A 288,358-nucleotide genomic window follows, 5' to 3' on the forward strand; every position below is an offset into this window, starting at 1 on the left:
CCCACCTGTCAAATGCTGCCAATAATAGTTCCCATCTCTGTTGGAGATTAAATGAAATGTAGTAAAGCACTTGGCATACTGTCTAGAACGTGGTAAGTGCTTTAGAAATAGCAGTAGTTTCAGTAGTTTTCTAAAAAATTGTTTTTGTTTTAGAGATGGGGTCTTGCTATGTTGCCCAGGCTGGACTCAAACTCTTGAGCTCAAGTGATCCTCCTGCCTCAGTCTTTTGAGTAATTGGGACTAGCGGTGGGTAATAAATAGTAGTTTTAATATTATGATTATCATAGGCCCTCAGGAAACATTTGTTAAAAGGAAGTAAAAAGAATAAATTAGGTCCCAACATTAGCCTTGCCACAGCTTGGGGTCACAAATCTGAACATGATAGGGTGTTGCTGGGCTGGGCAGGAAGCAGTTGGTGTTCCCCAGCCCTCCTGGGTAGGCTCTGGCTGAGGGCAGCAGGATGACTTCACAGGCAGATGTTCCCTGTATCCTCTTTCGGATGAATGATGGCAGCATTTGCCACCATAACATGCTTCTGGAGGAGCTGCTGGACTGCCCCACATGGCACAGGCCAAGAAAAGAGCCTCTTGACAGCTCTACTCCAGTATCTAAAATGCACCAAACAGCCTTCCAGAAAGGCCTCCTCACATTCTCTGAGCAAAAGGCACCACTGCTCAATCAGAAACATGGACTCTGTCCCCGATGCCTCCTCTTTCCTCACTCCACTTCCAATCTATCCCAAGTCCCACGACTTTACCCCAAAGAGCTCTCTAGTCTGCACCCCTGTCTCTGATTCATCACCCAACATCCATCAGGTTGGCAGCTGTAACAAACAGTCCCAGGTCTCAGGGCTCAACACAAGGAAGGTTTGTCCTTTTCAGCACAGTCCAGTGCAGTGAATGGTGAGTCTCTGCTCCATACAGTCATTCAGCAACCCAGGCTCCTTCCAGCCAGTGGCTTTGCCACCCCCCAGGCCTTGGAGTTCTGAAGCGGACCCTGTGCAGGAGGCGAGAGGGAAAGAGAAACAGCCCAGAGGATTGTATGGGAGGGTTTCCTTGGCCAGGCCAGGAAGTTCCTTACATCACTTCTGCCCACATTCTATTGGCCGGAACTAAATCACATGGGCCTACCTCACTGCAGAGGAGCCTGGGAAATGTAGTCCAGCTGAGGGCCCAGGAGAAAAAGGAAGCAAGGCAAACACACAGCATTGTCTCTCCAGAAACATGCTTGTCCACATCCCCTTCATCTCTTGCCTGGTCTCCTTGAATTTATTTCGGCTCCCTCCCGACTCTTCTCCAAAGAGCAGCCAGAAGGATGTTTTCCAAGACCAGAATCTGATCACAGCCTTTGTCTGCTTCGAACCCTCCCCTGATTTCCCACTGCTAATAGGATACAGGCCAGCTTCCTTCCCAGCTAAGTTATGTGTGAACTGGCCACTGGTGACCCCTCCACACCCAGTTTTTCCCAGTTAAAAATCTCCCCGTTTTTCAGCTTGAGAATGTTGGTGATTTTCTTATTCAAGGTTTGCTCATTCAATAGAAATAAATATTTAAAAAAAAAATTAAGCTGGTCTAGGAGATCTTTTTAAGAGTTATGTAAATATAATATGAGAATGTATTTGGGATTTTTTTTTTTTTTTTTAGAAACTCAAGCCTTCTGAGTTTAGAAACTCAGGCCTTCTTTATTTCTAAAAGAAAAAAAAAAAATTTTTTTCCCCCTCAGACTAGGTAGGGTCAAATTGTGTCTCTGAAGTTCCATAGCAAACATTTGAACAATATATCTCCAGGCCTTGCTGTTCAAAGCCCCTTGCCATCAAATCTAATCTTAACCCAGCTTCCCAGCTGCAGGTGGTGATGTGTTGGTGAACTGGCTCTCTGGAGGCGGAAAAAATGTTCTGACTTGTAGAGTTTGCCAATTTCCATGGTGCAAATACTTCCACAGTGGCAGACTTCAAGCTACCAGGGTGACATTGTCAAATGCAGAGTTGGAAGAGAGATGCACAGTTGGCTCTCATCAGCCAGTAGGACCAGCCCAGAGACTCTGACACTGAGATAACCTGGAAATTCCCATTATGCTGATGAGCTAATTGAGGCTTGATGAGGTGATGTAATTTGCCCCAGATCACAGAGCTGCAGAGTGGCTAAGCCAGGATTCAAACCCTGCCTGTATGGATCCAGCCTTTGTATTTAAGCACCTTAGTTTCCTGCTCTTTCCTTCTTTCTCTTCCTAACAAACTCCTGTTCATTCCTCAAAGCCCTGCTCAAGAGCCCTACTCACCTCTCTGAAGCCCTCCCTGACTTCTGGAAGACTTATTATGCCAAATAATGTTTAGATATGATATGATATGATAGAGAAAGAAGTTGGAATGGAAAGGAGATTTTCTGGGGAGCTGAGGAGAGAGAAGTTGGGGGAAAAGAGTGGGAGATGATGGAACAGAAAGCAGAAAACAGGAAAAAAAGAAAAGCAGCAAAGGAGATGTAACATGGCCACTGCAGATGTGTTAAATATAACAGAAACTAAATAGCATGTCCTCATAAGGCTTCTGAAACATGCTGCCCAGGAATTGCAAACTCCAGTGGCTTCAAGGGACTTGCAGAGGATGCAAATCAGTGAAAACAGACCAGGTTTACAAGACAGCAAGGGGTAGCAGAGAGGGCACCCTGTCTAACAGGGACAGCCCCTGCTCAAGTCCAGGCGACTGTGGCCGGAAGACCCCAATCTCATGCTCCCTACACCCCAGCTCACTGGTCCTGGTCAGTCTGTGTACTTATTTATTTTCTGAATTGGGAATCACAGTTAGCAGCCTGATAGGGCTAGGGGTAAGACAAGAGAGGCACAAAATTTAAAGAGGCATCCAACAATCATTTCCAGATTCTGGGGGGAATCTCAGACAACTGGAAGGCAATGCCTCCCAACCTCCACACAAACACACACACTTAACAGGTGAGGAAACTGAGGCTCAGAGAAAGAAGTGCATTTGCTACTCCCTCTGCCTGGAGTGTTCTTCCCCCACTCATCGCCTAGCTGGTGCTTCTTCATCACTCTGCGCTGCCCACACTGGTACTCAGGGCATGGCCCCAGTCCCGGGCAGCAGAGAGTGCACAGGGTTGGGGTTTGCACTGACTCTTTGCTCCCCAGCTGTGTGGCATTAGGCAAGCTACTTTAGCACCTTGGTGACTCCGTTTCCTCATCAACATGATACTATGAGGTCTTCTTCTAGAATGCTCATCAAGATGAACCCGGAAGATGCCTGCAGAGCACTTAACACAGTACCTGTCCCAGAGTGGATGCTAGATACATGCTGGGCAAGATAAAGTAATGAGAAGTTGCAGGCATTAAGGATAGCCAGGTAATTAGGCCAGACTGCGGCCAGCTTGGAACACCACAGTGCTTTAGTGGGCACTGGGGAGTCATTGAAGGTACTTGAGCAGGGTAGTGACTGGCCGAAGGGGAGTGTCCTGGGACTTATTCTGGCACCGACTGTGTTGTTTATCAGTGGCTGGGTGAAGACCTTAGCTCCAGCTGAGACATGAAGGAATTGCCAAGAAAAGCGCCCCGGGAAGCCCTGGAACAATGGCTCCTCAGTGGCTTTTGTGGAGCCAGATTCCTGCTGTCCAAACCACCCCACTTCCTGCTCCGAACCTGCTGGGAGCTGCGGGAGGTGCCTTTATCCCCTGGTCATGAGCCAGGGGGGGAAATATGAATTCATCCCTGGGCCATTACCAAGCCCCATATCCAACCTGAAACCTCTGCCAAAGGTGCCTGCACAGGCTAAGGAGATTGGCAATCCCAGCCTCTGGAGCTTACTTAGGCAAACAGCGGCCCTAAAGGGTCTTTCATATTCCATGTAGATGGCTACAACCGACATTAGCGCTTTGTTTGCACTTCAAGTTCAAAGAAAGTTTAGCGTGTTAAGTCTGAGATTAAACTATCTGTGGTTAAGCTTCCGTATTAAAATAAAGGCCTCCCTGTCCACCAGTGGGCAGGTAAAGGCTATGAAAGTATATAGATTAGCTTGGTTTAGAAGCTTAAGATCATAGAGTCTTAGTCTTATCTCACCCCTCTGTTTGTTGTTAGCAAACTGTCACCTGGTTAAGGTAAAAAACATTCTTCTCAAGAGCACCCAGCTAACTCAGTGTCAGGGTGGGATAGAGTTTGCCTCACTGGATTCTCAGTTTTGAAGGCACACCACACGATAAAATCGATTTGTCAAAAAATCTTCGTTGAGTGGGTGCAAATTCAATGTGGTTTGTTTTCAAAGCCTGTGCTTAACTTAGCAAGATGAAAAAGAAAGAAGACTGTCTAAAACATGATACCTGGTTCATAATTCTGAAAGATTTTTTTAAAAATCTGGCTGGTTTTAAAGTTGTAGGTTTCCAACTTCTTAAAAGTTATTATTTTTTAAAAGGATAATTTATTTTGGTTCTTAACTTCAATGGAAACTGGTTGGCAAAGGGTCTCCATGATGACCACATGGGGTCATCTACTGGTTGGTGAATTGGCAGTGATAGTCAAACCTCTCAGGTCTAAGGGAGGAAATAGGTTGAGGGCAAGCATCCCCATCCCCCCTACATCTATGCTGTGCATGGGCTTTGGAGGAGCCCAGCAGTGACTACGACTCAGTCTCAACATCGGGAAACTCAGGGCCATCTTTTTCCAACCAAAAAAGTTCACTTCTATGTACCAAAGTCCATCTGTGGCACTTAAACTCCCAGAAATCTTTGTATGAGCACACAACCATATTTAGGGTGCCATATTTGCAGTGATGCAAGATTTGAAGCAGCCTAAATGGCCTTTAGATAGGTCAGTAAAAATGGGCACATTCAACCTGTGGCCCAGCACTTTGGGAGGCTGAGGTAGCAGGATCTCTTGAGTCCAGGAGTTCGAGACCAACCAGGGCAACATAGGGAGATCCCACCTCTTAAAAAAAAATAGCCAGGGGTGGTGGTGCGTGCCTGTGGTCCTAGCTACTCAAGAGGTTGAGGTGAGAGGATCACTTCAGCCCAGGAGGTCGATGCTGCAGTGAGCTGTGATCGCGCCACTGTACTCTCTGGGTGACAGTGAGACCTTGTCTCAAAAAATAATAATAATAATATGGGGAGCAGGGGCACATTCAAACAATTTATTGAGACCATCACTGAAAGATAAAAAAAGTGCAGCTCTATACACCAATACTGAGAGATCCAGAAGCATCGATCTGGGAAAAGGATGAGGGACAGAGCAGTTGCGGGCTGGTATTCTCCCTGGCGAGCAGGAGTGTGCACTCACCTTGTGCCTACGTGCCTACGTGCAGAAAACATTTCTGAGAGGACACAAAAGAAACGAATAGCTGGTCTGTGGGAGGGAGGCTCTGCCAGGGGAGGGAAAGGGGCTGACTTTTGGTTGGCACTAGTAGCTTTGTTTACCATGCACAGGCATTATTTTTCAATGAAAAAGAGTTCCTTATCCAAGAGGATTAAAAGCGCACACCCACACAAAAACTCCTACATGACTGTTCAAAGCAGCACTATTCATAATAGCCAAAAACTGAAAAAAACTCAAATGTTCATTAACTGATGAATGGACACATAAAACATGGTGTGTCCACACAATGGAGTATTATCCAGCCACAAAAGGGAATGAAGTACTGGTACATGCTACGACACGGATGAACCTTGAAAACATCATGCTAGGTGAAAGAAGCCAGTCACAAAAGACCACATGGTATATAATTCCATTTGTATGAAATATCCAGAATAGGCAAACCCACAGAGACAGTGTAGGGGTGAAGGAAAAACTTTCCATTCACTCTCAGAATGTTTGCTGAAAAATATCCTGCTTTAGACCAGTGATTCCATAGTCACCCACAGTCATTCCATAGTCTACAAATGATAGATTAAGAGGAGAAATGGAATACACATTATTAGCATGCACTGGGGAAATATTACAGAGTGACTATCCAATATCCCAATGAGGTATGGATGCTTTTCTACCCTACTTCTTAGGGGAAAGGGAGATGGGGAAGTGTGGATGATGTTAGGATAGCGAATGACTTTTAGGGGAATTCACTGGGCTTGAAGAACATATAATGGCCTGGGACAAAGTCTGTTGGGCCCGCAGAGCAGACAATGGTTTGTGACAAAAGTCTGTCCAGGTGTGTTGACAGACTTCAGTCTTCCTGCAATATGAATTCAGTTAAAGAAAAATCAGGGAAGGGACAAATGGTAATTGTTTTCTTCTTTGGTGAGTCCAGACTTTACGCAGATAAGGGAACGTGAAAGGCAAGCGCAGAGTTGGGGGAAGTCAGAGAGACCTTGAGGCTTCTTCAGTTCTTTGTGTCACAGTGCCATATTTTGGGGTATCTGTTTCTGAGTCCCCAAAACAGAAAACAGATTTGTGGTTGTCTGGAGGTGAGGAGGCTGGGGAGTGACTGCTAATGGATATTGGATTTCTTTAGAGGGTGGTGAAAATGTTCTAAAATTAGTGATGCATGAATATACTAAATATAGTAAATACCATTGTGAATATACTAAAAGCCATTGAACTGTACGCTTTAAAGGGGAAAATTTTGTGGTGTATGAATTGTATCCAAATAAAGTAGTCATTTAAAAAAGTAGTTACTATATGTACTAGTTTCCTAGAGCTGCTGTAAAAATGCACCAAAAATGGGCGCCCTCAACAGAAAGGCATTGTCTCACAGTTCTGGGTGCTGGAAGTCCCCTACCAAGGTGTGGGCAGGGCCCTGCTCCCTCTGCCTGCTTCAAGGGGGGCTCCTTCCTTGCCTCTTCCAGGCCTGGTGGTTGCTGGCAGTCCTGAGTGTCCCTTGGTTTGTAGACCCATCATCCCGGCCACGTAGCCATCTTCTCCCTGTGTGTGTCAGTGTCTGTTCCAAATTCCCCCATTTTATAAGGACACCCGTCATACTGGAGTGGAGCCCACCTTAATGAGCTCATCTTAAACTTGTTAAATCTGCAAAGACCTTATTTCCAAATAAGGGCATATTCCCAGAAACCTGGAGGTAAGACTTCAATGTATCTTCAATGCAAATGTATATCAGTGTAAATGTTTTTCATAAAGGGACTGTATCTGCCCAGCAGGGGAGAGAGGCCACATTCAGAGAAGGCTAGCATGATACACTTGGAAGACGGGCTGGGGCTATGTACGTTCAGCATAAAGGAGATCTTTCCTTGGGAATCAGGGATGGCTTCCTAGAGGAGACATTTGAGCTGGACTTCTTGTTGGGTAACTCTGGAATCAATTGTCTACAACAGGCTATTTTTGAAAGTGAAACGGTGCACTGCTAATCATCACAGTAGGACACCACATATAAACCAATGCCAGGTAAACCAGACTCTATGGTCATCCTGGTCTTAAGAGACAGTGAGAATTTGAATATGCAGAGATTGAGGAGGAGAGGAAGGAAGGGCATATCTGATGGAGGGAACAGCAGCTGCAAAGGTTCAGAGGCGGAAAAAATAAACAGCACCAGACGCATGCTGGGAAGATCTCAGAGTATTGGGAGGCTAGGAAGAGCCTTGAATGCTACCCTCAAGAGTTAGTAGTCCTCAGCCAAACTCCGAGACTAGTCCCTTGTGGTCAAACCAGGGGTCTCCTGGAGGAGGGGGCTTCCTGCTTCACTTTGAAGCCCTAAGACCATTGTGCCAAGGAGCTGCTGTGGAAGAAGGCACAGACACTATAAACCCAAACCAGAATCCCGACTACCACAGAGCCACTTTGCCCAGCAGCTCAGAAGCATGAAGCCAACTTAGAAGGCCTGGACAAGACCAGACACCCATGGATTAATCTGTGGACACGGGCCAGCAACCTGTGGAAAACACACCTTTCTTTGCTTCATGTCTCAGCTTTGATTAGAGTCTAGAAGCCAAGGGAGTGTCCGTTTAGTTGTTAAAATCTTCAACAAACTCTTTTTATCTTTCTGGAAACTTTCCTACCATGATGTTTAATAGCCCACGCCTGTGGTGTGTGTGTGTGTCTGTGTGTATGTGTGTGTCTTTTTTTCTTTTCTTTGTTATTTTTGGAAAGGGATGCGTTGAAGATATCAATTTCTGGATCAAGTGAAAGCTGGTTTTTAGTCACTTAATCCCTTGGAAAGCTATCAATCATCACGTTTATCTTGTAAAAAAAAAATTTTTTAAAGGGAAGTTTACATTTGGATGGGGTGGGATGCGGTGGTGGAAAAAGCATTTTACAGCAAAATGCTGAGGTCTGTGTGCCAAAAGGAGGACTCTGACCTTTCAGCCCACGCAGTGCACAAGGGCTGCGTGCTCTTCCCCAGGTGCATGGCTGCCTGCGAAGGGACCCACCTCCTTTGCCCCTTGCCTCCCCACCTGTGCCCTACACCACCAGGAGCAGCTCAGCCCTAACTGAGCCTTCCCTGATGCTCCACCTAGCGCCGTGACCACTCCAAGCTGGCTTCATTGTCCACTCTGCTCCCCAACTGATGAATGTTGGGTACCCGGAACTCAATCTGTTGCCCTTCTGTCTTCTCTGTCCATGCATGCCCCTTGGTGGTTTCCTCGCTCCACATGCTGATGACGCCAAACGTGCATCTCCTTGCAGATCCCACCCCAGGCTCCAGACCTGTGTGTGCAGCTGCCTCCTGGATGCCCCTCGGTTGTCTAACGGACATCTCAAACCTCACATGTCTCCACTTGAAAAGGATGAGTTTCATGGAACCTGAGCATGCCCATATGCCCCTACTCCCCTGTGAGCCCCCGCACCATGCCTGCTCTTCCTTCAGTTGATCAGGTGAAAACCTCAGAGTCACTTTTAACACCTCCATTTCTCTCGTGTGCCAACAACGAAATCATATCCAAAATCTGACCACTTCTCACCACTTCCACATGGACTGCTGTGTTCAAGCCACCATCGTCTCTTGCCTGCATTAGTCCAGCAGTCTCCTAGCTGACAATGGACTGAGATTCAGAATATTTGGGATCGAGTTCTATCCCTGAATACACATAGAATGCTGTTGACTTCATGATGCCTCCACTTCCTTATTGATAAAATGGGAGAGACATATATTCTGGACAACCTCTATCCAAATGAACTTTGCAGACCATGAAACATTATATAAATCAAACCCATATCCAAAAGAGACAGTGGGGGTAGGAAGGGAGGAAAGAATGAAGGAAGGGAGGGAAGGTGGGAGGGAGGAAGGGAGGAAAAAAATAAAGAGTAGAAGGAAGAAAGGGAGAGGGGAAAGAGGGAGGGATGGAAGAAGGAAGGAATGAAGAGAGGGGAGTAGGAAGAAAGGAAGGGAGGAAGGAGGGAAGACAGAAAGGAAGGAAAATGAAAGTCATTTTTTGGAACACTTGATCCCACAGGTCAATTGCATTTCTGTCACCATCTGTAGCATTGGGGTATAACCAAGAGTTTCTTTAATTTGCAGATGTGCCTGGGGGGACTGTGGGAAATGTGCGATTGTGCAAACCTAAAGCTGTCTGAAGAAAGCTCACCTCCTGTCCCCTGATCTGCAGGTCTCCCCATAGACAACTTCCCAGGTTGAGAGGATGCCTTGTTCCCTGTGGCCACAGACTCCATTCAGTAGGAAGAGGAGGGATCAAATTCAGCCACGGGACTCCAGGGAAGTCCACCCATGGCCCTGCCATGTAAGAAGGTGACCCCAGGACACAGTCTAAAAACTGCACCATGATGGACCATGTCATATCCTTGCCAGTATTTTCCATTCCTTTGGGTAGATACGAAGGAGTGTGATTGCTGGATCATATGGTGAGAATGTGTTTAGTTTTGTAATAAACTGCCAGACTGTCTTCCAAAGTGGCTGTGCCATTTTGCATTCCTATCTTGCTTACAACTCTCCCATGGCTCCCTAGTGCCCTCATGAGAAAGCCCAAATCCCCCAGCCTGGCTCATGAGAACCCTCAGAACCTGACCCTGGCCTTCCTCTGTGGCCTCACCAGGCCAAATTCAGAGTTCTCCAGAATTTGAAGGAAGTGATTACTCCTGGGAAGACATAGAGTGAGGCCAGGCCATGTGGTGACATGGGGTCACATGGATCTCGTGGCCTGACTCTGACTGCCAGACAGCACCAGCACAAGTGTCCATTTGCTGCTGGTGTGTCTTTCACACCTCTCAGGTAATTGATAGACTTTTAAAATATAGGATTTATTTTTTAGAGCAGTTTTAAGTTCATGGCAAAATTGAGTGGGAAATACAGAGATTTCCCATACACCCTCTAATATGGCTTGGATCTGTGTCCCCACCCAAATTTCATATTGAAATGTAGCCTCCAATGTTGGAGGTGGGGACTGGTGGGAGGTGATTGGATCACGGGGACAGTTTTCTCATGAATGGTTTAGCATCATCCCTCTTGGTGCTGTCCTCACGATCGTGAATAAGTTCTTGTTAGATCTGGTAGTTTAAAAGCGTGTAGCACCACCCCCCTCTTGCTCCTGCTTTCACCATGTGATATGCCTGCTCCTCCTTTACCTTCCACCGTGATTCTAAGTTTCGTGAGGCCTCCACAGAAGCTGAACAGATGCCAGCACCATGCTTACTATAGAGCCTACAGAACTGTGAGCCAATTACATCTCTTTTCTTTATTAATTACTCAATCTCAGGTATTTATTTATTATAATGCAGGAATAGCCTAACATCCCCACCAGAATGGGACGTTTGTTATAATCGATGAACCTATGTGGGCACATCAGTATCACCCAAGGTCCGTGGTTTAGATTAGTGTTCACTCTTGGTGCTGTGCATTCTGTGGGTTTGGACAAATGCATAATGTCACTTATCCAACATTATAGCATCACACAGAGTAGTTTCACTGCCCTAAAAACCCTCTGTGCTCAGCCTATTCATCCCTTCCTCTCCCCAACCCCTAGCAACTACTAATCCTTTTCCTGTCTCCATAGTTTTGCCTTTTCCAGAATGCCATACAGTTGGAATCATATAGTATGCAGCCTTTTCAGAGCAGCTTCTTTCCCTTAGTAATATGCATTTACATTTTCCATGTCTTTTCATGGCTGGATAGCTCATTTTTTTAGCACTGATTAATATTCCATTGTCTGGATATGCCACAGTTTATTTATCCATTCACCTGCTGAAGGACATCTTGGTTGCTTCCAAGTTTTGGCAATTATGGAAAAAGCTACTGTAGACATCCACATGCACTTTTTGTGTAGGCATAAGTTTTCCATTCCTTTGGGCAGATATCAAGGAATGTGATTGCCGGGTCATATGGTGAGAGTATGTTTAGTTTTGCAATAAACTGCCAAACTGTCTTCCAAGGTGGCTGTGCCATTTTGCATTCCTACCAGCAATGAATCAAAGTTCCTGTTGCTCCATATCCTTGCCAGTATTTGGTGATGTCAGTGCTCTGGATTTTGGACATTCTAATTGGTGTGTGTAGCTGAACTCTTTTTCATGGAAGAGTGGACTCAGGCTTGGAGTCCAGGCGGGCAATAGCTTCCAGCTAGAGCTGAATGGCTTTGCTTCTTTTCTTTTTTTTTTTTTTTTTTTTTTTGAGACGGAGTCTCGCTCTGTCACCCAGGCTGGAGTGCAGTGGCGCGATCTTGGCTCACGGCAAGCTCCGCCTCCTGGGTTCATGCCATTCTCCTGCCTCAGCCTCTCCGAGTAGCTGGGACTACAGGCGCCAGCCACCATGCCCGGCTAATTTTTTTTGTATTTTTAGTAGAGACGGGGTTTTACCGTGGTCTCGATCTCCTGACCTCGTGATCCGCCCGCCTCGGCCTCCCAAAGTGCTGGGATTACAAGCGTGAGCCACCGCCCCCGGCCTTTGCTTCGTTTCACCATCTTGACTTCTAGTTACCTTTCTTTATAGCACGTAGTGTTTACTTTCTAGATAAATAATAATATGAAGTTTCCTTCTGAAACAAATTTATTTAAGTTAAAAAATGGTATTTAGAGAAAACCATTAGGTCAAAAATAGTCTAGGTGGCACGTGGATAAAGTTTGGGGAATTCTCAATGAAACCATAGTGTTTGCTGTTCTCTGTACCCCCGGGCTGTTTCAGACCTCCCTGTCTTTGCTCTTGCTGTTCCTCCCACCTGGATCACCTTTCCATCTCTTTACTTGATCAATCTTCCTCATTCTGTGAGCGTCTTTCTCAGCCCCACCATCCTGCCACAATCCTAAGCTGACTGTCTTCTGTGATGCTCCCCAGCCCCTGAGCTGCTCTTCCTGGGGTGGAAGGGTGGTGGCAGCTCTTCTCCTCTGTCATTTATTGGTCTCATGGACTCCTAATGATCTCTTTGGAAGGGTGCCTTTCTTGCTAGACCAGGAGTTCCTTGAGGGCAGGGCATAGCTGGGACTTCTCTGTGCCATTTCCCTACCTCCAAGATGTTTGAATTAAAGAGAACTGGGCTGAAGGGTGATTCCAACTCACTGGCTGGTTCCCAGAGGTGGCAAACCCCAGAGGGGAAGTAACCCTAGGGAGATGGGGAATGTGGCCTTGGATGTTGTCTCCTCTGATCCCTTTGTCCTCCCCACCCCCTGCTTAGATGTGTCCTTCAGCTGCTCCGGGGGCTCCTGGGCAGGCTGCCTTCCAGATGCTGCTGGGCCCCCAACCACAGCCTGGAGCAAAAATGTGAAAGCACAGCTCACTTGCCTGCCATCTGGAAGGCTTGCTGTAGGATGTAATTCCTGTTGCAGAGCTCCCGGGGTCAGGTGGGCTGCCACCTGCAGCCCTGCTTAGCTTCCTCCCCTCCATGACCCTGCTTCTCTGACATCTTTGCCTCTTCCATCCCTTGCACATGAAGATGTGACGCAGCGAACCCAAGTTGGGATAGGTGTTTGGAGTTCTGGGGGCCCAAGCGGAAACATCTGGCAGGTGGCAGGATGCACAGGTCTGGAAATTGGGAGAGAGGGCGAGACCACAGATGAAGAGATCTGGGGGTCAATGAGGTGGTAGAAATCAGCTGAGGGGATGAGATCACCCAAGGAGAACCTGAGGACTGAGAAGAGGCTGAGAAATACCTCAAGCCCTGGCACTCAAGGCTTACCAGCCGGAGGAGGAGGAGCCAGCCAAGGGGCTTGAGGAGGAGCCAGCCAAGGGGCTTGAGGAGGAGCCCTGAGATGTCCAGGAGGAACTGGCCAGGGTGGCCGCAGGCCAAGGGAGGAGCACGCTTCTGAGCATCGGGAGTCAGATGGGACCTAGAGAGGGCCCTGGACTGGCCAGGCCTTAGACAGGAGAGGTCCCAAGGAGGGATGGAGACCAGGCCAGCACAGGGAAGAGGGAAGAGCCGGGATGGGCGACTCCTTCGAAAGAGGTGACAGAAAAACAGAGGCAGAGGCCAGAAGGGCCAAAAGTCCAGGGCGGCTTTTGTTGTTTGTTATTGGGATGGGTGCACATGGGACATGTTTAAATTCTGGTGGGAAGCCAGTAAGTGCTGGAGGAGGAGGAGCTGGAGTAGATGCTGGAAAAGGAGGAGAGAGGGGCCAGAGGCCGAGAAGCCCCAAGGAGCTAAGACACTGGCCTCGAGGAGGCCCACAGCCACATTCCCAGTGGCAAACAAGCAGAAAAGAGAAATGACGTCCCAGTGGGAGAGGCACGGTGGGGCTGGCGACTGGGGAGAGAGAGTGAGAGCACCCCTGCCTGTGGATCCCATGCCCCGTTTCCTGCTGCAGGTGGGAGGCCTAGGTGCCAGGCTGGAAGTGGTCACTGCCACGTGAGGGAGACAGAGCTGCCCTATGGACGGGGCTGGTGACAGCCCTGCCAATGCTGACCCTGACCAGAAGCCAGGGTGGCCACCAGCAGCTCAGGGCCGGATCTTGAATTAGAGACAGTTACAGAAGCTCTGCTGTGGCCCCTCCCCAGGACCAGGGAGAGAGGGAAGAAAGGAGGCACCACTGAAGGAAGCACTCAGTAGTTTCGGTCCGGCCTCACTGATTTCACCCTGGCCCTGCCCTGCTCCCACTGAGGTCTCAGAGCTGTGGTTTGGCATTCGAGGTCATGCCACTCTGGCTCCAACCCACCTCCCCTGCATCCCCCACCCCAGCCCTGCACAGAGGCAGCACGTTCTTCCCTCTTCCGTCAGCACCACCTGCCCTCAGTGTCTGCTTTTGCTCAGAGCATCCTTCCCTCCGAATTTGAGGACGGCAGCCTCATAGATACAGATTCAAGTGGCCCTGAATGTATGTTCCGAGTAGCAGCAGTTGCTCATGGATTTTAGAGGAAAAAAGAAGGTACAGTTTCTAAGTTGAACATAGGCAATTGATTGACTACTGTTCTTGTATCACCAGTTCCAGGAACATGAAGATAATAGGTGAGGGTTGCACTGTGCAACTTGTGATGGCATTTTAGGTAACTTAATCAGCTAGTCTTGAAATTACGAGGAAAGAAAGGACAAAAACGCCTCCATGGGCCTGATATATTTTGCAGGCGTCACATTCTTCAGACTGCTCTGAGGGACTTTTCGTTTTCATCTGATCATCCTGCAAGATTTCAGGGCCCTCCAGCCAGAGAGGGAGAATGCACCCCCATGGGGAAGGGTGGGTGTCTCAGTAGGAGGGCGTTAGAAAGAACCAATTATAGGATTGGGGCTTTGGGTGGGTGATTTGGGGAGAATCTGAGGAAGTGAGTGTTCATTAGATTGGCTGCTGTCAGAAAGTAGGGGCAGTCCTATGATTGTGGATCTCAATAACGCTGACCTGCAGGGAGGGAGACTAGAAGGAGGATGAGCTAGAATTGGTGGAGGCCTAGCAGTCACCCATTTAAGCCAAGGGAAGGAGTCGAGAGGGGGTGTTTCGTGTTCCATGGGTGATACAGGGACCGTGCTTCTGTCCAGTGACCTCACTCTGTCTCCCTTTATCTTGGTCTCAGAGTGCCCTTGGCAGAGGTTGGTTTCGTTAGATTGTTTATGTCCCACAGAAGGATGGCACGGCCCAGCTGTGAGCACTGAGCCAGCTTCCAGATGGCAGGAGCTGCCCCTTTTTTTCTCTCTCAGGCCTCACCTTTCAGAAGCCTCTTCAAAGCTTCTACAGCAAACACCTCTGTTTGAGAGTTTCATCTTTTCCTCCTCTGCACTTTAGAAACATTCTTTTAAATTTGTGTACAGCATACAGACCCTTCAGCGTGCTCATCTTAACAGCACAGCTCCTCCATGTTTTTTTTCATCTGCACGCACCCGTGGAGCCACCACCCGGATCAAGATCAAGAATATTTCCACACCCAAGAAGGTAAGCCACACCCACCCAAGGTGACCAACCCTGGCCTGTGTCAGTGTGGCCTCCCTGGAATGTCACATAAATGGCATCCCTGGGCGCATGCTCCTTCTGTTTACCATCTCGTTGGCCGGCTTTACCCATGCTGTTGCACAAGGCAGTGACTTCTCATTTTTATGGCTGTGTGGTACGCCATACCCAAAGGCCACCGCTGCAGTTCACTGGGAGCAGAAACGGTTTTCAATGCATCGTGCCAGGACTACAGGACGGCTGCATGGAGAGCCGCGAACCTCGGCCCTCAATTCGTCTGTATGTAAAAATGACTCGAGGTGGATGCCAGGCTTGGGCATGGAGCATGGAGACAGTCTGCATGGCCTTGTGACACAAGCGTTTCTTCAACAGGACACAAGGATCGCTAACTGGGAAAGAAGAAATTGATATGTTGGACTTCATTAAAATTAACAACTTCTCTCCATCAAAAGATGCCCTTCAGAAAGTGAAAGGGCAAGCCTCAGGCTGGGAGGAAATACTTGCAAAAGATTTCCCCCGTGCCTCCCATCTTGGCTTATCTCTCTCGGATGATTTACTAAGTACTTCAGCATGCACTCTTTTCCCTCTTCTTTTTCTCCTGAGATTCGGAAGACTCAAATGATTTAACTATAGGGTCTCAGGCTGGGCACGGTGGCTCACACCTGTAATCCCAAGCACTTTGGAAGGCCGAGGCGGGAGGATTGCTTGAGTCCAGGAGTTCAAGACCAGCCTGGGCAACATGGCAAAACTCTGTCTCTACCAAAAAATGACACAAAAATTAGCCTGATGTGGTGGCGCACCTGTAATCCCAGCTATTCCAGAGGCTGAGCTGGAAGGATCACCTGAGACCAAGAGGTTGAGGCTGCAGCAAGTTGTTATTGCACTACTGCATCCAGCCTGGGCAACGGAGTGAGACCTTGTTTCAAACAAAACAAAACAAAACAAAACAAAAAACCCTGTAGGGTCTTAGTTGCTGACCAGGGCTTTTGCAATTGTAATGGTCCCACTTGAGACTCCCACAGTCATGTTAATTCTGCCGGTAGGATTGCGAGGCAGGTGAGATCATTATTTCCACCTTCCAGCTAAGGCAGCTGAGACTAGAGGTGAAGGCACTTGCCAAGCTCACACAGCAACATCCCCAGCTGATGTTTTGGCTGGGCATGCCTGGTACAGAGTAGGTGCTGAATATGTGCTTGGAAGTGGATTTCTCAGCCCCAGGGCTCCCCAGGCCTGTGCATGTGTGTTGCAGGCAGGGAGACTAAGTATCCAGGAGTGTTCCTAGCAGACGACAATTTCCTCACTGGTTGTGAGTGCCAGACAAACACTGCAGGACACCCATAGGCTCCCTCCTAGTGCCAAGAAGCAACCAAGCCCCAAGACCACATCTCTGCCCTCAGCCTTAACCTTCTGTCATGGCCCAGGGACACCAAAGAGGGATGGCAGGACACCAACACAGTGCTTATTTTCTCTCCTGGGACTCTGGCCACTTTCCATCTGTAAGCAGTGCCCAGAGCCACATCCAGCTCCAAGGTGAACACATGGCCACTGCAGAGGGGAGCTGGCTCCTGCCTTGCCAGGTCTCTAAGCAACTCCACCCTTCAGGGGTGCATTGTGGCACAGAGGTGCCAACTGCTCCTCAGCCCCCACCTTCCATTCAGTGCCTGGCATTTCCTGCTGGGCACCGTGTGTCCTGTTCTTCCCATCATGGCTGCTGTTCCAGAATCCGCAGCCCTAAGAAATAACAAAAGGTCAAAGGAGAGAGCGAGAGGGCCCACCTTGCAGAGTCACAGGGAGGACGGAGGTGATGCGCACAGGGCCTGGTTTCTGCAGCGCGCAGGGTCCAGGGCTGGCTCTGTGATTTGTTTACTGTGTGGCCTTGGGTGGGTTTCACAACCTCCCTGAATGTCTGGTAGGGCTCTTTCTGAAGCTCATGACCAATCCCCTGCCCACTCAGTCCAGCAGCCTGGGCTTGCAGGCCTGTAATGGAGGGATGCCGGTAAGGGCAGAGCACAATAACATGTGTGCCAATGTAAACCATAAAGTATGGTGTCTTCATACATTTCATAAACATTTGCTGAGAAGCTTCTAAGTTCTGGGCACTGGGAGGGATCTAGGATGACTACAGCACCTCAGGGAGCCCAAAGCCAAGGGGAGGAGCCAGGACAGGGCCTTGCCATCTGCGCTCGCCCCCACCCTGTGCTCTGAGGACTGCTGCACCCTCAGGCTGTGGACGAGGAAGCTGAGGGTCACCCAGACAAGAGGAGGTGCTGGAGGTCACACAATGAATATGCCTCGCTGGCCTTCCCGTCTGGCATGTCTTCCTCTGCCCCCATCCAGGCAGGCTGGAGTTGGGTTTTGATGGAGGAGATTTTGGTTAGGAAGATGGGAGTGGTGGTGGCAGTCCGGGGCCAGTGGGAGGGACAGGAAGCACCAGATCAGTTTTGTGGGCAGCAAGTAGGTCAATGTGGTTAAGACCCAATTGTCCCTGGGGTAGCAGGACAAGCAAGGGGATGAGCAGGGAGACAGGGTGCCAAAAGGCTCTGGGGAGCCTGAGGCCTCAGCCTGAAGCCACAGGAGTGTCGCCTGCACATCTGGCCAAACCCTAAGCTCCCAGCTGGGGACACAGAGGAATTGAACACTTCTCTGACCCCAGGAGCTCATTGCCTTGTCAAACAGTCAGAGGTGAAAAAGGGAAAGTGCAGGTGGTTGAGGAGCCAGGGAGCCGCTGGCCCAGCCTGGGCAGCAAGGAGGGCTTTTGTGGGGATGCAGGTCCTAGCCTGCATCTGAAAAGCTGAACAGGAGCCAGGTAGGTGGAAAGGGGTGTGGAGGACCCAGAAGGAGCTGTGACAGCAGAGGCCAAGGCTCTGCAGCTGGAGCCAGCGCCTGCAGGAAAGGTGAGAAGGGACTCAGCCCAGAGGAGAGAGGGAACCCGCCCTGAGCAAGAGGAAAGATGCCTTTTCCTCAGGGCGGGAGTTGGGGGTGGGCAGAAGGAAGGAGAAGGCAGAGGGTGGTTTTGTGGATGCTGGGAGTGGGGTGCTGAGGACTGGATAGGGGACTGGGGTGACAGGAAGTACCTCTGTTCTCATTCCCACCATTCCTGCCACCCCCCTACCCCACTGCTCCAGCCATGTGGGTCCCCTGGCTGCCCCTCCAGCACAGCTGCCCTCTCCTGTCTCCAGGCCTTTGCGTGTGGGGTTCCCCTGGCCTAGAAAGCCTTCTCCCATTGTCTGCAGGGCTCACTCCTAGTCATCACTCACCTGTGCTCGTGTCTCCTCCTCTTGTGGGTCTTCCTTGGCCACCCCCTTCTCCATGACCTCCTGTTTATTCTGCTTTGCTTTTTTCCTGAGAACATACTACTTCCTGACATAGCATATATTCACGGTCTTATTTGCTTATTTTCTGTCTCATCCAATGAACATGTAACTCTCAGGGAATTTGTTGGTTTTGCCCTGGTTGTATGCCTGGCACTTAGTACCAGGCATGCAGTTGGTGCTCAATAAAAGGGTGTTGGGTAAAGAAGTGACCCAATGAAGCAGGTGAGAGGTGGTGAGATAGAGTCACTGGCAACTATCTTTTCTCCCTAAGACACAGTTGGGAATTATTTACCCTCTGGACACCGACGGGGCAGGCGGGCAGCCTTCCCCTGTGCCTTGAGCTCCTAGCTCTGTCTGCTCACCTCTGTGGAGATCCTAGGTTCCCACCCTTGGCCCCTGGTGTTGGCAGAAGGGGTCAGCTGGGAGGGACAAAGGGACTGTAGTTTTGCAGGAATGGGCATGGTGAGAGGGCTGGAGTTGAGAGGTTCAGTCCAGATTTCAGGAAGCTTCCACATGCTTGATCCCACCACTATTCCCAGTGCAGGGAACTCCTGGAGTGCCATCTCCACCAAGCTGGCCCTGGGAAAGGCCTACGGCCATTTTTGCAAATCAAGCACATATCTGAAGCCCCGTAAGCAACTGTGAAATAATATGAGGTGAAACAGTGGCCACTCTCAGGGAGTAGAATCAATAGGGGTGGGGGCAACTCAGACCTTCTTTTTTACTTCGTCATATGTCCTTTTATGCCATTTCAGTTTGTTTCAAAAATGAAAAATTTAGGTTTAAAAGAAATGAAGACTTTATCTTTCAGGTGATTTTTCCAACATGTGAAACAACACACAGGCAAGGGAGTCCACCCAGCATCGTTTGCTCCAGCAAGAGATCAGAGCGCCCTAGCTGAACGCCAGTGGGTGTTGCGAAATAGCCAGCAGGGCCTCCATGTAAGGGAATCCTGTTGACAGTAAAACAGAGTCAGGCGGCTGCAAGGTTCCGGCATGGTGCAGGGCACACAAAGCCCTCGCTGGGGTGCGGGTAGCATCACACGCTCCCATTTGTGTAAACGATGTTTAGAGTGTCTCTGGACCAGACACACGACAACCAGCAGCAGCGGCTGCCTCTGGGCAAAGGAACTGTTGTCCCGGGCTACAGGTGGGAGGGGAATGACTTTCTTTTTATGCTCTTTGGTACCCTTAAGATTTTGTATGGAACCTCCTCAAAAATAACTAGATAGAAGTTTAACAACAATTTGTTTTTAAAACATATCAAAGTTTTAGAAAGAATTCTTTTTGAAAGGCATGGGGGAAGGGAGATAAAAGATGACAGATTTTTTTTTCCAAGCACTGACGCACTCTTTGCCCAGTGGGTAAGTCACTGGCTGTCTCTGAGCATCAGTTTCTGCCAAGTGTAAAATAAGCCAAGTCTCCCTGCTCAACGTGAGCAGTGTCACACAACTCCAGGGGGTGCCATTCACATTGCAGTCCATGTGACTGATCCCCTTGCAATTGTGCAGTGCGCAATGTAGGCAACTGGAGGAGGTGGCCCAGATATGAGGCGGAAATGGGAGAGTGGACAGGAGAGAGCTTGGATGTCATGAGGGGTAGGGTGTGCACATGTGAGTGTGTGGAATGTGGCAGTGCGTTCCTCTGAGTGGGTGTGTACTTTCTGCTGATGTGAGTCCTACAGACACAGGCTAAGGAAGAGAGATCACCTCCTCTGTCCCAGGCTCAGGCTCCTGAGTCTGAAGAGCCAGGATTGAGAAGAGCGCCCACAGGGTGCTGAGGTTTCCCACTCCATCTTCCAAGGGCCCGCCACCCAGCAAGCTGTTTCTTCAGCCCTTCCCATGTTGGCTCAGAACCTCCATCCCCACGGGTGTGGTAGGAGAGAATTCCTCTCATCAAGATGCTTTCTGCTTTTCCAAGTGCAGAGTCAGAGCTAACTTGACTCAAATTCCAGCCCTGACTCTGTCTTTGTCACTTGATTAGAAACAGCTCTGACACTTTCTATTCCTGGGACCCTGGGCAAGGACCTTCAACTCTCCGAGCCTTAGTTTTCTCATCTATGAAACGGAGGCAGAGATCACGGCCACCGCACAGTGTTGCTGTGAGTGTTAAATGTCCAGTGAGGTTTGACAGGTGGAGTGACTCATGCCTGTCATCCCAGCGCCTTGGGCAGCCAAGGTGGAAGGATCGCTTGAGGCCAGGAGATCGAGCGTGGGTAACACAGAGAGACCGTGTCCCTACCAGGGCACGGTGGTGTGCACCTGTGGTCCCAGCTACTGAGAAGGCTGAGGTGGGAGGATCGCTTCACCTCAGGAGTTCAAGGCTGCAGTGAGCTATGATCGTGCCACACAGCATTGCAGCCTGGTTGACAGAGTGAGATCTTGTCTCAGAAAAAAAAAAAAAAAAAATTAATGTCCAGTGAGCTCAAGCACATAGTAGGCACTCAGTCAATGCCAATTCCCAATATTAGCTCCTATGGACTCTTGGGTACTCCTTATATACTCTGGGTGGGCTATGTTGATACAGACATAAAACACCTGGAAGGAAACATACCCCACACTCTCAGCAGTTGTTGTCTGGGGAATAGGAGGTGCTATTAAGCGCATGCATGATTTTTAAATCAGTAAAGGTGTTTTCATTCTGCAAAAGAAGAAATAAAGTGAAAAAGGAGAATAGGTGAAGCCCAGAGGAATTTTAGGGTAGTGAAACTACCTAGTATGATCTAGTCATGGCAGACACATGTCATGATACATTTGCTCAAACCTGCAGAATGTGCAACACCGAGAGTGAGCCTCACGTAGACTACGGAGTCGGAGTGATGATGATAGGTCAAGGTAGTTCACTGATTAACAAGTGCACCTGCTGGTGCCCCGTGTTGGTGGTGAGGACACTGTGTGTGGGGTGGGGGTGGGTGTTGGTGATGGGGACACTGTGAGTGGGGCCTTCTACCCTGGCCAGCTGGGTCCCTGACACAAGGCCAGTGCTCATAAACATTTGGGGCCTTTCTTACCTGGCCTGGGCTCTCTCATGAACCACAATGCCTCTTCCACAGTCAGGGGATCTGGGTACTGCCCTCTTGTGTAGGAAGAAGATGCCACCCCCTTACACCTTCAGCAGGGAGAGGCGTCTCTCAGGTTAAGACCTTGGGTAGAGGAGGGGGACATCTGTGTGCGAGGACCCCAGCTAGCCAGCCAGCCTGGGGCCAGTTCCTGGGGGCCCCAACTGATCCCCAGGATGATCTTCAATTATGTGCCAGCAGGCTGGGTCAGAGAGAGCCACACAGCCCCTACTGGGCACACAGATGGACACCTCTCCAAGGCCTCACAGTTAACCTCAGGATAGGGGTGCAGGGGCCCAATTCCCATCATCCTTCTCAGGTGGCAGTGAGTGGCCTCTGCCTCCTGATTGTTGTGTGACCTTGCGTGGCTGGCATCCTCTCTGGCCCATCAGGTTCTGTTGATCCGGGTTCCTGACAAGCCCCAGGGGCTTTCTGGGCTGGGCCAGGGGTCTGCATGGCAGGGAGGTGAAGCAAAGGTCTCCAGAGTGGGCTGGGGCCAAGCCTGGGAGACTTCCAGACAAGCGCCAAGGTGCCGACCCCTCAGACACGCTCCAGGCCTCCCTGGCAGCCTCTCGGTCGGTCCAGGCCTCTGGGGCTCACGAATGGCGGGGCCAGCAGATCTACAGGGGAGATGGCAAGACCACCAGGACTTGGCAGAAAACAAGCACAGGTGTCTTCTGCCAGGCTGCCCAGCCTGAAATCTACAAGAGGAGGAACATTTACAGGAAGTGGCTCTTCTGGGCTCCTTCACCTGAACCCTGAGACAGGAAGCAGGCTCTGGCCAGGGTGGTGTGATAGGTGGGTGGGGACCTGAGCCCCACTTTTAATCCAGCTCCTCTTCTACCCTGCTGAGTGCCTTCCGGTGCAGCACTTCCCTGGTGGAGCCTGGAAGCCCGAATCATCACTCTGTGGTCACAGACAGTAAGCGCCCTGTCCATCTTAGACTGAGAAGTCCACCCTGGAGTGACAGATGCCTTCAGGAATGGCTGGTAGTGACCATGGCTAAGAGTCTGTTCAGACAGGCATGGGCTGGAGTCCTGGCTTGCCCACTGGAGCAAGTGACCCTCCCTCCTGGAGACTCAGTCTTCATCTGTAAAATGGGGATGATACAAGTGCCCCTGCTGGAAAGATGTAAGGAGCTAATGTGAGCCTAGGTGTCAGTTGCTTGAACATTTAAGCCCTCAGTAAGCCATGGCCCTGTTACTATCCTTCCTATTCACAACAGCCATTGTGTTATGATTTTTAGTAGTAATAATCATCCTATTATCGCCCTGCCTTCATTTCCTCACCCCTAAAATGGGTACAATAAGCGGGCTGACATCATGGTGTTGCTAGGAAGGTTAAGTGCTTAGGGCAGGGTCTGGCACAGCATGAGCCCTCCGTAAATGACCGTCATTCTTATGATTACTATCATTGTTATAGTCTTCTAAGCGCTGGAAACGCTCAACAAGCCAGCACAGTCTCTCCAGGAAGCCGGCATTCCTACGCCTAAACTGGGAAAGGGAGGTTCAGGGCAGCGAAGCCACGTGCCGATCACACAGCGGGATGCGCTCCACGGCCTCCACGCCAAGGGCAGCCCCTACCCGCATCCCCTGCCCATCTGTGGGCGTCAGTGCCTCCAGGAGCTGGCAGCGGCCCAGGCAGCTGGCCGGGGAGGGAGCAGGCGGAGAGCGCACGCGGGGCTGCACGTGCGGCGCGCGCCAGGAGGGCCTGCGCGTGTCCGCCCACGCAGGGCCAGGAGGGTCGGGGCAGGCTGCGGCGGGGACTGGGTGCCCAGAACCTGCGCGCTTCCTGGGCGTTCTCACGGCTCTGCGTGGGCGGCGGCCCGAGCGCTGGCTTTGGGGGCATGGAGGTGCTGCGGTTGCCAGGTGAGAGGCATTGCTGTCGACTACCCAAGCCAACCTTCCCAAAATCCATACTCCCTGAGTCAGAGCGCCCAGGGAAAAACCAGAGTGGCAGACACGAGCTGTGAAGTCATCCTTTCTTTCTTCCACCCCCACCCTCACTTTCATCCTCAGCAACCCCTGTTGACCGTCTTTAAAACTGATTGCAAAGCCAGCCACCTCTTCACGGCCCGGCAGTCCCCAGGTATCCCTCCAGCCACCACCCTCTCCCGGGACTACACAGTGGCCTCCTCACTCCGCCAGTTGTCCTGCTGCAGCAGGCAGTGAGGCTGCTGTGAGCCACCTTGACTGTAAAGAGGGTAGAAAAAATAAGAAGAGGGATTGTTTGTGCTCATATTTGCGTAAGGAAGCTATAATACCTTATCCTGGTAGTTAGGTGAGCCCAGTCTGGGGCCCACTTAAGAAAAATAATGGAAAATTAGGTACCAAGATGAAAAAAGGAATCATAGGAAATTAGAAATTTTAGAAAGCTTACAAATGTCACGAACATCACAAAATCCAGAAAAATAACATTTTTATGAGTTGTCTGACATACTTTTATCCTTTTTTCCCCAACATGTCATTGATCACCTTTATATGATGACAATTTTGTCATATTCACAGAAAATTAAAAGATAATGCCGTCTTTCCTCTAATGTGGCCTATTGAATAAAGCTTAGGAAAGTTTCTTTCAGTTTCACAACTTGTACTTGGAAATGTTTTCTATAAACCCAGACACACACACACACACACACACGCAAGCACATTTTAGCACCATTGTCAAATTTGGAAAAACCTCCATGAAGTTTTTTCATATTTTGATTGGTTAGAGATATCCTCACTGCCTTTAGTAACACTATAAATCTGTGCCCTACAAACAGAAATTCTGATGAATTGCATTTGGTATAATCCTCCCCAAAAAGAAAAAAAAGTATTGTGTATTTATTATACACCCTGCATTACTGAGTACATTCCTGACAAGAAAGGGCTTTGTTTGGAAGTAGGCATGTGGACAATACACAGAGAAGCCAATCCTCCATTTACAGTCTTACGTAGTTAATGGTTGAAGAAATTTTCTATAGAGTAGCTTTTCCTTCCCTTTCTGCACACTTTCGGTGCTGGGGGTGCAGAGAATAAATTCATATCATGATGGGAACTCTGAGTCACTGTCTTTGAATCAAGATCCAGGTTAGTTGGCAAACTGAGCAGTAGGATGGTCCTAGAAACCATCTCCAACACCTGGTGGCTAGTGGTAACCTAACTATGCATGGAAGGACTTTGAACTGCATAAATTTAGCTCAGTAAACCCAAACTCAGTGTATTTTCAACTCTACTAACCCTAAGCTGGGTCCGTAAAATGCCCACAGCCACTCCAGTGCTAATCAGGATGAGAGAAAGAGCCAGAGATGAGATTCATAGTAGAAAATGACAGTGATTTTAGCTGTTCGCAGGTAAACTATATTACTTTTGCTAATTTTACACGTGACACAGTGGGGGACCGTATCTGGGGATGAGCCCGTGTGCAAAACTCTGAAGCTGAAGTTTTTGAACTTTATCATAAATCCAGTCCTGTGCCACACATTCCTCATCTGTAAAAGAAGGATAATTATAATACCACTACCTGCTTCGTAAGTGAGTTATTATATGCAAAGCACTCAGAGCCATGACTAGCAAATACAGGCATAGCTCAGAGGGACTGAAGGTTCTGTTCCTGCAATAAAGCCACCAATAAAGCTAGCATAACAATAAAGTGACTCACACAAGTCTTTTGGTGTTCCAGTACATAGAAAAGTTAATGTTTACATTATACTGTAATCAGTAGAGTGCAATAGCATTACGCTCTACAAGTGTGAAATAGGATTATGCCTAAAATAGTAGTACCCTATTGTGTGCAATAGTATTATGTCTAACAAACATACAGACCTTAATTTAAAAATACTGTATTGCCAAGAAATGCTAAGTATCATCTGAACCTTCAGCAAGTCCTAATCTTTTTGCTGGTGGAAGGTCTCTTGCCTCAACGTTAATGGCTGCTGACTTATCAAAGTGGTGGTTGCTGAAGGTTGGGGTGACTGTGGCAATTTCTTAAAAAAGACAACAATGCGCCGGGCATGGTGGCTCACGCCTGTAATCCCAGCACTTTGGGAGGCCAAGGCAGGTGGATCATGAGGTCAGGAGATGGAGATCGACCTGGCCAACATGGTGAAATCTCATCTCTATTAAAAATACAAAATTAGCCAGGTGTGGTGGTACGCGCCTGTAGTCCCAGCTACTTGGGAGGCTGAGGCGGGAGAATTGCTTGAACTTGGGAGGCAGAGGTTGCAGTGATCCAAGATCACTCCAGCCTGGTGACAGAGACAGACTCCGCCTCAAAAACAAAACAAAAGACAACAGTGAAGTTTGTGCAATCAATTGACTCTTCCTTTCATGAAAGATTTCTCTGTAGCCTGCGATGCTGTTTGGTAGTATTTCACCCATAGTAGAACTTCTTTCAAAATTGTAGTAAATCCTCACAAACTCTGTTGCTACCTTATCAACTAAGTTTATGTAATATTCTGAATTCTTTGTTGTCTTTCAAACAATGTTCACAGCCTTGTCACCAGGAGTAGATTCCATCTTAAGAAACCACCTTCTTTGCTCATCCCTAAGAAGCAACTCATCATCCACTTGACTTTTATCATGAGATTGCAGCAATTCAGTCCCATCTTCAAGCTCTACCTCTAATTCTAGTTCTCTTGCTTTTTCTACCACATCTACAGTTACTTCCTCCACTGGAGTCTTGAACCCTTCAAAGTCATCCACAAGGGTTGAAATCCACTTCTTACAAACTCCTGCTAATGTTGATATTTTGACCTGTTGCCATAAATCATGCATGTTCATAAGGCATCTAGAAGGGTAACTCCTTTCCAGAAGGTTTTCAGTGTACCTTGCCCAGATCCATCGGAGTACACACTATCTATGGGAGCTATAGCCTTATCGTGTCCGGAATTGGTGGGTTCTTGGTCTCACTGACTTCAAGAATGAAGCCACGGACCCTCGCGGTGAGTGTTACAGTTCTTAAAGGTGGCGTGTCCGGAGTTTGTTCCTTCTGATGTTCGGATGTGTTCGGAGTTTCTTCCTTCTGGTGGGGTTCGTGGTCTCGCTGGCTCAGGAGTGAAGCTGTGGACCTTCGCGGTGAGTGTTACAGCTCTTAAGGCGGCACATCTGGAGTTGTTCATTCCTCCTGGTGGGTTCGTGGTCTTGCTGGCTTCAGGAGTGAAGCTGCAGACCTTCGTGGTGAGTGTTACAGCTCATAAAGGCAGTGTGGACCCAAAGAGTGAGCAGCAGCAAGATTTATTGCAAAGAGTGAAAGAACAACGCTTCCACAGTGTGGAAGGGGACCCGAGTGGGTTGCCACTGCTGGCTCCAGCAGCGTGCTTTTATTCTCTTATCTGGCCCCTCCCACATCCTGCTGATTGGTCCATTTTACAGAGAGCCAAGTGGTCCGTTTTGACAGGGTGCTGATTGGTGCGTTTACAATCTCTGAGCTAGACACAAAGGTTCTCCACGTCCCCACTAGATTAGCTGGATACAGAGTGTGGACACAAAGGTTCTCCAAGTCCCCACCAGAGTAGCTAGATACAGAGTGTCGATTGGTGCCTTCACAAACCCTGAGCTAGACACAGGGTGCTGATTGGTGTGTTTACAAACCCTGAGCTAGATACAGAGTGCCGATTGGTATATTTACAATCCCTTAGCTAGACATAAAGGTTCTCCAATCCAAGTCCCCACCAGAGTAGCTGGATACAGAGTGTCGATTGGTGCATTCACAAACCCTGAGCTAGACACAGGATGCTGATTGGTGTATTTACAATCCCTTAGCTAGACATAAAGGTTCTCCAAGTCCCCCCCAGAGTCAGGAGCCCAGTTGGCTTCACCCAGTGGATCCCCCACTGGGGCTGCAGGTGGAGCTGCCTGCCAGTCCTGCAATGTGCGCCCACACTCCTCAGCCCTCCTCAGCCCTCCTCAGCCCTTGGGGGGTCGATGGGACTGGGCGCGGTGGAGCAGGGCACGGTGCTAGTAGGGGAGGCTTGGGCCTCGCAGGAGCCCACGGCAGGGAGGGGAGGCTTAAGCATGGCGAGCTGCAGGTCCCGAGCCCTGCCCCGCGGGGAGGCAGCTAAGGCCCGGCAAGAAATTGAGCACAGCAGCTGCTGGCCCAGGTGCTAAGCCCCTCACTGCCCGGGGCTGGTGGGGCCGGCTGGCCGCTTGGAGTGCCGTGCCTGCCAAGCCCACGCCCACCCGGAACTCGCACTGGCCCACAAGCACCGCGGGCAGCCCCGGTTCCCGCTGCGCCTCTCCCTCCACACCCCCCCACCCCCGCAAGCTGAGGGAGTCGGCTCCAGAAAGGGGCTCCCACAGTGCAGCGGCGGGCTGAAGGGCTCCTCAAGTGCCGCCAAAGTGGGAGCCCAGGCAGAGGAGGCACCGAGAGCAAGCGAGGGCTGTGAGGACTGCAAGCGTGCTGTCACCTCTCATTATGAAATGTGTTTCTTCAATCATAAGAAAGTCAAAATTACTCCTTGATCCATGGGCTGCAGAATGGATGTTGTGTTAGCAGGCATGAAAACAGCATTCATGTCCTTGCACATCTGCGTCAGAGCTCTCAGGTGACCAGGTCTATTGTTAATGGGCAGTCACATTTGAAAGGAATATTTTTTTCCTGAGCAGTAGGTCAACAATGGGCTTAAAGTATTCAATAAGCCATGCTGTAAACAGATGTGCTGTCATCCAGGCTCTGTTGTTCCATTTCTAGAGCACAGGCAGAGTAGATTTGGCATCATTCTTCAGGGCCCTACTGTTTTGGAAATGGCCAATGAGCATTGGCTTCAACTTAAAGTCATCAGCTGCACTAGCCCCTATACAAGAGAGTCAGCCTGTCCTTTGAAACTTTGTAGCCAGGCGTTAACTTCTCCTCTCCAGCTATGTAAGTCCTAGATGGCATCTTCTTCCAGTGAAGGCTGTTTCATCTACATTGAAAACCTGTTGTTAGTGTTGCCACCTTCATCAATGATCTTAGCTAGTAGATTTGGACAACTCAATGCAGTTTCTACATCAGCACTTGCTGCTTTTCCTTGCACTTTTATGTTACAGAAATGGCTTCTTTCCTTAAATCTCTAAATCAACCTCTGTTAGCTTCCAACTTTTGTTTTGCAGCTTTCTCACCTCTCTGAGCCTTCACAGAATTGATGAGTAAGGGCCGGGTGCGGTGGCTCACACCTGTAATCCCAGTACTTTGGGAGGCTGAGGCAGGTGAATCACTTCAAGTCAGGAGTTTAAGACCAGCCTGGCCAACATAGTGAAATCCCATCTCTAATAAAAATACAAAAATCAGCCGGGCGTGGTGGCATATGCCTGTAGTCCCAGCTACTTGGGGGGCTGAGGCAGGAGAATCACTTGAACCGGGAGATGGAGGTTGAGGTGAGCTGAGATTGTGTCACTGCGCTGCAGCCTAGGCAACAGAGCAAGACTCTGTCTCAAACAAACAAACAAACAAACAGACAAAAAAGAATGGATGAGTTACGGTCTTGCTCTGGATTAGGCTTTGGCTTAAGGGAATGCTGCGGCTGGTTTGATCTTCTGTCCAGACCACTCAAACTTACTCTGTATCAGCAACAAGGCTGCTTTACTGTCTTATTGTTTGTGAATTCACTAGAATAACACTTTTAATTTCTTTCAAAGACTTTTCCTTTGCATTCACAATTGGCTATTTGGCACAAAAGCCTTTGCTTTTAGTCAGTCTTGGCTTTCGAGGTGTCTCCCTCACTAAGCTTAATCATTTCTAGCGTTTGGTTTAAAATGAAAGATGTATGGCTCCTTCTTTCACTTGAACACTTAGAGGCCGTCACTGGCCTAACTTCAATACTGTTGTGTTTCAGGAAATAGGGAGGCCTGGGGTGAGGGAGAGAGATGGAGGAACTGCCGGTGGGTGGAGCAGGCAGAACACACACATTGATAGATTAAGTTCATGTCTTACATGGGCACAGTTCATGGTGCCCCCAAACGATTGCAATAGTAACATCAAAGATCACTGATCATAGATCACCATAACAGATATAATAATACTGATAAAAGTTCGAAATATTGTGAGAATTACCAAGACGTGGCACAGAGACACAAAGTGTGCACACGCTGTTGGAAACAATGGCGCCAAGAGACTTGCTCAACGCAGGATTGCCAGAAACCTTCAATTTGTAAAAAACACAACGTCTGTGAAATGCCATAAAGTGAAGCCCAATAAAACAATAAAGGCATGCCTGTCATGCAGATGCTAGGTAAACATTTGCCAAATTAATGAATGATGAAAGAGCCTTGTGAACTGTAAAGTGCTATTCAAATTCCTTAGTACAGCTAACAGCCGGCAGAAGCCAAACCAATTCATTGGGGTGCTCATATAGCAGATTTTTAAAAAGCGTGGCTTGAAGAAGGGAAGTAAAAGCTTGTCTGCAGCAGTGGCAGAATCTGCAGGCCTCCCTGGAGGATGGGGTGGAATGTGAGAAGGCCGTGGTCATTCAGCCTCCACTCACAGCCTCAGGAATGAGGACTCCCTGCCTCTGGAGGCAGTGGCTCCTTGGTCATCTAAACTCTCTCCCACCCCTGACTCCCATGCTGGCTTCATGTTTTTCTCCCAAGGTCAAAGAGAAGAGGATCCAAGCCAACAGACGGACATTCAGAAAGATGAGACGGGGGGAAGGTTAAAAGTCATCCCAGCCTTGAGAACAGAAAGAACAAGATGTTCAAAGTTCTCTGCAGAGCAAGCAAGGGGATAAGGAAAAGAGTGGGAAGTCATCGAGTGGAATATGAGAGAAATGTGGACAAAAGGAGAGGCAATCCGTGGAGAGAAAAAGCGGGGGAGTGGGGAAGGATGAAGCTGAGAGAGGCTCCTAAGCGTGGAAGGTGCTGACCTCTCCATTCTCTCAAAGCGCGGTCATTCATCAACATCCTCTGTCAGACACCTGCCGCTTGGACTACAGTAGAGAGCAAGACAGACAAAAATCTCTGCCCTTGTGGAGCTTAAATTTTGGTGGTGGAGACAGAAAATAAGCAGAGTATGAAAGTGTATGAAAGCAGTAAGGACAACGCAGAAAGTTGAAGTAGAGTGAGGTGGTTGGAAGCATCAGGGGCTATTTTCCATCTAGGAGGCGACATTCATGCTGAGACCTGAATGAGGATAAACAGCCAGTCAAGGAAAGATGAGGGAAGAGTGTTCCAGGAAGAGGAGTGGTGAGTGCAAAGGCCCTGGGGTCGGAATGGGCTTGGTGCGTTCAAGGGGAGGAGTAGAGTGAGCCCAGAGAGTGTGGCAGGGCATGAGTGGGACTGGGGGACAGGGCATCAGACACAGGATTTTTAGTCAGGGCAAGGAATTGGAATTTTGTTGTAAGTACATAGGGTTTCAAAGAAAATATCACATTCCGGTGTCCACACTGCTGGGGTGCTTTAGAGGTAGTGTTGAGAGAGAAATCAGTCATTCATAGAGGGTTCGTTATGAGCCAGGCTCTGGAGCAGGGTCTCTCGCAGCCTTTTTTCCATGTGATTCTTACTGGTAACAGAACTAGAAAGCCGCTGAATTCAAGTCTGGCATGTGTTCTACTATAACACAACTTCACAGCCTTTCCTAAAATGAATGTGGATTCCTTACAGTTAATAAAGTGCTTTTATTTGCACCTTACCTCATGCACTCTTATAGAGTGCTGTCACCTCTTTGCAATGGCCTTTGCAATGTTTCTGAGACCTTGAATGACAAGTCACAGCTCTGCAGCTGTTCTTTATCCTCAGCTTTCAGCAGCTTCTCTCTAAACAGGATCACTATTGATGTGAACTCGGAGTTGGATACAGTCAGCTTCCGTGGAAGTTAGAGGCAGGTCGCCGTGAGCCCATGTGGTGTCTTTGCGCAAATCAGAAAACGACTCCCTTTGCTCAAGATACTTCTAGCTTCCAAAAATGTTTTAATAATTATTTTGTTAGAATGTCCTTTGCAGCCATCTGCAAATAAATTACCTCTTTATGTATGGGAACCTACACTATTTTTGATATGAAAGAGGCCCACTTAAATGCAGTGACCTTGTGGAAGGCAGAACCTGAATGACTTTCACGATTTTCCACACCCCTGCACAAAATGTTTAGAACAGCAAAGCTATGAGTCCACGCAGAAAGGAAATCCATCTGGAAATGGCCACACTAGGACATATGCATGAACACATGCCATACCCTGGGGGTGACCACGACTGTCCAGGTTTTCCTAGAGCTGCTCCCCTTCACAGGACATTCAGTTCTGGTTCCCTCTCCCACATCGGCATGCTGTCCACCCCTCTGTAACACTGCCCTTCTCCTAGTCACATTATGCACCTGCTCCAGGGTGTGAAATGTGTTGAGCAATACTGGGTCCTTTTACAAGTTCTCCTGGGATTGTGAGATGAAGTCCCGGAACCGTGCCCTGGGAAAAAGCCCCCACTGTGACCCTGGGTGGTACTGGTCTCCAACACTCACCACATCCATGTTCCCCTGTGTGGCCAGCACCACTTCTAAGAACAAGGGCGCACCTTTGAATTCTTCCAGCTCCTAAATTTAGAAACATGGATTAAATCTAAATAAGTGGATAGTTATGTAACTTCTTGTCCTTTTTCACTACCCCCTCCCCTTGGAATAATCAGCCTTAATCAGCTAATGATGGGGCCCTGAATACAACCCCAATCCCCTGGGAAGCTATTGGGCTTACATAAGGAGTGACATTGGCTGGTGTGCTTTAAAATACATTCTCTCATTCTGTCTCCTCTCTCTTCTTTCTCTTTCTCAATCTCTCCTACTCACCCATACATTCTGACACAGACACACACACACACACGCATACACACACTCTCACTCCCCCAAACATGTCCATCAAATGCTGAAGCTGCTTAGCTAGTCTGGGATCAACTATATGCAAGCTGAGGGAAAGGGTTTACTCCTCAGGAGGTTCAAACTTACCACCTAAAAATAAATCACCTAAATCTGTAAATGACAGCTCATGCAGGAAGGAAGGGGGCTCTTTGCCATAGAATTATAGACTGTTTGAGGAAAAAGGGAGGGTCATTTGAGAACTTCCTAATCATCAGAACTGTCCAGCAATGGAATGGCTACTCTGAGGAAACAGTGAGCTTCCCGTCACTGGAGGTGAGTAAGCAGAAGTTGGGGATAATGGATAAGGATTCCTGCAATGAGCAGAGGCTAAATGGTAACTTTTGTGCAGGATCTGCTATGTGCCAGAAATTGTGCTCTACAGGTATTGTAATCAGATGACAAAAAAGATTCATCTCACATGCCAAATCCTACCTATTGGGAGTGGCTGCCTGGAGCTCTGGACATACAGAAAGATTCTGAGGCTCAGTGAGAAAGAATTTCTTGATTGATTAGCAGTGTCTGTCATGGCTGCAGGATAAGCGAACAGAAGGTATCGATATGCTATTTGCCAATGATTTATTTTATCATTTATTAATCCCTTTGTTGACGAGGAAACCAAGAATCGGAGGTCTGCGGTTGGTAAGCGGCAGAGCCAAGATTTGGACCCAGTCCAGCCAAGACCAGTCTGGCTTCAAACTCTATGCTCGTGGTCCCTATACTATTCTTCCCCTCAGTGATGTGAGGAATGGTGCTGGGGCTGAGTATACACCAGCCAGCTGTGTCCCTCATTTGCAAATGCTGTTGGCATTTGAGTTTTAGCCTCCGAGCTGTGGGTTCCAGAAGGTCATCTACTGGATCTGAAGGCTGCCCCAAGGAGAAGACACATGGGCCACTCTCTGACCCAGGACAGACTCACTCCGTTCATCACCCAGCTCTGACTCCCAGCAACACTGGGAAGTGGGCCTGCCATGGATGATCATCCTCACAGCACAGATGAGGAAACCAGGGCAACCAAGTATGGGCCATCTCTCCTCCTTGGATCCTGTGCTTGGTAGCACATGAAAGCCCAGCGTTCCTGGCCAGAGAGCACATTCTACAGCAAATACAGTGCAGAGGGACCCAGCAGGCACCTTGAGCCACAGCAGCCGCTTCTCAGCCCAGCTGCTTCCTGCCAGCTCCCTGAGGCCATTAGCACCATGCCATGAGTCTTCTGATTGGGTTTCAGGCAGCCCCTAGTTGCAGGTGGAAATTGCCCCTCTCCAACCACTTGATACCCCACATAGACACCTGTCCCTCCAGGTCTCAAATTGCTGGTGCCACAGCCAGATAACATCAGTACCTCTCTCCTCTCCTGCTGGCCTCTTTCCAACAATTTCTTACTTCCCTCTCATCAGTCTCCCATCCTTCCTGTGCCAGAGCCCTCTCACCCCTATTGTTCAGCTTCTGTCCTTACCACTTCCTATGGGGGAGATCTTTTACCCTAATCCTTGCTAAGAAACAAAGCAATCAGGAGAACAGAGAAGATTTCAAATGCCGAGAACTTAAGCATGCAAAGTCCTAGAACAAGAAGGGGAACATAACATGGGGCTGGTCCCTGTCCCAACCTTCCACTCTCTCCTTTGGTTCAAACTTCCACTCTCTCCTTTGGTTAGGATGGGGACATTGGCCGGGCACTGTGGCTTATGCCTATAATCCCAACACTTTGGGAGGCCAAGGCAGGTGGATCACCTGTGGCCAGGAGTTTGGACCACTCTGGCCAACATGGAGAAACCCCGTTTCTACTAAAAATACAAAAATTAGCCTGGCGTGGTGGTGGATGCCTGTAATCCCAGCTACTGGGGAGGCTGAGGCAGGAGAATTGCTTGAACCCAGGAGGCGGAGGTTGCAGTGAGCCGAGATCGCATTACTGCACTCCAGCCTGGGTGACTGAGCGAGACAATGTCTCAAAAAACAAAAAAAGATGGGGGACATTGAGATGACAAAGACAAGGCATACACATTAAGGCCACTCAGGACCATGGCTGGGACCTCAGAGTTAAATAATCCACAGGGCATGGCTGCTTTGGTATTCTGTCAGAAGGTGTCTGAATTGTGCAAGGCAGAGGGTAGGAGCCATGGCCGTGGAGGCGAGGAAGAGAGACGAGGTGTCTCCTCCCTGCTGAAATTTAACCTTGGTTCCTCTTCAAAGTGTCAAAGACTTTTACTGATGCTGCAGGAGTGCCTCCACATTTAAGATAAACCCCAAGGTTCACCCTTCCAAAGAGATAAGTCGAGGGTTGGAAGAGGTTTCTGGTTGCAACAGAGGTACCCTGAACTGCTGCTTCTGGAGTGGATTTGAGCATTTTTTCACAGCTTATTAACTGGAAGCTGCCTGAAAAATCAATGAGACCAGTCATTTCCAAATTCTTGGAATCAGATCACTTTTTGCAAACAAAATCTTTCTGGAAACCTCCGTTCATTTAGACAGAAAAAAACCCCACAAGATGTTGAGGTGGGATGGGTCCCATGACCCCTCCAAAATTACATGCAAAATTATGCATATGCATGAGTTTTCCCTGGCTGGGGTCCCTAGTTATCATGTGTCTCCAAGGGCTACCTGTCCCAGGAAGGGCTAAGGGGGTCTGGAAGTCCTGCGGACAGTCTAGGATACCAGTGATTGTCATGTCTATTTGTGTTGCCTGCTTGTTTTGCTGAGCTCTGTTGCTCCAGCTGACGTTTAAATGAGTTTGCATTCGCAGAGCCCACACCAACTGGTGCTGTGGGTGCACTGGGGGTGGGGGATTGAGGAGAGCCCAAACTCAACAGATGGAAGGGGCGTGGCTGCGGAGATTAATGTGGTCCTAGATCACCAGGAGTTGCCTGGGAGCATCTGAAATGCTTTAAAGAGACAAAGCAAGGTGCTGCTGTTAGACCTGGCATGTGGGCAGGACAGCCTAGTTCCAGGCTCTCTTCTTTCGATGTGCTATGTGGCTGGGAAAAGACTCGTTTCCTCTCTGTTTTCACTTGCGCCATGAGGACCAGTGTTTCCCAAAATGTGACGTTCATGGCACACGCCATGGCCTTAAATAACATCCACTTACTAATGGAGAAACTGCGTCTCTCCTGCTTCCTTTTTTTTTTAAATGACACAGCCTCAGGAGGTCCTGATGACATGCGCCCCTCCTGGTTCCTTTTGAACCTTTGATTCTGACCGCATCCAGGGTGGAGGCTCAGGGCGGTGCCTGTATCTGGGATACCCCTCTAACCCCTGTCAACCCACCTGGCAAAGCCCGGGCCACTGGCGAGCGCTGGGCAGGCCATGGTGCCGAGCTGGACAGTAACACATGTTGTTTTCTGTGCATGGCTGCATTCTAATTATGAACGGCGACACTAGTGCCCTTTCCAGCAGTGAAGTGAATGAAGTCTTCTAGATTTTTAAGTGATTTCAGTAAAGAATGTGTGTCAGCTTAACACACAATAGTAAGAAAATGTTAGTACAGGAGGGATGTGGCTATGACACAAATGTGGAGGTGGAAAAAGCCCGACTGGCTGACCTGCAGGGTTCTAAGAGGCACTGCCATGTTGGATCCCATCCACCTGGACCCCCGGAGAGGGTCCCAGGGGGCCAAGCCCTCCCAGTGCCTCCGGAGCAACAGGGGAATGTGGTGAGGTGGGTAAGGGAGATGCTTCTCAGGGTGCCAGGGGAGCTGTTCTGTGGGATCTGTGGAGCCAGGAAGATTGAGGACAATGAAAATCACTTCTGAATAGCTTAGGACATTGCTCTTTCATGAAAACAGTGTGGCTTTATTGTGAGAATGAAGGCAAATTCACAGCTAGCTACTGTGGGCAATATCCCTGGGCCCCAGGCAATGTTCGTTCCCACTTTGACCTGGGAGATCCTACCCCAGGCAGCAGCCTAGACTCCGGATTCTGGCATCAGACCTCCTGGGTGTGACTCCTGTGTTACCTGCATGAACCTGGGGTGCTCCTTCAAATTTGGATAGGGCCCTGGCTTGCAAGCAAGCGACAGAAAACAGGCTCAGCTAACTTCAGCTAGAGATATGGGGCCTTATAGGAAGTATGAAATACAATTCTTGGAGTCAACATCTCAAAATCTATGGGATTCAGATGAATGGGCCTGGGTAGCAAGGACCAGGAGACAGTCTTCAATGTGAAGCAGCCTCGGATGTGGCCTGTTTATGTCATATGATTTGAGTGGGACCAGCCCAGGAAAGTGTCTGATTGGCCATGCCCTGGTCATGTGCCTACCCCTTGGTCAGAGGAGGATAGGGCACCTTGACTGACAGTCTTGACCTGACTGCAGCAATGAGGGTGGGAGGTTTCCCAATGGGAAACTGGGGTGCCCCTCCTAGAAAAAGGGGTGAAGAATGCTAGGCAGGCAAGGAACACAAAAATGCACCACGCCCCTTGCCTCGAGTTCCTTGGTTTCCCCTTTATAAACAAGACTGAGTGTGGCTCAGCCCTTAAGGGCAGCTGAGGGATTCAATGATATCACACACGTAAGGGTCTGGCTCTCTGGAACTGACACTCCATAAATGTCAGAGATTGGTTTTTAAAATAGTTTTTAAAATTAAAAACAGTGCACAAAACAGCCACTGTCAGCCAGATGTGAGCCTAACAGATGCCACATGCTCCTTTTGGCTACACCACAGGGGCCTTCGGGCTGCAGATGTGGGTTCAAATCCGGACTCCACCAATGAGTAGCCATGAGGTGCCAGGCAAGTAACCTCAGCCCTCTTGGACCCAGTGGTCACATCTGACTGCCTGCTCTGCCTGGGCACCAAGCCCAAAGTCCAGATGTCAGCTGTCAGCACAGCCAGGCTGGGGGCTGAGGAGCCAGTGGGCGCCTCCCATGGTTCCATGGCTGTCATTTCTGAACATCAGTCTATCTGGAGAGGATGTACCAATCAGCCATACCACAAAATTGCGAAGTAACACACCACCCCAAAACTCAGAGGCTGGTGGTGGGAAGGCTGTATTCCTGCCCCTAGAGTGAGGTGGGGCCAAGGAGGGGAGGCCTGCCACTCCTGCACCATCGCCAGGGTGCAGAGGTGGTCCTGACCAGAACCACACATCCACACCAAGGACCAAGGTCCCAAATGCCCCAGATTCCTGAAGCTGGTGACTCAGCCAGGGCTCCTAAGCTTGCTGTTTCTGGTGGACACGGGGGCAGACCAGTCCAAGGAACTGGGTGAGTGAGGGATCTTGCACAAGAGAACCCACTAGTGAGCACCTGCTGTGCTCTCCACAGCTTCATCCTGCTGCCATTGACTCTGGAGCCAGAGCACTGAGATCAAACCCCAGTGCCACTGCCCACAACTCATATGACCTTGGGCAAACCAGTTCCTCTCTCTGTGTCTCGGTGTTCTTATCTGTAAAATGAGTTCCAATGCAGTTCTAGTGTCCAAGGGTGTGAGAAGGGTATCCCAGCTCCAGAAAAGACAGGAAATTTGCCCACCTTTCCTCTGCCTTCTTGTTCTATCTAGGTCCTCAGCTGATTGGATGGTGCCTGTTCACATTAGGTGAGGGCAATCTTCTTGAACTTTCTTGAGATGCAGAATTGACTTCAAGTGGCTCCTCTGAACTTCTCATGATGTGAAGTAACACTTCCTCATGGTATGCTTATGTGGGTTTAAATGAGATAAAATTTGTGGAGTACTTAGAACAGTTCCTGGCAGTAAAACCAAAGAAAAGAAAAGAAAAGAAAAAGCACTATGCAAGCGTTGGAAGTGTTTGCTATCTTCATCATCATCATTCTCGTCATCATCATCATCATTGCCGTCACTCTCATTACCCCTTTACCAGCGGTGGCAACCCTTTGGGTTTCTGGGATGACTTTAAAGGAGAGAAAGACATATCTGGCTTCAAGAATCTTAGTTTTGTATTTCCCTTGACCTCCCTGGAAGCCGAAGGATGTGTAGTGCTGACAGCTAACATTTATTGAGTGCTTGCTGTGTGCCAGACCCTGTGCTATGCTTGCTGCATGGATGACCTCACTTCAGTCCTACAAAGTAAGTGCTATTATTATCCCTGTCTCCCTTGAGGACCTGAGGCAGAGAAAGGTTAGGTCACTTGCTCCCTGCTTGTGCCAGTCAGGGCTCGTGTCTGCAGGCATTAAAGCAGAGCTTGGCCTTCTTAAGACGTAAAGGAATTTACTGGAGGGATATCAGGTAGCTTACGGAATCTTCAGGAAGTCTGGAGAACCAGACTCAGAAAAACAGGTAGGAGCCAGGATGGGGGAGGCTGAGGGGGCACTGCCAAGGGGCCACTCCCATGAGCTGGGAGCACCGACAAGAACAGGGTCTTTGCCATTGCTGGGCCGCCTTGGCTGCCACCATCTCTGTGCATAACTGCTCCTCCACCCCTGCATCTTTGCATCTGTCACAGCATATTTAGTTTCTGGGTCGGGGCCCATGATTTGGACATTAGGAAGGAGAGAGAGGGAGGATCTTGCCCTTTTGGATTTTGTAGTGGGAGGTGGGCCCTGCCTTCCCCAAAACTCCACCAGCAAGGGGACAGATTCACAATAGGAAGGGGGATGTATTACGCTGTTCTTGCATTAGTATAAAGAAATACCTGAGGCTGGCTGATTTATAAAAGAAAAGAGGCTTAATTAGCTTATGGTTCTGTAGGCTGTACAGGAAGCACAGCTCCAGCATCAGCTTCTGGGGAGGCCTCAGGAAGCTAACAATTATGGCGGAAGGTGAAGTGGGAGCAGGCATGTCACATGGTGAAAGCAGGAGCAAATTGGAGAGGGCGGTGCCACACACTTTAAAATGGCCAGATCTCGTGCGAACTCAAAGTGAGAGCTCACTTATCACCAAGGGGATGGTCCAAGCCACTCATGAGGGATTCACCCCCATGATTTAAGCACCTCCCACTGGGCCCCACCTCCAGCACTGGGGATTACATCTCAACATGAGATTTGGAGGCGACATCCAAGCTATATCAGGGGTCCGAGTAAAGAGGAGCCAGACAGGTGGCTAATGGGATGGCAGTCATCTCTGAACATCTGTCTCTCTGGGGAGGATGTACCAGTCAGCTATGCTATAAGAACACAAAGTAACACACCACCCCAAAACTCAGTGGCTGGAAACAAGAACCATTTATTGCCAAGAATCTGCAAGTGGACAGGTTAGGGGAATTTGCTCATGCAATTATGGAAGCTGAGAAGTCCCATGATAGGCTGTCTGCAAGCTGGAGAAACAGGGAAGCCAGTAGCGTGGCTCCATTCAAGGCCAAAGGCCTGAGAACAAAGGGAGCTGATGGTGCAACTCTTAGTCGGAGGCTGAAGGACTGAGAACCTGTAGTTCTAATGTCCAAGGGTGTGAGAAGGGTATCCCGGCTCCAGAAGATACAGGAAATTTGCCCACCTTTCCTCTGCCTTCTTGTTCTATCTAAGTCCTCAGCTGATTGGATGGTGCCCATTCACATTGGGTGAGGGCAATCTTCTTGACTCAGCTGCTGATTCAAATGCCAGTCTCTTCCTGAAACAAACTCACAGGCATACCCAGAAACAATGCTTTATCAGCTATCTACTTGTCCCTTAATCCAGTCAGGTTGACACCTAAGATGAACCATCACAACTGCTCTTGACACCTCTACCTACTAGCCGGGGCACCAAGGAATCCTTGGCTTGGATCACCTGGCTGTGGGGGTGTCTGTTGGTCCACCCAATATGTCTGTCAGCTGGCTAAGGAGACAGCAGAGCAGAAAGATAAAAACTGAGTCCTTGAGAACTTTCTTGAGATGCAAAATTAACTCTGAGTGGTTTCTCTGAACTGCTCATGATGTGAAATGGCAAACCTCTTTGCTGTTTAAACTACTTGTAGATGCTCCGTTTCTTGCAGCCAAAAACATCCTCTCTGACACAGTAGTTCTTGGATTGGGCTATTTCAAAGGAATGAGATGATAAGTAGAGCCAACACTTCTGGAGGGTTTTCAGGTGATGTCACTTGTCCCAGGTCAAACACGTAACAACACATTGCTGAGTCAGGATTTGAACCCAGCAGGCTGGCACCAGAGAAGCGCTCTAACCCGTAGCACCAGGCACAGTACAGGAAAATGCTTGACTCGTGGCACATACTATGAAGCAAATCAGTGACTCTGTTCCTTTTGAAGGCACAGACTTTGAAAATCTGATTTTAAAACTGTAAACCTTAGAGTCCTTCTACCCCCACCCCAATGCACAACCCCACCCAAGTTTGCAACCAGTTCCAAGGGGTTGGGGAGGACATACGTTTCTCTGCCAAAGATGCAGAAGCCTTTGGCACCAGGCCACAGGTGTGGGGTCAGGGAGGAGTCAAGGTTGCAGTGATAGTGGGCAGGGAAGGACCCTTTAAAATCCAGAATTTTAGCAGGTGCTGCCACTGAGAACACATTTGGGAGAGCCCTTTTGAATGTTGAGCAGGGATGGCACATAGTTTTTCTCTCTGGAGCCAGCCTTGAATGCCTGGTGGAAGCTGCCTGGACGCGTGCTATAAAGGAGCTGAGGCTGGGTGCGAGGTGGTGGTGGGGAGTGTGGGATCTCTGTGGGGTTAGGAAGTCCTGCCAACACTATGCACTTGCCATCCATTGGAAAGTGCTGGTTCAGAATCGGAGACCTAGGTTCCAACTCAGAGTTTGTCAGCTGTGGCTGTGTGGCCTCAGATGGTCTCCTGCCCTCTCTGGGCCCTGGCTCCTCTGTTAAATGAGGGGCAGCATCAGATGATTTCTAAACTGCTCTGTTGGCAAGGCCCCTCTAGACTGCCGCTCTCTAAATAAAACCTTCTCTCCTGCGTGGCCAGCCTGTGATACCGCGCCTCAGTCCACATGAATAGCTGAGCTGGGCATATTCAACTCTCCTCAGCTTTCTCTGCAGACCTCTTCAAGCACATGTCTGGGCCTTTTCCTCCTGGGTCCAAGAGTAGATGGTCTGAGTTCCCCACGGACAGCTCACAGGCTCCCCCACGGGATTCAGGAGTGGTCGGAAAGACAGGAATCAGCTCCACCCCTGACACCTCCCCCCCCACTGCTGCTGGGATGCCCCTCCACACCTCCACCCATCCATGCAGTGCAGGACCTGGGGCACCTTCCACCTCCCCACTACTTACTTTTGAGAGTTCCCTCCCCATCTTGCACCTGTAGCTCTGTCTGCATTGCTCAGTTTAAAAACCAATAACATTTGATTGCTTTACTCCAAGTCACAGGAGGGCAGGACTGCATCTAATTATCGGTGTAGCTGGCACACGCCACCATCCCCAACCCCTTCCCAGCTGCTAGTGCTGGGTTATGGGAACCCAGCTGTGTGCCCTTGGGCGAGTCACTGAGGGTCTCAGAGAGAAGGAGTGTGTGGCTGCCCCCATCAACTGCTCCACCCCCAGGCTCCTCTTTTGCATTCCCACACCTTGCCCCTCAGAGTCCTCCCCAGGCTCCAAAGGCCTGCTTCCTGCAGTGCAACACTGGGCATCTGCTCCCGGGAACCCAGCCCAGCTGCAGGGGGCTGGCGGAGCAGGTCTTGGGCAACTTTGCCTGCTGCAGGCTTCTGGGCATAGACAACTTTTCCCAGAGCCTCAGAGCTAGGAAAAACTCCCAGTTCCTCCTCGGTGGTTCCCATGGGAATGCCCTGAGGTGCTGTTAAAATACAGATTTGCAGATCTCCCCACCCCACCAGACCTAATGAGTCAGCATTTCTGGGACAGGGCCCAAGAATCTGTATTTTAACATGTGTCCCAGGTGATACAGGAGACTGATCCAGCTCACATTTCTGCTCCAAAATTCCTTTTGCAGCACCCAACCCCACTTAAACTTCTGGCGTGGGGGATGGAGGCGAGGAGGCTTACTCCCTCCCACTCAGTGAGCCCACTCTGGGCAGCCTTGGCCGGGAAAGGCCCTCCTTCCTGGGGCTGCCCTCTCCCACCCCTGGGGGGCCTACTCGGGGTGTCCCTGCCCCTGCACAGCTCTCAGGGCCTAGGCCTCCCGCCACCCCACCACTGCCGCATCTGATTTTCTCTGGCTCAGCCACCTAGACGTTGAGGCTGGTGCAGGAGGGAGGGCTGCCTGCAGCTTATGGTGAAATGAGGGATGGTGGGAGCTGGGAAAGGGGACCCGGGGCCAGGCCTAGAGAGACAAAAACAGTTATATAGAAAACCAGGGTCAGAAATGGGAAGAGAGGCCAGGCACAGTGGCTCATGCCTGTAATCGCAGCATTTTGGGAGCCCGAGGCAGGCGGATCGCTTGAGCCCAGGAGTTTGAGACTAGCCTGAACAACATAGTGAGGCCCCATCTCTACAAAACAGGACATTTTTAATGAAAGGTGCTCAAGGTATCTCTGGGGGACAGTGGCAGTGGGCACACTTGGTTTAAAGCTTGCTCAGGGATGATGGGCAGCTCAGAGGTGAAAGAGATGAAGGGTCCTAGGTTCCAGTCCCACTCTGTCCTTTCCTGACTCTGTGGCCTGGGGCCAGTCACTTTCTGTCTCTGAGCCTCAACTTCCCCTCTAAACAATGCAGATACTCCTCTCCCATACCCATGGGTCTCTACGGAGTATTTAGAGTGCCATGAGGGTGAGGACACCAGGCACAGTGTGGCCACTCACTTGGTGACTGTGGCCTTCTCTGGAAATCCTGCACATGTGAGCTCCTGAGTCCTGGGCCTCTCTGTCCCTCAGCTTTCCTGTCCTGGCAACGAGCTCAGAGTCACTGCTTCTGCCACCAGCCCCCACTGGCCAGCTGTGATGCTGTTGCTGGCCACTCTGGCAGGGGCCCAAGGTCTCTCCCTTACCCTCAGCATCCACTTCCCCTCCGCTGTCCACGCCATGCCTCAGAAATATCCAATGGCTCCTGGCTCCCCAAAGGCCAACTGTGCCTTCTGCTCAGCGCACGCTCTCACCATCATTTTCTCATGGAAATTCCTCCAGATTGCACTGGAACATTGCTCCTTCTCGAAAATTTCACCTTTTCCCCTCTCCTCGCCCCAGCTTGACCAGCCATAGCCCTTCGTCTGCAAAACCTCTCTACATGTCAACCACTTCAGTTCTGTTCCTGGCACATACACTGTTACAATATATCTGCTGTATGTCTGGCTGTGTGCCCTCACTACTGTAGCTACACTTTGAACAGACCAGCTCTACGAACCTCAACTTCCCCACCTGGCAAGTGGGCCACACACCCACTCCCTCTCAAAGCTGTTGTGAAGATTTCAAATAATGCATGTCTGGCGTGGGGCAAGGTGCCCAGCACATGGTAGGTATCTAATAAATGGTGGTTAAAATGCTCACTCTGTTATCCTAAGTGAAGTCACTTAGGAAAAGAAAACCAAATACCGCATGTCTTCACCTATAAGTGGGAGCTAAGCTATGGGTCACAAAGGCAGACAGAGTGGTATAATGGACTCTCAGAAGTGGGGAGGGTGGGGGGAGGGGTAAGGGATTAAAAAGTCACCTATTGGGTACAATGTGCACTATTTGGGTGATGGGTATATGAAAAGCCCAGACTTCACCATACAATTTATCCATGTAACCAAACACTGTTTGTACCCCTAAAGCTATTGAAATAACAATAAATAAAAGTCTTTAAAATGTATGCTCTGTGCTGGAGGCTGTACCCCTAATGGTCAATGTGGTTGTGTTTGCTTGTGTGACAGGACACAGTGTTGATGTGCCCCTGGGAAAGTGGGCAGACCCCTCGCACCCACCTGCTCTCCCCAGCCCAGGAGAAGCAGGCTCCATCCCTCCTCCAGCTCCCAGTGGGTGGGGTTCACTCCCTCAGGTCAGCTGCCTGCTGGGGCCTCCCAGGAAGAGCTGTGAGCCCCAGCCCCCTTCCCAGCCATCGGGCCGGCTGCGCCCTCCTTTCTCTTCCCTCACCTCCGGGCCTCTATGGTCCAGCACAGTCTGCCCAGCTGCAGGACTCCAGCTGCAGGGACACCCCCGCTCTGACCTCTGAAGCTGATCCTCCTGTGTCTGGACTCCACTGAAGCTCTCTGTGTGGCTCGAGCTCTCAGCCTCCACCATCCCAGCTGGGATCTCCAAGCCCATTGTCCAGGGATTGCCAGGTGTCCCAAGCCTGGCCAGGGCCAGCCCTGAATGGGACTTCTGCTGAGACGCTGGGGGAACTAAACCTTCAATCTGCTCAAGAACTGCCTGGAGCTGCTGGCAGCCACCTTCCCATTGAGGAGGGTGAGTTCTCCTGAGAATGAAGCCAGTGCAGATGAAGCGGAGTCAAGAGAAAGGACATCTGTACTGTGTGCTCTCCAGTAAGTCACAGATTTCCATTTGTTCATCTGTCAATTGGAGACATAATTTGAGCATGTGGTTCCAGCCATGCCTGAAACCCCAGGGCTTGCCGGTTATAGGCAACAGTATGTCTCACCACCCTCTGAGCCAGGTCTTCTGTCAGAGGCAACGAACTGCAAGAGATTCCACTCATGCAACAGAGAAGGTGAGACACAAACCCAAACCTGCCTAGCAGAAAACAGCCCCCAAGATAGGGCATCCCAGACAGTTGAGTCCTTCCCACAACTCCTGGGAACCAAGGCTCACCCCGACAAAGACGTGGCCACCATGATAAAACTGAGGCCTGGGGGAAGCCACTTGCCTGAGGCGCTTGGGCAGTTGGTGGCCCATGTGGAATGAGAACCCAGGTCTTCTGACTCTAGCCCAGGCTGGCCCCACTCAGCTGCAAGGAGCTGCTTGAGAAGGTGCTCCCAAGGGGTGGGGGTGACCTGCTCCCCTCATGTTCCCAAGGCCTGGTACATGGTGGGTGCTTGCATGAGCTAAGACCTGGAGAATGAGTGGGATTAGACAAGTGGAGGGAGTGAGGAAGATGCTCCAGGTAGAGGGCATGGTAGGAGCAATGGCCTGAGATCCTTCTGTTCAACAACAACTACTACTACCTTGGCTATCCCCAGTGAGCGATCACCATATGCCAAGTGCCAGGCCAAGCATTTCACAAGCATTGCCACATTTAACTCTCACAACCACTCTAAGGAGCAGACACTGTTATCTGCCTTATTTTACAGATAGAGAAACTGGGGCTCAGAGAGGTTAAGTGACTCTCCCAAGGTCACACAGCCAATAGTCCGGGTTCAAATAAAGATGCTCAAGTCCATGCTCTTGGTAGCAACACAGACCTGCTTTCTCAGTGGGTCCTCTCCAGTGCTCCATTCCCTCACCTCAGGAGAGTAAGGGGTCCAAAAGGCCCTGGGGAAAAGAGACCAGGGGCAGGAGGGAAGCCCCCAACCCTCCTGCTGAGATGTCACCCAGGCCAACACCTTCCACACCAGGGGACTTCCCAGGGGCCTGAGCTGCCCATTCAAGCAGCCTCTCTTTGTGGTTTTGACTGTACAACGTCAAATGTCCCTGTCTCCAACCTGTCCTTGGTCAACCTTTAGACAGGCCCAGTCCCTGACACAGAACTGGGCACGCGGGTAGGGGATGGCTAGAGGTGAGTTAGGAGGCGGGGTTGACTCCGGAGGCCGGGACTTGAACTCCAGACCAGACTGAAGCAGGGAAGAGGTGAAAGCACCTCTCCATAAGACATGCCCACCAGTGCCATGTCAGTTCACCATTGCCATGGCAACACCCAGAAGTTACCACCCCTTTCCATGGCAACAACCCAATGACCTGGAAGTTATCACTCTTTTTCTAGAAATGTCTGCATAATCTGCTCCTTAATTTGCATATAATCAAAAGTGACTGCAGAACTGCCTCTGAGCTGCCACTCTGGGCACACTACCTATGGGGTAGCCCTGCCCCACAGGGAGCAGTACCTCTGCCACTGCTGCACACTGCCACTTCAGTAAAAGTTGCTAACACCACTGGCTCATCCTTGAATTATTTCCTGGGTGAAGCCAAGATCCGTCCCCGGCTGAGCTCCAATTTTGGGGCTTGCCTGTTCTGCATCACTGGGGCCTCCCTCGGGGATGGAGCAAATGGAAGGCAATAGCTTGCAGCTAGCAGGAGGAAGCCATGCCCACAGGGCAGTATGCAGCTGTCTGGTGGCTGCCTGCAGACCTCTGGGTTGCAATACACCTGCCTCAGAGGCAGGCCCCCCAGCCAGTGGGAGCGTGCAGTGGGGGCTGGACGACCACTTTGTGGGAAGACTGCTCCTTAGAGCCACAGTATTTGCAGATGATGACCACAATGGAAGGGCTGAGGCTTGCATGGCACTCACTGTGTGCCAGAAACGGTTCTAAGTGCTATCATGCACGTTTACTCAAGCATCCTCTTGACTGGGCGGGGTGGCTCACGCCTGTAGTCATCCCAACCCTCTGGGAGGCCAAGGCAGGAGGATCACTTGAGGCCAGGAGTTTGAGACCAGCTTGTGCAACACAGTGAGACGCCATTTCTACAAAAAATTTAAAAAGTTAGCCAGGCATGGTGACATGCGCCTTTTGTCCCAGCTACTCAGGAGGCTAAAGTGAGAGTGAAGGGGTGACCTGCCCCTCCACACCTGTGGGCATTTCTCGTTGGGTGGGATGAGAGACTGAGAAAAGAAAGAGACACAGAGACAAAGTATAGAGAAAGAAAAGTGGGCCCAGGGGACCTGCGCTCAGCATATGGAGGACCCGCGCCAGCCCGGTCTCTGAGTTCCCTCAGTATTTATTGATCATTATCTCTGTCATCTCAGAGAGGGGGATGTGGCAGGACAATAGGGTAATAGTGGGGAGAGGGTCAGCAGGAAAACATGTGAACAAATGTCTCTGTGTCATAAACAAGGTTAGAAAATGTGCTGTGCTTTGATGTGCACATACATCAACATCTCAGTGCATTAAAGAGCAGTATTTCCTCCAGCATGTCTCACCTCCAGCCTTAAGGCAGTTTTCTCCTATCTCAGTAGATGGAACATACAATCGGGTTTTACACCGAGACATTCCATGGTCCAGGGACGAGCAGGAGACACATGCCTTCCTCTTATCACAACTGCAAAGAGGCCTTCCTCTTTTACTAATTCTCCTCAGCACAGACCCTTTACGGGTGTGGGGCTGGGGGACGGTCAGGTCTTTCCCTTCCCACGAGGCCATGTTTCAGGCTATCACATGGGGAGAAACCTTGGACAATACCTGGCTTTCCTAGGCAGAGGTCCCTGCGGCCTTCCGTAGTGTTTTATGTCCCTGGGTACTTGAGATTAGGGAGTGGTGATGACTTTTAACAAGCATACTGCCTTCAAGCATTTGTTTAACAAAGCACATCTTGCATAGCCCTAAATCCATTAAACCTTGAGTTGACACAACACATATTTTTGGGAGCACAGGGTTGGGGGTAGGGTTACAGATTAACAGCATCTCAAGGCAGAAGAATTTTTCTTAGTACAGAACAAAATGGAGTCTCTTATGTCTACTTCTTTCTATACAGACACAGTAACAGTCTGATCCTTTTCTTTTCCCCACAGGGAGGATCACCTGAGCCCAGGAGTTCAAGGCTTCGGTGAGCTGCTATCTCACTGTCAGGCCTTTGAGCCCAAGCTAAGCCATCGCATCCCCGGTGACTTGCACATGTACGCCCAGATGGCCTGAAGTAACTGAAGAATCACAAAAGAAGTGAAAATGCCCTGCCCTGCCTTAACTGATGACATTCCACCACAAAAGAAGTGAAAATGGCCAGGTCCTTGCCTTAACTGATGACATTGTCTTGTGAAATTCCTTCTCCTGGCTCATCCTGGCTCAAAAAGCTCCCCCACTGAGCAGCTTGTGACCCCACTCCTGCCCGCCAGAGAACAATCCCTTTTTGACTGTAATTTTCCTTTACCTACCCAAATCCTATAAAACAGCCCCACCCCTATCTCCCTTCGCTGACTCTCTTTTCGGACTCAGCCCGCCTGCACCCAGGTGATTAAAAGCTTTATTGCTCACACAAAGCCTGTTTGGTGTCTCTTGTGAGCTGCAGTCTCACCACTGCACCCCAGCCTGGGCTGCAGAGCAAGACCCTGTCTCTAATACATAAATAAACATCCTCTCAGCAGTCCTGTGAGTGGGTGCTATTTTTATCCCCACTTCACAGATGGAGACACTGAGCTCGCGCAGGAGAGACTCCTGGCAGCAAGTTAGGGGCAAGGCATAAACCAAGATCTCAGCCCCATCAGCGGGTAAGGACTGGCGCAGGAGGCAGTCCTGGCATTCTCACGGCCCACTCCCTTCAGGAGGTCAAGTGTGGGCTCCTACCAATTGACAATGCCAGGGCCTAGTAGGAAAGAACACATGGGCCAGGAACTAACGTTGCGAGGAAGAAAACACAGAAGGTGCTGGGCGTGGTGGCTCACACCTGTAATACCAAGAGTTTGGGAGGCCAAGGCGGGTGGATCACCTGAGGTCAGGAGTTTGAAACCAGCCTGGCCAACATGACGAAACTCTATCCACTAGAAATACAAAAATTAGGCCAGGCGCGGCCATGGCTCACGCCTGTCATCCCAGCACTTTGGGAGGCTGAGGCGGGCAGATCACCAGGTCAAGAGATCGAGACCATTCTGGCCAACATGGTGAAACCCCGTCTCTACTAAAAATACAAAAATTAGCTGGGCATAGTGGCGCATGCCTGTAATCTCAGCTACTTGGGAGGCTGAGGCAGGAGAATCCCTTAAACACGGGAGGTAGAGGTTGCATGAGCCGAGATCGTGCCATTGTACTCCGGCCTGGCAACCGAGCAAGACTCTGTCTCAAAAAAAAAAAAAAAAAAATAGCCTAGTATGGTGGCGGGTGCCTGTAATCCCAGCATCCCAGCTACTCGGGAGGCTGAGGAAGGAGAATCACTTGAACCCGGGAGGCAGAGGTTGTAGTGAGCCGAGATCACGCCACTGCACTCCAGCCTGGGGGTCAGAGTGAGACTCTGTCTTAAAAAAAAAAAAAAAAAAAAAGGAAAAGAAAAAGAAAACACAGAAAGCTCTTCAAGACTGCCAAACTAAAATCACACAGAGAAACCGTTCTTCACTTTTTAAATTGGCAAAGACCAAAACAATCTGATAACATCTTGTGCTGGTAAAAGGTAAAGGGAACAGTGTCACCCAGACATTAGTGGGAGAGCAAGGGAAGGACACCATTAATCTGTCAAATGCTTGAACCCTTTGACTAGCATGTGGGCATGTGGAGCCCACAGTGTGAGAAAGAATGTCTGCTTAAAGTTATTCATCGCAGTGGTGTTTAGGGTAGCATAAGTTTGGACAGTAACAGGGAACTGGTTAAATAAATTATGCTTTATTTGTACAATGGAAATAAAGGAGTTCTTTACATGATGATAGGGAACTATCTATCTATAAGCTATATTAAAGTAAAAGGCAAGGTGTCTAGACCTTAAAGAACAAATTGATAAATTGGACTTCATCAAAATTAAAAATGTTCACTCAGCCAGGCACAGTGTTCATGCCTGCAGTCCTGGCACTTTGGGAGGCGGAGGCAAGAGGATCCCTTGAGGCCAGGAGTTTGAGACCAGCCTGGCCAACACAGGAAGACCCTGTCTCTGCAAAAAAATTTTTAAAAATTAGCCAGGAGTGACGGCATGCCCCTGTAGTCTCAGCTACTTGGGAGGCTGAGGCAGGAGGATCACTTGAGCCCAGGAGGTCTAGGCTGCAGTGAGCTGTGGTCGTACCAAGGCACTCCAGCGTGGTGACAGAGCAAGATCCTGTCTCAAGAAAATAAAAATGTTCACTATGTAAAAATCTCTGGATGGAAAGACAAGCCCCAGACTGGGAGGAAGTAGTTGCAGATCTGCAAATAATCCGATCTCTGATGAAGGACTTGTATCTAGAATGCGTAAGAACACTCTAAACTCAATAGTAAGAAAACAAACACTTCAATTAGAAAACCGGCAAGAAAGACATACAGATACTTCACCAAAGAGGATATGGGGATGGCAAATCCATAAGTACAAGAAAAGAAGTTCAGCATCATGGGCATCAGGGAGACGCAAATTAAAGCTACGGTGAGATATCACGACCACCTATCAAAATGGCTAATATAAAAACAGGAACAATGACGAATGCTAGCAGGGACACAGGGCAGCTGGACTCCTCATACTTGCTTCTGGGTATGGCTTCTCTGGAAAGTTTGTTATCAGGTTAAACACTCACTTACCATATAACCTGGCAATTATTCCTTCTGGGTATTTATCCCTGAAAAATGAAGACAGGTTTATGCAAAAACTTGTATATGAACATTTATCACAGCTTTATTTATAACGGCCAAAAGTTGGACACAGCCCAAATGTCTTTCAGCAGATGAGTGAATAAACAAACTGTGGGACACCCATGAAATGGAAGACTGCACAATAATAAAAAGGAATGGACTATTGACAAGCACAGCAACTTGAGTTGATCTTCAGGGCACTATGCTGAGCAAAACATGCCAATCTCAAAAGGTTATATACTATCTAATTCCATTTATGTAACATTGTCACAGTGACATAATTACAGTAATGGGGAACAGATCAGTGGTTGCTAGGGATAGGGTTGGGGGAAGGTGCGATTCTGCAGTGTTAACATGAGGGCATTTCTTTGTGGTGATTGGAATAGTTCTATAGCCTGATGGCTACAAAATCTATCTACATGGGAAAGTTTCAGAGAATTATGCACCAGAAAACAAAAACAAACAAAACAATTATTACATGTAAAAACTGGCAACATCCAAATAAGGTCTGACTTAGTAATACTGTACCCATGTCAATTTCCCGGTTTGACAATGTAGCATGATTATGTAAGATGTTAGCACTAGGGGAGCTGGGAGAAGCTGGGTGAAAGGTGCATGGGAACTCTGTACTATTTTTGCAACTTCATGTAGGTCTTAAACTATTGCAAACTAAAAAATTTTAAAGTAGGAATGGTTTGGGACTGTTTTGCTCAATTTGTTTTTTTTTCTTGCTGTAAAAAATAACAGCAAGGTGAAGAAGGTATGTAGAGAATACCATTTGTGTGAAAGATAAATTCAGGAGTCACCCTGTGTATGATAGAATATCTCTGGAAAGACACAGAAGGAACTGGGAATACTGGAGCCACATGAGGGGCAACCGAAAATGCACAAGGATGAGAAAAAGCCTGATTTTCCAGTTTTCCTCTGAGACTTCTGACTTTTTTACTGCAGGTGTCTACCACTGTCTTAGTTTGTTCTTGCTGCTATAACAAAATGCCATAGATTGGGTGGTTTTATAAACAAAGAAATTTATTTCTCACAGTTCTGGGGCTGGAAAGTTCAAGGCCAAGGTGCCAGCAGACTTGGTGCCTAGGGAGAGCCTGCTGTCTGACTCATAGATGGTACCTTCTCGCGGTGTCCTCACATGGTGGGAAGGGCAAGGGAGCTCTCTGGGGCCTCTTGTATAAGGGCACTAATCCCATTCATGAAGGTCCCACCTCATGACCTCCTCACCTCCCAAAGTTTCCACCTCCCAACACCATCACCTTGGGGGTGAGGGTTGCAACACATGGATTTGGCATTCAGACCATAACAATCACCATTTAAATTTTTAAATTTAATTGTCTTAAAAACTAAGAGTAGGACCCGAGGCAGTGGGGGAACTGTGGAGCCGTTAGTTTGGCTCTGAGATCCTCAAAGGGTCAGCCCAGTAAGGAGAGGAACAGTAGCCTGAGGACAAGGATTTTATCAGGAAGTCAATATTTTGTTAAGCTCAAGGGAGGCTGTACACACACACACACACACACACACACACACACACACACACAATTAATGGGGCAGGGAGGGCACTGGGCTGAGGTTGGCCAGACCTGGGAATTGACGCCTTCTTCACCTGTGTTATAACAACAGCAACAAGGGGTAGGCATCACAGCCTCCACAACGGTGGACACTCACCGCAGGCCAGGCACTCAGCTAAGCACCTCTCAGGGATTAACTCACGTTATCCTCTCAACAACATCACTGTACAGAGGAGGAAGCTGAGGCACAGAGAGGCAAAGAGACTTCCCCAAGGCCCTACCTGACTTTGTAGCCCTCTAACACCTCAGGCCTCCTGACCAGCCCAAGGCCCTGGGCGCTGAGGTGACAGGACACTGGGGTGGAGCAGCAGGATGGGCGGATGACAAAAGTCTTGAGCACTTGTTTGGCCCCAGGCACGGACTCACTCATGGAGCCTGCTGGGGAAGGGCAGGCAGACAGCACACAGGTCCCTGCGACGGCAAAGACGACTGTCAAAGAGGCAGATGTGAGCAGCCCTGGGCTGGGGCAGGGGAGGCGGGGGTGATCTAGTGAGCTGGGAAAGGCTGGGGCTTAGAGGCAGGTATTCCCCGGTAGACCCCAGCTCCAGCCTTGGCAGATGGCTCCTGTCTCTACTTGCCTTCTGATTCCTTCTTCAAAATGAGGAGCATTGCAACACCTGCTCCTGACCCAGGCTGCTGCCAGGCTCCAGGGCTCAGGCAGGGGACAGCAGGAGCTGCAGAAAGCCAGCTGGCTTCTAAACCTGAGAACAGCCCAGACCCCTATAAGCAGGTGTCAGGGAAACTTGTGACACACCCATGCATGGAATATCATTTAGCCAGGAACAAGAGCAATTACAGTCACACGCAGCACAGGATCTCCAAGAGTGATGAGCAAAAGAAACCAGGGAAGGAAAAGTACAGACTGGACCACCTCATTTACATGGAGTTTAAACTAGGCAAAACTCACCTATGGTGTTAAAAGTCAGGATCACAGGGACCTCTGGGGAAGAGGCAGAGAAGCTTTGGGGGATGGTGGGCACAGATGTGCTCACTTTTGACAACTCTTCAAGGGGCTGGGAAGTGGTGACCAAGACGGGTCCTCGCTGACCCCCAGTTTCCTCCTCTGGGAAGAGGATTTCACAAGTGGCCCTGCCTATTGAGGGTGTCGTGAGGGTCAGATGATGGCAGGTGACTTGTGGGTGTGGAGATGCCCCATGAGAGACCACCATGGAAATGGTGGGTCACAAATTTTTGAAGCAGAGGCCTCTGGCGGGAAAAGCTCCCAAGAGAGAGCCCCGTGTCCTCTTCTATCCACTGCCCCTGCCTCCAAGGCTGGAGGCCCTGGGCAGCCCTGGTGTGCGTGGGACCTAGGGGCCTCTGCCAGCTGCCCCAGCTTCCCTGGGCCTGGCTCCCAGAACTCTCACCCAGCAAAGCCCATCCAGCCTGAGCTAGGGAAGGATTCAGGGTGGAAATCCAGAGCCGGGGGCTGAGAGGGAGGCATCTCAGGCAGGGTGGCCGAAGGCTGGGGTGGGCAGAGGCCAGTGCGATGGTAGCCCTCCTCCCTCCACTCCTCAAAGCCCCAGCAACACTGCATCTCCACTGTGTTTCCTGGGACAAGCCACAGGGCCTCGCTGATCCTCAGCCTCCTCATCCATCAGGGGTCCGTTGTGGGGGTTAAATGAGATAATCAACTATTGGTGCTCAGTAAACAGCAGCCGCAATTGTTATTTTTACTGCTATCTCATTGTGGGGAAGACTGTCTAAGGCATAGAGATGGAGAGGCTGTGAGGGTCCAGAAGAAAGCTTAGATTCATACACTACCCTTGTATACACTTTGCAAGTGAGGAATACAAAACCCAAGGTCACAGGCAATTAGGCCAGGGATCCAGGGGGGCCCCCCAGGGCCCAGCCTCCTCCGTCCCTGCACTGGACATTCTCACGTGGGCAGCTTCCCACATGGCCACTCTGGAAGATGTACAGAAGGCAGAGAGGCTGCGGGCCAGCCTGGAGGCGGGTGGGAGATTCCCTGGGAGAGTGCACGCGCACACACACATGCACACACACTCGCCACGGTGGGAATCCCACGTTAGTTATTCTGTTTTAGGACTGGGAGCATAATACGGAGCTGGCTTGCGCTGGAAGAGTGGGAGACACAGATGCACCCTCTAGAACTGCCAGAGGCTTCTGCATGACTCAGAAAACTGGAAGAGGCCCCACTCACCATTGACTTCAACTCTTCATTTGGAAAATCTGTTCTTTTTACTTATGAAATATTTCAGACATATAGAAAAGTACAGAAAGTAATGTAACAAACACCTGTGGATTTCTCACTTGGCTCCAGTTCTTTATTTTAATTAATTCATTTTATTATTTTTTTTAGAGACAGGGTCTCGCTCTGTTGCCCAGGATGGAGTGCAGTGGTGTGATTACAATTTGCTCCAGGTTCAAGCTCCTGGGCTCAAGCAATCCTTCTGCCTCAGTCCCTCAAGTAGCTGGGATGTCAAGTACATGCCATCATGCCTGGCTAATTTATTTTTAATTTTTAGACACAGGGTCTCACTATGTTGCCCAGGCTAGTCTCCAACTGGCCTCAAGCAATCCTTCTGCCTCAGCCTCCTGAGTCCCTGGGATTACAGATGTCTGCCACCACAACTAGCTCCAGCTCCAGTTCTAACAGGTTGCTGGTCCTGCTCCTCCTCCTTCACTGATCATTTTCAGGATATAGTCAGAGCCCTCAGGCAGCCCTCTCTGATTGCATTCCTGTCTTTGTCTCCCTCCCCAGGGAATTAACTCCTTGAATCTGGAGTTTACCTTCCCATATTTGTTTTCACACATACATCTGTATCCATAAACATTGGTTTTGTTTGCTCTCAAACTTAATGGGACTACGCTGGATGAGTCACCCTTCAGCTTATCTTTTTGACTCAACATCACGTTATGGAGGCTCCTGCACACGGCTGCACAGAGCGTGAATCCATTCATCTGCAGTCTGTACATAAGCCACGATGCATGAAGCCCTTCTCCCGAGGATGGACTCCTAGGCCGTCTCCAGTTGTTTGCCCTCACAAGTCAGCTGAACTTGTCTTCCAGAGCACATGTGCAGAGTTGACCTCAGAGTGCAATGGCTGGGTCACAGGGTTAGGGCGTCTTGTGCTTCCCTTGATGATGCCCAACTGTTTCCAAGGTGGGGATGCCACTTCACACCCCCGCAGCTGCATAGACATCCCAGCATTCCACACTGTGAGCAGGCCAAACCCTCCCTTCTTAAATGAGTAGGCTGAGATTGTGGGGAGGCAAAGGGTCCAAGATACCGAAGTCAGGGGCAAAAGGAGCTAGTACTGGAGCCCAGGTCTATGTATGTTGCAGTTATCTATTGCTGTGTGACAAAAAACCCCCATGCTTAGTAGTTTGATTTTGCTCATGAATCCACAGTTCAGGCAGGGCTTATAGAGGACGGCTCATCTCTGCTCTGTGTGGTGTCAGCTGGGACAAGTTGGCGGCGGGGCGGGGGGGGGTCCATTTCCAAGATGGTGCACTCATGGCAAGTTGGGGCTGGCTGTGAGGGGGAGCTCAGTGGAGGATAAGGGTGGGATGAGGGTGGGATGAGAGTCTTGGTTTCATTCCACTCAGCCTCCTTACGGGCTGCTTGGGCTTCCTCAGGGCCCGTCTGGGTTCCGAGAACCAGTGTCCAGAAGCTGTCATGGTGGCTCTTCTGCCGTACTCCATTGGTCAAGCAACCACAGGCTGCAGATTCCAGGGGAAGGAGGGGCTAGGTTGCATCCTGCCTCTTGATGGAAGGGGCATCAAAGAATTTGGGGGTCATGTTTGAAAACTGACGCACCTGACTTCTACAACATGCCTTCAATAATGTAAGGTTCCAGATGCTCCGACAGGCAGAAGGTGAATGAGTAGCAGGGGCCGCTAAGGACTACCCTTGTAATGCGTGACTCCAGGTACCCAGAAGCACGCAGACCAACAGGGACCTGAAGCAGAGCCTCCCAGAGTCCTTGCTCCAGTGACAAATCTGTTGATGTGCTTTATTTGCCTGAAAGGAGAGGTTTTTATGTAAAAATAACTATCAGCTGTATCAGTCCGTTCTTCCATTGCGATAAAGAAATACCTGAGACTGGGTAATTTATGAAGAAAATAGGTTTAATATTGGCTCATGGTTCCACAGGCTGTACAGGAAGCACAGCAGCACCTGCTTCTTGGGGGGCCTCAGGAAGCTTCCAATCATGGCAGAAGGCGAAGGGGGAACAAGGTACTTCACATGGCCAGAGCGCGAGGAAGAGAGAGGGGAGGTGCCACACACTTTTAAACAATCAGATCTTGTGAGAACTCTATCACAAAAACAGCACCAAATGGGGAAGTCCGCCCCATGATCCAATCACCTCCCTCCAGGCATCACCTCCAACATTGGGGATCATAATTCAACATGAGATTTGGGTGGGGACACAGAGCCAAACCATATCGTCAGTGTTTCAAAACTGGTAGAAGATTTGGCAACAGTGAACTGTCATTTCCAGACGGCCTTGCTGGCCAAAATGAGGAGCGACCACTGGATAAATCCTCTGGTTTACTGCAGTCCCCCACATCCTGAACTGGCCGCTATGGGCCCTCAGGTTGGCAAACCCTAGTTCACGAAGTCTAAGACATTAGAAAGGCATTGGGGAATAATCGTTCCCCAGTGGTTATTACTGAACACAGTTCAGAGAGTACAGTTGGCAGACAAATGCATGGTGCTGATACGAAGCCCTCAGAAGATGTTCAGCTCTATAGGAAGAACAATCCCAGAAGGCTTTCCAGAGGAGGTGACATTTCAGTAGTCTTGAAAGATGAGAAGGATTTGGGAGGCCAAGGCAGGAGGATCACTTGAGCCTAGGAGTTTGAGACCAGCCTGGGCAACACTAAGACAGCATCTATACAAAATAATTCAAAAATTGGCTGGATGTGGTGGTGTGTGCCTATAGTCTCAGCTCTCGGGGGAGGGGACTGAGGTAGTGTTACAGTAGGTAGCTAGTCAGACATGAGCAGGGCAGGAGAGGGCCCTGCCTCCCGATCAGGAATGTGAAGTGATCATCAGGTGATGGTCAGGCGGTTGTTAACTGTCCCTCTAAAATAATGATAATTGGTTGCAGCCAGTGCAGGGAAAGCCAGTCTCCCAATAGATAGAAACACCTGAAGCTGGTGATCAGCCACTTCCTGATAAGATCTCAGGAGTTGGGTGAGTGGGCTCAAGCATGTGCATTAAGAGGCAGAATGGTGGGGTTTAATTGGTATATGACCTTCCTCTGGGAATGCTAGACTGATAAGGGAAGAATACCTCCAGTGAGCATGTGCACAACTCCAGTAAACACACTGTGTGGGTGGGCCACTGCGCATGTGGACAGCCACCCAAAGGGAAGAATCAGGGGAGAAGGGACACAACCCCCCAGAAGCACTCCAATGTATAAAACCCCAAGTCAAAGGTCAAACCACACACTTGCACCTCTCAAGTCGCCTGCCTGGCCCTCTTTTGAGTGTACTTTACTTCCTTTTGTTCCTGCTCTAAAACTTTCTAATAAACTTTCACTCCTGCTCTAAAACTTTCCTCAGTCTCTCACTCTGCCTTATGCACTTTGGTCAGACTCTTTCTTCTGAGGAGGCAAGAACTGAGGTTGCTGCAGACCCGTGTGGATTCACCACCACTAACTGTGGGAGGATCACCTGAGCCCAGGAGGGCAAGGCTGCAGTGAGCCATGATTGCAGCACTGCACTCCAGCCTGGGTGACAGTGTGATCCTGTCTCAAAAGAAAAGAAAGAAAGATGGGAAGGAGTTGTAAATATTCAGGCCTCCAGAAGCTAACGAGTTTGGTCTCTAGTTGGACATCTGAAATTTGAGATCAGAAAAGAAGCAGAAGCAAGTTTCCTCTGGATATCTCTCTCTGCAATCCCAAATCCAATCTCTGCAATCCCTGGTGGAAATAAAAAGCAAAAATGGAGGCACTAGTAGGTGATGATTTGAAAAACACCCAAAGATGCCATGATATTGTCCTCATTGCTGGCCATCCTGCCTCAAATGTCACCATCAGCACCATGGTGTAGATTGCAACATTCCGTAGAAAGCACTTATTACTTGAGGGGGAGGTCATTTCTTCACATAAATCACTCATTTGCCCATCAGTCTGAGGCAGTGTGGATTCATTAAGCCACCAGATTAGCTAGCATAGAGAAGGAGTGCCAGGAAGGAAACGGGGGAGTGAGTGTTGCTAAAGAGAAGAGAGCTGTCCTGGGTGGTGCTCTCTGCTGGGAGCAGAGCCCAGAGTGGGAGCCCTGAGCACACGGGGGTGGAGGGTCAGACAGGAGGCAGGAGGAAGAAGGTGAGAGCCTCAGGGGCCACCATTCTGCAGGACCTCAATCTCTCTTTTCCAACTGTAATTTCCTCTTCCACCAACCTTAGTGTGGACCTCTTCACACTAAAGTTCTGAAAGTCTAGGATTCCATAAATCTAATCTTCCAAAATACCATGATCCCAAGCTCTTATGGATTCTCAGAGTTGCAAGATCATTTCCTTAAGTATGGAGATAAAGATGATAAAGTATTGATTAAGATGGCATTATCTTTGAAAATGCCATCAAAGATACTGTAGTTCTAAGGTTCTGCTTCTAGGTGTGATGTTCTCCAGGGTCTAAGTTTTAAAATTCAGTCCTTCTAAGATTTTATGAAGCCATCAACATTTCCCATTTAGACTGAGCTGGAAGCCAGCAATCTGCAGTGAATCCAGTGATTTCTCTATGTGCTATCCGTACTGCTATTTTTCTTTACATTTAACGTTTAAATTTAATTTAAAGTTTTTCTTTGGACTTAATCTCATTCTAAATAATAATAGTACATGAAACTGTGAGTTTGAAGGACAAATTCTATTTTTCTAAAAACCGACCAAATAAGCTCTGGTAACGTAGCTCCTGGCACCTCGAACCATCTCAGGCACCGCAGGCAGTTGGGATACCACATTTCAGAAGCCATTGCCAAAAACGCCAGTCCCTCAACTCCCAACCTATTTCTGCAGGGGAGAGCAAAGCCATCCGTTTACAAATGGGCCGCAGGTCACACCTAGGGCAGGAATTCTTTGAGCACTGAGAATGTGAGGTCCACCCATGGGTCTCCAGGGAAGGTCATGCCCTGCTGGGTGGAGGTCGGAGTCTGGAGGTCGGGCGTCCTGCGAAGTGGAGTCTCTTGTGGACTGGAGCCAGCGGGGACCCTATGCAACACCGCCATCTAGTGGCCAGAGTGCAAGGCACCGAGGGCAGGAACATGGAGACAAGTTTGCAGGTCCTGAAACTGGGAAAGCTGGAGAAAAGATAAAGAGACTAATGATTGAGAAACAAATAATTCGATAAAAATAAAATAAATTGTAATATGGAATCTAATCAAGTCCTAAATGGGCAATACAGAAACAACTTATGTGTCCACCATGGGGGCTTGGTTAAATAAATTATGGGATATAATCTTAGGGAATAGTGTGCAGGCATTGTCATGAGTGCCATGAACGCCATGCTGACATGGAAAGATGCTCAGTTGAGTGGGAAAAAGAGCAGGAATCAGAGTGTCACCATGCAACTTATGCAAAATGTAAGTATAGATCAATTTCGGGCACACATCTAGAGAGAATGTCCCCAACTCACCATCTTTCCCAGGGCAGTAAGTGCACCCCATTTACATGGCTGCTCAAGCCAGAAACCTAGAAATCACTCAACCTCATGTCCCCCACTCTGACTGTTACACCAGTGGATCGCCAAGTCAGTTCTGTCTCTGAAGCCCACCCGCTTGTAGTCCTCTCCACGACCACCACCTCCAGCCGAACCAGCATCATGTCTGGCCTGGATGACTGCAGGGGCCTCCAACCTTGCCCTTCTGCATTTTTCAGCACACAGCCCAGAGAACAGCCCCAGCGCCAGCTGGATCATGTTGCTTCCCTGCTTAAACTCCTCCTGTGGTTTCCTGCCTCACTAGAATAAAAGCCCCCTCAAGCCAACCTTGTTCCATGCCGTTGACCCCTTCTCTCTCTGCTCCTGCTCACTAGGGTCCTTCAGGTCCTCAAATCTTTTGAGTTCTTTCCCATCCTGGTCTTTCCACCCCCTGCTGGTTCCCGGCCCTGAGACACTCCTGGCCCTGCCCCACCCCTGCCAATTTCTACTCAAACCTGGGCACCATGTCCCCTCCTCAGAGTGGGCTCTGTGAGTGATAAGGGATTTCATCTTTGTATCTTCTGATTTGTTTGGGGAGCAAGTATTATTTTGCTATGATCGAAACAATCAGATAATGTTCATTTTAAAATAAAATCAAATGTCTAGACCATTGGCACATGGTGAGTTCAGAGCAGGGGGAGGCTCAAAGGCCAGGGAAGGCTTCCTAAGGGAGGTGGAGCTTGAAGAAAAGGAAGCATTGAGCCCAGGAAGGCAAACAGAATTCCAGAAAGGGAAACGAACAAAGCCATTGAGGTGGCAGGGCAGCTAGAAGAGGGGGCACCTGCTGATTTTGCTTGTTTAACACCCTTAATTCTGGTTGTAACGCCCATTTTTTTTCCTCTGAGGATGCACATTTCCCACATCCTCAGATCATGTGTTTCCAGTGAGGCTGATTCTCATTATGGGTGTGTGAATTCAGCTGGGCCAATGAGAGCCTTTCCTGAGATTGTTGCTTCACCTATTGAAAAAAGTGTTGTCTTTCCAACAGAGTTGTCAAGCTGGAAGGATGCAAGCCCAATCTTTGCCACCACAAAGGAAGATAATAAATCCCATACAGGAGAAAACAGAGCCACAGATGGAGACAGTCACATTCCTGGTGACAGTGTTTGAGCACCTGGATCCAGCCCAACCTGAGGCCATTTTCTCCTAGGATTTTTAGATCTGTGAACCAATAAATCCCTGCTTTAGGGGTTGGGCTAGTTTATCGTGAGTGTCTATCATTTATAACCCCAAAATTCCTAAGTTCCACACTAAGCTGGCTGGAACAGAGGCTTGCTGTGGAAGACAGTGAGGAAGGCTGAGCAGACATGGCAGAAACAACAAATGTCATGGCCATTCTTTGGAGGTAAGGCCTTTATCCCAGTGGACTGAGGCATCTAGTGTGGGAATTGGAGACTCTGAATCCCTGAGCCAAGCCAGAAATCTGAAACAACGACAGGCCCTCTCTCTTGACTGCCCACAAGCCACATTCTGTCTTCATTGACCCAGAAATCCTTTGAAAGGAGACCCAGGGACAGAAATGGCCTGGAGCAGCTCCTGTTCTTGGCTTCTTGGGGCTTTGGAAGGAAACCATTTAAGTCTTCCCAGACCGCACTGGGAAGGCCAAGAATCCACAAGACAACTGACCAGGAGGAGAGATGGGTGAGGGTGGGGACCACTTGGGGCATTTTCCACTGCTCTTGCCCTGTTTGTTCGTGGTCGGTCTGACTGCTCCCGAGGGCCCTGGTCTCTGGCGGGGGCAGGGAGGGGGTGCTGCGGGGCTGGTGGAGGAAAGGGACACAGGCCTGTAGCTCTAGCCCAGAGTTGGGGCCCTCCTAGGAACTGCAGGATGGTGTGATACATGGAGACACCCCCAGGGCCCTGGAGGGGAAGTACCTATGTCCTGTGCCCTCCCATCATGCCTAGCACAGTGCCTGCCACAGGATTATATGCATGGCACTAGCTACCATTCAGAAAACAAATCCCAAGTGCCTGCTGGGAGTGAGTAGAAGAGGAGTTCACGAGGACCGAGGTGCGTGATCACGTCAGTGTCACTGACTTGTGCCTTTGGGGCTATCTCCCACTCCGGCCCTCCTGTAACCGTCACATCCGGTCTCCACAGGGGCAGGACTCCCTCTGAAACCTCTGGCCTGACACCAGCCACATACCACTTCCCAGCTTTTGAGAGTTGCAGCTGAAGATGTGAGCGAAAATCAATACATATGGGCAAAGATTCATTAAAATTCAATACTTATTCATTTTTTTTTTTTAACTCTCAGCAAAAGAGGCACAGAGGAGAACTTTCTTAATCTGATAAAGAGTTTCCATCAAAGACGTGTGTATGTGCACACACACACACACACACAGCTAACATCATCATTAATGGTAAAATACTGAATGCTTTCTCCTAAGGATAGGAACAAGAAATGGATGTCTGCCACTATCATTTCTATTCAGCATTATACAGTAGAGCCCAGTTGTTTCAATGAGGCAGAAATAAAAACAAAAATAAAAATAATAAACTTTGAAATGAAACATACAAACTCAGTATTTAAGATGATAATATTTTATATGGAAAAAATCCAAAATCCAATAATAACCTATTAGTATTAATTAGTAAGTTTAGCAAGATTGCTGGATATAACCAACATACAAAAATTAGTTTAGTTTGTATGTGCTAGCAACAATTACCAAATGAAAATTTTGATGTGCCATTTTCAATAATACCAAAATAATCATCAAATACTTATGAGTAAGTCTAATGAAAGAAGCACAAGACCTCTATGACAACACAAAACATTGTAGAGAAATTAAAGAAGACCCAAATAGAGGAGTGTAGACTGCTTGTTGTTTGACCAGCTTAATTTATTACAATATTAAGTTGCCAAATTGATCTGTATGTTTAATACAAACCCATTCCAGCAGGTATTTACAAGAAAGTTGGCATGCTGCTTTCAAAATTTATAGGAAATTCCAAGGACCTAGAATAGGTAAAGCAATCTCACAAGAGTACGAAGCTGGATGACTTACTGTACTGGATGTCAAGGGTTTTTTCTAAATCCAGGGTAAGAAGGCAGTGTGGCATGCGGTGATCCTAGTCAAGTGGACAGATACAACACAGTAGGGAGCCCAGAAACAAACCCACACGTGTTCAATCCCTGGATTCGCAAGAAAGATGCACAATTCAGTGAGGAAAGGTGATATTTAATAAATGGTATTAGTTCAATTGGATAGTCATATGGGGGAAAAATGGGCCTACCTCCTATCATACCCCAAAATTAATTTGAGATCCATCACAGACCTAAAGTAAAACAAAAAATCTTCTAGAAAACAAAATACAAGAATATCTTCATGACCCTGGGGTAGACAAAAATTTCTTAACCAAACAGGTTGAGAGACGTTTGAAATACATCTATGAAAAAAAAATACCAATATCCAGAACATACAAAGAACTTTTATAAATTAATAAGAAAAAGACAGGCTAGGCACAGTGGCTCATATCTGTAATCGCAGCACTTTGGGAAGCTGAGGCAGGAGGATCACTTGAGCTCAGGAGCTCGAGGCCAACCTGGGCAACACAGCGAGACCATGTCTCTACTAAAATTAAAAAAAAAAATAGCTTGGTGTGGTAGTGGCACCTGTGCTCCCAGCTACTTGTGAGGGTGAGGTGGGAGGATCGCTTGAGCCCTGGAGATCCAGACTGCAGTGAGCCGTGATCATGCGACTGCACTTCAGCCTGGGTGACAGAGCAAGACCCTGTCTCAAAAAGAAAAAGAGAAAGAAAAAGACAGACATCCCAGTTTTTAAAGTGGGCAAAAAGCTGTGAACAGAGACTGCACCAAAGAGCACATCTAAATAGCCAATTTTCATATAAGCATTATTAACATCTTGGAAGCGCAGATTAAAGTCACAGGAAGATGCCATCACACTCCTCACTAAAATGGCTAGCAGGTGTGGTACACTGGCAGATATACTGCTGTCAGCAGGTGTCCTGCAGCTGTCGGCTCCTCCAAGGTCTGCCTCTGCTAGGAGATCCACCCCGCCCTAGGTCATGGCCCTCCTGGGGCAGCCCAGATCAGGCGGCTGAGTGCAGCAGGGCTTAGAGGTCAGCCTTTTGTTTCCACTGGATGTGGGTCACGCTGCTGGGCAGTACTCACGCCAGCCAGCATCCTGCTGGGTTAACTGGGGCTTTGTCTAGCCTGTGTCACAGCTCAGCTCCTCTCTCTGCCCCATCTTGTTCCTTCCTTTTCTCTTCACAGGTGTGGATCCCCAATAACTATCTCCAGATCCAAACTCCATAGCCGCATCTGCTCCAGGAGAAACCAACCTGCACAGTGAGGATGTGGGTATGGAGCGACTGGAACTCTCAACTATTGCTGTTTGGATCATCAGTTAACACCACTTCAGAAAACTTTTGGCAGCATTATATTATATATTAGTATTCTAATGCTAAACTGAATCTACATAGACCCTAAGACCCAGCACATTCTCTTCTAGGTAGATGCCCAACTGAAATCAGTGCTTATGTCCTCAGAAGCCCTGTTCACAGAAGCTTGATGCGTAACAGCCACAACTGGCAACAGACCAAATGTCCATCACCGGGAGAATGGATAGACACGTGGGGGGCAGTTCAATGCAATGCTAACAGCACATCAAAAGGAAAAAGGCTGCTGCTACACACAACGTGGATTCAACACACAGGCTTTGTGTTGAACAGAGGAAACCAGGCACAGAAGAATGCACATATCCTGTGTGTATATACACAGTACACACAACTTGTGTGGCTACATTTACTTGGTGACCAAAACTAGGCACAACTAATCTGTAATGATAGAAGTCTGGAGAATGGAGAAATTGAGGCTGGAGGGAGCTTGCTGGGGAGCTGCAAGTGTCCAATATACTGATTGATCCTGGGGGTGGTTGTGTGCATATATACACAGGCAAAAGTTAAACTCTACTGTTAAGATGCGCGCACTTTGCTGAATGTTACACCTTGATAAAAAAAAAAAAGTTAAGAAATAGAAGAAGTTCCAAGCCTTCACAATGACCCACATTTATTGAGAACTTACTGTGTTTCAGGGCCAGTCATTTCATGCAGCAGATCGCTCCATGCACACACACGCACACACACACCAACAAATACATCCTCAACACACACACACCCCAACACATACATACTCCAATACATACACACCCTAATACACACACCCCAACACACATATATGCCCTCAACACACACCCCAACACACATACCCTCAAAACACATACACTCCTGAACACACACATACTCCAACACACACACACACCCCAATACATACACACCCCAACACACACACTCTAATACACACACCCCAATACACGTATACCCCAACACACACCCCAATGGACACTCCAACACACATCCCAACACACACATTCCAACACACACCCCAATACACACACACCCAACACACACACCCTAACACATACTCCAACACATATACGCCCCAATACATACACACCCCAACACACACACACAGCAACACATGCATACTCCAACACACACATACTCCAACACACACACCCCAATACACACACCAATATACACATACTCCAACACACACATACTCCAACACACACACCCCAATACACACATACTCCAACACTCACATACTCCAACACACATACCTCAGTACACATATGCCCCAACACACACACCCCAACACACACATCCCAAAACACACATTCTGACACACACATACTCCAACATACACACCCCAACACACACACAATCCCTCCACGGACACCAACACACATATACTCCAACACACATACTTCAACACACATACCCCAACACACGCCTTAAAACACATACCTCCAACATACACACAACCTAACACACACAGCTCAATACACACACAGCCCAATGCACTGAATACACAGACACACACACACACACACTCTCACGCACCCCCAGCTTCAAGGCACAGCTAAAAGCTGAGCCTGGGGAGAAATAAGAACCGTAGGTGCAGTTACATGGTCTAAACTCTGGGATCCAGTCGTCTTGTCCTCAAAGTGGAAGTGATACTGGTCCTCACCTCCCAGAGATATTAGGGACACAAGATATTAGGCACATTCCAACACACACCCCAATACACACACACCCAACATACACATACCCAACACACACACACCCCAACAAACACATACTCCAACACATATACGCCGAATACATACACACCCCAACACCCACACACACAAGATATAGGGACACAAGACATTAGGCACAGGGCCAGGTGCACCCAAGGCTCTCAGAATGTAAGGACTGGCCATTGCAGGCCCTGCTGAGGGAGGGCAGGCCCGAGGAACACAGGGTGTTGTGGGGAACACAGGCAAGGAAGTTACACACGTGGGACCTGGGAGGGTTGGGGCAGATATTGGTATAAATCTTTGCATCACTTATTTCGGTTTGCAAATCCCATAAGTGCTGGTTCCTTCTGCAGCGTGGGAGGGCTGATTACACTAACTCCACCTACAGAGAAACCAAGGCTTACATTGTTGGGGGCCGGGGGAGAGATGAACGATTGCGTATCAGAGGACTGGCAGGTTTGGAGCTCACAGAAGCCATGGATCACCACGTGGGAAGAGGTACAGCCAGGTGAGGAACCTGAGGTACAGAGATGGCAAGTGGGTGGCCCCAGGTCACACAGCAACTTAGTGGTGGGGCCAGAATCTGCTCAAAAATAAGATTTTAATTCTACACCGAAGATCGGCTGTTGATGCAACATGGAATGAAGGTGAGGTGGGAGAAGTGAAAAGTATCTCTGCTTTCTCCCCAGTTCCTCAAAGACCAGTCTCCCTGTTGACTAAAACACCCATGCAGCTCCCATGAGAACAGAGACCCAGTCAGGTTCCTGTCTTGCTGGAAGGCTGTTGAAGATGCAGACGGGAACCACATGCAAGACATCCTCCAGCCACACTCACAGCATTCCAGCCAGAGGGACTAGAAGAGAACTCAGACCTCCTTAGTGTCACCCTTGAGACACAGGCAAAGACATTCCCAAAGATCTAAGGCCTCAGACCAGGCCATCTGGGAACAAAAAGATGGAAAGTCCCAGATCTCAGGGCTGGGCTGTCAGGTAGACAGCAGCCCGCAGTAGGTAAGCACGCTGTAGACTCCAGAAAGCCCAGCCATCCCACACACGAAACTGAGGCATGGCCAGCATGAGCTTAGGGCTGCCTTCAGATGAAACTCTCTTGGCAGTGGATGAGAGAAGTCCTAGCAGAAGCTGGACCTCGTGCCATCCCTCAAATTTCAAACTGGGCTGCTTATGTGGTGACTGGTAGTTAATCCACTCAGCTGGGACCCTGGGCCTTCTGGCTGTCTGGAAGGCAGGCAGAGGAGGATTTGGGTTCTGGCTACTCAGCCAAAGTCCAGTGACCACTGGAAAACTGTGCAACAGACATACCACGCCTGGCCAGGTCTTTCCAACATATCAGCCCCAAGGCCTTCCCACAGCCTTGCTTGACTCACCCTGCGCCTCTTGGCTGAGTGAGCCCCGCCTTCTAATGCCTCCAGTTCTACTGTGCGACCAATCTTCCTATCTAGGGCCCACCCTACTTCACCCAGCACAGAAGATGCCTCTACTGTTTTCCAACCTGGACATCTTGCTCCCACCCCACCCCCTCTGTTGCCCCCACCAGTTTCTCCTCAACCCCACAACAAGGACCTAGCAAAGAGGCCTAGGGGCTGGGGCCATTGTCCCAAGCACATCTGAAGGGTGTGAGCACCTTGTAACGCCCTTGAATGCTTCCTGGTAGGGACGATGAAGTAACTGCTCAACTCAGCTATCTGACCTTCCCCCACTGGGGTCAGCTGTGGAAGATTAGAGGATGCAAGTGGGTGGCAGCGTCTTCCTACACTCCAGACACTCCTAGTTCTTGAGGTGAGGCTGATACACAAGAAAGGAATGACCACCCAGCACTGGGGACACATTTCAGGCTGCACGAGAAAGATGGCCTCCCTCAAGTCCGCACAAGGTAATCAGGTCTTCATTGGAAGCAAGTACAGCTCGGGATCATGGAGATTCAGGGACAGGCTTGGAACTCAGGTGGCCTTACAGGATATGGAAGTCAGGGCTGAAAACAAACTGAGTAAAACGCAAAACAGCTGCCTCGCTGGGGCCACGCATGGCAATCTGCCTCTCTGTGTCTCTTTCCCTAGCTCTCTCTGTGTCTACCTCTCTCAGTCTCTTCCTTCATCTGTCACTCTTGGGCTCTCTGCCCTCCTCTTCGTCTCTCTCTTAGCCTTCCTTTGTCTTTCTCTTTCCCCTTTTCCTCCTCTCTTCTTTCTTCTCTCTTTCTGCTTCACCTTCTTGCCACCGACTGGCTTCCTCTGCTTTCATTCTGCTTCTGCTCCCCATGACTCTGCATGGCCAGTGTCCAGTGCCCAGGTCTGTGAATTCCTTTCCTGGCCCTTCTGGCCACAGCACACTGTCCCCAAAGGAGCCCAGAGAAGTGAGGCTGCAGAGTAGCTGCACTCTACCCCAGAACCCTAAAGACAAGAGAATTGAAGAAGCTCAGAGAGGATCTAGTCCACTAAAAAGCAATTAAGATATAATTTAGATACAGTAAACTGCACACATCTGAAATGTACAGGTTGATGGCTTCTACACGTCTACATGCACATAATGCCACCCACATCAAGACATGCCACATCTCCAGCTCCTCTGAAAGTTCTTCTCCCTATCCAGTCAATTCCTACCTTCCCAGAGGCAGCCACTGGTCTGAATCTTTTCACCATGTTTTTTTTTGTTTGTTTTTTGTTTTTGTTTTTGAGACGGAGTCTCACTCTGTTGCCCAGGCTGGAGTGGAGTGGCCTGATCATGGCTCATTGCAAGCTCCGCCTCCCGGGTTCACGCCATTCTCCTGCCTCAGCTGCCCAAGTAGTTGAGACTACAGGCACCAGCTACCATGCCCAGCTAATTTTTTGTATTGTTAGTAGAGACGGGGTTTCACCATGTTAGCCAGGATGGTCTCGATCTCCTGACCTTGTGATCCACCCACCTCGGCCTCCCAAAGTGCTGGGATTACAGGCATGAGCCACTGCACCCGGCCTCTTTTCACCATGTTTTAAAACTCCTTTTGCAAAATTCCGACAGTAAGAGAAATCTGACATAATTGACTCCATCTTGCTTCTAACCTTCAAGCTGTCCTTGGTCAATCATGGTGTGGACCAAGCTAACCTTGGGAGGAATTTATAGTTTAACCTATAGCAAGGATGATGATAACCTATCCCAAAATTAAATTGCCTTTATAAAACTAATGAAAGACCACAAGGCTAGGGCTATGAGGGAAATTCTGCTAAGATGTACGTGTAGTTAAATGTAACCAGCCATTGTCCCAGAGGTCACAAGATTCGGAACGTCCCCTATTACTCCTGTAGATAACATCACTATTGCAGAGCCTGAGATTGACCTTTTGGGATGTCTTTTCAGACTCTTACATTTCTCATGACTGGCTGACTCCACCCAGACCTGTGGTTCATCCAGTTCTGTGGCCCCCACCCAGAGGCAGACTCAGCACCTGAAGACCGTCTTCCATACTCTTATGATTTCGTCCCCAACCAATCAACATTCCCCATTCCCTAGACCCCTGCACACCAAACTATCCTTGAAAAACCCTAACCTCTGAGCCTTTGGGGAGACTGATTTGAGTAATAACTGTCTCCCGCATGACCGATCTCCTGTCAATGAAATGTCTTTACTGTAATACCATTATCTCAGTAAATGGATTTCGTTTGTGCAGTGGGCAAGAAGAACCTGTTGGGTGATTACAGATTTGTCCAGCACTGTCCAAGGGAGAGAATATGGTCATGGGTTCTTAGTTTCTCTTTCTGGTTGGGCCAGTAAAGCCGCTTCCTCATCCCTCTTTTCCGCTTATCACTAGAGACAGAGATGAAAAACCATGGCTTCAGACTGCTAAAAGCCTAAAACAAAACAAAACAGAGAAACAACAGCAACAACAACAACAAAATAAGGTGGACTGGACAAGCTTAAGCTCATAGACCTTACTGAAGTGGACTCACGCTGGATGCAGACCTCTGACTCAGATGCATTATGCTCAGCATAGTGTATTGTTGTATGTATCTGCAGTGTCTTAGTCTGCTTGGGCTGTCATAACAAACACCACTGGCTGGGGGGCTTAGATGACAGAAATTCATTTTCTCACAGCTCCAGAGGCTGAAGTCCATGATCAAGGTGCCAGCCAATTTGGTTTGATGAGGGCTCTTTTCTTGACTTGCAGACAGCCACCTTTCTCACTATGTCTTCATGCGGCCTCTCCTCAGTGTGTACATGGAGTGAGGCAGAGGGGGTGAGGAGAGGGAGGGGGAGGAAAGGGGAGGAGGAGGGTGCTTTCTGGTGTTTCCTCTATAAGGACACCAATCCTACTGAATTAAAGCTTCACTTAACTTTAATTATGACCTCAGTTAACCTTAATTATTTCCTTAGAGGCCTCATCTCCAAATATAGACATACTGGGGTTAGGGCTTCACCATACACATTCTGGAGGGTCAGAAACATTCTGTCCATAACAAGCAGTTTGTTCCCTTTATGGTTGAGTTGCAGAGTAGTATTCCATCACATGGATTTGTTGTATGAATATATCTCAACTGGTTTGTTCATCACCTGTTGAAGGACATGTAGGTTGTTTCCAGTTTGGGGCTATGTATTATGAATGAGGAGAACATTTGTATAACAGTCTTTGTGTGGACCTGGATTAACCAACAAAGGGAATGCCCTGGAGCACACAAATGAAAACTCCACTGGTGGTGAAGTCTTCAGGAATGGCTCCATCCAGAGGCTCCAGACTGCACTCCATTTCTCTACTATGCTTTCAGCTATATCTTTGTGTATGCATGAGGCTGACCTTTCCATCCCTTCTTACAGCTCCGTCTTTCTCCTTTGCTTATTCAATCAGCAAAGATTTATGGAGCCAGCTCCATGCAAGCACTGCGCTATGAGTGGGAAACAATGGGTGAGTAAACTCTGTCCTTGCCCTCTTGGAGCATATGGTCTAGTGAGAGACACGGACAGATAGACACATAAGCCCACAAGTGCTATATACAAGCCCACAGCTCCAAGTGAGAAGAAGGATTCTGTAAGATGAAAGTCCCAGCTACTTGGGAGGCTGAGGCAGGAGAATGGTGTGAACCCGGGAGGGGGAGCTTGCAGTGAGCCGAGAATGCGCCACTGCCCTCCAGCCTGGGTGACAGAGTAAGACTCCGTCTCAAAAAAAAAAAAAAAAAAAGATGAAAGGGAGAGATGTCAGTGACTCTCCTATCTCGGGACACTGGGGTCAGGCCACAGAGTCTTTTGTTGCTTTCAGCTCTGTGTTTTTCTCTGTTGCGTCTGTCTTCCCGTTGCTGCCCCAATGAAGTCTCCTAGATGTCAGATGTCCACACACAGCCTATTTGTTTGCTTTTGATCACAGACTTGTTTGCAAAGCAAGGCTTGTGAAAGCATTCGTAGTCCAACTAGATGATTAAAACCCTGCAGGAGAATTTCATGTCCTTGGGGCTGGGGAACTCAATGTTCCACATTGGTGTTTCTCTCTCCTTAAGGACCTTCCATGTAGCTGCTGGGGCTGGTGGGATGGATTATTTATTGGCCTGATTAAATGTGTCCTTAAGCTATAAAACTGGTGCCAGGGTCTTGGGTCACACTTACAGCATGAGACTGATTTGTCTCCTGAGGGAAGAGCTCTAAGAATTGTGGCCTGTCTCTCCTCCCACATGATTTCAGGACTGGGAGATTCTGGGTAAGCACGAGTGTTCTGCCCCAAAGGGTTTTTACTCAAGGGAGTCTTCATTTTACAACTATTCCATTTATGCCTGATGCACACCAGGCATTGGGCCAGACTCTGGGCATAGCAACAAGCAGGACAGACTCGGCCTCTCCCCAGAGGAGCTCAGAGCCTGGCGGGGGCAGATACCCATGAAACCATCACTCATGTGTTACATAGGTAAGTATAAACCACGGTGACTGCCACAAAAGAGGGACACAGGGTTTTTAAGTGACCATATCGGGGGACTTGACTTAGATAAAATGTCTAGTGACATCTCAGCTATGGAGACCTGAAGGATGAGCACAGGAAGGGAGGGGAGGCAATGGAACAGCACATGGAAAGGCACCAAGGGAAGAGGAATCAGGGCACAGTGAGGAGGTAAGAGTAACAGCACGGACTGAGCAGAATGAGAACAGGGAAGAGTGGTTCAAAAGTGTAGAGGGAGGCCGGGCGCGGTGGCTCACGCTTGTAATCCCAGCACTTTGGGAGGCCGAGGCGGGCGGATCACGAGGTCAGGAGATCGAGACCACGGTGAAACCCCGTCTCTACTAAAAATACAAAAAATTAGCCGGGCGTGGTGGCGGGCGCCTGTAGTCCCAGCTACTCGGAGAGGCTGAGGCAGGAGAATGGCGTGAACCCGGGAAGCGGAGCTTGCAGTGAGCCGAGATTGCGCCACTGCACTCCAGCCTGGGTGACAGAGCAAGACTCCGTCTCAAAAAAAAAAAAAAAAAAAAAAAAAAAGTGTAGAGGGCCAGTCACACCAGGCCCTGTGGAGTCTAGAGTTTATTCTTAGAGCCCTGGGGAGCCATGCAAGTGTGAGCAGAAGGCTGGTGTCACTCCTCTCCTTGACTACCACACGAGACCTCCCACAGGCAGGCTCTTCCTCTGACCCTTCCTGCTGCAGGGTCTTTCTAAAGCATCTCTTATCCCACCATTCCCAGCCTTAGAACCTGCCAATAACTCTTCACTATGGATGCAACGTCAAATCTCCTTAGCGAGGGCTTGAGGTCAGAATAGTTGGTCAAGACTTTGAAGAACAAGCAAGTGACTGGGAGTTTGTTGGAAGTCATTGTTTGCTGTCTTTCTTTTCCTTTGAATAATGTAGTGCTATGAGCTCCTTTTGGGCAGAAGTCATGATACAACCTTTTCTTATATTCCCAACAGAGGCCAAAGCATGGGCAATATTGTCATCCTCATCATCATTATCATCATCATCATGGGCTCCATTAATTAGGCCAAGGATTTTATATGCTGTATTGGTTAGCTGTTGCTGTGGAACTTAACAGCCCAAAATAGTGATTTGTAATCACAACCATTTATTTTGGTCACAATTCTGTGGGTTGACAATACAAGTTGGGTTTGGTGGGGCAGTTCTTCTGGTGTTGACTGGCCTCTCTAACATGTCTGTGGTTAACTGTGGGCCAGCGGGCTGCCTCTGCTTCTGGGGATTGATTGACTGTTGGCTGGGTCAGTGGGGATGACTGATTAATATGTCTTCATCCTTCAGGTGAGATTGGGCCTCTTCATATGGTAGTGGCGAGGTCTCAGCATAAGAAGAGATACCTACTCAAAGTGAGAAGGGATAGTCAGTTGGCCACATCGAGTTACAAGGCCATCCATATTGAAGAAAGTGAAGAAAGAGACTCTGCTGCTCGACAGGAAGCATGGCAAAAGGGCATGGATATGGCAGGGTGTGAAAAATTGGGTCACTTTTTAAAACAATCCATTTCACAGGTATTATCTCATTTCCTCAGAAAGATAAAGTCGAAGCTCAGTTTTACAGGTAAAGCAGCTGAGGCACAGAGAAGAAACGGAGTTTGCTCAAGGAGCTGCTAATAGAGTTGAGATTCAAATCCCGGTGTTCATGACTCTACAGACAACACGTTCTTAATCCCTGTGAGTTACTGCCCACTCCACTCACAGACAAAGACCTAAGGAGGTCAGCATCCCAGGAGGCCATTGTCTTTGTCATCATTGCCATCATCATCACCATCATCACATTTATTGAATAGCTGTGATGTGCAGATGCTATCAGTGCTTTACATGGATTAATTCATTTATTATAATTCACCCAATGTCCCTATAAGATGTACATTAACGATTTTCCCATGTAACGTGGGTCAGGATTAGAAATTTCATGACCATTTCACTCATTTTGATATTCTCTCTATAGCACAATGTCTGGCACGTAGGTCATACCCTCTTACCAAATGTTTGCTGAATGAATGTGGGCAGAAGTAGGGGAGTGAACAAGGCCCAAGGCAAACAATCATTAGCCCAAAGTCACACAAAGCAGGACTAGACCTCAAGATCCCCCATCTCCTTGCCATGTGGCCCCTGGGCAGCCTTGTTACCTGGATCTGCTGCTGCTCCACTCCCCCAAGGTGGCTGAAAATAGAAAACAAGGTTTGGGATGTGCTGTTCGGTCTTCCAACAGGTGCCCCCAAACCAAACATAGTCCCAGAAATGTAAATCCGAGAATGTTTTGAAACTACCTAGCACAGTGGAGACAGCACTGGGCTCAGAGTCTGAAGACCCATGTGTGCCACCCTTGGTTGATGTGTGATCCTGGATGGGTCACTTGGAGAAGACCAGACTTTCCTCACCAGAAATCCAGGGCTTCAGATTTTACATCTTGTTTACATCCCAGGACCGTGTTGGAGAAGAGAGGAGCTCACAGATGCAAACTCTCCATGAAGCTTGTACTTGACTCAACTCATGGACCACTCCGGGTTCACTCAGCTCCACTGGTTGCACCCCCACCAATACCCCCAGCTCACTTGCTCAGGGGAGCCCAGGCCCCATGCCAGCTCATCTCCTAATTGCCACGGGCTCCACCTCCCACAGGGCGACATCTGCACCTAGGCCTGGCCTCTTACCCTCCGTGGAACCACAGCAACTCTGGTGCCCTGGTCCAACCTGACTGGTCACGCAGAGCCTCTGGCTCATCTCACTGTTTCTAGACCCAGATGAAGCACTCTGCCCTGGGATGTAGCATTTGGCTTCCCCAGCAGATGTCTGAAGGGGCCACAACACTTTCAGGGGAGTTAAGGCCCGTAGGGTCAATTTGGACCAGTGAAAGGCAGATGATGGAAAATCACCAGGAGATGCTTTTTTCTTCCTCTGCTAGTCTTGGCTCTCTGGAGATGTTGCATGGCTGAGTGACCTGGTGTGTTTCACTCTGAAGCTGTGACATGCTCAATCATGCACCACCCTGTGTTGTTTTCTTTCTCTCCTTCCCTGCTTCACTTCCTGTCTTCCCTCAGTCTTCCCCCAGCTCACACCCTGGAATGACACATAGGTACCTGAGCTTCACTGGAGGCTGTGTGGGCTAGGCAACCTAGTCTAAGATAAAGAGAAGAATTTGAGAAAGTTGTCAATTTGCAACCACTCAAAAAATCAGAAGAAGACTGTATTTACTGCTGGCAAGGATATGGAGCAACCGGAATGCCCTTGTACGCTGCTGGTGAGAATGTAAAGTGGAACAGCCACTTTGGAAAATGGGCAGTTTCTTAAAACATTAAACATAAACCTACCATATGGCCCAATCTTTCCACTTCTAGGTATTTATCCAAGAGAGAAAAAAATACATATGTCTACACAAAGACTTGTATGAGAATGTTTATAGCAGCTTTATTTATAATAGCCTCAAGCTGGAAACAACTCAAATGTCCCCCAACTGGTGAATATATAGACAAATGGTGGTATATTCATACAATGGAATTTTACTCAGCAATAAAAATGAATAAACTCTGGATACATAAAAGTGTGAATCTCTAAATAATTACGCTGAGTGAAAAAAGCCAAAGAAAGTACTGTTTGATTTCATTTACATAAAATTCTAGAAGATGCAAACAAATCTATAAAAACAGAAAGTAGGCCAAGGATTGCCTGGGGACGGAGTGGAGGAGGGGCGGGTTATACACAGGAGGGCACGAGGGGACTTTGGGGGCAATGGAAATGCTTGCCATCTTGATTATGGTGATGATCTCAAGGGACCACCTTCATAAAGATGTGAAAAGGGGGGAAAATCACCAGGCCTATAAGTGAACCCAACCAAATCTTTAGGGGAACCATCACTCCAATGCTATTTAAAGCATTTCAGTGCACAGAGAAAGAAGGAAAGCTTCCAAATTCCTTTTGTGAAACTAGCATAATTCTGATACAGAAAACCTGGCAAAAAGGGCCCATTAATGAGGAGTGTGCCGCTCTGCGCACACCTGTGGAGTTATTATTGACTCTGTAAATCAGCTACACTGCAGCTGACCCAGTTTCACAATTTTTTTCTGTCTTTAGTTTCCAGAAATTTAATTGCATTGTGTATTCCTGTGGATCTCTTTGGGGGCATTCTGTTTGAGGAAAGCAGCAAGCAGGTTTACTAGATTGGATCAAGAGGGAAGAGGAAGGAGGCCAGCCTCAGAGGCTGATCCCAGTGAGAGGGCTTCTCCTAGAGGGGAGCTGGGGCCAGGAGCCTCCAAGACCTGAGCGTGGGCTCACTGATGTCCCTCTCACCTCTCTCTGCTTGTCCCTCCCACCCTGACCCACCTGCTGCTCTCCATGCCCATGGCTCCCACCTCTGTTTGTATCTCCACTGTCTCTTGCCTTTTCTTTAAAAATCTGACAGTCTCTGAGCCCCCTCTCCCTGCAATCCATCCTCCATGATGCCAGAAATCCAATTATGTAACAGAGCTAGGATCCAGCCATTCCTCTGCTCGCTTCCTGTTAGGGGCTGAGCTGCATCCCCTTTTCCACCCCAGAAATTTTTATGTTGAAATCCTAACCCCCAGTATATCAGAGCATGCCCATATCTGGAGACAGGACCTCTAAAGAGATAGTCAAGTTAAAATGAGGCTGTTAAGGTGGACCCTCATCCAATCTGACTGGAGGTCTTATAAAAAGAGGAGATTGGACACACAGAGACCCCAGGGCTTTGCATATACAGAGGAGAGACTGTGAAGACACAGTGAGAAGGTGACCACCTGCAAGCCATGGAGAGAGGCCCTGGGAGAACCCAAACTTGTCAACACCTTGATCTTAGACTTCCGACCTCCTGAATTGTTAGAAAATAAATGTCTGTTGCTTAACCCCCTAGTCTGTGTATTTTGTCATGGAAGCTCTAGCAAACTAATACTGTCCTCATCTCAGACTCTGCTTTCCTGTGGCCCACAGAACAGGTGCAAACTTAGGACTGCACAGCCCAGCACCGCAGCCTCCTTCCCTGCAATGCCTAGCAACACTGAAAATACTGCACCAAGTTGTTCTTGTCTCTGCCTCTTTGCAATGCCACTCCCTCTGCCTGGGGCGGCCTCCCCTCCTTCTTGTCAACAGGCAGTGGCTCTGTTCTGCAGGTCTGACTTGTACATCCACTACCTGCACTCAGCATAGGACCTGGCACTGGGCAGATGCCCCTGAAGGCTTAGAGGGAGGAAACAGAAATGTCAGAGGGGCTGCACTGGTGGACACAGGCAGGCCTGCTTTGTGGGCGTACCACCTGAGACTTACACAGCTTCCACGTATCTCTCATTTAGGTCAATGTTTTCTTCTTCTTCTTTTCTTTTTTTTCTTGATGCCCAGTAAAGTTCAACTTTATTGTAAATTTTTTGTTTTTTGAGTCAGGGTCTCGCTCTGCTGCCCAGGCTGGAGTGCAGTGATGTAATCATAGCTCACTGCAGCCTGAACTCCTGGGCTCAAGCGATCCTCCTGCCTAAAGTTTTCTTCTTACTTAACCTTGGTTTCTCATTTTTCTACAATGACCATGAACTTTTCATCATAATAACAAAAAGAAAAAAAGGAGTAATAAAGATAGTACATATGATGAAAAAAAATCACTTTTCAAACACCCAACACATACTCAAAGTACAAATGACATGGTTTTCTTCTATTTTTCATATTATGCTCCTGTCTGCAATCCATAATCATCTCTCTCCAAGTTCAGGAGATCCTCTGAGGCAGGTTCGGTGCTACTGCGACTCCCCTGAGTAATATGAGCACAGACTTCCCAAGCTCAGATAGGAATCAAATTGTCTTGGGAAGAGACTTGGAGCGGAAGAAGCTAGTGACCTGGAAACACAAAGAAAAACCTCGACAAAAGCCTACTCTCTCACCAAATGGCCAGGAAAAGGCAGCTTAGCAAGAGAGAAAACTTTTAGGCAACCTGTTCTACTCCAGCTAAACACCACACAAATCACACAAAGCAAATGGTGTTTGGGAGCCTAGACGCCCCCACTTGTGAGGCTGTAACAAGGATCCCAGTAGCCCGGCTGGAGCGGTATCCAAGAAGGCCAAGTAGAGAGCCGAAGCCCTCACCCTCGCTGGCTGGCAATCAGCTCATCCTTCCCCACCCTCATGGAGGCCACTCACATGGAGACTCTGGATTTTCACTCCCACCAGCAATAATGTGGCGTCTCTCCCTCTCTTCACTCTCCAGTGTGTCCAAGGAAGTCTTGGGAGGGTCAGGACTTTCAGCAGCACCCAGCAGCGACGAGGCCACCTCCATCGAACTGTCAGTGAGACTGTTGGAGAGAAGGAACTGTTACCCCCAACTTGGCAGTAATGAGAACCCCCACACGTTGGTGTCAGCGGAGGCTGAGTGGGAAACCTGGACTTCTACTTTCACATGTCAGCCGTGAGGAGTGCCACACACGTGCCCCTGTGGGAACAGTTCAGAGAAAGCTAGCTGCAGAGAAGGCTTCCGTAAGGCCCGAGTCTCATCGAAATATAAAAATTTCCAGGTTTTAATAAAAATTCACTTGACATATCAAGAATCAGGAAGATCTCAAATGGAATGAATAAAAGACAACTAATCGATGCCCATACGAAAGTGATGGAGATATTAGAATTATCTGAAAAGGATCTCAAAACAGCCATAATAAAAAGAACAGAAAGAAAGCTATAGAAAGAGGAACTTTGGAACATCAGGAAAAAAGAAAGAATATAACAAAAAAAAGGGGTAAACCAAACAGACTTTCCCTTTCCCCCAGATAAGCTTCCCTAAATCATGTTTGATGGATGGAGCAAATATTACAACACTGACTGCTGTGGTTCCACATGTATGTAGAAGAAAAATTTAAGACAGCTATTAACAGGTGCAGGTAAAGGGACAGAAAGGGAGCTAAGGTTTCTATACTTCACTTAAATTGGTAAAATAATGACATCAGTAGGCTGATAAGTTATGTATACACAATCTAGTACTTAGAGAAACCACCAAAAGTCTATATGAAAAGATATACCCAAATACACTATTGATAAATCAAAACAAAATTACTTTTATTTTTAGAGATAGGGCCTTACTCTGCCACCCAGTCTGGAGTGCAGTGGTGTAATCATGGTTCACTGCATCCTTGATATCCTAGGCTCAAGTGATCCTCCCACCTCAGCCTCCTGAGTAGTTGGGAATACAGGTACATACCATGGAACCTGGCTATTTTTTTTACAAAGTTTTATGTAGAGCCCAAGTCTTGCTATGTTGCCCAGGCAGGTCTCTAATTCCTGGGCTCAAGGGATTCTCCTGCCTTGGCCTCCCAAAGTGCTGGGATTACAGGCATGAGCCACCATGTCTGTTCTAAAATAGAATTTTAAAAATGCTAGTGTAACACACAGGAAGGCAGAAGAAAGTAAACAAAGAAATTTAAAACAGAATCTGGGTGCTTATAGTCCTAGCTACTCAGGAGGCTGAGGTGGGAGGATCACTTGAGCCCAGGAGCTCAATGCCGCAGTGAGCTATGATTGCACCGTGCTCCAGCCTGGGTGACAGAGTAAAACCCCATCTCATTAACATAATAATTAAAAAAGAATTAAAAAGAAATTAAAAACAGAATAAACAGACCATTTAAAAATGACAGACCTAGCTTTATAATATCAATATTTATATTAAATATAAATGGGCCAGCTACACCAATTAACAGACAGAGATTGGCACAGTGGATTAAAAAACATGACCAACTTGGCTGGGCGCAGTGGGTCACACCTGTAATCCCAGCACTTTGGGAGGCCGAGGCGGGCGGATCATGATGTCAGGAGATCGAGACCACTGTGAAACCCTGTCTCTACTAAAAATACAAAAAATTAGCCAGGTGTGGTGGCAGGTACCTGTAGTCCCAGCTACTCGGGAGGCTGAGGCAGGAGAATGGCGTGAACCAGGGATGTGGAGCTTGCAGTGAGCCGAGATTGCACCACTGCACTCCAGCCTGGGCGACAGAGGGAGACTCCGTCTCAAAAACAACAACAACAACAACAACTACAACAACAACAACAACTACAACAACAACAACAACTACAACAAAACATGACCAGCTCTATGATGTCTACAAGAAACTCACTTCAAATATGATGATATAGACAGGTTGAAAGTAAAAGGATGGAAAAAGATACATCATACAAACATTACTTAAATGAAAGGAGGAGTGTCCATATTAATAAATGGTAAGGTAGACTTCAGAGTAGAGGAACTCAGAGATGAGAGGGACATTATATAATAAAAGAAAAGATAATCCATCAAGAAGTCATAGCAATCCTAAATGTGTGTACACCAAACAAGGGTTGCAAAATATGTAAAGCAAAAACTGATAGAACTGAAAGGAGAAATAGACAAATCCACAATTATAGTTGAAGACTTTGCACTGCTCTTTCAACAACTGATAGACCAACTGTATGGAAAATCATCAAGGATATAGAAAACTCAACAACACAACCAACTGACAGGATCTAATTGGCATTTATAGACCACTGCACCGCCAACAGCTGAGTACGTATTATTTTTAAGTGCCCACAAGACACATATCAAGATATACCATATCTTAGGCCATGAAAAATGTCACCGAGTTTAAAAGAATTGAAATCAGACACAGTATTTTTTGAATACAATAGAATCAAACTAGAAATCAATAACAGAAAAATAATATGAAAATTTCCAAACTTGTGGAAAACAAAAAGACATACTTCGAAATAATCAAAGACAAAGTCTTCAAGGAAATAAAAAATCCATTGAATTGAATGAAAATATACAACATACCAAAATTTATGGGAAACAGCTAACACAGTGCTGAGAAGGGAATTTACAGCACTAAGTGCAAATGTCAGAAAAGAGGAAAAGTCTCAAATCAATCATCTAAGCTCTCATATCAAGAACCTAAAAAAGAAAAGCAAGACAAATCCAAAGCAAACAGAAGAAAGGAAACTATAAAGAGCAGAAATTGATGAAACTAGAAACAGAGGAAATCAATGAAACAAAAATCTAATTCTTCATACAAAATTAATGAAATTTCTAACCCTCTAGAAAGGCTGATAGAGAAAAAAAGAAAAGCCACAAATTACCAACATCTGGAAGGAAACAGGATATTACTACAGACCCTACCCACATCAAAACAATAATAAGGGAATAATATGAACAACTCTATACACATAAATTAGACAACTTAGATGAAATGAAACAACTTCTCCAAATACAAAAACTACCACAACTCACCCAATATGAAATAGATCACTTCAATAGTGCTCCAATATTAAGGAAGTTAAATTTGTAATTTGAAAAAACTGTCAAAAAAGAAATCTCCAAATATTCAAAGAAGAATTAACATCAATTCTATACAATCTCTTCTAGAAAATAGGAGTGTATTGGCCAGGGTGCAACCACTGAAACAGAACCAGTAAGAGATACATACTAAAGGATTTATTGCAAGGAATGGGCCTACACTACTGTGGAGTCTGGCTGGGCACTCTGAAACTGGGCTGTCAGTACAGGCAGTCTGAACCTCTTGGGCACAACATGAAGCTGCAGTCCACAGGCAAAATTTCATGGAAATTTCACAGGAATTCAGGGAAACTGCAGTTCTGCTTGTAAGATCTTCCAATTGAATTATGCCCGCCCAGATAACCAAAAATAATCTATGTTAAGACAACTGATTATGAGTGTTAATCACATCTACAAAATACCATCACAGCTACACCTAGATTAGTGTTTAAATGAATAGTGGGGGATGAAAGCCCAGCCAAGCTGTCAGATAAAACTGACCATCACAGTCCACCCCTTGTCAAGTTGGCACCCAGATCATCTCCCTAAACCATACATAATTATCCAAATAAACAAGATAGCCAAGTCACACTTCCATCTAACATGATACAAACACCCTGAGTACAACTGAAAACACATTAACCCTTTTCCCAGAGCAGTGTGCAAAGTCCTTGGGTGATGTTCACCCTTCCGTTTGGTAAACTGTAAATACTGTGATGTAAAGTTAACTATTATTCATACACCTTATGTCATATGATAAGGGCATAAGGAAGGTAAGAAAACAAACATATTTGCTTAACAGATGTATACCAACATGTTCATAGCAAAATAAGGAAGAAACATTTATAGCTATTACAGTCCTCATTTCTGCAACTGCACATGGTCGTAGCTGGCATTTATAACCACCTTCTTCCACTAACCATTCCATAGTCCCTCTGCCTTCAGCAAGCACCTCAGCTGGTCATGCTTTTTTACCTAGTAGAGTGACCCAAACTTTCATTTTTGAAGGGTGTAGGCCATTAATAGCTCTGCCTGAATTGGGTTGACAGGACATGGTAGTACTAAGAGAAGCCCTAATAGAGCTCTTGTATTTCAGGTATGCTCTTCCTTTCCTTACCAATGGCAATATTTGGCATATCTCTATTGCCATGGCATGCCATGTACTACCAGTGTCCTCTTTGCCAGGGGTCCCCAACCCCTGGGCTGTGGACTGGTACTGGTCCATGGCCTCTTAGGAACCGGGCCATACAGCAGGAGATGAGGGGCGGGTGCGTGAGCATTACCACCTGAGCTCCACCTCCTGTCAAATCAGCAGCAGCATTAGATTCTCATAGGAGTGTGAACCTTATTGTGAACTGCACATGCAAGGGATCTAGGTCGCGTGTTCCTTATGAGAATCTAATGCCTGATTATCTGAGGTGGAACAGTTTTATCCCTAAACCATCCCCCAACCCAACCATTTGTGGAAAAATCGTCTTCCATGAGATGGGTCCATGATGTCCAAAATGTTGGAGATGGCTGTTCTTTGCCACTGAAAACAGAGTCATTAGTGTTTTAAAATCTAATCAGAGAACCAATTCCAGAAGACCTTGAACCGATTTGGAAAACTCTTCCTTAAGATCGTGATCCTCTAGAGTGACTTCTAGTACCAAAGTCTGTATCAGCCAGGGTTTGAACAAAAAGAGCCAGTAGGAGATACATATTAAGGGATTTATTGCAAAGTATTGGCCTACATGATTGTGGAGACTGGAGGGCTGTCAGGAAGGGGAGGCTGGACTTGGGCATGAACTGAAGCTGCTGTCCACAGGCAGAAGTTCTTCTTCAGAGAAGCCTCAGTTCTGTTCTTAAGGACTTTCAACTGATCAAAGCAGGCCCACACTGATTATCTAGGGTAACCTCCTTTACTTGAAGTCAACTGTTCACCTTTGTCCTAATGATGCCATGAAGAAGACCCAGAATGTACATTTTCTACCACTCAGCTGTGTCTAACACAGCTAAAAAGTGTAGGACCTGATCCTGAATTGCCTTTTCTGGAAGCATTTCTGCAAGGATTTGAGCCAATTCATTCTGGGAACGTCGTTCTGAGGAGCCGGCTGGAGCTAGAGACGCTGGAGAGGGAAACTGGCTTGGCCAGCCCTTTACAAACAGCCCTTGTCCAAGTGGTCCCTATCCCAGGAGCTCGATATTGAGACTCGGCATCCACTGTGCAGCCAGTGCCTGTTTAATCATTCCTGCAGCCAGCAGGGAAGGTGCTATGATACCCAGTTTATAGATGAGTCTCAGAGAAGGGTATTTATTCAAGGTCACACATTAAGTGACTAACCAAGCTGTTGAACTCCAAATCCACCCTCCTTCCATTATACTGGAACCCATGACCTCCGATCCAAAGACCTCAAAGAGCCCAGTACCTTTATACCATTGGGAAGAGTGGTATTAGGGGACCCCAGAAGATAGGGGGTGAGGACTGCTCTCAGTCCATGTGTGTTGGTGAGTTTATTCAATGAGAGTCCCACATTCATGTGGCTGCAGAAATTGGCTCAGACACAGGCATGTGACTCAAACTAGGCCAATCAGAGTTAGTCCTGGGACTTTTGCTGAAACCATTTAGAAAAGATGCCCTCTTTCTGTTGAGACTCTGTGGAGTGGATAGAATGTTAGCTTGAAGCTCCTGATGGCATCCTGCCATTCCATAGGGAAAAATCTACTTGCTACTGCAGTCAAGCCAGGGAAAAGCAGAGCCAAGACATGGAGAGAGATTAATTTCTGAGAGTCTCTTTGGAGGGTCTGGATTCAGCCATGCCTCTGTAGGCCTTGATTTACACAACACCCTTGACACACAGCTCATCACCTTTTTAGTTGCTCTTCTGTTCTTGGGCTGAAACCTACCTCCCTAGAACTTACACTGACTAGTTCTAGCTCTACTAATCCAAGGGGCAGCAGAAGGCTCTGAAGGCAAATAAATTGGTTTCAAATCCCAACTCTGGCATTTCCTCTTCAAATGTCAATTTAAAATTGGAAGGAGAATACCTACATTAGAGGGATGTTGTGGGGATGAAGGACTATCACAAGTGCTTTGTTTTGGTTATCTTGTCATATTGCCACTCTTATAGTCATTGTTATCTGATTGTGAGTGCCCAGACAGCAGGGACCTTGTTTTATTCCACTCAGCCTCCCCAGTACCTAACAATACTTGGCACAGAGTAGGTGCTCAATAAATGCTGGTTGAAATAATCTCCACCAGAGAGAGCTACTTGGGAACAGCTGTGATATCATTCCAAATCTTCTGTTCTTGTCCCTGCTCTCATCCTCACCATGTCTTTACATAACGCGGATGGTTTTCCTTCTTTAAAAAAATTGTACCAACTCAATTATTTTGTGAATATTTATCAGATAGAAACAAAAGAATGAAAATAAGCTACCACAGTACCAAAAACCCAGACGTTTGGGGTTAGTTTTCTAACACAATACTCAACTATTTTACTTATTTCATGTTTTTCTTAAGAAACAAAACAAAAGCAATCTGCCCTGCAATTTGGACACTAGATCCTTTTTCTCACAGCGCCTCTTGCCGTTTGCTGGGAGTGGTGTGGGCATGCTTGGCAATCATGAGCAGCTGCTGACATGGGACAAGTGGGGAATGGGAAGCAGCTGCTTGGCCCACGCTGTCTCCTAAGCCCTAAATTGGTGACGAGGTGTCGCAGACAAAAGACAGGCAGTTATGGTTTGGGCGGAGGCTCCACAAGCAGCAGTGAACTCCTCTTGCCAAGTTCACCCAGCAAAGCAGAGTCCGCCTGGCTGGCCACAGTGTGCTGGGCAGCCACTGTCCTTAGAAGCAGTATGCACCCAGAAAGATAAGCCCACCAGGCCGAGCCACCATCTCCCTCTGTCTGATGGAGGGACAGAGGGAGGAGGAAACATCAGCTGAAAGGCACTGATGCAAACGAGAGACCTCATCTTCATCTCTTGTCTCACAGTGGCCGAGTAGCTCCATGTCATGATGCCACTCCACACAGCAGCCAGAGTCAGTCACCTTCTGAAAATACAAACTAAATCAGGCATCAGCAAACTTTCCTGCAAAAGGTCAGAAAGAGAGAAAGTATTTTAGGCTTTGTGGGCCAGCTGGTTTCTGTTACAACTACTCAGCTCTGCCTTGTAGTGTGAAAGCAGCCATAGACAACATGTAAATGAATGGGTGAGGCTGTGTTCCAGTAAAACTTTATTTACACAAACAGGAGGTGGGCCGACGTGACCTGTGGGCTATAGTTTGCCAGCCCCTGGATTCTATCATTGGACCCTCTGTTATGGCTCCTCATCCTCTCAGAGTAAAACCCAGCTACTAACTGGGGGCTTCAAGGAGTTGCTGAGCTTGGCCCCTGCTGACTTCTCTTCCTAGACGCCGCTCCCTGGTCACAAGCCAAGCTCATTCCTGCCTCAAGGCCTTTGCACTCATGGTTTCCTCTACCTGTAACACTCCCCTACCCCCACTCCACACTTTCATATGACTCACACAGTCCCAGTATTAGGTCTCAACACAAATGCCATTTCCTCAGAAAGGCTGTCTGTCCCCTCAGCCTTCTGAAGTGACTGTCACCTCCCTTCCAGTCCCTTTTATCACAGCACACTGTTTCATGTTCTACATAGCACTCATCACACTTTGTAATGATCTCTTCTGTTTAGTTGTTTACTTTTTTATTGTTGTTCTCACCCCTAAGCTCTGGCAGGGTAGGGAGCCTCATCCCCAGTGCCTGCTGCCCATACAGTTGGAGTACAGGAAATATTTGGAGAATGAATGAATATGCGAATGGATGGAGACCTCAGTAACCTCCTAACTGGTCTCCCTCATCCCCTCCCTCCCTCGGTTTCATCACCCACTCTGCGGACAGAGATATCTTCTAAAAATGGTTATCACATCACGGCCTGTCTGCATTAAACTCTCTAATAACTCTCTAATAACTTCCCATTGCTCTTAGAATAAAACTTAAACTTTGCACCATCGCCCCAGGGACTCTGCAAAGAGGGCCTCCTGGCTGCTTCTCCCAGCCCATCTCTCCCATTCTGAAGAGGATGCTGCCTGTAGGGTCCATCGATGTGACCCCAAAGGGCGCCACTTGGCACTAAAGGTGTTTTTGCACTGATATCAGAAAATAGGTTATGTTCCAGGAATCCTCTCTGAATAAAAGAATGAGGCTATGAACACCTGACTCATGAGAGGCTGGGAAGTCATCCAGTTTCCTCATCTCACCCCACCCAGGTCAGGCTCTCTCCTGTGACATGCTTGGGTAGAAAGAGAGAACGTGCACGATCTTTCAGACTGACGCCAAAGCCCAACAGGGCTCACGCCTTTGGGAAGGTGGGGGTCATGGAATGGAGAGCTTCAAGTGCTTTTTCTGGCCTGACTGAAAACTACTTGCAAATCAAAGTGAAAAAGAGAGGGGTGGGGCTGCTAACAGAATAAGTATTCAGACTTGTGGACTCCTTACGCAACCATGTAGTTTATATTGCTTTCTCCAAAGTTGAAATTCCACTTGACGAAATTCTAAGCAGAGATGAGATCATGTGGACAGCCCACAAGGGTCTATATAGCTCATTGCTTGGGCTATACTAAGGTGAAAGATTAGAAAGTTGCCACCTCATGTCATCTTCTCAAATAGGCCTGGAGAGTAACATCAAAGTGGCCAAAAGCAGTACCAATTTTCTAAGTGACATTGCACAAAGTATGTAATCCAAGTTACAAGAATATCTGTATTTTTTTTTCATGAGAGTTAACAAAAGTATTTTAGGTGGTGGTAAACATGGCCCATGAGTCTTTCTGTTTTTTCTGAATTGGCCTTCCTGAAAAGATGATCACTAGTGTTCTGCAGTGCAGTGTCATCAGCAAGACACAATGTACACCCCACTTCTGGTCATTTTTAAATCTAGGCCAATGCACCTGGCATCATACCTTTTCCAACTTATAAGTGACCACTTGGACCCACTGTCCTCTCTGATCCTAGTTGATCTTGACTTGTTTTCACTTTATCTCATTTCCCCTATTGTGAATATTTGCTTCCCACCCTGAATTCCTTGCTCTTTCTGACTATCTCTGGATTTTGCCCTTTCCTGACACCTGGATCCTGGCTCTCCTTCTAGGAGTTTAGCCCAACTTGCTTATACCACCTTCCCTTCATTCCACCATTTCCTGGGGCCCCAACTAATGCCCAGACAGATACACCTTGGCCCTCAGCCCCTGAGTACAGAAGAGGAGATCATGTTAGGTTATAATGACATTGTGAAGAACATGACAGACATGGTCTGCCCATCACTGCTCTTTCTTTCTTTCTCTTTCTTTCTTTCTTTCTTTCTTTCTTTCTTTCTTTCTTTCTTTCTTTCTTTCCTTTCTTCTTTCTTTCTCTCTTTTATGAGACAGAGTCTCATCTGTCACTAAGGCAGGAGCGCAGTGGCACGATCTCAGCTCACTACAACTTTTGCCTCCTGGGTTCAAGACATTCTTGTGCCTCAGCCTCCCATGTACCTGGGATTACAGGCACGCACCACCACACCCAGCTAATTTTTTGTATTTTTAGTAGTAATGGGGGTTTTGCCATGTTGCCCAGGCTGGTCTCGAACTACTGAGCTCAGGCAATCCGCCCGCCTCGGCTTCTCAAAGTGCTAGGATTGAAGGCATGAGCCATCGCACCCAGCCCATCAGTGCACTTTCAACCTTGTCTACAACATCCCATCCACCACTTCTCCTCCTCTACCACAACACCTCCAAGGACAGGAAACTTACAACTTCCTGGGACTGTCCTTTTCACTTTCTGACAACTTTATCAGAAAGCTCCAGCTGTCAACGAGCTCTCAAGTCCTGAAGTAATCTGTTTCCTGCAGAGTGCTGATGGTGTGGTGTGAACTCCAAGGCAGCTGTCAACATACACTCATTCCCCTATCGCTGGCTGAGACTCCTGCTGGAGCATGCGACATAAGTTAATCACTTCCACTTCTCACCAGCGCGGCTCCTTGTCCTTTTTCTGCCTCTGGCCATTCATGCTCAGCAGACAACTGATAGCCACAGTACTGACTGGAACATGGGCAGGATTCCGGGCCGGCCAGATATAGCCCATTATCGCTGCAGCTACAATGTGCAAGCTCATTGAGAAGTCAGGGAACACTTTATCAATGAGGAGGCCGTCCCAGAAGCTCTGGTGTTGGGTTTCACGTGAAGGGATGAAGGTGAAGAGAAAGGCTCCAGAGATAGCAGGGCCTGCTTATCTGAAATGTTTCCCCCAGTGAGGTCAAAGTGCCACAGCCATCTCAGGTGGAAATGAACCATAGAACATCAGAGCTGGAAGATCTCGGAGGCTTTACAGAAGGAGAAAATGAAGCCCAACAAGAGTACCTGGATTGACCAAGGTCATATAGGGAAACCATCTAAGAGACTCAGGTCTCCTACAAGAAAAGGAACGGCTCTTTTGCCCTTTGCAAGCTGAATCAGAGTTTGAGAGGGAAGAGAAGGGTTTTTGAAGGTCTTCATGCTTTGCATGTTTGCTTTGAAAACATACAAGAGGGTCAGTAAGGAGTCAGGAATGAGCTGTTTCCTCAGAATCCCAGTTCACAACTCTCATTACTAGATGACGTCTTGAACATATCCCTGAGATCCACGTGGAAGTAAATATAAATCCACTTACTTGTTGGTTTAATCTATAAATATTTATTGAGCAGAGTCTCATTCATTCCTTTAGCAGGGCCTGTTCCCAGCTGCAGAGGTGAGCTGGGCATACAGTTCTCACTTTCATGGAACTCAGGTTCTAGCCAGGGAGATGGGCAATAAAAAACAAATAAGTGAATATAGAAAATGAGATGGGGATACGTGCTGTGAAATTTTAAAATGCAGATTAAGGGCATAGGAAGCTCTGGGGACATGGGGTTGCCATTGATAATAGGGCAGTCAAGGAAGGTATTATGGAGATGCTGATATTTGAGCAGAACTCTGAAAAAATGAGGAAGCAAGTCTTAGGGCCATCTGCAAAAGGTACTGCTGGCAGAAAAACCAATGGAGCAAAGACCCTGGGGCAGGAGTGAGCTTGTCACATTTAAGGAACATCAGGGAAACCAGGGAAGCTAGAGCCAAGGGTGCGAGAAGGAAAGGGGTCAGAGATGAGGAGGGAGGGTGGAGAGTTGGTTGGGGGGCAGATCATGTAGGGCCTTGTGCACTGCTGTTGGGACTTTGGATTTGTCCTGAGTAGATGCAAGTCACTGAAATCTTTTTAGCCAAGAAGTGACATGACCTGACTCTCCTTTCCAAAGGTTGCTGAGGCTGCAGGGTTGAGAAAGAGCGGCAAGAAGGCAAGGGCAGACACAGGAGGACCACTTCTGACAATGGTGATGAATTGGACATGGGGAGGAGTCAAGGGAACACAGAGGTTTTGGCCTGAGCTCATGGACAGACAGAGTTGTCATTTACTGGGATGGGGAAAAAAGCAGGAGGATCAGGGTGGGGTGAGAAGAGAGCCAGGAGCTTGCTTTGGGTCATGTGTAGTTTGACATATCTACAATCTCTAAGGGGAGGTTGCAGGCAGGCAGCTGAATATAGAGTCAGGCGTCCAAGAAGGAGGTTAAACTAGTAATACTGATTTGGAAGTTGTTGACTTACAGGAGGCATTTAAAACCTGTGTGTGTCAGAATGAACATCACCAAGGGAGTGATTATGGTCAGAGAAGCAGAGACCCAGGCCTGAACCTGGGAGCCTCCAGCATTCAGAAGTCGAGGCAGTCAGGAGACACCAGCAAAGGAGACTGGGAAGGAGTGGCTGGCGAGGGAGGAGAAGCAGAGGAGCGGTCTGCAAGGGGAAGAGAGGGCTTCAGGAAGGTAGGGCCCACAGCCATGTCTACTGCTGCTGATGGGCCAAGAGAGAATGAGGAGTGACCATGGTCCCTGGGATTTAGCCACTTGGAGGCGCATAGCTGGCCTTGACAAAATATTTTGGTGGTGTAATGGGTACAAAAGCCTGTTTTTGTGACTGGGATGAGAGCAATAGGAGAAAAGGGGCATGAATGATTCTTTTGAAAACTTTTATTATCAAGAGGAGCAAGGAAATGAGGAGCTAGGTGGAGGGGGTTGTGGAGTCAAGAGGGAAAACAGCACTCTAAGTTTCTGAAAATGCTGGCCCTCTTCACACCTCAAGTTTCCATCAGCCATGGACCTGTGGGCTTCTGGCCACATCCTCTCTTGCCCTCCCTCCTTCTTATCACAACTTCACTGCCGCCATCTATCTGCCTTGGAGAACTTCAGGGTCCATCTCAACATTTCTGTGCAGTTTGGTTGGGAGAAAGATATTAATCAGATAAATACACCAGTAAATATATGAAGGCGACTTACTATAAGCATCAAATGGAAAAGCAGAGTGTCCTTTGAAGGAGAATCATAGAGGGAAATGGTCAATATGAGGGGGCTTGGGGAAGGTCTCTCCAAGGAAATGGCTTGAAAGCTAAAATCTGAAGGATGAGTAATAATTCACCAAATGAGAAATGATGGGAAGGGTGTTCATAAAATGTGGAACACCTGATTCTGTCACTGTTCGGGGTGCCACTATGTAACCCATATGGACGTAGAGGGACTGAACAAAGGGAGCGAATGCAGGAATAAAAGACGAGACAAAAGAGTATATTTGGAAGAAGGGGTCAGGGAGCACTTTGCCTCTAGTAGACAAGGGCCCTGAGCTTTACACAGCCCTCCATATTTATTAGGCAAAAGAGATAGTGAGAAGGGGGGTGGAAGAAGGGGTCAGCTGCTCAGTACAGAGTAGGCTTGCAAGACTGCATTCCTTGAACAACAGGCTCTAGATGTCACAGTAGATAATCTCAGTGCCAGGGAGTGATTGCCTCCAGCAAACCTTCTGTCGGCAGGAGCAGTCGTGAGTTTGCTCACATCCTGCATTCATGATAAACAGTTTGCTGTTTGATCATATAGCCTCCAGTGGAATGCCAAATCCCACGGGCCTTCAGCTCCCTGCATATCCCCCTTTCTGTTTATGAATTAATTGAAAGAACGTAAGGCCAGGCTGGGCAGCTCTTATTCTCCGATTGGCAGTCCATCTGATTTTACAGACTATAAACAGAAGACAGAGACAAAACAACATTATTCCAAGAACCACATAAAAGATGTAACTGTGGTGCCTTAGATAGTTCCAAGGGTTGAGACTCTCCAGGCCTTGCTGGAATCCAGTCCAGTCTTCTAAAGAAGGCTCAAATTCTTGAGTTTGCCTATTTAAATCAAGAATTTTTTTTGTAATTCACCAATATCAAGGGTGATGTTGGATGTGACAGCTCCCTGAAGATGGGCTTCCACAAGGTCCCACGGATACTCACTTTGGTTATATTCTAAGTTGGTTACACAAATATGAGTGTGAGTAAAATGAAAACACAATTGCTGCTGCAATTGCAAGCTTTGTACTTGTTCCCCTAACCATAGAACCATGGATTTCAACATTGCCACTTCAGTTTGTAACTCAGTGTTAATTTTATTCTGAAGTAGCCACGCTTGGCTGGCTGTGGGTGTCCAGTTCTCCATGTACTGAGCTGTTTGAATAGAACTATGCAATCTACAGAAGATATCACAACAGAAGTTATTAGTGTGATCAAGGAAACAATAGCAAAAATTATCATGCCTAAGGCTCTATGGACACAATGAGTTAGCTGAGTTAGAAGAAGTTTTACAAAATGCAAAGCAGATGTGGCAGCCCAAGTCTCAGAAAGATTAACAGGAATCCATAGCCCAGGGATGAGACCGAAAATCATTAAGGTGGAGATATTACATGTTTGCAATGTGCTATGATTAATGCAGTGATATAACTGGCAAGATTTACAGGTCAATTGGGTATTATTTACCTAGAGCTGGTCCTTCTTAGCTGCCAAAAAGACATAAGGATTAAAAACACAAACTGTAAATTGAGTGGTGATACTCTTTACAAATGTAACATTAGAACTGTATCGTGACTCCGGTTGGCCTTCTCTCCATCTTTGCACTCAGGCTTGGCTGATTCATGGATCGTATCAGAGGGACTGGGCCCATGGTTGGCCACCCTGGATTCCTCCAGTCTCCCATTCCATGGTCGCACGCACCTTGAGGGCACCCACACGGTTTGTCCATCTCCTGTAAAAACACAAGCATACCTTCTTCCCCTCGTCAGTAAATCCACTGGACCTTTCCATCGTCCTTTTTCCGGGGACTTCCATAACACTTTTGGATAAACTTTCCTCTTTTCCTCTAACACTTGCCAATGTCTTTCTGCTGGAGTCTTACCATCCATACTAGGAGTCAAAAAATTTAAAGTAAATAAGGCTAAATATAGTTTTGATTAAGGTGGTAGTTGGCCTCCTATATCCCCTTTTTGTTTTTTCAGCATGCGTTGTAATATTTGATGTGCCTGTTCTATAATGCCTTGTCCTCTAGGATTATAAGGAATTCCCGTTTTATAGGTTATAGCCCAAAGCTGTAAGAAATTTTGAAAAGCATGACTAGATTAAGTGGGTCCCTTGTCAGTTTTTAATTGTTTAGGTAGCCCCATATGAGCAAATGATGACAGTGTAGCTGTACATGAACAGCTGTCTCACCTGTTTGGCATGTAGCATGCAGCATGTGAGAATAAGTGAAACAAATTAAGCAGTTCTGGGTCTAGTGTACTTTTAACTGTAGCAGCTTCTATGCAATGGGCTACATTTACAACATAAGCTGAATCACAGACAATGTTGATAGGATCTGAAGCTGTAAGCTGTAAAACCTGAATGACTAAAATTAGCTCTGAGCATTGAGCTAAAGCACCAGAGGTCATTATTGTTAGAGTGTGTTTAGGTCCATAGATAGCGGCATGACCTTTGGGAGAGCCATCAGTAAAATAAGTCTGTCCACCTGGAATAGGCATGTGATGAGTAATCACAAGAAGAATGAAAGAATGGATTTTATAAAATTGTAAAATGTTGTCTAAGGGGTAGTGGTTATCTATAGCACCCACGAAATCTGCAAAAGAGTTTGCCAGGCAGTCACCATTTCCCAAGCTGCGGCTTGTTGCTGGGAGTCTAGAGGAACAATAATTTTGTCAGGATCATATCCTGTAAGCATTTTTGACCTATGCCTGCTCATAGTCACAATTTGTGTAATTAAAGAAGGAGAAACTTGCAAGGTTTTGACTGTTTGATTAGGTAGAAAGAGCCATTCTAATGGTAAGGCAGTGGGCAGAGGAGAAATATCAATGACCCCTGTCAGAAATCCTGACGTCCTAGCCCTTTTCTATCTGTTTTTCCAGTTACTGATATCGGGTTAGGATTTCACTGTAGAAACCTCCTCAAACCTTTTCCACTCTGATATCCCATGTTCTTCTACATTTTAAATCCTGAGTTATCAAAGTTTTCATTTGTAAGTCTCCTATCCCATGCTGTAAGTAAGTCTCAATCCCATAAATTGATGGCTATACTTGCAACATAAAGCTGAAGAGTACATGACTGTCCATCTGGACTGAGACGAGGTAAAATCTCAGCACTCTGTTGAACACGTTGAGCTGTTCCTACTCCCACTAAGGATGTAGAAGTTAATTGCAAGGGCCAGGATGGGGGTAATTGTCTTTAGATATTACTGACACATCAGCTTCCGTATCCATAAGCCCATAAAATTTATTTCCTTTAATTCGTACTACACAGGTGGGTCTATTAGAGGCTATGGGTTGGGATGGATAGATTTCCCATTTGTTGTGCTCCCAAACCCTTTATTTCCTCATTTCTCCTTTCATGGAGAGGGGTGTAATTTGCAGGGAATAAGCAAAAATTGAGCAATATATTCTCCAGGTTCAAAAACCCAAAGATCTTGTGACATTAAAACTACTTGAATTTCTCCTTCATAATCAGAGTCAACAACTCCTGGGACTACAGTAATGCCTTGCAAGTTAAGGCGGCTTTTGCCTAAAATTAGTCCTGTGTATCCTGTTGGTAAAGGTCCCCAAATACCAGTGGAACTTTGATAGGTTTGTCTCCACCAACTAACGATACCTCTTCTCTGACTGGGAGATCTAATCCTGCACTTCCTGGTGTTCCTGGGGGAAGGGAATCAATGTACCTCTGGGAACCCATCCTTGAAACAGGGTTGAGGTTTGGACTGGGAATGCCCTCATTGTTTGTGGGGCTCGAGTCCAGACCCCCGTCTCATTTCCCAACAGGGGTGTGCCAATCTGATGAAATTTTGAGCAGCACTGATTAGCCCAGTGATTTCCTTTGTCACAGCGAGGACAAAGTCCTGGCATTTTTTCCGCTGTGGGGCAGGGTGGGGGGAACTGCATTGTAAGATCCTTTCTGTCCTGAGATCTGCTGGCATTCCTTTTTTAAATGTCCAGTCTTTCCACAATTATTTTCCCATTTTAGGGCTTGACCCTTGGCTCCTTTTAGATCTGTCAACTACTAAATTAGCCATCGCTTCAGCTAACAGTGAAGAGCAATGAAGCTCAGTTCCTACATCTTGACGAGTTCTGAGAAAATTTCCCATGTTTTTTGTACATCTCACAGGTGCCAGTGCACATTTACAATCTGCATTTGCATTATGCATAGCACCAAATACAGATTCTAGCAATCCTAAGGTGAACGGGCTCTGTACGCCATTATTTACCACACTTGCTTTTAATTCCTTCAACAAATTATCAGGCCTTATGGAAATCGGAAAAGCGCAAGGTCCTAAGGGCTCTCCAGATATGGCAGCAGAGCATAAAATTCTTTGTATGGGGGTTTCTATTTCTGCTACCAAAGGAGGCGGTACAGATGTTTCTGCAATTGGAGGAGGGAGTATAGGTCAATTTTTATCCTCCCTCTCCTGTTTTTTATTTTCAATTGGAGCTGTGGGTGGGACAACATATTCTTTCAGATTTTTAGGTTCAGTCTGCTGTCCTGAAGAATAATAAGGAGAGAATGTCAGAAGTACAGTATGAACTAAAGTCCAGGTGAAGAAAACAGAAGAATCAACTTTAAGACCTTTTTGATGAGCCCATTTTAATCCCTCTCCTGCTCTGTCCCAATTTTCCACATCAAGAGTGCCTGCCTGTGGAAACCATGGGTTATGCATAGTAACATTTTGTGGCTTCTGCAGGAGGTTAGTTAGTGCCTGCAAATTAACCTGAGCTCCAGACTGTCTCAACAGAACTTTAAGCAACTGCACATAGTGTTTTTCTTCAACAGACAAATTCTTCCCCTTGTTACCTCGGTTCAGAAAACTTCCCGTTCCCAGCACTTCTTTAAAGCACTACTCCCAGTACCTCCTTAGGGCACTGACCTAAGTGATATACGCTGCTGGCAGACTCGTCCCGGGGTCCCCGTTCACATTTCAATTTCAGTTCCTCTGCTCCAGCAGACCTTCTTCTTTCATGTCCTTGTAGTCCCTGTGTTCGGACTGTCGCCTGTTCAAGTGCCACTCGTAGCCGGCATGGACCTAGGGGGACTGAACCAAGGGGGCGAACCTGGGAATAAAAGACAAGAGACAAAAGAGTATATTGAGAAGAAGGGGTCAGGGGGCACCTTGCCTCTAGTGGACAAGGGCCCTGAGCTTTACATAGCCCTCCATATTTATTAGGCAAAAGAGATAGTGAGAAGGGGTGTGGAAGAAGGGGTCAGCTGCTCAGTCCAGAGTAGGCTTGCAAGACTGCATTCCTCAAACAAGAGGCTCTAGATGTCGCCGTAGATAACCTCAGTGCCAGGGAGTGATTGCCTCCAGCAAACCTTGTGTTGGCAGGAGCAGTCGTGAGTTTGCTCACATCCTGCATTCACGATAAACAGTTTGCTGTTTGATCATATAGCCTCCAGTGGAATGCCGAGTTGGTCGTGTCCCACGGGCCTTCGGCTCCCTGCAATAAAACTAGGAGCAGTGATTGAGGACAGGACTGGAGGCAGGCTAGGCCCAGATACTGCAGGGTCTGGTAGACTGTGTTAGGGAGGCTTTTGTTGTTACCATTCATTCCAAGTACAATGGGCAGCAATTCAGTGAGCAAATTGTTATGTCTGCCGAAATGGCCCATTTTTCTGTGCTTGAAAAGGAAGGAAAACGTCAGAAGCAAGACACTAGGCTTCCTTGAGGGAAGGAGGAGAGACGTGGGGCATCTTATTCTGGGCTCCCCAAGAAGCAGACCTTCAGTCATGGATTTGAGTGCAAGTAGTTTACTTCATGCCAATCAGTAGTGTAGGGGAGTGTGAACCGAGACAGAATGCAAGGAGGCAATAAAGGAATTGTTAACATACAAGCTACCCCCATGAGTACGTGGAGCCAGTGGAGGACACAATGATATCCTGACGTCCTCCATGACATCTTATCTGAGGTTGGGCTGGTTGAGGGCTGCATTTGGGGATGTGGCATTAGTACTCTGGCACTTCTAGGCTGCCATGCCTGTGGTTACAGCAGGCTCCAGCAGCCAGAGGAAGCCCTTGGCAAAGAGATGCATGTGTTGGCATGTAGAAGTCAGGCCAGCTTGCATGGGAATGCTGAGACCTAGGGGATACTGCTTTCCCATATTAAGTCCACTCCCTCCTGATACTGCTTCTTTTAGGATGTTGCCTGTCACAGTTTCTACAAAGAAGTTAAGAAAGAGGGTTTGTGAAACAAGCTACAGACCCCATCATTACCATGAATTCTATGGTCATCATTGGTGTTCATTGTCCCTGTGTGTCACTACTCATTCTGCATAACCCTCATACTTGACCACCACTCCTGCATATTGAGCTTGCTGGTCTGCTGAGGTAACTGGGTCATCATCCCTAGAGGTTTGAAGCCCTGGTCACTGTGCACTGGGCAGACTACCATTGCTGCAATTGCCCATAAGTGTTGTCATTGGGCTGTGAAACAGCAAAATGAGCCCCACTGAATCCCCTGAGCTTTGGGGCATCCTCTTCTATGACCCCATTATCTAGCAGTAGTGCTATTTCCTCATGATAGGCAGAACCTGATATTCCTACAAGCGTAAGAACTCCTTTCTTTGCCTACTGCTCTGTTGGCATGAGAAACCTAAAATGACAAGGAGCAGCTACAGCTTTAGGCATCCCTGGGATAAGTATCTTCTCCCCATCAACCCCAGACATGCTGAGGGACCAGCATTACCGGTCCAGTGGAGCCTAAAGTTAAAGGCATTCTTGAGACGAGTCATTGTGTACAATGGTGATGGGGCCACTTCTATTTCCACTGCTTGTTTCCCATGTAGTCTATCTGATGGGGCCCCAGCTCCATATAATGCCTGCTGTTTTGAAGTATACATTGCTTCTCAAAAGTCAGCACCCTAAAAGTGAAAATGGCAGAATAGGGAACTACAAAAGCCCATCCCTCCATAAAAGGAGAAAATAAACTGGCAAAAGCAATCAGAATCAACTTTATTGGAAATTGGGAAACTAACTAAAAGTTTACAGCAACCAGGACAATATTTAATCAAGAAAAAAAGAAAAAACAAAAAACCACCAGAATCTTGATAATAGAGCTTCATGGTATTTAAATTACCCTGGCTCAGCAGTGGCCTTGAAGATAACAACCAACAACCCATATTCCTTGTATAGGCTCCTAGTACATAAGGGACAGAATCGACCTAATTTCCAAATAACTGTGGTTGTTTGTTTTGACCTGCCTTGTGGCTCCCTGAAGAATTGACTCATTGCTGAGATCTCCAAGGGCTAAGGCAGCTACTCAAGGGGAATTTGCTGAAAATTTTAAAAGGCAAATGTAACAGCTGCTGCCACTTGGGGCAATAGATAACAGTTGGGACAAACTAAAGACAAACCAAAAGAGGGCCAGGCACGGTGGCTCACGCTTGTAATCCCAGCACTTTGGGAGGCCAAGGCGGGCAGATCATGAGGTCAGGAGATCGAGACCATCCTGGCTAACACGGTGAAACCCTGTCTCTACTAAAAATACAAAAAATTAGCCGGGCGTGGTGGCGGGGGCCTGTAGTCCCAGCTCCTCGGGAGGCTGAGGCAGGAGAATGGCGTGAACCCGGGAGGCGGAGCTTGCAGTGAGCCGAGATCGCGCCACTGCACTCCAGCCTATGTGACAGAGCGAGACTCCGCCTCAAAAAAAAAAAAAAAAAAAAAAAGACAAACCAAAAGATTGGGAAAAAGGAATGGGGATTAAAACACATTGGGAAATAAAGGCTTTGAAAAGCTCTCACATATTTGTGGGAATCTAGAAGCCTGCTTGCATGCCCAGAACTGGGTGCATGCTCAGGAAAGACCTGAGAAGTTTTCACTTCTGGCTGACTTCAAGGCTCTCCACAAGGAGGAAGTAAAGACTAAGGCAGAGTGGTAAAGTGCTTCTCCAAGTGCTGAAGGTGTACTCCAGCATGCACATAGAGTCCATTTGCTGACACCAAGAGATTTTATTTTCTTTTTTTGTTCCAGGCAAAGAATACACGTCTATATTTAAATCACCAGCTGACCACTAGAGTAACAAAACAAAGACTTCAGTGGCTATATACAACAACAAATAAAGTCTTTACAAAATTAATTAAAGAAAGAGAACTAAGCAATCAAACAACAACAATCAAAAAAGCAGCTGCAATAAACCCTGGTGGGAGGAAGATGATTTCCAGATGTGCCATATCATAATATTCAAAATGTTCAGCTTTCAACAAAAAATTATGAGTCATGCAATGAAACAAGAAAGTGTGGCCCATACACAGGAAATAAAGAAATAATAGAAACAGTTATTGAGGAAGACAAGACATTGAACTTACTAAACAGAATATAAACCAACTATTTAAAATATACCCAAAGAGCTAAAGGAAACTATGTACAAAAAACTAAAGGAAATAATGAGAATTATATTTCAAAAAATAGAGATTACCAGTGATATGATAGAAATTGTAAGGGGAACCAAGGAGAAAATCTAAAGTTGAAAACTACAATAATTAAAATAATTTTTTTCAGAGAGATTCAACAGCATATTTGAACAAGTAGAAGAAAGAATCAGCAATCTTGAAGAAAGATCAATTGAGATTACTCAGTATGAGGAGCAGAAAGGAAAAAAATAAAGAAAAATGAATAAAGCCTAAGAGACCTGAGGTACACTTTCAAGAGTACCTAGGAGTTTCAGAAGGAGAGGAGAGGAGAGGAGAGAGAGAGAGAGAAATAATAGTTGAAGTAATAATGGCCAAAATTTGCCAAATTTGATCAAAGACATGAATCTACACATCCAAGGACCTCAAGTCTCACTGAAACACTTCATAATCAAACTGTTGAAAACCAAAGACAGAATCCTGAAAGCAGCAGAAGAGAGGTGATTCATCACATACAAGGCATCCTTAATAAGAAATACAGCTGGTTTTTTATCAGAAACCGAGGAGGCCAGAAGACAGTGGGATGACTTACTCAAAATATTGAAAGAATAAAATGGTTAACCAATACTTTTATATCCAGGAAAAATATTCTTCAAAAATGAAAGAGAAATGAAGACATTTCCAGATAAAGAAAAACTGAGAGAGTTCATTGCTAGTAGACCTGCCCTGCAAGAAGTGTAAAGGAGGTCGTTGAGATTGAAATGAAAGGACACTAAAAAGTAACTTGAATCTACATGGAGCAATGAAGAAAACCAGTATAAGTAATCATGTAAATAAATAGAAGAGTCAGTATAAAGGCATTTGTGGTTTGTAACTCCTCTTTTTTTCTATATGATTTCAAAAATAACTACATAAACAAATAATAATAAATATACATTGATGGGCACATGATGCATAAAGATGATGACAATAACAACATAAACAGACGGGAGAACAGAATACAGAAGTAATGTTTATTATACTATTGAAATTAGTTGGTACTAATTTGAACTTATCTAATTGTTATAAATTAATTGTAATCCTCAGGCAACCACTAAGAAAATAACTAAAAAGTATATAGTAAAATAAACGAGAAGGAAATCAAAATGGTATATGGAAAATATTTATCTAACATAAAAGAAGGCAGCAATGAAATGAAATTGAGGGACAAAAAATATGAGATATAGAAAAAATAGCAAAATGGCAGGAGTATGGCCTTCTCCATCAGCAATTACATTAAATGTAAATGGTTTAAACTCTACAATTAAATGACAGATTTTTCAGAATGGGTTAAACAAACAAACCATGATCAAACTCTATACTGTCTACAAGAGACCCACTTTAGATCCAAGGACATGAATTGAATGAAAGCGAGAGAACAGAAAAAGGCAACACATGCAAATAGTAACCAAAAGAGAGTTGAAATGGCTATACTGATATCACACAAAATATACTTTAAGGTATAAATTGTCACAAGAGACAAAGAAGAACACTGTATAATGATAAAAGGGTCAATCCATCAAGAATATATACGAATTACAAACATATATGCACCCCAAAAAAGAGACCCAAAATATATGAAGCAAAAACTGACAGAATTGAAGGAAGAAATAGACAGCTCTACATATTCTAGATATTTCAACACCTCACTTTCAATAATGGATAGAAAAACTAGATGAAAGATAAACAAAGAAATAGGAGACTTGAACAAGTTTATAGTGTTATAACTATAACTATAGTTATAGTTATAAACCAACAAGACCTACCACATATACAAAACACCCAAGGAACAACAAAACACATATTCTTCTCAAGTGCACATGAAACATTCTCCAGGTAGAACATATGTTAGGTCACAAAACAAGCTGTAATAAATCTTAAGATTGAAATCATAAAATGTATATTCTCCAATCTCAGTGGGATGAAATTAGAAATGAATAACAGAATAAAAACTGGAAATTTCACAAGTATGTGGAAATTTAAAAACACACTCTTAAATGACCAATGGCTCAATAAAAAATCACAAGGGAAATTAAAAAATACTCTGAGATAAATGAAAATAAAAACACAATAAAAAATTATGGGATGCAGTGAGAGCAGTGTGCAGAGGGATATATATATATAGCTGTAAATGCCTACATTAAAGAAGAAAGGTCTCAAATAACCTAACTTTATGCCTTAAGGAAGCAGAAAAAGAAGAGCAAACTAAATCAAAGCAAGCAGAAGAAGGGAAATAATGAAGATAAGAGCAGAGATACATGAAATGGAGTAGAAAAACAATAAAGAGAATCAATGAAATTAAAAGTTGGTTCCTTGAAAAGGTTTTTTAAAATTGACAAACCTTTAGCTAGATTGCCTAAGCAAAAACAGAGAAGACTCACATTACTCAAAAAGTAGAAATAAAAGTGGAGACATTACTAATGACCTAACAGAAATAAAAGAGTATAAGCAAATAATACGAATAATTGTACACCAACAAATTAGAAAACCCAGATAAAATGGACAAATTCCTAGAAACATACAGACTACCAAAACTAACTCAAGAAGAAATAGAAATGCTGAATAGACCTATAACAAGTAAAGATATGAAATCAGTAATCAAAGAACTTTTAACAAAGAAAATCTCAGGACCAAATAGCTTCATTGGTGAATTCTACCAAATGTTTAAAGAAGAATTAAAATGAATGTTTCTCAACTCTTTCAAAAAATAGAAGAGGCAGAAATACTATTTAACTCATTTTATGAGGCCAAAATTACTCTGATACCAAAGTCACACACAGATATAACAAGAAAAAAAACGAGAGGCTCATATTCCTATGAATATAGATGTAAAAATCTTCAACAGAATACTAGCAAACTGATTCTAGCAGCATGTTAAAAAATTACACCCCGGCCAGGCACAGTGGCTCATGCCTGTAATCCCAGCACTTTGGGAGGCCAAGGCAGGTGGATCACGAGGTCAGGAGATCGAGACCATCCTGGCTAGCAAGGTGAAACCCCGTCTCTACCAAAAATACAAAAAATTAGGCAGGCATGGTGGTGGGCACCTGTAGTCCCAGCTACTCGGGAGGCTGAGGCAGAAGAATGGCGTGAACCTGGGAGGTGGAGCTTGCAGTGAGCCAAGATTGCCCCACTGTACTCCAGCCTGGGTGACAGACAGAGACTCCGTCTCAAAAAAAAAAAAAGTATGTATATATACCCCATACCAAGCAGAATTTATCCCAGAAATGCAAGGGTGGTTCAACATACAAAAATCAGTCAACACAGTACACCATATTAATAGATGAAGTAAAAAAAAAAAAAAAAGCCAGTGATAATTGATGCAGAAAAGGATTTGACAAAACCCAACACTCTCTTATGTTAAAACAAACAAACAAAAAACACTCAGCAATCTGGGAATAGAAAAGAAGTTCTTCAACATGATTAAGGGCACCTATGAAAAATCCAGAGTTAACATTAGACTTAATGGGAAACCTACAGAATGGGAAAAAATATCTTCAGACCACTTACCTAATAAGAGATTAATATCTAGGATACATAAGGAACTAAAACTCAATAATGACAAAACAACTCAAAAAATGAGCTAAGGGCTGGTTGCTGTGGCTCACGCCTGTAATCCCAGCACTTTGGGAGGCCAAGGTGGGTGGATCACGAGGTCAGCAGTTAGAGACCAGCCTGGTCAATATAGTGAAACCCTGCCTCTACTAAAAATACAAAAAATTAGCCGGGTGTGGTGGCATGTGCCTGTAATCCCAGCTACTTGGGAGGCTGAGGCAGGAGAATCACTTGAACCTGGGAAGTGGAGATTGCAGTGAGCTGAGATAACGCCATTGCACTCCAATCCGGGCGACAGTGTGAGATTCCATCTCAAAAGAAAAAAAAAAAGAGCTAAGTACTCAAATAGACATTTCAGGAAGATATAGAAATGGCCTATAAGCACACAAAAGATGCTTATCTTTATTAATCATTGGAGAAACGCCAATCAAAACTACCACGAGGCTGGGCGTGATGGCTCATGCCTGTAATCCCAACACTTTGGGAGGCCGAGGTGGGCCAACTGCTTAAGCCCAAGGCTCAAGATCAGCCTGGGCAACATGGCAAAATCCTGTCTCTACAAAAAAAATGCAAAAATTAGCTGTGCATGGTGATGTGTACCTATAGTTCCAGCTATAGGTGCCAGGGCAGGAGGACCACTTGAGCCCAGGAGTTTGAGGCTGCGGTGAGCTGTGATTGTGCCACTGCTCTCCAGTCTGGGTGACAGAGTGAGACATTGTCAAAAAAAAAAGGAAAGAAAGAGAGGGAGAGAGGAAGGAAGGGAGGGAGGGAGGGAGGGAGGGAGGAAGGAAAGGAAGGAAGGAAGGAAGGAAGGAAGGAAGGAAGGAAGGAAGGAAGGAAGGAAAAGGAAGGAAGGAAGAAAGGAAGGAAGGAGGGAGGGAGGGGAAGGGAGAGAGGGAGGGAAGAAGGAAAGAAGCAAGGAAGAAAGGAAGGAAGGAAGACGAAGGAAGGAAAGAAGGAAGAAAGAAAGAGGGAAAGAGAGAGAAAGAAAGAAGAAAGAAAGAAAGAAGAAAGAAAGAAAGAAAGAAAGAAAGAAAGAAAGAAAGAAAGAAAGAAAGAAAACCACTGTGAGATATCACTGCCCAGCCCCTAGAATGGCTATGATTTAAAAAACAAAAAATAACAAATGTTAGCAAAGATGTTGAGAAACTGGAGGGAGGAATGTAAAATGGTGCTGCTGCTGGGAAAAAGAGTTTGGCTATTCTTCAAAAAGCTAAACAGAATTACTATATGAGCCAGCCATTCTGCTCCTAAGTACATACCCCAGATAACTGAAGACAGGTGTTCAAAGAAAAAGTTCTACAGGAATTTCATAGCAGCACTATTCACAACAGCCAAATGAATAAACGTAATATTGTATATCCACACAATAGGACATTATTCAGACATAAGAAGGAATGAAGTACTGATTCATACTTCAACTTGGATAAAGACATTTTGCTAAGGAAAGAAGACAGACACAAAAGGCCATGACTTGCATGATCCCATTTATATGAAGTGTCCAGAACAGGTGAATCTATACAGACAGAAAGCAAATTAGCTGTTTTCAGGGGCTGAGGAGAGGGGAAAATGGGAATGACTGCTGGATGAGTCTAAGGTTTCTTTTGAATGAATGAAAATGTTCTGGAATTAGATAGTGGTGATGGTTGCACTATCCTGTGAATGCACTAAAAGCCACTGAATTGTATATTTTAAAATGGCTAAAATGGTGAATTTTATGTTATATGAATTTTACCTCAATAAAAAACAGTATAGCATGCCAACCTTGCCAGGTCTCTCCCCTAGGCAGGCTCATTAGCTGTGCTTCTAGCAAAGAGCCAGCAGGCAGCTTCTGCTGATGCCTTCCTTGGAAAAACCTGTCTGTTCTGTGGCCATGTGCCCATTTTCATACAGCTTTTGCCATGCGCTGGGTCCCTTGGTGTAAGAAGAGGTGATACGGAATCCTAGGAAGGTAAATCAGATCCTTTGTGAGTTCTCAGACGGTGGTGCTGGTCAATGCACTGTTGGCGGGAAAGGCAACGAGAAGGAGAAGTGGGGCCAAATGGCCTGAACTGTGAAGGCCTGAAGGGATAAGGTCAGGTGTCAACAGCGCATATTTCAAAAAAGGAAGTTCAAACTCAAGAAAATTTTCCTGGCCGCACACGGTGGCTCACACTTGTAATCCCAGCACTATGGGAGGCCGAGGCGGGCAGATCACGAGGTCAGGAGATCGAGACTCATCCCGGCTAACACGGCGAAACCCCGTCTCTACTAAAAAAAATTCAAAAAATTAGCCGGGGGTGGTGGCAGGCCCCTGTAGTCCCAGCTACTCGCGGGAGAATGGTGTGAACCCGGGAGGCAGAGCTTGCAGTGAGCCGAGATCGAGCCACTGCACTCCAGCCTGGGCAACAGAGCAAGAGTCCATCTCAAAAAAAAAAAAAAAAAAAAAGAAAAGAAAGAAAGTGAAACAAAAGAGAAAAAAGAAAAATTTCCTGAGATGTCCTAGGCCATACAAGCACTTTTGGGATGGGGCCCCTAGAAAAACAACATGACTTTCCACCTCTGTTAAAAGCCAAAGCCTCTGTTTTTGGTGCAGGATGGTGATCAGTTTACATACACTGTCTCTATTGATTCTTTCAGCAACTCTTTGGGATACATGTCCTCACTGTGCAAATGGGAGAACTGTTTCCTGTAAAGCTAAGTAACTAGGGTGTGATCGCAGGGCTGAGAGGTGGAGGTGTCTGTGAACAGGGCCGCTGCTTTCCGTGATCCATGCTCTTTCTGCAATGAAGTTTGGCCGATACACGGCAAATTGGCCACCACTGACTGCTCCAGGGCTCCTGGCAGACATTATTAATCAATCACAGCTTCTTTTCCCTCCGAGTGTGGACTTAGCTTTACCATCCTCCGCAAAACAGCCCTCGGGCAGCCACTATTAACCATAACTGGCACATCAGATGAAAAATCCTCTGCCATCTCAGCATCACACACGAGTTTGTCTCCCTCTATCTGAACTGGCATGTCCTGAATCTACCTTTAAGCCAACAGAAGAGTCCAAGTCAATGCAAAATACCGCTGTAGAGGATGTAGCCATTTCTTGCCAGAGGCCTAAATGAGGTGTAGTTTTGAGAGCCCGGGGAACAGTGGGCCAGTTGAAGACGAACGGACAAGTCAGGAAACTGAAAGAAGGCAGGGGACCAGGGGACCAGGGGACCAGGGTCCCAGCCCCCTGTCTGCTTCATCACCAGAACCGGCCAATCAGTGCCAGTAATTGGAAGGGGCACATGACCTGGGCTGGGCCAACCATAATGAATCCTGGGGCTTTGGTTGGCATTTCGGGAATGAGATGGGTGACTGAGCTGCAGAATGTCCACTAGGGGCTGCTGCGCCATCCTGTCACCACGAGGGGAACGAGGGGAGCATCTGACTGAGAATGGAGTCAATAGCAGAGTGAGCAGAGCCAAGGGACGGAGCAAGACCGATTCTTGGTGGCATTGCCTGCGCTCCTGAATGCAGCCATGTCTACGGTCAGCTCCTGCTGCTCTTTTTTTTTTTCTTAAGCCAGTTTGAGGTTTTATTTTGTTGTCGTTAATTGCTAATGAAAAAGTCCTTGATACTGTCATCTATTTGTCTCCCATAACTGTTCTCTGCCTCAATTTTCATTAAAAATTATGCCCTTGGCCCAGTGCAGTGGCTCACACCTGTAATCCCAGCACTTTGGGATGCTGAGGAGGGAGGATTGTTTTTGAGGCCAGGGGTTTGAGACCAGCTTGGGCAACATAGTGAGGCCCGTCTCTACAAAAAGTACACACACACACACACACACACAATTAGCCAGGTGTGGTGGCACACATCTGTAGGCCCAGCTGCTTGGGATGCTGAAACTGGAGGATTGCTCAAGCTCAGGAGGTCAAGGTTGCAGTGAGCCGTCATTACGTTGTTGCATTCCAGCCTCGGTGACAGAGCGAGACCCTGTCTCAAGAAAATAAAAAAATGCCCTTCATCATTGTGGACTGAGCATCTCTCCCCTATCTTTACCCAAATTATTACCCCCTTCTCTGCTCTTCCTGCTGTATGCCGGCCTAAAGGACCTCCTGGGTTACCTGCTCCAACCACCCCCACCGCCACTTCAGGTTTATGACAGGAAGCCACCAGGTGAGCCTCTGAGTGTCTTTTAGAAAACCTCCTTCTATGTCAGGAACTTTGTATTTATCACCCCATGTTCCCTATGAAGAAATCATGGCATAAACTCTTCAGAGAGCAGTGCCAGGAAAACGTAGGTGCCACTGTTATCCCATTTTCACAGTGGGAAGCTGGGGCGCTGAGAGATTAAGTTTCTTGTCTAAGGTCATGCAGTTGTTCTGTGGGGCCAGGATTTAAACCCAGAGTTTCATCATTGCGGTATCCTGTCCCATTCAGTGAGGGGCCACCATCACTGTAGTCAAGCAGCCACTCCAGCGGGCTGATGTGTGATGGCCTTCTTGTCCCTGACCACCCGCCCTTCCAGCCTTCCCATCTACCAGCTACCCCAAATCTTCTTTATAAGGAGTCATCTACAACTGGAGAAGAGGGAGGGTGGCCATGTTCAGCCCCTCTGCTCTCAAATGCAGGCGTGAAAACCGTCACCTGGGATGACTCGAAGTGAACTTGCTCCACAGTTATCTTTTTCAGCACACTCGGCTTCAGAATCAGCAAAACCTGATGCGATAAAACCTGGGTCAATCTGCACTTTACTATCCTGCTATCTCTGTTAACAACCGTTTGACAGTCCTACCTAGGAGGTGTGGCTGAGAGGAATCATGAACCCGGAGTTAAGACATACATCCCAGGCCTGGCCTATGGACAACTTCAGGTCACTTTCTTCTCTTTCCTCCGCTGATCATCACTTTGTACATCTGTAAAACTGGGAAGTGGAGAGGTGGGGTCTGATAAGAGTTTTATTTCCCAAAGAATTTTCAATAAATTGAAAAAGAAAGAAAACATAGAAGGCTTCCCCCTCCTGGGCCAGTAATTTTGGGAATACGGTGTAGAACAAAGTTAAACAAAACTATATTTCCTACAGGACTTCTTGGAAACCTCAGTCTGCTCTTACGAATTGTGGGTCCTAACAGGGAGGTAGACCACGTAGCACTTCCCACACTTCCGCAACAAAGGAAACCTTCCTGGGTACAGTATCCTGGGGCTGTGTGGTGTGAAACAGACTTTGGGAAAAGTTAGATGTGGTCATCTGCAGGATCCCTTTCAGCTCTGAGAAGTTAAAACTCAAAGTGCATTATTTTGACTTAGGGCTCTGTGAGATGCTGAACTATATGTCCTGAGTGATGAACAACCACAAAAATCATGGTCAGTAAAGTTAGATGAAGTTCACTCGTAATTATAGAATTGTAGTTGCTGTGTGTCATGGATGGTAATGGCCCAACAAACAGAACTTTCGATGGCCTTGGGTCTTGCTGGGCAACAGGGAGCTATGCAGTAAGCCAGCCTCGCAATTCCTTTTTTGGAAATCTGAGGATATATAGATGACCCTTTCCACACCCCCAAAGCCTAGGTTGAATATAAAGTCAGAAGCTCATGGCTTAAGGAAGGTGCCTTAGAGACTCTGTGTTGCAAAATCAAAAAGGCTTTGAACTTTAGGAGAAGGACCAGACACAGAAAAACAAAGGTCTGTTGCTGTCCGTGTTGTCTGGAGGAAAGCCAAAAGGCAAAATGAGCTAACAAGCGTCTCTGTGAATCCTCCTGAGGAAGAAATCAATTCCACAGCAGCCCTGATTACTAATTATAAAAATGTGCATAATGTCATTGACACTCTATTTGGGGAGTTTTCTTTATTGTTTTATTTTGGTGAGTACAGAAAGTACCCATAGAGGAGAAATTAATGGATTCACTCTTGATTGAAGTCCTCCAAGTCAATTTTCACTCAAAATTGAATTTTCCCACCATGAGAGTTCCCAGGAAGCAGAGGGGTATAGGGCAAAGAGTGTGGCTTTGGAGTCAGACGTTTATTCAACAAATGTGTATTCCAGTGGCCACTATGTGCCAACCACTGAGAATACAGCAGCAAACGAGAGTCAGAAATCCCAGCTGGGTGCAGTGGCTCACGCCTGTAATCCCAGCACTTTGGGAGGCTGAGGTGGGAGGATCACTTGAGTCCAGGAGTTCAAGACCAGCCTGGGCAACATAGTGAGCTCCCATCTCTACAAAAAATTTTAAAAATTAGCCAGGCGTGTTGGTTCATACCTGTAGTCCTAGCTACTCGGGAGGTTGAGGCTGAGGTGTGAAGCTTGCTTAAGCCCAGGAGTTTGAGGCTACAGTGAGCTGTGGTGGTGCCACTGCACTTTAGCCTGGGCCACAGAGCTACACCTTGTCTAGAATTAAAAAAAAAAAGTCTCTATCCTAATAGAGCTGCCACCCTGGCTCTGTTGCTCATCAGCTGTGTGAGCTTAGACAAGTCACTTGATCTCTCTGAGCCTTAGCTCGTTACAGCATGGTCACAGGATTGTTGGGAAAGCTAAATGTCAGATCTTATTTGTAGTGTGTCTGGCCCATGGCCTGACACATAACCAGCCTTCCAGTAATGGTAGTCAGAATTCTGACTCTTGCAGCCAGAGGAGGAAAAGGGAGTTTCGATGGTTTCAGGGGGTTTCTCTCCAAAGGCTAAGCCTTTAAGGGAGGTATAGGATGAGCAGGGGCATCTGAGAACAACAGTATACCTCCATGAATAAAGCCCTGCTTTTGCTCTCTGCACCTCACCTAACCCCCCACTCTCTCCCAGGTTCACCAGCATAGACAGGTGCTGGGCTGCTGAGCCCTAGGCCCCAGGCCCCTATCCAGTTGGCTGTGTTTTCACACAGAGCCAGCTTCCCAGTCACAAGGTCAACCCCACCTGCCCTGGCCTCCTGGGTCCCCTCCAAGGTTGTAGACATGCCTCCATCCCAGCCTGGAGCAGGCATCCCTGTCAGGCACTCAGAGGCCATCAGGAGGCAGGTGAGACAGATCTATTCCCACTATACCCAAGAGCAGCTCAGTCACACCCCTGGGAGGCTGAAGACAGGGGCTCTGTGCTTGGCCTGCCACTCTCTTGCCTCCTGCCATGAGCTGCTTACCTCTGCCCTCTGAGTCCAGTTCTTCCTCTGTAGACAAAAGGGGTTTGATCAGACCACCCTATGGTCAGACCCCCGGCTTCATCATTCTGCAAGGTCCAACTGCTCCTCACACAAAACACCTGGCAGAAATTTGGAACCAGTCAAACCTCAGTTTGCTCAGTGTTATCTCCACTGTATGAGCTCAGTTTTTCTGTCTGCAAAAAAGTGGGGTTTATAATCCCCACTTTTAAATCAAGACTATTGACACACTGGAAGGAATGTGGGTCTTGAGTCGGATAGGCTTGAGTGCGAATACTGGTTTTGCCATTTGCAAGGCCACTCACTTTCTCTCTCTAGTGAAACTGAAGCCTCAGTTTCTTCATCTGCAAAAGAGGCCTGTCGTATCTCCCTTGAAGAACTGTTGAGGTAAATGAAGCAAGCCATGCATCACACCTGCACATAGCAGAGGATTAAGGCTGGGGAGCTCTTATTATTGTGGTTGTAAGTTACTCTAAAATGAGGGCCTGGCTAAGCTGATACCATCCCCAATTTCGACCACTGTGCTCACCCTCTCTGGGTTTTGGTGCTGGGGTTTCTCCAGTCTCTCCTCAGTAACAGAGCTTCCTGTGGCTGAAAGCTACATCCAGAGGGATTCCAGGGGCTCCCAGGATTTCTTTCAGGCTACAGAGTCCATCATGGTCCATGCAACCCTTCCTGTTGAAAGTTATATTCTCAAATACATATGAGGTGTCCTCAAACATATAATAGCCTCCCTCCCTGTCCTCCTGGCTCGTGTGCTGTAGCAGACATAAATCCCTTCTGTGTGTCATTCCAATCTCACATTTTCTCACCCCACAGAGCCCTTTGTCCCTGCGCACTACTGCACAGCTTGGATTGTCTATTCAGAAGAGGATGTGGCGCCAAAAGGGACTAGAATCTCTGAATCTTAGGGTTGGAGGAAAATGAGTGGTACTTAGTTGAACCCCTCTTCTGATTGAACTTTCTCTACCCCACCTTTTGACGAGGGTTTATTCAGTCTATTCTTACTTCCAAGGAAGGGAAACTCACTAAAGAGAAAGGTGGGGCATGTCATCACCCACATAGTTGCCAGTTAGCTGACTGGTTCTCTTGGAAAAATGACATTCAACAGCGACAGAAAAGCTTCTATCATGGGCAAGCCATCTGGGAATAATAGCTCCAGAGAAGAATACTGTTTTCTTGTCCACCCCCTCCTCAACTCTGCACTTTGTGGTCACAAAAAAATGAAGATATGACATTTTTTTCTCTAGAATAACACAACTTTGTTAATGTGTCTCTTTCATTCACCCACCCACTAAACATTCCCGTAAGGAATCTACTTCAGATGCCCACAGAGAATGCATTTCAATTCCCAACATAATGAGCCAGCTTCCAGAAGGAGGAGGAGAACCATTTAGAGGCACAGAAAAATCATACCCTCCGCCAAATACCCTTTTCCACCTTCCAACGGGGAGCTCAGAGCCATCCTAGGACGTGACTCAGTGGGGAGCATTGTTTTCATTGTGCAGCTTCAGAAACTGAGGCACAGAGAAGTGAAGGTCACCCAAAAAATGTGAGGCGTGAGCAGCACTAAATCCCAGGAATCTAAGACCTCCCAGCATAGTAATTCAGCCCCTAGGATAAATGTTTGTCTTGCTAGCCAGGGAAATTTACTGTGGCCTTTACAGAAGGCTTCTTCAGGCTCAAGATTATAAACAGGGCAATAGGACCTGGCAATTAGTTGAGTGATTCACTGGCAGAGAAAGCTTTCAAGTAGGGAAAGGATCAATGAGGTGAAAAAAAAAGAAAAAAGAAACATCTTTTAAGAAGTTGTCACCCCGCACCCCCACTGCCTTACATTGTTTTAATTCTTCATGCTCAGTGTCTTCATTAAACATTTTTGAAGTGGGTTTTTATTTTGTTACCTTGTTTTGCTTTTTCTGTCAAGGTTATTTGATCTCATCTCCAACTTAGATTACTTCTCAGGTTGAACTGAACACAATCCTTGCCCAGTGAAACAGACAGCCTTCTTGCTTATGGGAAGTATAAGCTTATGGTCCATGCAACCCTTCTCGTTGAAAGTTGTATTCTCAAATACATATGATGTGTCCTCAAACATATAATACCCTCCTTCCCTCTTCTCCAGGCTCATGTGTTGTAGCAGACATAAATCCTTCCTGTGCATCATTCTAATCTCACATTTTCTCACCCCACAGAGCCCTTTGTCCCCTCCAAGAGGCCATGAATTAATAAAAAACAGATAAATGAAATAAATAGTAAATGATTAAAAAAAGATAAATAATTTAAAAAAGAGATAAATAATAAATGACTGAGAGGCCATGGAATAATAAAAAAACACAACTGGAAATGGCTGAGATACAGCGTGTTCTGTTTTGCTGCCATGCTGAGGCCATGGACACAGGTTGGCGTGACAGCTCCGAGGGAGCCACCTGAGGAGTGGCCAACTCAGCAGCTTCTCTCCTTTATGCCCCTTGTTACCAGCAGTGGAGACAGCATGGGCTTTCCAGCTCTGCCATGTCCTTGCTGCATAACTTCAGCAAGTTGGGCAAGCTTTCTCAGTCAGTCCTGCTCACCGGCAGGCTCCGTGGGGGTGGGGCTGTGCCTGTGGTGCTCAGCACTGTCTTCTTAAGCGCCTAGCAGATAACAGGCATTCAGCACATTTCTGCTACGTGAAGGAACGGAATAAGAATATTCTTACCGCTGTTGGTGGATCATGGTGAGGATTAAATGAGAAATTGTAAATAAAAGCCTAGAGTGTTTTAGATGTGCATGACACAGTAGCTCTTCCACTGCCAGACGCCTTCCTTCAGTGTCAGCATGGGGAAAGAATCCAGATGTTGCACTGAAGAGCCCCTTGTTCTGCAGATGAGCAAACGGAGCCTCAGATCTGTAGATCTGTTCATTTGTGCATTCATTCATTTCACGTAGAGGGGACTATCAAGACAGAAAGAGTCTGCATGCTTATGAAGCTTACATTCTAGTGGGAGGAGACAGTAAATGAGTAGACAAATATATAAACAAGAATAGTGTCACATACTAACAAAGTGCTATGGCGAGCAAGAACACAGGGGAGTGTAATGGAGGGGGGTTGGGAATGGAGGGGTCCACTGCATGGGGACTAGGTGTGGCCTCCCTGTAGAGGAGGCATAGGATATAAAAGTGGACCTGAATGACCAGATGGAGAGAGTCATACCAAACTCAGGGGCAAGAGTGTTCTAGAACACTGCCTTTTGGGTGTTTGCTCTCACTGGTCTTTTTTGTAGGAAGCGGGGACATGACTTTTATCTTGACATAATTTCAGACGTACAGAAAAATTCCAAGCATAGTACAAGGAAATCTCATCTTCTCAATTCGCTAATTGTTTACGTTTTGCCTCATTCTCTGTCCTCTCTCTAAGTATACAATATACACATCACACACATACACACACACACACATTTTCACAGAACTATTTGAGAGTGCACAGTGCGAACATACTGCCCTTTCACCCTGTACTTCAGTGTGTACTTCCTAAGAATAAGAACATTCGCTTACATAACCACAGTCCATATCTAATCTACAACGCATGGTTAAATGGTATCAATTGCTCCAACAATAACTTTTTTAAATTGCACATATTTTTCCAGGCCAAGGGTCATATATTACACTGAGTCCTCATGTTTCTTTAGTTTTCTTTAGTCTGGAACAGTTCCTTAGCCATTCTTTGTCTTTCTTGACCCTGACATTTTTTAAAGAGTGCAGGCTGGTTATTCTGTGAGACGTCCTTTCATTTGGGTCTGCTGATATTTCCTGAGGATTAGTTTCAGGTGACACCGTTGTGGCAGGAACACCACAGAAGTGATGTCGTGTCCCCCTCAGTGCATCACAGCAGGAGGCACGTGGTGCTGTTTGTCCCTACGTTGGGGACGTTAACGTTGGTTGATTGGTTTAGGTGGTCTCCTCCAGGTTTCTCCACTAAAAAATTGCCTTTTCTCCCTTTTTAATGAATGAGCAATTTGTGGGGAGGCACTTTTAGAATGTAAGTGCTCTGATCCTCATTAGTTTTAGCATACTCCATCTTCTACAACTTATTAGTTGCCATTGTACTGTAAGGAAGAGCTTTTCCTTCTCCCCCATTTACTTTATTTATTTATTTTTATTTTTTTGACACAGTATCTTGCTCTGTCATCCAAGTTGGAGGGCAGTGGTGCAATCACAGTACCCTGCAGCCTTGACCTCCTGGACTCAAGGGATCCTCCCACCTCAGCCTCCTGAGTAGCTGGGACTACAAGCACACCACCAAGCCCAGCTAATTTTTTGATTTTTTGTAGAGACAGTATCACGCTATGTTGCCCAGGCTGGTCTCAAACTCCTGGGCTCAAGCGATCCTCCACCCTCAGCCTCCCAAAGTACTGGGATTTCAGGCATGAGCCACCACGCCTGGCCCTACCCATTTATTTATATAATCATATGTTTCTTTACATAACTATGAACTCATGGCTTTTTATTTTATTCACTAGGTTATAATCCACTGCTGTCAGACCATCTCGGATTTGACCAATGAGAGCCCTTCAGACTGGGTTCTGTGTCTTTTTACACAGCCCCACCATTCTTCAGGTATTTCCTTGCCTTCTGGCACAGTAAGATGTTTTGGGCTCATCTGGTACTTTCCCTGCCCCAGCCCTGGAATCAGCCCTTTCTCCAATGAGCCTGGTTCTTTTGGTGTTAAAAGATATTTAGAACCCAAGATCTGGGGGCTGGGTGGGCTCCTGCCACCCAGTGTTACCACTTCCAGGACCTCTCTGGGGACAGAGCTAGAAAGCTTCTTGAACTCTGATGTGCATATGAGTGACTAGGAATATTGGTGAAGTGCAGATCCTCATTCACTGGGTCAGATCTGCCCACAGGGGTGCATTGGAGACTCTGCCTGTCTCACAAGCTTCCAGGGCATGCAGATGATACCGGTCCACAAGGCTCATCTTGAGCACCAAGGATGTAGGACAGTGGTTCTCAAAAGTTGGTGTGCATGGGAGTCACCTGGAGGGCTTGGTAAAATACATATTCCTGGGCCCTACTCCCAAAGTTTCCAATTCAATAACCTTGGGCTAGGACCTGAGAATCTGCATTTCTAACAAGTTCCCAGGTGATGCTGTTCTTGCTGATCTGAGACCACACCTTGGGAACCACAAGATCTAGGACACTGGTTCCTAAAAGTGACTACACATTGGAATTCTTGGGGAGGTTTTGTTTCCGTTTTTGTTTTAAAAATGGATCATTAAGGCCCCAGAGATAATTTAACTGGTGTAAGATGTGGCCTCGGCATTGAGAGTTTTATGATCTCCATGAGTGGTTCTGTTGCTCAACATGATTTGAAAAGATTGTTCTAGGAAGAGGCAGGAGCAAATGCAAAGGCCTTTAAGAAGAAATGAGCTCGATATTTTCAAGGAATGGCAAGGAGGCCAGTGTGGCTGGACAGGAGTTGAGGCCAGAGAGGCCAGGGCGGATTGAGTCAGGAGGCGGTGAGATGGGTCAGGATTGTGGTTGTTACTCTGGTGAGACAGGCAGCCACCAGAGGGCTTTACACAGAGTGATGTGATCTGAAGGCCTTCACCAGGGCCTTCATCCAGCAGTTTCAAGGCCAGCTCTCCTCCTGTCAGTCAAGCGCTTTCTACCCAAAGCAGTTTGGCTTGTGATGAGTAAAGGATGAAATAGCTTCACAGCCTTCTCTAAGTGCTCCCCATACTTTAAATCTTGCCCATGGATTTTGTTCAGAGTTACTGTCCAAGGCTTTGAAACCCTTGAAGGGTAAGTTTAGGCACAGTAATAAAGTATTACATCATGGGAGAAGGACTTGTGGATGAGGGGCATTCAGGAGTGCTTTGCTTTAAGAAAACTTCACATACGTTGCACAACTGTGAATATACTTAACAGTACTGAACTGCACACTTATAAAATGGTTAAGATGGTAAATTTTGTTATGCATTTTTTACTATAATAAAAAATAAAAATTAAAAAATATATAGTCACGATACTTTTACAAATATCTACTATACTTCACTAACACGAAAGTGACAGAAAAAAAATATGCTGATAGTATAAAGAAGCTAAAATGTAAGATGATCAATTGATGCACATCATTTACATGTTGAGCAATTCTCAAAGATGTCAAGGGGCAGGAATGATCCTTTGAGGAAAAGTAACTTAGACCAAGAGAATTTTAAAGCTTCAGGAAAGGCTGATATTCATCACGTATATGAAGACAAGCCTGCCAAGCACTGAATTCTCCGATTTGTTCATTTTTCCTTGTTCTTCAGGAAAGTCAGCATGGGTATTTCATTACCATATGGAAAACTATGTTGTACCATTAAGAATAATAAAGAATTCGGCAGGGCACGGTGGCTCACACCTGCAATCCCAGCACTTTGGGAGGCTGAGGTGGGCGGATCACCTGAGGTCAGGAGTTCGAGACCAGCCTGGCCAACTCGGAGAAACCCCCATCTCTACTAAAAATACAAAAACTGCCGGGCGCGGTGGCTTATGCCTGTAATCCCAGCACTTTGGGAGGCTGAGGCGGGTGGATCACGAGGTCAGGAGTTTGAGACCAGCCTGGCCAGCATGGAGAAACCCCATCTCTACTAAAAATACAAAAAAAAAAAAAAAAAAAAAAAAAAAAAAAAAAAAAAAAATTAGCTGGGCCTGGTGGCACACGCCTGTAGTCCCAGCTACTTGGGAGGCTGAGGCAGGAGAATTGTTTGAACCTGGCAGGCGGAGGTTGCAGTGAGCCGAGATTAGGCCACTGCACTCCAGCCTGCGCGAGAGAGCGAGACTCTGTCTCAAAAAAACAAACAAAAAAACAAACAAAAAAAACAAAAATTAGCCAGGTGTGATGGCAGGCACCTGTAATCCCAGCTACTTGGGAGGCTGAGGCAGGAGAATCGCTTGAACCTGGGAGGCGGAGGTTGCAGCAGTGAGCCGAGATCGCACCATTGCACTCCAGCCTGGGGGATACGAAGGAGACTTCATCTCAAAATAATAATAATAATAATAATAATAATAATAATAATAATAATAATAAAGAATTTAAGCCAAGCGTTAAGAAAAGAAAGAATGTATAAACCTATGAGCTTGGGAAATGGAAAAAGTTGGGGACAACTATTCACTTTAACAAAATCATTCTTTCTGTGAGGCTTTGCACCTGGTTTCATCTATGAAACAGTGTTCTTCTAGGGCACAAAAAGCACTCGACACAGTGTTGCAGAAACATGACAAGCCTAGAAGAGGCCGGCTAGAGGCCTTCTGCAATGCCAGGTCCAATGGTGTGATAATAGCTTGGAGATTTTGCTTATCTGCTTTATCTCCCAAAGGGCATTGCACAATATCAGTGTGCTTGGATTGGACAGGATTCCAGTGACACGGTTCATGTTCTATTTTGATTCTGGCAGTTGGTAACCTTTCTTCTAGGAAAGGGGAAATAAAACACCCCATTGGTGATATTCCGTTGTTCTGAGCATATGAGGGTGGTAAGGCTGCCGGGGGCAACTGACCAGAGGCAGGTGTGGTCCCTGGGTCATTTTTAGCCACACTCCCAAGCCCGATATCTGGCAGGGAGGTCTGTAACCAGCTCTGTCAACCTGGCATGAGGATGACCTGCCCTTTCCCTTGGTTATTCAAGTCCCAGGTTTTTCCTGAGCGGAAGCTGACAGTGACGTCATTGTCTCGTGATATTGTCGGGGTGACCTTGTTCATGGAGCTGGTTTCATCCATTTCGCTTCTACCTTGAAGCTGAACTGAGAAAAACATTGCTGAGAACCACAGAGCAGGAGGGCAGAGGACCCTGCAAAGGGGAGGCTCCCCTGTTCCCTCATCTGATTCCCAAACCCTTATCATGACCAGCTGTTAGCCAACCCAGTTTCTAGCAGAACTCAGCCTGGAAAAGTCATACAGGAAAAACAATGCAAAGAGAGATCGATGAAAAAATTTTTTAAACATGTTGTAGTAGACTCAGCAAGGCACAAACTATGGATTAATGAAGAACAGCTTGGATCCTTGTTATAAAGACAGATAAATATTTACAGGTGGTCTTTTCAGAAAGGCATTCAGGAGGAGATAAGAAGTATCCTATTTAGAGCTGCTGGCCCAATTAAGGGAATCAAATATGTCCTGAGCTCCAACTCCATGGCAGGACCTGAGCTCCATCCTTGATGGACATCTTTTCATCCTCAGCCCTTCTTCCTGAGGTGGGCACTGTCACTATCCCCATTTACAGAGGAGGAAACTAAGGGTCAGAGAGCTGAAGTCTGTTATTCAGCTGGGAAGCAGCAGTGCTAGGGTTCACATGCATGGTTTTTTCACTCCAAATCTGTAGGCTTTTCCTAGCACACACCAATGTCGGCTTTCAGATACTGCTACCAAGAACTCCAAACCTCTCTTTTAATCAATAGCAATAGCAGAGTGATCGAGCCCTTTTCCTGAAACTCACATTGTTCAAGCTCAAAGGACACTGTATAGATGAGGACTCCAAGGCTAAGAGCAGGAAAAGGGATCTGCTCAACAGGATGGCAGAATCTGGCCTCAGGCCCCAAAGAAAGCTCTGTCCACCCATCATTCAACCACGTGCACAGAGCCAGTGCAGCAAAACCCATCTCACCTAGAGTGCGGCTTTGTTGGTGATCTCGGTTCAGCAGGATATGGGCACCACGGGAATGGTATTTTCCCTTACAACTTTCTCCCTGGGGCCTACATATTATGTAGCTATTGTAGGGTTGGAGTTCCACAAACTGGATTTCAGAGCTTGCTGGCCAGTATTAGCTCATGTTGATTGCAAAGCAAGGACTGAAGTGGAAAAGCAAAAGAGCACAGCACCACCTCGTGTTGGCAACTAAGACATGCAGGTTTAGGAGTAAAAACAACTCCCTGCGATTTCCCTTCGTGTGAGGAATGGAAGCCCAGAATGGGCGAGGAGCTCGCCAAAAGTCACAGAGTACAGGGTGATCGAGCTGTCTGATGGGTGTGATTTCCAACTCTGTGCTCCTCCCACGAGGCCTGGCCAAGGGAAGGAAAGCACAGTCTTCCCCTTCCTGAACACTAGCTTGCGCAGAGTCACCATAGCGCCCGCGAACTCAGAAGACCCTTTCCTTCGAAAAGGGAAAGGACGGTGAAATGCTGGCCTGTGATCGGAAGGGGACTGTGTAGCTGCAGGAGCAGCACACTGCACGGCTCCAGAGGCTACAGCATGAGCGGCACCACTGGAGCTGGGGCACACAGTGGCCCTTATTTAGGCTTAGAACTAGATTAGCCTGAACTCGCGGTGGCCTCAGGCAAGTCTATTTCACTGTCTTGGGCTCTTCATCCCCTTCTGTGAAACGAAGGTGCTGAATGACGCCTAGACTTCCGAGGTCTCAGACTTTTGGCTCACTCTTCCCCTGCTGACTGGCCTCCTTGCCCACCCTCCACCAGGAAAAGCCTCATCTCAGAGCCTCTGCATAGCCTCCAGTTTCTGGAAGAATGCTGTTTTGTCAAATTCCCTCGGGGCCTGTTCCCTCCTGCTGTTCAGATGTCCACTCAAACGTTCTCTGCTGAGACAGACCTCTTCTGAGCCCCGTCCCTCCTCACCCCCCACAACACCATGTCACCTCCCATCTCCTCACCCACTTCAGGTCTTTCCCAGCTCTTAGCATCGTGCACATAGTTGGTCTTGCTCAAGCCTCTGTGGACAGATCCTGGCACATAGCGGACATCTGAAAATAACTTTCAATGGAACAAATCAAGTTATTTCAAATTCACTATTCTCCTGAAAACTATCTGGGGAGGAAAAGAGCAGGGACAGTTGGAATAAGCTGAAGGAGTGGCCTCCCAGTGCCCCTTCCACCTCTGTGCCTCTGACGCTGGTGTCAGTGATTTGGCAGTAACATCCCAGCACCACCCTAGCCTGCTCCTAGGGCCACTTTCCAGCCCTTCCAACTGACCTTAGGACAGAAGCTATTTGTCTAGCTGGTACGTGACACAGCAGGGACTCACAGCCAGGTTTCTCTGACCCTGCTGCACTGCTAGACCCTGTATGTTCAGTTTTCCACCTCACTAAGGGTCACTCTGGGGCTTGTGTCAACACTCAGAGCCCAGATCCCTGGAGCATTGCAGGTGGGTGGGACGAGCACCAAGAAAACATTCCTCTGGAGTAATCAATATCAGGAACTGCAATGGGGCATGCTGCCTCCACATCCAGACATTTCTAGAAGCAGCCAAGAAAATAAGAACCAACATGCTCTGGTTTATTAAAATTGGGCAATGAATCTAAAAGGAATTTAAAGCATTTGGCCTTATCTTCCTCATTTCTTGGTATTAGTTTTCTATGTAAATTAATAACTAGTTAGGTATCTGGAGTTGGCAAATACTGACACTTTCAGGTAAATGGTAATGGGGAGGATGGCCACGAGGGTAAAAAACGGGGGAGCATTGTCCAATTGTGGAAAGGAAACCACAAGTGTCTGGAAAACAACGTGCAAAGTTCACCTTCTTTCAAACTCCCATTTGAACCTTCCATCCACAGTGCTGATCACAAAGTCCTGTTGCACTAGTCTTCTTGTCATTTAAATATTCATTCAACATTTATTGAAGACAAATTCTTGGCCAGGCCCTGTGCCAGGGGTTGTGAATATGGTCTCTGCCTGTAAGCAGCAATTTGTCTCGTGGGGCTTAGTGTTCTTCAGTCCACTCTGTTCAACTAGCCTGCCCTCCCAGAAGCTCTGAGGACCCCCTGATACCTACCCCCAGCTTAACAGCCCTCTTGTGTTGCAGATCTCCTACCTAGGCCCCTCAAAAGGACTCGGGCTACCATCAGGCCCAGTCAGCCAACAAATCTGAGCTCCACCCACACTGATCCCCACACAGGTTGCTCCAGAACCTCCTGGATTCCAGAGCAATAGCTTAAAGTCAGTGTCAGTCTGAGGTGTGTTCCAAGAAACTTGTTACTAATAGCAAAGTACCAAAGGGATTTATTTTTCTGTAAGTTGGGGCAGACTAAAAGTTTTCCTGTGTAATAGGCATTGTGTCCAGCTCCATTTCCCCTTCCCTCTGGTTTCCTTTAGAGAACGACCCCTCCTTCTACACTCAGACCATACCGTTCAGGTGGGGATAACCTTGCTCTTAGTTCCAGGAATGGGCGTGTGACTGAGGCCTGGCCAATCAGAGCCCCACATTCTCATGGCCGTAAAAACCAGCCCACAGATAGGCACAGGGACCAAGCAAGGAGGATGAGACCACTTTAGCTGGAGGGCAGGTAGGCTGGAAGTCTGCATCCGCTAAAGGGAAGAGCTTGCCCACAAATGCAATCCACGTAGTTCAGCAGAGCTGAGTGACAGAGAAACATCAACTGTGCTTCTTGATCTAGCCAGGATGACTCCTGGAACTTTTATTAATTTTCTACATTGAACACAGCTGAGCATTACTCACACCTAACATCTGTTCAAACAATGGAACATTTCTCCCTTCCTGGCAGCAGGCTAAAAGCAATATGGGCAATAGCTAAGTATTATTTGAGACAGGGTCTTGTTATGTTGCCCAGGCTGATCTTGAACTCCTGGGCTCAAGTAACCCTCCCGCCTCAGTCTCCTTAGTGGTTGAGTTTACAGGTGTGCGTCACCACACCCAGTTTAGCTGATTAAATAAAAGGGTGTGTGAAACCACTTTCTGCCTCTTGGTGTGAAGGATAGTACTCTAGTTTGGGTAAATCTTCAAAAATCACTATTTGAAATTCATCCATTTGTAGCTAATGATTAAGTTTAACTTGGGATACTCAAGTTACTTTTCATTTTGGGCACATTTCATCTCAAAGATGTGGTCCCATATTTTGTCCATTTTTCTTTGTGGGAGGCAAGGGCAATCCATATCAGCCTCTCATAAAACAACCAAGACCAGGATCTAGGCATGATACTTGCTGAAGAGGCTTCCCTTAGGCTAATCTGACACCTCATTGCAGAAACCACGAGTCACCAGCTCCAGTGACCACTGGCCATCCAGCTGGCTGGAGCCGAGTGCTCTGCAGACTCAGAAGTCCAAGGCGTGGCTCCCAGGGGCCCTCACAGCATAACCCCTCAGTGGACAGCACTCCGGCAGAGGAAACCTCAATGTAGACCGTGGCAGGGCCCTGCTTGAGCTATCTCTGTTGTGGATTGAGTCCTAGCTCCAAAAGTACTCACACATTGCTTCCCCTCCCTCCATTTCCTAACACATAGGTGGCTATTCTGCAGTTAACCTTTTATTGTCCCTCCCCTTGTATCTTAGCAGCTAGGAAATGAAGTGGGTTGGTATGTTTTAGTTGTGTGTGCATGAGAGTAACGGTGTCAGATATTAAGGTTCATGGGTTTTAGAAATGTGTATAATCAAGTCCTCACAGCCAAAAGTTTTAGTGTAAACTATCACTTCCAGGAGAAAAAGGAGAAAGATAACTAAGAATGAAGAGAACAAAGTGTCCAGGAATTCAGTGTGACTATCAGAAACCACTAAAAATGAATGCAGTGCTGGGAGAACTGCAGACTGGCAGAGCGAGGCCAGATGGCCTGTCACCCCACGCCGTAGTGAACAGCAGGAGCCAACAGACTGCCCAGAGCCAGGGCCTTGGCACCACACCCACACCACAGGCTCACACAGGTAGGAGGCAGGCAGGTTCAATCTTGCTGCCACGTACTAATGACCACAGGTGGCTTGAGGTCTTTGAGGTTGTTTCTTCTAACATTCTGCAGGAGGGAGTTCATTTTTCAATAGTGACTGGGCTGCTGTAAACAGGTTATCTCCTGGGACCACTACAGCTTAAGGACAAAGCGTGGGGATGGCACAAGTGAAGGGAGTCTCTCCTGCCTCCTCACCTAAGATAAAGCCTCCATCAGCTCGCCCACACTTGTTTTTCTCTTCTCCATGAACTTGCAGGGGCATGTACCATTAGTAAGGAAAATAAAACCTTTTAAATATGTTTACTGAAAGCATCTTTCTTGCACAAGGCTTAAAGTACTGTGCATTTGTGAGCATATCGTGCTTGATAATGAACACCCACACACATTCAGCTCATTTACAGACAAACCATCCACAAGTTGGATTTTCTACATTTCAAAATGGAACGACCATAGCGGAGGACGTCAGGTTCTAAGTCCTGTCTTGATAAAGTTTGAGAGATTGTAACACGCTTTTACTTTCCTCTTTAGGTTTTAAGCATTATGTGTTGACTGAAGCTAGAAATAAAAATAGCTTTGCTTTTAGCCAATTTCTGCTTTACTGTGTCACTGAGACATGTTGTTTGAGACCCCTCATCATTAATGGCCGATGATCCAAGAGTGGAAAAATGGTTTGAGTCATAATTATAAGCAGGTTATGATCAAACTGAACGTCTGACCTTAGAATTAAATCAGGCCAGAGAAAAGAGAAATCATGCTTTGCTCTGTCTTCTATTGCAGGGTTAATGTTTACAATGTCCCTCTGCCCCTTTCTCCCATATTTGGGTGCTCTTCCCCATGCTTCTATGGCATCCTGCATGTGCATGATTCTATCAGCACTAATCTTACTGCCTGCAATTGTTGGTTTAAACATCTGCCTCCCCAGAAGACTTGAGGGCAGAAAACTTTTTTTTTTTTCTGACACGGAGTCTAGCTCTGTTGACCAGGTTGAAGTGCAATGGTGTGATCTTGGCTCACTGCAACCTCTGCCTCCTGGGTTCAAGAGTCTACTGCCTCAGCCTCCTGAGTAGCTGGGATTACAAGTATGCGCCACCACACCTGGCTAATTTTTATATTTTCAGTAGAGACACGGTTTCACTATGTTGGCCAGGCTGGTCTCATACGCCTGACCTCAGGTGATCCACCCGCCTTGGCCTCCCAAAGTGCTGGGATTACAGGTATGAGCTACTGTGTCTGGCCCAGAAGGCATTTTTATAAAATTCTGGTCCCCAGCACTCAAACCTGGTGCCTCAAACACAGTAGGTGCACTGCAAATGTGTGCTAAGTGAAGGTAAGACATGTGCTCACTTTAAATAATTCACAAGACAGAAGACCCCACTAAAAAAATCTACGAGGAAACACCAATTTAAAGAAAAAAAATCAGTAAAATATCTGTGAGAATAATGGAGCAAAACAAGTCCTGAAAGAGTTCTGCATCTTGGGGGTCGTATTTATTGGAAGAGCTTGAGAAAAATGAAAATACCATTTGGCTTAAGAAATTGTGAGTTATCTGCAAAACAACTCATTTCAGGAGTGGAAGAATCCTCGGAATTATTTCTTAATATCAAAATGTATGCAAGTTTCTCTTGTGAATGTTTTGTACTTTTAGAGAGGCGACTGTACAAAGTCTCCCGTTTTCCATACAGGACAAATTCTTTGTTTCAGCCAACTCTCAGTGGAGGGGCAACCAGGACAACGCCATCTCCCCGGACAAAGAGCATTGGAATATTCCGTTTTGTTGACTAGAAGAGAAAAAAAAAGAACATATTTATACAATTGTGTATTACTGCTTATTGTTTGTGACAGAAATGTTAAAAAATGGATTCATCATGACACAAAAAAATTGGATTAAAAAACCTGATCACTTCCCTTGGTAGCATCAAGAACCAATCTATCAACTGCTTCCTTTCGACAATTGTGGCAGAGACTGAGCTACCCATTAAAACTCACTCTCCTCCTCCTGGGCACACAGCTGGACTATGTTTCTTATTCTTCCTTGCAACCAGATGTAGCCATCAGATTGCTTTAACCAATGGCAAGTAAACAGAAATGACAGGACTATATCCAGACTGACCCAGAATGCCCCTCTGCGGTCGTTCCTCTAACACTAAATGAACTAAGATAATGGCAAGAGCTCAGGGGATGGCAGAGCCACTGATAGGTGAAGCCTGGGTCCTTGACTTACCACCTGGAAGAAACCTATTGTGCAGACCTAAACCCCACCAGGGCTGTCATATGGGCAAGAGATCAAATCAACTTCTAGTTTGCTGAGCCATTATGTGTTACTTCTGTGTGCTACTGTGGTCACACATATGGAATGGATTCCTTGAAGCATGAGCTTAGTGGTAAGGCCTTGGGCAGTAGAGAAACACATGAATGTTCAAAATCCTAATATTATGCATTGGCAAAACATTAGATAAAACTTGGAATGTAGCCCAAGGGGCTCCTAAACTTACGAGCTCTGGGAGAAGAGGCTGGAAAAGCCAAATGTTAGTAGGTGTTGCTGTTAGCCTAATGCATTTAGCAGGGCAGTAGAAGAAACAGAAAAGCTCAGGCAAGAACTAGTTGGTTTTCAAACAGAGATGAAAAGAAACAGGATTCACAGGGTTAGAAAAGCCATTGGCTTTTAGACCCCAAGTTACAGAAATAAGTATGAAAAAAGGCTTTCAGAAACAAGGCCCAGTAAAATCTCCCAGGTAAACAAACTCAGCCCTGAGGCAAAGATTAGATTAAGGGTGCTGTCTTTCCACCCAAACTTTTGTAGCAAATGGCCTCAAAGTAGTCAACATTAATTTCAGAAAGCAGAACAGGGGTGAGAAACTGAAGAAATAAAGCAGTCCTATAAACTATGCCTAGGGAAGAGCTTAGGTTACTGACCCTTTGAATCGTTTGGATGTAAACGGCTCAGAAACCTATGTTCTAAGTTTTTAAAGAAATTGCATTGCCAAAGAAACCATAAGCCTGGCCAAAAAAAAACCTCTGACTATTTGAGTCTTCCAGCATAATAGAAGTTGGCCCTGAAAGCTCTGCAGACCCCATTTAGGGTTGCCAGATTTTGCAAATAAAGATGTAGCACGCACAGTTAAATTTAGTATAAGTTCCAAACATTGGATGGGACATATTTGATCTAATTGAGGGATTTCTGCTGCTACCAGGACAGGGAGCATTCATGCCTTCCCAGTGGGATTCACCACTGTTAAGGACCAGTAACTGTCTTAAGTTTCTCATTCCTTCCTTCTCTGGGAAGAGAGTTTTTGTGGTGGTGGATATCCTGTCCCTTCTGTGTTTATCATGAATGTGGGAGGGGTAAATTATTCATCTTCTTTGGGGATAGGTCTCTGTACAAGTGACCACATGTGGTCTGACAGAGAGAACCGAAAGTCACGTGGCAGTCCTGCACCCTGAGCTGGATATCCTGCTTGCATCCTTTGGGGGTAGAGATGTGTTCTGTCTGGGAAGTAGGATTCTGCAACACCCACTATTGTTGATCTCTGCAGCAACTTGGTCATCAAACTCACAAAGCTCGGCCAGGCGCAGTGGCTCACACCTGTAGTCCGGCATTTTAGGAGGCCGAGGTGGGCAGATCACGAGGTCAGGAGATCGAGATCATCCTGGCTAACATGGTGAAACCCCGTCTCTACTAAAAATATAAAAAAAAATTAGCCGGGTGTGGTGGCGGGTGCCTGTAGTCCCAGCTACTTGGGAGGCTGAGGCAGGAGAATGGCGTGAACCTGGGAGGCGGAGCTTGCAGTGAGCCAAGATTGTGCCACTGCACTCCAGCCTGGGTGACAGAGTGAGACTTCGTCTCAAACTAAAAAAAAAAAAAAAAAAAAAAACTCACAAAGCTCAAGATAGCCAAAGGCACACAGCTTTATATAAAGGAAACACAGCACATGCCAGCTGGGCAGCGGCAAGTGTCTCAGAAGTCTTTACGGCATTCCAAGGATTCTTCTCTAGCTACCCAAATGACTGCTTAGTTAGCAGATGGGTGCAGGAGCCACCCTGGCTTAACTGCCCCAAGCTCCACACCAGAACCAGTATCTTTTACAACAGTTTCATAAATGTGGCTTCACAGTCACCGAGGGTGAACACTCCAAGGGTGCACTGCTCTCAGGGAAGACCATTGCTATGGGCTCCTAACAGTATTCAGAGCTCATTCACAGTTCTCTCAGTTCAGATGCAGTTTACAAACCAGGGGCCTCTTTTTAAAATACAGCAATATTTTTTATTAACACAGCTGACATTCCAATTTTATCTGTTTCTAGGGAAAATGAACTGGTAAGTTAACCCATGGTCATTTTTCCATAAATAATTTTTTTTTTTAAAGCCCTCTTTGCTCACAGGTATATATAGACACTGGTTGCCAGGGTGGGCAGACCATGGCAGAAACTGCTAGCTGTTCATAAAAATTCCTTCTTCCTTCCTGGGCACACAATTCTACTATATTTCCCAGGCTCCCTTACAGTTGGCTAGGGTCATATCCCTGAGTTCTAGCCTAAAAAATTTAAGAAGAGGTGTAGTACCTCCAGGCTGATTCATAAACTTCTCATGTACACTCCTCCACTCCTTTTTGCTCCCTCTGGCTGGATGTGAAATGACGACAAAAGACTTAGGGGTTGGTGGAGCCACAAGACACAAGGAGTCTGGGTTCCTGAATGACTGCGTGGAGGAAACCTACCTAGAATAATTATGTCAGTTGAGAAACAAACTCCAGCAGCGCAGAACCACTGCACATCTGTGACTCTGCTGAGCCAGTACATGTTTAGGGGGTACCTGTTACCACAGTCTAGCCAACACGAACTAATATGCCCACAAGAGTATACTTTCAACAATCCATGTGTGAGGAATCTCCCCTGGGCTGTCTGGTCATAACACCCAGGCAGGAGATCTGGCTACAGATAAATAATTCCTGAGAAAGGAGACTCTAGTACAAGGAGTTCAGTGTGTAAACTTAAGTGCTCTAGGTTAAAAAAAAAAAAAAAGGATGCTATAAACTCAGTATCAGAGAAAAGTATTAAATTTTTCTAGTACTGGTGATGAATTTCACCCGGAATTTTTTTTTTTTAAGTGTGCATGTGTGTCCGATAGGTGACAAGGCTTGGATCTGCAGTCCTTGCAATGAAATAGAATCTTCTGTTTAAAAACTATTGAGTCAACCTGCAATGAAATCTGAAGTCCATTCACACAAACATTTAGAGTGCCCATTATGTGTCAGGTACTATGATAGGCAGTAGGCACACAGAGATGAATAAAACATGGACTGTCCTCCTAAAATCCCCATTCTAGAAATAAAAAGAGAGAAAGTACGAATTTATTCTGCAGATATACTCCCACATAAGAAAAAGATAAAATTGAGATTTCTCCTCTCTGGACAGGGCATCTCTGTAAAAAAGGCAGCAGCCCCAGTCAGGAGCTTATAGCAGACTTAAACGTCTCTGCCTGACGGCTCTGAAGAGAGCAGCGGACCTCCCAGCACAGCGTTCGAGCTCTGCTAAGGGTCAGTCTGCCTCCTCAAGTGGGTCCCTGACCCCTGTGTATACTGTCTGTTGGCTCCCAGTTTGGGCCGACAGACACCTCATACAGGAGAGCTCTGGCTGGCATCTGGCAGGTGCCCCTCTGGGTTGAAGCTTCCAGAGGAAAAAACAGGCAGCAATCTCTGCTGCTCTGCAGCCTCCGCTGGTGATATCCAGGCAAACAGGGTCAGGAAACTCCAGCAGACTGGCAGCAGAGGGGCCTGACTGTTAGAAGGAAAGAAACAAACACAGATGTGCTAAAAAGAATTAGCATATCTACTCAAAGACCCCATCTGAAAGTCACCAACATCAAAGACTAGAGGTAGATAAATCCACAAACACGGGGGAAAAACCAGCACAAAAAGGCTGAAAATTCCAAAAACAAGAACGCCTCTCCTCCTCCAAAGGATCACAACTCCTCGCCAGCAAGGGAACAAAGCTGGACGGAGAATGAGTCTGACGAACTGGCAAAAGTAGGCTTCAGAAGGTGGGTAATAACAAACAACTCCAAGCTAAATGTGCATGTTGTAACCCAATGCAAGGAAGCTAAGAACCTTGAAAAAAGGTTAGTCGAATTGCTAACTAGAATAACCAATGAAAGAAGAACATAAATGGCCTGATGGAGCTGAAAAACATAGCACAAGAACTTCATGAAGAATAAACAAGTATCAATAGCTGAATCAATCAAGTGGAAGAAAGGACATCAGTGATTGAAGATCAACTTAATGAAATAAAGATAGAAGACAAGATTAGAGAAAAAAGAATAAAAGGAACGAACAAAGCCTCCAAGAAATATGGGACTATGTGAAAAGAACAAATCTACATTTGATTGGTGTACCTGAAAGTGACGGGGAGAATGGAACCAAGTTGGAAAACACTCTTCAGGATATTATCCAGGAGAACTTCTCCAACCTAGTAAGACAGGCCAACATTCAAATTCAGGAAATACAGAGAACACCACAAAGATACTCCTCAAGAAGAGCAACCCCAAGACACATAATCGTCAGATTCACCAAGGTTGAAATGAAGGAAAAAACGTTAAGCCAGACAGAAAGGTCTGGTTACCCACAAAGGGAAACCCATCAGACTAACAGTGGATCTCTCTGCAGAAACCCTACAAGCCAGAAGAGAGTGGGGGCCGATATTCAATGTTCTTGAAGAAAAGAATTTTCAACCCAGAATTTCATAACCAGCCAAACTAAGCTTCATAAGTGAAGGAGAAATAAAATCCTTTACAGACAAGCAAATGCTGAGGGATTTCGTCACCACCAGGCCTGCCTTACAAGAGCTCCTGAAAGAAGCACTAAACATGGAAAGGAACAACCAGCACCAACCACTGCAAAAACATACCACATTGTAAATAACATTTACACTATGAAGAAACTGCATTAACTAATGGGCAAAACAACCAGCTGGCATCATAATGGCAGGATCAAATTCACACGTAACAATATTAACCTTAAATGTAAACGGGCTAAATGCCCCCAATTAAAAGAAACAGACTGGCAAACTGGATAAAGAGTCAAGACCCATCAGTGTGCTGTATTCAGGAGACCCATCTCACATGCAAACACACACATAGACACAAAATAAAGGGATGGAGGAATATTTACCAAGTGAATGGAAAGCAAAAAAAGCAGGAGTTGCAATTCTAATCTCTGATAAAACAGACTTTAAACCAACAAAGATCAAAAGAGACAAAGAAGGGCATTACATGGTAAAGGGAACAATGCAGCAAGAAGAGCTGACTATCCTAAATATATATGCACACAATACAGGAGCACCCAGATTCATAAAACAAGTTCTTAGGGACCTACAAAGAGACTTAGACTCCCACACAATAATAGCGGGAGACTTTAACACCCCACTGTCAATATCAGACAGATCAACGAGACAGAAAATTAACAAGGATATTCAGGATTTGAACTCAGCTCTGGACCAAGTGGACCTAATAGACCTCTACAGAACTCTCCACCCCAAACCAACAGAATACACATTCTTCTCAGCACCACATCACACTTATTCTAAAATTGACCACATAATTGGAAGTAAAACACTCCTCAGCAAATGTAAAATAACAGAAATCATAACAAACTGTCTCTCAGATCACATTGCAATCAAATTAGAACTCAGGATTAAGAAACTCACTCAAAACCACACAAATACATGGAAACTGAACAACCCGCTCCTGAATGATTACTGGGTAAATAACAAAATGAAGGCAGAAATAAAGATGGTCTTTGAAACCAATGAGAATGAAGACACAATGTACCAGAATCTCTGGGACACATTTAAAGCAATGTTTGGAGGGAAATTTATAGCACTAAATGCCCACAAGAGAAAGCAGGAAAGATCTAAAATTGACACTCTAACATCAAAATTAAAACAACTAGAGAAGCAACAGCAAACAAATCAAAAGCTAGAAGAAGACATGAAATAACTAAGATCAGAGCAGAACTGAAGGAGACAGAGACACGAAAAACCCTGAAAAAATAATCAATGAATCCAGGAGGTGGTTTTTTGAAAAAAATCAACAAAATAGACCGCTAGCCAGACTAACAAAGAAGAAAAGAGGGAAGAATCAAATAGATGCAATAAAAAATGATATAGGGGATGTCACCACTGATCCCACAGAAATACAAACTACCATCAGAGAATAATATAAACATCTCTATGCAAATAAACTAGGAAATCTAGAAGAAATGGATAAATTCCTGGACACATACACTCTCCCAAGTCTAAGCCAGGAAGAAGTCAAATTCCTGAATAGACCAATAACAAATTCTGAAATTGAGGCAGTAATTAATAGCCTACCAACCAAAAAAAGTCCAGGACCAGAGAGATTCACAGCTGAATTCTACCAGAGGTACAAAGAGAAGCTGGCACCATTCCTTCTGAAACTATTACAAACAATAGAAAAAGAGGGAATCCTCTCTAACTCATTTTATGAGGCCAGCATCATCCTGATACCAAAATCTGGCAGAGACACAACAAAAAAAGAAAATTTCAGGCCAATATCCCTGATGAACACCGATGCAAAAATCCTAAATACTGGCAAACTGAATCCAGTAGCACATCAAAAAGCTGATCCACCACGATCAAGTCAGCTTCATCCCTGGGATGCAAGGCTGGTTCAACATACGCAAATCAATGTAACCCATCACATAAACAGGACCAATCACAAAAACCACATGATTATGTCAATAGATGCAGAAAAGGCCTTTGATAAAATTCAACACCCCTTCATGCTAAAAACTCTCAATAAACTAGGTATTGATGAAACACATCTCAAAATAATAAAAGCTATTTATGACAAACCCGCAGCCAATATCACACTGAATGGGCAAAGCCTGGAAACATTCCCTCTGAAAACTGGCACAAGACAGGGATGCCCTCTCACCACTCCTATTCAACATAGTATTGGAAGTTCTGGCCAGGGCAATCAGGCAAGAGAAAGCAATAAAGGGTATTTAAATAGGAAGAGAGGAAGTCAAATTTTCTGTTTGCAGATGACATGATTGTATATTTAGAAAACCCCATCGTCTCAGCCCAAAACCTCCTTAAGCTGATAAGCAACTTCAGCGAAGTCTCGGGATACAAAATCAATGTGCAAAAATCACAAGCATTCCTATACACAAATAACAGACAAACAGAGAGCCCAATTATGAGTGCACTCCCATTCACAATTGCTACTAAGAGAATAAAATACCTAGGAATACAACTTATAAGGAATGTGAAGAACCTCTTCAAGGAGAACTACAAACCACTGCTCAAGGAACTAAGACAGGACACAAACAAATGGAAAAAGATTCCACGCTCATGGATAGGAAGAATCAATATCATGAAAATGGCCATACTGCCCAAAGTAATTTGTAGATTTAATGCTATCCTCATCAACCTACCACTGACTTTCTTCACAGAATTGAAAAAAACTACTTTAAACTTCATATGGAACCAAAAAGAGCCCACACAGCCAAGGCAATCCTGGGCAAGAAGAACAAAGCTGGAGGCATCACACTACTTGACTTCAAACTATACTACAAGGCTACAGTAACCAAAACAGCATGGTACTGGTACCAAAACAGATATATAGATCAATGGAACAAAACGGAGGCCTCAGAAATAACACCACACAGCCACAACCACCTGATCTTTGACAAATCTGACACACACAAGCAATGGGGAAAAGGTTCCCTATTTAATAAATGGTGTTGGGAAAACTGGCTAGCCATATGCAGAAAACTGAAACTGGATCCCTTCCTTACACCTTTTACAAAAATCAACTCAAGATGGATCAAAGACTTAAATGTAAGACCTAGGACCATAAAAATCCTAGAAGAAAACCTGGGCAATACCATTCAGGACATAGGCATGGGCAAAGACTTCATGTCTAAAACACCAAAAGCGATGGCAACAAAAGCCAAAATTGACAAATGGGATCTAATTAAACTAAACAGCTTCTGCACAGCAAAAGAAACTATCATCAGAGTGAACAGGCAACCTACAGAAAGGGAGAAAATTTTTGCAATCCATCCATCTGACAAAAGGCTAATATCCAGAATCTACAAAGAACTTAAACAAATCTACAAGAAAAAAACAACCCGATCAAAAAATGGGCAAAGGATATGAAGAGACACTTCTCAAAAGAAGACATTTATGCAGCCAAAAGACATGAAAAAAAGCCCATCATCACTGTCATTAGAGAAATGCAAATCAAAGCCACAATGAGATACCATCTCATGCCAGTTAGAATGGCGATCATTAAAAAGACAGGAAACAACAGATGCTGGAGAGGTTGTGGAAAAACTGGAATGCTTTTACACTGTTGGTGGGAGTGTAAATTAGTTCAACCATTGTGGAAGACAGTGTGGTGATTCCTCAAGGATCTAGAACTGGAAATACTACTTGACCCAGGAATCCCATTACTGGGCATATATCCAAAGGATTATAAATCATGCTACTATAAAGACACATACATATGTATGTTTATTGCGGCACTATTCACAATGGCAAAGACTTGGAACCAACCCAAATGTCCATCAATGACAGACTGGATTAAGACAATGTGGCACATATACACCATGGAATACTGTGCAGCTATAAAAAAGGAGGAGTTCATGTCCTTTGCAGGGACATGGATGAAGCTGGAAACCATCATTCTCAGCAAAATATCACAAGATCAGAAAACCAAACACCCCATGTTCTCACTTATAAGTGGGAGTTGAACAATGAGAACACATGGACACAGGGAGGGGAACATCACACACCAGGGCCTGTCGGGGGCTGGGAGGCTAGGGGAGGGATAACATTAGGAGAAATACTTAATGTAGGTGACGGGTTGATGGGTGCAGCAAACCACCAGGGCACGTGTATACCTAGGTAATAAAATGCACGTTATGCACATGTAATCCAGAACTTAAAGTATAATTTTAAAAAAAAGATAAAGAGGCCGGGCGCGGTGGCTCACGCTTGTAATCCCAGCACTTTGGGAGGCCGAGGCGGGCGGATCACGAGGTCAGGAGATCGAGACCACGGTGAAACCCCGTCTCTACCAAAAATACAAAAAAAAATTAGCCGGGCGTGGTGGCGGGCGCCTGTAGTCCCAGCTACTCGGAGAGGCTGAGGCAGGAGAATGGCGTGAACCCAGGAGGCGGAGCTTGCAGTGAGCCGAGATCGCGCCACTGCACTCCAGCCTGGGTGACAGAGCAAGACTCCGTCTCAAAAAAAAAAAAAAAAAAAAAAAAAAAAAAAAAAAAAAAAAGATAAAGATAAAATCATTTACAGCAGAATAGGTTTTACTAGCAAAATATTGGAAATGACTATCTGTCCATCAACAGGAAAATAGTTAAATTATGGTACATCTATACAATGAAGTACCATAAAGCTAAAAATGAAAGCACAAGGAAACTATATATGAAAGGGAAAGAGCATTGTGATAAAAAAAAAAAAACAGGGGAAGGGAGAATAATTAACATTCATTAGCATATGCATAAAGACACGAGAAGATTCTCAAGAAACCAGTAATAGTGCTTATGTCTGGGGGTGGGGTGTAAAGATGATGAACAGAGGCTGGAGTGGAAGACATTTTACTATACTGTGTTCCTTTCTGCATTTTGTAATTTTAAGACTGTGTGAGTCTAGTATCTATTCAAAAAGTTAAATTAAAATGGAAGCAATTTAAAATGAGTAAGAAAAGAAATATGTGTTAAGTACTATATGGTGACATGGACCATATGGTCTCAGCATGGACCATAAAGAGTTAGTTCTGTATGAGGGGGCAGGTCTAGTGCTGCTCTAATACGAGTGCCACTAGTCACACGTGGCTCATTAAATTAAAATTAAATAAAATTAAATGTTCAGTTCCTTGTCACACCAGCATCCATTTCAAGTGCTGAATAGCCACACGTGGCTCATAGCTCCTGTAATGACAGCATAGATAGAAATTTTCACTACTGCGGACAGTTCTATTATTACAGTGCTAATCTACAGAAAGGTCTAGAAGAGCCATCTGATGCTGTAGAAGGCCTTCGGGCAAGCAGAGGGAGCAGAGGGCTTAGTTACAAAAGGGCACAACATCCCCAAAAGAAACTGTCTGGTGAGCCAAACTACGAGGTGTTTGGTGAAGGAAGGTAGTACACATGATGGACAGCCGAAAAAGTAGGCTGGGTCAAATAACACAAACTGTTCACAATCTGTAAAATGGAAACTCCAATTATGGAGGACAAGAATCAGAAGAGTAAGACTGACTGCTTTCCATCTTCCCATTTATAAGTCAGCAGTCAAATTAATTATTTAGAAGTCAATTATGTAAGTTATAGGGGAAAAAAAAAACCCAACAACCTGATGGTTTATGGGTCCCCCACACTGTTTTGGTGGTAACGTTGATGTTCATTAGTTATTTCAATAGATGAGAGAGAGAGCAAAATGTAAAATGGGCCAAGGTAAGAAACCATTTAGTCTGGTTTCCCATCTTGGAGAGGAGTAACGAGCGCACAGGAGAGTGAAGTAGTTGTTCTCCATGGCACTGAACCAGATGCAGACACTCTCCATAATATCACTGTCTTTCCTTTCTATGTTTATAGTTAATACACATTTACACACTAAAGTATTCTCAGTCATCCAAAGATTCAATTTTAAATGTTTTACCCAATACATCATGGCAATGTGAAAAAGAACTCATTAACTAAACAGACTTTGCTTACTGTTCTGCAGCTGCAACTCTAGGCGCTAAAGAGGCCACATGCACGCAGCATGCAGCGTTCAGGAGCTAACCAGCCCCAGTAGCCTTTCAAGGCAGCAATTAATCTTAATGGAGGTCAGTAACTACTGAGATTCTGTTATAGACACTCCACCCAGAGAAATGCACCCATGCACAGACACATAGCACCTTCAAACAGTTTTAGGAGGAACCGCACTTGGAGCAGACTACTAGGGATGACAGAGGTGGACCCTACTGTTAGTTCACTGCAAACATGGAGTAAGTGGCAGTGTTCCCCTTTCTGTAATAGACGCCACAGCTGAAGAGTCATTTCTGTCACAAGCAGAATTCAAGACAAGAGCATCAAAATGTTTATGAAGAGTCTACTCTCATGGTAAAATTCTTATGGTAATAATGTTACATGAATAAACAGAATATTAAAGCCACATATTCCATATTTTATCACATTTAAGATATCATTTGTAAGCTTAGTTGAGCTAAAAAAGGATAAATTTTGCCAATTAAACTATGACACAATTCTTTTTTTATCACATCACCTGTAAGATGCAATCAGATTTTTGAGATGCTAAAATTTAAGAAAAAGTGCATCTTAGAATTGGTACTTATGATTGTGTCCATGTTAAGAAAACAATAACAACCACCAAACAACAGTTACTAAATGAAATTCCTAAAGGGGAAAAAAACGCAGATTTTAAAAAATGCTATTCTTTCTTGGAGAAATAAGCCAGTAAAAATACATAAATAAAAAAGTAAAAATTAAAAAAAAAGAAAAAAATGCTAAATGTTTACACTTAGAAGGAGAAAGAACACTAGCAAAGAGTCAGGTGTGGTCAGAGAGAGGAGGAAAGCCAGGATAAAGCAGAACTACAAAATCCAATGAAGGCTAAGAGTTTAACAGTTACAACGTGCCTGTCACTAATCTGAAGGCTTTTCATGTAGCCCTCAATGAATCCTCCACAGTTGTATGAAGTGGGTCCTATTATTATTCCCATTTTACAGACAAGGAAGTATATCCACAGACAGGTTAGGTGAGCTGGCTCAATTAAAAAGGTGGTAAGCAATGGAATCAAGATTTGAATCCATGTAGTCTTGTACTCTGAGCCCACATTTTAACCACTATGCCCTGGCAGGGTCAGAAACTGTCTTCCCAAATCTTAAAAGACCTTTCTGCTACGGCCTGGCACAATGGCTCACACCTGTAATTCCAGCACTTTGGGAGGCCAGGAGTTTGAGACCAGCCTGGCCAACATGGCGAAACCCGTCTTTACTAAAAACACAAACATTAGCTGGGCGTGGTAGCACATGCCTGTAATCCCGGCTACTTGGGAGGCTGAGGCACGAGAATTGCTTGAACCCGGGAGGTGGAGGCTGCAATGAGCTGAGATCGCCATTGCACTCCAGCCTGGGTGACACAGTGAGACTCTGTCTTTAAAAAAAAAGACCTTTCTGACAAGATCATTGGTGATACTAATAAATGGTTTTTTTTAAACATTGAACAAATAAAATGAATCTGCATAGCTCAGTGAACTACTATTTTCTAAAGAACCAGTGCCTGATGTAACCAAATCATGCATGAGTAAAAGATCCATTTGAAGTGCAAGGCAGATTAATGAATTTTCACCTAACAAGAGTACGAAAAGTTTACTGTTACCGTTTCAGATTCCAGATGGCAGATAATCTTTGACTGACTACCACTTGTTCAGTTTGGGTGTAGTATCAAAGGTGGAACATCCACAAAACATACTCCTTCCTTTCCAACTACCTATCTGTGTGGTCAGATTTGCTTCAATTACAACAACATCACATGATAGATTTAACGCAGAAAAAAGATATGAGAATCTTCTAGCTGTCATCGATTAAGCGGGGCATTAAAGAGATTTGCAAAAATGTAAAACAAAGACATTCCTCATTAAACATTTTGTTTTAGAAAATAGTTATTGTTCATAAAAATGTTACTTACAGTAACACGTGATAGGTGTTTTTTTTGTTGTTGTTTTTTGAGACAGAGTCTTACTCTGTCCCCCAGGAAGGAGTACAGTAGCACTATCTCAGCTTACCGCAACCTCTACCTCCCGGGTTCAAGTGATTCTCCTGCCTCAGCCTCCTGAGTAGCTGGGATTGCAGGTGCCTGCCGCCACGGCCAGCTAATATTTTGTATTTTTAGTAGAGACAGGGTTTTGCCACATTGGCCAGGGTGGTCTCGAACTCCTGACCTCAGGTGATCCACCCGCTTCAGCCTCCCGAAGTGCTGGGATTACAGGCGTGAGCCACTGCGCCCAGCCTTTTTTTTTTTTTGAGATAGCGTTTCACTCTTGTTGACCAGGCTGGAGTGCAATGGCACAATCTCAGCTCACTGCAACCTCCGCCTCCAAGGATCAAGCAGTTCTCCTCCCTCAGCCTCCCAAGTAGCTGGGATTATAGGTATACGCCACCACACCCGGCTAATTTTTTGTATTTTTAGTAGAGACGGGGCTTCACCATATTGGTCAGGCTGGTCTCGAACTCCTGACCTCAGGTGATCCACCCGCCTCGGCCTCCCAAAGTGCTAGGATTACAGGTGTGAGCCACGACGCCTGGCCAGGTTTTTTTTAATGAATAAATATTTAAAAATTTTTTCAGTTTCGGTTTCTAATAAATTAAGTATTAATAGATCAAATCCATAGAAAATGAAAGAACACTGTCCACTATTACTGTTACACACTACTATACATAGCCACCTTGCATTGTTGTATCTCACTGAATCTGGGAACCCTATGAAGTAAGTGGTAGTATTCCTGCTTACCAACGAGAAGTCAGCTAACTTAATTCGCTTGCCCAAGGTAGCCCAAGTAGGAAGTGGTCAAGCCAGCACTGGCAACCAGGTCTGTCAGATGCCAGAACCTTGCTTTTAATTGCTGTGCTCTACTGAGTCCATAAGTAGGTGTCAAAACATGACAGGCTTCCCATACATATGGGTTAAGGTGTTCGAGAGAGAACAGCTGATATTTGCAAAGCAATGAATAGAATTGTATGACTTACTTTATATATCTCTTCATATGTTTCTTCATCAATTTCTATAGTAGTCACAGTTTCTTCCACATCTCCCAAGATCATATTTAAATGTTGATCATAAGCCTACAGTGGGAGGGCACAGAACCAAGAAATTTAAAAATCAAATTACAAAAATGATAAAGGCTTAACAATATGCAAATTGCTCAATTACAACTAAGGCATTTGATACTTACACCACAAACTTTTACACACAAATAAAAAGTAATCCTACTGTACTAATATACTGTTTCTTCACAAGTCATTTCCAATGATTACTTAATTGACCTGATAAAAATATAAAAGTGCTTATATGGCCAAAAATAAATTTACTTCAAATCACTTGAAATTATTTTTAAAGTCTCCACCCCACTTGTTATCTAAGGCAGTCACATCATTTATAGTATTTAATTATGAAAAACAGCAGATTCATCTTCATCATTTATCAATAGACATCCTTCAATTTCACCTATAACAATGTGACAAGAAAAATACAGTAAAGAAGATAAAATCCCTTGTTTACTGGTAAGATAATGGCATTGCAGTCTTCTAAAGGCACACGGTAAACCACATGTCGCAGAGAGAAAGTAAGTAGAGCAACACCCTGCCCATTTCTAACCTATCCAGAACTTAAATGTATTTAGTGCCTGTGGGCTCAATCAATAAATGTTGCAGCTAAGATATTCAATCCAAGCTCCAAAGTTCACTCGTTTTACTGAAAGGTGCACTTTCTGGGACCTTGTTCAGAACTCACGTTTACTTCTAACAGCATGTTACATGGTTCGCCTGCTCACATCAAAATAAAAGTCACTTGTCAGCCATGTGGGGAACTGCTAAGCAGGGCACACTAACAAAAGCAAACATGTATAACTGAGAGGCACAAAACAAACAGAAAGTTGGGGCCATTTAGGATAGAGACCATCAAGTTTACACAGGGAACTGAAGAAGCCTCCAAGAGCCACAAACTTAAGTAATTAAACTCAATTCCATTTGTATTTCGAAAGTTACCACTATTCCTTTCCTGGAGTCTCTCTTCCTTTAAGGCCAGCTGTAGATTGTCTCCCTGGGTCCCTATTTCCTTTCCAAGCCCAGAGGTTCTTTATCTTTAGGTTTTGTGAAAGGTAGAACCACAGTACTTAAGAGTGGGGCTCAGGTCAGACAACCTAGATTCAAATTCTGGCTCTCCCTTTACTGTCAAGTGACTGTACCTTTCTGAGCCTGAGCTTCGCCTGAGCTTCCTACACTGCAAAGCAGGAATAATTAGTATGTATCATCATAGGGTTGTTATAAAGATTAAATGAGATATCACACACAAAATGCTTAGGATAATAGTACCTGGTCTATAATTAATGCTCAATAAATGTTAGCTCTTTTTAATCACTTTAGGGTAGAGTAGCAACACTAAAAACAACACACTTAGGAAAGTAACAAGTCATTAAGGAGAGGCAAAACCTTCAGGGTACTCTATGAACAAATGGGATTATTTCAAGGGACCAATTCTACAGATATTTTGCAGATATGCACAAAGAAATACGTACAAAAATGCTTACTGCAAGTATTTATGTATTTGTAGCAAGAAATGAAAAAAAAATCGATCACTATCATATACAGAATTCTAGGTAGTCATTAAAAAGAATAAAGGAAAATTAAATGCACTCATGATCAATAATTTCCAAGAAAGATTAAGTGAAAAAAAAAAGGTGCTGAAAAACATGTATGGCAAGATCCATACATGTAGAGGTAAGGTGTACATAATGCAAGTATGTGCATATGTACATATATGAGTGTATATGTGTAAACATACAGAAAAGATAACCCAATTTTTAAATTTTATTTTTTGTAGAGACAGGGTCTATGTTGCCCAGGCTGGCAACACAGAGAACTCCTGGCCTCAAGTGATCCTCCTGCCCCAGTCTCCCAAAGTGCTGAGATTACAGGAATGAGCCACTGCACCTGGCCAAGATAATCCAGTTTTTAGTAGCGATTACCAGTAGAGGAAATGGGATTTCACTTTTTACTCTAGATATTTTTGTGCTGTTTAACTTTTCATAATAAAACACATATTTGTGTTTTAAATTTAAAAAACATTTAAGAATGGAGGACAAATAAATATTATTTACAAATAAACAGAAGGGAAAAATGAAGGGAATAAAAATGTTCTATAATAGACGTATTTCTATTAAAAGAAAAAATGTTAAAAATGTGAATACATGCCGCTTTCTTTGGCTTATGGAAATATGGGTGACTTTCCACTACCCTCTCTTCCTTCAAAACACCCTTTCACTCTGGACAGGTTTTACATTTCAAGGGAGTCGGGGTAGGAAGGAATCTGATTTCAAGGCAACTTGATAAATTTACTTACATGTAATCTGCCTCGAAGCTCTCGGTCATTTCTCATTTTCACATAAATTCGCTCATCTAGGCTGAGCCTGATAAGATCCAGGGGCTCCTCTACAGTGTTGGTAGTTTGTTGCTGATAAAAGAAACAGGCTTAGTAATGTAGTACTAGAGTTAGAGTAGTGCTTAAATCACTGCTATGCTGTGTGACCATGGGCAAGTTATTTAACCTTTTTCTGCCTCAGTCTCCTAATCTGTAAAATGGAGATAATAGTGCCTACCTAATACTGTTTTTGTGAGGCTTAAGTGATATATATGAAGGCTTAGAACAGAGCTTTTCACATAGTATATGTATATACTATGTTTTATATACTATATACTATAATATATACTATATTATATACTATGTTTCACATAGTATATAAATGTAGGTTAAAACACACATACATAAGAAGGAGTTACACAGCAAAATAATCATGACTATGCTTTGTTCCCTCAAAATCCAAACTGCCTGACCCAATTTCAGGGTATAGGGTCTCAGGGACTTTAGCTTTATCTCAAATATTATGTAATCATTGGAAAAACACTCACTTAATGCCTACCATACACTAGTCAGAATGCCAAGTAGAGGTGTAGGTTTATGGGAAGATTATGAATTCAGCACAGGTTGAGTTTAGGCTGCCAACTGGCCAGTAAGATGAATATATTTAGTAGCCAGTATAGAACACTGGTTGAAAGCACTGGCTTAGCCGGGCATAGTGGCACATGCCTGTAGTCCCAGCTACTCCAAGAGCTGAGGTGGGAGGATTGCTCGAGCCTGGGAGGTGGAGGTTGCAGTGAGCCAAGATCGTGCCACTGCACTCCAGCTTGGGCAACAGAGTGAGACTGTCTTTAAAAAAAAAAAAAAAAAGGAAGCAAGCACTGGCTTTGCAGTCAGGCAGTCCGGGTTCAACTCCTGGCTGTGACCTGACACTTATGAACTGAGATTAAAAATCATGCCATCTGTAATTCTCAGATTCTTCATTTGTAATTGAGAAAGTCACAACCTTCTTTCTGGGTTCTTATGAGGATTAAACTAGTTAATGCATTCGAAACAGTGCCAGGAAAGCAGAAAATATTAATACTTAGAAATGGTTCCTATTGGCCGGGTGTGGTGGCTCACGCTTGAATCCCAGCACTTTGGGAGGCTGAGAAAGGCAGATCACCTGAGGTCAGGAGTTTGAGACCAGCCTGGCCAACATGGCGAAACCCTGTCTCTAGTAAAAATACAAAAATTAGCCGGGCGTCGCGGCACACGCCTGTAGTCCCAGCTACTTGGGAGGCTGAGACAGGAGAATCGCTTGAACCCAGGAGGCAGAGGTTGCAGTGAGCTGAGATCGCGCCATTGCACTCCAGCCTGGGAGATAGAGTGAGACTCCATCCAAAAAAGGGAAAAGAATAGAAAAGGAAAAGAAAAGATTCCTATTAATATTATATTATTAAAGAACTGCTGGAAACATTGGTTTTAGAGGTCAGGGCTAGGATGACTTGGGGTCACCCACATGGAAGGGATAGTTGCAGCCGCTAAGAGTTAGAAAGATCATTCAAGGAGAGCTTCTTCAGTAAGTACACAAGGCCAGTGGAGGAAGGTAACTGAATTCGTAACAGGATCTGAAGATTCAAAAGGCCTGATGAGAGAAAAAAATAACCTAACTCAACTGGTCCCTACATCCCTCAGTTCAACGGTGTTTGTTAAAGACTCAGATAACCAACTGTTATATTACAATGATAGAGAAGTCACAATCCCCACCCTCAAGGAGCTCATTCTAATGTGGAGAGGCATACAAATAATTATAATACTGTAAGAATATGCACATGAAAGAGCCCTACTGCTACCTAAACCTCTGTCTGGGATGCCCACTGTCTGCTCTTTTCATCCTGTAGCTTTAAATATTGGCTTTTCAAAGAGGCTTCCTCTGATCATCTAACTCATTCACTCAAATATTTGTTGAGTGTTTCCAGCACTGTTCTAAACCCCAAAGACAAAAGAATGAACAAAACAAAATCCCTGCTCTTATGGCACTTACATTCTAGTGGGGAGAGATACACATTAAACAAAGATGCATACATTTAATATGAAAAAATAACTGTATGAAGAAAAATGAGGCAGGGTAAGCAGAGTAGCGGGAGTGCTATTTGGGCAGAAGTCCTCTCTGAAGAGGTCAGTAGAAAGTTTAAGTTGTGGCATGATCTCCAAAGATATTTGAGGAAGAAAAAGACCAGGTGAAAAAGCTTCTAGGACCATCTGTTATTCTGCATACCAGTTCCTTGTTTCCTTCATAGCACATCACAGTTCCTGTAAGTCTTACATATTTACTTTTATCTGTTCTCGTCGCGAATATAAGCTCCAAGTAATGGCAAGGATCACTTATATGTCGATGTCAGTGTCCCTGGCCCTTAGAACAGTGTCTAACCATACAAAGCTCAGGCTCACTCTATCTGCTGAATGAGTAAATAATTGTTGCGCTCAGTAATGATAACAACTCTTAACTTTATTATCTGGCTTTCTATTGGAATCCTGACAGCTCCGTGAGGCAGGCAAGGATAATAATCTACAGATTAAAAAAAATGAAGCGAAGAGTGTGAGAATAGTCATCAGGTGGGCTTCTAACAGGAAAAGGTCTCAGGGACTGCGGCAAAATTCGGAGGGGGGGGGTTACGGAAAGGACGGGGTGGATTAGGCCACGGTGACTTGGAAAGAGGAGGCACGACTGGCCATTTTTCCTGAGTCTGGAAAAAGCAGCCTAGTACAAGAAGCTGCTTCGAGCGACCTCCTTAAAATACACTCACCTGGTCTACGTCGTCCGCCATGTTTCAAACCCTGCGCCCTTTCCCGCCTCTCGCGAGAACACAAGAGCAACGCCAATCTCCGGAAACGTGAGGATACAATACACCGGAAATAGAAAACTGCTGTGCTCTTTCCTGCTTCCGGCGGTTTTTTAGTGGCCACGGGTATGGGGTGGAGCTTCCTTTAGGGGCGTGACTAGGCCTCCAACTAAGAGGCGTGACCACACGCGCCCGCCTCGGGGCGGGGGCGGCGTTCTAGCGCATCGCGGCCGGGTGCGTCACTCGCGAAGTGGAATTTGCCCAGACAAGCAACATGGCTCGGAAACGCGCGGCCGGCGGGGAGCCGCGGGGACGCGAACCTCGCAGCCAGAAATCCAAGGCCAAGAGCAAGGCCCGGCGTGAGGAGGAGGAGGAGGGTGAGAGCGAGGCCCAGCGGGCTTCGCGGGAGACGCCGCCGGTGGGCGGAGGAGGCCCGGAGGCAGGGCGGGAGTCCAGACGCGGAGGCCTGGTGGAGGTTGCTGCGCGCTTTCCGCGCCGTGGGGGCAGCCCGGCAGGCCGCGGCCGGCCCTCCCCGCTGTCCCCGCGCCTTTGTCCTCCGCACTCAGAGCGGTTTCCCGCGAGCCTCGCCCGACCCAAGCTTCTGCGTAGCTTTTTTCCCCGCTCCCCGTTGTCCAGAGGATACAGATGTTCAGGGTTGAACGCGGAGAAGGCAGTTATTTGTGTCCCAGGAAGACGGACGGACGGACCAGGACGTAGAGTGATGCAGTGTGCTGGCTCACTAATGATAACTTCAGCTGAGTCTCACCCAGAGTTCCACAGTGGGATCCCACCTGACTTCCCCCATGGATATTGGATAGGCTTCTTACATTTGTCATGGGCAATGCAGAGCTCATGGTTTTCCCCTTTAAATCTATGCTTTCCTCCGTTTTTCCAGTCTCAATACTTGTTATAAAGCAAAGCCCACCTCTTTCTTATGTCCACACATCCACTCCGTCAGCAAGTCCAGTCAGTTCAGCCTCAGAGTGTATTTCAAATTTGTCCACTTTATTTCCATGGCCACAGCCCTTGTCCAAGTCACCATCACCTTTCAGTTGAGTGACTGCAGTTTCCTCTTTACTGGCCTCCCAGCTCTGCATCCAGCAACCCACATAATCTTAAAAAAAAAAAAAAAAAAAAATCATGCCATGCTCCTGCTTTAAACTCCCCTTGGTTTTCCATTGCTCTTAGCTTAAAATCCAGTTGTCTTATCCTGGCCTACAAGATGCTACATGTTTTGGCTCTTGCTACCTCTCCTGTTTCTCTTACCACTTGTTTCCTTGCCAGATACCCTCCTTATTGGCCTCCTTTCTCTTCCTCAAATATGCCAAGTTATTTCTTGAGCCTTTTCCTTTGATGTTGCTTCTGCCTAGAGTGATCCCCCCATGACTTTTGCCAGGGCTGATTTCTTCTATCTCTTCAAATCTCAAGTTAGACGTTCCTTGAGCAAACTAAGGTGGTCCTTCCCAGATACTCCGCGGATACGAAAACCTGTGATGCTCAAGTACCTTGTATCAAATGGCCTAGTGTTTCCATGTAACCTATGCACATCCTCCGACATACTTTAAATCATCTCTAGATCACTAATAATACCTAATACAATGTAGATGCTATGGAAATAGTTGTCATGCTGTATTTTTAAAATTTGTATTTTTTTTCCCGAAATATCTGTGGTTGGTTGAATCTGTGGATGCGGGGCCCGTGGATTGGTAGGGCTAAGTGCTAAATAAATATTTATTTTTTATTTTTTTCGAGACAGTGTCTCACTCTGTCGCTGAGGTTGGAGTGCAGTGGCGTGACCTCTGCCTCCCAGGTTCAAGTGATTCTCCTGCCTCAGCCTCCCAAGTAGCTAGTAGTACAGGTGCCTGCCACCACCATGCCTGGCTAATTTTTGTATTTTAGTATAGATGGGGTTTCGCCATGTTGGCCAGGCTGGTCTCAAACTCCTGACCTCAGGTGATCCGTTCGCCTCGGCCTCCTGAAGTGTTGGGATTACAGGCATGAGCCACTGTGCCCGGCTGGTAAATATTTTAAATAATTGCAAAATGCAGGCTGTAGAAGGAATTTCTGGGTCTCCTGCAATAACTGGGTAGAAGATTAGGTAACCGGCAAAGGCTATCACCCTAGATTCTGTTTCTATACCAATTATAAGTTCATCATCCATTAGGAAATAGTGAAATGGTAATAATTCCTAAACTTAGGAGGCGATTTACCTCATATGTAATATTACGAGTTTCCATTTTGTTCATTCATTTACTCATTCATTCAAATAACATCTTTTGAGTATCTACTATGTGCTGTACATGAATGAGTTGACATGAGAGATAAACATATCTTGGAGGATCATAGAGTAGTGTTGACATGACATTTACATGTAAAACACTCAAGGCAGAGTGTGCTAAATATTGTGGAAGAAGGTACAAGGCTTTGTAGCTTCCAAAGGATTAATCAAGTTTGACTGGCGTGATCGGGGAACGCTCTCTGAAGTAGTTTGGTCTGTGATTTAAAGGATGGTTGCTATTTTAGCAAGGGGTCACAAAAAGGGGCTGGTATTCTAGTCAGAATGTAATTTGGATATATGGCAATTAAAAATTAAAGGTTTTAATCTGATGGAAATGCTACCTGCATTCTTCCCAGCTCAACACTTCACCTCGGTTCCAGCTTGGTAGAGCTTCAATTCTTAGTTTTATGCACTTGGGTGAATTATTTTGGACAAATGTTTTAGCCCTTCTGAATTTCCTCTATGAAATGTAATAACTGCCTTGCAGGGTGGCTGTGAGTTTTCAGTGGGATAGCATATAAAGCCAAGAGCTTTAGTTTTACTCATGTTAGGTAATTAGTTGGGCTAGCTGGTGTCATTCAGCCTAAACGGAGGTAAGGATGCACCCAAGTTTACTTTGCTAGCCAGAGGAGCTAGCAGTCAGTTCCCAAGGCAGCTTCCAGGATCTGCAGAGTTACAACCTTTGTTGTGGTTTGGTGGTTTTGTGGGGAAGCATAGACTTAGCAAGTGTGGTTTGGGCTGCAGATGACAATAATTTGGTGACTATCAGTGTAGTTTCTAACACTGTAATAGTGTAGGTTTTAATAGCACCCCTGTACATGCAAATGAAGGTGATACTTGGCTGCTTTTGACAAATAGGAGAAAGAAAACAGGCTTTCACATGATTTCCTTTGTGTTACTAAAGCACCTCTGGTTTCTTTTCTTCTCTATATTAACACCTTCAGTGATATCCAGTAATTCCTTCAACAGCTGTTTATTGAGCGCCTACTATTTTCAGGCACTGTTCCAGGTACTAGGATAATAGTAGTGAACAAGACAGATGAGGCACCTGCTCTCATGATTATAATCGGTGGGGGAGGGGTAGGTAGAACAGATAACAAGTTAAAAAAAAACGGATTCACATGATGATAAGAGCTATCACCCTGTGCTAAGACTGCTGTGATAAAACTTATTTGGGTACATAGCAGAAAATGCTTCTATAGATGGAAAGAAAAACCCTCAAACTTATATGGGGCTGGGGAAGAGGCAGCTAAATGGGAATCAGTGTCAGGGAAGGCCTTTGTAAGGAGGTGGCATTTTGAGGCATTTAGTGTAATTTTGAGCCATTCATAGGAAGTTCTGGGGAAAAGAGTTCTAGGCAGAGAGAACAGTGTGTTTAAACACTCTTAGGAGGGAATGAACTTGGCCAGTTGGCTGGACACAGTGAGTGAGGGGCTGGGTAGGAGAAGTGAGCAAGGGCCTGAGCTTGGATACCAAGCTAAGGAGTTGGAATTTTATTCTGAGTGCTACGAGTTGCTGCTGGAAGGTTTACTCCGGTGTTCTTATTAAATCCCAGTAGATGGGCAAGCAGACCACAGTGGTAATTCCTGCCCTACTGAAAGAACGCTGAACTCAAGGAGGCTAGTTAGGCATATTAGATAACTCAAGATTTTGGAGAGTCCTGGAAAAGAGTCTCTAGATGCTTAGGGACCAAAAAATAGCAAAGAACAGAAAGTCACCCATATTTCTGCCATCCAGAAATAGCCACCATGAAATAGTAGTCTGTTTCCTTCTAGTCTGTTTTTTATGTAGCAGGAAGCATATTGTAAAATCAACTTTGCATGATTAACGTTACATCATATATCGTTTTTCTTTATCTTAAAGGATGACTCAATTATATTTTGTTGTGTGGCTCTGCCATAAGTTACTTAACAATTATCTCATGGTTGGACATTCAGATGATTGTTAGATGCTTTTGAATACTATGAACATCCTTTTGATTCAGTTTTTGTGTTTCCTTTTTCCCCCTTTCCCTTTTAACTCCTCTACCTTTCTCTTTAAACAGGAATAAAAGCTGTGCTTTTTAACCAACTAGAAAAGTTTGTGATGCCTCTGAAGTATCCTCCTACGTGCATTTTTTTAGATTAGTAGAAATTGAAGTGTTTAGCATCTTTGCCTATTATTAGAGGGCTAACTACCATTGTAAGATCCAGAAATCTTGATTTTAGGGGCACCCTCCTCAGACTGTCAAATCTTAAGCTTTATGCAGCCTCTGGCCTTGGAATAGGCAATCTGTTCTCAGATTTGAAAAAATTAATTTTGAAATAATTTGTACTTCAAAATTTTTCCTTATTTTTTGGTTTCCATTGCAATGTTTAAAAATGGGAATGCATAAATTCCTTTTTTATAAAACATTTAAAGAAACAACGGAATCAGTGATTTATCTAGGATTAAAATAAATGCTCCTTTGATATGAATTTTATGAACATTTAATCATGATTTCATTTAGATCAGAAGGGAGAGTCTTTTTTTCCCTCATGCAAAAGTATATTCTTGTGGAATATAAATACCTATCCAGAGAGTCAGCAAGACAAACAATGAAAAGACTGAATTATTAAATAATTTTATATTTTAGGTTAATATTGCAATCTCTTTTGAAACCTCAATAAAAGGTAGAATATTTTTATTTTCTAAAATTAATTGAAGCAGAGTCATGCAAAGACAAAAGATTTATTTCAGATTCAAGATAATTTGTGTGAATATATTTGCAAAATAGAAAACTATCCTTCCCTGCTATATTATTTATTAAAACTAATCTATTAATATAATTATTATATATAAATAAACCATAATTTTAGATATCCCAATTTGACTAAAACCAGCAGCTTATGCATTTTTTATTTCCCTTTAACAAAAAAATAATTATTTTAAGAAAATACTTTTGAATTATTGCTCTCTTTTTCCAAGTGTAAGTTTGCTGAGGTGGTTGGTATATGAGTGCCATTTGGGTTACATTGGAAAGGTTTCAGAGTAGTATGTGTTTTGAGCAGTTTGGTCTTGAAGGTTGGCAGAAATGTAGATTAATAGGAATGATGTTGTGGTAAAACTTTGACATGTTTATGTACTTAACATTTTACTTGAGAGGAGTATATTATTCCTAAGACAAACAATTAGTTTTGGCAGATAATAAATAGGGTGCTAATTAATGGATGTTGTATTTTCCTGGCAGGAGGTTAGCTGACATTTAAGATCTGGAAGTTAGGTTTTATTTGAGTCCTATGGTATTTTCTCTAGTTATAGGAGAAGTAAAGTGCTGATAAAGGAAGATGTTTTTTGCTGTGAATATAGACTAGCCGCAGGTGGGAAGAAGCTGAGAGCTGATTGCTGACCAGACAGGGGATTGTGAACCGGTGATGGAGATGGGGTTTGGAGACAGGTCATAGAGCCGTTTTATGCCCCTGCCCATAAGCTGCGCTGCCTCCACCTTTCCTTCCACCCCTCACCTCATGTTCTGTGTGGTCACCTAGATGCCTTTGAAGATGAGAAACCCCCAAAGAAGAGCCTTCTCTCCAAAGTTTCACAAGCAAAGAGAAAAAGAGGCTGCAGTCATCCTGGGGGCTCAGCAGATGGTCCAGCAAAAAAGAAAGTGGCCAAGGTGACTGTTAAATCTGAAAACCTCAAGGTTATAAAGGATGAAGCCCTCAGCGATGGGGATGACCTCAGGTGAGATGCCTGCAAAGCTTTGTCTCGGGTCTTGATTTTTCTCATCAGAGAATTGTGAATAATGAAAACCTCTATTCTTACTTGTCACTGGGGTCCATGGAAGATTGGATCTTTAAACTCTTCTAGGTACAACTCAGACGAGTAAGAGCTGGCAACTTTTCAGATAAGAACAGTGACAGCGTGCAGAAAGTGATTTATTCATGCTTCTACAGCTGGACAGTGGCAAAAGCAGGAGAACCCAGGTCTTCTGACTCCTGGTCCAGTGCTCTTTCTACTACACAAAAATATTAGATATATACAAAATATTACCATTCCAGCTTTATCTCATACTACTGTCCTCAAGCATGCTCTTCTCTGGCCAACCTGAGCTTCTCATCATTCAGTGAACACATTCTCATACTTTCTACACCTGCATTGTGCTCATGGTATTCCCTCTACCTGGAGTGCTTGCTGGCTTCCATCTTGAAGATGCAGATCCGAAACCACCTACTCCAGAGGCTTCACTGATTCTTCCCCCTTCTCTCCTCTGATTTCCTGTAGCGCTTCTAGGGAGTGTGATATGTCTGCCAGTTATAGTTACCATGCCACATACCCAGGCTTACTACCCTGTGACCTCTCAGAGGGCTGGAACCATGTGGGGTTCATTTTCATATGCCCTGTAGCATCGATTGCAGGGCCTTTTATTTGGCAGAAACTGAACAAGTATTTTTGCAATGAATGAGCATTTATATTAATATGTTGTGAACAATGATTGTGAGCCCAGGGAACACTTGATTTTCTGCCTCCTAAGAAAGTTGAGGGGTGGGGAGAAGAGGAAGAACAGAGGGATAGTGTTTCATTTGCTTCATAAACAAATCCTCACTGCCAGTATCAGCTTTTCCAGCAGCCTCTAGTCCTGGCATGGGAGAGTAGTCCATTAGAGGGCACAGGAAGGGACACGAGACAGCATGATGATTTTCTGCCATGGTTCATCTCTTCTCCTTTTCTCTAGACTTCCCTTCCCTTCCCATCCCGTCCCGTCCCCGTCCCCGTCCCGTCCCGTCCCCGTCCCGGTCCCGTCCTTAATGGAGTCTCGCTCTGTTGCCCAGGCTGGAGTCTAGTGATGCAATCTTGGCTCACTGCAACCTCCGCCTCCCAGGTTCAAGTGAGCCTCCTGAGTAGCTGGAACTATAGGCGCCCACCACCACGCCCAGCTAATTTTTGTATTTTTAGTAGAGACGGGGTTCCACCATGTTGGTGTCGAACTCCTGACCTCAGGTGATCTGCCCAGCTCAGCCTCCCAAAGTGCTGGGCTTACAGGCATGAGCCACTGCGCCTGGCCTTCCCTGGACTTTTCTGAAGAATGCCTCTGAACTTACTGTTTTGCAGTTGCCTCCCCTCACTAGTTGAATTCTCCAGAGACATATACATAGTGATAGGCCATGATACTGCTAAGGAAAGCTCTGGGTCCCCCTTTCCCTCTCCCCTGAGCATTGACTGTGGTCATTTCTGCTATGTTCGTTCTAAGGGGAAATTTTTATTGCTGGTGTTTTGAGAGAAAGTGGTACTCTAAAAAAAGAGTGTATTATTAGAGCTCAAGATTGATGATTGGTATTTTAAATGTTTATGCCAAAATCCTAGATAATATTCTCACTTGGTACCAAGTGCCAAAGTTGACACAAGTTAAAAGTAACTGGATACTCTAGACACATTTTATATATGAATTTGCAGAAATATATTACGTATCAGCAAGTACTTAGCCTTGAGCCATTGTTTAGCCAGCTACTTATCTATGTTATTATCTACTTAGCTAGCTAGCTGTCTATGTCTCTTGTCATTTATGACTCACTTATGTGTAGTCACGTCCCTGCTTGAAGTTAGAATGCTATGAACTTCAGTCTCCTTACATCATATTTCTTAAAGATGGAAAAGAAGTCTGAGTAGGCTTATAGTAGGATATGTAAATGTAGATTTTATTCTGTTCTTTCTGGCCTCCAACTGCACATATATCACACAGATATCACAGTTCTGGAACTCATTATTTTGGTGTCTTCCAACTTTTCCTTGTCATGTCCAGGCACAGCTGTGTTTTATTTCACACGATCTAGAGTGTAGGTTTTTTGACAGCACATCTGGTATTAATTAGACAGATGATCAGAGCACATCTTGATGAGATTTGGAACACATGTTGATGGAGGAAGTGAGGCTCAGAGCTTACTAATCATCTTTAAATAGTTGCAACAGATTCTCAATAAATAGGAGGGGTTTTAAAAATTCCATTTAGCTTGAATGGAACACTAGGATGTCTGACCTTCTTCATCTTCCTTCCTGTGGTCTTTACACAGGGACTTTCCAAGTGACCTCAAGAAGGCACACCATCTGAAGAGAGGGGCTACCATGAATGAAGACAGCAATGAAGAAGAGGAAGAAAGTGAAAATGATTGGGAAGAGGTTGAAGGTGAAACATCTTTCTTTCTTTTCAGAACTGTTTGGTTCTGTTTGTTTTTTTGTTTGATTCTGTTTGGAGTCAAATCACTAATTGCAATCCTTTTGTTTTTTAAGCTAATTAGACCACAGATAAGGTTGTACTAGGGACTTGCTGTGATACATATGGAAAAACTCATGGCCAAATTACCAAAGAAGGCTGTTGACTCTCTTCCTCTGGTGACTGTCAATGGGGTAGATATAAATAGAGAGGCAGCACTATTTAGGAGAAGGAACACAGGCTTTGAAAGTAGTTAGAACTGGGTTCAGCGCTCAACTTTGCCACTTAGGTAGCAGTGTGAGTGAGTAATTTAATCTTGAGCAAGTAACTTCACCTCTCTAAACTGAGTTTTCTCATTGGTAACACTCTGTAAACACTGAATGTTTAGTGTGAGCCATTCACAGTATAGGCTGTAGGATTATTGTGGGGAAAAGAAAGTTTGCAAATGTAATGGGCCTAATGTGTCATACACTCACAGTAAATACCAGCTAATGTTATCATCCCTGATTCCTTCTGTCTGGCCTGACTTTTCCTCACCTTTTTGTTTTGAAGGTGTTTAAATTTATAAAAAGAGTGAAAAATGTAATATATGTCCTCTTCACCTAGGTTCATTAACATTTTGCCACATTGAATGTATGTTTCTCTCTGTAAATATTCATTGTGGAACCATTTGAAAATAAGTTGTAGATATTCTGATATTCCACTGCTGAATACTTCAGCATGCATTTCCTAATAGACATTCTCCTGCATGACAAAATGACCTCATCACACCTAAGAAAATGAAAAATAAGTCCCCAATTGTTATAAAAGCATCCTTTATGACTGTTTCTTTTTGCACACAAAGATCCAACCAAGCCTTGTATTTGGTCTTTATGTCACTTTACTCTCTTAATATAATACAGCAGTAGTTCCCACCCACTACCTTGTTTTGCTTTTCATAGCACTGCCTTTTTTGAAGGGTCCTAGTCTTTTGTTTTGTAGACTGTCTCATGTTCTGGTTTTGTCTGATAAACAGTCACACATCTCATGGTGTTGTTAAACTTGTTTCAATATCCCCTGTATTTCTTGTAAACTAAGTCCAAAGATGTGATTTAATTTTGATTAAACTTTTATTTTTTTTCCAAGAATCCTTTTTAGATGATGCTTTAAACCTCATCTTGCATTCATTAAGCCACCTCTAATGTCAGGTTGTTCCTCTTCTAGTCATGCTACCTTTAAGCTAGCTGTACTACCATGTCCTTTTGACATGGCCTCATTAGTCTTTGAGAACATTTTGTTCAGCTTATGCATTTCTTACGTTAGACTTGAAACCAGCCTTTTTTTCTTCAAGAAGCTGTGGTTCATTTTAATAGAGATTTGTGTATAGAGACCAAGATCTGGCATTAGATGCATTCTTTGCCAGTGAGCTGTCATGGCTTCTAGGCCCAGAGCCTCTTTTAAGGAACTTTTGCTAATGAAGTTTTCAATTAGATCCAGTTCAGCAAATTCAGTCCTTTTCAGCTACTGTATACAAGCAATGTAGGGGGTGAAGAGATGAAAAGTATGTATTTCTTGCCACTTACAAGTTTATAATTGAGAATGAAAGACGAACACCTGAGTCATGACTATACAAAGCAAATTATGCTAATTGTCATTGTGGTAATACAGAATACAGAGAAAAGGAGATTATTCTCATTTGGGTTTCTTTTTTTTTTTAAAGAGTTTTAAGTATATACATACATGCATGAGTGTCAGCTTTTTGATAGAGGGGTCTGTATCTGATTCAACCCAGTATCTCTATGCTTTAGGTCGCTTATCTAAAGACTGCCTGGGTTGTGTGGGTTAAATGAGACACATGAATATATAACACTCAGCACACTGCCTGGCACATGGTAGGACTCAGGGCAGGGCATGTCTAGGGGTCTCTGTGGGCTGTCTCCCTCACATTCATGCCTCACTTCCTTCCCAGCAGAACCTTGATTCTGTTCAGTATAGTAGCTATTATTATTGTTATTACTATTACTGATTTTTTAAAATGCTTGTTGATAGAACTTAGTGAGCCTGTGCTGGGTGACGTGAGAGAAAGTACAGCCTTCTCTCAATCTCTTCTGCCTGTGAAGCCAGTGGAGATAGAGATTGAAACGCCAGAGCAGGCGAAGACAAGAGAAAGAAGGTAAGCTTAGGCCCTTGCTTCTAGGCTCCTGTTACATGCGGTAGGCAACAGCTGCTGCTTAGGAGGACTTTGGAGAAACTTGTAGGGGACCAGGACTGAGTATCAAAGTGGTCGAGAACCTTGGGTCAGGAACCTGATTTACCTTTAGAGACTTGAATGAGACACCTTCATGTCCTGGCTGGGGTGGGGGATGAGGAGAGGGAACTCCTGTGTGCCAGGGATTGAGCAGGCCATCCGTTGTCTTACCTAATCCTTAGAACAGTGTTATGAATGAGGAGCCAGAGGCTCAGACACTAAGTAACATTTCAGGAGTCACTCAGCCAGTAATGGAAGAGCTGAGACCTAATCCTTCTCATTGACTTGGCATTCACATTTTCCCTACCATGTCACGCTGCAGGACTTGAGGCAGTGCCAGCCGTGGTAGGGAGCCCCTATCCTTCCCAGCATCCCAGAGTACCTCTGCAGCCTCTGATGGTTTGGGAATTCCACTGTGCGATGGGCACATTACTAGGCACAGAAGAGGGAGATAGTACAAATCATTCAAGAAGTGTCAAGTTGTCTTGAAGATTCATGGGATACAGACTGAAAAAGAGATTTTACACTAGAACAGTGTCACATAAATGATGGTGTGTTAATTTAACGTTAATAAAAGTAATGGTTGCTAAGGAGAGAGTAGTTGGAAGAGTTGGACAGCCAGAGAAGACTTCCTGGAAGAAGTGAGCTTTGAGGCACGTAGGTGAGGTGTGATCTGCTGCTGGTTGAGAGGAAGGTTGTCTGGGTACAGAATGTCCCAGGCCAAGTTTTGCTGGTGAGAAGGAGCCAAAGAGCCTGCAGGAAATAGCTGGCTTGAAGATGGACTTGAGTAGCACAGCCTTGTGTAGGGAAACAGGGAGAGTGATTCACTGTCATCTGAGGAGAAGGAATTGCCTGGGGGAGTGGAGTCTGGTTTCAGTTCCCCCACTTCATTCCCAGATTTTTCACTATGTGTTGCAGTGAAAAGATAAAACTGGAGTTTGAGACACATCTTCGGAGGGCGATGAAACGTTTCAATAAAGAGGTCCATGAGGACACACACAAGGTAAGGGCAAGGAATGTTGGGGAAGGACTCTTCCTTGTCAGCGGAAAGAGCTTGTGCTCACCGAGGCTTTATTTCTGGCTTTGCTGCTCACTCTGTGGCCATGGCAAGTTTCTTAACTCTCTCTGAGCCTTTGCATCCTCATCTGGGAAGTGGGGGTAGTAGTAGTGTCTGCCTTGGAGGGTGGTTGTGTATTATAGGTAAGGTAACTTGCAGCACAATGCTTGGCATGCAGCAGAGGCAAAATAAAAAGTACTTGCCTTCCATCTCTCCTTTCAGCCATTTAATGTCATTAATTCTAATCCCAGCTGCAGGCACTGGCTTTTGACTTTAGCTGACAGTTATTGAACACCTGTACACACCTAGCAAGGTGCTTGGCATGGTGGGGATAGAGACTTGGATAAAGCTTATTTCCTACAATTGAGGAGTATCTGATCTCTAGATGGAACAAGGACTTCTAAACAGAGAAACTCAAGACTATGCCTGGAACAGTGAAAGCGATCAGCGTGGCTCTGTGGAGCTGGGGAAGGCTTTATGTAAGGGAAAGGATTAGAGCCGGGTCTAGGAGAAGACGTTGAAGACTCTAGCCAAGTTGTGGAGGGGACGGCGAGGTGCCCAGCTCACCTGCGTGTGTGGAGTGTGTAGGTGTTCGGGGGTGGGGGTGAAGGGAGGGTGGGCTTCAATTTCCCTTTGATGGATGGTGGGCTGCCAGAGAGGATAGTGATGGGATGGGTGTGTTGCTTTGTGTGCAGCTGCTGCAGAAATCTAGAGGTGCAAGGACAGTGACGAGGTTAGAGAGGGGTCGCCTCCCTCACCCAGGCCTGGGGCACGAAACGAGACAGCTGTGTGCCTTTCACCTCTTGTTGGGTGCTGGAGGTGAAAGAAAGGGAAGATGACTCTCAGGTTTGAGGCCTGAGTGAGGAGAGAGAAGCAGCACTATTGATTAAAATAGAGAGACTGTTAGTGGGGGAGGAGGAAGCCAATGTTGAAGGGAAAATGACACAAATCAGTGTGTGAAAAGAGGGGAAGAGGTCATATAATCATTTCAGTAGGTGGATGAAGGGTGGGTTTTGGGGTCAGAGGAAGGGCAAAGATGTGGAGCCTGTGACAGAGAAGGTTAGGCTCAAACAACCAGAGAGGTGGCGAGAACAGCCCAGTGAGCCCAGTGAGGTGCGTCCCGCCAGCTTCCACAGGCTTCCAGCAGTCTCTCCAGCTCCACCCCACTTGCCTTTCCTTCTAATCTCGTGGAGCAAACCCCAGACATGGCAGCATTTCATCCAGAAATCTTTCAGTATGTATCTCTAAAAGACAAGACCAAAACAAAAACAGTTTGTATTTTGAAAACAAAGCAATTTGTATTTTGAAGCTTTGAGGTTTGATGATTCCTTTGAAGGAATGAGTATACAGAGAGGCAAAAAGAGAGTCAAAGACAAGCTTGGGGAGTGGCCAATACTAGTATTTTTACTTTCTTATATGTAGAAATGGCAACACATATTTCTTGCCCACAGGATGTCTTGACTTTGGCAGCAAAAGTTCCTCCTGGTGTCCGGCCTTCCTTCCATGCTGCCCCTTCCTCCTTTCCTCTTCACAGGTTCACCTTCTCTGCCTGCTAGCAAATGGCTTCTATCGAAATAACATCTGCAGCCAGCCAGATCTGCATGCTATTGGCCTGTCCATCGTCCCAGCCCGCTTTACCAGAGTGCTGCCTCGAGATGTGGACACCTACTACCTCTCAAACCTGGTGAAGTGGTAAGGTCCTCCGCTTGTCCTGCAGAGCTGGGGAGTGTAGGATTTGTGTTTCTCTCAGAGGCTGGGTTCAGGTCACTTCCGCAGACCTTCCCTGAGGCGGTAACTGTGTATCAGGTGGTGGGCATGGCATTGAAGATAGAGAAATGCCAGGTATGATCTTGCCCTGGTAGCGCTGCCAGACTGGTGGGGAGACAAATACATACTAGGTAATTACAGGATGGCATGAGGAGTGCCCTGGAAGGGGTGTTCTGGGGACTGCAGGCTCACATAGCAGGGGCGCTTTTCTCAGCTGGGAGGTCTGGGAACACTCCCCAAGGAGGTAAAGTCTGAGCTAGGTCTGTAGTGATGATAGGAGTTAGCTAGACGAGCTGGGGAAAGTAGGACAGAGGCAGGCGGGTCTCACGATTCACTCCCTCTTTTGATTTTCTTGGCTGGAAATGAAAATTCTCGTTTGCCCTGACCTCTGACACAAGGAATGCCTGCTTTCTCCCCAGGTTCATTGGAACATTTACAGTTAATGCAGAGCTTTCAGCCAGTGAACAAGATAACCTGCAGACTACATTGGAAAGGAGATTTGCTATTTACTCTGCTCGAGATGATGAGGAATTGGTCCATGTAAGTGATTCCTCCCGGATCACTGTTTTTTTATCAGTACTGTTAACTAATGATAATGGCAGCCATGTGCCAGATGCCATTCCAGGTGTGTTACCGACACTACCTTATTCAGTCCTCATAATGACGTTGATAGCTGCTGAAGCCAAGAATAGCTACATGATGCCTCTAAGATCTTTTCCTTGGTGAGCCTGAGAATCGAGATTGGGATCAGAGTCTGAGTGGAGGGCCTGTATGCTTTCCTCCCTATTGCCTCTAGTTCTGGTGTACCAAAAAGCTCGTAGTTTTGCGTCAGATGTGCTAGAAATATTTTCATTAATTTTTCCAATTTTGTCTTCAAAAGTCCCAAGGAAATGTTTTTTCAAATTGGATGCTGAAGTCCTTCAGAACGTGTTTTTGTACCTCACATCTGGGTGTTGACACTGGCAGGCAGCAGTGCAGTGAGGAGGGTTCTGTCCATAAAAAGGAATCATGATGGCAGAGTGCTCCAGGGACAGTCAGGCTTTATCAAGTGCCTACAGGCACCTGTAGGTAAGGTTCTGTCTGAATAAAACAAAAACAGAGATGGAAATATGGTTTTATCCCTAGAAGATTCCTATTAATCCATACAGTTCAATCTGGGAGTCCCAGATTCTCTGTTTGAAGAAAAATATGGTTGACATCTTTAGTTCTCTTCTTCCGTGTTGGCTTTAAAAAGTCTAAGATATTTGGCAAGGCTGATAATTATGTTATAATATGCTGCCAATTTTTTGTTTGTTTGTTTTTGTTTTTGTTTTTTGAGACAGAGTCTCTCTCTGCCACCTAGGCTGGAGTGCAGTGGTGCAATCTCAGCTCACTGCAACCTCCACCTCCTGGGTTCAAGTGATTCTCATGCCTCAGCCTCCCAAGTAGCTGGCATTACAGGTGTGCACCACCATGCCTGGCTGATTTTTGTATTTTTAGTAGAGATGGGGTTTCACCCTTCACCCTGTTGGCCAGGCTGGTAACTCATTAATATTTTAGTATTGTCCTCCCAGACTTTGTTCCTGTGTATGTGTGTACGTATGTATTTGTTTTGTTTATTTGTTTAAGCAAAATAGGATCATACAGCTTTTAAAGAGGGGGTACAATTCAGTGACCATTTAGTACATTTACAATGTTGTGCAACTACCACCTCCATTTCCAAAATGTTTTTGTCACCCCCAAGGGAAACCCTGTATATACCCATTAAACTCCCCATTGTTACCCCCCCATCCCTGCTCATGGCAACCACCAATCTGTCTTGTGTCTCTGTGGATTTACCTATTCAGGATATTTAGTATAAAAGAAATACACTATGTGGCCTTTTCTGCCTGTCTTTTGCTTAGCATAATGTTTTCAAGATTCATCTGCATTTTAGCGTGTATCAAACAATATTTCATTAATATTTATGGCTGAATAATATTCCATTACATGTATATGCATTTTCTCTATCCGTTTATCCATTGGCAGACATTTAGTTAGTTTTCACCTTGTGGCTGTTGTGAGGAGTGTTGTTGTTAATGTCTGTACATATATTTATTTACATAGCCTGTTTTCAGTTCTTTTGGGTATATACCTAGGATTTAAATTGCTAGGTCATATGTATATTCTATATGTAATTTTTAGAGAAACCACCAAACTGTTTTCTGCAGTTACTCTACCATTTTACATTCCCACCAGCAATGAACAAGGATTCCAAATCTTTACCAACACTTGGTTATTTTCCGATGTTTTGATTATAGCCATTATGATGGGTGTCAAGTGATACCTCATTGTGGTTTTGATTGCATTTCTCCAATGACATGATGATGAGTGTCTTTTCATGGGCTTCTTGGTCATTTGTGTATCTTTTTTGAGGACATGTCTGTTCAAGTATTTGCCTATTTTTTAATTATGTTGCCTTTTTGTTGATGATTTGTAAGAGCTCCTTGTATATTCTGGATATTAGTTACCTATCAGATACATGCTTTGCACATGGTTTCTCCCATTCTGTACGTTGCCTTTTTACTTTCTTGATGAAGTCCTTTGATACGCAAAAGTTTTGAATTTTGACAAAGTCCAAGTTACCTATTTTTCTTTTGTTCTTTGTGCTTTTGGTGTCATATCTAAGATTCCATTGTCAAATCCAAGGTCATAAAGATCGACCCCTGTGTTTTCTTATAAGAGATTTATAGTTACTGCTCTTACATACGTTGTGAGTTAATATTTGCACATATCAGGTAGGTGTTCAATATCATTCTTATGCATGTGGATATCCATTTGTCCCAGCATTATTTGTTGAAGAGACGATTTTTTCAATGGGGCTTGGATGGTCATGGCATCCTTTTCAAAAATCAACTGTCCATAAATGTATGGGTTAATTTCCAGCCTCTCAATTCTTTTTTTTTTTTTTTTATTAATTTTTTTTGCATACAAAAACAATAAACATTTTCTAAAAATACATACAAACAAAAAGATGCGTATCAAACATATCAGGAAGGTTGCACATGGGAAGTTGGGGAATAGAAATGGGGGTGGGAGTTAAAATAAATGAGAGAGGGACTTTATATGGATCAGTGATAATAACTCAATCCTCTATTTGACAAAGAAGAGGGAGAAGGAAGAGGAAGAAAAAGAAAGTGGGATAAAGGATCAGAAAGGGAGGAAAATAGAAAAAATTAGAGTATGACTCCAGGGTAGACCTGTTTTGTTGTCATTGAGTTGGTTGGTTGGTTTGTCTGTTGTATTCTTCATGTTTCGCCAAGTTGGCCAGACTGGTCTCGAACTCCTAGCCCGAAGTGATCAACCCGCCTCGCCCCCCAGAGTGCCGGGACCACAGGCATGAGCCACCACGTCCAGCCCCCACATTGCTTCTGGCCTCCGTGGTAGACCTCCCAGACGGAGCGGCCAGGCAGAGGAGCTCCTCACTTCTACCCAGACACGGGGCGGCCGGGCAGAGGGGCTCCTCACTTCCCAGACGGGGCGGCCAGGCAGAGACGCTCCTCACTTCTTCCCAGACGATAGGTGGCCGGGCAGAGGCGCTCCTCACTTCCCAGACGATGGGTGGTCGGGCAGAGGCGCTCCCCACTTCCCAGACGATGGGTGGCCGGGCAGGGGCGCTCCTCACTTCCCAGACGATGGGCGGCCGGGCAGAGGCGCTCCTCACCTGCCAGAAGATGGGTGTCCGGGCAGAGGCACTCCTCACTTCCCAGATGGGGCAGCCGGGCAGAGGCGCTCCTCACTTTCCAGACGATGGGTGGCCGGGCAGAGGCGCTCCTCACCTCCCAGACGATGGGTGGCCGGGCAGAGGCGCTCTTCACCTCCCAGACGGGGCGGCCGGGCAGAGGCGCTCCTCACTTCTTCCCGGACGGGGCGGCCGGGCAGAGGCGCTCCTCACTTCTTCCCGACGGGGCGGCCGGGCAGAGGCGCTCCTCACTTCTTCCCGGACGGGGCGGCCGGGCAGAGGCGCTCCTCACTTCTTCCCGGACGGGGCGGCCGGGCAGAGGCGCTCCTCACTTCTTCCCGGACGGGGCGGCCGGGCAGAGGCGCTCCTCACTTCTTCCCGGACGGGGCGGCCGGGCAGAGGCGCTCCTCACTTCTTCCCGGACGGGGCGGCCGGGCAGAGGCGCTCCTCACTTCTTCCCGGACGGGGCGGCCGGGCAGAGGCGCTCCTCACTTCTTCCCGGACGGGGCGGCCGGGCAGAGGCGCTCCTCACTTCTTCCCGGACGGGGCGGCCGGGCAGAGGCGCTCCTCACTTCTTCCCGGACGGGGCGGCCGGGCAGAGGCGCTCCTCACTTCTTCCCGGACGGGGCGGCCGGGCAGAGGCGCTCCTCACTTCTTCCCGGACGGGGCGGCCGGGCAGAGGCGCTCCTCACTTCCCAGACGATGGGTGGCTGTGCAGAGGCGTTCCTCACTTCTTCCCGGATGGGGCGCCCGGGCAGAGGCGCTCCTCATTTCTTCCCGGACGGGGCGGCCGGGCAGAGGCGCTCCTCACTTCCCAGACGGGGCAGCCGGGCAGAGGCGCTCCTCACTTCTTCCCGGACGGGGCGGCCGGGCAGAGGCGCTCCTCACTTCTTCCCGGACGGGGCGGCCGGGCAGAGGCGCTCCTCACTTCTTCCCGGACGGGGCGGCCGGGCAGAGGCGCTCCTCACTTCTTCCCGGACGGGGCGGCCGGGCAGAGGCGCTCCTCACTTCCTCCCGGACGGGGCGGCCGGGCAGAGGTGCTCCTCACCTCCCAGACGATGGGAGGCCGGGCAGAGGCGCTCCTCACTTCCCAGACGATGGGTGGCCCGGCAGAGGCGCTCCTCACTTCCCAGACGGGGCGGCCAGGCAGAGGCGCTCCTCACTTCCCAGACGGTGGGTGGCCGGGCAGAGGCGCTCCTCACTTCCCAGACGATGGGTGGCCGGGCAGAGGCGCTCCTCACTTCCCAGACGTTGGGTGGCCGGGCAGAGGCGCTCCTCACTTCCCAGACGATGAGTGGCTGTGCAGAGGCGCTCCTCACTTCTTCCCGGATGGGGCGCCTGGGCAGAGGCGCTCCTCATTTCTTCCCGGACGGGGCGGCCGGGCAGAGGCGCTCCTCACTTCCCAGACGGGGCGGCCGGGCAGAGGCGCTCCTCACTTCTTCCCGGACGGGGCGGCCGGGCAGAGGCGCTCCTCACTTCTTCCCAGACGGGGCGGCCGGGCAGAGGCGCTCCTCACTTCTTCCCGGACGGGGCGGCCGGGCAGAGGCCCTCCTCACTTCTTCCCGGACGGGGCGGCCGGGCAGAGGCGCTCCTCACTTCTTCCCGGACGGGGCGGCCGGGCAGAGGCGCTCCTCACTTCTTCCCGGACGGGGCGGCCGGGCAGAGGCGCTCCTCACTTCTTCCCGGACGGGGCGGCCGGGCAGAGGCGCTCCTCACTTCTTCCCGGACGGGGCGGCCGGGCAGAGGCGCTCCTCACTTCCTCCTGGACGGGGCGGCCGGGCAGAGGTGCTCCTCACCTCCCAGACGATGGGAGGCCGGGCAGAGGCGCTCCTCACTTCCCAGACGATGGGTGGCCCGGCAGAGGCGCTCCTCACTTCCCAGACGGGGCGGCCAGGCAGAGGCGCTCCTCACTTCCCAGACGGTGGGTGGCCGGGCAGAGGCGCTCCTCACTTCCCAGACGATGGGTGGCCGGGCAGAGGCGCTCCTCACTTCCCAGACGTTGGGTGGCCGGGCAGAGGCGCTCCTCACTTCCCAGACGATGAGTGGCTGTGCAGAGGCGCTCCTCACTTCTTCCCGGATGGGGCGCCCGGGCAGAGGCGCTCCTCATTTCTTCCCGGACGGGGCGGCCGGGCAGAGGCGCTCCTCACTTCCCAGACGGGGCGGCCGGGCAGAGGCGCTCCTCACTTCTTCCCGGACGGGGCGGCCGGGCAGAGGCGCTCCTCACTTCTTCCCGGACGGGGCGGCCGGGCAGAGGCGCTCCTCACTTCTTCCCGGACGGGGCGGCCGGGCAGAGGCGCTCCTCACTTCTTCCCGGACGGGGCGGCCGGGCAGAGGCGCTCCTCACTTCTTCCCGGACGGGGCGGCCGGGCAGAGGCGCTCCTCACTTCTTCCCGGATGGGGCGGCCGGGCAGAGGCGCTCCTCACTTCCTCCCGGACGGGGCGGCCGGGCAGAGGCGCTCCTCACCTCCCAGACGATGGGAGGCCGGGCAGAGGCGCTCCTCACTTCCCAGACGATGGGTGGCCGGGCAGAGGCGCTCCTCACTTCCCAGACGGGGCGGCCGGGCAGAGGCGCTCCTCACTTCCCAGACAGGGTGGCCGGGCAGAGGCGCTCCTCACTTCCCAGACGATGGGTGGCCAGGCTCCAGCCTCTCAATTCTATGCTGTTGGTGTACATGTCTGTTCTTACGCCAGTACAACACTGTTTTGATTACTATAGCTTTGTAGTAAGTTTTGAAATCAGGAAGCCTCAGTGTAACTTTGTTCATTTACAGTGTGCTTTGGTTATCTGGGGCCTCTTGCAATTCCATCTGAATTTGATGATCTGTTTTTCCACTTCTGTGCAAAAGCTGTTGGAATTTTGATAGGGACTGCACTGAATCTAGATTAATTTGGGTACCATTGCCATCTGGTTATTAGGTCTTCCAGTCCATAAGCATGGATGTCTCTCCTTTTATTTTTGTCTTTAATTTCTCAGCTGTATTTTGTAGTTTTCAGTGTATAGCCTTTCACCTTGGTTAAATTTTTTCCTAGGTACTTTATTCTTCTTGATGCTCTTGGAAATAGCATTGTTTTCTTAATTTCTCTTTTAGATTGTTCATTGCAAATGTATAGAAACACAACTGATTTTTTTGTGTTGTCTTGTACCCTGCAGCTTTGCCGAATTCATTTATTAGCTCTACTAGCTTTCTTGTGCATTCTTTGAAATTTTCTTTGTATAGGATCATGCCATCTATGAATAGATCATTTTACTTCTTCCTGTCTAGTTTGCATGCCTTTTGTGTCTTTTTCTTGCCTAATTGCTCTGGCTAGGACTTCAAGTACAATGTTGAATAATGGTGGTGACAGCAGGCATTCTTGTTTTGTTCCTAATAATTAGGGAGAAAGCTCTCAATTCACCATTAAGTATCATACTACCTCTGGGTTATCATGTTGACTCAATTCCCTTCTATTCCTAGTGGTCTGAAAAAATTTTTTTTTTTTTTTTTATCATGAAATCCTGTTGGATTGTCTCAGATGCGTTTTTCTTTGTCAGTTGAAATGATCCTCTGGATTTTCTTTCCTTCATTCTATTAATGTATATTTAATTGATTGATTTTCTTACATTGAACCATCCTTGCATTCCTAGGATAAGTACCACTTGGTCACGTTGTATAAGCCTTTTAACATGTTCAATTTGTTTTTTAGTATTTTATTCAGGATTTTTGCATCTATATTCATAAATTGGTTTATTTTCTTGTGGTGTATTTGTCTGGCTTTGGTGTCAGGGTAATGCTTGCCTCATAGAACAAGTTAAAAAATATTTCCTCTTCTAATGTTTGGAAGAGTTTGAGAAAGACTGAGGTAAATTCCACTTTAAATGTTTGCTAGAATTCACCAGTGAGGTCATCTAGTCCTAGACATTTCTTTGTTGGGAGGTTTTTGAGTTCTGACTCGATCTGTTGTTACAGATCTGTTCAGATTTTCCATTACTTCTTGAGTCAGGTTTGGTCATGTGTATGTTTCTGGGATTTTGTCCATTTTCTCTATGTTGTCTAATTTGTAGGGATCATACAGTTCTGTAACCTGATTTTTTTCCTCAGCAATGTACGTTGATAGATTTCTTACTAAAGGTGGTGACTGTGTATGCTTGGGTAGCACTAGACTGTTTCCAGAGTCCTGTCACCTGTGTTGTCTAATCCTCTTTAGAGTCCTGTGAGGAAGCCGAGGCAGGGATTATTCTAGATGCAGAAATCCAGGCTTAGGGAAGTCACTCAGCTAGCGGTGAACACTTAGTTATCCAGACTTCTGGACCTGTGCTCCAGTGCCATGCTATACAATAAGAAACTGAGAAATTAATACTGGTACAATGCCGTCGGCTAAACTACAAACATTATTTGGATTTTCCAAGTTTTCTCACTGATATCTTTTTTCTATTCCATGATACTAGTTTGCACTTAGTCATCGTGTCTCCTTAGTCTCCTCCAGTGTGTGACAGTGTTTTGGTCTTTCCTTGTCTTTCATGACCTTGACACTTTGGAAATTTTTAGCCGCAGAAGAAACAAGGCAAAAGCAATCATTTATCTCACTATAACAATGGCTTCTCACACCAGACTTTCTCCCGAGGCTGTGGCAGTAATCAAGGAGAGATGCTGGGACCTGGAGACCCATGTAGGAAGGCCTTGCCCGAGTACATTATCACTGTTGCCGTTGGAGGTCAAGTCCCCTGAGGGGCTCCCAGACTTCCAAGTTAACAGCGTTCAGAGCTGCAGACTCAGTTAAAGATTCAATGTGGGGAAAAATGGAAAACAGGGAACAGACTTAGGTGATCTGACGATAATGATACTTTCTACTTCTTCTTCCCAAAGTGGTATTTCATTTTATTATTTTAGTCACAAACGCAACACATATTGACTACAGAACAATCAGAAGATAGGTAAGCAGAGAAAAAAATCCTGTAAACACCCATAACCCAGTATATGGATGCTTTTTCAAATATACATGTATGTCTAAATTTATATATACATATTTTTTCTTATAAAAATGTAATCACATCATACTTTTTAAAGGAAAATTTCTATTTTCCTTTAATATATAATGAGCATGTTCCTGTTCTTCTACAAAGATAAACTTCTGCATCATCATTTTTAACAGTGTCTGGAGTTTCCATCGCCTACTGTTAGACAGTCTGGCTATTTCCAGCTTTTCCCTGTCTTGAGCAAGCACCATTGAACTCATTATATCTTTAATTACTTTCTTAGTATAACTATGTTCTTCCTTTTCATCATAGATATTCTTACTGATTCTCCGGGCTCTGCAGCTCTTGACCCGGCTGGTGTTGTCTCTACAGCCAATTCCTCTGAAGTCAGCAACAGCAAAGGTGAGGTGCTCAGGGCTGCCAGAGAAGAGGAGCAATTGACAGGAAATTGTCACACTTAAATTGATCATTATTATATTTTTTAAGAGCTGGTATTCATGGAGTGTGGGTTCTTTCGAGCCTTGCACATACTGTGTTAGGGAAGACTTGGGCATGTGAGTGGGTATCTAGCAGCCTGAACTTCACATGTGCAGAGTGGCCTGGGAGAGGCCTCGGCCCAGTGTTGCTTTTGTTTCTGTTCTGTAAATTGGGTGGAATGGTGCCTGTCCTTGCTTGCTCTGTGGAGTGCTGATGAGTGAAGCACTGTGGGTTTTGAGGTGGTCTGGGTTAGCTTCAAGAAGCTAAATGCTGTACTCACTGGGGTATTGGCATTGTGTGAAGCCTGATGGTCTAGAAGCTGATTTTCATAATATCTGTATTCTTAAAACTACAACTGTCCATAAGTATTTGTTTGCAAAATGCGTATGTCCAAGGTGGGTAGTAGTACTGCTGAGGAAACTGAAACTCAGAGGTTAAGGAATTTACCTAATTTACATAACCAGTAAGAGTTAGAACTGGAATTCAAACCCATGTTTGGTTGTCCAAATCCCATGTTCTTTTCTCTTTACAGTTAGGGTGAAAAGAATTATACTGTGGCCTTATCTAAGATGCTACAGATTTTAGCCAGTACATGCATACAACCCTGAAGGATAGCTGGTTGATCACTGTCTGAGCTGGGGACATCTTGATGTATTGGTTCTCTAGCTGGTGACTTAACCCTATTAGATTACAGGATTTCTATCATATCATTAGCAAAAGAGGGGAAAAAAAAAAAGTAAAATTTCTTATTCTGTTTAAGGGAAAGAAACCTTCCAAGGAGAAATTGACTGTGGATCCGGGAGGCTCCTCAGAAACTTCCAGCCAAGTTCTAGAAAACCACACCAAACCAAAGACCAGCAAAGGAACCAAACAAGAGGAAACCTTTGCTAAGGGCACCTGCAAGCCAAGTGCCAAAGGGAAGAGGAACAAGGGAGGCAGAAAGAAACGGAGGAAATCCTTCTCCAGTGAGGAAGATGAGGGCCCAGGAGACAAGCAGGAGAAGGCAACCCAGCCACGTCCGCATGGCCGGGAGCGGCGGGTGGCCTCCAGGGTGTCTTATAAAGAGGAGAGTGGGAGTGATGAGGCTGGCAGTGGCTCTGATTTTGAGCTCTCCAGTGGAGAAGCCTCTGATCCCTCTGATGAGGATTCCGAATCTGGCCCTCCAAAGCAGAGGAAGGCCCCCGCTCCTCAGAGGACAAAGGCTGGGTCCAAGAGTGCCTCCAGGACCCAACATGGGAGCCATCATAAGGACCCAAGCTTGCCAGCGGCATCCTCAAGCTCTTCAAGCAGTAAAAGAGGCAAGAAAATGTCCAGCAATGGTGAGAAGGCAGAAAAAAGAAGCATAGCTGGTATAGACCAGTGGCTAGAGGTGTTCTGTGAGCAGGAGGAAAAGTGGATATGTGTAGACTGTGTGCACGGCGTGGTGGGCCAGCCTCTGACCTGTTACAAGTACGCCACCAAGCCCATGACCTATGTGGTGGGCATTGACAGTGACGGCTGGGTCCGAGATGTCACACAGAGGTACGACCCAGCCTGGATGACAGTGACCCGCAAGTGCCGGGTTGATGCTGAGTGGTGGGCCGAGACCTTGAGACCATACCAGAGCCCATTTATGGACAGGGAGAAGAAAGAAGACTTGGAGGTAAGGCCTTGGCTGCCAGGGGTTCCAAGACCCAGTCAGGTTATTAATATTATTCCTGGCCTGGCGTGGTGGCTCACGCCTGTAATCCCAGCACTTTGGGAGGCCAAGGCGGGCGGATCACGAAGTCAGGAGATCGAGACCATCCTGGCTAACACAGTGAAACCCCATCTCTACTAAAAATACAAAAAAATTAGCCAGGCGAGGTGGCAGGTGCCTGTAGTCCCAGCTACTCAGGAGGCTGAGGCAGGAGAATGGTGTGAACCCCGGGGGGCGGAGCCTGCAGTGAGCCGAGATCGCGCCACTGCACTCCAGCCTGGGCGACAGCGAGACTCATCTAAATAAATAAATAAATAAATAAATAAATAAATAAATAAAATTATTCCTGTTTTTGAGCACCTTATATATGCCCAGCACTATGTTGGGTGTTTTTAATGGGTTGTCTCATTTAATTGTCACAGCCATATAAAGCTGGGACAGTTGCTGCCTTAATTTTAGTGTAAAAAGTCGTGGAGTTGAAAGATGAACTGCCACGGTGTTTGAGCCCAGGTCTGTGTGGCTTTGGAGCCTGTATACTTTTAGTTATTGCCCACTTATAAATTTGGAGCTTTAAAATAATTTATGCAAGTAATATAACTCAGACTGAGTGAAGGAAGGAATAACCCATGAATATATTCTCCCCTCTCCCCCATCATGCGTGAATGTAAAGATGCATGTGCAAACACCCCTCATACATAGAACACTCACCTCCTGGGAAAGAGGGGTCTCGGAATGAGACAGTATCTTCAGTCTGTTGAGAAGGCAGACCGGGAGGCAGAGACTTCTAGAACATAACAGCTATGTCACTTGATCCTAGAACCAGCACTGACACCAGGAAGAGTGCCCGAGCCGCCTGTGTGTACGGCAGTGGTGGTGTTGGGTGGAGCTTGCCATTTCTACACAGGAACATGCCCAGATTTGTCGCAGGTTTATTTCCAATCACTCAGGATAGGTAAATTGCAGATTTATTAATCATTTCCTATAGGAGTGCAACGCATCCCATATTGAGTGTTTGCTCCAGGGGTGTTTTTGGTTCATTTTACTTAGTAATGACAGGTTAAGTGGAAATTATGCAGATGATATCGTAACTAACCTACCTAAATCTCAGTGGAAGCTGAACGTGCAGCGTCCTCTCCTACTCTCAGCAACTCCACATTGCCAGTCCTTACTAGTCTGTTTGGGTTTTTGAAGTGATGCCGAGGGCAAGCCTTAGAGAGCCTGGTGAACAGGGTGACTTACAGCAGTGAATTGCCTACTGAGAAATGAGCAATCTTAGAGAAGGGCAGAGAGAACACTGTCATAGTGGACGAAGAGAAAAGTCGCAGGGTGAGAACCACTGCTCTCAATTTCCTGTGAGAGCAGGCAGGTAAGCTCACGTTCTAGAAGAGGATTGTCCCTTTGAAATAAGACCTTACTGAAGAGCACTGTGTGTTTTTCTTCCTTGCAGACCTTTAACAGAGCAGGCACTGATCTGCTGGGGCTGGGTTAGGTGTCTAAGCATTCAAATAGGTTAGACAACTTTTTGAAGTTGCCACAATCCACAGATTTATTTGATTCTTTATAGCTTTTAATTGATCTGTAACCGACTTACTGGATGGGGTTACAGATGTGATGTTACAAAACCATTAGTGTTCATGAAACCTTGGCTCCACCATCTGTTGTCAGAACAAGTTAGTCTAAGGATCATCTCCCTCGAACTTCATTTCCTCTTCTAAATAACATGCTCAACCTTGTCTGTCTGGCCTTTGCAGTTTCAGGCAAAACACATGGACCAGCCTTTGCCCACTGCCATTGGCTTATATAAGAACCACCCTCTGTATGCCCTGAAGCGGCATCTCCTGAAATATGAGGCCATCTATCCCGAGACAGCTGCCATCCTTGGGTATTGTCGTGGAGAAGCGGTCTACTCCAGGTGCGTGAGGCAGCCTGGTTGGCCTCAGGGGCTTCCCGATGGCGTGGGATTAGCAGCCTTCTTCCTAGGCAAGGGGTGCTGATGGGAGCTCATCTGACTGGACAGCATTCTCGGGCTGAGCCAGTGTGCGTGTGCTGTGTGTGTGTGATGTGTAGGAGAGAAGAAGATTGGAAAATTAAAACAGGGATTAAAAGAATGGCAGGGGAAAAAAACAGTTACAAGGGAAAAGAAAATACAAAGTAGGAAAAATAAAATTTAAGATAGGGCAGTATAAAACACACCCCACAAATATAAGTCAAAAACATACAAAAGGAAGGAATAAAGGATTTGATTATGAAAGTTAAAAGTAAGTGGATTTTTCATGGCTACAGAGCCCTGTTTGGGATGAAAAAGTTCTGGAAATGGATGGTGGTAATGGTTGTACAATGTTGTGAATGGACCTAATGCCACTGAACTACACACTTAAAAATGGTTAAAATGGGCCGGGCGCGGTGGCTCACGCTTGTAATCCCAGGACTTTGGGAGGCCGAGGCAGGCAGATCACGAGGTCAGGAGATCGAGACCATCCTGGCTAACATGGTGAAACCCCGTCTCTAGTAAAAATACAAAAAATTAGCCAGGTGTGGTGTCGGGCGCCTGTAGTCCCAGCTACTCGGAGAGGCTGAGGCAGGAGAATGGCGTGAACGCAGGAGGCGGAGCTTGCAGTGAGCCAAGATCGCGCCACTGCACTCCAGCCTGGGTGACAGAGCGAGACTCTGTATTAAAAAAAAATGGTTAAAATGGTGTATTTTATATGACTGTGTTTTATACCACAGTAAAAAGAAATAGCTAAAAAAAAGTGGAATAAGAGCAAAAAACGAATAAAAAATATATAAAATTAAAATTGAAAAATGTTAATACAATTTTGAGGTAAGAAAAAATAGAAACAGGAATTTTGAGAAATGAGAATAAAAAGCAAGTAAAATAAGTGATTTTAAAAGACATGGGATGTACAAGACCAAGAAATAGGAGATGTTCTTAATAAATGAGAAAACAGGAAGGTACAGAAAAGAGAAAAAGGAAGCGTAGGAAACCCACTTGAGAGTGGGTGATTTGAGTCCTCCCACTGGGGATGACTTCCTGCTTGTCAGCCCCCCATGGGTGTCATACTGGACCCTCTCTTCAGGGCTCTGCCCTGTCTTGGAGCTTTCTGTTTGATGTCGGGGGGCATGACACCCTGGGCAGGGGCAGGGCTTTGCTGTTCTGGGACTTTAGCACCCAGCAGTCAAAGGCAGCAGGCAAAGGCAGCAGGGGGCCTGGGCTGCCCTGATAGAGGCTTCCTCTAGAGTATGTACGGGTAGTCGGGAGAAGTTGGGAAGAGAATGCCAGCGTCATCCAGAGGCACCATGTCGGTGATAGAAGGAAGCATTAGAGGTGCGTATTTATTGATTTATTGTGGTAAAATATATGTAACATAAAATTTACCATCTCAACCATTTTTTAAGTGTATAGCCTACAGCATTAAGCACATTCACACTGTCATCCAGCCATCACCACCATCCATCTCTGGATTTCTTTTCCTCTTCCCAAACCAAAACTCCCCATTCCCCTTCTCCAGCCCTGCACCCACCATTCTCCTTTCTGTCTGAGTGTGCCTACTATAGGGACCCATGTAGGTGGAATCATGTGGTATTTATAGTCACATTGTGACTGGCTTATTTCACTTAGCATAATGGCCTCAGGGTTCATCCATATCGTAGCATGGGTCAGAATTTCCTTCCTTTTTAGGCTGATACTCCGTTGTGTGGGTGGACCACATTTTGCTTGTGCCTTCATCCATCAATGGGCATTTGGCTTGTCTCCACCTTTTGGCTGTTGTGAATTATGCTGCTGTGAACATGGGTGTGCAGATAGCTCTTCAAGATTCTGCTTTCAGTTTTTTGTTTGTTTTTTTGCATATACCCAGTACAATTACTAGGCCAGATGGTAATTCCCGGCATTTTTTTAGGAACCACCTTACCATTTCCACTGCGGCTGCACCCATTTTACATTTTCACCAACAGTCCACAAGGTCTCCACTTTCTCCACATCCTCACTGACACTTGTTACTTTCTGTGTTTTGGTAATAGCCATTTTAACGGGTGTGAAATGGTTAGAAGTTCACATTTATTCTGAGAGGACTGTGTCCATTTCCCTGCTGTTTTCCTTAGGAAGATGTCCAGATGCTGCCTGTCAACCCCTAAGACCCCTTTTTTACCCGCTCCTGTTTGAAGACCACGACCATGACATAATCACTCCTCTGGGCAGTCAAAGATGTTCCGCCCCCAGTGGGAGCATGAGTGGAGCTTTGAGCTCTGGCAGGTTGGTGCTACTGGCAGAAGCGCTGCTCTGGCACACAGGAAACGTCTGGTCGTCCCAGCAACCATGTGCGGTAGAAAGGATAAGCTCACTGTCCCTAGTTGATAGGTGAGGACACAGATGCTCCTTGACTTAGGATGAGGTTGGATACCCATAAACCCATTGGAAGCTGAAAATAGGACATCCTAAGTTGAGAATGCATTTAATATACCTAACCTGCCGAACCTAACCGGACCTCATGTAGGTGGAATCATACGGTATTTATGGTCATTTTGTGACTGGCTTATTTCACTTAGCATAAAGTCCTCAAGGTTCACTCCTGTTTTATGTAGCATAAGTCATAGCTTAGCCAAACCTCCCTTAAACGTGCTGACAACACATTAGCCTACAGTTGGGTACAGTTGTCTAACACAAAGCCTGTAATGAAGTATTGAATATCTCATGTAATTTATTGAATACTGAAAATGAAAAAGAGAATGGTTATATGGGTACTTGAGGTACAGTTTCTCCTGAGTGCATATTGCTTTTGCATCATCATAAAGTTGAAAAATCTTGAATCAAACCACTGGACTTTGGGGACTGTGTCTGTACTGAGGCTCAGGAAGGTAAAGTGACTTGTCCAGATGGCCCAGCCAGGAAGTGGCACAGGCAAGGTTCAACCTCCATCCATTGTGCTGTGCTGAAATTCAGCCTCAGATTCCCCTGTGGGTAAGGGCCTGAACCTGCACTAGGAGGAAATGGGGTGCCCTTGCTCGTTGGAGCCGCTCTCTGGATAGAGTGAAGGGGTGCAAACTAACGAGATGGGCGTGCCTTATTAAAGATGGCTTGGCAAGGGAGGGGTTGAGCCTCATTGGAAAGTAGATTTGCACGTCCTTGGTGAGCTCTTAGCTCTGGACAAAGAGTGAAGCCAGAGGATCTTTGCCTGCAGGAATCATTTGACTGTTTCATGTGCGTGTGTCTTGATTCTGTGATAGCTTGTTAGCTTATTACAGTTGGTTTCTCTGCAGCCTTCCTTTGGGTTCACTGTTCCCTCCTCTGGACACTTCCCTCCCCCACATGGTGTTAACAGCAGATCAGAGCCTCAGCAGGTGCTTGCTTGGTGGTGGTAGTAAACGTGAGTAACTGTGCCTGCACACAGCAGCCTTTACCCCATCCTGATAGGCTGCAGCTGGAGCTCTCACAGGCTCTGGACAGCAGAGAAGAAAACCTATGAAGGGAAGGAGTGGTGGAAGCAAGGCACGAAGGCTGCAGAGTAACTCCATGCAGATTAGGGTTTGTAAGTGGACACATCCCCCAAAAGACAGGCAGTCCACATTCAAGGCTGTTTGCCTAGCACAGCTCCTCTGGGCCCCCTAGGAGCCCGGCCTGCTCCAGGGTGGCAGAACCTGAGGAAGGAGCCTGCAGGGCCACGCTCTCACTGTCCTGCATTCCCGCAGTGTGGCTGTGGGCTGAGTTTGCCTTTGTGTCCTGTGTTGGTTCCGCAGGGATTGTGTGCACACTCTGCATTCCAGAGACACGTGGTTGAAGAAAGCAAGAGTGGTGAGGCTTGGAGAAGTACCCTACAAGGTAACTGGAGCTGGGGGGTCCCTGCGGGGAGTGGTGACGCAGGACTGTAGCTGAGTGAGAGAGCCGGGGGCAGAGAAGTGATGATGAGGAGCCTCCCAGTCCTGCCTGGGATCCTGATCAGAAATGTCTCACTTTCCCGGCTTGAGCAGGATTCAAGGAGGAGAGAAACATTTAAATTGTCTTATTAATAAGACATTTGTAAGAAATGGATCTTCCAAAACACAAAAGAAATCTAGGCTAAAAAGTAGGCCTCAGACTCCTGTTGTGAGTTCACAGGTTCTACAGGTTGGAATTGAGTTACTGGGTGGTCCTGGGAGGTCAAAGCCCTGCTTTATAGCAGCACGTTCTCCAGTCAGATTGCCTTTCTGTTTGGCAGTTCACTGAGCATTTTGCATGTGTGTGATCTCTCTTGCCTCAAAAGCCATAGGAATTGGCATTATGATGCCCATTTTACAGATGAGAAAACTGAAGCTCAGGGCAAGTGACTTGTCCAAGTCCCCAGTTAGAAAAATGGCAGAGCAGAGTCCAGGTGAGAATCCCAGGCTCTGCCTTAAAGCCAGCGCTCCTTTCACACTGTTCTGCGGCACTGTTAGGCCTGTTGCCCTTGAGGAACACAAACCAAGTGAGGTCCCACAGAGACTATTCACAGGACACACAGCTCAGTACAACCAGCAGAGTGCAGTGGCTGATCACAGAGACCATTTACTTCTCGTCAGACCCCAAGAGTCCTTGGGGGTTGGTTGCAAGACTCCAGGAAGCTGAGTAGGGAGTGGAGGGAGGGGCCTCTGCTTAGTGGGAAGGGCTGCAGGCACTGGTTGCAGTCACTGCAGCAGCAGGCTGGAGTGTGTGATGCCCCCTGCCCGGGCCTGCAGGGCTGCTGAGGATTTTCTCTGCACCATCTCACCTATCTTTCATGCTGGAACCAGCATAGCACTGTCCAGTTGAAATGTAACATGAGCTACACATTTAAATTTTTTAGTAGCTACATTAAAAACCAAAAACAGGTGGAATTTTAACATTAATATATATAAATGTTATATATTATGTTATATATGTGTGTGTGTGTATATATATATCCAGATATATCTAAAATACTATTTCAGCAGTAAGAAATATTTTAAAGTGTTAATGAGATATTTAAATCCATTTTGTTCCTAAGTCTCTGTAATCCTCTGTGTATTTGACTTTCTGTACCTCAGTGCAGACCAGCCACATTTCAGGTGTGCAGTGGCCACATGTGACTGGTGGCTGTCATGGTAGCACACAGTTCTGGAATAATCTCAAATCTCTCAAATTCACCCCTTGTTCTGATCCCCACCACCCCAGCTCCTGCCTCAGTATCTTTTGCTTGGGCAACAGCCACAGCCTCCTTCCCAGCCTGAATCCATTCCCCCGTCAGTCACTAGGCTCTTTCTGTGCATCTTGGCCATCCTTGCCCCACCCTGGCCAGTGCCTTTAGTCCGAGTCCCGCACTCTCCCCATGGTGTACAGTGATGTTCTGGTGCTCACTGCCTCTGCATTCCAGAGGACTTCAGAGGCCCCAGGTCCCAGTGTTCTCCCACCTCTGTGCCCTGTGGGGTCCAGCCCTGTTCTCTTGGGCAACCCCTTGCCCCTTTAAGCCTCCGCTCAGGTGGAACCTGTTCTGAGCAGCCTTTCTTGCCTCCACTGTCCTCAGGGCTGGGCAAGGGCTTGCCTCTGAGCTCCCATTCCACCCTGTACTCTTCACGCTGAGTTGTAGCTGTATCTCTTCCTCTGCAGGAGCCTGAGCTCCTAAGAGCAAAGACTGTCTCCATTCCATCCGTCCTTCATGACTGGGTCATGGCCTGGTCTCCAAGAGATCCCAGTGTAAGTTTACTGAACAGTGCTGGGTGAATGGCTTCTCAGAAAGGGACGGTTGTCAAAACTCAGAGTCCCTCAGTCCCTGAAGTGGTGACAGAGATGGTGCGCCCAGAGACCGTGGCAGGAACGGACATGAGAGCTCGCAGGCCACCCCCAACCTGGGGAATGGTTTTTCACATTTTTAAAGGGTTATAAGAATGAGAAGAATAAACAATATGTGATGGAGGCCACGCTTGACCCTTTACAGAACAAGCTTTTGGGCCCCTGCACTAGAGGAAGTCTGTATGCTGAGGCCCAGGGGCCAGCCCTCAGCCGCACGCCCATGCCTGAATCTGCTAAGAGTTACGTGACTCTGTCCTTGCCGGTCCTGCGCCCCTCTCACCACTTCACTCCCCAGGGAAGATCTTGGCCTTGTCCACTGCATGCTGTTGGGGAGCACACTGGGGGTCCCGAACTGTCAGTGCTTTCCAGGCCGTGTGAACAGACATAGGTTATATGTTGAGACACAGGCTCTACTGATGGACAGTTAACTGAATTGTAAATCCTGGTTCTTGTCACCAGCCATCAGCTCTTAAGTGACTTTGTGTCTCAGTCACTGCTATGAGTGATGACAGCACAGAATATAGGCTAGTGGATGAAAGTGCGGGCTCTGGCCTTTATGAGCTGTGTGACTTTAGGCAAATCATTTACCCCATCTGTGTTGTTCATTTGTAAAATGGAGACAATAATAAGACCTACATTGTGGGTTTGTTGAAAAAATTAATAACATATAAAGCACTGAAGATAGGCTGGGCACAGTGGCTCATGCCTGTAATTCCAGCACTTTGGGAGGCCAAGGCAGGTGGATCGTTTGAGACCAGCCGGGCCAATATAGTGACACCCCATTTCTACCAAAAATATAAAAATTAGCTGGGCATGGTGGTGGGTACCTGTAGTCCCAGCTACTCAGGAGACAGGCACGAGAATCACTTGAATCCAGGAGGTGGAGGTTGCAGTGAGCTGAGATCACACCAGGGCACTCCAGCCTGGGCAACACTCCGTCTCAGGGGGAAAAAAACAAAACAAAACAAAAAAAACACTGAGAATAGTGTCTGGGACAGAGAACACTCCATAAATGTTAGCTAGTGCTTGTAGTAAGAAAAGGAGAGCATCCGGGCACGGTGGCTCACACCTGTAATCCCAGCCCTTTGGGAGGTTGAGGCTAGTGGATCACCTGAGGTCGGGAGTTCGAGACCATCCTGGCCAACATGGTGAAACCCCCGTCTCTACTAAAAATACAAAAATTAGCCGGGCGTGGCAGCAGGCGCCTGTAGTCCCAGCTACTTGGAAGGCTGAGGCAGGAGAATTGCTTGAACCCAGGAGGCAGAGGTTGCAGCGAGCCAAGATTGCACCACTGTACTCCAGCCTGGGCGACAGAGAGAGACTCCATCTCAAAGAAAAAAAAAAAAAAGGGAGAAAAAGCACCCCAACTGGTAGGCGTGTTGTGAGGGTTCACCAGGTACGAGGCATGCAGCACTGGGCATGGTGCCTGGCCCGGTGCTGAGGAACTGGACGCTTTTGTTGTAAACTGTGGCCGTGTCCTCTGGTGCAGATGGTGAAAGGCTTTTCCAACCGTGCTCGGAAAGCCCGACTTGCTGAGCCCCAGCTGCGAGAAGAAAATGATCTAGGCCTGTTTGGCTACTGGCAGACAGAGGAGTATCAGCCCCCCGTGGCCGTGGACGGGAAGGTAAGGGCAGCATCAGAAGGGCTCAGGACCAGGCTGCCTTGTTCCCCTGCTGGCCAAATCCTGACATGCTCACCCACCACAGGTGCCCCGGAACGAGTTTGGGAATGTGTACCTCTTCCTGCCCAGCATGATGCCTATTGGCTGTGTCCAGCTGAACCTGCCCAATCTACACCGCGTGGCCCGCAAGCTGGACATCGACTGTGTCCAGGCCATCACTGGCTTTGATTTCCATGGCGGCTACTCCCATCCTGTGTGCGTGAGGGTCCTTTGATGGAGGCTAAACAGAGGGATGAGGAGGGGTGGCTCCAGAGATGGGGATGGAAAGCTGGCATGGGGCTGCTGGGAGTTGAGGCCTGGTGGCTTCAATTTTCAGGATGTTACCCTGGATTTGCAAAGTCAGTGCTTTACCAATTCTGGCTTCCCACCAGAGGGAACAGAGCCAGTGAAACTAGCATCCTAATGCTGGATTAAAACATTCTTCCCAGGTTCAGGGACTCACAGGCTAGTGAGCAGAAAACAGTCAGCATCCTTCCTGGGCAGCTGCCTGGTTAGTGAGCTCTGTTCTGTGATGGGTGAGGCTGGATAGGGGCTTTCACCCCAGCTTTCTTAAGCAGAGTCTGGGGAGGAAGAGGCAGTGCCAGTTTCCACAGGCCTGCCTTCTGCACAGAGGGTGTGGGACACTGGCTGACCTGGGACATCCTTCAGGACCCCTGGTGCTCAGATGTGGCCCACTGTCTTCTGCAAACCGAGGAGGGAGGAGAAGCAGAGCAGGCAGCAGGCTCAAGGGTTGACATCGCGTTGTGTCCCCACAGGACTGATGGATACATCGTCTGCGAGGAATTCAAAGACGTGCTCCTGACTGCCTGGGAAAATGAGCAGGCAATCATTGAAAAGAAGGAGAAGGAGGTAAGTGCATAGGCAGGACTGAGGAACAGCAAAAGCGGGAAGCAACACTCAGCGGGTGGCCTCTTCCCTCCCCAGGCCGCCTCTGTGTGCTCCCAGGCTCTTCCCAGCCCTCTGACATCATGGCAGGCACCTGAGGGAGCAAGCACTGAATACAGCAGGCTCCTGCCCACCCCACAGACTCACTGTTACTGTCCCTGAGGACCCTGGGTCCGGGCTCTGGGGTCTGCTGCCCCTGCTGCCCACACCTGCCTCTGTCTTGAATCGCCTGTGTCCAGATTCTGGAAGACCTCACCCACTAAAGATTTTGGAGTCAGTAACGATTAAAAAGTTGTCTGTTTTTGTGGCTTTCAGGTATAGTCTATCACTTTGTAAATCAGATCAATTTTTTGGAAGTGAGACTTGGTGTGAAGGACAGGCTATATCTTAAAAGTGGTGTATATATCTGTCTTTGTGTTCAGTTTCCATCTTAATATTTTTCCTGAAAATGTCAGTGCTTAACACTTTTCTCCCACTTCATTTTTGCCTGCAGAAAAGGGAGAAGCGGGCTCTAGGGAACTGGAAGCTGCTGGCCAAAGGTCTGCTCATCAGGGAGAGGCTGAAGCGTCGCTACGGGCCCAAGGTCAGTGCAGGTTCTTTGCAGAGAAGACAAGCCCAGGGTCAGTTTCTTGGAGATGCAGCTCAGAAAGGCCTGGCCCAGGTTCTGCCCCAGCATCAAGTCAGGGATAGCTTTGTGTTAGGACACCTCAGTCTTCTGTGTCTAAGGCTGCTTGTTTTTACCTTGTTGGGAGAGGTGTCCCTGGAGTGAGGCCTCAGCTGGCTCTTCTGCCCCAAGCCCTGTCCCAGTGTCCCTGTTTCTACTGTCCGCATGAGCGATGCCATGGGTCTGATTTGGTGCTGAACACATAGGGAGGGCCAAGTGTCCTGCATTTGGTGCACCCTTCCGCCTTCCAGTGTTCCCAGTGCCTGTGACCATCCTGCAGGCCTGCAGTGGCCTGCTCAGTACCTCTCTCACAGCACCTGCCATGTGCCAGGCCAGGCTTGGACACAGGTGTGAATTTGACATGCAGTCCTCAAGGGAGCCCCTCCCTGGGGAAGATGGACCCTAGGCCCAGTTACATGGTGTAGTCAGTGCTGTGTCAGACACAGCAGAAACTGCTCTGGCATGTTTTGTTCCCTCTCTCCAACCCTCTGTTCTGCCTGTTTGCCTTTCAACATTTTTTTTGTCACGCTCCTCATTCCAGTCCCTCTGGTGGAGAAAAGCCCTTCATCTGGCTTTATGTTCTGACCAGCTCCTTGCCGCCTTCTCCATCCAAACCCTCCCCAGCCATCCCGGCTGGCAGGGAGTGCTGCCTCAGATCTTAGGGCTCCGAGGGCTGAACTGTGCATCTTGCCCGTTCAAGACATCATGTGCTTTTGTCCAGAAATGAGGTAGCAAATGCAAGGCACGAATCACAGGCACCCCAGATGAGGCAGTGTGCTCCTAGAGGGCAGCTTCCTGCCCAGCCATCATCCTTGTGTCCCCCAGCACTCAGCTCATAGCAGGTGCTCCAGTGTCTGCTTGGATGCACCCCAGGCTGGGAAGGCTCAGTAAGAAGGGTCTGGGCTCTCTCCCCGCCCTGTCCCATGCCCTTGTCCTCCCAGAGTTACACAGCTTAGGGCAGGCTGAGAACTTGCTGCATCTTCATGGGGCTTCCTGGTATCTGATTACTGACCCTTGCCTGTGTCCTCCCACCACTGCCACCTGTCCAGAGTGAGGCAGCAGCTCCCCACACAGATGCAGGAGGTGGACTCTCTTCTGATGAAGAGGAGGGGACCAGCTCTCAAGCAGAAGCGGCCAGGATACTGGCTGCCTCCTGGCCTCAAAACCGAGAAGATGAAGAAAAGCAGAAGCTGAAGGGTGGGCCCAAGAAGACCAAAAGGGAAAAGAAGGCAGCAGCTTCCCACCTGTTCCCATTTGAGAAGCTGTGAGCTGAGCACCCACTGGAGGGGCACCCACCACTTGCTGCTGCCCCGCTACAGGTCCCACACCTGCCCCGGGCATGCCCAGCCCCTGGTGATGGGGGCTTCTCCGCTGAGAAGGTAAACTGAGGCAGCATGCACTGAGGCGGGGTCAGGGGAGACGAGGCCAAGCCGAGGAGGTGCTGCAGGTCCTGTCTGGCCCCAGCCCTTGTCACATTCACCCAGGGTGAAGCCTTCAAAGCTTTTTGCTACCAAAGCCCACTCACTCTCTGAGCTACAGAACACTTGGCCAGGAGATACTCTCCTGCCTCCTAGACCTGTTCTTTCCATCTTTAGAAACATCAGTTTTTATACGGAGATTTCTGGATGGTGGTGCATCCATGAATGCGCTGATCGTTTCTTCCAGTTAGAGTCTTCATCTGTCCGACAAGTTCATTCACCTAGGTTGCGGACCTAGGACCCTTTCTCTGCAGGCCACTTACCTTCCCCTGAGTCAGGCTTACTAATGCTGCCCTCGCTGCCTCTTTGCAGTAGGGGAGAGACCAGAGAAGTACAGGTCATCTGCTGGGATCTAGTTTTCCAAGTAACATTTTGTGGTGGCAGAAGCCTAAAAAAAGAGCTAAAATCAGGAAAGGAAAGGAAAAATACGAATTGAAAATTAAGGAAATGTTAGTAAAATAGATCAGTGTTAAACTAGATTCTATTCATTACTAGATAAAATGTATAAAGCTCTGTACTAAGGAGAAATAACTTTTATAACATTTTGAGAAAAAAATAAAGCATTTATCTAAAGATTTGGCTCTATATTTTCTTTCAGATTTTTTTTTTTTTTAAGAAGGGGTCTTACTGTCTTGTGCAGGCTGGACTCCTGGGCTTGAGTGGTCTTCCTGAGGGGCTTTACCTCAGCTGGCCCTCACAACCACCGTGTGTGGTAGAAAGGCATTATTCAGGAAACAGTCCCAGCTCCTCAGGACTGCAGGCACCCACACACCACTGCCTGTGCCCAGCTTTTCAGATTTATATCGGTAAGAACACCCAGGTGACAGGGCAATTTATTCTTATGTTGAGACAGCATGAAAGATTCCATTTTGTTTTCATGGAGGCTGGGAATTCATTACATATGGATTTTTTTCTGTATTTAGTGAAGAGATCTTAATCTTTGAGAGGAGCCATTAAAAATCGGAGTCACTTTTATCCAAGGGAAACAAACAAAACACTTGGGTTATGACTCATATGTGGCAAGAGGCTGGCTGGAACCTCTTGTTAACAAGAGAAACAGACTGGGGTTGCTATGGAAACTGGTCTCATACTTCCTCACCAGATCTCGGCCCTCCTAGAGGCAACTTGTTTTCTGTGTTTTTTTTTTTTTAATATTTTTTGAGACAGGGTTCCACTCTTGCCCAGGTTGGGGTGCAGTGGTGTGATCCCAGCTGACTGCAGCCTCCACCTCCAGTCCTCAAGCAATCCTCTCACCTCAGCCTCGTGAGTAGCTGGGACCATGGGCATGCACCACCACGCTTGTCTTTCTGGGGTTTTGAGATGATGGCATTGCCATGTCTCTGCAGAAATAACTTCAGGCATATGTCAGCTACAAGGAGGCATTATTTAAATGAAACAGTAGGTTCTGAGAAACAGAAGAGTAGGTTTTGGAAAGTTATCACTCACCTGCTTGTAAAAAATAAAGCAAACTGCTAGCATCAGAGTGGGCAGTTAGCAGCCTTCCTTCAGAGGAGGAAGCAAAATGAATGAAAAATTAATGCCGCATGTGTCAGGCATTCTATGGTCTTTGTCTCATTTGGCCCCTCACAACCTTGTGAGGTGGACAAGTGTTGTTCCCATTGTACCGATGAGGGAACAGACTCAGATCGTTGATTTACCCAACATCACAGCCAGTATGTAGCAATCTTTGGCTCAGAACTCAGGCCTCCCGTGTCAACTCAGGATGCCTTTGGCAGTGGAGCACACTGCTGCCCCTTCCACTTCTAGCACATTCTGAAGATGCATGAAGCCTGAGTCATTCACTTTAAATCAAGCCAAAACAAAGTGGGCTTCAGTATGGAAGACTTCTGAGTGCAAGAGATACTGAGTTGCCCTTAAAAAAAAAAATTAACCACTGAAAGCTCAGATTTCCACAAAATTCAGTTCTCAATAAATCCTATGGCTGAATTCTTTACAGAAATTTTGGAAAAAATGCCCAAAAAAAACCTGAAACTAAAAATAGGATGTTTGTCAAAGTCCCATACCAGAAGATATTTAGAAATTTCAAAATTTTTAATAAAAAATACAATGATATTACAAATTTGGTTTTCCAAAGCTTTCAAATTTTTCTTAACATTATTTTTCTCTTTAAGAACACTTTTGAAGTCGGCAGTAATTTAAAATCCTTATTAGAAAAAAACCAAAGCCCAAGGATTCTGCATTTAGTCATCATCTAGGTATACTGTGTGTTTTCCGAAAGCATCCTTTAAGAGTTTGGGGATTTGATGAAATTGCTCATGTAATAAGCAGTTAGTGAATATTATTGAATCCTAAACCCAGATAAGTCATCTTGGGCTGGCTGTGTTTTTCATGTGAAGAAACTCATTTATAGCACAGGCACCCCAGGCCAATCCAGATGATTACAGATCACTGGTTTCAGAAGTTCTGACCCCTTATTCAGCTACCAAATACTTAGTTGCTAAAGGAATTACTCCCAGCAGGCACAAAACGGTTTCTGAATATGACAGAAAAGGTATACAAAGAATCATTTAAGACATCCTGGTTACAACATACTTTAAAAGGGCGTGAGAGTAGTTGGGGAACTTAGAAATTCTGTGACTTAGGTGTGGGTGGATCTTATTTAGGAGGACTAAAGCTATGGACACAACACGTGAAAGAACCACTCAGAAGCAGCCCTAGGAGGCCCAGGTGCCCACATCGAAAGCACTCCCGGGTGAAAGCAGCCAGGCAGGTGTGGGCATCGTACAGCAAGCCTCAGGCCTTAGTTCTTGATTGTGGTTGACGGGGGGTCACCATGAAGGAGCCCATTTAGTATAAAGCTTCCAACCTTTTCTCTTAATCATTTCTTTAATCTTTGAAACCATCTTCAAGTGCATAGGGGAGTTTCCGATGCCAGAGGTTTGCAAGTGCTTTCTCCACCCTCTCTTCCTAGAGTGAAAACAAATCCTTTTGCTAATACTTGTTTCAAAAGCATCCATTGTAAAGCTTCTCAGTGACACAAAATACTGAGAGGTAACTTTTTATCAGTCAAACCACATACCCCAATTTAACACCTTTCAGTGCTCTGAATTCAATTGACAGACTAAAGGGTGTTTCCTGTAACAGTCTGTAATATTAATCATTCAAGTGTGTTTTTTTGTTTTTTGTTTTTAAATCTTATTTCAGAAAACTTCCTCTTGGGGTAGGAAAAGTACACACGAAGCAGCAAAGTAATGAAGAAAAACTTAAATAGGACTTTCAGCGTTCCCACACACTACAAAGATTCTGCCAAGCCATAAGATAAGTGTGAAGCCCGTTATATGTCCAGCTTTTCTCCTCAGGACATCTTCAGTGTTTCTTCTCTTTCAAACACCAAATCAGGTTCTAGCCACAGACTGTGTCTTGGGTGTGCCTGCTTTGCGGGGTCCATGCCCAGTGTGTCTGCTGGTGACCCAGGACTCAGCAGTAATGACTAACGGCCGCCCTTCACGGTCAGATGTGCTTGGTGGTGGTGGCAAAGCATGGCACTTGTGTGCAGTGATGAGAAGCAGCACACAGCAAGGCTGAGCCCTTTATCAGCAGGCCTCCGTAGAGTGTGTCTGCGTCATCAGCTGCCAATGGGCTGAGTGGCTGGCCGTACCCACTCAGTCCAAGAGAGGAAGGAAACAGCAGGAGAAGCTGTCAGCTTGCCATTCATGAGCTGCTGCTGCCCACCAAAGCTGCTTACTGGCAAAAAGAGGTGTGGGGAAGACATGAGCTGGTGAACACCAACCTGGTGCACATGCTGCCAAGTCTGGCCCCTGAAGAGGAGAGGGGGTGCAGAGTCCAAAACCAACCGGGGCTCCTGCTCTGGCATGGAGCTGGGTCAGAGGTGAGGGAGGACCTGGATTCTAGGGCTCACGCAGGTGTCGGGCGGGTGCCAGGATCTTTTCACTCCAACTTTTTGGCTGGCACCCGTGTCCGAGCAACAATGATGGGCACAAGGGCCAGGCCGGCAATGAGGAGGGCCCACAGGGGTCGGTAGAAGAGCCAGCCAGCCGCCACGGTCAGCAGGGTCAGCGAGGTGGCCACGCAGAAGGCAAAGGCTTTCAGGCCAATGTTGACCAGGTCTCGGAAAACAGGAAACCAGTCCACTGTGGAAAGGAGAAAGGTGATGAGGTGCCACCTGCTCTACACCTCACCAGCTCAGCAGATCGCTCCCGTCCCTAGATGAGGATGGGCCCATGTTGCTACATGCATGAGGAGGGGAGAGGATCAGTGGGGTGGAAGGCAAGGAGCCTCGTTCTGAGAGCTAAGGGAGCACAGGAGCCTCTGCTATGAGCTGCGTGGTTGGGCCCATTGTCTAAGCCACCCACTCTACCCTGCTCCAGGGGAGAGGATGTAGCAGTGCTTTGTAAACTTTAATACTTTATGTGGAGAGTAGTCTGAGGCCAGTATAAAGACATGTGCCTGTAATGCTAGAAATAACCTGGGTCCTGCACACATACAAGAGGCTGTGGGTGGAGCCTCCTGTAGGTGCCTATTTGGGCCTCTCAGCCATTCCTAGAGGTGTTGGTTCATTCATGCAGCAGGATGTTACTGATGATTTATGTGCTCAGCACTGAACCAGCAGGTGCTAGAGGAAATAAATTAGCCTAAGCATTGGCCTCTCCTCAAGAATCTCACAGACTATTGGTCCAATAGGATAAAGCCCAAAATCCAGCTAAATTCATGAGGAATTACCCTATTCTTGCCTTGTGTGACCTCTCCAGGTTGGCATTCCATAGCTGATGTCCACTCAAGGAATCTTCACTCAGTTCCCAGGAGGCCACCAATGGTCTGGAATCACTGGGTTTGCAGAGCAAGCCCTGGTGCCCCATCCTGCCTGCAGCACACCCTGCAAGCCACTACCTGGCCTCATCCTGATCTGTTCCCATACAGCACTGCTACTCAGCCCTTATAATAAGCAAAGTTTACGTTTCTGAACGTTGCCTATGTGCACCATCTCACGAAGCGCTCATGCCCACCCTGTAAGGTAGGTACTCTTCTTAACTCCATTTTACCCATAGGGTCACTGAGACTCAGGGAATTAAGAAACTCACCACCAGTCCTCCTGTTAGAAAGTGCCAGAACCAGGATTTGAACTCAAGACCGTATGGGCCCAGAGCCTGGGTTCTGAGCCGTTGCTCTGAGCCTTGTCTGTCTCTTGCTGTGGAGTCTTACACACGTTGGTATTTATCAAACGCATGGGGGACTGTGTGCTTCCCTGCTGCGCTCCTGACTCTCCCCACCCACCCTGGGGGTCCCTCCACGCTCTTAAGTCTGTCCTGAGCCTGGCGCATTCCAGTTGTAGAGTGAATTGGGATCACGGACATCAGAGATCCAAAGAAGGGCCCACTGAGACAGACATGAGGAAACCGAGGCTCCAGAAGGGAACTGGTCTGCCCAAGGTCACACAGGCAAAAAAGAGGACTCCGTTTAAATGCTGATCTCTCGCTAATGTGCCCACCACGTCACTGGTCTTTCTGAGCTCAATTCAGCTGTCCAAAGAAAGGCTCAGGGAAAGAGTCCTTCCCTTCCCGGGCCTGTTTTCCCAACTGTAAACAAAGGAAGTGGTCCCCCCTAGCTCAGACAGCCCAAGATGTGCAGGCAGACCTCTTCTGACTTGTGCATGTTGAGTGGGGAAGAGGTTTCTGTTGGCACCCAGAGAAGACTTGACCCAATCATGTGACTGGAAGGGACATACAACAGGGAAAGGCTTGGATGGAGAGTCCTCTGAGGAACCCCATCCTCCTGGGCCCAGAACATACTTAGTCACCCTGGGCACTCAGATCCCGAACCACGCTGGGCCACGGGGCTCCTACTGGGCTCGCTGGTGCCAACCTCAGGTCAAGGAGTGGCCCAGAACTCTCCTTCATGCTCCAGACTTGCTGGCTGCCCCAATCTAGCCCAGGTTTTGGAGTGAGGAAGGAAGCATGATAGTTTTGGGTGTTTCCTATTTGCCACATTTCATACAACGCTGCATGTGAGGGGTGAGGTGACTGAAGCTGAGATGGGAAGGGAAAGGCCAAGCATCCAGAGCTTGGACGTGAGAGATTTCAAATGCAGGTCTGGCAGGCTCCCATGTGGTATTCAATTGTGGATCAAAGGAATGAGCAAATGATCGAGCGAGCAGATAGAACCTTCAGGCTGTGGAGTGAGACCAGTGCCCCAGAGTCAGCCCCACCCAGCCTCGCCCCTGGCAGCTCCTGCCCTCAAACCTGCCTTCCTCTGCTCCCTCATCCCAAGGCTATGGAGCGGGGACACAGAGATGAGCCAAATGCCTGGTATCTGCACAAGGGCCATCCCATCAGGCCGGAAGGGCTGAGATGATGTGACAGGCAGAGGAGGCCCTTTGGGGATACAGAAGGGAGGGCAGTGACCCACTCCGACACCTACCCAAGGTGTAGAGGATCCGTGTCATAAGGTTGAGGCCCATGAACATGGCCATCCAGCCGGCTGCCCGCAGGCCCCAGGTCTTCATGGAGTTGCTCCTTAGTTCTCTATGAAACATCTCCTGCAGGACAAGGTGGGGGCAGGTCAGGATGCTGAGGGCCAGCAGCGTACCCAATCGGCAGGGCAGGTCCTGAGGGGGCTGTACCAACTCAGGAGCTGTTGGCCATTTCTGAACAGGCCAGAGGGAGGTGGGGCAAGCCTCCTACAGGGCTAAGTCCTTCTGCCCATCTGGCAGAGCACAGGGCAAGGCATGAGATCTCTGTGGAAGGTACGGGCCTTCCTCAGCTCAGAGCCTGCCAGCACCTGGAGCCCTCAGCCCACAGTCTCACCTGGAATGAGCAGGACCCTCCCCACCACCCCTGAGCAGGTTTGAGCATGCCTGCTGGGCAGCATGCTCTGCGCTGTGTGTGATCTGTTTAATCTCAGACCCTCTCCACATGGCTTGGGGACACTGCACCCTCCTTCTCAGGCTCCATCGCTGTCGCTGCCCCTCTTCCTGTCCATTAGATGCTGCAGTTCTTTAGCTGCTTCAGTCCATACTCTCTCCCCGGACATCCCATCTGCTTCCTTGGCCTCCATATGCCGTGACCCTCCAATTTAAAGCTGCATTTCTGGCCCTCTCCTGGGCCTCACAGCCCTGCGGCTCCCACCACCTCCACCGCCTCCTCAACGTTTCCACTTGACATCTCAGCCTGTCCAGTGCTGACACTGGCACCTTCTCCATCTCAGCACATGGCACACCCACCCACCCACTCACATCTATGGGAAAGACATGACCTGCTCCTCCCCTACCACCCCATCCAGTCCAGGCCACATATTCCCGAGTCTCTCACCACTGATTGCCTGCAGGAGCCTCACTGGCCCTGCTTCTATTACCCACTCCGTGTTCTCCACACAGCCACCTGCCAGAGCCCTGCCACACCTCCCGGACACCGACCCTGCTGCCGGTGCCCTGACCTTGCTGGCTGCTGTCCCCAGTCCAGGTCGAGCGTCCTTGCCTCTGTGTATCCGTGCGTGGGTTTGCTCTGCCTACAGCGATTGCCTGTAGTCATGCCTGGCCAGCTTCCTACATATTCTTCGAGCTTTGCTTGAACCCCATTTCTTCAGAGGGCTTTCCCTGACCCTCTGATCTGAATCGGGCCCTCTCTCGGAGTCCATAACAACAAAAACAGGTCACATTTATCACTCACCATTTATCTGATACTGTCCTAAGTGTTTACAAGTATTATTTAATTCTCAGATTCACTCAATGAGGTAGGAATACTTACCTCCACTTTACAGACGAGGAAACTGAGGCTCTGAGAGGATAAGTCATGTGCCCAAGGTCTCACCTCAAGCAGTTAACTAAACGCTACATTTCCAAGAGCAGGGAGCATGTCTGTGAAGTACCTGGTGTTCAATGAAAACTTGCTGAATGAATGAATAATCCTCAACAACCAAACCAGTTAGGGATGTTGTGACTATTACTAATAGTAATTAAACATTTTCTCCTTCACGAATGAGGAAACAGCCTGAGAGATCAGCACCAGCTCAAGGTCCTATAGCAGGTGGGAGGCAGTGCCAGGGCCGTATGCAGTGTGCCTGCTTGGGCAGCTGTACTCTCCTGCCCCTGGGACTGGAATCGGGGCATCCTGACTTTTGCCCTGAGCTGCCTGCCTGGCTCTGGGCCTTTTCTTCCACTTGGCAGAGACCCTAGACCTTGTGTGGGGGTGGGGGCTGGGCTGGAGGAAGACAGGGCTTTGGGGCTGCTAAGCAGCAGGAGGCCCAGGGGGTGAGGAGGCCGCCTGAGCATCTGCACTGCAGGGCCTTCCTTTCTGGGGCATAACCTAAGCCATGGGCCCCATCCACTCCTCTCTGGAGGGGCGGCTCTGTGAGCTGGGCCTCAGCCCTGGGAGAGAGAGCAAGGCCTGGACTGGGCCTCCTAATTTTAGAAACTCACTGGGGACCCTCAGCTGCTGGTGGAAGGGTGACTCATGGCCTTTTAGGCTGGGAGGTGGCAGCCCTACCCTGAGGTTGGTAACTGGGCTCCTGGGCAACAGCCTGACCACACCCTAGCCCTGGCCAGGTACCAGAAGTTGGTGAGGCCCAAGCACCACCACACGCTGGAGGCTAACGGGACAGATGGCTGCTGAGGATCTAGTAATAGGAACAAAAGGTCACAGCTAACCCCTGACACCTGTCTGCTGCCTTGCCCCTTTCTGGCCCTTCTGGAATGAAAACTCCAGCAGTCCTGGTTAGGGCAGGTATAGAGTGCCCCACCAGGGATACCTGTGTTCATCAACAACAGAAAAACTAAAGACTCGATTTTTCTGCTGCAGAGAAGGATTGCCTACCTAGAGAAGACAGGCTAACTTTTAAGGCATAGAACTGAACTAATCAGCACATCTTGGCACCCCTTCTCCTTGGGACCCGGGGGAGGCATAGCCCTCCCTATTTACAATGGGAGAGGAATACTCAGGTAGCTGAGGCCCAAAACCCTTCCCCACCCTCCTGATGTTCTGGAAGGACACAGACTTTGGTGAAGACCCCCCACCCACTCCCTCTCCCCGCTCTGGGCTGTGACCACAGCACTCTGGGTGCCCCCTTAAAAGGTGAACCCTTTCGTGCCCGGACTGGGCGGTTCTTGCTGGAACTGACTGACCACTGATTCTTCCAGGGTTAACCCCTTCTCATCAGCAAAACTCACTTGTCAGAGGCCCTGCTTGATCACTGTAGAAACGGATGTCCTATTCTGACATCCACTGGTATCAGAGCACCTGTTCTCCTCTTTCCAACACTCGGCACAATGCATCAGTACTTACGAGTTTCTGTCACTCTCACTCCTCTACCGGACAGTCTGTGAGGCACAGTGAGTTTAGTGCCTAGCACAGTCCTGCACACTGAGGGTTCATGACAGACTCAATATCCACAATCCAAAAACCCAAACGCTGAAGTGCTCCAAAATCCAAAACTTTCTGAATGCCAATATAACGCCACTAGTGGAAATCCCACACTTGACCACATGTGATGGGTTGCATTGTATAAAATCACCTTCAGGCGATGTGTACAAAGTATATATGAAACATAAATAGATTCTGTGTTTAGACTTGGTTCTCATCCCCAAGAGATCTCATTATGTATATACAAATATCTGCAAATCCAAAAAAATCTGGAATCTGAAACACTCCTGGTCAAACACTTTGATGAGGGATACTCAACATTCTGCTATTTCTTCTTCTTGCCTCATTCACTGGCTATGACCCCTGGTAGTGTGATCTTATTAAATAACCACTAGAAGGAAGGAAGGACATGCTTGTTCCCCTACTGTACGAGTGGGGCACAGCACTCACCTCTGCTGAGAAGTCCCCGTGGTGCAGGAGCAGTAAGGTATCCCCAGACTTGGTGGAGAACGGGACTAGCTGGTCACCCCGCTGCCGGGCAATCACAGTGACCTGGTCAGAGGACCTGGTGTTAGAGCTGAGGGGTGACCAGTGGGAGATACGCCCACGAGAGCCATGGCCCACCCTCCCGGGACTGGGTGCCGGCCGGGGAAGTGAGCACAGAGACCCTGGGGCTTCTCTCTCTATACATCCACTGGGGGTGCATCCATCCCTGCAGCTCTGGCTGAGCTGCTCCATTCAAAGCTCCAGGCAGTACCTTGGGCAGTGGGCAGAGCAGGGGATAGGGCAGAACTGCACATAGGCCAGGAACGTAAGACCAATTATTGACAGATCAAAATGGGCTTGGGGAGAGGGTCTGTGTGTGACTGGAACACCTGTCATAAGGCACGACTGTGAGACCCCTTTTGAGCTGCCCTTCTTAACATGGGGTCCATGGATGGCTGTGGGAACATGGAGCTCTGAAACTGCTCAGAAGCATGGCTGGCTGAGAGTGCGTGCGAGCATGTGCCTTTCCCCAGGGAAAAGGGGGTCCCAGCGCTCCTGACATTGACCAAGGTGTCTGTGTCCGGGGAAGTCGTGAGGCTCTGACTTAGTGTCTGCCCCTGGGAAGCCAGGTTACCACGTGAGCTGGGCCCAGGTCAGGGTCATCGCCGCTCAGTCCAGCATAGGAAAAGGAGATGCGCAAGTCTCCCACCTGGGGGTGGAAGAGAAGCAGGGAGAGTGAGGAAGGGAGTAGCTGGCCCAGGCTCAGGTCCAGGATGCCTCGGCTACGCCCCTCAGGCTCTTCTCCCACCTCCACACCCGTGCCCAGCCTGTGCCGTCACCCAGAGCACCTCTCCCACTCCAGCTGCACTTGGCCAAGTGCAGCTGTGCATGCAACTGAACTAAATCTGCCTGGCGCAGGAACCTGATCCTAGGGCCCTGACCCTCCTATTTGGAAAGCCCAAGCCTCTCCGCGTACCTCTGGATACTTGGGATTTTCGCTGTGGTAGAAAAAGTCTCCACGGCGAATGATGTCCACGTGAGGGTCCTCCAGCTTGGACAGGCTCAAGGACTTGAAGTTGTCGACTTTGTCGATGAGGCCTGAGGGGGCCAGAGTGGTTAGAAATCCATGGGACCAGGTGAAAACTTCAATCTGAAAAGTCCCTGGCCTGACCCCCTTCCACCACGCCCTTGGAGCCTGCGCATGTGGCACTCCCGCCTGCAGTGCCTTTTTCTGACTCTGTCTCGTCCACGGCTTCCCCTGGGTTAGACCATCTCCTCCAGGAAGCTTTCCCTGTGCCCACTCCCACCAAATCAGAATGACCACAGCACTGGGAGTGGCCTTAGCCCTTTTCCCTTCCATCAAGGTTATGGCCATCCACGTCCAAGCCTGACTCGCCTCCTGGGTTGAGAGCTACTTGAGGACAGGCCCAGCTGGCACAGAGGCACCATCCAGCAACAAAGCAGACAGCGGCCAGGCCAGGCCCAGGATCATCCAGCCTCCCCAGGGCTACCTGGGCCCTTGGTATCTTCTCCCACCTTCATGGGTCAGGCCCAGGAACAGAGCCCCAGGGTTACTCTGGCCCATGGTGCCACCTTATCCCTTGCAAGCTTCTCTTTGGAGTCAATGGGGGGTGCCTGTGATGAGCTAGTGCCTTCCTGGGACAGGTGGAGCTCAGAGGGGGAGCCCTAGGCTGAGAGCACTGAGCCACCTCATGTCTACTACTAGCCGGAGTCTGCTTGAGGAAGGACTGTCTCAGCAGAGACTACTCAGCAGACACCAGCATGCAACAGGGTGAGGATGCATGCCTGAGTCATTCTCTGGAACAATCCAGATTTCAGAGGAACCTGGTAGGATGGAGTGGGGTGGGGTTTCTACGTCAGCCCTTGCTTCCTGGGGATTCGCCTTCCCCTCGCCCCCCAAAGCATGGTGCTGGGAAAGGTGCAGACTGATCCTGTGCCTTTAGCCATCTAAAGGCTGAGTGCTGGGAGCTCCGGCCCTGGGAGAGGCCTTGTGCTTCTGGCATGAGCTCTTCTGGAGAGGCCTGAGACTTACCTGACGAGAGGAAAAACCTGCCAATTTGAACAAAGGGGGCTGTTGCTGTGAATGACTCCACTGCCATGGCACTGTGGGAGAGAGGAAGCTGTCAGAGATGGGCACTAGTGTGGCAGCTGCCTGGGTCCCTTTGGATTGTTTGTGCTGGGCAGGGTCCCCACCTGGGGGTTCCTGCAAGTCCAGATTAGCCCAGGCACAGCAGACATCTTGTCTTGTCCACCCCCAGGGGCCCTGTGCCCCCTCCTCTGGGCTGAGCGCCCTCACTCTGTCTCCTGTTCCCTGGAGCTTCCTACCCTCTTGCCTAGACCCCTGCCAGCCTGTCCTGCCCCACCCACCGCTGTCAGATATATCTTGCATGGACTTTACACCCCTCACCAGCCCCTCCCAGAGCATTCCATTCCCTGACCATCTTACTGGCACAGCCCAGACCATTGCTGAACAAGGCCTGCTCTCTAGCCACACCCAAGTGTTATGCCCGCCTCACCACTGGCATGCCGTGGAGCTAACCTCCCTCTGCTGAAATCCTGAGAAGCCTGAACAAATGCCGCTGCCTCTGGAAAGTCTGTCCTGATTGTCCTCCCACCCATGGCAAACCATTAACAAAATGCTTCCCTGGCCCCGTGTGTGCAAATCCCCTTAGACGCTTAGTGCAGGCCTTACATTTGTGCCTTGTTTGCGGGGAGCTTGTCTGGGGTCAGGGGAGATAGGTCTCTGTGTTCCTGGTGCCCAGCACAGGGCTTGGTCTCAAAACCACGTCCCACATTTTCAACCCATGAGGCAGGATTAACTCAATCCTGTTATTCAGATGAAGAAACTGAGGCTGGAGACCTGCCAGCGTAGACAAAGCTGCACTCAGGCCTGGGGCCTGGCTCTCACCTGGGGTTTTTGTGGCCAATCTCTCGGTCGAAATTTTTGCTGTTGATGATTTCTGACCTCCATTCGGTGTCTGCTCAGGGAGAGGAATCAACTCAGAGCCCAGGTAGGAGTGGCACGTGGCTGAGACTCACCAGCCCAGCTCCTCCTATCTCACAGCCAAAGGGGTGGGTCAGGGAGCCTCAGTGGATGGGTGGGAGAGCAGGGCTCTGAAGACTGGCACCCAGGGATCCCAATGCCTGGTGCTGAATCCTTCTCATGGCCCCACCAACAGCCCTGCTGTCCAGCCACTGCTGTGGGCCCCCACCATGGGCAGAGACCACGTAAGGGGCCCAGCACTCACTGTAGGAGTACCTCGTCTCCTTCTTCACCTGCCCATCCTCCGTGTACTCCCTGCAGGGAAAGCAAGGCAGCCACGGGGGGTTAGCCTCGTCGCCCCAGGCAGTGTAATCTCTAAGCATCTGAGCAGGAAGCAACCTCAGGGCTACCAGATCAGACTCCCCAGATGGGGCAGATGCCTTCTCTACACCAGCCCCAAGACAGGGCACTCAATCCTGACAGCCAGCCAGCTCCTGCCCTCCAAGGCGCTGCCTGGAGGAAAGCGCTCTCCCATCCTGAGCTGAAATCTGCCCCCACTGGCGTTACACCAAGGGGCCCAGCCCTGCCCTTTGGGCTCAGAGATCTGGCTGCATCCTCTGTTCCAGGACAGCCCTGCGGGGGACCTCCTGAAACTGCCCTTCTCCTGCCCCTCCCACCACCTCCCCACCCGTCGATCACAGTCCATATGATTCAGGTGGGGCTGAACCCACCCCCCAGCTCCAGGTGACCCCAGCCCTGGTCAACGAGAACCTGCCCTGGGACTCCTGTCAGAAACGATAAGCTGTAAGTGGAGAGAAGATGGGACCAACACGGCTGATGGGAAGGCTGAACACAGAGATGCAGTGAGGTCTCGGGGGTGACATGCTGATCCTAATGACAGTGTTTCAGGCCTGCTCCAAGTCATGCTTCAAGCTTATGCATCTCTGGAACTTCCCAGATGTGGGAGCAACTCAATCCCCCTTTCCTCTTGGAGCCACTCTTCACTGGATTTTTGCCACTTCCAAATCACTGGCTATTAATTTGGGGATAATTTCACACTTTTCTGATAGGAAGATGTTATACTTGAATTTCAAAGGCATCAAAATGAAAGGTATCTGCATGTTATCCTGACACCTACACTTCACTCCTCCTTTACCCCAACAGAGTTTTCACCCCGACAGCTCACCTGGACTCCTCAGTTTCTACCCATTGGTACATCTCCACGTGCCTTCGCAGTTTCACAGCCGGAAGATGGACTCCATAGTTTGGATCAGACAAAAGCTTCAAACAGAATCAAAGAAACCAAAAAAATAAAGGATAAGATTCATGTCAAACACATGAAGAAATGCTCATCATCACTGGCCATCAGAGAAATGCAAATCAAAACCACAGTGAGATACCATCTCACACCAGTTAGAATGGACATCATTAAAAAATCAGGAAACAACAGGTGCTGGAGAGGATGTGGAGAAATAGGAACACTTTTACACTGTTGGTGGGACTGTGAACTAGTTCAACCATTGTGGAAGTCAGTGTGGCGATTCCTCAGGGATCTAGAACTAGAAATACCATTTGACCCAGCCATCCCATTACTGGGTATATACCCAAAGGACTATAAATCATGCTGCTATAAAGACACATGCACACGTATGTTTATTGCGGCACTATTCACAATAGCAAAGAGTTGGAACCAACCCAAATGTCCAACAACGATAGACTGGATTAAGAAAATGTGGCACATATACACCATGGAATACTATGCAGCCATAAAAAATGATGAGTTCATGTCCTTTGTAGGGACATGGATGAAACTGGAAAACATCATTCTCAGTAAACTATCTCAAGGACAAAAAACCAAACACCGCATGTTCTCACTCATAGGTGGGAATTGAACAATGAGAACTCATGGACACAGGAAGGGGAACATCACACTCCGGGGACTGTTGTGGGGTTGGGGGAGTGGGGAGGGACAGCATTAGGAGATATACCTAATGCTAAATGACGAGTTAAGGGGTGCAGCAAACCAACATGGCACATGGATACATATGTAACAAACCTGCACATTGTGCACATGTACCCTAAAACCTAAAGTATAATAAAAAAAAAAAAGAAAAAAAAGATTCATGTCAACCCAGAAAGCCTGGCTCAGGGGAAGCTGGACTGGAAGAGGAAGAAATAGAGAAGGGGACAAGGGTAGAGAGCCCTACACTGCTTTGCAGGGGAGAATCGAGGACACTCCCTGTCCCAGGTTCTTTACACACAGTGCCTATGATCATGACCCTCGCAGTATAGGCCCGGGCTGCATGGCCCAATGGCATGGTGCCAACAGCACACAGGGTGTTCAAGTAACAGGAAAGCTCTGGTGCCTGGGGTAGTTTTGTGGCCTTGCACTGGACACACATGGTCATCAGTCATGAGAGCAACTCCCTGAGTGCCAGCCACTGTACCAAGACATTAGTTACCTAATCTCACCAAATCCTCAAGGCTGGCCACAGCTTGTTACCATTACCGTCCCCATTTTATACATGAAGACACCGAGACTCAGGATAGACAAGTCCACACAGCTGCTGAGCGGTGGAGTCAGGAATCACACCCATGTGTGACCATCTCCAAGGCCCATGCTTTCAAATCCTCAGCCAGACAACATTCAGGATGAGCCCCGAGCCATTGGCAGGTCAGCATCCCCTGCCAAGCCTACCTTGGATGTCCGCAAGGCACCAATGATGTGCACCAGCCTTCCTTCATTCTCCGGAGCCACACTGTGGATGCTGTCGGGGGACACCACAAGCGAGAGCCCCTCAGCCAATGAGGTTGCCGCCTTCAACGCACGGCCCTGGGAGCAAAGGGGAGTGGGAATTTCAACAGCTCAGGGGTGGCTCAGCATGACTGTGCTTGTTGCAAAGTATTAGGGTAGGATGGGGCCTCAGGGAGCACTGAGACCCATCTCCCCACTGTACAGTTGGAAAACTGAGGTCTAGCAAGTGGAGAGTAAGGACTGGAACCCAGATTCCTGCTTTCCCAGGCAGACTTCTTCCCACTGCCCCACTGGTACCCACTAGCCCCCACAAATCTTAGCACTGCCCCAGTGGTGGGAACAGCTGATGTTTCTGCCTGCCTGTCCCTTTCTCCCCATTTTTCTCTGCCTTCTCTTTTTTAATTTTATTTTTATGTTTAAGTTGTTTGTAGAGATGGGGTCTTGCTATGTTGCCCAGGCTGCTTTCGAACTTCTGACCTCAAGCGATCTTCCCTCCTTGGTGTCCCAAAGTGCTGGGGTTACAGGCCTGAGCCACCATGCCTGGCTCTCCTCTCCCCTACTCAGCCCATGTGGTTTACCTAGGTCGATCTGAACCCTTGTTCAAATTATGTGACCCAGACCTTGCCTATCAGAACATGTGAGTGACCCCTGGCCATGGAGACTGATTCAGAGGACTGAGAGCCAAGCCAGGACACTGAGAGATTGCCCTGTAACTGTTGCTCAATTGATTTAGAAATATACTGTTGCATCATGAGGTCCTATTAAAAAAAAAAAAGGAAAAAGAGAGAGAAAGAAACGAGAGAGAGAGATAGAGAAAGGAAGGAAGGAAGAAAGGAACGAAGGAAGGAAGGAAGGGAGGAAGGAAGGGAGGGAGGGAGGGGAAAGGAAAAGAAAGAAGAGAAACAAATGGTTTTTCTCTTCCCTGGGCTGAGTGGTTGGACGTAAGCCAGTTGCTGGGGCCACATTTGCCATCACAGATGAAGTGCCTGCCCAAGAAAAACATCATAATAGAGAAAAACAGGCAAAAGATGAAGAAATGGAGATTCCTGGTGACCCAGCATGAACACCTGGATCCAACTACGCCTGAGGCAGGTGCTAACCCCTGGATTTTCAGGTGTGTGAACTGATCTACTCCCCTTCCTGCTCACATCAGCTGTGGGATGGATCACAATGGAAAAAACTGTGATTAACTCAGTATCCTTCTTTCTCTTTTGTAAAATCTAGGCCCTTTATTACCAAATCCAGCCTCTGGGTTCATGGCCTTTGCTCTCTGACATGGTGGGGACTCTCACTCTGCACAGGAAGACCCCAGACATTTTACCTCATTGGTGAAAATTAGGTAGAAGGAGAGCAGGAAGGCCATGAGCCCCACGAACATCCCACCCGAGGTCTCGCTCAGCCGCTCCAGGAAGCCTGGCTGGGAGCTGGTTTTAACTTTGACGTGTTCTCTCCGGGTACTGGTACTGGAATACTGAAGAAAAAAAAACATAGCCACAGAATGAAAATTAGTTTTTCAAAATAAATTAAATTTGCTATTTATTCTCAGTTTTTTGTTTTTTTTTTTTTAGTTTTAACTGTATGTGGTAAAAACACACAGATATTCAATGTGCAGTTTGGCAGGTTTCCACAAAAGTATATTCCATTTGACCAACATCTAAAGCAAGGTACAAAATATTTCCATCACTCCAAAAAGTTTCTTTGTGCCCCTTTCCTGCCAATTCTCTGAATTTGAATCTGAATTTGAATTTCTCCCACTGTAGATTAGTTTTGTTTCTTCTACAACTTGAGAAAACTGGAATCGGGGCACCAACTCCTTTCTGCCCAGCTTCTTGGACTCAGAGCACTGCTTTTGCAATTCATCCATGTTGTGGTGTTTATCAGGAGTTTGTTCCTTTTCATGGCTGAGTAGTGTTCCACTTATGACTATACCACAATGTGCTGAATCATTGGTCAGTGGATGGGTATCTTGGCAGCTTCCAGGTTTTCGCTGTTATGAATAATGCTGCTGTGAATATTCATATATGAACCTTTACGCAGACATGTGCTTTCATTTCCCATAGGAATATACCTAGAAGTACAAATGCTGGCTCACAGAGAAGATACATGTTTAACTTTTTATGAAACTGCCAAGCTATTTTACAAAGAGGTTATTAGAGATGTATTTTTAATTAAATTCAGCAAAGAGTGGCTGAGCTTTCTGAGAGCAGTGCTAGCTCTTGTGGGGTCAGAAGTAGTCTTAGGGCAGTGAGGTCACAACCATAAACAATATTAGAAGGTCACACAGAGTGTCCTGTGCGAGGGTGGACTCGGTGCTCAACGAGTGACCCCTTCTACCTGGGTATCAAGGCAGGCTCCCTTGAGTGGAATCTTAGAGGCAGACCTTAGGAGAAGAGCATCCCTAAAGGGAGAACCACATCAGCAGTGATGAGGAAGTAGGAAGTGGTTCTGGGGGAGCAGCTGCCTATCTGCTTTGGCTGCGTTGTGGGAGCGATGGAGGAAGAAAGGGCTCGGAGCTAGGCATTTCTGGGCAGGTTCACAGTGGGCCTCAAACTCAAGGGTGAGTGGATCAGGCTTTGGTCAATAACAGAGGCATGATTTGGGGTGCATCCACTGCTGATCAAAAGTGTCATCGTCTAGGGCAGGATTCTGGAGCCAGAAGAACTGGGTTTGAATCTACGCTCTGCCACATACCAGCTACGGGGTTTTGGGCAAGCAATTTCACCACTTTGTGCCTTCCATTTCCTCTGTGCATAGGGTTGTGGTGAGAACCAAAGAACATAGTTATTGGGGGCTCAGGGCCTAGGGAGTGGTAAGCACTGTACACGTGTTAGCTAGTAGAAATGTTACCAGGTTTCCCTACAACTGATACTGGGCTGGCACCAGGCTGGGGGTGAGCTGACAAAAGTCACAAAGATGTAAAGTGGGGCCCAGCTAAGACAGGCCCCATCCTGGCACTGGGGGCCAGAGGAGTGAATTGAGTCAGAGTCTCTGCTTGGACAAAGCTGATGGCACATTCTGATTCTGATTGTCTTTGAGTATCACCAGCCAAGGCCTCCAGTGACCAGATGTCCATGAATCCAGAAGTCGTCTTGACTTTCCATGCCATTTGGAAACATTAGGTGAGTGAATCACCACATAGGGGCAGGTGACCATCACAATGATGACAATGGCAAACACACCGGTCTATCACAGGCCAGCCCACAAGCAAGCCCAAAGAGCTAGATGCCATAACGACCCCATTTCACTGATAAGAAAATCGGGCTCGGGGTTAAGTCATCTTCCCAGATCACACAGCTTCTAAGAGGAAGAGTTAGGATTCAAATCCGGGCAGACTGGAGGCTACTCTCCCATTACTCATTCCAGTCTGTGCTCCGCATCTCTTGGGCTACAATATGAGTTGAATGTTGGGAGCCAGCTGCAGGCAGCAATAGGAAAAGAAGGCGTGGCTTCCTCTTGGGCCTCCCCTCAGCCAGCATCAAGATAGGGGGCTCAAAGACGGCCTTGGAGGGAAGGAAGAGAGGTACAGGAGGGTGCCCCTCAGGCTAGGCGAGGGGTGAGGTGGGCAGTGATATGACATACCCAGCCCACATTCCGAACCAAAATTCCCAGTAAACATGGAGGATCATAAAGGATCTATAAATCCACACATATTTATATATACATATATTATGTATTACATGTATACACACATTATATAAACACACACACACACACACACAGACATCCCCAGTGACACATCCCCTCCCAGTCCCAGCACTCAGGAGTCAGAAGAAATGAGCAATGAGTGGTGGGAACAGAGGCTGACACATAGGCCCTGGAAATGGACAGAACTGGGTTCGATGCCCAGGTTCACCAATCACTTGCTGTGTAAGCCTGGGTAAATTGTTCTACCTCTCTGATTCTGTTTACTCACTTACAAAGTGGAGAGGGGAATAGTACCTTCACCACAGGTACTGCTGCTGCTATACTGATTGTGAACCCAGCTACTGGATGAATCAAAAAATGCTTGGCAGCAGAGGATACTCAAATGCATGTATATTCCTTGGTGAGGGGTCAAGTCTCAATGTACCCAAGATGATCTCTATCCACTGGGACCATCTGTGCTACCCTGCGAGGACAGGCTTGTTTTCAAGTATTAAGTACCTACCACACACCAGGCACTGTGCTAAGCAGTCTCCCTTAAATATCACAGTAACTGATCCATGAGGCTACATAAACCTGGAGAGATGAAAGCCACACAGCTACTGGGTGGAAGAATCTGGATTGCCCCCAGGTCTCCCTAACTCCAAAGCCTGCCCTTTTCAGCATATTCCCGTGTCACAGCATGCCAAGCTGGCCACGAGAGCTTGGGCAGGTGCCTTCCCCTGCTAGGGAAGTTCCCCATCTGTAAAATGTGGTGGTGGTGGTGATGGGAGCAGACGAAGAGTCCACATACTACAGACAGGCTGGTCTCCTGACTCTCTCGTCTGGCCAAGCCTGAGTCTCTTGGAATACCTCTGAGGCCTTTCTAAAAGGTACAACATTCAAAAAAAAAAAAAAAAAGGTACAACATTCAAGGCTTCTAACCCTCCTGTGGGCCCGAAATGTCCTGGGAGTGTGGATGATACTAACCCGAGACAAAGTGTACTAGGGCTGCGGGTGATGCACACCCTGGCCTCTCAAGGGGTGTGGGAGGCAGAGAGGACGCTTGGGGACAGAGGCGGTGTCTGGAAATAGGGTGTGACAGACAAGAGGAGAGCTGCTAGGACACTCTACCAAAGCAGGAGAGAGGGTGTGTCTGGGGTTGGCTGGGCTTCTAAGCGGGCCCTAGAAGCACTTTCACAGACGAGCGGAGAGGTGAGTCACCAGCTTCTCCCACACCCAGCGCCCTGGTAGGAGGCGCTGCTTGTTGAATGAATGTTGGGCTTAAACAGTTTCCCGAGAAAGGCTAGTCGCAGGGAGAAGAGGCCTTGAAGGAACAGCCCTCAGCCAGGCCTTCTCCAGCCAAATCCTTGCTAGGAGGAGGAGGGGCCCCGACAGTAGAAAAATGCTCCCTCTCCCCCAACTCCTTCGCTCCCAGGCCAGCCTAAGCTTTCTGCAGCATCACAGCCTCGGTTTACAGAGCCTCGCGGAGAGCTCTCTGCTCGCCTAGACAGCCCTGTCTGTCCATTGCTGGACAGTTCCACTTGGGCTGGAGCGCCTTCCTCCCTCCCAAGGGACTGGCCCCCTCTCTGAGGTCGCGTCCAGCTCTCATAATGCGCAAGTTTCAGGGCCCCGAAGTACAGGAGGGAACTGGGAATGCAAGGAGGGGCCGCGGAGAGGCGTACAAGCAGATCCCAGTACGGGAGCAACACCTCCGAGTCCGAGTCCGCCTCCGCACGAACGCCGAGGACGAGGCGGGCCAAGGAACACGGACAAAAGAAGCCTGGACAGGCCGAGAGATGAACAGAGGGATGAGCTGGCGAAGGCAGAGACACGGCAAGCAGAGGGAGATGCGGGCCCGGCCGCACGGAGGAGCTTCAGGCGGCGAAATGGACCCAGAGGCCCCCGGGGAAGAGCCCCAGGGCGACGGGGAAGCCTGGGTGTGGCCCGGCTGGCCCGGGGATACTCACATTCGCGGCCATGGTGGGATCCGGTTCGCTGCCGCCGCCTCGCGCTGTTCAGCTAGGAAGTGGGCTGACGACTGGAGCGTGGTGTCCAGCGGCCTCTTGCCAGCCCCAGCTTCGAAAATCCGCCTAGACTCCAGGACCAAGCGGGACTTAACAGCAGTTACTGCCCCCTGTGCCCAGTGTTTCTGCGCATGCGCAGACGAGACGACCTGGAAACGATAGGGTCCCGGATGTTGCCGTACCTCATTGATGCGCCTGCGCACTGCAAAGCTTTCGGGGAAATGTAGTTTCTACTGCCTGGCGAGCTGTCGAGGGGCGCGCGACCTGCTGGGAAATGTAGTTTCCGGCCGAGGTGGGCCTGGCCGCGGTTGCGAGGGCGCCGAGGCAGGCGCGCGGCGGGCAGGCCTGGGAGGGGGCGGGTCCGCGCGGGCTTCGGAGGGGCCCGCCCTGCCAGAGGAGAGGGAGGTCACGGCGTAAAGGTGCAGCTGCCGCCACCGCCGCTTCTGCAAGGTCTCAGGGACGGGCTGCAGCCATGTCTTATTGCCGGCAGGAAGGTAGGGAGGGCGGGCTGCCATGGAGACCGGCCTACGAGGGCCTGCGGGAGACACTCGAGCCCCGGCGCCCCGCGACCACGCCGGGCGCGGGCCACCGGAGGCGCGGTCCAGGTGCCCACCCTGGAACACTCGGAGGCGGGCCGGCTGGGGGTCGCTACGCCTGTTTTGCGGATGAGAAAACCGAAGCTCTGGGGGGAAGGGGGCTGGTCCAAGGTCACAGTGAAGCCCGAACCCTGACCTCAGAGGGGCCTGTGCGTAGGAAGTCGTAAACTAGGTCCGGTTGGGGCACGGGAAGTGCCGAGCACGTTGCGTGTGGCTCGAAACTGGGAATGTATGGTGGTTAATATTAGTACCGCTCCTGCCATACCCCACGTGTTTCCATTTTGCACGCGCCTTTAAGAGGCGCGTCCGGAAAAGTTGCCACTCGGGGTAGCGTGTGCTGTGCTGGAGTGCTAGGAGTTCCACTAACGGGAATGTTTTTGAGCCCCCTGCTACCTATCAGGAACTGTTCAAGGAAGCTTGCTTGGCTTGTCTCATAGATCTCGCTGCGATCTTTGTAAGTCAGGCTCTGTTGTTGGTCACATTTTACTGAAGAGTAAAGTTAGACACAGAAGACTTGGCTAAAGCCACTCAGCCAGCAAATCGTGGAGCTGGGGTTTGAGCCTGGGCATTGTGACCCCAGAACATCCTTATCCAATCTAGTGCCCAGTGGATTGCAGGGAAAACCCTGCCTACCTCCCACCCCAAAGTTGAGCTCCGACCACCTATTGCTTCCTTGATGTTACTCTACCCAAGAGCTCAGAAGTACCCGAGCCCCAGGTCGGAGGGCCTCCCCGCACACACTGCCACAAACTGGCCCCTTGGGCCTGAGCTCCCACCTAACCCCTCCAGGCCCCGGTATCCAGTGTTGTAAAATGAGATGTTGGGCTTCATTGATAGAGCAAATATTCATGAAGCACCTCCTCTGCGCCAGAGAAGGGGGATGGATGGTTATAAAACTACAGAGAGAGTTGGAAGTCCCCCAGAAATTCTTTGGTGAATACTCCAGCTCCGTCAGTTAATTCAAGCAATCTGAAGCCCAGAGAAGGAGGTGGCCTACCTGTAGTTACACATCCAGTTAGGAGAATAGCTCAGCCTAAAATGCTGAGCCTTTTCCCTGGTAGCCCTGTCTGCTTCTAGAACCTCTCCTCCTCTGGGTCGTAAAGCTATAAGACTCACTCTTTAATGAGTACTATTATATTTCCGCTGATTACTACTTAACGTGTGCCATAAGCAAAAGTCTTCTGCCCTCACCACTCTTGTTTTTAATTTCGAGTCTTTCTCTAATTTACTTCATTTAGCAAGTAATTTTTGAGCCTTTGGGTATAATGAAGCTGTACTGATAAACAAGACCCTCCTTCTCTTTGAGGATTTACAGGAGGCAGTTTTCTCTGGAAAGTGGAGGCTAGGTCCATCTGCCTCCAAAACATGGAGCTCTATCTTTTTCTGGTTCAGAGATCTCTCAGTTTGGAGATGAGTGAGAATTGAAAGCACTCACAGGCCTTCTTAGTATTTATCTTATACATACCATTGTCCTCTTAAGAAGTCCCTGACTTTTTTTTTTTTTTTTGCCCCCACTGATCCTTTATGCTTCCCATAGGATTTTAAAAAAATGATCCCAAACTTCTTACTGTATCAGAGCTTATGTGATCTGGCCCTGTCTGCCTTTCCAGCCTGGTCTCTTCCCACCCTTTTGCTGCCCAGCCTCTAGCCTCTTGGCTGTTCCCTTGGTTTGGTATATCCTGCCTTCAGCTCTTCCATGGCTGACTCCTCATCCTTTAAAATTTAGCTCCAATATCACCTCCTGACCCTTTGTGTCTTTCACATCCTGAAGTCTCTGAAATGACCTTTTTTATTTTTTGCCATCTTACTTCCTGCCTGTCTTCTCTCACTAAGCTGAGAACATCAGATGGGCTGTGGAATCCCCAGCATCTAGCACAGGGCCTGGTGTACAGTGGGTGCCCAAATGTTTATTGAATCATGTTTACCTGCCCTCTGTCCTGAGTGAATCACTTGCCTGTGCAAGTTTATCTCAGGGGTCCACCTGCTACCTAGCCTTCAGGTTAAACTCCTTGGTTTGGCACGCAAGGGCTCTCAGCCTCGCACCCCGGCCTTGGGCTAGCCACACTTCTCCCATGTCAGCACCATAGTGTTTCTTTCTTAGTTTCCTCTTCCTAATGCAGAGCCTGCCCACTCCTGTTTAGTCAACATTTATAGAGCACATGTGATGTGCCAGCCATTGGGCATATAGTGGTGAGCAAGGTGACACATTCTCTGTCCTCCTGGCATGGTGGAAGAGATTGCCATTAAAACATCACCAGACGAATGCATGATTACAGACTGTCGTAAGTGACATGAAGGGAAAGCCCAGCATGCTATGATCATTTAGTGAAAGGCTGTATGGAGTCTGAGGAGGCTTCCTGAGGCTTCAGACATCCTTTTAAATGCCACTTTCTTAAGAAAACCTTTTGCAATCCTCAACATGTTTGAGCAAACACTACTTAAAACCCTCCTTTTGCCCTCCAGGCCTTGCCCAGGATGGTTCCTTTTGGAATGTCTATTTCCCTCCTTCCCTCCCTGAAGCTCTTTGTCAGGGACAAAGGTAGGATCCCTCCCCTTCCGTCTTCTCCACTGGATGCCTGTGTCGTATTCATCTGTGACCACCAGGTACTACCACAGAGCTGGAGCTAAGGAAGGTTTGTTGAGCTGAGCTTCTAACACTTGCATTCTTTTTACACTGTGTCTGAAAGCTATTTGTGTATTCTTCACAGACACTTGATTCTGAAAGTTGTATCTGTCAAAGGGGTTAGATTCTAAACATGAATGTCCTTAGCAGTCAGACTTATCAAACTCTTAGAAACCCCTTACCTCACTCAAAATACACCACAGGCACCACTCCCTCTGACTTTAGATCTCTTTCTTGGGTTGGGCTTCAGAAAGTAGTGGTTGGAATTGTATCGTAGGTGTATTGAATCAACTTAGCCAAAAACAAAAGAAGGTAAGTCCTTAGTGCAGGTCGCCATTCTCAAACATGACCCTGGGGAGTCAGCATCCATGGGAGACAAGAAACTGCTTCCTCTGCAGGACACGGGCATTCCTTCTGGGGTGGATGCGCTGAGAGATTCTGGCGTGTAAAGATCCTGCCCTTTCATGGGGGAAATCAAACTACTCATCCAAGGGATTTTTTGGTCTCACTCACTTAATGGTGATAACCATTCTGTCTTCCTGCTTTCTGCTGGGACTACGTGACAGAGCAGGAGTAGCGTCATCTCGGACAAACACTGGCACTTTAAGTTCCAGCTCCCTTTGTAGCCTTATGCATTTCAAGGAAGTCACTTCTTTTCTAACTACAAGCAGCCAGAAAGAGCAGACAGTAAAACACAGATAAGACAGCTGGGACACAGAGGGAGGTGGGGGGAAAGTCTCTTGGGTGACTGCCAAACTTCACCCTCATACAATGGGCCGCAGTAAAACAGTGGGCCTTAATAAGCACATTCCTTTCCCTTCAGGTGCACTAAGATAGGGAAGCTAAAAGCAGACTTGGGGGATATGCCTGCAGCTGCAGAAAGATGTATGGAAACAGACACACGACTCTGCCTCCCAGATAAACACAACAAAGAGACACAGAAGCAGTCCAAGCCTCTGATAAACTCTCCTACCCTGAATCCTTAAAAACTCTTAGTCTGTAAGAGAGTGTGGCTCTGACCTAACTCGGCCAGCAGCCCCTCTCAGGTTTAAAATAAACCTGTCCCTGTTGACTGAAAAGCCACCCTTCGTGTTTCTCTCCTCTTTAATTCTTACGCTGCAGTCTTCATGCCCTAATCCAGAGTTGTTTCTCCATTTTTTTTGCACAAATATTGAACACCCACTTTGTCCTTGACACTGTTCTGGGCTCTCAGGATACTGCAATGAACAGAATAGACAGAAATCGCTGCCTCTGAGGAGCTGACATTCCCATGGGGGCATCAGGTGGTAAACATACATAGTATGTTGGGTGAGGAAAAGCACTTTGGAGAAAGATAAAGCAGGATAAGGGAGATGGGCAGTGGTCAGGGACGGTGGTATCTGAGCAGGAGGTGAAAGCAGGGAGAAATCGCTGTGAGGGTACCTGAGGGAAGGCAAGGTGCTCCTGGAGGACAGAACACCCTGTGCAAAGGCCAGAGGTAGGCATGTGCTCAGCATGTTCAAGTAAAAGCAGAGGCCAGCGTGGCTGGAGTGGAGGGAGTGATGGTGGGAGATGGGGTCGAAGAGGTGAGGGATGCAGCTCTTTCTGGGTGTACTTGAAGATGGAGCCATTCTAATTTGCTAATGGAGATGTGAGAGAAAGATGGATTGGGGTGGCTCTACCGAGAGTAAAACTAAACAGCTGGGGGTGGAAGTTGTCTTGGTATCTGACTGCTCATTCAGTTCTGTTCTCAGCCCCACCCTGAGGTCCTGCTGGCAGAGTAACCCCTCGGGCCTCCAGTTCCCCACTCTGACCAGGGTTCTGGGGTGGGGACTGAGTTGATTCTGGGTGACCTCCTCCTTGTGCACTTTGAGTTCAGCTTTCTTCACTGGTTAAGTCAGAGAGCACTCGACCATCAGCTCTCCCATTTCCAAAACATTATTGACATCTCTGAGCCTGTGATTGTCTCTTTTCTTGGCCATGCTATCCTTGATACCCTTTAAAAATTACTGTCGAGTGGGATTCCAGCTGACAGCAGAAACTCATTTCACCTCCCCAACCACATGAGGTAGGTAGGTGGAGCTGGTGGTAAGGCCTGGTTTCTGAGGCCCAGATGGTACCTGAGCTCACACAGTGGGAAGTGCTTAAGCCCAGATTTGAACTCCAGTTCTCAGACTGTCTGTGATATTGAAGCCACTGTGTGCCAGAGGGTTTCAGGTAGTTTTCCACTTCCTTCAGAACATGCATATTCAGCTGCTTTTAAAGCTTATCTTAGAAATAAAAATACAAGCACTTTTAAATTTTATTTCTCTGGAGAAATTGCTGAGAAATGTCAAGGGAACTACTGGTCTAGCTGATTGTCCCACTAGTTGGCATCTTATGACTAGTCTGACCAGTTCTTTCTTTCACAGTTAGGTCTGTTAGGAATAGGTAAGCCTTGTCCTTGCATCAGTCCTTGAATTGACTTTTAAACATTCCAGAAAGCAAAGGCCCTCCAGGACAGGCATGCAGTGGACAGTTTGCAGGGGACACACTCGGGATCTTTCAGACCAGAGTTCCTGTTCCTGTTATGCCTTCATTTACTGCATGTCTTTTGGTCTGTTTCTCAGATCCTGTGGTCTCTGTAAAACGGAGCTAAAGTAATACCCACCAGTGAACTCACAGATGTAATAAAACACATTGCATGGGACAAAAATGTGTAAAAGATACAGCTGTTACCGTTCTACCTTCGGTTCATTGTGAACTGTGCTGCAAGGGAAAATGTCCAGGAAGGCACGTGTGAGGACTTGGCCCAGTGGGAGGGACCTGGAATTCTCAGTGGGATTGTGCTAGGCTGGTGTTTCCTAACCTGGCTGTGTATCACAGTCACCTGTGAAGCCTGTGAGCTACATGGACGTGGCAGAGAGCTCGATTCAGCTTTTCTTGGGTGAGGCCTGGTCTCTCTGTGTATGGCAAACCCCAGGAGGGCCTCATACTTTACCACGTTTGGACCCTTTGCTTTCTGTGCCTGTGACTGGGCCTCACTATTGGGCCGCGCTGAGCTGCCATCTCGGTAAACAAAACTGCCAGAGCTGAGTTGCGAAATTTGCATCAGCTCATTCTGCTTAGCGTTCAACATTTTTACAGGTTGCGTTTGAGTATTTTGGAAACTGGCCAGAATTACCAAGGTTGCTAGGTACTTTAACAAGCCCTGGCTGCCTGGTCCAAAAGCTTTCCCAAGTCAGCCACAGGGGAAGAGCAGTCTTCTATTGGATGACATGCAAGGTGTTGAGGCAGAGACCAGCTCTGGGAGCAGAAGCCTCCAGTGGGTTGGGGGTCCTGGCCCTGTGTGTGCTGAGGGTTTTTTGTTGTTATTCTGTCCTAGTGTAAGAGACCCTGTGCAGTGTGGGCATGGCGTAAGGCACCGAAGTGCCCTCCCTCTGTCCCCTGAACTGTCCTTCTCACTGGAGATGTTGCTCGGTTTTTGTTGTCACCGCCCCCTGCCTTCCAGAAGCCTCTTAATTACTTCAGCCCAAGCATGGGCCCAAACCTTTTTCCTTGCTTTCCCCTCAGCATACCTGTGACTGAACTTTTCTAAATATAAACAAAAAGTATAAAGTAATCAGAGATGCCTGCAGCTTTCACAGAGCTACGTTTCTGCAGGTTAGGCCTCTGCGCCCACAGTAGCCACTCACTCAGAGCCACGCACTGTGGCTGTCTGCCAGGCACTTTTGGCCATACCTGAAGAAGTCTTCTTAAATGCTTGGCACCTCCTATCCCCTTCCAGATGAGGGTCCCAGTACCCCAGATCTAGGATCAGAATGCATGGTCAGTTGGTCTGTAGAATTTGTCATTCACCTTCACCAGGAAAGTACAAGAAAGATCTTGTTTACTTGGCAAACATTTCACTTGATTCTAAGCTTTTTGGGGCAGAGGTTGGGTTGGAATTTATTGTATTTATTCATTGCCCAAGGTGCACAAGCTCTCAGGCAGTGCCCAGTCATGCTAAGTGCTCAGTGTCAGCTATCATTATTCTTGTGCAAATGTTGGTGCGGGGCAGTATGGGTGTGTAGAAAGGATCTCCAACAGTGTAGACTTCAGAGAATCCTGTCCTGTGTGGCCCAGCAAGTTCCTACTCAGAGCCTCAGGCTCACCACCATTAAAAGGGGATGCTGCTACCTCCCTCTCAGGGTGGCGATAGGATGGAGAAATGAGCTCACATGGAGGACCAAGAGATGGACTGGCTCTGTCTGTTCTCCGGGGACAGCTGGAGAAACTGATGACCCACCATGCACCATGGGTTACTAAGGACAAGGTGCTCCTTGCCCACAGTGGGAATATCTGACGCATACCTGTGGTGTGGTTAGCTGATGGCCAAAGTTTTTAGGAAGGTGAGGTAAAGTATTGACAGCTACAAGGTGTAGCAGAGAGGGCTGTAAGGACCTGCCTTCTGCTTAACTCAGCCTTGGTTTTCTGCTGTACTCGATGGGGGCTGAGGGTGATAATACTTCATAGGGGGTCACTGTAAGGCAGTTAATGCACCCACCCTGGTTTGGCCAGGACTGATGTGCTTTTCTGTGCTCACCCAGCCTCCAATGAGGAGAAGCTCCTAATATAAAATGCATTTGACTCTCACTGGTCTGTTTTCCTGGAGCCCTCAGACATTCTGGCAGCCAGGCCCCAGGGGAGGGCTCTGGTTGTGAACAAGGTGCTCTGTACTTTAGGCCTGCTGGCTTTCCCATGCTGGTCCTCACAGGACCACAATCCTGACCCTAACCACTGTTGGGTTTGTCCTAAAAAAATAAACTGCAGATGGTCACAGTTAAAAAGATCTGAGAAGTGCTCCTCCCACTGCACCCCTCCAGTTATTATACTTGTTGGGAAATGGTCCCCAGGCCTCTTGGACTGTGGGGAGTGGAATGGCTGCAGTGTTCCTCACCTTCATGACCCTTCCTTCTTCCGGCCAAGGTTAGGAGCCCAGAGGCCTAGTGGGGGTGCTGGCTGTGGGCACTCTCAGACCACCTGTGTCCTCAGCCTTTCAGAGGCAAGGGCCTGTGGCCACAACAGCTGTGTGGGCTGCAGTGATCTGTAGGCTGAGGACCCACATCACTGCACACTCAATTTGCCAATGTGCTCAGTCTTCCTCCAACTTTTTATGCATTCTGAGCCCTGTGGGTAAACCCCTAGGACACTCTTTTTCTTCAGTGCTTTTTTTTCTGCCCTGCCCCTTATCCATCCCCTTTTGTTTCCTACCCCTAGCATATGAGAGCAGTTTGATGCTCACCTCACATAGGGATGGCATATGGGACAGTCTTCAAACTTGGTTTGTAGTTCAAACTTGGGTGGCGGCTGCTTTGGGTTTAAAGCTGATTCACTGCTCTTGAATGAAACATTTTTTCCTCTGTTCTCCAAACACTAGGGAAGGATCGAATCATATTTGTGACCAAAGAAGATCATGAAACTCCAAGCAGTGCAGAATTGGTGGCTGATGACCCCAATGATCCATACGAGGAGCATGGTAAGTGACATGTGGCCTCCCAGGGACCCACATCAGGGCACTGGGGGGAAGCTCAGTGTTCTTAATTCTTTTCCCATGTTTTCCTAGCCAAGGCCGAGTTTTCAGGTATCTATTCTCAGCCATAGACTGTCTCTGAGGGCAGTGGTTTATATTCCTCAGAGGTTTGAGGGACTGTGCTTTCCAGCCTTGTTCTGATGTACTTCCCTGGCACAACAGTTAAGTTTTGGGAGAAGGTGTTAGTAGATTCCAGCAGTTATAGGTAGGTTAAGGTGACAGGGCTTTTGCTCAGACAAGTTGCTGACTGAATTCTGCCACATCTACCAACTTTATTAGCAAGTAGACAGTCATGCACCTTGTTCTGTAAGGTTGGTGAAGTCCCTGCTGTCTCTAACTGCTCCAGCAAGCACCTTACATGAAAAGGTCACTTGCCACAGACAGCTTTCCAGCAGCGGGATTCAACTAACCTAGTCAGAGCTGTTGCACACTCCTTGGTTAATGGCTGAATATAACAGTGGCCGCTTAGGCCTAGGACATTGTTCCAAAGGATTTGGGCTGCTAAACTCACTAGATACTTACTACTGTAGCCTGTGTGAGGTGGATGTGTGTGTGCAGTGTCCATGAACAACCTACGTATTGTACAGTACTCAGTTCACCAAATCAAAAACCACTTCTGATGTCCATGATGACAACTAACCTTCTAGTGCTAATTGGTAATTGAAGAGCTTGAAGCAGCCACCTCGAGAATATGGGCTCCTGACTGGAATTTCTCAAATGCTAACTGATGTGTATATTCCTTCTGCAGGACCCTTCGCTTGTTGCCCTGACTGCTCCTAGGGGTTAAAGCGTAAAATACATATCCAGTACCCAGTGGGAGCAGTGGGAAATGCAGACCTTATACAAAGTGTTAGCATTCTGAGAAAGACAGCTGCAAGGGTAATCTTGATCAGGGCTTACATGTCAATTCTAGTACCTTGCTTATCTTTAGATCCATATTAAGCACACTTCATTAATTGATCAAGACTGTGGAGGCCTGCAGGACAAATCGGGCCTTGTTTTGTTTGCCTCACAGTGTTATTAAAAACAGAATGTATCTGCCTTTAGACTGGGCTGCCCCCTCCAGATCCCACCATTCTTTACAGTCCCTGTTGTTTTTTTACCTGCTTCTGTCACTTGCAATATATCTGCTTGGATTGTAGGTATCCTGTATGATGCATTTGGCTTTACAGCCCCTTAGAGTGAATACTTTGTACAAAGAAGCCTATAAAACACAAAGAACTCTGGGACCCAAGTTTCAAGCTCTTAAACTGCAAAATTACTAAGTGGACCAAGTAAGCCACCATTTTATGCCATCTACCTGCCTTCCAGCACCCAGCTCTGCAGCTGAGATGGTGCTTGGAATAGCTAAGAGTACCAAGAAAAAAAGGTGGCAGAATTAATTTTCCTAGAATCAAAACATCAAGAGGGCCTTAAAGATCATCTGATCCAATGAGAAAACTGGGGGCCCAGGCGGAGGGCGGAGACTGACTGAGCCAGAGACTGGAACTTCAGGCCTTAGACTGCATGTTTGACAACACACTGCATCTGAGCTTTATGTAACATGCCAAAGGTACCCTCTCTGTGGATTTATATTGTGTCCCTGAAATGCAAATTGGCACCATGTGCTTTGTGAGGAGGTATCTCATTCCAGCTCACCTGCCCCTAAGAAATAATGAAACAAGGACTCCTGGGTTATAATTTTTTTGTTCTTTTTAATCAACCACCTGGTCAGTTTGCACTGGGTTATAATTTTTAAATGTCAGTATTACCTCTTTTGGAAACTGGTTGTGCAGGTTTGTGAGCAGATTTGAAGCTCCAGGAAGCAGCATTTGCAAATGTTTTTCCAGCACTGAGGTCCCTGTCAAGAAGTGGTGAGATGTAGGGGAAGGGGCATGGACTCTGGGAATCCTGTCAGCCCAGTCTGCAGTCCTCACTTGGACCATGAACCCCAGAGACTGCATGAGTAAACTGGGGTTAGTAGCACCCACTGCAGAAGGTTGTCAGAAGGCTTATGTGAGTTACCAAGCATAGCTTAATGCAGGAGAACTTGATCTGCAACTGCTGATGGTCCTGGGGGTTTGCTGCCTGCTAAGGGGACAGCACTAGTTGGCATCGTCCTTGCTATCCCCATTTTACAAGTAAGGAACAGGAATAGCTACAGCAGATCCATTGATCAGTGGAGCTTCCCAAGCTGGAATTGAGAGGCAGGTGGGGTTTCGCCTAGGACTTTGGATGTTAGTGCAGAGTATCAGGCTTGGGTACCGCCCTGGAGTGAAGAATCGTGTAATGTCATAGGACCTTTTAGAGGCTCTCTTAGAAAGTACTTTCAGTCTCTTAATAAGAATCATGTAAGAAACTTCTATATGAATCATATGTCTGTCACAAAGCTGAAAATGAAGCCATCATTTTGAGAGCATTTTGGAAAACCAAGAAATACTATTTAGATGTGAATAAAGTTCAGTGATAAGGTATAAAAGTCAAAAGAAAGAGGCCTATTAATATAGTGAAAATGAAAACCCATCTATAACCTTGCTTCCTCCCCAACACATATGTGCAGTTTAACAGATTTGGTTGATTTTTACAAGAATGTACTATCACTAATGGTATGCCACCAGCTTCTCATTGTGCAGCATGTCTTGGACATCTTTCCTCGTCAATACATAAGGAGCAACCTCCTCCTTTTCACCATTCCCCAGGCTATGCTGAGCTTCTGAGAGCAGCTTCAGGGCAAGAGGGGCTCAGGGGGCAGGGAGTATGGGGGTAGGGTGGTCCTGATCATCCATATGGGGAGGGGGTTTAGAAAGAGGAGATCAATACCTCAGTTCCTTAAAGTGTTTGGGCTTTCAAAAAGCTCTTCACTAACCATCCAAGTGATCTCTTCTTCTTTGGATTACATGGGTCCCGGTATTTAATTCTTGGAGCACAGCATCAGAGCACTGGGAGGTGGCTTAGAATAAATTAGTGTCACACATGGAGAAATATGTCATTGGTTGCTTCTCTCCCAGGTGGGCCAAGGAATGCTGGAATATGTGCTAGGCTTTAAACCTAATCCAGATCAAGGTGTGGGTCCATAGGCAACAATAGTTCCTGTTCTGCACCGCCTGAGTAGCCTGTGAGGACTGGACTAGTTTTGTATTTTCTGAAACTTTAGAGAACATCTCTCTATCTTCCTGTTCTAGGATTGATACTGCCAAATGGAAACATTAACTGGAACTGCCCATGCCTTGGGGGAATGGCCAGTGGCCCCTGTGGAGAACAGTTCAAGTCAGCCTTTTCCTGCTTCCACTACAGCACGGAGGAGATCAAGGGGTCAGACTGTGTAGACCAGTTCCGGGCCATGCAGGAATGCATGCAGAAATACCCAGACCTCTATCCCCAAGAGGATGAGGATGAGGAAGAGGAAAGAGAGAAGCAGCCAGCAGAACAAGCAGAGGAAACAGCTCCCACTGAGGCCACTGCAACCAAAGAAGAGGAGGGGTCAAGTTAATGAAGGCCACGAGGCACTGGGCTCCAGTCCTTTTGGAGTGGACCTTTTGCAAAAGGCCTTGTCGTCACCTTCCAAGAAAGTGTCTTTCCCTCTGTTGTCCTGTGCACTGTAATATACAAAATAACTTATTTTGATGATCAGGGTCTTGACCTCTTGACATATACACTGAAAAAAAATGGGGGTTGTATGTATGTGTGTCCTACCTAAACCTGTGGCCACCACTTTTGAATTCTCAGATTGCCCTGAATTTTGCCACTTTTAAATAACGTGCTGAATAAGCTCAGCAACTAAAAACCATTACCCAAGAACGTTTCTTGTGAGTGAGCTGATTTATTCTGATTCATTATATTCCTTTTGGTAGATTTTATACCCCTTGGAGAAATAATACAAGTAATAGAAACAAAAACATCTTCTGTTAAAAATGCTGGGGTGGGGCCATATCTACTAGCAGAGGTCAGATGGTCAGATACAATTTCTGCAAACCAATCTTGACCTTGAGTATGTGAAGGGGTACTGTACTTCATTCCTGATACATTTTGGTTTCCATGTTGGTGTTGAGCTCCTGGTTTTCTGTGTTTGGACGATGAAGATTTGGACCCTCCCATTCATAATCCCTTTCTAAGTGAAGGGAGAGGCTGGCTTGGCTGTTCCTTGTTATTCCGTAAGCCCTGGTTTGGGGCCCATGTTCACACTGGCTCTCAGTCTAGTCAGGTGCAAAGTTCTTGAGAGGTAGGGACCTAATTATTACCAGAGTAGCAGCAAGAGAGGAAATGTTGTGAATTAAGTATTCAATTAAAAGGAAACATGATTTATACCTGATTTTGAATGTGTCCTTTGTTTTCACTAGTTAAAAATGTTTTCTGTATAAAAAAGTATAAATTATGAACAAATCAATTGCAATTCCTCTTGAAATACTGGTAAACCAATTTTAGTCTGTTAAAATTTTCTCTGTTGAGTTCAAAGGAAGCTCACTTTTTCGTATGTGAGCAGATGCCTTCACACAGACATTGCAGTTAGTCTATGAGGTGGGGAAGGCTCTTCCTGTTTGAAAATAGATTAACTTGCCTAAGGTAACTGCTAGACAGTTTTCAGGCTGTGGCATAGTAATGCCTCATTTGTCTTCAAATGTGTTATTTATGTAAAAAATTACCTTAAAACTTAGTAGCTTGAAACAAGGAATCTGGGCATGGCTTACCTGGGTTCTCTGGCTCAGTGTCTCATGAGGCTATGATACTTGTAGTCATCTCAAGGTGTGACAGGCCTTTCAAGGTCGCTCAAAGTGGTTTCTGGGAGGGTTCAGTGGATTGAATCTTGTGGGTTGTGGATTGAGGGCCTCAGTGCCTTACTGGCTGTTGGCCAGACACCTCCTTCAGTTCCTTGCCACATGGTCTTTGCCTTAAAGGGTCAGCTCACAACATGGGAGGTGGCTTCCATCAGAGCAAGCGAGAGAGCAAGATGGATGCCAGAGCCTTTTCATCACCTAATCTCAAAACTGACATTCCATAACTCTACCATAGTCTATTTGTTAGAAGTGAGACACAGCCCACACTCAAGGAGAGGGACACAAGAACATGAGTAACAGAAAGCTGCCTGCCACACTGGAGAATGAGGCACCACCACGTTAAAGCTTGAAAGCTTGAAGGCATGGTTAAAATGCAAGGATTTGTGGTTCAGAGGTATATGGAGGTAGAGAACTGCTTTCTATATCCAGAGCTTTTTTTTTTTTTTTGAGACGGAGTCTCGCTGTCGCCCAGGCTGGGGTGCAATGGCGCCATCTTGGCTCACTGCAGGCTCCGCCCCTCCAGGGTTCACGCCGTTCTCCTGCCTCAGCCTCCCGAGTAGCTGGGACTACAGGCGCCCGCCACCTCGCCCGGCTAATTTTTTGTATTTTTAGTAGAGACGGTTTCACCGTGTTAGCCAGGATGGTCTCGATCTCCTCACCTCGTGATCCACCCACCTCGGCCTCCCAAAGTGCTGGGATTACAGGCGTGAGCCACCGCGCCCGGCCCCAGAGCTTTTTTAAACCTTGCTTGATTAGGAGCTAAGAACCTGGAGCTGGCCAAGTATGGAAGGTGCGACAGACCCTAATGACTTCTTTTAACAGAGTTTTGCACATTTAAAAACCATATTTCTCTCGTTAAAATTTTGGTCACAATCAAGGTGTTACTGTTTTGTGACCATGTCATGTACCCCATTTATTTGATGCATTCATGGAATCTACAGTTCCAAGCCCTAGGGACATAGAGTGATTCATTCATGGTACTGCCCATAAAGCTACAATCTAGCCAGGAAGTCAACATTTACTAGAAAGCAGAAAGGAATGGATGAGTGTTACATAATGGTGCTGGATTTTCAGGGCTAGGTTCTTCCGGCCATGGTAACTTACAGCAGAGATTCTCAAACTGCCCAACTCGACTTGGGTTAGGCAAAAGGTTCCATCCTTTTCCACTTTTCAGTGGAAAAACAAATTGGTGATAAGGAATTGGCACCGTATAAGCAATTGGAAGTGGGTGGAGATTATGCTTTACTACAAGAGGTTTGGATAATTCATATTTAAGTTGCTGTGTATCTTTAAATGTAAGAACACCAACAGATCAAAGAGTTAACGATTCAGATAAATGCAGGTTGATAATTTTTAAAGAACAGCAATAATTGAAACAAAGCGCTGCTCAAAATAACACTGACTTGAAAATGCAATTACCAACACAGTGTTTTATGTCTGTTTTGTTTTGTTTTGTTTTGTTTTGTTTAAGAGTTTCGCTCTGTTGGAGTGCAGTGGCATAATCATGGCTCACTGCAGGCTCAACCTCCTGGGCTCAAGTGATCCTCCTGCCTTAGCCTACCAAAGCACTGAAATAGCCTGTTTTGTATTTTTGTGATATAGGCAAGTGCAGCATATCAGCCAAGCTTCTTAATAGAACACTACACTCTAGTCCTTAGTTCTAGGACTGTACAGATTTTAACTTATGTATTTATTTTAGAAACAGAGTCTCGCTCTGTTGCCTAGGCTGGAGTGCAGTGGCACAATCAGCTCACTGCAGCCCTGGACTCCTGGGCTCAAACGATTCTCCCATCTCAGCCTCCCAAGTAGCTGGGACTATAGGCGTGCTCCACCATGACTGGCTAAGTTTTTTTTTTTGTAGAGATAGGGTCTCACTATGTTGCCCAGGCTAGTCTCAAACTTCTGGCCTCAAGCAATTCTCCTGCCTCAGCCTCCCAAAACACTGGGATTACAGGTGTAAGCCATCATGCCCAGCAGAGACTCATTTTCACATAACGGTTGCTTTCTTGTAGTTTTGAGACATTACGGGTTACTAAAATATTTTGAAGTTAAAATCTGAAGTCTGGTATAAAATGGCATAGTAATTGCACATGAACAGGCTGGCTACAGCTAAAAGCAGCTCTTAGATTTTCATAGTGGAGCCAGAAAAGCAGAAATTTCATTCCTTGCCTTTTTCATGAAATAACTAGCCCAAGGTTATATTGTTAATGGATAAGATTATTGTGAGGGATAACTCAAATGAGAAATGATGTTGCTGTCTTTGAGAACCGGGGATTTTGGTGTGGGAGAAATGAATAAAGATGTAAAATTGATAAAGTGTAGTAAAATCCCTTAGTTCACAGTTGGAGTTTGGATTATCAGTGTAAACTCGATGTATTTTTTTAAATAAGACTTTTTAGTTTTTCCATGGAAAATGCCTAGAAATAAGTCCAAACCCAATAGTAATGCATTTCATTACCACCCAGATTGTGGTCTCCAGCATTTTTATTAAATGGTCCCAAGACGTCTTCAAGTCTGAGACACACGTACACGATGAGCTTGGAACTTCTTATACTAGGAAGTGTGGATGCTATGCTATCAAACCTATGAGGGTTGTGTCAAAAAACTCAGGAAAGATTGAATAGACTACCATTTGCCAAACACAGGACAGTCTGATCATCAGTAAGGATAATAATTGCGATATACTGAAATACATTAAATATATTTAAATCCATGAGCTCCTAGTGCTGCAGAGATAACTCGGGTCACGTTGGATAGTGCTGGGAAACATAGTGAAATGGTGACAACCAAGACTGCCCCGACTACTTGGGATGCAAGGACACCCTTTCAAAAGACATATCAACCTATCGCGATGTATGTGCTATATTTGGACCTGATTCAAATAAACTGTAATGAATATATATATATATATATATCTGTATCTCAGGAAAATGCGAACATTGAACACTTAATATATCAAATACTGTTAAATTTTCAGTTATGGTAATGCCACTGTGATTATGTTTAAAAAGGAAAATCACTACATTTGATAGAAATACATTGACTTTTGTTGATGAAGTTATATTACTAATGGGATTTGTTTCAACATAAGATGGAGAAGTCGTAGGTATAGAAAAAAGAAGATTGGCTGTAAGTTTATGACTTTTGAAGCAGGGTAATGAATGCAAAGCTAATATTATACGATCCTTTCTGTTTTTGTGTGTATTTCAAGTTTTTCTATAATAAAAAGTTTAAAACTTGGAAAAAGATACCATAAACAGGGTAAAAAACAGTTGCAAACCCAGAGAAGGTATTTGTAGCACATATGATTGGCAAAAGATTAATATATAGAATATCTAATGGACTCCTAATAATAAAACTACAGATAACCCAATAGGAAAATGGGCAAAAGACATGAACAGACTATTCACAGAAAATGAAACAAGAATGTTTAACATTCACTTGGAAATACATTTATCCTCATCATTCATCAAGGAAATACAAAATAGAAAATAAAATAAGTTACAATTTCAAACTTACCAAATTGCGGAAAATGAAAAATGTTGATCACAGTGTTGGCTAAGATGAAAACTCTTACACATTGCTGGTATGGGAGGTAAATTTATAAAACTATTTGGAAAACAATTTAGCATAAATGAATGTAAATAAACACAGGCATAATTTAGGAACAAGTAAATTCTGTGGTATGGACCATAGAGAAAATATGGCACATATGACCAGGAAATATCTTTTTTTAAAAAAAAGTCCCCAAAACATTTATTCACCAAACTTCCTAACTCAATTTTAAGCAAAATATAACAATGAATTAATAATCTGTGCAAGTGCTGACAGGCATGCAGACTGGTGTGACCTCTATGGAAGAGATTTTGAGAATATCTAACAACAACTACAGATGCGCATTTACCTTTCGAGTAGGTAAGCCCACTGCTCGGAATTTACCCTGAATCCACATCTCCACAAATAAAAAACAAGATATGCACAAGGTTATTCACTGCAGTATTAGATGTAATAATACAAGACTGCAAACATCCTAAATGCCTATCTACAGGAGACTGGTTGAATAACCGCGGTACATTACACAATTGAGTACTATGTAGCCATAAACAAGAATAAACATCTCCATGAACTAATATAAACCAACTTACAGGCAATGTTAAGTGAAAAAGTAGATATGGTATGTCCACTCAAAAGGCCTACAAGTTACAGCACTCAGTAAAATTAAGTATGCCTATAGTCCAGATCTTGGTTTCCAAAAACCAATCTCTCATTAAAAGGGCTCCTTGGAAAAATGGCTCATTCCAGGTCAAAGGCAGAGGAAATGCAAGATGAGCCTGGAACATCTTTTTGTGCCAGAAAGTAAGAAAATGCTCAAAGATGAATGGGGGCATGTCAGAAGGACACAGCTATATCTGTTAATAGTATAGCACCCAGAATACATAAAGAACTCTTACAACCCAATGATAAAAAGTCAAGTAGGCTGGGCGTGGTGGTTCACGTCTGTAATCCCAACACTTTGGGAGGCCGAGGCAGGAAGACACTTGGGAGCCTGGGAGGCCAAGGCTACAATAAGCCATGACCATGCCACTGCACTCCAGCCTGGACAACAAAGTGAGACCCTGTTTCAAAAACAAACACAAAAAACACAGAAAGCAAATAACCTAATTTAAAAATGAGCAAAGAATTTGAATAGACATTTCTCCAAAGATATATAAATGGTCAGTAAGCACATCATAAGAGGCTCCTTAACATCATTACTCACTCAGATACCTACCACCTTCACACTCACGATGATGGCTGTAATGTGAAGAAACTCAACAAAACAAAAAGCCAGGCTGTGTGTAGTCCTCACACCTATAATTCCAGCACTTCAGGAGGCCAAGGCGGGAGAACTATTTGAGGCCAGGAGTTTAAGACTAGCCTCGGCAACTCCTGTCTCCAAAAAGTAAAATAAAAACCAAATATGGCTTTACAATGTTATTCTTTCCAGAATTTCTGATAATTTCAAGTGAGAGAGGTAAACATTTTTAGTTACATGATCAGATACCCCATACGATTCGCAGACAATTTAATGTATCTCCAATCGGATGATTTACCGTAAAGAAAGCCACCAAAAATTGTAAGCAGTCTGGATTCGTGTTTATTGAAACCAGTAATTAGAGACATCTTTTTTTCCCCAGTTAAGGTTCCACATAACTGCATACTGCACCTGCATAGAGCCACATCCCTGGACTAAGGCTGTGGGGGATAATCTGCAGTCATAATTTTAAGTTAGAAGCACCCATAAATGTAGTATATAGACGACAGTGAACTTTCACTTACAGCATCAACATTGTTAAGGTCATGATGTACAGAGCAGTCACTTTCAAATTCATTAAATTAATAAAACATGACAACGTCTTCAGTTTAAATACTGATTTTAAAATGCCCATAAAAAAGTGCAAACAACATAATCTAGCAGCCTATCTGTTGCATTTTTAGGAATGACCAATTCATGGTCTTTATCTTGGCCATGTATTCAAAAGTTGGGCTTTTCTTTGATTTTTTTATTTTAAAGACAAACAGCAGATGTAGCCATTATATTGTATATAAATGTCATAAAACTGTCGTTTACAGTCTACCATACAAGTGTATGCTGCAAATAAAATGAATTTTACTTTAAAATGTAAAGGCTGTCTATTATTTGGCCTTTGGTTTCAATGCTTGAAAACCCCAAAATAACAAAACTCATCTCCCTTCCTCCCACCTCCCAAAAAGAACCCTGCAGCTCCACAGACTAAGTAACCCCACCTTTAGTGTGACCATAAGCTGTTTGGCATCTATTGATGACCAGGAAACATCTAAAACAATATTCAAAGGAGCCTTGTTTACATGTTCCTAAAAGATTGGATAAAGATATTTTGTTTGATTCATGCAATGTCATTCTATAAGAAGTGCTGATGAACTACAGCTTCACATGTCAACAAGGATTATTCTCAAAACAGAAGGCTTAGTATAGAAAACAACTTTCCAGGAATGAATCCAGAATGATTCCATATATATATAAGCTGTGAAATTAACAAAAATCTTAAGATATATTTGTATAACATATAGCAAAAACTTTAAAATGAAAAGAGAAATAACAACACGTGATTTATTTAGGAGATTTTTGGTTCCATGCATTCAGAAAAAGATACACAGGGGCTTCAAATACATCAATAAACTCCCACTTTGTATAAGCTAAGTGGTGGCTTTGGTAGGGTTAATTCTTTTTAATATAATAATTATTATTCTTTAACATCAATTTCTCAAAAGATAATAAAGAGAAATAAAACTTCAGAGATCCCTTGGAATATTTTGGGGGCATTTGCAAAGTAGGAGTCTTTTTTTGTTTTTCCATGTGGAAAGCCAATTGTCCCACCATATTTGATAATTGACTTAAAGTGCCACCTCTGTCAACACTAAGTTTACACATACGGGTGGATTAGTTTCTCGACATTCTGATTCGTTGGTCTAATTGTATAAACCTACATGAACACCACATGGTTTTATTTACTGTAACTTGAAATTATACTTGATATCTAACAAGCCAAGCTTTCTGTCCTTTATTTCTCCTCTTCTTTTTATCCTCTCCCTTCCCTACTTCCTTTCTCTTCTCTTTTCTTCTTCTGTCTCCAATGTTTATTGTTATTCTGGCTGCTTGTTCTCTAATATTAATTTTAAGATCAGATTGTAAATTTCTAATGGTAATCCTTTTGAATTTTGATTGTTTATTAATTTGGGGGCTGATAGTTATTCAGGGGATTCTGTGTCTTCCTATCCATGACTATAGCATAACTCTTATTTGGGCCTTCATTTGTGTTTTTATTAAGTTTTCCATTTAAGTTTATATACATTTGTCCTAGGTACCATGTACTATGAATGGTATTCTTTTTAAAAATTGCATTTACTATTATGTATTTGCTAGGGAATGAGAATACTGTTGAGTGAATATGGATTCTATATATAGCCATCTTGCTGAAGTAACTCCTTATTTCTACAGGTTTCTCATGCATACTGTTGAATATTACATTTTGAAAATCGTATGATGTGAAAAAGGTGATTTTCCTTTCCAATAGACTTAATTTTTTTCCTTTCAAGCATCCCTTACAATACTGAATAGCAGAATTTCACATCAGCACCACCATGGACGTACTAATGAAAAAACTGCCTATCTACTTTGTGCATGTTAAACTCCAACCTAAAGGACTTTGGGATTGTGAAAGATATCAAAACTGAAGTTTGGGACAGGAACAAATTTTCTGTGAAGGAAGGATACATATCTTGAGTTCAGTTCCTGAACTCTAGGAACTACTAGCTTTATAAACCCTGGATATAAATAATTCAATTTATACAAATATCTTTTTTTGTTAAAATGGGGACAGCGAGTCCTAATACCATGAAGCACAGAAAGTAAAGTATTCAATTTTTGAATTAGAAACACAGCATAAAACAATGCTTATTATAATAACAGAAGGAGCACAGGACATCACAAAATCAGTATTTCTCATGAGACCCTGTGGCCTAACATAAACCTAAGATGCTTTTCTCTTAAATGTACAGTAGTGGTGTTTCTGCTGACATAACAGACTAGAGACACAGAAGGACCTTCTGTTACAAATACGTTATAAGCCATTCAGTTAATAGGGTTGCTCCTAAAAAAAAAAAAAAAAAAAAAAAAAGATGTTATAAGCCATGTATAAAGTAACCTTATTTTAAATGCGCAACTGAGTTTATAAAATAGTATGGAAAATTCTCAGGGGATTAAAATGAAGAAGAATCTGGAACTAGGAAACCAGGTTCCCCTTAGTTTGTTTGTTTTTTTTTAAGTAATTTTAACTTTTAGATTCAGGGGATAGATATGCAGGTTTGTTACATAAGTATATTGTGTGATGCTGAGGTTCAGGGATATGAATGATCCTGTCACCCAGGTAGTGAGCCTATTACCCAATAGGTGGTTTTCCATTAAGTCCTTGCCCCCATCTCCCTCCCTCCTCTAGTAGTCCCCAGTGTCTATTGTTCCCACCTTTATGTCCCTAAGTACCCAATGTTTAAGTTTCCACTTATAATGAGAACATGCAGTATTTGGTTTTCTGTTCCTGTGTTAATTCACTTGGGAGAATGTCCTCCAACTGCAACCATATTGCTGCAAAGGACATGATTTCATTCTCTTTTATGACTGAATAGTATTCCACGGGCTATACGTACCAAATTTTCTTTATCCAGTCCACCATTGATGGGCACCTAGGTTGATTCCATGTCTTTGCTATTGTGAACAGTGCTGCAATGAACATACAAGTGGATGTGTCCTTTTTGTAGAATAATTTCTTTTCCTTTGGGCATACCCCCAGTAATGGGATTGCTGAGTCACATGGTAGTTTTGTTTTTAGTTCTTTGAGAAATCTCCAAACAGCTTCCCACAGTGGCTGAACTAATTTACATTGCCACCAATAGTATATAAGTTTTCCCTTTTCTCTGCAGCCTCTCCAGCATTGTTATTTTTTGTCTTTTTAATAACAGCCATTCTGACTGGTGGGAGATGATATCTAATTGTGGTTCTGACTTGCATTTCTCTAATGATTAGTGATATTGACCATTTTTTCATATTTGGCCCCTTGTATGCCATCCTTTGAGAACTGTCTGTTTACGTCCTTTGCCCACTTTTTAATGGGGTTGCTTTTTTTTCTTGTAAATTTGTTGAAATTCCTTAGAGATGCTGGACATTAGACTTTGTCAGTTGCACAGTTTGCAAATTTTTCTTCCATTCTCTGGGTGTCCATTTACTCTGTTGATAGTTTCTTTTGCTGTGCAAGATCTCTTTAATTAGGTCCTACATGTCAATTTTTGTTTTTCTCGTAGTTGCTTTTGGGAACTTAGCCATAAATTATTTGCCAAGGCCAATATCCAGAATGGCATTTCCTAGGTTTTCTTCTAGGAATTTTATAGTTAGAGGTCTTACATTTAAATCTTAATTCATCTTAATTTTTGTATATGGTGATAGGTAGGGGTCCAGTTTCATTCTTCTGCATCTGGCTAGCCAGTTATCCTAGTACCATTTATTGAATATGAAGTTCTTTCCCCACTGCTTATTTTTGTTGACTCTGTCAAAAATCAGATGGTTATAGGTATGCAGCTTTATTTCTTGGTTCTCTATTCTGTTCCATTGATCTATGTGTCTGTTTTTGTACCAGTACCATCCTGTTTTGGTTACTATAGCCTTATAGCATGGTTTGAAGTTGGATAATGGGATGCCTCTGGCTTTGTTCTTCTTGCTTAGGATTGCTTTGGCTATTTGGGCTCTTTTTTGGTTTCATATGAATTTTAGAATAGTTTTTTCTACTTCTGTGCACAATGAAGTTAGTAGTTTAATAGGAATAATGTTAAATCTGTAGATTGCTTTGGGCAATTTAAATGATATTAATTCTTCCAATCCAGGAGCATGGAATGTTTTTAAATTTGTTTGTGTCATCTGTGAATTCTTTCAGTAGGGTTTTGTAGTTCTCCTTATAGAGATCTTTCACATCCTTGGTTAGATGAATTCTTAGGTATTTTATTTGTTTTGTGGCTACTGTAAATGGGATTGCCTTCCCAAATTGGCTCTCATCTTGAATGTTACTAATATATGGAAATGCTACTGATTTTGGTACAATGATTTTGTATCCTGGAACTTTACTGAAGTCATTTATCAGGTCTAGGACCCTTTTTTTGGAGCCTTTAGGGTTTTCTAGGTATAAAATCATATCGTTGGTGAAGAGGGAGAATTTGATTTTTTTCCTTTCCTATTTGGATGCATTTTGTTTCTTTCTCTTGCCTGATTGCTATGGCTAGGACTTCTAGTACTATGTTGAATAGGAGTGGTGAGAGTGGGCATCATTGTCTTGTTCCAAGTCTTAAGAGGAATGCCATTTGATATCATGTTGGCTGTGGGTTTGTCATAGACAGCTCTTATTTTGAGGTATGTTCCTTTGATGCCTACTTTGTGGATGGTTTTGTTGTTGTTGTTGTTGTTGTTGTTTTTTACCATGAATGGATGTTGGATTTTATCCAAACCTTTTTCTATGCCTATTGAGATGATCATATGGTTTTTGGTTTTAATTTCATTTCTGTGGTGAATCACATTTATTGATTTGTATATGTTGAACCAACCTTGCATCCCAGGAATAAAGCCTACTTCATCATAGCGAATCAACTTCTTTTTTTTTTGTTTTTGAGATGGAGTCTCGCTCTGTCGCCCAGGCTGGAGTGCAGTGGCGCAATCTCGGCTCACTGCAAGCTCCGCCTCCCGGGTTCACGCCATTCTCCTGCCTCAGCCTCTCCGAGTAGCTGGGACTACAGGCGCCCGCCACCACGCCCGGCTAATTTTTTGTATTTTTAGTAGAGACGGGGTTTCACCGTGGTCTCAATCTCCTGACCTCGTGATCCGCCCGCCTCGGCCTCCCAAAGTGCTGGGATTACAAGCGTGAGCCACCGCGCCCGGCCGCGAATCAACTTCTTAATGTGCTGTTAGATACAGTTTGCTCATATTTTTTTGAAGATTTCTGCTTCTATGTTCATCAGGGAAATTGGCCTGAAGTTTTCTTTTTTCTTTCTGTCTCTGCCAGATTTTGATATCAGGATGATGCTGGCTTTGTAGAACGAGTGAAGGAGTCCCTTCTCCTTGATATTTTGGAATAGTTTCAATAGGATCTGTACCAGTTCTTCTGGGAGATACTTTAAAAGCCCTAAGTAAATAGATGTCCTCTGTTCAGTATAGGAAGTCACAAAGTTTCTGAGATTTCAATTCTCAGAAACATGTCAGTTTAAACATTCATTGCAAATCCAATCATAATCTCAGCAGCATTTTCTAAATAACTTGATAAACTTAATGTAAAATGTATTGGAAAGGCAAAGATTTCATTATCCAAAACAATCCTGAAAAAGAGTGAAGCTGGAGGACTTATACCATTTCACTTCCAGTCTTATTACACAGAGACTCTAATTGGAACAGTGTGGTATTGTCAGAAGGACAGATACATATATTAATGGAATCAAATAGATACCAAAGAAATATACCTTCTGTGTATATGGCCAACCAATTTCTGACAAAGGTACAAACCAATCCCATGAAAAGGAAAGTTTTTCAACAAATGATGTTGAAATAACTGGATATCCACATGAGAAAAATGAACTTTGATTAGCACCTCACAGTATACACAAAGTTTAACTCAAGACAGATAATAAATTTACCTACAGAAGCTAAGAATATAAAGATTTTAGCAGAAAAAATGGATACTGTCTTTACAATTTAAATAGGCAGAGATTTCTAAAGACACAAAAGGCAATAGCCATAACAAAAAACGATAAATTAGGTTTAATAAAAATCACATTCATCAAAAGTCACAATTTAAAATATTAATAAGAGCCATATGCTGAGAAAATATTCAGAAAGCACTTACCTGCTTTATTTAGACTTGTATCTACATTATACAAAGAACCCCTTAAACTCAAGTGTAAAAAGACATAAACAGAGACTTTACAAAACAAGACAAATAGGTAGCCAATAAATGAAAAATTGCTCACTACCAAAAGTCCTTAGAGAAATGCAATAAATATGCCAATGAGATTTCATTACACATTCACTAGAATATCTAAGATGAAAAAGGCTGAAACAACAAAAATATTGGCAAGAATGTGAGTCAACCATCATCTCACATATTGCTGGTGGGAATGTAAAATGATACAATGACTCTGGGAAAAGTTTTAGCAGTTTAATTGAGTCAAATATACACTTGCCTTTCTCATTTTTTTGTTGGTTTTGTTTTTTTTAATTTAGACAGGGTCTCGGTCTGTCACCCAGGCTGGAGTGCAGTGGCCCAATCTCGGCTAATTGCAACCTCTGCCTCTTGGGTTCAAGCAATTCCCGTGCCCCAGCCTCCCAAGTAGCTGAGACTACAGGTGCATGCCACCACACCCAGCTAATTTTTGTATTTTTAAAAAACACTTTCTAATTTTATTTTTATTTTATTTGTTTTTGAAACGGAGTTTTGCTCTTGTCCAGGCTAGAGTGCAATGGCATGATCTTGGCTCACTGCAACCTCTGCCTCGAGAGTAGCTGGGATTACTGCCGCCCACCACCATGCCCAGCTGATTTTTGTATTTTCAGTAGAGACATGGTTTCGCCATGTTAGCCAGGTTGGTCTCGAACTCCTGGCCTCAAGTGATCCGCCCTCCTTAGCCTCCCAAAGTGCTAGGATTACAGTGTGAGCCACCACACCCAGGCTTACACTTACCTTTTTATTCAACAATTGCACACTAATATATTTATCCAAGTGGACTGAAAACATCACCATAAAAAAGACTTGTACATGAATTTTCAAAGCAGTATTCATGATAGCCAAAAATTGGAAAGAATCCAAACGTTCTTCATGTTAAGAAGCAAGTGAATGAGCAAATCGTGGCATTTTAATTCAATCAAACGCTACTAAAAAATAAAAGCAAAAATAACACTCCAACACATGGTAACATGGATTAATTTCTCAGACATTATTAGACACAAAAGAGTAAATAGTGTCATATTTTAGTTCTATGTCCTAGAAAACTAAAAAATAATCTAAGGAGAAAATGATCAGAGTGGTGGTACCTCTAGAGTGGGAGGACTTGACTGGCAAGGGATATGAGTGAACTTCCCGAGTCGATGGAAATGTTTTATATTGTGATAGGCAAGTGAATTGCACAAGTGCTTCAATTATCAAAATTGTATGGCTAAGGTTTGTATATTTAAATAAAGTAGGTTTTGATTCTACACTGAATTATAAAATGATGATGATGAGGAGGAGAATGAAGATGATTAACAAAGGGATTATAGCGAGTGGGTGGAGATATAGATGATAAAAGAATGGAGAATTAATACATAAGGAACTCATATAGCCCAGTTGAAAAAAAAAATAACCTGAGTTAAAAATGGGCAAAGGACCTGAACAGACATTTTTCCAGAGAAGGCACACAAATGGCCAACAGTAATATGAAAAGGTGCTCAACATCACTAATATTGGGGAAATGCAAATGAAAACCACATGAGACATCAAAAAGACAAAAGCTAACAAGTGCTGGCGAAGATGTGGAGAAATGAAAACCCTTGTACTCTGTTGGTGAGAATGTGAATTAGTACAGTCATTCTGGAAAACAGTATGGAGGTTCCTCAAAAAGTTAAACCTAGAACTACCATATGATCCAGCGATCCCAGTTTTGTATATACATCTAAAGAAAATAATCAGTATCTGCAGGATATATCTGCACCCCCATATTTACTGCAGCATTATTCACAATAGCCAAGATATAGAATCATCCTAGATGTCCATCAGCAGATGAATGGATAAAGAAACTGTGGTATACTGTATCTATACAACAGAATGCTATTCGGCCATAAAAAATGAAGGAAATTCTGCCATTTGCAGCAACATGGATGAACCTGGATGGCATTATGCTAAGTGAAATAAGCCAGACACAGAAAGACAAATACTGTATGATCTCACTTATGTGTGGAATCTACAAAAGTCAGACTCGTAGAAGCGGAGAGTAGAATGGTGGTTCCCAGGAACTGAGGGATGGAGGAATTGGGGAGATGTTAGTCAAAGGGTACAAACGTTCAGCTGTAAGATGAGCAGGTTCTGGGGCCCTTGTGTACAGCACGGTGACAATAGTTAATAGTGTATTGTGTGCTTGAAATTTGCTAGAAGAGTAGATCTTAAGGGTTCTCTCTACAACAAGGAAAAGATAACTACCTGAGGTGAGGGATGTTTTAAGTGGCTTGATTGTGGTCATCGTTTCACAAAGTATATGTATATCAAATCATGTTGTATACCTTAAATATATACAATTTTTGTCAATTATACCTCAATAAAGCTAAAAAAAGAATGGCAGAAAGTTTATAATTGCTGAAGCTTGTGGATGAATACATATTCACTAAGTTATTCTGTATATTTTCTGTTTTTAAAAAATTCTACATTGCAAGAAGAATAAAAAAAGAGAAACCAATAATGATTTTTTTCATGTCCAATGCACACCTTTAGAATGGTGTTGCTTAATTGTAGAAAGTGATAAAGAAAATTTCTTTTCAAACCTGGGAACACAGGCGTAACTAGGAGACTTGATGACTTTCTTACTTGCTTACAGATTGCTGCTTGAAGAAGAGCTGAACTTAGCTGGCTGCTGTGTCTGCTAGATGGGGCCTCTCTGCTGCCTGCTGTAGGAGACAAACTTTGTTGGTTGGTATGTGTGGTTACCACCCTTTATGCCCATCCATCTGCTGCTCAGCCTGTCTGGTTGGCAGCCACAGATCAAGTGGTCCAAATTTCTGATGAGGGGCAGCAAGGGCTGACCTGGGCAGTAGACCCCACACGCCATGGACTGGGTCAGCTCACATTACTTATAGACAAGTGATGGCTTATGGCACTTTTTATTAAGCCAATAACCTCAGTGGTCTGTATTTTGCCTAGCAAGGTACATATTAAAGTATTTGCCTCAGCATTTTAGTTTTTCCTCTTTCAACCTCCTTGAATGGGGAGAATTTTTGGCCCATTTCTTGCTTTCTTTCTAATTAATTTTTTAAAAATTGAGAGTTATTCAAGATCAAGTTGTATAACATTTTTGCTTTTACAGAATGATCACATTTGAAGCCTGGGGGTTCCTCTACTGCCAGAGAACCTTTTGTTCACACCACACTGGTCCATCATGATGTACTTCTCCTTCGTTGTGCTGGAAGTCTCAGGGATTGGGTTTCTCAGTACCTCAATCTCTCAATGCAAAGCTTCCCGCCCCTCGGGGCATGTTCTCCATCTCCTGAAGGGTCTGGGCCACCAATCAGCAGGGCCAGGCTGCACATTTATATCACTTTTAGGGCCACTTTAGGGATTCCTGGAAAGTGGGGAAAAATAGGCTCCAAAGGGACTTCCTCCCTTCCCCCATGGCCATAAGAGGTATTCTACCTTTTATTTAACCAGAGAAATCTGGAAACCTGAACTGAGAGAATGGAAGTCATGGGATACATGACCAGTACCACCTGGAAGCCACGTGCTCCCTGTGAGAGCAGCCCCAGGGATGAGGGTGCCTCACACACTGTGGGGAGAGGACACGCAGAGCCCCTTTTGAACTAGCGGGAGGTGGCAGGAACCTCTCACTCCAGAGTGGAGGCATTACAAAGTGTGAGGTGGCGTTGGACTAATTTGATTTTGGGACTGAAATTAGAGAATTTGTATTGTCTACATGACTTCAACCCTTCCATTCCCTCCATGTGATGTGACAAGGGAGCTTAGAGCAAGTTTTGAGCACAGCTCTTCCCATATTTTTTTTTTTTTTTTTTTGAGACAGAGTCTCACTCTGTCGCCCAGCCTGGAGTGCAGTGTTGCAATCTCAGCTCATTGCAAGCTCCGCCTCCTGGGTTCAAGCAATTCTTCTGCCTCGGCCTCCCAAGTAGCTGGGACTATAGGCACACACCACCACACCCAGCTAATTTTTCTATTTTTAGTAGAGACAGGGTTTCACCATGCTGGCCAGGCTGGTCTCAAATTCCTGACCTCAGGTGATCTGCCCACTTTGGCCTCCCGAAGTGCTGGGATTACAGGCTTAAGCCACTGCATCTGGCCACCCAGATTGTTATTATTCTGAAGAGAATCCCGTAAAATTAAGAGGCAGTAACATTTTCTTGTTACTAAAATACAAAGAATGTGATGTGATGATAAATCGAAGTGGAAGCTGTTTAACAAGAAAATCACACTTCTTTTATTTCATAATTGGGTTTATCAGGGAAATTGATTCTCACACAGGACTGTTTGGGTTAGCATTTGTTGTGTCTTTGGTTCAGTATTTGTGATGAAGCACCTCTGCATTTTCCTATTTCCTTACCTCGGAATAATAATCTCCCTGCCCTTCTTTTTTCTCAAAATACACGTAAAATATTGATCCTACAAATAGCCAAGTGTAAGTGAAGTATACAATCTTTTCAATTTGCAAAAGCAATATGTAATTCTCACTCACAGTTATTTGGGGAAACAGCTCCCATTCATATAACCGAATATTTTTCAAGTTTTTCTTCTTCTATCCTGGAATTCATGTTTTCACAGCATCTCTGTACTGGCATCTAGTTGGTGATTTTGCCTTCCCTGACTGTGTCAGACATTTATCTACAGTTCCCTGTAATTCTCAGCTCAAATTGTGCCACAAGGTAGAGCATTTTGCTCCATATACACATGGTTCCAAATGTACTTGCATGGTGCACTGTAAATATCACCTCTCAGAGCCCTTTTGTGTTGACAATAAAGGTGAATTTGGCATGTATGATAATGACAAACCAAAATATGCTCTTTCATGTATCTAAGGCACCTTCCTAGGCCGGGCGCGGTGCCTCACGCTTGTAATCCCAGCACTTTGGGAGGCCGAGGCGGGTGGATCACGGGGTCAGGAGATCGAGACCATGGTGAAACCCCGTCTCTACTAAAAATACAAAAAATTAGCCTGGCGTGGTGGCGGGCGCCTGTAGTCCCAGCTACTCGGAGAGGCTGAGGCAGGAGAATGTCATGAACCCGGGAGGCGGAGCTTGCAGTGAGCCGAGATTGCGCCACTGCACTCCAGCCTGGGTGACAGAGCGAGACTCCGTCTCAAAAAAAAAAAAAAAAAAGAGTCAGACCTTATCTGCATTTCTGTCTGGGTCCTAGGCTCCACACCTAGTACATAATTAAAATCCCTTACTTACCAAGGTTTTCACCAAAAGTAAAAGTCATAAGAGTTAATGTTGTAATATGTAATTGAGACTACTGAAAAAATAGCTTTACATGCAAGGCGTGTAAGGAGAATGAAATGTTTTTTTGTAAGAGATTATAAGAAAGTATGGTAATGTAAATTTTTGCCTAGGTTAGAGGGTTAAATGATTGTTTTAAATTAAATACGTTTGAATAAGTTGTGGAAGGTTTGAATAAGTTGTGGAAGGTTTATAAAAATTAATTGTAAGAGGCCGGGCATGGTAGCTCACACCTGTAATCACAGCACTTTGGGAGGCCAAGGCAGGCAGATCAGGAGGTCAGGAGATTGAGACCATCCTGGCCAACATGGTAAAATCCCGTCTCTAATAAAAATACAAAAAAATTAGCTGGATGTGGTGGTGTGCCTGTAGTCCCAGCTACTCGGAAGGCTGAGGCAGGAGAATTGCTTGAACCTGGGAGGCAGAGATCGTGCCGCTGCACTCCAGCCTGGTGACAGAAAAAGACTCCATCTGAAAAAAAAAAAAAAAAAAAAAAAGAAAAAATTAATCGTAAGAGATTCTATGCATAAACATATTGGCTAAAGTTAAAATGGCATTACTCAGTTTTTTCCATAAATTGGACATTGGAATAAAATCACGACAGAGTTTTCTTAGAACATTGTTCTGCTCTGAGAAAAAATTTGTAAAGAGTTACAAAATGTTTATAAAAAATTTTACCTTACGGTCAAACTAATTTAAACAATAGATTTATAAAATATTATTAAAAGCTAGCTTTAACATTAAAAATACACAAATGGAAACATAAAATTTGGTTTTCTCTTTTAAAAAGGATTTTTATGTAATATTAAAAGATAATGAAAGGTTTTTGTTTACCTTTTAAATAAACTACAAAAGAAATAGTGGGGGAAAGGAAAGGAAGGAGACAGAGTCAGTTGGCCTCATGCTATCTTCACTGGGTTTTGTTTGGAAAGCTGAGTCTCCTATCAGACTATTGCTTTTTCCTTTAAAAAATTTTTGAGTTATTTTGGCTAAATGAATGACTTATGATAACCTAAGATTCTATTTTGTAATATCCAATATTTTAAACCTTTGGTATTTAACAAGCCTTTCAAAATCAAGCTCTAGATTATCATGCTAAATCAGCCAATACTAAGTTTGTTTAAATATAAAATTTGAATGAACTCCATGGTCTAAGTCAAATTACCTATGATAATCCATTAGTTATCAATGCTATACACCTAAATTGGAGAAATGACTGGTATTCAAGAGGATATAAGTCCAATATTAAGCATGGATTCATAAAGAAGCAGGACTTAAGAATCTTAAGATTTTGTTGTTGGGGGTTCTTCATTCCATGACTCGTCATGGAAAAGATAAAATGGTCCAAGTCGAATATATTGATGTGGTGACTTATAAATGGTGGAAACAGTTCAAAACCAATGTTTGGTTCCATATTCCTGAAAAGACAATCAAAGGTTCAGGTACATCTGGTTACCTGATGGGCCATTTAAACATTTATAAAGGTACTTCATTCAATTGTTATTTTTCAACGCACCCTATCTGGTTGTATAGGGGCTTTCTCATGCAAGAGGGCTGATGTAACAGTGGATTGTTATGCTACAGTGTGTTTTCACCTGGTGGAGAAAGCTTCTTATGGTTCACTGAGGACAATCCCTTCACAATCTAGAACCCAAGGGTTGGATCTTCTGGCAACATCAGAGAGGGACTGTCCTTGCCATCCACACCGCAGCAAAACTTTGGAGACTTGAATCTTGGGTTAATACTTTCACAACTGAGAAGGGTCCCTCCACACTCCTGGAAGTGTACACCCACTGGAACCCTTAGGGTAGAGCTAACCAGGAAAGTTTCTCCCCAGAAGAAGATGGTATCCTTGATGTGAACAGCTTTTCCCAAGATTACTGATCAAAATTTCTTCTATCATGAGACTCTTTATCTTTGAATATTTTTTCCTTCTTTATGCCTCTATTAACAATAGGAATGAAAATGGGGTCTATTTGTACACTTACAGGGTATACTTTTATTTGTGAAGGATTTTACAGCCAGCCTTATACATGAATAAACTTATACTTTAATAGATAAAAGATGAAGGCCCAATGTAGGTGAGAAACTTTAGTGGTATATATGTTGCCTCATAATCAGTCAAAACTCCCCTTAATCTACATCATGGATTAAAGAGAACATTGCCAGGAGGCCTTCACTCTATAAGAAGGACATCATTTGTTAGGTCCTTTTTCCATGGTTTAGAATAAAAGAGGCAATAATTAGAAATGTCTCCCTCAAAATAGGCTCTACAGCAAATTCTACTTTAAAGGCTGTCGTTACACAACAGACTTTAAATTCTCTTGTGAAAGTTATGCTAAATAATAGAATTGGCTAAACAGAAAAGTACCTGCACAGCTGCTGACACCTGTGGCCTATGGAGAAATACATCAAATATAAATTATAAAAATTCAGTTGTAGGGGATTAATGAAGAGACCACTTAGTCAAGCGAGTAGACTCTTTATCTAGCACATTCTTTAATCTATTTAATTTTAGGTGTTTTGGTTTATGGGGACCCTGGGTGAGGAGCATACTCCAAACTCTTGGTATTATCATCCTAATAGTCATAATAGTCTCCCTGGTGTGCTGTATTCTCTCAAAGGTTGTAAATGCTTGCCAGACATCTCTGGGACATCAAATGGTCTCTCTTCAACTGGAATGACAAAGGCTGAAAGAAATGGGTGACCATGAGGACACTGCAACTTATGAATGACGTGCTAAGACCAGAAACCCAAAATGATGGTAACTGAGTGACCCTAAGTTTTGTTCACACTCTCACCTAAGTGAGAACCTAGCCAAAAGGGGGAGTTTTTTAAAACAAAATTATGGGAAGCCATTATTTTGGACTGAGCTCATGTGCTAGGCCCCAACAAACCAACCAAACTAAAATGGAGTGACTCATGCTAAATATGACATAATCAAGCTAAGGCTTTAAGAAAACACATAGATCCTAGAACAGACCAGGTTTTGTTTTTCTCCTGTAAACAGGATGGTCCAGCATAAGGTATTCTCTACTCAGTCCTTATTCTCTCCTTGCAAAACACGCTATTCTGTTTCCCAGTAGGTTTCAAAATCATATAAGTGCATTTACAACAGTAATAGTAACATCGATGACTAAAGTTTTGGTCAACCTCTCAAAATTGAGAAAATGACCAAAAGGGGGGAATTGTTAAAGCAAATAACAGCCCCAGAAGGACTCTGTACTTCTATATTTGAGTCCTCGTGGATGAACTGTAACCTAGCTTAATAGTCAGACAAAACTGAAAACCTAACTTAATAGTATGCACCTGTAACAATAGCAGAGTGTTGCCCAATCCCAGGGGCTATACTTCAACCACTCATAGACTACTGAATGTTCAAACTGTGTTCAAGTAAGGCAAATGCTGAGCTGCATGTAACCAATCCCGCTGTTTCTGTATCTCACTTCCAATTCCTGTCCTTTTTTGTCTATAAATTTGTTCTGACCACGAGGCATCCCTGGAGTCTCTCTGAATCTGCTGTGATTCTGGGGGCTGCTCAATTAGTGAATTGTTCATTGCTCAATTAAACCCCTTTAAATTTAATTCGGCTGAAGATTTTCTTCAAGAAACAAAGGAACTGAGACACCACCAGGTTATGGAACTTAACCAATGTCACACAGCCAGAAGTGGAGCAGCTAGGATTTGAACTTGAGCAGGCTAGTTCCAGAGTCCATGCTCTTATCACTACACTGCCTCTGAAATCAGACTAGCAGGAAAAGAGCAACTGGTAATCGGATTTGTGTAAGAGACTGGAATATGTAAGTAAGGTCTCATTTCTGCTAGATTTGAATTCTGCTTTGGCTTATCGAAAGGCTTAGTGATCCCACTTAACATGCATGTACAATGTGCTGTGCAAGGTTGCAAAGGAGGAACTATGAAGGTTTTTCAGGTGGTCCTGGCCAAAGTAAGGGTGTGGACAGAGAAGCAGATTGAGGAGCCAGGTGACTGGGGAAACAGAGGAGCATTTATTGATAGTAATTACTATGCATTTAATGTTGAGACTATGTACACCATTGCATTTAACCTACAGGGAACACATTTATTGAATACAGAAATTGCTGAAACTAGTTCAGCTTTGTCTTAAGAAATGACTAACATTACTCTTACTATAGACCATCATCATCTTTTCTCCCATTTTTTTTTCCACACCCAGCCACTCTACCTCAGAAGAAGGCCAAGCCTCTATGGAGCTGTCAGTGGCGTCTTCTGTTGCTAGGATTCACTATCTTCAACCTTTCCTCTCACTGGTTCTATAGCCACTGAACTGTGAGCTCCTTGAGAACGGTGACATTGCCTATCCTGCTCGTACATCCCTCCACTACTGCACGTATCCCCCTGAGCTGTGATTTATCCCCAGTCATTCTTGAAGTCAGGTACCTGTTCTTATCTGTCTGTGTAATCTAGGCATTTATGACAGTGTCTGGCACAATGTGTAGCTGGTCAAAATACTGAATAATCAAATACTTAATAAGGTTTGTTCAGATTTTAGGGAAGCAAACTAAAAGATATCCAAATGTTTCTAAGTTTTCTAGGCTCATTGATGAAGGAAAATAGACAGGAATTTGAAGCTGAAAATACTAAATTGTTCTTAGATTATGTTCCTGGACATTTCCTGTCCTGTATTTATTCAGAACACTGAAAGAAGACTGTTGATTTATGCCAAATGAAAAGCGAATAGTCCATTTGGGGTGGTGAGGCTGCTGGAGAGCTGGTGATGTTCTGCTTGTTGATGTGGATGCTGTTTACAGAGAGGTGTCCTGTGTTTACAGAGACTGTAAAAACAGTGAGCTATATATTAATGAGGTAGACTTTTCTGCATATATATCTCAATGTTCTTAAAGCAAATATTACAAATCCAAAATGTATTTTTCCTATAAAATTTAAATTTAATATTACTTTAAACTGTCTTTCTCTTCAATGAGAATCAAGTTAGTAAGGATCTCAGAGGTCATAAAGTCTACCTCTGTCCTGACAGATGCTTACATACATGCACAGAGTAGGTTGAATATTAGTACCCTTGAAATGCAAGAGAGAAGCTGGAAGGCATAGTTCATTAGTGATAGAAAATCATACTTTGCAATCACCATAGTAATAAATGATTAGGGCAAGTATTTTTGGGGGGTGTTTGCAGCACTTTAATTATCAAGATAATATAAAAATACATTCAAATAAATGAAGAAAAATGGGCAAACAAATGGACACATTATGAGGATTTCTAAGGTTCAATTAACACGTGAGAACTTCTCAACCTCTCAGTCATCAGGGAAGCCATAAGCCACTGGATCCATAAACATTAAAAACTCTCACAATCCTAAGTGTCAGGGAGAATGCTGACCATCAGAAGTGCTGGGAAAAGCTCTTTACAAAGCTCTTAAGTAGCATCCACTAATGCCAAACATCCCCATGAGCAGCGACTCCAATCCCAGCTGCGAAATGCTCAGGCTCAACTCAAATGAGAGGCAGGTGCATTCATAGCAGAGCTAGTCATGATGGCCACACAGTGAAGGCAGCAAATGCCCACCAGCAGCGGGGTGGTTAAATGGTGGTGGTGCATTCACCAAAGGTGTAGACCAACCAGCCACTCCAGGTCCACTGGGATCCGCAGGACTTTGTAGACACAGGCCCCCTATAAATCCATCACTTGGGGCCCGAGTCTTTTTGTCCGTAGAGCCATCCCCCTCTTGGTACTGAGATGTCGTGGTGGAGACCAAGGATCCCTCGAACTGGTCGAGGGGTGGGAGGAGCTCTGTGAAGTTGGGGAATGACTGTCTGGCAAGAAATTGGAGGCATAAGGGCTCTGAGGTCACAAGGGGACTAGGGCTGGGGCCGGGAGTGATCTTAAGTTTGGGATTGGGCCAGGACCTGGGATTGGGGCTAGGACTAAGCCTGGGCCTGGGAGTAAGCCTGGCTTGGAATCAGGCCAGGGCCTAGGATGGAGCCTGGACCTGGGATTGGGCCTTGGCTTTTGAATGGGCCTGGAATGGGGCTGGGATTGGGCCAGGGGCTAGACCCAGGGCAGACAAACGCCCTCCTGGCTCTGCACCCAAAGCTACTTGAGGCCTGGTGGAGGCTGCAGATCATGGGTTCCACCACTGGGAGAATTCCCAAGGGGCCAGGCTGATGGGGGGCAGAGGCCGCAGCTTCAGGGAAAGGGGGCACAGTGCGAGCTCTGTGGGCTCTGTGGCCTCCTGCCCAGGGCTGCACTGGGGCGGCTGCTGCTGGGGCTGCTGCTGGGACTGCTGCTGCTGGAGCTGCTACTGGGGCTGCTGCTGCTGGAGCTGCTACTGGGGCTGCTGCTGCTGCTACTGGGGCTGGGGCTGCTGTTGCTGGAGCTGCTACTGGGGCTGCTGCTGCTGCTACTGGGGCTGGGGCTGCTGTTGCTGGAGCTGCTACTGGGGCTGCTGCTGGAGCTGCTGCTGCTGGGGCTGCTGCTGGAGCTGCTGCTGGAGCTGCTGCTGCTGGGGCTGCTGCTGCTGCGGCTGCTGCTGCTGGAGCTGCTGCTGGGGTTGCTGCTGCTGGGGCTGCTGCTGCTGGAGCTGCTGCTGGGGTTGCTGCTGCTGGGGCTGCTGCTGCTGGGGCTGCTGCTGCTGGGGTTGCTGCTGCTGGGGTTGCTGCTGCTGGGGCTGCTGCTGCTGGGGCTGCTGCTGCTGGGGCTGCTGCTGCTGGGGTTGCTGCTGCTGGGGCTGCTGCTGCTGGGGTTGCTGCTGCTGGGGCTGCTGCTGCTGGAGCTGCTGCTGGGGCTGCTGCTGCTGGGGTTGCTGCTGCTGCTGGGGTTGCTGCTGCTGAGGTTGCTGCTGCTGAGAATGCTCCTGGAGCTGCTGGAGCTGCTTCTGTAACCGCCGCTCCCGAGAGCATTTGGCCCGGCGATTCTTGAACCACACCTGCACTTGGTACTCCCCGAGATTGAGTATCTTCGCCAGCTTTTGTCGTGTGTCATAGCCTGGGTTCTGTTCCCCCTTAAAGTGATTTTCTAGCACTTCCTGCTGTTTCCAGTTGTAGACTGTGCGGTCCTGCCGCTGTCTCTTTGGAAGGCCTGGGGACAGTGGAAGGCCTTTGGGATGCCTAGGGTCTTGCATCCTGGGTCCTGCTCTGTTCTTGAACATAATTACGGCAAATATTACCAAGCTGAAACTACTGACTAGAAGTTTATTGGTAAACAGGATATTGACATTGTCTCAACTTTTCTTCCCACACATTTATTCATTACAAAGGGAAAAGATGCCTTACAGTATACCACAAAGTGATCAGAGTTAACAACACCAATAAAACAGACATTATGCATCCCCTAATGTGATACACTAGTACGGGATACGACTTCGCCTACATAATGTTCCCTCCAGACATACATATCCAGAACCTAATCATATGAAAAGAGAAAAACCAAAATCAAGGGACATTCTACAAACAATTCCACAACTGCTTTCCTCTTAAAAAATGTCAGTATTGGCTGGGTGTGGTGGTTCATGCCTGTAATCTCCACACTTTGGGAGGCCAAGGTGTGCGAATCACTTGAGGCCAGGAGTTCCAGACTAGTCTGGGGAGCATAGTGAAACTCTGTCTCTCCAAAAAAAATAAAATAACATTAGCGAGGTGTGGTGCCACATACCTGTAGTCCCGGCTACTTGGGAGGCAGAGGAAGGAGGACTGCTTGAGCCCAGGTGGTTGAAGTTACAGTGAGCTATGATCACACCACTGCACTACTGTACTTCAGCCTGGGCAACAGGGCAAGACTCTGTCTGCAAAATAAATTAATTAATTAAAATTAAAATAAATGGCAGTATCAAGAAAAACAAAAACAAAGGCTGAGGAATTGTTTCAGATAAAAAGAGACTAAACAGATGATTAAATACAATGTGGGATTCTGAATTAGATCCTAGATTGAAGGAAAAAAATTTACAAGGAACATTATTTGGACAACTGGCTAAATTTGTATATAAAATGTATATTATGTAATATTAATGTTAATTTCCTGAAATTGATAATTATATTGTGATTATGTAAGAAAATAATCCTTGTTTTGTTCTTAAAAGATCGAAACCTTTTTTTTCTTTTCCTTGAGTCAGTTTCACTCCATCACCCAGGCAGTGCAGTGGTGTGATCTCAGCTCACTGCAACCTCCACCTCCTGGGTTCAAGCGATTCTCGTGCCTTAGCCTCCTGAGTAGTTGGGACTACAGGTGCGTGCCACCATGCCTGGCCTGGCTAAATTTGTATTTTTAGTAGATATGGGGTTTTGCCATGTTGGCCAGGCTGGTCTCGAACTCGTGACCTCAAGTGATCCACCTGCTTCAGCCTCCCAAAGTGCTGAGATTATAGGTGTGAGCCACCGCACCCAGCCAGGTCTGAAGTATTTAGGGGTAAAGCATCACTGTATCTGCAAATTATTCTCAAATAGCTCAACAAAAAATTAAAAGTAAATAAATAACATCAAATAATATGTAGAAGTCTAAACCAGATGTGGCAAAATGTCAATACTTGGCAAATGTAAGTGAAGGACATACAAGTATGTATTATTCTTGAAACTTCCCCATAGGTTAGAAATTTTTCAAAATAAAAAGACAAATGAGATATAGAAGAAGAAAATATCTTACAAGCAACAGTCTATCCTTTCCCCAAATACCTCCGATCTTAAGAAACTTACTATATCTTTCAAGGCAACCCAAGCCATTATTACAATACACTGGACCCAAAGACAAATGCCCTGCTACTCTGTCACCTGGGCCATCAAGTGGCCCTGGTTCTGCCACAAATAAAATCATCCCTCCTCCCAAATAACAGCTCCTTAGGTACTTGAGTATGATTTCATTGTGCCTAGCTATTTCTTTGTTTTTGGGGTCAAACATTTCCTGTCTCTTTGTACATTATCCTGCGACATGGTTTCTGGTATACCTATGGTTTTGGTGAGTTGCTCAGTGCACTTCCTGTAGTCTGCCAATAACCCATTTAACACTATCCACAAATGATATTATATGTGGATAAGGTGATCTCATTAGAGCAGAATCACTCAATTAAGTCTTTACTTCTATTTCCCAGGCTAAGACCACATCAACTGACAAATCATATTACTTCTAAAGTCAACTAGACCTTCGTCCTTGTGCAGTTTGGATTTTGGAAGTGCCTTAGAGCATGTCTTGATGATTGCCCTTATTAAATGTCAACTTGTCAGGTTAACCTTACATTCCGGTCTGTCAAGAAAACCTCAGTTCTCAGTTCTCATTGTGTTACAATTAAAATGATGGGACATGGTCAAAGACAGTACCTCATCCTCCCAATTAAATCACAAATCATTAAAGGGCAGGAACCACAGCTAATATGTTCTACATGTCCCCACATTCCATAAAACAGTGTCTAATGGAAGATATTATATGTTGATTTGCTTGTTCACTGATAAGGAGGGTTCATTTTAAATGTAGAAGCAAGTTGAGACACTGACTTAAAGATGCCTAACAAGTAGACATTGTTTTGTAACTACAGAATAAGTGAGAATATTTTAGTTCTCAAGGCCAATTGGAAAGTAATAAAGAGCAGGATCTTGGTTTTCATTTAGATAAAATACTAAAAATTAAAATTAAGAAATCAAAATCCTTTAAATACAAAATTATATTGCCTTTTTCTGAATTTCAAAGGAAAGAAACAAAGGGTATGTATGAAATTGCAACTCTAATTCAGTATCTTTACTCATAGTATAGAAATTAAAAATCTTTTCTTTTCAACATTAAGAATACTACTGAAAAATCATTATATCAAAGCCCTGGCCATTCAAGGAAAGAGTCTATTGCATGAGAGTTTCTAAATGTAAGCATCCAAACATTTTTATTTTAAACAACTTTAGAGAAATTCCTGAGTTATTGCACTCATGTCTTCTTAAATCCAATTTAGTCTTTGACGTCCATAAAAATGAATCTGATCCATCAAGAAATTACTGCTTCCTGCTATACTACAATGAAGTCCTAGAGAAAATGGAGCCAGCCAAGGCTGTCCTATCCACAACAAATAACTCCCATAGCTGCCCCTCTTATAGTTTCTCTGTGCTGCCCTTCCATATTCCTTATCATGCTTCATCAGCCTATCAGCCATTTTCCTTCATGTCTCTAATTGTCTACTTTTAATTTTGTTGAGTATTTGGAAAACTTTTTTTTTTTTTTTTTTTTTTTTTGAGACACGGTCTTGCTCTGTTGCCTGGGCTGGAGTACAGTAGCATGATCATGGCTCACTGCAGTCTCAATCTTCTAGGCTCAAATGATCCTCCTGCCTCAGTCTCCTGAGTAGCTGGGACTAGAGACACATCACCACACCCAGCTAATTTAAAAGTATTTAAAATTGTTTTTGTAGAGATGAGTGTTTTGCCATGTTGCCTAGGCTAGTTTCAAACTCCTGGCCTCAAGCAATCCTCCCTCCTTGGCCTCCTAAAGTGCTGGGGTTACAGGTGGGAGCCACCATGCCCAGCCTGAAAAATAATTTTTAATTTTTTTGAGACAGAGTCTCACTCTATCACCCAGGCTGGAGTGCAGTGGCGTGATCTCAGCTCACTGCAATCTCCACCTCCCTAGTTTAAGCAATTCTCCTGCCTCAGCCTCCTGAGTAGCTGGAATTACAGACACCTGCCACCATACCTGGCTAATTTTTGTATTTTTGGTAGAGACAGGATTTCACCATGTTGACCAGGTTAGTCTTGAACTCCTGAACTCAAGTGATCTCCCACTTCGGCCTCCCAAAGTGCTGGGATTACAGGTATGAGCCGCTGTGCCCAGCCTGAAAAATAGATTTTTAAAACTTACCATAATCTTGTATAAATTAAGAGCTCAAAAAGCTTTAAGTAAAAAAACTATCGTTTAGATAGCTGTCTCACTAATCAGTGACTCCCAAATGACATTATCATTAGTGCATTGACTGGCTGTCCTCTATTTTGGTATCTGAGATGCCATTTTTAGTCATATTCTGAATGTTGGTTATAATGAAAGTAAATGCTATTTATGTAAGATCCATATTTATCTTAAAGCATGCTTTGATTTCTTCATTGTGTGTAATTTCTTTTGCTGTCTACTCCCATTAACAACAGTAGTATGAGCATTATATTCTAAGAGAAGCATTCCCAACTTCTAAAACACAGAGAAATTATTTTTAGCTATTATTAAGCTAAGACAATTGCATTTAAGCCTTTTTGCAAATTATTAATTAGTACCATCTCCACAACAGGAAAAAATACCATGTAAGAATCTTTATATCACATCTCTTGACTTGTATCTAGAATATATAAAGAACATTTACAACTCAACAATAAAAAGACAACCCAATCAAAAATGTGCAAAGATGGCTGGGCATGATGGCTCATGCCTGTAATCCCAGCACTTTGGGAGGCCAAGGAGGGTGGATCACTTGAGGTTGGGAGTTCAAGATCAGACGGACCAACATGGTGAAATCCCATCTCTACTAAAAGTACAAAATTAGCTGGGTGTAGTGGTGTATGCCTGTAATCCCAGCTACTTGGGAGGCTGAGGCATGAGGATCATTTGAACCCAGGAAGCAGAGGTTGCAGTGAGCTCAGATAGTGCCATGCACTCCCACCTGGGTGACAGAGTAAGACTCTGTCTCAAAAAATTAAATTAAATTAAAAAAAATTAAAAATGGGCAAAGACAACAATGAACAATCCCAAAAGGAAACAAAAACAATTATCTTTACAATTGCATCAAAAAGAATGAAATGCTTAGGAATAAACTTAACCACAAAGGCAAAAGACTTGTACACAAAAGACTTTCTAAACAAAACACTGCTGAAAGTAAAGAAGGCATAAACGAGAAAACATACTGTGATCATAAATGGAAAGACTTAATATTGTTAAGAGCAGAACACTACTTAAAGCAATTTACAGATTTGATGCAATCCCTATCAAATCCCAATGACCTTTTTTATATATTTTTTTCTTTTTTTAAAAAAAATAGGTGGATGGATTCATTCATTCATTCATTCATTCATTTTTTGACATGGTGTCTTACTCTGTCACCCAGGCTGGAGTGCAATGGCATGATCTCAGCTCACTGCAACCTCCAGTTCCTGGGTTCAAGCGATTCTCCTGCCCCAGCCTCCCAAGTAGCTGGGATTACAGGCGTGCACCAGCACACCCAGCTAATTTTTCGTATCTTTAGTAGAGAGGGGGTTTCACCATGTTGGCCAGGCTGGTCTGGAACTCCTGACCTCATGATCCGACCACCTCAGCCTCCCAGAGTGCTGGGATTACAGGCGAACCTATGAGGTTCACATCATCCTAATACTGAAACCTGGCAAAGACAACAAAAAAGGAAAAAACTTCAGGCCAACACTCTTGATGAACACTAATGTAAAAATCCTCAGCAAAATACTGGCAAACTGAATCCAGCAGCACAAAAAGCAAATCTACCATTATCAAGTAGGCTTCATCCTGGAATATAAGGTTGGTTCAACATATGCAAATCAATAAACATGATTCATCACATAAACACAACTAGAGACAAAAGCCACATGATTATTTCAATAGATGCAGATAGGGCTTTTGATATAGTTCAATATACCTTCATGTTAAAAACTCTCAATAAATGAGGTATTTAAAGAATGTACCTCAAAATAGTAAGAGCTATCTATGACAAACCCACAGCCAATATCATACTGAATGGGGAAAAACTGAAAGCATTTCCCTTGAAAACTGTCACAAGACAAGGGTCTCTCTCTCACTACTCCTATTCAACATAGTATTGTTAGTCCTGGCCAGAGCAATAAGGCAAGATAAAAAAATTAAAGGCACACAAATAGGAAGAGAGAAAGTCAAATTATCCCTGTTTGCAGACAACATGATTCTATATCTGTAAAACCCCATAGTCTTAGCCCATAAGCTCCTTCAGCTGATAAACAACTTCAGCAAAGTTTCAGGATACAAAAATCAATGTGCAAAAATCCTCAGCATTCTTACACACCAACAAGAGCCAAGCCAAGAGCCAACTCAGGAATGCAAGCCCATTCACAACTGCCACAAAAAAAATATGTAGGAATACAGCTAACCAGGGAGATGAAAGATCTCTGCAAGGAGAATTATAAAACAGTGCTAAAGAAATCAAAGATGACACAAACAAATGGAAAAACATTCCATGCTCATGGGTAGAAAGAAACAATATTGTTAAAATAGCCATACTGCCCAAAGCAATTTACGGATTCAATGCTATTCCTATCCAACTACCATTGACATTCTTCACAGCACTAGAAAAAAATGATTTTAAAATTCATATGAAACCACAAAAGAGCCCAAATAGCCAAGGCAATCCTAAGCAAAAAGAACAAAGCTGGAGGTATCACATTAACTGACTTCAAACTATACTATGTGGTTACAGTAACCAAAACAGCATGGTACTGGTACAAAATCAGACACATAGACCAATGGAACAGAATAGAGAGGCCAGATTTAAGGCCACACACCTATAACCATCTGATTTTTGACAAAGCTGACAAAAACAAGCAATGGGGGAAAGAACCCCCAGTTCAACAAATGATGCTAGGATAACTGGTTAGCAATATGCAGAAGATTGAAACTGGACCCCCTTTTTACACCATATACAAAAAAAAAACTAAAGATGGATTAAAGACTTAAATGTAAAACCCAAAATTATAAAAACTCTGGAAGACAAGCTATGCAATACCATTCTAGACATAGGAACGAGCAAAGATTTCATGACAAAGATGCCAAAAACAATTGCAACAAAAGCAAAAATTGACAAATGGAATCTAATTAAACTTGAGAACTTCTGCACAACAAAAGAAACCATCAAAAGTGTAAACAGATAACCTGCAGAATGGGAGAAAATATCTGCAGACTATGCATCTGACAAAGGTCTAATACCAGCATATATAAGGAACTGAAATTTACAAGGAAAAAACAACCCCATAAAGAAGTGGGCAAAGGAGATGAACAGACACTTTTCAAAAGACACACATGTGGCCAACAAGCATAAAGCTTGTCAGTGATACTGAAAAGCTCAATATCACTGATCATCAGAGAAATGCAAATCAAAACCGCAATGAGATACCACCTCACACCAGTCAGAATAGCTATTACTAAAAAGTCCAAAAAATAGCAGATGCTGGCAAGGTTGCAGAGAAAAGGGAACACTTATACACTGTTGGTGGGAGTGTAAATTAGTCCAACCATTGCTTAAAGCAGTGTGGTAATTCCTCAAAGAGCTAAAAGCAACACTATCATTTGACCCAGCAATCTCATTACTGTGTATATGCCCAAAGGAATATAAATCATTCTACCATAATGACACATGCACATGAATGTTCATTGCAGCACTATGCACAATAGCAAATACATAGAATCAACCTAAATGCTCATCAATGACAGATAAAGAAAATGTGGTACATATATACCATAGAATACTATGCAGCAGTAAAAAAGAATGAGATCATATCTTTTATGGGAACATGGTTGGAGCTGGAAGTCATTATCCTTAGCAAACTAACTCAGAATCAAAAAACCAAATATTGCATGTTCTCACTTATAAGTGGGAGCTAAACAAGAAGAATTCATATACAGAAAGAAAGGAACAACAGACATTTGGGCCTATTTGTGGGTGGAAGGTACGAGGAGGGAGAAAAGCAGAAAAAAAAATAACTATTGGGTACTAGGCTTAGTACCTGGGTGACAAAATAATATGTACAACAAACCCTTGTGATATGAGTTTACTATATAAAAAACCTGCACATGTACCACTGAACCTAAAGAAATCTAAACAAAAGATGTTATCAAAGAATTAAAAATAATAGCAAAAAGGATAATGCAAGAATTAACCCAGAAAACCAAAGATCATAGACATACAGAATACACTAGCCTGCAAACACAGCTACACAACTCAAAAGACAGCAATTCAAGACAAACAGATAAACCTAGAAAGTCTGATAGAAAAGTTCTAATATGGAGAGACTGGTATGAAACAAACACAGAGGCCATAATCAGCAAAGTGACCCTGCAATTTTCCTAGAATTGAATGCCACTCTCTGTAAAGGATGTTAAATGGTCAAGGTGCTATACATTTTTTTGTGTGTTTTTAATGAGGAATTGAAGCCCACATTGTAAAAAGCAGAAATAATCCCAGGTAGTTTTGAAGATTAAAGAACCATTAAAAATTCTTGTAATGAGATTTACTGAGATATAATTCACAAACCAGAAAATTCATTCTTTTAAAGTATAATGTTAAGTGGTTTTTAGTATATTCACAGAGCCATACACTTGAAAATTGGAAGAAACCTTAAAAATTATTTTACTGTTTCCCAAAGTATGCTCTATGGAACCCTTCTAGCCCCACAGGCTATTGTATAAATAGAAATTTTCCTGGTCAAATAAATTGGTAAAACACAGCACACCTGCATACTCTATATTCCCCTTGAAGAACCATAGGGAAAAACTAAAGTCCCTAAGAAGTTCCAGGATATCCCAACTAACTCGACACAGCACCTCTTTTCACGGAACATGTACTAACAGCCCATGAAATCAGGGCTCCAGAGAAGGTGCTTCAGAAAACCCTGGTGGGTTCCAATCCCCTGGCATTCCAGGTTAATAAAAAGAGCACCAAAGAAGTCCCACTGGCTTGACTGATATCTCACAGCTCTTTCAAACTGTCTGATATGAAAGCAACCATTGGGAAGTATATTTTTACTGTTTATGGCACAGCTAAAACCAGAAAACAGATCTCCAGACTTCTAGTCCAACGTTCTCTCTAAAACATGACGCAGCAAAAACTGAAGCTCTGACACACTATGTCAATAAATTCCCATGGCTACGTCCTCTACAAGAAACCACAGAGAAATGAGGACTACTAACTAAAGAAAGAAAGATAGGCACAGATTTAAGGAGCCAGTGTGCCTGAACATTGTAAAGAAAATCTAATAGGAATCCTAAATGATAAAATGATAACAAAATTTCATAGAAAAGTTCTCAACAAGGAGTAAAAAGCTAGAAATGCTATTTTCTGAAATTAGCCTCTATATCATCCCTCAAAGGGAGTTCACCATATACCTATTAGCACTAGAAAAGTGAGAAAGAAAAAATACTTGGAACATGCACTGCATAGATATGTGAAACTAATATCTACCAGAAAAACTTGTAAAACAAGTAAAACTAAGATATTTTAACCTGATATAAGAAAAAGCCTTCCCCAAAATATGTAAGCAGAGACAGACACAAACAAGAATAATAAACACAACCTTGAAAGGCAACGGAAAAAAATACACATACATCATGCACTCAATTATAGATGAGTGAAGAAGCTAAACGCCTCTAGGAGAAAGAAATTCACTGGTTGGATTGAGAAACAAAATAGAACAATCTTCTTCCCAGGTCACCCTGTTCCACCTGCAAGCCCCACGGAGATCAGATCTTTTCAGTACATGTGGCTTTTCTCCATTCTGAGTTTGTATGCAGGCTCATCCCTCATGCCCTGAACATTTAAGAGCTGAATACTGTAAGAAAATTACCTCTAACTGAAAACTCCTACTGACTCTTCAAGAAGCAGCCCAAACAGCCCCACTTCTGGGTCATCTTTCCCAGCTGTAGGGGGTCGCACCATGGTTAAGTTTCATGATTCTCTGTGTTCTGGTAGCCCTCTTTTTATGATTCTCAAGGGCCAGTGACCTCTGCATCTGCTATGTGTCTGCTGCCCATGCATCTGGATTGTCCCCAATGCACAGTGAGCTCTGTTACTTCACTTTTAGGTCCACAGCCCTAAGAGCAGTCACAGCAGTGCCATCGCCATTACTGCCAACAACTGGGCACTCACTCTGAGCTTTGTACTGTACGCACCTCCTGGATTACCTCCCTTAATCCTAACAGCCAAACCCTGCCAGGGTACCACTGGGATCCCCATCTCACTGAGAATGGGAAGGAGGTTTAAAGAAGTGCAGGGTCTTGTCCAAGGTCATTTGACCAGAGTGGAGGGGCTGGGATTCACCCCAGCAGTTGCCTCCAGGGGTGAGCCCTGACCCACGAGCTTCTGCCAGGCAGAGGACAAGGCCTCAGACAGAGTAGGCCTCACATACAGTTTACTGAATGACATAAGATTAATCATAATCAGATCATCAAGACACATCATAATGAACATTTAATAAAACCTTTAGGCTCCCAAACACTCTCAAGTGAAACAAATATAGAAATCCAAGCCAAATTTCAAGGAATACAATCAAACCACTAATTCTAGAACACTAATATCAAACTATTTGATATCATAACAAAAGTGTTACGATAAAGCATTAACACAAACTATAAAGAAAACTAAAAATAAAATGGAAATTAAAAAACAAGTTGATTTTAAAAAATCAAATCTCTCTTACAAAATAGATAATCAAAAGTTTAATCACAAAATGAAGAAAACACAATAATACACTTCTACATATCTGAAACTAGTATTCAGTTATATGTTTAGGAAGTAGTAAGTAGAAGTAAAAATGGCAGATAGGAGGCAGGACTGAATTGCAGCTTCCACTCGGACAGAGCAGCATGTGGAGACTCGCATCATGGACTCTTGCTCCAGAACTTCTGCAAGAATATACCAGGAAAGCCGAGAGAATCCACAGACCCTCTGAAGGAAGCAGATTGCTCCTGCAGGGCCCAGGAGACAGCCAAATACCGTAAGTGCCCAAATTGTGAAAGTAGGAAAGGGGGATCATCCACCCCAAACATACACCTTAACTGGGGAACCCGAAGATAGAGATCTCACAGGTGAAGGATTTGACCTTACCTGCAATTGATTCAATTTAGAGAGCCGAGCAAAATACAGGAAGCAGTAGGAAAAGCCCTGTGGGTTCTCTGGGTTCCCAGGAAAGCCACTTCTGACTTATCTCACAGGGGTCCTTGAGGAGGGCTGCCAGAGGAACTGGGAAAAGGCCACAGGGAGAAGGAAACCTCCAGCTGAACTCTAACAATTCCAAGCGAACTCAAAGTCTGCTGGCCAGAACACAGGGGAGGGTGTGAAACCCGTGTGCAGACTGGACAGGCAGGGAGGCATGAAAGCCCTGCTTGCTTTCTCAGCTGGGAGGCTGGTAGCCTGGGGCAAGTTCTCAGTCCTGTTCACACATAGCGTGGAAACAAACTCAGTGTTATTGGAGAGGGCACAGTGGGACTGAGACTAGCCATTTGGGTTTTGTGGGAACTGGGTGAGGCCTTAAGTGCTGGCTTTCCCCAACTTCCCTGACAACCTGTATGACACAGCAGAGGCAGCCATATTCCTCCTGGGAATGTGACTCCATTGATCTGCGAACCACACCTCCATCCCCTATAGCAACCACAGCAAGCCACACCCAAGCAGAGTTTGAGCTCAGACACGCCTAACCCTGCCACCACCTCATGGTCCTTCCCTACCCAGCCTGGTAGCTGAAGACAAAGGGCATATTATGTTGGGAACTCTAGGGCTCCACCTACCACCTAACCTTCCAGGTACTATCACAGCTGATGCTCTCCTGAAAGTGCCACCTCCTGGCAGGCAGCTAATCAGCACAAAACTAGTGCATTAAACAACCAAAACCAAGGACCCTCACAGAGTCCATTCCACTCCCCTGCCACCTCCACCACAGCAGGTGCTGATATCCACGACTGAGAGACATGAAGATGGTTCACATCACAGGACGCTGTAGACAACCCCAAGTACCAGCCTGGAGCTTGGCAGCCCTGCTGGATAGCTAGGTCCAGAAAAGAAATAACAATCACTACAGTCAGGCTCTCAGAAAGCCACATCCCTAGGAAAAGGGGGACAGTGATACATCAAGGGAACTCCCTGTGGGACAAAAGAATCTCAACAGCAGCCTTGAGCCCCAGATCTTCCCTCTGACATAGCCTACACAAATGAGAAGGAATGAGAAAAAAACTTCTGGTAATATGACAAAACAAGGTTCTTAAACATCCACCCAAAATCACACTAGCTCACCAGCAATGGATCCAAACCAAGAAGAAATCCCTGATTTACCTGAAAAAGAATTCAGAAGGTGGATTATTAAGCTAATCAAGGAGGCACCAGAGAAAGGTGGAGTCCAATTTAAGGAAGTAAAAAAAAGGGATACAAGATATGAGGGAAGAAATCTTCAGTGAAATAGATACATTAATAAAAAACAATCACAACTTCAGAAAATACAGGATGCACGTAGAGAAATGCAAAATGTTCTGGAAAGTCTCAGCAATAGAATCAAGCAAGCAGAAGAAAGAACTTCAGAGCTCAAAGACAAGGTTTTCAAATTAACCCAATTCAACAAACACAAAGGAAAAAATAATACAAAAAAAAGGAACAAAGCCTCCAAGAAGTTTGGAATTATGTTAAATGACCAAACCTAAGAATAATTGGCATTCCTAAGAAGAGAAATCTAAAAGTTTGGAAAACATATTTTGGGGAATAATCAAGGAAAACTTCCCTGGCCTTGCTAGAGACCTAGACATCCAAATACAAGAAACTCAAAGAACACCTGGGCAATTCATCACAAAAAGATCATCGCCTAAGCATGTTGTTGTCAGGTTATCTAAAGTCAAGATGTAGAAAAGAATCTTAAGAGCTGTGAGACAAAAACACCAGGTAACCTCTAAAGGAAAACCTATCAGGTTAACAGCAGATTTCTCAGCAGAAACCCTAGAATCCATAGATGGAATTCAGGCTCTATCTTCAGCCTCCTCAAACAAAACAATTATCAGCCAGGAATTTTGTATCCAGTGAAACTAAACTTCATAAAAGAAAGTTACAGGCTTTTTCAGACAAAAGCTGAGAGAATTCACCACTACAAAGCCAGCACTATAAGAACTGCTAAAAAAAAAAAAAAAAAAAAAAAAGGTTCTCAATCTTTTTTTTTTTTATTATACTTTAAGTTTTAGGGTACATGTGCACAATGTGCAGGTTTGTTACATATGTATACATGTGCCATGTTGGTGTGCTGCACCCATTAACTCATCATTTAGTATTAGGTATATCTCCTAATGCTATCCCTCCCCACTTCCCCCACCCCATGACAGGCCCCAGTGTGTGATGTTCCCCTTCCTGTGTCCATGTGTTCTCACTGTTCAATTCCCACCTGAGTGAGAACATGTGGTGTTTGGTTTTTTTGTCCTTGTGATAGTTTGCTGAGAATGATGGCTTCCAGTTTCATCCATGTCCCTACAAAGGACATGAACTCGTCATTTTTTATGGCTGCATAGTATTCCATGGTGTATATGTGCCACATTTCCTTAATCCAGTCTATCCTTTTTGGACATTTGGGTTGGTTCCAAGTCTTTGCTATTGGGAATAGTGCCGCAATAAACATACGTGTGCATGTGTCTTTATAGCAGCATGATTTATAATCCTTTGTGTATATACCCAGTAATGGGATGGCTGGGTCAAATGGTATTTCTAGTTCTAGATCCCTGAGGAATTGCCACACTGACTTCCACAATGGTTGAACCAGTTTACAGTCCCACCAACAGTGTAAAAGTGTTCCTATTTCTCCACATCCTCTCCAGCACCTGTTGTTTCCTGACTTTTTAATGATGGCCATTCTAACTGGTGTGAGATGGTATCTCATTGTGGGTTTGATTTGCATTTCTCTGATGGCCAGTGACGATGAGCATTTTTTCATGTGTTTTTTGGCTGCATAAATGTCTTCTTTTGAGAAGTGTCTGTTCATATCCTTCACCCACTTGTTGATGGGTTTGTTTTTTTCTTGTAAATTTGTTTGAGTTCATTGTAGATTCTGGATATTAGCCCTTTGTCAGATGAGTAGGTTGCAAAAATTTTCTCCCATTTTGTAGGTTGCCTGTTCACTCTGATGGTAGTTTCTTTTGCTGTGCAGAAGCTCTTTAGTTTAATTAGATCCCATTTGTCAATTTTGGCTTTTGTTGCCATTGCTTTTGGTGTTTTTGACAGGAAGTCCTTGCCCATGCCTATGTCCCGAATGGTATTGCCTAGGTTTTCTTCTATGGTTTTATGATTTTAGGTCTAACATGTAAGTCTTTAATCTATCTTGAATTAATTTTTGTATAAGGTGTAAGGAAGGGATCCAGTTTCGGCTTTCTACATATGGCTAGCCAGTTTTCCCAGCACCATTTATTAAATAGGGAATCCTTTCCCCATTGCTTGTTTTTGTCAGGTTTGTCAAAGATCAGATGGTTGTAGATGAGCAGCATTATTTCTGAGGGCTCTGTTCTGTTCCATTGATCTATATCTCTGTTTTAGTACCAGTACCATGCTATTTTGGTTACTGTAGCCTTGTAGTATAGTTTGAAGTCAGGTAGCGTGATGCCTCCAGGTTTGTTCTTTTGGCTTAGGATTGACTTGGCGATGCGGGCTCTTTTTTGGTTCCATATGAACTTTAAAGTAGTATTTTCCAATTCTGTGAAGAAAGTCATTGGTAGCTTGATGGGGATGGCATTGAATCTATAAATTACCTTGGGCAGTAAGGCCATTTTCATGATATTGATTCTTCCTACCCATGAGCATGGAATGTTCTTCCATTTGTTTGTATCCTCTTTTATTTCATTGAGCAGTGGTTTGTAGTTCTCCTTGAAAAGGTCCTTCACATCCCTTGTAAGTTGGATTCCTAGGTATTTTATTCTCTTTGAAGCAATTGTGAATGGGAGTTCACTCAAGATTTGGCTCTCTGTCTGTTATTGGTGTATAAGAATGCTTGTGATTTTTGTACATTGATTTTGTATCCTGAGACTTTGCTGAAGTTGCTTATCAGCTTAAGGAGATTTTGGGCTGAGACAATGGGGTTTTCTAGATATACAATCATGTCATCTGCAAATAGGGACAATTTGACTTCCTCTTTTCCTAACTGAATACCCTTTATTTCCTTCTCCTGCCTAATTGCCCTGGCCAGAACTTCCAACATTATGTTGACTACTGGATACATAATGAAATGAAGGCAGAAATAAAGATGTTCTTTGAAACCAATGAGAAAAAAGACACAACATACCAGAATCTCGGGGACACATTCAAAGCAGTATGTAGAGGGAAATTTATAGCACTAAATGCCCACAAGAGAAAGCGGGAAAGATCCAAAACTGACACCCTAACATCACAATGAAAAGAACTAGAAAAGCAAGAGCAAACACATTCGAAAGCTAGCAGAAGGCAAGAAATAACTAAGATCAGAGCAGAACTGAAGGAAATAGAGACACAAAAAACCTTTCAAAAAATTAATGAATCCAGGAGCTGGTTTTTTGAAAAGATCAACAAAATCAATAGACCACTAGCAAGACTAATAAAGAAGAAAAGAGAGAAGAATCAAATAGATGCAATAAAAAATGATAAAGGGGATCTCACCACTGATCCCACAGAAATACAAACTACCATCAGAGAATACTACAAACACCTCTACGCAAATAAAGTAGAAAATCTAGAAGAAATGGATGAATTCCTTGACACATACACACTCCCAAGACTAAACCAGGAAGAGGTTGAATCTCTGAATAGACCAATAACAGGCTCTGAAATTGTGGCAATAATCAATAGCTTACCAACCAAAAAAAGTCCAGGACCAGATGGATTCACAGCCGAATTCTACCAGAGGTACAAGGAGAAGCTGGTACCATTCCTTCTGAAACTATTCCAATCAATAGAAAAACAGGGAATCCTTCCTAACTCATTTTATGAGGCCAGCATCATCCTGATACCAAAGCCTGGCAGAGACACAACCAAAAAAGAGAATTTCAGACCAATATCCTTGATGAACATTGATGCAAAAATCCTCAATAAAATACTGGCAAACTGAATCCAGCAGCACATCAAAAGCTTATCCACCATGATCAAGTGGGCTTCATCCCTGGGATGCAAGGCTGGTTCAACATACGCAAATCAATAAATGTAATCCAGCATATAAACACAACCAAAGACAAAAACCACGATTATCTCAATAGATGCAGAAAAGGCCTTTGACAAAATTCAACAATCCTTCATGCTAAAAACTCTCAATAAATTAGGTATTGATGGGATGTATCTCAAAATAATAAGAGCTATCTATGACAAACCCACAGCCAATATCATACTGAATGGGCAAAAACTGGAAACATTCCCTTTGAAAACTCACACAAGACAGGGATGCCCTCTCTCACCACTCCTATTCAACATAGTGTTGGAAGTTCCGGCCAGGGCAATCAGGCAGGAGAAAGAAATAAAGGGTATTCAATTAGGAAAAGAGGAAGTCAAACTGTCCCTGTTTGCAGATGACATGATTGTCTATGTGGAAAACCCCATCGTCTCAGCCCAAAATCTCCTTAAGCTGATAAGCAACTTCAGCAAAGTCTCAGGATACAAAATCAATGTGCAAAAATCACAAGCATTCTTATACACCAATAACAGACAGAGAGCCAAATCTTGAGTGAACTCCCATTCACAATTACTACAAAGGGAATAAAATACCTAGGAATCCAACTTACAAGGGATGCGAAGGACCTCTTCAAGGAGAACTACAAACCACTGCTCAATGAAATAAAAGGGGACACAAACAAATGAAAGAACATTCCATGCTCATGGATAAGAAGAATCAATATCGTGAAAATGGCCATACTGCCTAAGGTAATTTGTAGATTCAGTGCCATCCCCATTAAGCTACCAATGACTTTCTTCACAGAATTGGAAAAAACTAAAGTTGATATGGAACCAAAAATGAGCCCGCATTGCCAAGTCAATCCTAAGCCAAAAGAACAAAGTAGCAGGCATCATGCTACCTGACTTCAAACTATACTACAAGGCTACAGTAACCAAAACAGCATGGTACTGGTACCAAAACAGACAAATAGACCAATGGAACAGAACAGAGCCCACAGAAATACCACACATCTACAACCATCTGATCTTTGACAAACCTGACAAAAACAAGCAATGGGGAAAGGATTCCCTATTTAATAAATGGTGCTGGGAAAACTGGCTAGCCATATGTAGAAAGCTGAAACTGGATCCCTTCCTTACACCTTATACAAAAATTAATTCAAGATAGATTAAAGACTTAAATGTTAGACCTAAAACCATAAAAACCCTAGGAGAAAACCTAGGCCATACCATTTGGGACATAGGCATGGGCAAGGACTTCATGTGTAAAACACAAAAAGCAATGGCAACAAAAGCCAAAATTGACAAATAGGATCTAATTAAACTAAAGAGCTTCTGCACAACAAAAGAAACTACCATCAGAGTGAACAGGCAACCTACAGAATGGGAGAAAATTTTTGCAACCTACTCATCTGACAAAGGGCTAATATCCAGAATCTACAAAGAACTCAAACAAATTTACAAGAAAAAAACAGCCCCATCAACAAGTGGGTGAAGGATATGAACAGACACTTCTCAAAAGAAGACATTTATGCAGCCAAAAGACACATGAAAAGATATTCATCATCACTGGCCATCAGAGAAATGCAAATCAAAACCAAAATGAGATACCATCTCACACCAGTTAGAATGGTAATCATTAAGAAGTCAGGAAACAACAGGTGCTGGAGAGGATGTGGAGAAATAGGAACACTTTTACACTGTTGGTGGGACTGTAAACTGGTTCGACTATTGTGGAAGACAGTGTGGTGATTCCTCAAGGATCTAGAACTAGAAATACCATTTGACCCAGCCATCCCATTACTGGGTATGTACCCAAAGGATTATAAATCATGCTGCTATAAAGACACATGCACACGTATGTTTATTGCGGCACTATTCACAATAGCAAAGACTTGGAACCAACCCAAATGTCCGTCAACGATAGACTGGATTAAGAAAATGTGGCACATATACACCATGCAATACTATGCAGCCATAAAAAAGGATGAGTTCATGTCCTTTGTAGGGACATGGATGAAGCTGCAAACCATCATTCTCAGCAAACTATCTCAAGGACAAAAAACCAAACACCACATGTTCTCACTCATAGGTGGGAATTGAACAATGAAAACACTTGGACACAGGGTAGGGAACATCACACACTGGGGCCTGTCATGGGGTGGGGGGAGTGGGGAGGGACAGCATTAGGAGATATACCTAATGTAAATGACAAGTTAATGGGTGCAGCACACCAACATGGCACATGTATACATATGCAACAAACCTGCACATTGTGCACATGTACCCTAGAACTTAAAGTATAATTAAAAAGAAAACCCAAACATATACAGCCAACTGATCTTTGACAAAGCATATAAAAACATAAATTGGGAAATGGACACCCTGTTTAATAAATGGGGCTGGGAAAACTGGATAGCCACATATAGAAGAATGAAAATGGATCCCTATCTCTTACCGTATACAAAAATCAACTCCAGATGGATGAAAGATGTAAATATAAGACCTGAAACCATAAAAATTCTAGAAGACAGCATTGCAGAAACTCTTCTAGACATCGACCTAGGCAAAGAAAGAATTCGTGACTACGACCGCAAAAGCAAATGCAACAAAAACAAAAAAGGGACCTAATTAAACTAAAAATCTACTGCTCAACAAAAGAAATAGAGTAAAAAGACAACCCACAGAATGTGAAAAAATATTTGCAAACTACGCATCCAACAAGGAACTAGTATCCAGAATCTACAAGGAACTCAAACAAGAAAAAAATCTAATCAAAAAGTGGGCAAAGGACATAAATACACATTTCTAAAAAGAAGATATACAATAGCTAACAAACATATGAAAAAAATGCTCAACAGTACTAATCATCAGGGAAATGCAAATTAAAACCACAATGAGATACCACCTTACTCCTGTTAGAATGGCCATTATTAAAAAGTTACAAAACAATAGATGTTGGCACGGGTGTGGTGAAAAGGGAATGCTTATACGCTGCTGGTGGGAATGTAAATTAGTACAATCTCTAAGGAAAACAGTATGAAGATTCCTTAAATAACTAAAAGTAACTCTATCATTCAATCCTGCAATCCCACTACTGGGTATCTAACCTAAAGGAAAAAAGATCATTATATGAAAAAGACACTTGCACACATATATGTTTACAGCAGCACAATTCACAGTTGCAAGGATGTGAAGCCAACCTAAGTGCCCATCAACTAATGAGTGAATAAAGAAAATGTGATAAATATACACCATGGATTACTACTAGGCCATAAAAAGGAATGAAGTAATGTCTTTTGCAACAACCTGGATGGAGGTGGAGGCAATTATTCAAAGTGATGTAACTCAGGATTTGAAAACCAAAAACCAATGTGTTCTCACTTACAAGCTATGAGTACATAAAGGCACACAGAGTGATATAATGGACTTCAGAGACTCAGAAGGCAGGGAGGGAGGGCGGGAGGGCAGGCAGGCAGGCAGGCAGGGAGGGAGGGCGGGAGGGCGGGGAGGGAGAGAGGGAGAGGGGGAGAGGGGGAGAGGGAGAGAGGGAGGGAGGGAGGAAGGGCAGGGAGGGAGGGAGGAAGGGCAGGGAGGGAGGGAGGGAAGGAGGAAGGGCAGGGAGGGAGGGAGGGAAGGAGGAAGGGCAGGGAGGGAGGGAGGGAAGGAGGAAGGGCAGGGAGGGAGGGAGGGAGGGAAGGACGAAGGGCAGGGAGGGAGGGAGGGAGGGAGGGACGAAGGGCAGGGAGGGAGGGAGGGAGGGAGGGACGAAGGGCAGGGAGGGAGGGAGGGAGGGAGGGAGGCAGGGAGGGAGGGAGGGAGGGAGGGACGAAGGGCAGGGAGGGACGAAGGGCAGGGAGGGAGGGAGGGAGGGAGGGACGAAGGGCAGGGAGGGAGGGAGGGAGGGAGGGAGGCAGGGAGGGAGGGAGGGAGGGAGGGACGAAGGGCAGGGAGGGAGGGAGGGAGGGAGGGACGAAGGGCAGGGAGGGAGGGAGGGAGGGAGGGACGAAGGGCAGGGAGGGAGGGACGAAGGGCAGGGAGGGAGGGACGAAGGGCAGGGAGGGAGGAAGGGCAGGGAGGGAGGGAGGGAGGAAGGGCAGGGAGGGAGGGAGGGAGGAAGGGCAGGGAGGGAGGAAAGGCAGGGAGGGAGGAAGGGCAGGGAGGGAGGGAGGAAGGACAGGGAGGGAGGGAGGGAGGGAGGAAGGACAGGGAGGGAGGGAGGGAGGAAGGGCAGGGAGGGAGGAAGGGGAGGGAGGGAGGGAAAGAGGCTGGGAATAAAAAATTACACATTAGGTGCAATGTACACTAGCCGAGTGTCCAGTGCACTGAAATCTCAGAATTCACCACTATATAATTCACCAATGTAACAAAAAAAACCAAAAGAACAAAAACCACTTATACCTCGAAAGCTATTGATATAAAAATTAAAAAAAAAAAAAGACCAAGGCAACAGGTCCTTCACATATAGCCAAGCAGCCTGGGCATTGCACATCCCAGGTGGCACCATACATAGACCAAAAGGTGAAGGAGTTGCTCTTGTGATTGTACAATGCGCAGCCTGCACAACCAGACCTGGTATCCCCTCACATAATTCACTATAAATTCCTGATCCAGAAGTCAAGAAGTCTGGGTTTGGACACTGATTTCTCCAGTAACTTACCCAGAGACCTTATGCAAGCACCATTTCCTCTCTGTGCCAGTTTCCTCTTCTGTAACAGGACTTGTGTCTGAAGTTTCCTCCAGCTATAAAATTCTGTGATTCAACAGAAGCAGATTTCAATTTGTGAAGGGCTGTCATACAAAAGATGAAATAAGCTCCCTTACCTGGCTTGAGAGAGAAGAACCATGAGTTGGGGAGGGATATTAGAGGGGAACAGTATATGCCTCAGTCACAAAGAAACTCTTCCTCATGATCAGAATACCCAGCACCCGATGAGGCGGCTCTGGGAGTGATGGGTTCCCTGTGGCTGGAGAATTTTAAGTACACTGGGTAAGCACCTGTTAGAGGTGGGCGGTCTCTTCCAGCAGGGAGAGTTTATTGTTGCAAAGCTTGGTTCTGCTTTCCTCAGTGCAAGGAGGCACTCAGCTGGGGCCAGGTCTTGTCCACCTCTGCGGATAGTTTATTAATGCAATAAACTTGTCGGCTCTGCCTCTCTACCCTTCTTGCAGCGCACACAAGTCCACATTCTCCAAATTAAACTCGGTCCCTCGGGCCGTGCGGGTATTTACCTTTGCTCTGACAAACAAACCTTTTCATCTTAGAAAGAACTAATAAATTAATAGCCTTACCCAGACTCGGGGTAGGGAGAAGATGGAGCTAGGATGGGGAACCATGCAAAATACTCAAGAGAATTATCCATGCAGACACTTCTAGCAGCTCTCCTCCAACAATAGCTAATGCTAATTGCAAATCATCCTTATCTAGGCAAGACTGCGGATCGCCTAGGAATTCCTAGCAGCAACAGCTGTGTAGGACTGGTTTAAGTTTCTGCACATGAAGGAAAAGAATCAGGTTTCTTTTAAAATCACAACCATTTGTTTTTTCGTTAATTCAGATCAGGTGCCCCCAAACAGTGTAGATGGTTGAGGGTGAATTGCATTGCCTTTAAGTTGTGTCCACAATTCCATAAGGAATGGCAAGATTTGGCAATTATCCACTCGGGATGATCAATGAGGGGCATTCAGTCAGTCTTGGGAAGGTGGGGTCAGAACACCCCCACTGCTGTTCAATAACTTCAGTGTCTCACTCTCACTTCCAAAGTGAATCAATTTTTTAAAAACCAGCTTGGATGTAGCTCTTAAAGACTTCCATTCAGAAATTTAGCTCAGGGCACTGTCAGAGGCATTCAAACCAGAGCGACTCCGTTTCGAGTGAGGGCTAGGAAAATGAGGCTGATACTTGCTGCGCTGCATTCCCAAAAAGTTAGACATTCCTAGCCTCTTGATGTTTATAGTTAAGGGAACAAATTAATAATGTTTACTAAACAGACCCAGACTTGGGAGTTTCCAGATATTCTGATATCTGGAGAACAAAAGCATTCCTAATTTTGCTTTAAAAATTATTTTACTTTAAAAATAATATTAATTCTTCACGCCTGTAATCCCAGCACTTTGGGAGGCCGAGGCGGGCGGATCACAAGGTCAGGAGATCGACACCATCCTGGCTAACATGGTGAAACCCCATCTCTACTAAAAATACAAAAAATTAGCTGGGCATGGTGGCGGACGCCTGTAGTCCCAGCTACTTGGGAGGCTGAGGCAGGAGAATGGCGTGAACCCGGGAGGCAGAGCTTGCAGTGAGCCGAGATGGTGCCACTGCACTCCAGCCTGGGTGACAGTGCAAGACTCTGTCTCAAAAAAGAAATACTACTAATAATAATTCTTGCAAAATATAGTAATTAAGAAAATTAATCCTTTATCACAAACCCTTGTAGCAGAGCACATCTCCTGAAAATCTTTTTTAATCCTATATATATACAAGCATTGTACCTAGGGTGGACGTGTTTCTCCTCTTATGTTCAGGAACGCTCTACTCTATCCATGAAGTAGCTGTACTTTCATTACTTTACTTTCTTTTTTTTTTTTTTTTTTTTTTTTTTTTTTTTTTTTTTTTTTTTTTGAGACGGAGTCTTGCTCTGTGGCCCAGGCTGGAGTGCAGTGGCGCAATCTCGGCTCACTGCAAGCTCCGCCTCCCGGGTTCACGCCATTCTCCTGCCTCAGCCTCTCCGAGTAGCTGGGACTACAGGCGCCCGCCACCACGCCCGGCTAATTTTTTGTGTTTTTAGTAGAGACGGGGTTTCACCGTGGTCTCAATCTCCTGACCTTGTGATCCGCCCGCCTCGGCCTCCCAAAGTGCTGGGATTATAAGCGTGAGCCACCGCGCCCGGCCTACTTTACTTTCTTAATAAACTTACTTTTACTTTACACTGCAGACTTGCCTTGAATTCTTTCTTGAGTGAGATCCAAGAACCCTCTCTTGGGGTCTGGACTGTGACCCCTTTCCTGTAACATATTTCTCTTGACCACAGAAGGGCACAAAAAGCATTAAACACTCTCTCTAAAATTGCTGATTGAGATTTGGTATTTAATAGCTATGAGCAATAAGATTAGATAGATGTTTTTTGTTTTGTTTTGTTTTTTTGAGATGAAGCCTTGCTTTGTTGCCCAGGCTGGAGTGCAGTGGCACAGCTCACTGCAACCTCCAACTCCCGGGTTCAAGCAATTCTCCTACCTCAGCCTCCCAAGTAGCTGGGATTACAGGTACCCACCGCCACATCTGGCTAAGTTTTGTATTTTAGTAGAGATGGGGTTTTGCCATGTTGGCCAGGCTGGTCTCAAATCTCTGGCCTCAAGTGATCCACCCACCTTGGCCTCCCAAAGTGCTGGGATTACATGTGTGAGCAACCATGCCTGGCAAATGTGGTTATGTTTTGTTACTGCTATGACAATTAAGTGTGATCGAGAAGCACTGGGATGGAAATCAGGGGACCTTTCTCCTTGCTATTTTGTTTCATTTTGCACACTAAAAAAACAAAATAATTCTTTCCTTTATTGGACTAGGGCAAACTGGCTTTGCTCCCCTGCTATTGCCCAGAATCTGCTTGCTCTGGTTATTCCCATCTAAATCCTCCTCATTTCCTTGCCTTATTCAACATTTTTTTGTGTTGGAGTCCATGTTGTGGTTTATCTAAGATTCATGGCTCGGTTATAAATTTGTCATTTGGATAATGTGCATCATGTTTGATGAGAAGAAAGGAAGAAAAAGAACTAGACATACTAGATGATCCTTTGATGCAAGCCCGCCCTGGTTCAGTGCGCATTTTTGGGTGGAGCAGAACCTCCTTCTGTCAGCTATGAAGGTTCAGATGCATCGGTCATTTCTCCCTCTTGTCCACCTGAAAGCTCTATTGAGAACCCTTCATCCCCTCCTTCTTACCCGTCTAGTCCCACTCTGTACCCACCACTCCCTGAGGAACTTAGCACAGCAAGTACCACTCATAGTGGAGCCTCATATCAGCCTCCAACGGGAAACCTTTGTCCACTTAAAGAAGTGGCAAATGGGGAAGAAGGCACTGTGAGAGTACATGTTCCCTTTTCTATGTCTGATTTGGCTCTATGCAAAGAGAAGTTTGGTCTTTTCTCTGAAGATCCAGGAAAACTCATAGATGAGTTTGAGAAATTAACTTCAGCCTATAGTTTAACTTGGCAGGATCTTCATGTTTTGTTGTTTCTATGTTGTATGGTGGAAGAGAAACAATGCGTTTTGGGGACAGCTAGGGCCCATGCAGATAAGGCATTGGCTCACAACCCGAACCATAATATGTATGGCAGGATGTATAGCAGTTCCAGATCAAGATCCAGAGTGGAACTATCAAAGGGCCAGTGAAGACTTGCAGAGGAGAGCTCATATGGTCACTTGTTTATTGGAAGGGATGAAGAAATATATGAAAAAGCCTGTTAACTATGCAAAGGTTAAGGAAGTTTCTCAGGGTAAAGATGAGAATCCAGCTTTGTTTCAAAAGCATTTAGTTGAGGCAATCAGGAAATATACTAACACTGATTCTGCCCCAAGGGAAGGACAAACCCTTTTGGGAGTACATTTTATAACCCAGTCTGCCCCTGATATCTGTAGGAAACTATAAAAAGCAGCTATGGGTCCCCAAACTCCTATGGAACAGCTTCTGGATTTGGAATTTTTCGTTTTTAATAACAGGGACAAAGCAGAGGAAGCAGAAAAAACAAGATGGACCTCCCCCAAGGTGCAGCTCTTGGCTGCAGCCTTAAGCTGCAGATTAGGGATTCCTGGGCTGGAGCTGATGGGGTTGCCCTCCTGGCTCTTGGCCTGAACAAGGGAAGCTGAAAGGTGGGAAGGCCAAAGCTGGATGTCTGAGTCACTGTGCCTTGTGCATAAATCAGTGTGCACCCTGTAAGAAAAGTGGTCATTGGAAGAAGGATTGCCCAGTGCTCCAGAGGGAGCCACTGGCACCTGAACCAATAACGGCCAAAATAGCCAGACAAACCCAAGAGTGACGGGGGCCCAAGGCCTTCTGCCATAGCTCCCATCAGACAACTAGCCATATCTCTGGAGAAGCCTCGGTAACCCTCGACGTGGCAGGTAAGAATATTAACTTCCTTCTGGACTGCTTACTCTGTTTTGGCCCATTATAATGGGCCTCTGTCACCCAAAAACTGTATGGTCGCAGGGTAGATGGACAAGCCCAGAGACACCATTTGACCTAGCCTTCAAGCTGTTCTTCAGAGGCTTTGGTTTTCTCACATGCCTTTCTTATCATGCCTGAGTGCCCCACCCCTTTGTTGGGAGGGGATTTGTTGACTCAGCTGCAGACAGTGGTATCTTTTGGAAATCACAAGGCAGATGAGGAACTACTCCTCCTCCTTTCCTGTGATAAGGGAGGAAAGTCAATAGGGAGCTTATCTACTTTACCTATTGAAGTAATCTCCCAAGTAGATCCTATAGTACGGGACACTAAGATTACAGGCAAAATGTTAAATGTTTCCCCAGTTTACATCCAACTTAAGCCTAGTGTCTCATACCCCTGGAAGAGACAACACCCCTTAAAGCCAGAGGCACAAAGAGGGGTCCAACCATTAATAGCTGTTTTTGCAATTTGGGTTGCTAAGGCCCTGTGAGTCTCTTTATAATACGCCAGTCTTACCAGTTAAAAATCCAAAGCCAAATAGAGACTATAAATTTGTTCAAGATCTTCAAATTGTCAATAAGGCTGTCATTCCCATACATCCTATAGTGCCAATCCCTACCTGCCATTAGCCAAGGTCCTTGGGGATGCCAACTGATTTACGATCTTAGATCTTAAGAATGCCTTTTTTTTTTTTTTTTTTTGCATTCCAGTACACCCTGATTCACAATTCATTAAGTGGACTGATCCCAATAGTCATTTAGTTTTTCAATTAACTTGAACAGTTCTTCCTTAGGGGTTTAGGGACAGCCCTCATCCATGTGGAAATGCACTGGCTAGAGAATTAAAGATGTTACAATTAAATAAGGGCAGTATTATTCAATATGTAGATAATCTGCTGATTGCTAGCCCAACCAAAATAAACTGAAATGAAAATACCACCATGTTGCTAAATTTTCTGGGAGCAAATGGGTATAAGGTTTAGACGCATAAAGCCCAGATTTCAACTCAAGAGGTTAAACACTTAGGATATGTCCTAACCCCTGGCACCTGGGCAATAGCGCCAGAACGAAGGGAAGCTACCTTGGACATTCCAGAACCCCAAACTAAAAAGCAGCTGTGGGCTTTCCTAGGGATGGCAAAATTCTGCCATTTATGGGTGCCTGGAGTTGGACATATAGCCAAGCCTTTATATGAGGCTCTAAAAGGAGCAAATGTAAATCCTTTTGAACAGGATAATAACTGTAAACAGGCTTTTAATGCTCTCAAGGAGAAACTGGGATCAGCTCCAGCCCAGGAATCCCTAATCTTGTTAAGCCATTTTTTCTTTATGTGGGTGAAAAACAAGGAACCGCCCTGGGTGTCCTTGTACAGAAGTTAGGATATATTCCCTGACCAGTGGCATATTTTTCTAAGCAATTAAACCATGTCCCTTTGGGATAGCCTGGATGCCTCAGGGAAGTGGTAGCAACTGCTCTTTTAGTAGATAAAGCCAATAAACTGGTTTTGGGACAACATCTGGATGTTTTAACCCCACATTAAGTACAAGTAGTCCTAGAAGCTAAAGGACACCAGTGGATGACAGGGGGATGTTTATTAAAATATCAGGCTTTGCTGCTAGGCGCTCCTAATATAACACTTAAAGTATGCCAAACTGAATCCACCTACCTATTTGAATCCACCTACCCTAGATCGTTCTTGTATACAAGTTATGGAGCGAGTTTACTCCAGCCATCTGGATTTAAAGGATGAGCCTCTAGATAATCCAGAGGTAGAATGGTTTATAGATAGAAGTAGCTTTGTGCACCAGGGAAACAGGAAAGCTGGGTATGCTGTTGTCAGTCAACATGAGGTAACTGAATCCCGGGCCTTACCAGCTTCTACCTCAGCTCAAAATGCAGAATTAATAGCTCTTATCAGAGCCCTGCAATTGGGAAAGGACTTAAGAATTAACACACTGATTCTAAGTATGCCTTTCTGGTAATTCATGTTCATGCTGCTATCTGGAAGGAACGGGGACTCCTAACTGCTAACGATTCCCCTATAAAACATCATTAAAAAATTCTGAGTCTACTGAATGCTGTTTTGCTGCCCAAGAAAGTAGCTGTAGTCCATTGCAGAGGACATCAAAAAGGAGACTCCAATGCGGCTAAGGGAAACTCCTTTGCAGATGGAGCTGCTAAGGCAGCAGTGTTAAAGGAGCCAGCTGAACTTGTCAGCATGTTAGTGCCCTCAGCCACAGTAATGACAGAACTCATAAACTAAAGAGGAATGACAATAGGCTAAAGGTCAGGGTTTAATTCAAGATCCTTTTGGCTGGCTTATCAATAACAACAAATTGTTAATACCAGGTGCTAATCAGTGGAAAACAGTCAAGCATTTGCATGACTTTACTCATTTGGGAAGAGATGCCCTGTTTCAATTCATGTCTCAGCTTTTTATAGGAAAAGGCTTACTTAAAATAGTAAAGCAGGTAACTCAGGCCTGTGAACTCTGTGCCCAGAATAACCCTAATAACCAATCTTTATCTCCTCCTCTAGTAAGGCCTGTTCAGCATAGGGCAACATACCCTGGTAAAGACTGGCAAATAAACTATACTCAAATGCCCCCCATGTAAAGGGTTTAAATATTTATTAGTATTTGTTGACACTTTTACCAGTGGGATTGAGGCTTTTCCTATGCAGTCTGAAAAGTCAATTGAGGTTTCTAAACTCCTACTGAAGGAAATAATTCCTAGACTTGGGCTGCCTAAGAGCTTACAGAGTGATAACGGTCCATCTTCCACAGCAACAATTACCCAAAACATATTTTCAGCCTTAGAAATTCAATACTGCCTTCACTTGGAGTGGAGGCCACAGTCTTCAGGGAAAGTAGAAAGAGCTAATCAAACTCTAAAACGGACTCTTGAGGACTAAATAGCAGCTCTGGACAGAGCAGCATGCAAGCTTGCATTGTGAATTTTAGCTCCAGATCCACTGCAAGAACAAACCAGCAATCCTGAGAGGACCCACAGTCCCTCTGAAGGAAGCAGTGCTCCTGCAGGACCTGGGAGACCCCCCAAATACTGTGAGTGCCCCAACTGCAGAAGTGGGAAAGGGAGGCTCTCCTCTCCCAAACACACGCCCCCACTGGAGAAACTGAAGTTCTGTTTGTGGGAGAAGTTTCCGACTTTACCTGGAGCTGAGTCAAGTTAGAGAGCCTAGCAAAATACAGGGGTAGAGGAAGCAGCAGAAAGGTCCTGGGAGCTCACTGGGTCCCCAAACAGCCCATTCCTGCCTGACACCACAGGGATCCCACAGAAGGGTGGCCAGAGGGGCAGGGGGTAAAACTCCGCAGGGAGAAGGAATTCTGTAGCTGAGCTTTGTAACAATTTGAACGGGGCAAGAAGCCTCCTGGCAAGAACTCAGGGGAGGGCGCGAACCTGGCAGACTTCACAGGCAGGGGGAAGAACTAAAGCCCCTTTCTCTCTCAGCTGGGAGGCGGAAAGCCTCTGGCAAGTTTTCAAGCCCGTTTTGCCCTCTGCCTGGAAACAGACTCCAGGCTGTTCGGGGACACACGGTGGGAGTGAGACTGGCCCTTCCGTTTGCTTGGGAGCTGTGTGAGGCCTGTCACTGCTGGCTTTCCCCCACTTCCTGGACAACCTGCATGACTCAGCAGAGGCAGCCATAATCCTCCTAGGTACACAACTCCAGTGACCTGGGAATCTCACTTCCATCCCCCACAGCAGCCACAGCAAGACCTGCCCAAGGACAGTGTGAGCTCAGACACCCCTACCCCCACCCCCACCTGATGATCCTTCCCTATCCACCGTGGTAGCAGAAGACAAAGGGCATTTAAGGAAAACAGCACCTCCTGGCAGGAGGCCAACCAGCACAAAAATAGAGCATTAAACCACCAAAGCTAAGGACCCTCATGGAGTCCATTGTATCCTCTGCAACCTCCACCAGAACAGGCACTAGTATCCATGGCTGAGAGCCCCATCGATGGTTCACATCACAGGACTCTTTGTAGACAACCCCCAGTACCAGCCCAGAGCTGGGTAGACTTGCTGGGTGGCTAGACCCAGAAGAGAGATAACAATCACTGCAGTTCAGCTCACAGGAAGCCACATCCACAGAAAAAGGGGGAGACTACTACATCAAGGGAACACCCCATGGGACAAAAAAAGTCTGAACAACAGTCTTCAGCCCTAGACCTTCTTTCCGACAGAGCCTACTCAAATGAGAAGGAACCAGAAAACCAACCCTGGTAATATGACAAAATAAGGCTCTTCAACACCCCCCAGAAATCACACTAGTTCACCAGCAATAGACCCAAACCAAGAGAAAATCCTTGATTTACCTGAAAAAGAATTCAGGAGGTTAGTTATTAAGCTAATCAGGGAGACACCAGAGAAAGGCAAAGCCCAATGTGAGGAAATCCTAGAAATGATACAAGAAGTGAAGGGAAAAATATTCAAGGAAATAGATAGCTTAAAGAAAAAACAATCAAAAAGTAAGGAAATTTTGGACACACTTTTAGAATGTGAAATGCTCTGGAAAGTCTCAGCAATAGAATTGAACAAGTAGGAGAAAGAAATTCAGAGCTTGAAGACAAGGTCTTCGAATTAACCCAATCCAACAAAGACAAAGAAAAAAGAATAAGAAAATATGAACAAAGCCTCCAAGAAGTCTGGGATTGTGTTAAATGACCAAACCTAAGAATAACTGGTGTTCCAGAGGAAGAAGACAAGTCTAAAACCTTGGAAAACATATTTGGGGGAATAATCAAGGAAAACTTCACTGGCCTGGCTAGAGACCTAGACATGCAAATACAAGAAGCACAAAAAAAACCCAGGAAATTCATAGCAGAAAGATCTTCACCAAGGCACATTGTCATCAGGTTACCCAAAGTTAAGATGAAGGAGAGAACCTTAAGAGATGTGAGATAGAAGCACCAGGTAGCGCCCATAAAGGAAAACCTATCAGGTTAACAGCAGATTTCTCAGCAGAAAGCCTACAAGCTAGAAGGGATTGGAGCCCTATCTTCAGTCTCGTCAGACAAAACAATCACCAGCCAAGAATTTTGTATCCAGCAAAACTAAGCATCATATATGAAAGAAAGATACAGTCACTTTCAGACAAACAAATGCTGAGAGAATTTGCCATTACCAAACCTCCACTACAAGAGCTGCTAAAAGGAACTCTAAATCTTGAAACAAATCCTGAAAACACATCAAAAGGGAACCTTTTTAAAGCATACATCACATAGGACCTATAAAACAAAAATACAAGTTAAAAAACAAAAGCAAAACAAAACAACAACAACAACAAAAACAAATTACACAGGCAAAAACAGCAAGATGAATGCAATGGTACCTCACATTTCAATACTAACATTGAATGTAAATACCAAAATGCTCCACTTAAAAGATACAGAACCACAGAATGGATAAGAACTCACCAACCAACTATCTACTGCCTTCAGGAGACTCACTTAACACACAAGGACTCACATAAACTTAAAGTACAGGCATGGAAAAAGGCATTTAATGCAAATGGATACCAAAAGCGAGCAGGGGTAGCTATTCTTACATCAGACAAAACAAACTTTATAGCAACAGCAGTTAAAAGAGACAAAGAGGGGCATTATACAATGGTAAAAGGCCTTGTCCAACAGGAAAATATCACAATCATAAACATATATGCACCTAACACTGGAGCTCCCAAATTTATAAAACAATTACTAATAGAGCAAGAAATGAGATAGACAGCAACACAATAATAGTAGGGGACTTTAATACTCCACTGACAGCACTAGACAGGTCATTAAGAGAGAAAGGCAACAAAGAAACAACGGATTTAAACTACACCTTAGAACAAACGGACTTAACAAATACACAGAACATTTCATCCAACAACAGCATAATACACATTGTATTCAACAGCGCATGAAACTTTCTCTAAGATAGACCATGTGATAGGCCATAAAATGAGCCTCAATAAATTTAAGAAAATTGAAATTATATCAAGCACTGTCTCAGACTACAGTGGAAAAAACCTGGAAATCAACCCCGAAAGGAACCTTCAAAACCATGCCAATATATGGAAATTAAATAACCTGCTCCTGAATGAGCATTGGGCCAAAAATGAAATCAAGATGGAAATTTAAAAATTCTTCAAACTGAATGACAATAATGACACAACCTATCAAAACCTCTGGGATACAGCTAAGGTGGTGCTAAGAGGAAAGTTCATAGCCCTAAATGCCTATATCAAAAAGTCTAAAAGAGCACAGACAATCTAAAGTCACACCTCAAGTAAACAGAGAAACTAGAACAAACCAAACCCAAACCCAACAGAAGAAAGGAAATAACCAAGATCAGAGCAGAACTAAATAAAATTCGAACAAAAAAAGTACAAAAGATAAATGAAACAGAAACCTGGTTCTTTGAAAAGATAAATAAAATTGATAGACCATTAGTAAGATTAACGAAGGAAAGAAGAGATAAAATCCATATAACCTAAGAAATGAAACAGGAGCTATTACAGCTGACACCACTGAAATACAAAAGATCATTCAAGGCTACTATGAACATCTTTATGCACATAAACTAGAAAACCTAGAAGAGATGGATAACTTCCTGGAAAAATACAACCCTCCTAGCTTAAATCAGGAAGAATTAGATACCCTGAACAGATCAATAACAAGCAGTGAGATTGAAATGGTAATTTAAAAATTACCAACAAAAAAGGTCCAGGAGCAGAAGGATTCACAGCAGAATTCTGCCAAACATTCAAAGAAGAATTGGTACCAATCTTTTTGACACTATTCCACAAGATAGAGAAAGAAGGAACCCTTCCTAATTCATTCTATGAAGCCAGCATCACCCTAATACCAAAACCAGGAAAGGACATAACCAAGAAAGGAAACTACAGACCGATATCCTTGATGAACATCGATGCTAAAATACTAGCTAACTGAATCCAACAACATATCAAAAAGATAATTTACCATGATCAAGTGGGTTTCATACCAGGGATGCAGGGATGGTTTAACATATGCAAGTCAATAAATGTAATACAGCACATAAACAGAATTAAAAACAAAAATCACATGATCATATCAATCGATGCAGAAAAAGCATTCAACAAAATCCAGCATCCCTTTATGATTAAAACTCTCAGCAAAATCAGCATACAAGGGACATACCTTAATGTAATAAAAGCCATCTATGACAAACCCACAGCCAACATAATACTGAACACAGAAAAGTTGAAAGCATTCCCTCTGAGGATGGGAAAAGACAAGGATGCCCACTCTCGCCACTCTTCTTTACAGTGCTGGAAGTCCTAGCCAGACCAATCAGACCAGAGAAAGAAATAAAGGGCATTCAAATAGGCAAAAAGGAAGTCAAGCTGTCACTGTTTGTGGATGATATGATTGTTTACCTTAAAAACCCTAAGGATTCCTCCAGAAAGCTCCTAGAACTGATAAAAGAATCCAGCAAAGTTTCCAGATACAAGATTAATGTCCACCAATCAGTAGCTCTTCTATACACCAACAGCAACCAAGTGGAGAATCAAATCAAGAACTCAATCCCTTTTACAGTAGCTGCAAAAATAAATAAATAAATAAATAAAATACTTCGGAATATACCTAACAAAGGAATCAAAAGACCTCTATAAGGAAAACTACAAAACACTGCTGAAAGAAATCATAGACGACACAAACAAATGGAAACATATCCCATGCTCATGGATGGGTAGAATCAATATTGAGAAAATGACCATACTGCCAAAAGCAATCTACAAATTCAAAGCAATCCCCATCAAAATACCACCATCATTCTTCACAGGGTTAGAAAAAAACAATTCTAAAATTCGTATGGAACCAAAAAAGAGCCTGCAAAACCAAAGCAAGACTAAGTAAAAAGGACAAATCTGGCAGCATCACATTACCTGATTTCAAGCTATACTACAAAGCCATAGTCACCAAAACAGCATGGTACTGTTATAAAAATAGGCAAATAGATCAATGGAACAGAATAGAGAACCCAGAAATAAACCCAAATACTTACAGCCAACTGATCTTCAACAAAGCAAACAAAATCATTAAGTGGGGAAAGGGCACCCTTTTCCACAAATGGTGCTGGGATAATTGGCTAGCCACATGTAGGAGACCAAAACTGGATCCTCATCTCTCACCTTTTACAAAAAATCAACTCAAGATAAATTAAGGACTTAAACCTAACAGCTGAAACTATAAAAATTCTAGAAGATAACACTGGAAAAACCTTTCTAGACATTGGCTTAGGTAAGGATTTCACGACCAAGAACCCAAAAGCAAATGCAATAAAAACAAAGATAAATAGCTGGGAACTAATTAAGCTAAAGATCTTTTGCATGGCAAAAGGAACAGTCAGCAGAGTAAACAGACAACCCACGGTGTGGGAGAAAATCTTCACAATCTATACATCCAACAAAGAACTAATATCTGGAATCTACAAGGAACTCAAACAAATCAGTAAGAAAAACCAAACAATCCCATCAAAAAGTGGGCTAAGGATATGAATAGACAATTCTCAAAAGAAGATCTACAAATGGCCAACAAATATATGAAGAAATGTTCAACATCACTAATTATCAGGGAAATGCAAATCAAAACCACAATGTGATATCACCTTACTCCTGCAAGAATGGCCATAACAATCCCCCAACAACCCACCACACAAAAAAAATTAGATGTTGGTGTGGATGCAGTGAAAAGGGAACACTGCTACACTGCTGGTGGGAATGTAAACTAGTACAGCTGCTATGGAAAACAGTGTGGAGATTCCTTAAGTAGAACTACCATTTGATCCAACAATCCCACTACTAGGTATCTACCCAGAGGAAAAGAAGTCATTATTCAAAAAAGATACTCGCACACACATGTTTATAGCAGCACAATTTACCATTGCAAAATTGTGGAACCAACCCAAATGCCCATCAATCAATGAGTGGATAAAGAAACTGTGATATATATATATATTTGGTATGTGTGTGTGTGTGTGTGTGTGTATGTGTGTGTGTGTGTATGTATATATACACCAAATATATACCAAATAACACCATATTACCAAACTGTGACATATACATATCACAGTTTATTATATATAATCACAGTTTATATATATAATATATATCAAATAATACCATATTACCAAACTGTGATATATATATATCACAGTTTATTATATATATGTCACAGTTTATTTTTTATATACATATGATGGAATACTATGCAGCCATAAAAAGAAATGAATTGACAGCATTTGCAGTGACCTGGATGAGACGGGAGACTATTATGCTAAGTGAAGTAACTCAGTAATGGAAAACCAAACATCATATGTTCTCACTGCTTTGTGGGAGCTAGGCTATGAGGATGCAAAGGCATAAGAATGATACAATGGACTTTGGAGACTTGAGGGGAAGAGTGGGAGGGGGCGGGGGATAAAAGACTACAAATATGGTGCAGTGTACACTGCTCTGGTGATGGGTGCACCAAAATCTCACAAATCACCACCAAAGAACTTATGTAATCAAATACCACCTGTGCCCCAATAACTTATGGAAAGGTAAAAATATAAAGAACTCTTGCTAAACTATGACAAGAAACATCAGAAACCTGGCTGTATTTATTACCTGTAACCTTATTAAGAGTTCAAGTGACCCCAAAGGGAAATCTGCAGCTCAGCCCTTTTAAAATAATGTATGAAAGGCCTTTCTTAACTACAGACTTCCTAATAAACATAAATACTTTCAAGCTACAAAATTATGTAATCAACTTAGGATAAGTGCAAAAAGCAATCCTTAAATATGGAAATCAAAGACTCCCTTCCCTCACTAAGAGAGTTTTGTTACAACCAGCCAGGAGATAGGGTCCTACTGAAAACATGAAAGAAAAGATCCCCAGCAGATCAACTTTCCCCAAAATGTAAGGGACCTTATCAAGTTATCCTAAGTACCCCAACTGCAGTTAAACTTCTGAAAATAAACAGCTGGGTCCACCTATCTCAAATTAAACCCGTCTCTTATAAAAAGTCCCACAGGCTGACGGAACACGAAAGACTAATCATGTTTATTCCTGTAAGCCAATCAGTGACCTCCAACTCCTGTTCAAAAAAAATACAAGAGATGGGTAACATAAAGATATGGATTGGCATTCTACTTTTGGGTATAAGTTGGAATCACGCAGAGAGTATCTTATTTACTGAGTGGGCACAGACTTTGGCCTCTCTACAAAATCAAACTGTCGGGTATGTGGAAAATTGCTCCTTTCCTCCACTTCCGGGTGGCCCTGGCATATTCAACTGGCCAACCTAAGTTTATGGGGATTTTATTATGATTGGAAAACTAAACATTATAAACACAGCCCCTCTTTTCCCATGTATCATAGCCACATGGGCCTTAGCCCCTTCTCCTCCTATGAAGAAACAAAACAGCACCTTTTTAATCTAATTTAAAAACAGCTAAACTCCACCCCAACTTTAGGTTATGCTATATATAGTGAACTTGGGCAAATGACAGCTGTTTGAGTGCAGGTATCAGGCAAAGCACCTCTATGTTTTAAAAGGCACAACAGTTACCACTAAACTGGAACCATAATATGGATGGCTCTCATCTCAACAGTGTAATCAGACCCTTCTTTTAACAGACCAAATGTGGATGGGATGGCAAGATAATTTACCAAAAATAAGTGCCTACCCTTCTCCTTGGGATGGTTATGGGCTTGCAGAACTCACGGCTGGCCATACTTACCTTATAACCGGACTAAAAGGTGTACATGTGGTCATCCTTACCTCCGGAGATCTATCCTCACCAAATTGGACTCTCTCCCATCTAACTGGGAAATTGTGAAAGCTCACCATAGGCAACAAAATGGTTCTATTCAATGGCTGTATTTTCCTCACAGGTAGCTACAATCAGTATCGAGTTACAAGTTGAAGCCTTGTTACTGAAGCACATGGCTGCAGTTTTCAATAATACACCCCAGGCCCTTACCCTCCTGAGGAAACTTCTCCGATTAGGCAGGTAGTCTTACAAAACCATATGGCTTTGGACATTTTAACAGCAGCCTAAGGGGGGGACTTGTGCTTTAATCAAAACCGAATGTTGTGTGTATGTTCCAGATTATTCACATAATATTACTCAGACTATAAAAGCTTTAGACGGCCGGGCGCGGCGGCTCGACTGTAATCCCAGCACTTTGGGAGGCCGAGGCGGGTGGATCACGAGGTCAGGAGATTGAGACCATCCTGGCTAACATGGTGAAACCCTGTCTCTACTGAAAGTACAAAAAATTAGCTGAGTGTGGTGGCGGGTGCCTGTAGTCCAGCTACTTGGGAGGCTGAGGAAGGAGAATGGCGTGAACCTGGGAGGCGGAGCTTGCAGTGAGCAGAGATCGTGCCACTGAACTCCAGCCTCAGTGACAGAGGGAGACTCCATCTCAAGAAAAAAAAAAAAAAAGCTTTAGACACTCATATCTCTGCCATTAATGCGCTATCAGTCAACCGTTTATCAGCTTGGTTCCAACAACTGCCCAGTTCTTGGGCCAGGACCCAGGCTGAATAGGGGTGATGATATTCCTGCCCGTTTAGTTTACTTGGAATAATTTTACTTATTTTGCTTTGCTGTTCTGGAATATATTGCGGTTGTACTCTTTGTGTAGAAATGCAAGACAAGCTCACTCAATGCTTTCTTAAATTGAACACTTATTTATCTTCCAGACATCACCTTTTGTCGGAACTTGGGAGTTATAAACAACCTTAACCATACCAATGCTCTCTAACTGAGCTTCTCCCTACCCTGAATGCAAGAGACCCTAATTTAGGCAGGAATATCATCACCCCTATTCAGCCTGAAAAAGTTACAGAAGACAGATCTTCGTCCCTCTGCAACCCCCAGGATTAAGGGTCCTTTTGTAAAGGGAGGGGGGAGATATGTCAGAGGGATTCAAACCAGAGCAACTCCATTTCGAGTGAGGGCTAGGAAAATGAGGCTGAGACTTGCTAGACTACGTTCCCAAAAGGTTAGACATTCCTAACCTCTAGATGTTTACAGTTAAGGGAACAAATTAATAATGTTTACTAAACAGACCAGACTTGGGAGTGTCCAGATATCTGGAGAACAAAGGCATTCCTAATTTTGCTTTAAAAATAATATTAATTCTTGCAACATATACTAGTTAAAAAAATTAATCCTTTATCACAAACCCTTGTAGCAGAGCACATCTCCCGAGAATCTTTTTAATCATATATATATAGGATAAAATATATATTTTTAATGTATATATATTTTATATATATATAAAATATATATTTTTTATGTATATATATTTTATATATATATAAAATATATGTGTATATATGTATATATAAAATATATGTGTATATATGTATATATAAAATATATGTGTATATATGTATATATAAAATATATACAATGCTTGTGTGTGTGTGTATATATATATAATATGATATTATATACACACACACACACACACACACACACACGAGCATTGTACCTACAGTGGACGCATTCCTCCTCTTTCAGGAACACCCTACTCTTTCTATGGAGTAGCTGTGCTTTCACTACTTTACTTTCTTAATAACTTAATACAGTTGCTTTTACTTGGCACTGTAGCGACTCACCGTAAATTCTTTCTTGCTTAAGATCCAAGAACCGTCTCTTGGGGTCTGGATTGGGACCCCTTTCCTGTAACAGCACCATTAGCTCTTTTTTTTTTTTTGAAACTGAGTCTTGCTCTGTCGGCCAGGCTGGAGTGCAGTGGCGCAGTCTCGGCTCACTGCAAACTCCACCTCCAGAGTTCAAGCGATTCTCATGCCTCAGCCTCCTGAGTAGCTGGGATTACAGGTGCCTGCCATCACACCTGGCTAATTTTTATATTTTTATTAGAGACAGGGTTTCACCATGTTGGCCAGGCTAGTCTCAAACTCCTGAACTCAAGTGATCCACCTGCCTCGGCCTCCCAAAGTGATGGGATTTCAGGCATGAGCCACACCATTAGCTCCTTAAACAATTCAATAAAATTTATTTTCTAATTCCTTATTGAATACAGTGTATATTTACTCAATAAAAAGTATCAATCTCAATTTAGGCTATTTTCCTGATGGTGAAAGATATTTAGTTTGGGGCCAGGCATGGTAGCTCACGCCTGTAATCCCAGCACTTTGGGAGGCCGAGGCAGGTAGATCACGAGGTCAGGAGTTCAAGACCAGCCTGGCCAACATGGTGAAACCCTGTCTCTACTAAAAAAATACAAAAATTAGCCGGGTGTGATGGCAGGCACCTGTAATCCCCGCTACTTGGGAGGCTGAGGCAGGAGAATCACTTGAACCTGGGTGGCAGAGGTTGCAGTGAGCCAAGATCGCTCCACTGCACTCCAGCCTGGGCAACAGAGTGAGACTCCGTCTCAAAAAAAAAAAAAGATATTTAGTTTGGCAAGATTCCAAAACTTTCTCTCTTGGTGACACTCTGAGGGGAGTCACAAAGCCATCTACCTAGGAGATATAACTGTCCCCCAAATAATGTAAATAAAAATGCTGTCTTTAGGAGGCCGAGGTGGGCGGATCACCTGATGTCAGGAGTTCGAGACCAGCCTGGCCAACGTGGTGAAACCCCGTCTCTACTAAAAATATAAAAATTAGCTGGGCATGATGGTGGGTGCCTGTAATCCAAGCTACCTGGGAGGCTGAGGCAGGAGAATTGCTTGAACTCAGGAGACGGAGTTTGCAGTGAACTGACATGGTGCCACTGCACTCCAGCCTGGGCGACAGAGTGAGAGTCTGTCTCAAAAAAAAAAATGCTCTTACGTGTACCATATTTTGCATTTTATACACTGCTTTCACATAGAGTATCTACTCTGATATTCTTAAATATCTGCTGTGAGGTAGCATGAGTCCTGTTTCATGGATGAAGTAACTAGGGTTCAGAGATATAAAGCCACTCACCCCAAGTCAGTGCAGCTAGTGGGAAACAGAGCCTGAGGTTGGAAAACAAGTCCATCTGTCCCCCACACCCATGCTGCCTTTTGAATAGTTACAGCTACCAAACAAGAAAGGAAATAGAATGTCAGGTACCTTTCTGTGTCCTGGTCTGTGCTCTGCTGATTGTTCTCAAAGGTGTTGAAGCTGCTCATGTCCACATAGCCATCATTTTAGTTTGCTGTGGACAGGGCTCTGCTCTGATCTTCAAACAGCTTTCTGAACACACCAGCCCTGCAGGCCTCCGGGGCAGAATCTGGATATTCTCATAGTCCGAGTTCATGGTTGGAATGTTCTCATAGTCTGAATGGTCAGCGCTGGGGAAGGAGATGGACCGTGGCTTGGCCAGTGGCAAGGGCAGGAAGGGTGGCCGGGTGCGGTCTTCGAAAGACTCCACTCTGGACACCATTCTGCTGAAGGGGACACCTTTCCTCTTGCCATCTCTATAAAAGATGAGGGATGAGGGGTATTCAGAAGCCTGGAGCTTCCCAGTTCAAGACTTAAGCTGAGGGGAGTTACTGAGGCTTCTCTGGTCCACTTCCAGAATCCTGGAAGGCCTGTGGCAGCTGGACTCTGAAGAGGGACCTGGATGAAGACATCTTCACTGCAATTTACTCTCCATCTTCTTTTTTTTTTTTTTTGAGATGGAGTCTCACTCTTATTGCCCAGGCTGGAGTGCAGTGGCACAATCTCGGCTCACTGCAACCTCCACCTCCAGGTTCAAGCAATTCTCCTGTTTCAGCCTCCCGAGTAGCTGGGATTACAGGTGCACACCACCATGCCTGGCTAATTTTTGTATTTTTAGTAGAGACAGGGTTTCACCATGTTGACCAGGCTGCTCTCGAACTCCTGACCCTAGGTGATCTGCCCACCTCAGCTTCCCAAAGTGCTGGGATGACAGGCATGAGCCACCGCACCTGGCCTCTCCATCTTCTTAAACATCAGTGCCAGGAACCGCTTAAAGGATGACTTCTTCTTGTACTTGTCCAGGGAGTCGCTCTCGATCAGGAGTGAGGGAGAGCTCTTTGTGATGGGCTTCTTGGTGATGCAGGCCAGGTCGAAAGGAGGTGGGATGTCTACCATGGAAGAAGGCGTGGAGGTGCCGCTGGACGGAAGGTGGTTTCTCTGGGAGAAACTCCCAGACACGACAGAGAGATGTTCCTTTTTCCTCTTTATCCTGTGGTCATCTAACCCCGACCGTTCTGGCTCCCAGTACACAGAGACGGGAACAGGAATCTCTTGGCCTTCCATGGAGAACGACCGAGGGTATAAAGTGAAGGCCCTGGGCACTGCTGGCTTCCACGGGCTTCCCTTCAGTGACAAAAGCTCTTTCCTGCCTCCTCTGTGGCACCTCCAATGACAGGGGCTGAGGAACCTGCCTCAGATCTGGTTTCTTTGGGGGCAGTTTCTGGGATGGTTTCTGGCCACCTTCCCAGAGTGGCCCTTGTGCCAATGTTCTTCCTGTCCACTGAGACCAGGCTGCCCTCTCCCTCACAGTTCACTTCTTCTTTTGAGCCATAACCACCCAGGGCATCCAATGCAGCCTGCCCTCCTTCTCCAGGGGCTGTCAGACCGGCAGGCCCACTCCCATCACATAGGGGTTGGCCAGTGTGTCATAAACGACCTCCTCCTCCTCTTCCCCCTCCTCCTCCCGGGAGGCTCACTCCCATCACATAGAGGCTGGCCAGCGTGTCATCCATGGCCTCCTCCTCTTCCTCCCCTCCTCTTCCTGGCAGGCCCACTCCCATCACATAGGGGTTGGCCAGTGTGTCATCCACGAACTCCTCCTCCTCTTCTTCCCCCTCATCCCCGCGGCAGGCCCACTCCCATCACGTAGGGGTTGGCCAGCATGTCATCTGCAATGACCTCCTTCTTCTCCTCCTCCTCCCCCCCTCCTCCTCCTCCGGCAGGACCACCACATCAGGGACTGTGGGACCCTCCGCTGCTCCATCTTGCAGGGATCCACGCTGGCCACACAAAGCCTCAACCACGGGGTCCTCCTCCGCACACAGCCCCAGCTTTGGTGCCTGCTCTGATTCTAAGATTTTCACTGACTCAGAAAGAGGAGAACAGCTCTTGCTGCAAAAAGAGGTGCCCTTGGTTGGGAAGAACTCGTAGGGGCTTCCTGTGAGGGAAGTCACAAAGTTGTCCATGCAGTTGTTCTGGAAAAGGACGATCTGGCAGCTCTCCTCGGCAGGCTCATCCTGTGTGCGGTCCTCCAGGGTGGCAGCTGCCACTTTCTGGTTGCTTTTCTCCTCACGGTCAGGTAGTTCACTGAGGTCGACCTGCTCCCCACCTATGAGGCCTGTGGCCTCTTCACATCCCTCTTCAAGAACCTCAGGGCTGTCCGTGGCTGTCTCTGCCTCCTGGACTCCGGCCGGCTCCTCCTTCTCGGGGGGCTCCTCACTGGCTTCCTCAGCATCCTGTCCCATGTCCTCGGTGGGCCTGTCAGGATCCGAACTCTCATGTGCCCCTGCTGGGTCTGTGCTGGCACAGCCTTCCTCATCATCCTCCTCTGCCTCCCTGGGGGTGTCGGGGGGCTTGTGGTCCTCTCCATGGATGTGAGGCAGGAGGAAGTCGTTCTGGAAGACCCCCTCCCCAGCCCAAGGCCTGCTGTTCTCCAGGCTGCACTCCCTGTGTGGTTGCACCAGCTTCTCTTCCTCCTCACTTCTGGACACCTGCTCCTGTGTCCCTGGCTCATCTGCAGCCCTCTCCTTGGTCCTCAGGAGTGAGGTCTGTGCCTTCTTCACCCTCCCTGCTCAGCAATACTGCAGCTGGGGCAGCAGTTGCCGCCGAGTCCTCACCAGCTCCTGTCCTCTCCAGGCCACATGCCTCGCCTCCCTCCTCACGCTCCTCTTCCTCTTCTGCAGAGGCCTCGGGAGACACCAGGGCTGCGTTCCCTGCACTGCCCCCATCCTTGGGTTCGTCCTCCCTCGGCGGAGCCCTGGGGACCACCATGTAATCCTCGTCGGTCTCTGACTCAGAGCACTTTGGGATGGACTGGGGCCCCTCATCAAGCCCCCTGTCTACACAGAGCAGCCGCCCATTGCTGCATTTGTTCAAGCTGTCATTCAGGTACACACTGGCTCTCCACTCGTTTGGGAAAGTCAGCCTGGGCTTGGGGGCAATGGGGGGCTTCGGGCTCCTGAACATGGAGTTTGGAGTGTGAAGACTCTCGGGCCTGGCTGAGGAAGGGAATTTGGGCGCTGTCACTGGCGTCAGTGGACTGGTAGTCTTTGGCTTGGGAGCAACAGGTGGTTTTGGCGAATCTAGAGGACAAAAATAAAAGGAGAAAAAGCACGATTAACTTTATTTCCATTCAGAGTCTCCTACACACCACTTGCAGGGGACGCTGTAGATGGTTCCATCCACCCATGTGAAGCCCACCTTCTGTGCTTTGTGTTGGGCTTAAGCCCTCCACCAGAATCTTTAAAACCCCTTGATTTTCCACTAAAGATTCATTCTGTAAACAAAGTGAACAGACCTTCCTTCTACACGCAGCACAACTAACGAAAATCAACCAAACGAAATCCTGTGCTCCTCAAATGAAGTGTCCAGGTCAGTGCATTCATTCATCCAACAGCTACTGATAAATACTTTCTATGACCCAGCAACCATGGGAAAAGGCTGAACTTGCCGTCACCCTCCCTGCTGCCCTCATGGAGCTTACATCCCCCCTTCTACAGCTACTCCATTGGGTACTTACTAGCTACATGCATAGCACTGCAGACGGCAGGGTCTCCTAGAATCAAGAGAAGACAGCCTCTGCTGAGAACTCACCGTTGAGTTAGAATAACTGGAGGGTAGAGCCAGGGACCCTTGGAGTACTATGACTGAATAGCTGCCGTCTCATCCCTTCACGAATGACACACCAAAGGTTTGAAACAGTGATGTGTGCTTCTGCTGGGGGTCATGTCTGGAATCTGCATGCTTCAGGACTGTGTCCAGCCAAGCCTCAGTCAGGTGGGGCCCCTGAGAAGGGAGCGAGGCCTGTCTGTGACGTCTGGGAGTGGAGGGCAAGGGTTTGGGGACCCGACCAAGTCGCTTTTGCGAAAGGAACGTCTTTCTCCGTTGTGGAAGGGACCCTCACTCTGGGGACTGCCGTGAGAGTGGGATACGGGCTCACACGGCCAGGGCGCGGCCTCGCCAAGGCTGAGGCGGGTCCCTGAGGCGGGGCGATTTGGACGGTGGGGGGGGACCCCGATTCTCGGCGAGGGGATCCCGGAGCCGCGCATGCTTCGGCCAAGGCGGAGCAGCACGGGAAGGTCGGGGAATCCTGGGAAACTCGTCCCAGGCGCCCCGGGAGCTCAAACTTCCAGCGCCCGGGCGGGGTCCCTGGCGCGCTTGAGTCGGCGCAGCCGGAGGTCGCGTGGGCGGCGGCCGGGGCAGCGCGTGGCTTCGCGTCCGCTCCGGGCTCAGGGCTCCGCGCCGGCCGCGCCTTCGCCTGCGCCTCTGCCTGCGCCGCATCTGCACCTCCGTTCCCTCCCAGACGTTTCCTCCGCTCCCCAAGAAGAAGAATTTTGTTTTTGTTTTCCTGCTGGGTCAGGGATCCAGGGAGGCGAGGGTCGGGGCGTCCCTGCGCACATTTAAAGGGGCCGTGGCCATGGGCACCGCAGGAGGCTCGTGAGGTTTGAGGGACCAGAACTCAGCGAGTTGGGCTTCTGGGATGTTCCTGGCTCCTTCACCCAGCGGACCATCTATCCCTTTAACTCTGGACATTCGTTCAGTGCCGCGCCAGGCTCTGCGCTGAGCACAGAACAAGACAGCCCCAAATTCTTGCCCTCATGGAGCTTAGACGGGAGAAAGTCGCCGGAGACACCATTTCAAAGCGAGGGAGGGAAACCAGGGCAATGGAGCTGAGCCGTGGCTCTCAGAGGGCGCCACGCATTCTTGGGGCCCTCCCCAGCCTCACTGAATCAGAAACCCCGTGTTTTTATCAAACCTTCCGGTTTGAGAACCACTGGAGTAGAGAATGGGTGGTCAAGGAAGGCCTCCCTGAGGAGGTGACATTGGTAAGGGAGACCCAGTTAATGAGGAGCCTTTCCTTATCCACTCAGCACACACCGCGTAGCCCCTCACAGGTACCTGCCTGGCGCTCGGCGACATAGATGACTCAGACCAAGCCTCCACCTCCCAGGAATTCCCAGTCTGCTTGTCCACACAGACACAGGCAGATAGTTCTGCTACCCCGAGGCTCGTGCTGGGATGGGAACGCACAGGCGCCTGTGGGAACTCAGAGGAGGACCCCGGTGCGGAGGGTTCAACCAGAGGAGAGGCCTTCCCAGTAGGAGGAATTGCTGGGGCGAAGACTTCACCGAGGTGGGAGAAGGTCTGTCCTGCTGGAGGAGTGTCCAGGGCTTTGGCTTGGTAGAGGTGGTGCTGGAGGCAGATCTGATTTCTCCAGCTGTAAAATTAGGAACTGAATTTGATCCTTTCAAAGTCCTTTCCATTTCTAAGCCACCACAGATTCCTTAATCCTCCAGCCTTTTGTGGAGAAATACTTGTGACTCGAGTAGAAAATCTGTGGCTGAATTTGGTGTTACTTAGGCTCTTGATACATTTTATGGGTCCATGCATGGAGGTGTGGCAGGGATGGAGATGGAGGTGATGGTGGAGGTGGCAGAGGTGGCGAAGGTGGCAGTAGCAGAAACAGAGATAGTGGAGGTGGTGTTGGAGGTAAAGGAGGCAGAGGTGGTAGTAGAAACTACTGATGGTGGAGAGGAGGTCGAGGTGGTGGTGGTGGAGGTTGAAAGGGTAATTGACGTAGTTGTGAAAATTGTGGTGCAGCTGGAGGACATAATATATTTGGTGGAAGAATTGGAAGTGGTGGAATTGATAGATGATGTAGACATGGTGGAAGTGGAAGAGGTGAAGGAGATGGTGGACATGGAACAGGTGATGGAGTGGATTGAGTTTATGGAGGTGGTATAGATGACAGAGCCAAGGGAGGTGATGGAGGTGGTGGAGATGGTGGAGTTGAGGGAGGTGGTGGAGGTGATAGAGGCAGTCGAGTGATGGACGTGGGACAAGTGATGGAGTGGATTAAGTTGATGGAGGTAGTATAGGTGATGGAGTCAAGGGAAGTGGTGGAAAGGATTGAGTTGATGGAGGTAGTGTAGGTAATGGAGTCAAGGGAAGTGATGGAGGTCATGGAGCAGGTATATCTGTGTTTAAATGTGGGTACAGATGAATGAGTAGATAAATTGCTTCAATGTTTGATGGAAAAAGAAAGTATGTTTGTAAAACTTGAGCTTGTTTCTGAGATTAGCAATAAAAGCAAAAAACCCTAGAACCCCCTGGGTGGGAGCAGATGAGGGAGGCTCAGATAATTCAATTCACCACCAGTGTTACTCTGCTGTCGACCCATGCAAAGGAGAAGGGAGGACAAGAGGGACAAGGCTTTGCTAAGTCCTTTCCACTACTGTTGAATTTGGGCTTTGATGCTAAGCAAAGTCTACTTAAAAAGATCATAGCACCAAGGCCAGCTGGGAAAACCACAGGTCTGAGCTTGTGTAGCTGAAGCCATACAATAGTGTGGAGTGATGGGCTATGAAGTTGAAATGCTTATTCCTTTGTTTGCTGTTCCTAATGAGAAAATGGATAGGAAAGATTGTTGGCTTTACAAACACCCACTGCCAATACTGGTGGTTGTATTTATGGGACTGAGCCACAGTCACTCACTGAATTCAGGGGGAGTAACTGTAAATACCCACAAAAGACATGATGTGTGGGGGTGATGACCATCATCGCTACTTTCTTGAGCCTTTAACATATGTATTCATCCCAAGAATTCTATAAAGGAGTTATTATATACCCATTTCACAGATGGAAAAACCTGAGGCCCAGAGAGGGGAAGTGACTTGCCCTTACAGCCCAGCCAGGACTCGCATCCCATTTACCCATTTACTACTCTGTGAATGCTTGCAGTCCATGGCTTTGCCTTTTGGGGGCAAGAGCCTCTCTGCACTTTTCTGAAGGAGCCTGGAAGGTGGAGGACAGGAACCTCTAAGGCAGATGCCAGCAGTGTTGACATCTGAGCAGGCTTTCCCTCTCTCCCCCTTTCTTCCTGCTCTTTCCATCCTGCCCTCTATCTACTTTGGACGATCAGAAGGCCAGCAGCTGCCAGCAACCTTGTGGTGAAAACCCAGCAGAAGTGTTGGAAGTGGGAGTCAAGGGACCATCGCCATCCAAGGACCAGCCAGGTGTCCACCTCAGAGCCTGCTGGGTATGTGACAGAGCTGTGCCCATGCCCAGCTTTGATCCCAGAGGTTAGGATCAAAGGAACCTGGACATCCAGTGCATCAGCCAGGTGAGGAGGCAGGTAGTGGTGCTAATAACAGGCAGTCATAGCAATGACAGTAATAAATGCTGACAGTGGATGCCTGCAGAGCACCTGTTCTGTGCTCCATCCTTTCCATACATCTCATGACATATGGAGGCTAGGCAGGGCCAGCTCAGAGTTTTTATCACTGGGTGGGATTTTTATCACTGGGTGGGACTCAAGGTCTGTGGAGGAAGTGGCCACTGTCTTCTTCCAGGCAGCCATTTTTTTCCTTGCCCTGGCTTGTTTGGCTTTTTCCCAAGGCTGCATTTCAAAACAGCCCCTCCTGGCTGGTGGGGTGTGGGTACAGCTGTCACACACCCAGCAGCAGAGGCAGCTGGCCCTAGGCTTCCTGCCCCTCTCTGGGCACATGGATTAGAGGAAAGCCCCTCAAGTCTTCTTCAAAATAGGGAACTGCTCTCCCTGCTTCCTGAAGGACAAGAACTGTCCCCATGGCAACCATGGGATGAAGAGGCCACATTAACCCTTCTGAGGGCAGGCCTGGTTGAGAGCCTCTTCACCAACCCCTCCTGGGCGTGGCACTATACAGGCAACAAGGGAAGTCACATCTCCCAAAGGACATCCCCCAGTCTCACACCATTCCAAGAGAAAGGCAAGGCTGAGATGTTATACGCATTGGATGAAGGGCAACGTTGAGGTGAACTCAGAGGGGTGGACAGTACAAGGACTTTGGATTTTATTCTCATAACAATGCAGAGCTGTAGAGGAGATAAAGCAGGTGAGGGACAGATTCTTTTTTTAAAAAATTAATTTATTTTTAAATTACACTTTAAGATCTGGGGTACATGTGCAGAATGTGCAGGTTTATTACATAGGTACACATGTGCCATACTGGTTTGCTGCACCCATGAACCCATCACCTACATTAGGTATTTCTCCTACTATCCCTCCCCTAACCCCCAACCCCACAACAGGCTCTGGTGTATGATGTTCCTCTTCCTGTGTCCATGCGTTCTCATTGTTCAACTCCCACTTGTAAGTGAGAACCTGCAGTGTTTGGTTTTCTGTTCTTGTGTTAGTTTGCTGAGAATGATGCACTTTTATCCATGTCCCTGCAAAGGACATGAACTCATCCTTTTTTATGGCTGCATAGTATTCCATATGTGCCACATTTTCTTTATCCATTCTATCATTGATGAGCATCTGGGTTGGTTCCAAGTCTTTGCTATTGTGAATAGTGCTGAAATAAACATGTGTGCGTTGTCTTTATAGTAGAATGATTTATAATCCTTTGGGTATATACCCAGTAATGGGATTGCTGGGTCAAATGGCATTTCTGGTTCTAGATCCTTGAGGAATCGCCACACTGTCTTCCACAATGGTTGAACTAATTTACACTCCCATTAACAGTGTAAAAGCATTCCTATTTCTCCACATCATCCCCAGCATCTGTTGTTTTCTGACTTTTTAATGATATTCTCACATTTTAAAAGTTTTCCTTCTGGCTGTGGGCACTGGTGGGATTTAGTGCAGAGTGACAGGGACTTGGGACTCTGAAAGGTGTTTTTTTCTGGGAGACTTTGCCCTGTGAACCCTGGAGAGATCTGAGTCATGGGGAGAGGTAGTCATTTGTTGCTGTGGAGGGCGGAGGAGGATGGAGACTCTGTGAAGCATTGGTGTTAATTCTTCATTAAACATTTCATACAATTTATCAGTGATGAATCCTTCTGGTTTGGGGTTTTCTTTGTGGGAAGTTTTTTGATTACCAAATGCATCTCTTTATTTGTTGTATTTCTGTTCAGACTTTATATTTTATTAACAGCTTTGTTGGTTTATAAGTGACAAAATAAAGTATACATACTTAAAGCACACACATTGTAAATATCAGCATGTGGACCACATGTGAGGCAGAAGCCACAGCCACCCCACAGCCTCCCTGTGCCTTTTTATTATCCCAGCTTGCCGCATCTTCATGGCTCCAAGGTCCATCTTCAGACACTCATTCATCTCTGTTTTATCTTTGGAGTTTGAAACTCAAAGCTCCAGTTTTATGTGTCTGGTTTGAATTAGATCCTTGTGTTATCTCAGTAGTTATAGGGTTAAACTGTCTACTGTATACTTCTTAGTAACATGTTTCAAAGTAAATAGACTTAACAGAAAAAGCATAACCCCATATGATTAAATGAACCTAGAAAGCTTATCCCCTATGATGGGATTAATCATTTTAAAAAGGATATGCTTATCTTAAGAGACATTATGCATTACTGAATAATTAGGGATTTATTGTCCTTCTCCCACATGGATGTTCAGACCTTGATCATTCATTTTTCAGTACTGACTAGCACTGAAGGACTGATGGTGGCGTAGCCATTGTCCACCAGCATCTGGACTCAATGACGGACTGGATCACTGTTCCACACCAGTCCTGAGCAGGAGGCGACAACACGGTCCGAATCATACACAATCACAAAGCAACTCACGAGCAGAAGAATGGTCTGCGTGGCCATTTTTTCTGGGGGTGCTTTTGGAGAAAGGTTGGTGCTGTGAAAATGCTGGGACTCCCTGTTATGCCTGGACAAGAGAATCACCATGTATCCACTGGAGGGGCCCATGAGCCCTGCAAGGGAGACATCCTGAAGTGTCATCAGTGTGAAAACTGTCTGCCCAAGGAAGCAACTCAGGGTCCCAGCAGAGCAGGATTGAGTGACAAATGTAAGGCTATTTGAGGCAACATTTTTGATGGGAAGAGTGGAGACTAAGAAGCTTTCACTAATGGATATGTGGAAGACCCACAGAAAGAGAAAGCAAAGTGGTTCGTGATGTGAGAATCTTTGAACACTGCCAAACAGGAGCTTCTGGGGCTGCAGGTGATGGCCGGGAGGATACTCAGCAGGCAGATGGTGGAAATGGAGAGGCCTCTCATCAACCTGTACCTGTAGATAACTGACTTATGTTTGATGTCATCCCCTGAATCCTGAGACCCGAAAATATCTGTAGCTATGAACCGTGTGGGTAGCAGCAATATGATATGGATTAGAGCCACATGACCAACGATCAGGTCAGTGGGCTTGGTCCTGTGCTTGAGAAGGCACATGAGGACGTGGAAGAGAAGGAGCATGGCATTGGCAGAGATCCCAATGCCGACTTCAGAGAAAGCAACATTTCTTTTGGCTATGAAACTGTAAAGTTTGTTGTTTTTATTCATCTTATGGGAAAAATAAGCACATAGTGAATGTCTAAGAAGCAAGAAAAATTATTTCTTACAAATATTACCACTTCCTTCAATCTCAACCAACATTATTGCCATCATCAAAATACATGAATTAATCCTGATCCATCTTTTCCCTCTTCAGTACTGAATCCCCTCTTCACACCCTCCTGGAAGCCATCCCCACCCTCTCTCTTCTCCCATGACTATGCCATCATGGCTGGACTATGATTCCCATTGCTGGGCTTCCACATTACTTGCATAGTACAACTCCCTATTATTGGGAAGGCATTTTCTTATTTTTATCATAGTTCTACTTCTTCGTAGGCAGGAGCAATGAATTGTTTCCATTTGTATTTGCAGAAACCTGGTAAAGTTCCAGGTACAGTACACAGGAAGGGCTCTACTATTTTTGGTGAATTCAATTCAGGAGAATTTCACAGACATGGAAATGAGACCCCCTCATACAATGAGTATCAATGGTATAGCC

The 288,358-nt window shown here is 45.7% G+C and overlaps 5 protein-coding genes and 1 long non-coding RNA gene across 22 annotated transcripts; 2 read left to right on the forward strand and 4 right to left on the reverse strand.

Annotated features, from left to right (window-relative positions):
- Positions 1-75,123: 75,123 nt before the first annotated feature.
- LSM3 (LSM3 homolog, U6 small nuclear RNA and mRNA degradation associated) lies at positions 75,124-143,245 on the reverse strand. Of its 7 annotated transcripts, XR_010118645.1 has the most exons (6): positions 143,042-143,245; positions 140,238-140,348; positions 137,867-137,962; positions 95,271-95,454; positions 92,138-92,275; positions 90,629-91,073 (listed from the first exon to the last, which is right to left on the reverse strand). XR_010118645.1 is itself a non-coding variant. In XM_063630699.1 (5 exons), exons 1-5 carry the CDS (start codon positions 143,060-143,062, stop codon positions 78,058-78,060), a joined length of 486 nt encoding a protein of 161 aa, XP_063486769.1. In that variant the 5' UTR covers positions 143,063-143,245; the 3' UTR covers positions 75,124-78,057. The 7 variants fall into 7 exon arrangements, 6 of the variants coding, with proteins under 6 accessions (XP_063486769.1, XP_055115074.2, XP_055115075.2 ...); XM_063630699.1 differs by lacking the exons at positions 90,629-91,073; positions 92,138-92,275 and adding an exon at positions 75,124-78,131; XM_055259099.2 differs by lacking the exon at positions 92,138-92,275 and having other exon boundaries at positions 90,629-92,117.
- Positions 105,888-110,111, reverse strand: LOC134735479 (uncharacterized). Its single transcript, XR_010118646.1, has 4 exons — positions 109,966-110,111; positions 109,419-109,537; positions 107,090-107,218; positions 105,888-106,287 (listed from the first exon to the last, which is right to left on the reverse strand). It is a non-coding gene; the product is annotated as an uncharacterized lncRNA (long non-coding RNA).
- On the forward strand, positions 143,216-180,418 carry XPC (XPC complex subunit, DNA damage recognition and repair factor). Of its 4 annotated transcripts, none has more exons than XM_055259094.2 (16): positions 143,216-143,454; positions 148,862-149,057; positions 151,382-151,494; positions 153,550-153,673; positions 154,667-154,751; positions 156,340-156,497; positions 156,992-157,112; positions 165,539-165,628; positions 166,464-167,345; positions 169,133-169,293; positions 173,115-173,196; positions 176,627-176,761; positions 176,844-177,013; positions 177,574-177,667; positions 178,197-178,286; positions 179,417-180,418. In XM_055259094.2, the coding sequence occupies exons 1-16, from the start codon at positions 143,352-143,354 to the stop codon at positions 179,633-179,635; spliced, it is 2,823 nt and encodes a 940-aa protein (XP_055115069.2). In that variant the 5' UTR covers positions 143,216-143,351; the 3' UTR covers positions 179,636-180,418. The 4 variants fall into 4 exon arrangements, with proteins under 4 accessions (XP_055115069.2, XP_055115070.2, XP_055115073.2 ...); XM_055259095.2 differs by having other exon boundaries at positions 143,256-143,436; XM_055259098.2 differs by having other exon boundaries at positions 143,321-143,454; positions 166,464-167,105.
- A 1,460-nt stretch (positions 180,419-181,878) lies between these two features.
- TMEM43 (transmembrane protein 43) lies at positions 181,879-201,361 on the reverse strand. Of its 7 annotated transcripts, none has more exons than XM_055259379.2 (12): positions 201,014-201,361; positions 196,744-196,893; positions 195,366-195,500; positions 193,854-193,948; positions 192,933-192,982; positions 192,593-192,662; positions 191,717-191,787; positions 190,640-190,761; positions 190,298-190,372; positions 189,628-189,729; positions 186,242-186,359; positions 181,879-183,957 (listed from the first exon to the last, which is right to left on the reverse strand). In XM_055259379.2, the coding sequence occupies exons 1-12, from the start codon at positions 201,023-201,025 to the stop codon at positions 183,755-183,757; spliced, it is 1,203 nt and encodes a 400-aa protein (XP_055115354.2). In that variant the 5' UTR covers positions 201,026-201,361; the 3' UTR covers positions 181,879-183,754. The 7 variants fall into 7 exon arrangements, with proteins under 7 accessions (XP_055115354.2, XP_055115357.2, XP_055115356.2 ...); XM_055259382.2 differs by having other exon boundaries at positions 186,242-186,356; positions 190,301-190,372; positions 201,014-201,232; XM_055259381.2 differs by having other exon boundaries at positions 190,301-190,372; positions 201,014-201,232.
- CHCHD4 (coiled-coil-helix-coiled-coil-helix domain containing 4) lies at positions 201,353-214,107 on the forward strand. Of its 2 annotated transcripts, none has more exons than XM_055259386.2 (3): positions 201,353-201,564; positions 209,667-209,765; positions 212,981-214,107. In XM_055259386.2, the coding sequence occupies exons 1-3, from the start codon at positions 201,543-201,545 to the stop codon at positions 213,286-213,288; spliced, it is 429 nt and encodes a 142-aa protein (XP_055115361.1). In that variant the 5' UTR covers positions 201,353-201,542; the 3' UTR covers positions 213,289-214,107. The 2 variants fall into 2 exon arrangements, with proteins under 2 accessions (XP_055115361.1, XP_055115360.1); XM_055259385.2 differs by lacking the exon at positions 201,353-201,564 and adding an exon at positions 203,179-204,299.
- Positions 214,108-236,794: 22,687 nt separating this feature from the next.
- On the reverse strand, positions 236,795-281,691 carry LOC129471146 (uncharacterized protein DDB_G0271670-like). Its single transcript, XM_063630693.1, has 4 exons — positions 281,159-281,691; positions 277,475-280,647; positions 239,005-239,134; positions 236,795-238,492 (listed from the first exon to the last, which is right to left on the reverse strand). The coding sequence occupies exon 4, from the start codon at positions 238,333-238,335 to the stop codon at positions 237,541-237,543; it is 795 nt and encodes a 264-aa protein (XP_063486763.1). The 5' UTR covers positions 238,336-238,492; positions 239,005-239,134; positions 277,475-280,647; positions 281,159-281,691; the 3' UTR covers positions 236,795-237,540.
- Between the last annotated feature and the right edge of the window lie 6,667 nt (positions 281,692-288,358).

The sequence above is a fragment of the Symphalangus syndactylus genome, chromosome 21 (genome assembly GCF_028878055.3).
Source record: "Symphalangus syndactylus isolate Jambi chromosome 21, NHGRI_mSymSyn1-v2.1_pri, whole genome shotgun sequence".
NCBI lineage: Eukaryota > Metazoa > Chordata > Mammalia > Primates > Hylobatidae > Symphalangus > Symphalangus syndactylus.

What these genes read in the sequence shown, in the direction of transcription:
- TMEM43 (XM_055259378.2), bottom strand. An exon ending in GTGCCTTGCGGACATCCAAG is followed by an intron (nt 193,949 to 195,365) that starts GTAGGCTTGGCA and finishes TTCTGTTTGAAG; the next exon opens with CTTTTGTCTGATCCAAACTA. An exon ending in AAAATCCCAAGTATCCAGAG is followed by an intron (nt 190,373 to 190,639) that starts GTACGCGGAGAG and finishes TTCCACCCCCAG; the next exon opens with GTGGGAGACTTGCGCATCTC.
- XPC (XM_055259094.2), top strand. Translation starts at nt 143,352, where the DNA reads ATGGCTCGGAAACGCGCGGCCGGCGGGGAGCCGCGGGGACGCGAACCT. An exon ending in GCGTGAGGAGGAGGAGGAGG is followed by an intron (nt 143,455 to 148,861) that starts GTGAGAGCGAGG and finishes GTGGTCACCTAG; the next exon opens with ATGCCTTTGAAGATGAGAAA. An exon ending in GGAGAAGCGGTCTACTCCAG is followed by an intron (nt 169,294 to 173,114) that starts GTGCGTGAGGCA and finishes TTGGTTCCGCAG; the next exon opens with GGATTGTGTGCACACTCTGC.
- CHCHD4 (XM_055259385.2), top strand. Translation starts at nt 204,239, where the DNA reads ATGCCTGTGTCGTATTCATCTGTGACCACCAGGTACTACCACAGAGCT. An exon ending in CAGAGCTGGAGCTAAGGAAG is followed by an intron (nt 204,300 to 209,666) that starts GTTTGTTGAGCT and finishes TCCAAACACTAG; the next exon opens with GGAAGGATCGAATCATATTT. An exon ending in TGATCCATACGAGGAGCATG is followed by an intron (nt 209,766 to 212,980) that starts GTAAGTGACATG and finishes TTCCTGTTCTAG; the next exon opens with GATTGATACTGCCAAATGGA.
- LSM3 (XM_055259099.2), bottom strand. Translation starts at nt 143,062, where the DNA reads ATGGCGGACGACGTAGACCAG. An exon ending in AGCTTCGAGGCAGATTACAT is followed by an intron (nt 137,963 to 140,237) that starts GTAAGTAAATTT and finishes CTCCCACTGTAG; the next exon opens with GCTTATGATCAACATTTAAA. An exon ending in CAGCAGCGTATATCACTTAG is followed by an intron (nt 92,118 to 95,270) that starts GTCAGTGCCCTA and finishes GTGTTTTTACAG; the next exon opens with GAGATGGACAAACCGTGTGG.
- LOC129471146 (XM_063630693.1), bottom strand. Translation starts at nt 238,335, where the DNA reads ATGACACACGACAAAAGCTGGCGAAGATACTCAATCTCGGGGAGTACC.